Source organism: Hippocampus zosterae, chromosome 9, assembly GCF_025434085.1.
Source record: "Hippocampus zosterae strain Florida chromosome 9, ASM2543408v3, whole genome shotgun sequence".
Taxonomy (NCBI): Eukaryota; Metazoa; Chordata; class Actinopteri; order Syngnathiformes; family Syngnathidae; genus Hippocampus; species Hippocampus zosterae.
This window is the reverse complement of record NC_067459.1, coordinates 16,695,533-16,948,027: the sequence shown is the minus strand read 5'-3', so window position 1 is coordinate 16,948,027 and position 252,495 is coordinate 16,695,533. Positions and strand designations below refer to the sequence as shown.

General features: G+C 42.8%; 13 protein-coding genes, 3 long non-coding RNA genes and 1 other non-coding gene across 28 annotated transcripts; 13 read left to right on the top strand and 4 right to left on the bottom strand.

Moving 5' to 3' along the window:
- The first annotated feature begins 11,788 nt into the window (after nucleotides 1-11,788).
- Nucleotides 11,789-66,039, top strand: col7a1 (collagen, type VII, alpha 1). 2 transcript variants are annotated; one of them, XM_052077349.1, is made up of 114 exons: nucleotides 11,789-12,216; nucleotides 15,655-15,733; nucleotides 15,838-16,018; nucleotides 16,096-16,252; nucleotides 16,326-16,419; nucleotides 16,490-16,648; nucleotides 17,047-17,204; nucleotides 17,426-17,555; nucleotides 18,040-18,159; nucleotides 19,062-19,217; nucleotides 20,407-20,526; nucleotides 20,598-20,747; nucleotides 21,603-21,719; nucleotides 22,317-22,463; nucleotides 22,582-22,707; nucleotides 22,798-22,944; nucleotides 23,076-23,198; nucleotides 23,655-23,924; nucleotides 24,002-24,145; nucleotides 24,265-24,396; nucleotides 24,506-24,652; nucleotides 24,738-24,863; nucleotides 24,954-25,103; nucleotides 25,899-26,035; nucleotides 26,145-26,271; nucleotides 26,353-26,496; nucleotides 26,650-26,819; nucleotides 26,898-26,939; nucleotides 27,121-27,147; nucleotides 27,231-27,275; nucleotides 28,058-28,177; nucleotides 28,246-28,317; nucleotides 28,401-28,436; nucleotides 28,514-28,567; nucleotides 28,667-28,738; nucleotides 29,207-29,320; nucleotides 30,347-30,373; nucleotides 30,471-30,524; nucleotides 30,625-30,696; nucleotides 31,340-31,399; nucleotides 31,600-31,635; nucleotides 31,717-31,761; nucleotides 32,281-32,316; nucleotides 32,389-32,433; nucleotides 32,525-32,560; nucleotides 32,695-32,730; nucleotides 32,812-32,844; nucleotides 32,923-32,994; nucleotides 33,096-33,152; nucleotides 33,333-33,368; nucleotides 33,515-33,595; nucleotides 34,149-34,184; nucleotides 34,442-34,486; nucleotides 34,593-34,664; nucleotides 34,770-34,814; nucleotides 34,909-34,944; nucleotides 35,124-35,165; nucleotides 36,546-36,626; nucleotides 36,792-36,827; nucleotides 36,936-36,971; nucleotides 38,251-38,331; nucleotides 38,440-38,475; nucleotides 39,179-39,250; nucleotides 39,347-39,391; nucleotides 39,721-39,756; nucleotides 40,086-40,121; nucleotides 40,592-40,696; nucleotides 42,110-42,175; nucleotides 43,183-43,218; nucleotides 43,291-43,326; nucleotides 43,409-43,456; nucleotides 43,543-43,578; nucleotides 45,246-45,371; nucleotides 45,453-45,662; nucleotides 45,744-45,779; nucleotides 46,131-46,175; nucleotides 46,278-46,394; nucleotides 46,490-46,561; nucleotides 46,694-46,738; nucleotides 47,085-47,120; nucleotides 49,496-49,531; nucleotides 50,023-50,067; nucleotides 50,189-50,221; nucleotides 50,326-50,388; nucleotides 50,515-50,550; nucleotides 51,749-51,829; nucleotides 51,933-52,001; nucleotides 55,419-55,454; nucleotides 55,557-55,616; nucleotides 55,703-55,747; nucleotides 55,819-55,854; nucleotides 56,730-56,765; nucleotides 56,844-56,903; nucleotides 56,999-57,124; nucleotides 57,218-57,289; nucleotides 57,371-57,406; nucleotides 57,496-57,555; nucleotides 57,656-57,700; nucleotides 58,880-58,915; nucleotides 59,062-59,097; nucleotides 59,286-59,342; nucleotides 59,428-59,499; nucleotides 60,121-60,192; nucleotides 60,321-60,356; nucleotides 60,471-60,551; nucleotides 62,149-62,202; nucleotides 63,102-63,155; nucleotides 63,234-63,296; nucleotides 63,371-63,433; nucleotides 63,517-63,633; nucleotides 64,315-64,392; nucleotides 64,707-64,760; nucleotides 64,883-64,931; nucleotides 65,139-66,039. In XM_052077349.1, exons 2-114 carry the CDS (start codon nucleotides 15,664-15,666, stop codon nucleotides 65,153-65,155), a joined length of 8,673 nt encoding a protein of 2,890 aa, XP_051933309.1. In that variant the 5' UTR covers nucleotides 11,789-12,216; nucleotides 15,655-15,663; the 3' UTR covers nucleotides 65,156-66,039. The 2 variants fall into 2 exon arrangements, with proteins under 2 accessions (XP_051933309.1, XP_051933308.1); XM_052077348.1 differs by lacking the exon at nucleotides 11,789-12,216 and adding an exon at nucleotides 13,012-13,191.
- Nucleotides 66,040-66,207: 168 nt separating this feature from the next.
- Nucleotides 66,208-70,461, top strand: si:dkey-117n7.5 (uncharacterized protein LOC559444 homolog). 3 transcript variants are annotated; one of them, XM_052077350.1, is made up of 5 exons: nucleotides 66,208-67,248; nucleotides 67,479-67,604; nucleotides 68,300-68,449; nucleotides 69,593-69,775; nucleotides 69,881-70,461. In XM_052077350.1, exons 1-5 carry the CDS (start codon nucleotides 66,912-66,914, stop codon nucleotides 69,907-69,909), a joined length of 825 nt encoding a protein of 274 aa, XP_051933310.1. In that variant the 5' UTR covers nucleotides 66,208-66,911; the 3' UTR covers nucleotides 69,910-70,461. The 3 variants fall into 3 exon arrangements, with proteins under 3 accessions (XP_051933310.1, XP_051933311.1, XP_051933312.1); XM_052077352.1 differs by lacking the exon at nucleotides 66,208-67,248 and adding an exon at nucleotides 67,265-67,418 and having other exon boundaries at nucleotides 67,457-67,604; XM_052077351.1 differs by lacking the exon at nucleotides 67,479-67,604.
- A 15,270-nt stretch (nucleotides 70,462-85,731) lies between these two features.
- Nucleotides 85,732-108,315, top strand: LOC127608164 (G-protein coupled receptor 22-like). Of its 2 annotated transcripts, XM_052077091.1 has the most exons (3): nucleotides 85,732-86,148; nucleotides 96,771-96,944; nucleotides 104,766-108,315. In XM_052077091.1, the coding sequence occupies exon 3, from the start codon at nucleotides 104,871-104,873 to the stop codon at nucleotides 106,557-106,559; it is 1,689 nt and encodes a 562-aa protein (XP_051933051.1). In that variant the 5' UTR covers nucleotides 85,732-86,148; nucleotides 96,771-96,944; nucleotides 104,766-104,870; the 3' UTR covers nucleotides 106,560-108,315. The 2 variants fall into 2 exon arrangements, with proteins under 2 accessions (XP_051933051.1, XP_051933050.1); XM_052077090.1 differs by lacking the exon at nucleotides 96,771-96,944.
- An 831-nt stretch (nucleotides 108,316-109,146) lies between these two features.
- LOC127608163 (uncharacterized) lies at nucleotides 109,147-126,618 on the top strand. The gene is made up of 3 exons (XR_007964196.1): nucleotides 109,147-110,874; nucleotides 113,458-113,529; nucleotides 125,085-126,618. It is a non-coding gene; the product is annotated as an uncharacterized LOC127608163 (long non-coding RNA).
- trnaf-gaa (transfer RNA phenylalanine (anticodon GAA)) lies at nucleotides 110,988-111,060 on the top strand. The gene has a single exon. It is a non-coding gene; the product is annotated as a tRNA-Phe (tRNA).
- On the bottom strand, nucleotides 120,002-140,795 carry LOC127608162 (uncharacterized). 3 transcript variants are annotated; one of them, XR_007964194.1, is made up of 4 exons: nucleotides 140,619-140,795; nucleotides 140,139-140,245; nucleotides 139,753-139,816; nucleotides 124,942-125,167 (listed from the first exon to the last, which is right to left on the bottom strand). It is a non-coding gene; the product is annotated as an uncharacterized LOC127608162 (long non-coding RNA). The 3 variants fall into 3 exon arrangements; XR_007964195.1 differs by lacking the exon at nucleotides 124,942-125,167 and adding an exon at nucleotides 120,002-121,664 and having other exon boundaries at nucleotides 140,139-140,795; XR_007964193.1 differs by having other exon boundaries at nucleotides 140,139-140,795.
- A 122-nt stretch (nucleotides 140,796-140,917) lies between these two features.
- On the top strand, nucleotides 140,918-146,111 carry ip6k2b (inositol hexakisphosphate kinase 2b). The gene is made up of 5 exons (XM_052077083.1): nucleotides 140,918-141,515; nucleotides 143,507-143,738; nucleotides 143,824-143,987; nucleotides 144,103-144,278; nucleotides 144,466-146,111. Exons 1-5 carry the CDS (start codon nucleotides 141,302-141,304, stop codon nucleotides 145,054-145,056), a joined length of 1,377 nt encoding a protein of 458 aa, XP_051933043.1. The 5' UTR covers nucleotides 140,918-141,301; the 3' UTR covers nucleotides 145,057-146,111.
- A 6,313-nt stretch (nucleotides 146,112-152,424) lies between these two features.
- On the top strand, nucleotides 152,425-157,681 carry LOC127608155 (protein transport protein Sec61 subunit alpha-like 1). Its single transcript, XM_052077082.1, has 12 exons — nucleotides 152,425-152,572; nucleotides 153,151-153,218; nucleotides 153,311-153,376; nucleotides 154,003-154,081; nucleotides 154,174-154,305; nucleotides 154,396-154,505; nucleotides 155,265-155,418; nucleotides 155,526-155,686; nucleotides 155,778-155,975; nucleotides 156,141-156,332; nucleotides 156,434-156,510; nucleotides 156,675-157,681. Exons 1-12 carry the CDS (start codon nucleotides 152,566-152,568, stop codon nucleotides 156,859-156,861), a joined length of 1,431 nt encoding a protein of 476 aa, XP_051933042.1. The 5' UTR covers nucleotides 152,425-152,565; the 3' UTR covers nucleotides 156,862-157,681.
- A 406-nt stretch (nucleotides 157,682-158,087) lies between these two features.
- LOC127608161 (mitochondrial intermembrane space import and assembly protein 40-like) lies at nucleotides 158,088-159,678 on the top strand. Its single transcript, XM_052077089.1, has 3 exons — nucleotides 158,088-158,342; nucleotides 158,618-158,716; nucleotides 158,949-159,678. Exons 1-3 carry the CDS (start codon nucleotides 158,321-158,323, stop codon nucleotides 159,263-159,265), a joined length of 438 nt encoding a protein of 145 aa, XP_051933049.1. The 5' UTR covers nucleotides 158,088-158,320; the 3' UTR covers nucleotides 159,266-159,678.
- A 1,547-nt stretch (nucleotides 159,679-161,225) lies between these two features.
- uroc1 (urocanate hydratase 1) lies at nucleotides 161,226-170,931 on the top strand. Its single transcript, XM_052077075.1, has 19 exons — nucleotides 161,226-161,616; nucleotides 164,818-164,948; nucleotides 165,034-165,127; nucleotides 165,202-165,261; nucleotides 165,995-166,123; nucleotides 166,195-166,256; nucleotides 166,368-166,434; nucleotides 167,086-167,229; nucleotides 167,300-167,388; nucleotides 167,917-167,979; nucleotides 168,076-168,255; nucleotides 168,325-168,422; nucleotides 168,567-168,639; nucleotides 168,894-169,083; nucleotides 169,186-169,284; nucleotides 169,956-170,055; nucleotides 170,180-170,261; nucleotides 170,471-170,570; nucleotides 170,644-170,931. The coding sequence occupies exons 1-19, from the start codon at nucleotides 161,491-161,493 to the stop codon at nucleotides 170,782-170,784; spliced, it is 2,028 nt and encodes a 675-aa protein (XP_051933035.1). The 5' UTR covers nucleotides 161,226-161,490; the 3' UTR covers nucleotides 170,785-170,931.
- Nucleotides 170,932-171,471: 540 nt separating this feature from the next.
- On the top strand, nucleotides 171,472-177,227 carry LOC127608158 (MAP kinase-activated protein kinase 2-like). Its single transcript, XM_052077085.1, has 10 exons — nucleotides 171,472-172,198; nucleotides 173,197-173,336; nucleotides 174,507-174,571; nucleotides 174,645-174,724; nucleotides 174,794-174,920; nucleotides 175,788-175,863; nucleotides 175,940-176,064; nucleotides 176,299-176,384; nucleotides 176,467-176,547; nucleotides 176,619-177,227. The coding sequence occupies exons 1-10, from the start codon at nucleotides 171,947-171,949 to the stop codon at nucleotides 176,799-176,801; spliced, it is 1,215 nt and encodes a 404-aa protein (XP_051933045.1). The 5' UTR covers nucleotides 171,472-171,946; the 3' UTR covers nucleotides 176,802-177,227.
- A 3,600-nt stretch (nucleotides 177,228-180,827) lies between these two features.
- Nucleotides 180,828-196,442, top strand: pfkfb4b (6-phosphofructo-2-kinase/fructose-2,6-biphosphatase 4b). 5 transcript variants are annotated; one of them, XM_052077080.1, is made up of 15 exons: nucleotides 180,841-181,003; nucleotides 181,727-181,827; nucleotides 187,454-187,570; nucleotides 187,661-187,757; nucleotides 191,169-191,235; nucleotides 191,322-191,396; nucleotides 191,478-191,534; nucleotides 191,625-191,746; nucleotides 193,122-193,329; nucleotides 193,417-193,563; nucleotides 193,640-193,744; nucleotides 193,812-193,941; nucleotides 194,213-194,275; nucleotides 194,357-194,421; nucleotides 194,488-194,777. In XM_052077080.1, the coding sequence occupies exons 3-15, from the start codon at nucleotides 187,459-187,461 to the stop codon at nucleotides 194,554-194,556; spliced, it is 1,317 nt and encodes a 438-aa protein (XP_051933040.1). In that variant the 5' UTR covers nucleotides 180,841-181,003; nucleotides 181,727-181,827; nucleotides 187,454-187,458; the 3' UTR covers nucleotides 194,557-194,777. The 5 variants fall into 5 exon arrangements, with proteins under 5 accessions (XP_051933039.1, XP_051933038.1, XP_051933040.1 ...); XM_052077079.1 differs by lacking the exons at nucleotides 181,727-181,827; nucleotides 194,488-194,777 and adding an exon at nucleotides 194,823-196,442 and having other exon boundaries at nucleotides 180,828-181,003; XM_052077078.1 differs by lacking the exon at nucleotides 181,727-181,827 and having other exon boundaries at nucleotides 180,828-181,003.
- Nucleotides 196,259-198,577, bottom strand: arpc4 (actin related protein 2/3 complex, subunit 4). Its single transcript, XM_052077087.1, has 6 exons — nucleotides 198,413-198,577; nucleotides 197,391-197,509; nucleotides 197,208-197,319; nucleotides 197,033-197,128; nucleotides 196,698-196,868; nucleotides 196,259-196,589 (listed from the first exon to the last, which is right to left on the bottom strand). Exons 1-6 carry the CDS (start codon nucleotides 198,413-198,415, stop codon nucleotides 196,584-196,586), a joined length of 507 nt encoding a protein of 168 aa, XP_051933047.1. The 5' UTR covers nucleotides 198,416-198,577; the 3' UTR covers nucleotides 196,259-196,583.
- An 818-nt stretch (nucleotides 198,578-199,395) lies between these two features.
- LOC127608159 (ras-related protein rab7-like) lies at nucleotides 199,396-208,212 on the bottom strand. Its single transcript, XM_052077086.1, has 6 exons — nucleotides 207,874-208,212; nucleotides 204,384-204,447; nucleotides 203,439-203,565; nucleotides 203,111-203,329; nucleotides 201,508-201,636; nucleotides 199,396-200,561 (listed from the first exon to the last, which is right to left on the bottom strand). Exons 2-6 carry the CDS (start codon nucleotides 204,434-204,436, stop codon nucleotides 200,466-200,468), a joined length of 624 nt encoding a protein of 207 aa, XP_051933046.1. The 5' UTR covers nucleotides 204,437-204,447; nucleotides 207,874-208,212; the 3' UTR covers nucleotides 199,396-200,465.
- Nucleotides 208,213-210,337: 2,125 nt separating this feature from the next.
- si:ch211-157b11.8 (fibroleukin) lies at nucleotides 210,338-214,976 on the top strand. The gene is made up of 6 exons (XM_052077084.1): nucleotides 210,338-210,915; nucleotides 211,785-211,974; nucleotides 212,315-212,392; nucleotides 212,822-212,934; nucleotides 213,043-213,305; nucleotides 214,320-214,976. The coding sequence occupies exons 1-6, from the start codon at nucleotides 210,652-210,654 to the stop codon at nucleotides 214,660-214,662; spliced, it is 1,251 nt and encodes a 416-aa protein (XP_051933044.1). The 5' UTR covers nucleotides 210,338-210,651; the 3' UTR covers nucleotides 214,663-214,976.
- Nucleotides 214,977-224,436: 9,460 nt separating this feature from the next.
- On the bottom strand, nucleotides 224,437-250,415 carry LOC127607265 (uncharacterized). Of its 2 annotated transcripts, XR_007964041.1 has the most exons (5): nucleotides 247,788-250,415; nucleotides 247,095-247,228; nucleotides 239,937-240,054; nucleotides 238,100-238,273; nucleotides 224,437-224,920 (listed from the first exon to the last, which is right to left on the bottom strand). It is a non-coding gene; the product is annotated as an uncharacterized LOC127607265 (long non-coding RNA). The 2 variants fall into 2 exon arrangements; XR_007964040.1 differs by having other exon boundaries at nucleotides 247,095-250,415.
- gata2b (GATA binding protein 2b) lies at nucleotides 224,805-232,639 on the top strand. The gene is made up of 6 exons (XM_052075403.1): nucleotides 224,805-224,957; nucleotides 225,042-225,479; nucleotides 225,680-226,258; nucleotides 227,408-227,553; nucleotides 229,971-230,096; nucleotides 231,734-232,639. Exons 2-6 carry the CDS (start codon nucleotides 225,257-225,259, stop codon nucleotides 232,010-232,012), a joined length of 1,353 nt encoding a protein of 450 aa, XP_051931363.1. The 5' UTR covers nucleotides 224,805-224,957; nucleotides 225,042-225,256; the 3' UTR covers nucleotides 232,013-232,639.
- Nucleotides 250,416-252,495: the final 2,080 nt, after the last annotated feature.

Below are 252,495 nucleotides of genomic sequence, written 5' to 3'. Positions count from 1 at the left end.
ATGCCGTGGTAAACCGCAGGCTGAAACACAGTGCGCCTTTGAGCCTCCAGGAGTCAGCAGCCCCGTTCCCCCAGGGCCCGTTACAGATATAGTAATTGAAAACTTCGCAAGCCTTCAACAGGAAGCAAAATTTGGCCAAATTCCCACAGCCCAAAATTGTGCAGAATTTCACATTTACAAACTGCTAGCACTACTGCTAAAGCACCGGATGTAAACTAGTAGAATTCAATGTCCGTCGCAGTGCTAACAGTATACAAATTGTCAACAAGTGTGCCATTTTGCTTTAATTGTAACATGTAGTGCAACTAGTATGTCTCACACACATTTGAGTAAGTGTGGTTTGTTAAAAATGATCAGTAGTAAGTGCAACTGGGTGTCGATTCATTTTTATTTGTCGCGCTGTCCTTGAAAAGTACTCCGCTGACTAGTGGGGGCCTATCGGACACTCCTCACAGCTCCACTGAGTGGTTACACTCCCGAGTCGAGTGCCCTGGAAAAATGGTCAAGGCAGCTAGCTATTAGCCGCTAACGTCGGTAGTTGGTGATTGAGCCTACCGGACAATCGGTGGCGCACCGGCAACTGAATGATCATGCTCTCCTGTCAAGCACCCTGGTCAAATGGGCAACATCGCCACCTGTTAGCTACAATAAGCTAATACCGGTGACTGATGACTGGTGTGAACCTATGTCCGGCATTAGCTTGCAAGTTACGTGGAACTGACTGTCTAGCTTGTGTCGTGGTTGGATCTTCACCAGGTCCTTCTGGTTTTGTTGGCAAATAAGGTGGGCTGGAAGGACTGATAGAGTTAGACATGGACACACTGTCACAAAGTCAAACACATTATTTTGTAAAAAAGCCACCTATGTAGACGAGTAGATGCAGTGTTAAAATGTTTCTTTTAAAAAAATAAACATCAGATTCAGAAGTTATGCACATTTACAATATGACAAGAAGTGTTGACATCTTTGGTTGAATTTCCCTCTATATCAAATTATATTCTTCGACGGCTTATCCGATTGGAAGGATGTTACTGGAGAGTGACGCATGGACGTCAACGTAGATGTCAAGCACAACGTAAAAATGCTTGAATGACTTTCCGTACAGTCTTGCCTGACGCCGATGTGTGGAACGTGTTGATTGACGGCTAATGAAAACCAGGTGAATATCAATCAAGCGAGCCAGTCCCGACACAAGGGTCATCGGGGCTTGGCCAAAGAGGTCGCCCCCACCTCAGGGGGGCAATGGGGGCAGACAGAGCTGAAACTCCAGGAGTCGGTTTTCAATTAAGTCGCAGCTCCACGTGTCAAGGGGGATATATGAACAATCGGCTTGCTCTTCCCTCACATGAAACTCCTCATCCATCTTTTTTTACAGAGCGCAGAAGAATCAAAGAAGCCTCGTGGCTCAATCAAACAAGACTGACTGACTGTCTCTCCGAAAACGGTTTTCCCCCATCTATCACTCTTTTATCAGCCGGGCGGACCCTGTCTTCTGTGCGTTGCTTTGTCTGTGAACCAAACTCTGCAGTCATATTTTTGTTTTGTGGGCAATTTAAAGGAAAGGTGATTTAATTACGAATAGCTTCATATTATTGGTGGCTTATCGGGGGCAGTGTCCAAGTGTACGTGGGCTAAAAAAGTAGAAATGATCCATCCATCCATGTGTGTGTGTGTGTGTGTGTGTGTGAGTGAGAGAGAGAGAGATATGAAGCAGTTTGTCATCTGGCAAACAGCCACGCAGACCTCTTTTAGGATGCGACTGCGAGGAGGCGTGCAGGATGAAGGAGTGAGCGAGATGTGCACGAGGAGTTGAAGCACGGTTTCCTGTGTGCGCTGCACTTCCTGTGTGTTAAGCGCCAGGGCCTGTTTCCTGTGTGTGATGGGTGCCAGGCCCCAGCGACTCGACACATAGACAACACACACCAATGTGAGGAACAGACCAGGCAGATGGTTCAAACATCAGGACATTTTTACTGGCTTCTATATACACACTTATATCCTATGTTACACTTCTCAGGCACAACTATTTCTCCTCGTCCTTTTTCTTTTGCAAAGTCCCCTGCCAGGAGCGCTATAGACAGTTCAGAATGATCCGGTGTGCTGACGCTAAATGGACAAAAGGCTGCAGATACCTTTTTAACTCAATAACGGGATGACTGCGCCCCAGCGCACAATGCAACACATTCTTGAGTGCAGGCCACCAAACACTTTTGAGATCAATTAGAACCGAGATTGTGAAGCATCACCTCTGACATTACCTCTGATGTCACAAATGTGCATGTGTGAATGCCATTCATCAGGTGAGGTATCGTCGCAGGCCCAAAAATGATTGACTACAAATAACGCATCTTCGTTTAGCTACAATGTCTACGCCAGCAACATAAAATAACACCCAGAACAGTGAAATGCTCTTCTACGATAGCAGAAGATACTATTAACCTGTGTATCCACAAAATAACTGCTTGGTGTTCACCTAACGGGCCCAACATTTCAGACAGAGTCTGTAAATTTGTGATTACTCAGCGATTAACCCCGTGTCTCTCTCGATGTTGCAATATGGCACTCGTGTATTTTAGGAGGAACAAGTCAGTTTGGGCACATGTGTTGGACAAGTGTTTGGTTGCGCGTGTGAGGGTCAGGGCAGAAGTGTGACAGGGTGACAAAAAAAAAATGTCACTTAAGAAAGCGGAGCTTGTTTGCCAAGTAAGCAGAGCGGATTTTGACACACAAGCTAGGCAAACAAGAGCAGATGGAAAGCCATGCATAGAGAGAAAGGTAGGAAGGAATACGCTGAACGAGATTGAGGTTGTTTATTCACCGCAGACAAGTACGGACAGACACTCTGAGACTGTGATGCATGAAATGACTCCTCCTGGAATTCCCAAGCTGTGATCAGCGCATGCACAAAACGGGCTGTGCTTTGTAATCAGATGATCCTTAGCGATACCACCCAAGGGCTTTACTCCAAAATTGCTTGTATGTGATTGTCGCACTTGCCCTTCATCTCTACGCTAATTTCAAAAAGGCATTCTGTACTCTGCAAGCACCGAAATATCATTATATCGACTAAATGCACAACAACGCTTAAGAAAATTAAAGAGGCAAAGATTGACTTTGCAATACAAAATATGCACGTGAGGTGCAAGTTGGCTGATTGGTTGCCAGCCTCCCATTTGTATCTATGAGTTTAAATGTGTGTTTCTTTAAAGGGCAAACTGGGCCGGTGAGTGATGTGGGTGTCGGCGAATGAGAGCGTACATTTGACTGTTGTGAGCGCAGATTAGCGGCTGCCTATTAACTGGCTAGACATTAGTTGAGTCACTTGCGGCCGGGCAACTCGTGTATGAGCGTGCTTATTACCTACTGTGTTTATTTTGTCAACATGTTTGTTTACGTTTGATCATTTTACGATTGCATTACGGCACGGTGTAACTCGGAGTGGGCGGCTATATTCAACTAGCTGCTTATGTTACCTTCACGCTAATTTCTTTATGTCGGCAATAACAGCAGTCTTTGTGAAAATATGCTCACTGCCGAGCCTTGAGGCAGAGATTTTGTAACTGAATGAGCTTTTCAAATAATCATCGCGGCGTCTGAAGAAATTGCTCGATTCCCACATCACTTCAGTTTGATCCACAAAAGCATTTTGATGCAATCCAGCAAGATAATGCAGCGTCATGGCACATGCGGTGAAATGAATCTGCATTCCCACTCACATTCGGCCCCGGTCATCCATCAATGTATATCTTCTGTCCAGTTCACCGGACGGAGAAGAGCAGATTCCATTGAAGCAAATCCCTGCATGCATCGCATAACAGCCCATCCGACAGAAGTGAAAGGCCTGCATGCAGGGCTTCTGTGTAATTATGTACTGAAAAGAGCAGGCTGGAGTCCATTCAGGGCATCCTTGAAGACAGAATAGCGCTCTCATCCCTGATGAGGAAAGCCCTTTAGTATTTGTTGCACTTCTTTCAGTGGAGCTTCTTTATCAGCACGTTGAAAGAAACGCATCTCAATGGCTGTGTATTTTGTCTATTCATCTGCTCTTCCCTTTCACTGATAAAAGCGCAGCGGCTGCTCGGTTATCAGTTGTGTGTTTAAGCACTGTAAACATGCGGCATAACGATGCGTTAATAACCCGGACCGGGAGCTAGCAAGGGCGACCCATTAAGCCCCATTTATTTGTCGCGTCGCCAAACTGACAGGCCTGAACAAGGAGGTGAACACCAAGGGTGGAGGTTGAAAACACAGCAAAAGTATGCGGTAGTGGTTCAGCATTGTAAAAACTGAGTGAATGACAGTGACCGAAAAACTCCATCAGATATCGATCACCCGATTCATCAATTGAATACATTTTTCGTTACGTTGCTCAAGAGCAAATTTGAATCTGGGATGGCTTTTAGGTCATTTTTGACGCTTATTTTATAAATGCCTTTACTTTTTTCTAGCACATGGGGTTTTGGAGATATCTTTATTTTTTGTTTATGTTGTTTTTTTTTTTACACCCCCGACCCCCTCCCAAATAAAATACAGTATATACATACATAGATTTGTTGACCAGCATTATGTGTGAGTCAGATGCAAAACACTAAATACAGTATTTGTCTAATGACATTAGGTTTGTTTTGTTTTTTTCTCTAAAAGGTCATGAGTCTGTGCTTTACCAGTGAGTTACCAAAACTGTCCTTCCATTTAACTAGCTAATTCCTCTCTGACTAAACTGACCATTGACATTTACATCGTGACCCCTTCTGTTCAGTAATGCTTTCTGTTCTTTGTAAGAGTCTTCAAATAGTCTGAACACTCGTGAACATGAGGATACAATTGCAAAAGTTTGAGCCCACTCCCTCATTTAATTGTCGCTTCCTTTTGCTGCCTCAACAACACCCCCAGATTCAAACTCATAAAGTAGTATTAGATCGTTGTCGTGTGGCTCCCTCTGCTGGTTAAACTGTAAAGCCACGAGGAGCGAAACGCCATCTATGCATCCATCTATCGATTATCTAAACAGCATTATCCTCATCTGTTTGAGTTTAAAAAAAATAATAATTGTATCTGTTGATTTTAATATAACTTGGAAAGATGTGGTTAACCAATAACGAGTGCAGTGGATACCAAGTATTGTTTACACTCTTGTAACACTCTTGTGTTAAAATCAAATGTCAGGTTTTTATATCGAGAAATTGGACGAAAAAAATAAATCAATAAAAAAAAAACATTTCTACTATTAATGTGACTATAACCTGTACAATACAAATCAGGTGTGCCATAAAGCCAAACGTAAATGGAAAAAAGACAAGCTGCAGATCGCTTATCGAAGTTGTAAAGAAGCCAAAAGAGAACATTTATCAAGCCTAATGCAGGCTAACTGTCAAAACCCACGTGTACGGTTTAAAACTATTGATTCTGTACTTAAACCCCCTCAGCCTATTTGCTCAGACTCTTCACTCGAAATGTTCAATAGAGTCCTTCAAGTTTTCATTGATAAGGTTTCTATAGCTCGGGCTCTTGTTTCAAATGGCACATTTGACCCCCTCTGTCCATGTTCTGTGTTCAGCTGTGTTAAATTATTTTGAAGCTGCGTAGTTGGCGTTTTTAGAGGATGTGGTTTGCCAGACTAAGCCATCTGGCTCCCCTTTTGACTATGTTCTTCCACATTTGAACCAAGGAGGTTCCCCTGAGTTTTTGCACATTAGTTTTGGCCATTATCAACAGGTGTCTTGTCTTCTGGTATACTTGCTCAATAGTTTTAACATGCTGTGGTGCAACCCTTACTCAAGAAACCTGACCTTGATCAAGTTGTACTGTCAAATTTCCAATTTCCAAGCTGTCTTTCATTGAAAAAAATTCTGGAAAAAGTGCACATGCAGATAAAAATTTTTTGGATGCTCCTACGCACCTGCCTCAGGTCAGCGGACCAGACACAATTAACAGTTGGTGGCCCCTCTCTTTGGAATGACCTCCCACTGAACAGTTCCCGATGAGTCATAAAAAGTGTTATAGATGATTCGGAAAAACATATGTTTTCAACTGAAGAAAAAAAAAAGAAATTTATGGACAGTGTGTGCTTTGAAGCACACTTGAGTGAGCTGTTGTGAAGTATACTGATTTTTTATGTGAAATGCTCACATCCCTCATGACTGTATCATCCTTGGGAATGTATTGTGTCTGACTTTCAAAAATGCCCTCATGTAATGAAAAGAAGGTGTACTTCTACGCTACAACGCTAGAGGGCGTCTAGCAGTTTTGTTTATTTGCTGTCTCAGTCAAATTAATAAGAGACAGATTAGAAAAGATGAAAGGATTAGTTCGATGACTAAAGTCTCAGTCATTTGTCTGAGACTTCACAAGCTGATGAGTCCGTCACCGCTACACCGCACTCTCCATCCATTCACAAATTCTTGCTAACAGGCATGTTTTAGGACTGCTTTTCAAGGTGGAACTGTCTTCCGAAATTGTGACTGTTAAAGATGAAGGAATAGCACGTCCAGCCAACTCTGGTGTGTGTCGTCCACCAGCTTTTTATTTGAACACGTTTATTCGTAAGCTGTTACTAAAAAGGGAAATATAAAGTTCATACATTCGCCGAGATAATTGAACTATTACAACATCGACTTGAAGAAAGTAGTACTTACTGCCTGGCTTTCTCTTTGTTCCTCCTTACTTGGCTTCCGGGTCGGTCAGGGAGCTGCGTTTTCCCGCCGCCCTTGCGAGTCACCCGGCGAAGAATCGATGTCGGGCACTCCATCACAATGCTTCGTGGGAACATTTATCCTCATCCCGGTATTAGTTTTATTCTTGGTTGTCTTTTATGTTTTCCTCCCATTTGATTTTATATTCTATTTTTGGATTTTTTTTGTGCCCTCTAAACAGTCAGTTGAGTGTGTCAAAATATGCCGTGCAAGTATGTGTGGACTCTGGTCGCTTCACCGACACTTGAATAACTGGAGCTAATAATAAGATAATACGTCACATATGGTAACTTAACTCATTTCAGCAGATTATGAGCATATTTTAAAGAGTTTGGTGATGTTCCTATGCGACCAGCGACCGGAAGGTAGCACTCCTTTGTAACCCACTTGTGGAAATAGTGTGTGCTGATTACAGTACTGAAGTGCATTATATTTGGCAATTTGTTTTTTCCCAGGCCTCTATGTCTACTGGGTGACATAGGTGACGATGAGTAAAATGGTATTTTGTGCCCACAAATTAGCATTTTGTGTGAACCTTTGAGATGTATCCTTGGCACAATTCTTTCAGCTGTACCTTATTTTCCCCCCAAAACTTTGTGAATGTCCGAAAAACGCATATGTAACATCTGTAAAAAGAGCACTCCTGAATCTCAGTCATTGAGCTATTTGCAAGTCATTCGGCACGTGAAAGCCTTCGGAGGCAGTTGTCAGTGAGTTATGGGAGGACCGTAAAGGTAACTTAGTATTAGCCCGCATGGCCAAGATTCCAGTGCAAGCGTCGCCACACCAATGTGTGATATTCTTGGACATCTGTAAGCAATGTTGACCATACTATACACACACATCTTGTCATTCTTAAATATGGTAGTCCTATTTATTTTGTCTTTGATCATTGTTGACACTTTACCAGCAGTGCTATTAGTGAGGAAAAGAACAGCCCTCTCCCAAGTGGTGAATCATCACCGACGCACAGAGCCATACAACATCAGTGTGTTCAGACACGCTAGCTCTAGCACTGTTTTTAGAAGCTCTCTATTAATGTCAGATGCTCCTTTCTCATTGTTTCCGCTGCAGGTCAATGCGGGCACAGTGCTGACACACACTTTAAACAAGTTCAAGTGCGGCAATAAATCATCATTTATGTACTTATCATTTTATCCGAAGTATAACCTTGGTGTGGAATGCCATTGTTGTCGAGGTATATATTTGTATTTTCAAGCTGGCATGTTCAGACAGCAATTTGGGACGAATGAATGAGAACATGAAGTCTGACATGATAGAATAGCTTGTTAACATAATGCAAGAGTGTCTACATCGGAAAGCTACCAGGTGTGGGTATACCTTATCATGGGAACACACCCGATCCCTTTCCAAAGTCAAAGGTGCACCAAATGTGATTTAGACTGTTAAAAGCAGGAACACAGAAATTCCCAAACATATGCTAAGGAGGGAAACAATGGTAATATATTGCACATTTATTCAAATGACACACAAACAGATGGGTCAGATATAGAAAAATGTATCAAATGAAATTGTATTCACAACAATACTGTTGAGCTGATAACTTCAAAAATCCATCCATCCATCCATTTTGTAATCTGTCTATCCCGGGGGTCGGCAACACGCGGCTCCAGAGCAAGCGGATATAATGCACCAAAACCCTTGCCCTTGACAATGATTCGTTAGATGATGGCGCCCGAGTAGGGAGCCTTTGGCAAGTGCTCTTCAAGAGCCTTGCTTTTTTGTTCTTTTTTTGGTGTTTTTGTCTTTTGTTTTGTCACATGTTGTTTGTTGTTTCATCGTGCGGACCTGATATGGACTGTTTTCAGCGTTTTTTGCCCACGACATTCGTCAAAGGAGAAGTATCTGTGCTTGGTGGTTGCGCCTTCTCGGCAGCACGCCTGTACCAGCACAGATTTTGGTTGGGAGGAATGTCGGCGCCATTGACTGTTGGGTGCTGGACAGACCTGGGGTGCTTGTGTTTTTTGCGCCTGCAATGGGCAGCATTTTTTACAACTCCGTTTTGTTCAGTGGCTATGTCGGCGCTGTTGGACAGTCGGCGTTGGTGCGGCTGAACGGATGGCTGCTGAAGTTGAGGATGAGGAGAGAGGAGTGTTGGCGCAGAGCGCCGATGCGCATTTGGAACCGTGAGTCGCCGCTTAGAATTGAAATGGATTTCCATGGGACAGGAGAAGTGAACCAATCTCTTTGCGTCAATGGATGCTACAGCTTCTTGTTGACTTTGAAACTTAGCTTGTAGCTGACGTGTGCACATTTTGAGCATGACGTCTCTGATCCACTGGTTAAAGGAAACTTTGATTCTCTCCTCTTTCATCTCAAACTGCTTCAAACAACACAGCGTGTGATGGAAAAGTGGTTAGGACTGCATGACTGTCTCTGTTTTATGTTATGTGTTGTGTTTATTGTTTTACTTGATGTTAACTGTTTTGTTAAGCGCTTTGTTACAGCTGCCGCTGTTGTGAAAGCGCTATATAAATCAGGATGTATTGTATTGTATTGTAAAACAACAAAAAAAAATCAAACAAGGAAATCACAAGATAAATTCTATAGGGGGCGTTTGTGAACACACAACAAAGGAATTCTCAGCTCAATTGCATTTATAGAGCACTTTCGAACAGCCATCGCTGCATACAAAGTGCTGTACATGGAGTAATTTAACATATAGAATAAACAGTAAAACAAATCGGTAACAAAGACGGTACAAAGCACCGAACAGTAAAACCAAGAACAAATCTAAGTCATGGTGAGTCGAATGCCAAAGAATACAAGTGAGTTTTGAGGAGGGTTTGAAGATGGGCAGCGAGGAGGCTTGCCGAATGTCCAGTGGGAGGTCATTCCAGAGAGAGGGACCAGCAACAGAAAAGGCTCGATCCCCTCTGAGCCTCAGTTTAGTTCTTGGTACTTCTAATAATGTCTGGTCGACAGACCTGAGGCGCCGGGCAGGTGTGTAGGGGCGGATCAGCTCAGAGAGGCAAGGTGGCGCGAGGTCATTTGGAGATTTGAAAACAAATAAGAGGATCTTGAAAATAACTCTAAAATGTACGGGGAGCCAGTGAAGGGATGCCAGATAAGGAGTTATGTGCTCCCTCTAACGAGTACCAGTCAAGAGGCGGGCAGTGGCATTCTGGACCAGCTGAGGGAGCTTAATGGAGGACTGGCTGACTCCAAAGTAAAGGGAATTGCAGTAATCGAGCCGGGATGTGACAAAGGCATGAATTACTGTCTCAATGAATAACATTAACAATTCGGAGACAGTCAGTCTCCTACATACATACAGCATGTGTTCCCTTCATTGTAAGTTTTATAGAAGGCTTTTATTTTTTGCAGCTCCAGACATATTTGTTTCTTGTTTTTTTTTTTTTGTCCTGTATGGCTCTTTCAACATTTTGGGTTGCCGAACCCCTGGTCTATCCTCATGAGGGTCACGGGCGTGCTGGAACCTATCGGAGCTGTCTTTGGGCAGTGGGCGGGGTACACACTTTCAAAAAAAACTTTAAATCATGTTCCTGGCAGACAGCTATTTCCTCAATCACTAGCGTGTGCTCTAATAAGAATTAATCGGTATTATCACTATGAATTAATTTTAAAAATGTCTCATATTGGACGTGCAAGTGGGGTGCACTGGGTACTGTCTTAGCGACACCCCAAAAATCTGGAAAAAATTAAATGCTGAATAAGTTTAACACTTACAGTATAGTTGTCAGTCTTCTCACGTTTTCAGCAACTATCCTCAAACATATACACAGCGTATTTCCAAACAAATATGATTTCACTTGAAAGCAATGCAGTATGTTGTGAGATATGACATTTTGTTATGCATACGTGCTGTTTGGTTCTCGTATGACTTTCGAGGCCCATTTCCCCCCCAAAACGTTGGTCTCATTCGCAATAGCCACCTTTTACTTTGTCCAAATGTCAACATTAACTTCAACTTGACTATTAACGGCTTCCCTTGTTTGTTTTCCACTCTTTTTCTACCCAGCTTCTGTCACAGCGGAAGTCACCTGTGCGCCTGCTGTTCTTCTTCAAGACAGACGGTATTTAGAGAATACAATAGAAAGCCTGGCTGCACAACTGTCCAGCTGCACAAGAGAGAACCTGATGGGAACTGCCCATTGTTTTTCTTTTTTTAGTATAACATGATTAACAAACATTAGAAGCAAAAGAATATGAAGGCGCCGGTCTGTTTTTAATGACTGAAGAAAATCCACTCCCACAATAATGTGCCATCAAGTGGAAAAGAAAATGACCCATTGACTGAAAACGCACCACATGGTGATGTGTAGCTTCACCGTAATGAGTACATGGTTTTCCTTACATACAGCAGACTAATAGAATGCTCTCAAAATGCTCAACTGTGGTTTGAAGATGGAATGTTGTGTGCAAAGTGAAGATGGAAGCGGACCCTCCCACGTGCTTGACTATCCCGATTCATGCTCATAAAGACTCGTCTGGAGAACATGAGGGCTGCAACATGGCTTTTATAAGAGCGCCTTCCACATCTGCCGCGCACTGATTTCTTCAGGCCCTTCTCAGTCTGCCTGTGTAGCTGTTTACTCCCTTGGACGATTATAACCGCACAGTTTTATTGAATCCGTTTGAAAGGTGCTGATTTATGTTGACGATCGCTTTGTAGGCTGTCATTTGCGGTGCCAATTTTGAATTATAGCCCGTGAGAAGGTGAGCACAAGCGATGCCTGGTTCTTGCCAATTTTGAGTAATTGGACAAAGTTCTGATCAAAACGTTGTCACATACCTGTAGGTCCACAAAAATACATTGTTCTAAATGACCATAGTCTATTAATTGAAATGTAAGTGACCTAAATGTTCCAGGTTCAGCTCCCCTGTGGGATAATGATACACTGTCCACCCTTTCATTGTGTCTGCATAGCCCTCAATGTACAATTCACATAAATTGATCTCATATGGTAATTGTTTGCACCAAGGGTTAAAAGTGTACAAGCAGAACATCTTGGTTTTCCGCCCAATTGGGAATACCCCAAAAAGCTATTTATTTACCACAGTGTATCTACATTGCATGACGGTAAGCGCCTTGAACCGATTCGAATGGAGATAGGCATTTTGTTCCAGTTTCATCTATTCCAGATCTCCTGCACGTGGGGCAGGGAGGGACAAGAGGCAAAGCGAAGGAGGCTGACTCGAGATATAGGAGGGAAATCAGTCGTACCCTTTAGGCATCTGAACAAGTCTGAACTGTTCTTCTACCGCCCCTGATGTTGCTGCTTGTGTTGAGGCCACACCAGACAAAGCTGTCCCAGTAACCGAAAAAAAAACAAAAACCCTTTGCAGTTTTGACACTCTCCTGTAGGGATGCAGGACGCCAACTGCTGAGCTCCAAACGCGTCGTAAGATACGTTGTGACGCACAGCAGCCCAAAGCTGTGGAGCGCTACAGAAACTGAGTTGGGAGCGTTGCTGGATATGCTACAGGTGGAGCACAGAGCAGCAAGCGGTAGCCCGGTACACGGAGCAAAGAACCTTAGGTGAGACTTTATCATGTTATTTCCGACCATATTGATCTGAGGAGGAGATATACCACATGATTAATGAACTGTTTAGGATGTAATTTAAAACTCCCTGTTTAATTCTTCTCAGGCATTGCTCTGCATGCACATGGTTGCGCACGCTTGATCTTCATATAGAACAATATTGAAATGTAGCCAAAGAAGCACCACTCCTTAATGTATTGCTCTCTTGCAGTAAGCGGGATTGTAGACGTCTACATTTTCTTCTGAAAAAAAATAAAACAGAAATAATTGTGGCCTATTAATGTGTCTCACATGCTTAACTCATTCACTCCCAAAGACGTTTTTAAACGTCTTTTCAGACTTTTGGCTGGTACTGAATGAGTTAACGTTTAACATCGTTGGGTTGGAGGTGTTTAAAAAGCTTGATAAAAATCTGTAAGTTCTCGTGAGCAACCTCCGTTGTTAAGAGTTGCGCTGGAAAATGAGGAATGTTCAAATGTAACACAGCTGAAGTCATTTAGTGCAAGAGAAGAACATTTTGGTCCTTCGCACACTATGGTGCAGACCGGGGAAAATGAATATCATCCCTTCGCTTCCTCCGTCGCTTTTGTGTTGTGTGTTCGCCATCTGACAGCATTCACGTCTTTCTTGTGGCCTGGCACATACTAGACATAGACCCCCCCACCCCACCCCCCCCTCCGCACATGTCTGGGGTGTCTAAACAATGTCTATCAAAGTCTTTAAGTGCAGTGATGACACATAATCCTCCTCTTCCCTGTCTCACCTTCACTCATCTTTCTTCATCACTCCTCCTCATTTATCTTTGTTTGTTCTCCACATTGCCGTGGACGTACTCGGTGTACGTTTTGGGCTGTGGAACCCTCTGGACTCATCCCAAATGTGTTATTGATGAAGGCATTTGATATAGTTAATCTGGGACTATTTAGCACTTTAGTGGACATACTTGAAAGCATTTGAATGGATGCGTGGGTGAGTACATTCATTCCTTTTCATTCTTGAGAAGGAAACTCATTTAAGGTTGTATCAGTCCATCTGGCTTTTTAAATCATGTTGTGCAACAGTTCTGGTAATAGGAGACTACAGGCAAGCAGATTTGGGGTTGCAGAGGATGTTTAGTTTGGATTAGGAACTGACTAATTTATGCAGGATGTGATCCTTTCATTAGGGGGCTCTGTTTTGTCTGCATATGTTCATCTTAGAATTTTTACAGGGGGATTTACTGTGTACATGCACAGAAAGTTCAGTGTACATTCTGCAAAAAATATTTAAATGTGTTGATGTTTCTTGAAATAGTTGACTTTTTACACCAGGGTGAAGAACAAGATGTTGGGCTTGTTTGGGATAGTTATGACATTAAATGTTTCCAAAATATGTGGATATATTTTAATACAATGTAAAAAAAAGTTTTTGCAACACATCAAGCAAACTGTTTTAACGTCCAGCTCCAAATCGGGGCTCCATAAAAGTGGCAACTTCTTTCTTTGTTGTGAAATGCAGGAAAGCTGAAAACATTTCGTTGAACTGCTCAACTGAAAATGTTATTGAAGCTTGAGGCTTTGCAATTTTCAGTTCACCCACCAGTTTTTTGCAGTCTACCATTAAAGCAAAACTCAGAGACATAAATGAGTGAAATGATTTCATGGAATCAGCAGGGGATTATAGCACTTAACACAAAATCAAATGTTTATGCCGCGCAAAGCCCACAGGAAGGCATTTCACACTACTAAGGGATTGTTATGATACGCTGCCATGTATCAACCACAGTTCTATTCTTTACATGGCATGTTGGCCGAGTGACAGCATCTCCCACCATTTGCACGCTATATCTGAGGGGAATTGCCATTTCTGGTTTCTGTGATGGTTCCGACTTGCCCCTAAATCACCACTTTGTGATGTTGTTGGCGTTAAGCTTCTGGAACTCACTTGCGGGTTGGGCTTCCTCCATAAACTTTGCAATGAGACTTCATCTCTTTCTCTGTCATCTTGAATTAAGGTGGAGTTTATATTCAGGGCTTTTATACTCATTTGCAATGTTCCATTCTCAGGTGGTCTCGTGTGGGTTTAGTCATCTTTTGAAAGAATCCAGGTGTGGACTATAGTGAGATTTGCGGCACTTTTAAATACTCTATGCTGTCATTAAAAAAAAAAAAGTTGGCTTCTGAGATGGGACATTGGGAAGTGATAGGAACAGGAACAAAGGCAGAGGAAATTGTTCCGGTGTATCCTTTCAACATCTCCCGCTCATTTGTTTTGTATAATTACAACTGGTCCGCCCTTCTTGTTCTCCACTGTTGGAAAGTCATAGAAGAGGCACGAGCATGTAGCGGTATTTTACATTTAATTCAATTTTAAACAAAGATCGCTAACTTGATCATGGACTGACATTGTCTTTGAATGGAAATGGACTTTTATGATTAAGTCTCCGACTTCCACCCTGCGGTGCTTTGCAGATGACTGCGGGGAAAAATTCAGTCTTGATGCCAAAACAATGTAGAGTGAAATTACCGGTAAGCTGTTGTGCTCCCTGTGATGAGAGAGGACAACATGGAAAACCGTTTTTAAAGCATTCTTTGTGTCATTAAAGCTGTCAGGATGAATGAAGTACAGTTTTTTTTCATGAGTACCGGTTCTGACGGAGGCACTCTGACACTCTGATGTGGCTCAGGCAGGCCCCGCAATGAAAATGACCAAGTTCCAAATGATGAATAGTTGTTTTGTTTTTTTTTCGCATTCCTTTGTGATGTTAAAAAATCACTCTGCTGTTTTTCTCTGCATAGTTGCAGTATTTATGGCGTTTTGATTATTATTACTGTCTCTGCCATATGCTGTATAGGCGAGTGAAGATTCTGGAATTCGACCGACATCTGTGAGCTGTTTGTCAAAAACAATTGTTTTTTCTTGATCTTGCTGAGCTTGTGCATATGCAAAGGCAACGCGCGATCCATAATGTTTGTCGTAAAGTTGGCGGTATTTATGTTGAAAGTGTTGTCGTCAATGGCTCACTTGCCCTGACTACCAACCAGCCAACGTGGATTCAATTCACACTCAGTGAAAATGTTCATGTCAAAGGTTGTCTGTCCAAATGTGCCTTGAGATTGATGGACGACCAAGTCAGGGTATTGTCTTTGTGCATAGGCTCTAGCTCCCTGCAACCCAGAACAAGTTCGGCAATACATATACATGGGGAGTTTGTTTTGACTGTGCCTTAGAATATGGTGAAATCAATTCACTGACAAATCTGTATGTGGCTATACTCAACTCATTCAGTACCAGCCAATTCTGGTCCATGTCTGAAAAGACGTTTAAAAACGTCTTTGGGAGTCAATGAGTTCAGCAACGAACTGTTGCTAGAGTTGCGATACCATGTTATCAACATTTCAACACACAATTTGTAACATAATGCTTCCTCTGTGCCCCCCCCCCCCCCCCCAGGTTGTAAAGATGAGCCCGTGGATTTTCACCGTATCGTTGCTGCTGCTGTTGTCATTCATGACACGCGCTGAAGCTCAGGGTGACCATTTGCTCTTTGAACGAACTATAAAAGCCTCCATCTTTCATATTGGGCATCTGAATATTTTCACCCCTGTGTCTCTTTATGCATTCTCCATTTTACAGGCAGATGTGATCATGTGCAAGCGGCAGACATTGTTTTTCTGGTGGACGGATCTTCCAGTATTGGCAAAGCTAACTTCCTGCAAGTGAAGGGCTTTATAGCCGGAATCATCAAACCCTTTGCAGGCTCTGTCAGCGAGACAGGAATTCGCTTTGGGGCTGTACAGTACAGTGACACCGCCAGGTAACTGATGATGACACTGAAGTTGACTTCTTTCCCACAAATTAGTCAGGTTTGAATGGATCCCTCTGTAAATCCAGGGTCGAGTTCCCCTTGACAACATACCTGAATGGAACGGAGCTAATCAGGGCTGTGCAGAATATGAACTACAAGGGCGGAAATACGCGCAGCGGTGCTGGTCTCAAGTTTGTCGCTGATAATTTCTTCAACCCCACATACAGCCGAAACGTCCCGAAGGTGTGGGAGGCAGCCAGGTCACTGAAATGTTAATGCTATTATTCAGCCCTCTAATGCTCCTTTGAATTGTCAGATCGCCATCTTGATCACGGACGGGAAGTCCCAGGACAGCGTGCAGGAACCAGCACAGAAGCTGCGTAGTCAAGGGGTACACATCTTTGCAGTTGGTAGGCATCGCAGGTGCAGTTTGCTCGCTGTCAAAGACCAGCTCTGATTCCTTCCGCATTTTTTTGCCAGGCGTCAAGAGCGCAGATAGTGAGGAACTGTCAGAGATTTCCTCCAAGCCAAGCAGTGATTTCATCTCCTTTGTCGGCGACTTCAAACTGCTCGGCACTCTTCTTCCGCTTGTGAGCCCCCGGGTGTGCTCCGAAGTAGGCGGAGTCTATGCGAGCGATGGTACATAACGGAACAAAAACAAACTTACGGGTGGAACAAAAGTGTTGGGACACGGTATACTATACAAGGAAAGCAAAAGCAAACAGATGAAGCTATGGAATGGGTCGTTTCAAGCAACTTCCACTCTTCACGGAAGACTTTCCATTACATTTTTGGGCCCAAAGGTGCCTAATGGAGTTAAGTGTCGGAACTTCAGTTTTTCCTCACCAAACTCATCCAAAGGATGCCTTCATCCTTGTTATGTACACTGAGTCTTGTCTCAATGGCCTTGGTCAAATGAGGGATGGATATTAGTTCTTAAGTGTGTCTCAATACTTTCATCCACACAGCGCATGACAGCCAAGTGTGTTGATTGTCCAGGTCTGCTCCGTGTAAAACAGCTTCTCTTCTCTTCTTAGAAGCGTATTCCAGTCCAGCCAACATTCAGTTCACAGGCGTGACGTCTGATTCACTCAGGTTCCGCTGGAATTCAGCAGGTGGGCCCTTGAGGGGCTATGTGGTCCAGTATGTGCCCCTCTCTGGCCAGGGTCAACCTATCACAGCAGAAATGCGGCAGGTGAGTGCAGGTCGTTTGAGATAGATGGAGTATTTATTATGGGCAGGTGGCTGGCTATTGCTTTGGTATGACTGAGATTGAAGAAGCTAATTATAGCTTAAGTCGATTGTGCTCTATGGGGAATTCAGGCGAAGTATCTGTGCTTATTATACAGATGCTGTTGATGTTTTCATTTTAAATTCCCCTTTGCTCCTTGTGTCTGAACACACTTCTTCCTGCAGGAGACACTGGCTGCTAGTCAGAGAAGCTTTACTGCACGAGCTCTAAGGTCGGGAACAGACTACCTTGTGACTGTCATTGCTCAATACCCCAACAGTGTTGGAGAATCGGTGTCCGCTAATCAACAAACCAGTAAGTAACACCCAGGTACCGCAGATGATCCAAATGTCTACAGTGATACCTCGACTTATAAAAATTAATTGTTTATGGGAGAAATTTCTTAACTGGAAAACTTTGTAAGTTGAGACGTGTTTTCCATGTAAATAGCCCTAATGCGTTCTAAGCACCCCCAAAACAACAGCAATATTGTGGTTGATGTTGCTGACACACACAGTCAAGTGTACATTTAGTGCTCTGCTAATATGACCAAAAACATTGTGTTACTTATCAATTTTAAGCCCGCATAATCACTCTGATATACGCATATTATAGATATGCTTTTCAAAATACAATTTTGGATCAAACCTGTGTTTTGTGTTTCTTGAAAAACCATCATTGCCAATGACTGACATTTTAGTCATTTTACAATAAATTCATGGAGGCTGAAAACAGATTTTTACTTCTCTACACATATAAACATGTCCTAATATGCAAAACGAATGTCTCTTCCATGTAGGGTCATTGCCTGGGATCTCAGGTCTTCGTTTAATCCAAGCAGGGTTCTTCAGTCTGTCGCTTGGCTGGGATCAGCCTTCATCTCCTGTCCAGGGCTACCAACTGACCTACGGACCACGAGGTCGGGCACACACCTTTGCCTTCCATTTTCTTAATAGAGAATATTCAAAGTCCTAAACTGCAGCATCTCCGCTTTATTGAATTGCCCTTTAAGTGGTGCTAATTAGGATATTGATTCTATTGATTTCTCCACGGCCTGCCAAAGGAGAATGAAATGGTGAAGTCAAAACGAACAGGATAAGAAGCTACAGTCTTGAATAACTTGCTGGCGGCAGCGTTTGAAACAACTTGAGAATGTACTGTAGTCAAGGCCGAGTAAGAACATCAGTTCACTTAACTACTTGCTGCCTTGAGGCATTAGCTGTCAGGTACACCTTTACTGCCGAAACATTACCCAAAATATCAGACAGATTTGTATCACTCTTTAACCTGACTCTAAAGTGTAAATGAAGTAATACTCTCGCGGATTGTCAGTTAATTTTCATAAAATTCCTGGGCGCGTCATAGTTTGTAATGGTGTCACTATCTGGCTGTCTGTATCATGATTGAAGCGAGCGAGGCGTGTCCCCCGAGGGCTGATATAAAGTGTTTCTTAGCCTGAACGTGTGGCAGGAGTGCCAGTCTCACGTGGAGCGCCGCTATTCGAATATCTCAGCTGCTGTTTGTGTGAGTCAGTTGTCAGTGATGCTGTTTACTTTTACAGATGAGGATTTGGCATTACTGATTGTAATCTTCACACCGCCATCGCCTTAGGCACATTTGACAAATTCAGTATGAGCATATAACTTCTTTCATCATGTGTTCATGATGAGATTTACACGTTCCGATGCAGTCATCTGTATCAAAAATGTCTGACTCGTGACTTTATACAGTGTATACAAACAACACACGGTATGTGTGGATGTAATTAGCTCCAACTTATTTATTCTGTTTCTTTGCCTTGCTTCTCATCCGTAAGAGTAGGTCTGCCATCTGGTCAGCAATTGGTGGAGTCTTTGTCTGCGGACTCCACATCTGTCAAGCTGGAATCACTTCAACCCGACACGGAGTACGTCTTTAGCCTCTACCCGCTATTCCCACGGAACTCTGCATCTCCAGCTACGCTCACTGCCCGCACTTGTGAGTAGCCTCCGTGACCACGTGCTGACAAGCGATGACCATGTACACCCACGCAAGAGATTCATCAAAACATTGTCAGACATGCTGAATTTACTCAGATGGTAATAGTGGATTTCCTTGGGTTGACTGTGCAGTACAACTGACCCGGTGAGGTTGTTTCCCATATTTACGTTTCAGTTTCATACAACAGCCGATACATACTTATTGGTTCATATTTTACTGTTTGACACATTTAATGTTTAGCCTTGTATTAGACTTTATTTATTGTGCTGCTTGGGCTAATGTTAGTCGCATGTTTTGTGTCAATCAAAAGTAAATATATCTATATATTGTGTGGCACTCTAAATCTGTACTCGGTTTGTGTGCTGATACCAGAACAGTGATTCCGGCCTGACATAATCTTTTTGGGTAGAGTAGGACCTATAAAAGCCTTGTGGAGAGATTGATGTTAAAATGAATGTCTACATTTTGTTAGCCGACTTTGCAAAATGGACGAATACCTCCACTCAGGTGGCCATCTGGCAAGCGCAGATATTCTCATGCTCACTTACCAAGTCCGTTCCGCTTGCCAAACAAACACGCCCACCGCACTTTCGTCACGAAACCATGACAGATAATATGCTGTAGAGTAGCACTTCTACTCTGCCTGGGAAAAAAAGTGGTATCGGACCATCACAAATGTATAGTAAATTAACTATACAGTCTAGGATATGGCCATTCATGTATTGTTGCTGTATTGTAACATATAATACACTATAAATATATGTATACATGTGTGTGTGTGGGCGGCCCGGTAGTCCAGTGGTTAGCACGTCGGCTTCACAGTGCAGAGGTACCGGGTTCGATTCCAGCTCCGGCCTCCCTGTGTGGAGTTTGCATGTTCTCCCCGGGCCTGTGTGGGTTTTCTCCGGGTGTTCCGGTTTCCTCCCACATTCCAAAAATAGGCATGGCAGGCTGATTGAACACTCTGAATTGTCCCTAGGTGTGAGTGTGAGCGTCGATGGTTGTTTGTCTATGTGTGCCCTGCGATTGTCTGGCAACCGATTCAGGGTGTCCCCCGCCTACTGCCCGGAGACAGCTGGGATAGGCTGCAGCACCCCCCGCGACCCTAGTGAGGATCAAGCGGTACGGAAGATGAAGGAATGAATGAATGTGTGTGTGTGTGTTTTCGTTCGACGGCACATGTCAGTGCGCCTGGAGGCAGTGCGGCAGTTATCAGTGGAGACAGAGTCAGAGAGCAGCGTTCGTGTGCTGTGGAGAGGCGTCAACGGAGCGGTTGCCTACCGTCTGGCGTGGGGAGCAGTCACAGGTCAGGACAGCAACCGGGGCATGGCCATTGAAATGCTCCAACTTTGACTTGAACTTTTTTCCTCGCAACAGGTCTAGATATTGAAACTGCCGAGGTTGCAGGAGACAGCGAGACATTCAGTATATCTCCACTTCAGCCAGACACAGAGTACATTCTCACCGTGATTCCACTCTATCAGGGCAATGTTGAGGGACTCAGGGAAACAGCCAGATTCACCATCGGTAAGTTGAAGTACTTTTAACCTCAACACCAAATGGGAAAAGCTTCCTGTGCAAAGCTCAAATATACCGTAGAGTGTCATGCTGCATTAAGAAGGAAACCAAAGGGCACAGACACCATTGATGGGGAAACTTCTTCAATGTTTGTTGGCTTGCTTCAGAAAAGCTAGTACATGTTACGCATTCATTCCGTTTCGCAAAAAGGTCTACACCTGCGGTCGTTACGCACACACACCATCTGCTTCTGGTGACCAATGTCCATATGGTATCCTTTTAATTTTGTCTGAAGGCTGAGTCATTGACTGTCCTTGTTCCTGCTTTCAGAGATGGGAATTGTGAACAATACGCTACGGCATAATCTCCATCTCTATCCCAGTTTGTGCGTTGGTTGGAAAAGTGGGAAGCCGCTTTTCCATTGTGCTTTTACTGTTGTGAAGGGAAAATATTGTACATACAGTAAATGAACATGGTAATAAATAAAAAAAAGTGCTTTCTAAGATTTTGATCAAACCTCTTTGCAACTACATGACTTGAGGGGATGGTATGCTAAATAAAGCAATAACTGGAAATATTTTGGGCATTGACCTTTTAGAGCTCAACAGATGAAGGGACAGTCCTGATATTTTGGCATAAAGTAATCCAGTGTCTTCATTTAATTATCGCTTTAATGTGCTTCACACTTGATTTTTAAAGAATTTTGGATGACCTGCTGCGGCCCAATTGTAATCTTTCACTTGAGCCACAGAAGGACACTGCCTTTCTCTTCATTCATCATTGTCCATTACGTTTGATAATCATGTCTGCAATGTGATGAGGTAACCTGCACATCATCACTTTAATAACTGCTGTTTTCCTCAGAGCGCCAGTTGCAGCAGGTCCTCAATGCAGCGATCACCAGTCCCTCCTCCATCCGACTCACATGGAGAATCATTCCGTCTTCTCAAGGCTACCGCCTGGAGTGGCGGGCGGGAGAAGGTGATTTGTCAAATGCGACCACACGCATCAATTGGTTATAAGTAATTCCTTTCTGATTAACTCAACGGACATTTTATTTGGTACATGTTCATATTCTAATCCAGATGTGTGTGTGTGTGTGTGATATATGTGTGCGCATATATCTGAAGTTTCAGAATAATAATAGAGTGCACAACTTAGTGCCATCTTGTGGTAAACTAATAGAATGCAATGACCTATGCTCGAAGCGCACGTAATTAACAGTGCCTCAGAGAGCCCAGGCTTGGCAAGCCAACCACCATAATATGTAGCAGAGATGCAAGCAAAATGTTATTCCAAAAACGTAAACTTCTTGTATCCGTGTTAAGTGACGGAGGAACTGCATGGCGTTTGTTACACACGCTGTGAACATTACGCTGAGGAACTACGTTGGCTAAATTGATCTCATTCAAGTATCTGTAGCGGAAATATGGCGGTGAAACACGACAGCCTTCTGTCGGGTAGGCGCGCCATATGCAGTATAATGAGCGATGACTTCACCGACAATTACATAAAATGAGAAAATGTTGATGTAACAGAAAATAGTTTGGGCATATTATTGAAATGATTTGTCAACAGGTGGCAGTCCCCAGACATTGTCTTTACCCAGGAGCACCAGCAAATATGAGCTGACTGGGCTTCGGCCCAACACAGAATACCTCATCACTCTGTACACACTGTTTGAGGGTCGTGAGGAAGCCACGCCCGTCTCTACCACATATAGAGGTTGGTGAAGATCATGTTGCCACTTGTTTAGCTCTGATATAACTTGGTATTTGTGGGCTAAATTCCACAAACTACTTAATGGGGTTTTATTAATGTTGATATACATCTGCAATTACAGAAGTACAGCCAGTCGGGAGGGTGTCCAACCTGCGAGTCTTGGAGTCTTTGGGCGGTAGGGTGCGGCTTGGCTGGACTGGTGTAGCTCGGGCCACACAGTACCGCATCATTATCCAAAGTCCTGAGGGTACACTGATTTATTTTTTGAATTAAAAAAAAAAACCCTGTTGTTTCGTGTATGAATGATCAGTTTCATGATCTTACTGTTTCATGCCAGTGGGAGTACAAAATGTTCAGATTGTCCCTGGGAACCAGACGACTTTTGACCTCCGAGACCTGATTGTGGGCGTGTCCTATGATGTCAGTGTAATACCGCTGGTCGGAGACAATGAAGGCGAGCCGGCCAGTGTCTTTGTCAGACCAGGTGTGTCATGTTGTCACACATTTTTTTGTTTAGCTCTTTCGTATGAACCTTACCCTTTTTTCCAGGGAGCAAAAAATTAACCTAGTGGTTTCTGAACCTTTTCTTTTTGCCTGGTGGGCATTTCATTCTAGAGCAAGACATTGGCAGAGTGTCGAATCTCAGAGTGGCGCAAGCAAACAGCCGGAGAATTCGAATAGCTTGGACAGGTGTGAATGGAGCAACAGGTTACAGGATCACATGGAGACAAGGCAATAGTAAGTTGCCAAATGTGGCTTGCCTTCATTCATTGTTCGGATTGTAGATGGGATAATGTCACCATTATTTTTTTTTTGTGTACTGGGTATTTGACATAATGGCGTAGCCTCATCATTCCGCTTGACCGTTTTTTCATTTCTCTCGAGTCCATTTTTTTTGTGAGCAAGGAAATGCAAGCCTTTTGACGAAAGTGTACCTCATATGAAAACAAACTCGTTGTTACATTTTTTTGTAGAATATTTTTCAAGGCACATATTCAACATATCAGTAATAAAAATAATGCAACGTCTGCCACCTGTAATTTATTTACACTGCGAAAAACAGTGCTTGACTGTATCACAATACAGTATCATATGTGTTACTTGCGCTTTAAATGCTTAAAGTTGGATTTTCCTTCATAACAGGTGCTTTGCTTTTTATGTGTTTGACTTCTATTTTCTCATTTTACTTTTCAGGTGGAGAGCAGTCGTGTGACGTCGGGGCAGAAAGCTCAGGCTTTACCATCGAAGGCCTGCAACCCGATGAGGCGTTGGTGTTTGGCGTGGCAGCCATCATGAACGACCGCGTCGGGGAGGCGTTGACGCTGGCCTCTCGGACCAACCCGCACAGTGGGACGGTTTATGGCCTTCGCGTCGTCGACGTCACACCTCAAAGGATACGAATAGAATGGTTACCGACCTTAAGGGCAACTGGCTACAAGATCAGATGGCGCAATGATGTTGATGGTTAGCGACAGCTTGAATGAAACGTGCAGCGCTCCAAATAAATGCATCATGTGTTTGTTGGTTGTGATTTAATGCAGGAGTGGAAACAACCCGAAACGTGGCAGCCGATGTTTCTTCCTTCACCATCGACGGACTCCAGTCAGATACTATTTATAGTGTGTTTGTTTCTGCGCTGAGTGGCTCTCGAGAGGGAAGTCCCGGCTCCCTCAATATCAGAACAGGTACTGAACTTAGTTGAAATACAATGTACAGCATGTTGCTCTAAAAACGACAGGAGCGTTGCGCATATGAATACGTTTTTGACAAATAATTGAAATACGTTTACTGTCTGGCACCCCAGAACCAGATCAGTCCTCTGTCGGCACGGTGACATCGCTCCAAGTCCAGGAGAACCCAGGAGAGGTTGTTCGATTATCTTGGGTTGGCGTCCAAGGAGCAACAGCTTATCGGGTGTCGTGGAAAAGAACAGATGGTTGGTCTTGCACGGAGCTCACCGTCCTTTTTTTTTTTTTGAATACATCAAAGCTCTGTGACTATTATTTAGGTGTCCAATATCTAACTTGTTCACTGTTTGGCCATAGGTGGCGAGGAGACAAGTCAGTTGGTGGGCGGAGACGTGACCACCGTGGAACTAGACCGACTGGATCCCGGAGCCCAGTATGTGGTGAAGGTCATGGCTTTATTTCAGAACCGCGAAGGAACGCCGGTGTCTGTCCGAATCACAACACGTAAGTTCTGTTTCCAGTTTATCCGTCATATACGAGTTTCATGTTGATCCTTACCTTTCCTAATGTGCTGAATTTCTGCATGAAGCTGGTGGTACTCCCCTCCCGGCCACACTTTTAAGAGTAGCAGAGGTAACGCAGGATTCTGTACGGCTGAGCTGGCAGCCATTACCAGGTGTCCAAGGGTATGTTCTGCGCTGGAAAAAGGAAAATGGTAAAGAATGTGGTTTGGCATCGCTGATTCAGTCTATTTACAGATACACTCACTTTTGCAGTCCACTGATTGTCGTCCAACATTTCTTAGACCGGGGTCCAGGCTTATCCGTCACACTGCCCGTTTCATCAAGTTCTTACCAGGTGACTGGACTTCGGCTGGGTCATCAGTACCGCTTCAGCATCCAACCCACTTTTGAAAGTGGACTGGGAAGAGAGACTTTTGCCAACGAACGTACCGGTAAGGCTTAAACATGGATTTTTTTTTTATCCATGTGGACAATGTATTGAGGTAGAATGAAAGAGGGCGGCCCGGTAGTCCAGTGGTTAGCACGTGGGCTTCACAGTGCAGAGGTACCGGGTTCGATTCCAGCTCCGGGCTCCCTGTGTGGAGTTTGCATGTTCTCCCCGGGCCTGCGTGGGTTTTCTCCGGGTGCTCCGGTTTCCTCCCACATTCCAAAAATATGCGTGGCAGGCTGATTGAACACTCTAAATTGTCCCTAGGTGTGAGTGTGAGTGCGAATGGTTGTTCGTCTCTGTGTGCCCTGCGATTGGCTGGCAACCGATTCAGGGTGTCCCCCGCCTACTGCCCGGAGACAGCTGGGATAGGCTCCAGCACCCCCCGTGACCCTAGTGAGGATCAAGCGGTTAGGAAGATGAATGAATGAATGAACGAATGAATGAATGAATGAAAGAAAGAGCAGTACACAAACATATATCTATTTCTCTCTCTCTCTATATATATATATATAAATATATATATATATTTTTTCCCCCCCCCGATATTTCTGGTATTATTGAAAATGTTCCCACTACAGCTACCAAAATCCTGTCGCCCTTTTTCCATCCCTGTCAGTGATACAGTTGCTAAAGGGCGCAGTTTGACACAATTCTGTCTGTCTACTGGTGAACAGAGAACTGACATTTCTGTCAGGCAATTGCACATCACATCAAAATGTGTCTTCTTGCCCTAAAACGAATCCCTACCACCCCTTCGGAATTAAGAGAATTGATATGAAAACGTCTTTACCCTCAGTGTGTCTCGGTGGACGTCTGGATGTGGTCTTCCTCGTGCCAGCATCTACTGATCGGATTAACCTTGTCGCATCTCTGCGCGCTCTTCTCACAAGTGCAGTGGGTTCATTCAAAACGATTGGAGTGCGTGACTCACAGGTAAAAAAAAACTATTAAAAACACTTGCATTAAACAGGTTGAGTGTTTCTTTTGGTCTCTTTATTTTCTGATACTGACCCGCTCATATTTTGTTTTCTGCTCGTGCCAGGTGGGGGCTGTCATCTATGGTTATAGACCCAAAATCTGGTTCCAACTCAATCGTCATAGCAGTTCAGACACATTGCTCCAAGAAATTCAGTCGACACCGTTTAGTGAAAGTCCCGGAAACAACATTGGTCAGTGTTGAAAAACAAAATCCGCAAGAAGATTTTCAAAGTGTTGTCGGTCACTTGGATGTGGTCAATTTCGCTTCGCAGGCCAGGCAGTGAGTTTCGCCACACAATATCTTCTCACCACCTCCGCTGGAAGAAGGCCAGGGGTCCCTGGGGTTATTGTCATCATTGCTGACAAAAAATCCGCGGACAGCCTCACGCTCGCAGCCTCCAACCTCCGAGGGACAGGTGAGAAACTACATGGTTGAGTCAGGCTGTGCAAATACATTTCTAAGGTGGTCTGACGTATTGTTTGACTGCGTTGGATAGATGAACACGTGGCTGGCGTAGATGCAACTTTCCACTCATTAAAATCATATACTATGGGTGGGTGTTCTCCAGGTGTGAACGTGTTGGCAGTCGGAGTAGATCAGGCCGATACCGAGGAACTGCGGCGGGCAGTGACACAAGGCCGCACTCAGAACGTTCTGTATGTGCGCGATGCCTCCCAGTTGGACGCGATACACGCTGATCTGGCAGACTTGCTCTGTGGTATTGCCAGAATATCAACGGTGGGAATTGCTCTTCATTCCGCTTCGTTGTGTGTATTTCATCTCACCTTTTCTTCCTCGTGGCGCTTGTGTGTTTAGGAAACGCCAGGTCCAGAGCCGTGTGCTGTTCAGTGTCCGCGGGTGAGTCATATTAAGTTTGACATTTTATGACAGCATTTGTCATTGCAGTCATAAGCTCGGATTACTTTGATTAAGCACTGAGCAAACAGGGCATCGTAGGACTTTCAGACGCACCCTACGGGTTTTTGTTCCTTTTCTTTGCTCCTCATGACGAAATTCCTCTTTTTTTTTAATTAAACAGGGAGACAAGGGAGATCGTGGAGAGAGGGTGCAGTGCAAGTTTTTCTTTCTTCTGCATGTTGTTGTACTTTGGTTTTTCTCCTCTTTATGCATCATTGTTATATTTTTTAGGGTGAGAGGGGCAGAGACGGCGTCGATGGCCGCAAAGGAGAACCTGTAAGTCCTTCGTGTTACATTTATATGGCACCACATGAAGTCGTGTTGCTCCCGCAAAATAACCTGTAAAACAAAATGCTTTGCATTAGAAACACCTCGAAGTATGATGATGCAATAGCATGAACTGAAGTCATATTTTTGACCTTTTAAACAACCCTATCCAGTGATCCCTCGCTATTTCGCGGTTCGTTTATTGCGGCTTCAGTGCATTGCGGATTTTTTCAAACATATTCATTAAAAAAAACAAACCCATCCATAGCCATATACAGTGCTGTATATGTTGCTCTATGTGACTCGCTGTTGTTTTGCATCTTATCGCAGACCGTTTGCGGACTCTTTGCGGACTTAAAAAAAAAATATATACACTGTATATATATTTTTTACCTGTATATGTTTATTGGTCGCTACTTCGGGGCTTTTCGTTTATCGCGGGTGGTTTTGGTCCTCATTAACCACGATAAACGAGGGAGTACTGTATTAATATCAAAGTGAACCACAACGGTGGGTACACAACAACAACAAATGTCAACGTCTCAATCGCTCATTAAATAAATACACAGTACAAAAATGTCGTTTTTTAAGGGGGGATTGCTGGAATGGATTCATGGCATTTCCTTTCATTTCAATGAGGAAAGATGATCTTATTGAGATATATTTTTTGTAGTGCATGGTCACAGAACTTGACGCACAACATGGCCTGTTTATTATTATTATTTTTTGTAATTTTTTTTTCCCAACAACAAATTGCCCTTGTCTGTTTTGCATGCATGTACGTAATATAGGGTCGTGACGGATTTCCCGGAAGAGATGGTCCAAGGGGTCCTGAAGGGCGTCAAGGTCCACCTGGGCCTTCTGGTCCTATTGATCCCTCAGCAAGGTCAAAAGGGGAGAAGGGGGAGAGAGTGAGTAAAACTCAAACCTCACCAATATCATGCCTGTCTGGGCGTATCTAACCATTGAATCTTCATAGGGTTTCCCTGGTATTGATGGAAATCCAGGTTTATCGGGGCGGCCAGGTCCCCCGGGAAACACAGGACTTCCTGTAAGCAGCGAAAACCTGAATCAAAAATCTATTAATTGAGCGCATGATGTTCTAGCAAAGCGATAATGAGTTATGTTGTGTAGGGTTTACAGGGTCTACCTGGTGTCAGAGGAAGCCAAGTAAGTCATCCTCAACTCAAAGATGCCTTCTAATATCACAAAGCATCGTTCCAATATTGTATTTTCTGTCACTTCAGGGTGAACCCGGTGTGACAGGCGCACAAGGACCAAAGGGAGAGAGAGGTGAAAGGGTGAGCTGAGCTATGATCTCTCCTAATGATCTACAAGAGATTGTACACGCGAGAGCTCCGTGTGAGAATGGGTTCTCTGTAACCTTACGAATGCTTCAGGGGGAGCCAGGATCTACATCGGGAGTTGGCTTTCCAGGGAGGAAGGGAGAACCAGGCATCCCTGGAATACCCGTAAGAAGAACTCACACAAATTATGGAATGGTTTACTGGCTTACAAAACTAGCTGATTTGATATTAATCGCAATTTTGCCCAACTTAACCTTATAATGCCATTTGTATCATATTTGATACATGCATTTTCATTATGTAATTCCTTTATATTACGTGAAATTATCTGTATCAAATTTAGTACTGCATTTTTAAAATGGGATTTTCCCCAAATGTTCATTTTTTGATGTAATCTACATAATGCTTATAAATGGGATACGACTAAAGCAACATGATATGGCAAAAATATTTGTGTGGATAATATTTCAGTTCCCAAAAATCAGATTTTTCTGGCTATTCCTTGATGCGTCAGGCATTACAGGGTTAAATGATCCTGCGGGTGGCAGAATTTGTAAATCAGAATTATGAATTCATTTTTGGTTCAGCAATGGTCGAATATCAAGCTAAGGAACATTAATTCTGTCATTTCAGGGGACCCCTGGTCGGGCAGGCAGCGACGGTGCAAAAGGTAGCTTGGGAATACCTGGTATACCGGGGCAGGATGGTCGCCCGGGGGTACCAGGAACGCCAGGACTCTCCATTAAGGTGGCGACCCTAGCCTTCTTTCTATTCTGTTCACTGCTCACAAGTTATAAGTTGTTTTTGTGAATTTTGTATCAACTTTTAAATACACACGAGCCACAACTACAAAAAGAAATGAGACCAAAAACAAGAGCTGTATGAAAAACTGCATCATACCACAGAGTTAGTATTTCCCTCATTGTATTTAGATACATTACAGTAAAAAAAAACAAAAAAAAAGAAAATCCCCTTTCACTACAATTATTTTTTAGGCTGTTGGAATGCAGAGTAGCCACAGAGAACCTAGAAAAGACGGAAACCAATGCTTACTCTTGCCATAAATGAACAGTGATGGATCATTTGTTTTGTTATTCATTACATGGTGGCTTGGGGATTTTTAAAACATCTAAATACATTGTCATGTATTGCTATGGATGGAAAAACAACACTTTTTTTTCTCTTCATCTGATGAGATTTATCATTTGTCATATTTAAGATTATTACTTGAGCGTATTAAAGAAACGGACAGACTACAACAACCAACACGTGACATCTGAGCATCAACCTCCAAATAAATTGGACGTTGTTATTTTACAATAGCGCACATGGTGGTAGCATTGAGCCATAATATGGTTTCGTGGCGCCGCTGAGAATTGAGGTTATCTCAGCCCCAGAAAGTCATTACGTCTATTGAGAGCTCTCTTCCCCCCCCCCCCCCCATTTATTGTAAGTACGTTACCTAAGCATTAAGTAACCATCAATACTTCACAAGGCATTCTAACTGAGTTCTCATTCATTTAACTCCAGCCAGCCATTAAAGCTTCACCTTTTATATTTTAATATGGAGAACTATGTTGATGGTTTTGTGTTGGACTTGTCAAAGTATTATCTTTTGTTTGGACTAGATGGTTAGGGTATGCAAATGAACCATAACCTTTACGAGAGCAAGTTCATTCTTGAAAAAATGTTAAGCTTTCTTCTCTCTCTCTCTCTCTCTCTCTCTCTCTCTCTCTCTCTCTCTCTCTCTCTCTCTCTCTCTCTCCTCTGCAGGGAGACAAGGGCAGCCCCGGAGAGAGGGTGAGTCACCCCATTGCCATCTTGTCTTCCGCTTGCAGAAATATCCTGAGGAACCTGCATGCATAATGACTCTCAACTCTTATCTATGTGCTACTAGGGACCTCCAGGATTCGGCAGCGGGGTACCCATAGCTGGCGAGAAAGGCTCCCCAGTAAGCACATCCCAATCAACCTGCTGACACACTTCGTTGGCAAATGAATTCTGTGTGCATGCGGCGGTTCGTACTTCACTAATGAGCTTTTTATAATCAGGGTTCTCCAGGACCTCCAGGAGTGCAAGGTCCTAGAGGGCTGACCGGCTCACAGGGGGCCAAAGGAGACAAGGCAGGTTGACTTGCTGTTTAAGTCACCGAGGTGCAGGTGGAAAAAAAAAATTAAACACATTTCAATATGAAGTTGTCATCATTTTGCTTTGGCCTGGTGCTGCTATAGATGCTCTCTGTTTTGGGGTACTCTGTGAAATACTGTACTTGGAAAAAGTAAACTGCTGTAAGTTAAAGTAAGTTGCTTGAAAATGTGGTAACCACTGAATCTTTTGCTCGATCATGTTTTGATTATACACTTTATGTCCGAATGTCCAGTACATTAAAAAACAAAAAAACAACTAGCGTAGCAATTGCACTGTTGATAATACTGCACTTCAATGTGAAAATTCCCTTTGACAGCCTTGAAGCTGATATGAGTGTCTGTTGATGTGAAATGATTGGAGCGATCAGTGACTAGAGCGGGAACAGAGAGCAAGGCCAATTATTTGACTCTGCACTCATAATAATAATAACAATAATAATATTGTTAAAAAAAATAACATATTGAAGTGTTTCATTTTTTTGTCATGTGTATTGGCTCAATGAAACAGATATTATTTTCATGTTTGTATTGTATATTGTATGCATTTTAAAGTTAATATTTCCTTCATTCCTCCACAAATTAGTCATTGAAAATGTGTTCCCTTGTTCTTGTTTTACAGGGTGACAGTGCAGTTAGCCAGCCCGGACTACCAGGCAGGCAGGGCGAACCTGGTGACAGGGTGGGTCAGCCGAGGAAACAACGAGCTCGGTATTGGTGTCATGTGGCTCCGACTACATTTGAACAATTTACAGAGGAAGAAGACATGGGGAGCGCTCAAGCTCTTTGTAGTTGAACTTAGTTCATCTTTGGATACATGAGGGTGAACACCCTTTGTCGGCGCTTGCCTGTACACATTAAGACTCTTGTTATGTTCTTCAGGGTCCTCGTGGGCCCCCAGGAGAAATTGGCAGTAAGGTACGATAAAGGTATGAAAAATGAGATGCGCTGCAGCATCTTATTCGAAGACTTGACCTCTATCGCGCTCTGTTCCAAAAGGGTGATCGAGGTCAGCCGGGTGAGCCGGGATCGCAAGGAGACCGGGTAAGAGGAGATATGAGCCAGTGTGTACTGGCTTATATCATGCATGCAGTGCATGCTGTGTGTGTGTGTGTGTGTGTGTGATTTTAAATAATCAACAGACAGCTACATGTCAAAAACCACTTTTGGTACTTCAAAGACCTGAGAAACGAAGTGGAATTTATCCACGCAGTGTATTGTGTTTGTTTGCATGAGCGCAGTTTGGAGACATCGGCCACAAAAAAAAGAAGTAGAAGCTAATTATGAACATAATACCGACTCCCTCTGGCCAGACTATGGACCACATAAATTTAATCTCTTTTTGTCACCGCGTGAAGGTCTATCTCAGTGAAATGATATTCAAAGCTGTCCGAAAAAACTGAAGAGGAGTGCTTTTGTGTGACAGGAAATGTAAGCTCTTTTGCGCTCCAAAAAAATGCGGTTGCATTAAATTGAAATGATGAGATTTTTATGCCACATAGAAGCATTGGGTGACACTAGTTCAGAACATTATGTCCCGACTGCGCATTTGTTTCTTTGCAGGGCGAAAGAGGACTTGTTGGTGAAACCGGACAGAGAGTAAGCATAATGTCGTTTGACTGGATGGTAGATGAGTGTTCAGATCCTTTAATTTTTCTCATGTCTTCATAGGGGGATCCAGGAAAGCCAGGCACCCCAGGACCACCGGGGTTGAGGGTGAATATAAAGCGTCCGCATGGCCCTTTTTGTTTCATAACCCGACTTTTAGCGGGAGTCTCACGTCTTAAGTTTTTCCAATTGTTCTCAGGGTTCCCCAGGGCCCATCGGAGCGGCGGGAGAAAAGGTGAGACAGATTCAATTAGGAGTAATCGTACCAGATGGGTCAGGTCAGCTGCGACGTGATTCGACTGCAGAACCTTTCATGATGATATGTAATGAGTATCCCGGCAAAGGATTAAATAACTCGTGTCTTCTCAGGGAAGTGAAGGTGCACGAGGGGAACCAGGACGCAGTGTGAGTTGTCTGTCAAATAATAGGTCGAAAAATGAACCGTTTTGTACATTCTTGACTTTACTGTGTATTCAAATCCTCCAGGTTCAAGGTCCCATCGGGAAGAAAGGGGAGCAGGTAAGTCATATCATCTCATACCATATCATCAATTTTACCATGATAGCCTGACATGTCTTCTTTGGTCGTCTGCCCCAGGGAGAACCGGGTCTGCCGGGTTTTGAAGGCTCCAAAGGAACAAAGGGAGACGCAGGACAGAGAGGAGAGAAAGTCAGTAATCGTGCCGTACGAATACCCGCAGTGAAGAAAATAAGCACTCCGAAGCAGGGAAGTGTCCAAATGACACCTCTTTTTTGTTCTAACCTTGAAAGGGATCTCCAGGGTCAGGCTTCGGCACGACCGGACCTAAAGGAGAGCGAGGGGAAGCAGTGAGTGATGTGGAGATTTCGGTTTTATCTACTAGCGTTTCTGCCTGCGCCGCCATTGCAGTGCCTGTGAAATATTTCTGACGATATCTTCTATTATTCATCCCGATTTCCCTTGCGCCCCGTTTCGGTTGTGTCCCAAACTCCAAATGCATAAAACATGTACTCTCTCCCTCTCCACAGGGAACTCCAGGTATCAGTGGTAGGCCGGGCGCTAAGGTAAGGAGCTTATTGTGCTTCATTTGGCTTTTCTGCTTTGTTTGTATTTCATCCGTCCATCCAGCCGTCCGTTTTCCGCCGCCGGGTGGATGCGTAGATGTTCGTATTTATCTCCTTGCCAAATTGCTCTTGGAACTGCCCCACAGGGAGACCCGGGTGAGGCGGGAGAGCGGGGAGAGGACGGGCGGCCGGGAATCCCAGGGAAGCTCGGTCCTCCTGGGAAACAGGTGACTTTTCAAGTCATAGGCCTGCCCGCATACCCAAGCGAAACGGCCGAACGCAACCGAATGGAACATCACGACCTAATTACAGTCGGTCGCTCACTCCCGCAAACCTGCAGAGTGAGCCGACTACAAAACGGAAAAAGCGTGACATCGGGCGCATTGCTGTTCACCTAGCGGTTGACGGCTGGCCAGTGACAACACTTGCACAACCTCGCATACCATTTGGTTGTGGTTGTGATTCGAACGTTGCTACGGGCTTCTCTCAACATTTGCATCCCGAAGCAGTGCCAGACAATTGCAATATAAATCAAAATTAGTTTGGGGAAAAGAGATCTGTCTTGACAAATAGGTAATTCCTGTTTACCTCCTGAATGTGAGATGTTGTTCTCTTCCTTCCCCCATCGGTCTTTCTCACAAGGAAACTATTGTGGGTAATACATCATCCCCGAAAGTTTTGTGAGAGAAATAAGCCAGTGTGTGTGTATATGCGTCTTGCACTCCCTTAAGGGATTTTTGTTTTCTTCAACGTTTTACATTATTCGTACTTGTTTTCCAGGGAGAACGAGGGGACAAAGGGGATGAAGGCACCCCTGTAAGTCTGATCTCCGATTCTCTCTTTATACCTTTTGTCGTCCTATTTTTTTTTTCTTCTGGAATGTAAAGGATTTCGAGTTTGAACTGAGGCATACTTTTGTGTCCCTGAACACATCCGTAGCATAACCTGCAACGGCACTTCATTTGATTATAATTTGGACCAATGAATGCTGATTACTTAAGTGACCTCCATTCTCATCATTCTCAGCACGGCTGAGTTATTTCAATGTTGTTTGTTATTGTATCTTCCTTCAGGGGGAGTCAGGACTTCCCGGCAAGCCCGGAGAACGAGGAGTGAGGGTATGATCGGTTTCTTGGACTCAACATTATGAATATAGGCTGAAAATATTCAAAATTTCGCATTGCTGCATGGGTACATTTTGTTTTTGGATGGTTTCGCCCTTAGGGACTCTCCGGTCAGCCGGGGCGGCCTGGGGAGAAGGGAGATGTCGGAGAGCCGGGAGAGCAGGGACGAAATGTGAGGCCCACGTTTGTGGATCTTCAGACAGACAGCTTTTCAATAAGTTGGCACGCCTTTCCACAGGCGCAAGGTTACATGCTTAACATCTTTATTGATCCACAGGGCAGCCCTGGACTCGCAGGCCCCAGAGGAGAAAAGGGAGTGCAGGTTTGTATTCATAAAGCTTCATGTCGTATGCTTACACTGACATATGCAGTTGAATAAAAAAATATATTTTTTTCCCTCCGTTATCTTTCATTAGGGAAATCAAGGACCTCCAGGTCCGCCGGGAAAATTGGTATGTCGCATTCCAGAACTCCGCGTGAATCAATCCAAAAAAAAATCTGTCACCTTATGTGAAATCAATTGCATATTTGCATATTTGAATGATTTTTATCGATGACCCCACATTCCGCAAATTGTCATAATAGGCGCTTCTATAACTTCACGTTAAGCTCTTTGTTCCTCCTCAAACAGACTGACATCCAGGGCCAGTTGAAAGGAGACCGCGGGGAGAAGGTGTGTACAACTATGATACTGCATTTCAACTGCAATTACAGTTGCATTGCACATTTACCGGTAATCGTTCAACAAAAGAGATGGTCAATAAATTTTAAAAAACACATCAAGTCACTGTGTTGTGAGTATTGAAGATTTGGTTCAAACCGATTTTAGAACTCGTCGAAGCAATAAGGAGGCCAAGGAATCCAGCAGGGCAGAGTCGCCATGGTAACACTGTAAAGACCGACCGTATAATGGTATCCATCAATGTCGCAAGTTATGTGTTGTTGTCTGGAAGACCATTAACTCAGCTGGATGTTGGTTTTTAAGAGTCTCAATTTGACCCTGACCTGATTCAAACAGGACCCATGTGGCTTGCTCGCATGTCTAACCCACGGTCACGTTTTGCCTTCAAATCTCGGAAGAAAAAAAAACATGTTATCTTGCTCACGTGACCAAAGATGTCGGTCAGGTCGGGATGATACTTTCTAATGCCATCATTTATCGTTGCGCAACATTACCACCACAAAGCAATCCCAAATCATTTACCTTTGACGCAGCCATAGTGTGTCAAACGGGTTTTTTACAGTTTTGGGCTTACTCAAATGTATTCCAATCTGTTGATGTGGTTCATTGGATTGCTGTGCTCCCAAGCAAATCTCTTCTGGCACTTCATCGTCACCTCCGGTCTGCAGCTGATGCTGTTGATTCTGCGAATGCAATATGAATCAGACGGCCATGTTTTGACAAGTGCTGCCACATACAATGTATTTTTGCTTTTTTTTTTTTGCTATTCTCCTTTTAGCTATAGACCCCAAGTTAGCTTTTGCTGTGAATGTTAGAGTGTGTGGTTGTTTGTCGACATAAGCCCTATAATTGACTTGCGATCAGTCCAGGACGTACCCCGCCTCTCGCCCACAGACAGCTGGCTCCAGCTCACTCGGAACAGAATAAGTGGTAGAAAATGCATGGATGGATGGATGGATGGATGATTTAAACAAGCTGCCTTCTGGTTTGGACTCAGACCACCGCAGGGTCTTCACTGTGAAGAAAATGTAGCCAAGTTGACAGTTGCTGCGATTCACATTCAATTGGTCAATGTGTCAGGCAAAAGCACCATTTTGAAGGATCCTTAATATACACTATGTGGCTAAGTGGGTGAAACTGACTGCATCATTTTCATACTTGACCATATGGAATTTTTCACCTGCTGCCAGCTGCTCATGCAGATCCGAAAAGTAATTTTAATCCATCCGACTTGTACCACATGCTTTCATTAGGAATGCTTTTCAAGCAACCCGCCTGCACCACCACGTCCGGGGTGTGGGGGAGAATGAATCTAATGCTAATAAAACTTTGCTGAGTAGCCCAACGAAATGCTTTTGTTGTCTTTGTCAGGGAGACAAAGGAAACCCTGGAGCGAATGGAAGCAATGGTCAGAAAGGTGAAGCCGGAACCCCTGGAGCTATAGGCCCAAGAGTGAGTCTTCCTCCCACTTGGTAGTTTTTTTTAATGCTTCCATGAGCTCCTGATAAGCGTTGGCGTATGCATCAGTATGCACAAGTGACCCCTTTCCCTGTTGATTTGTTATGCATGGATGGTAAACCTGTGTGACTTGTTGTTCCTTCCCTGCTCTCTCCGAAGGGTCCTGAGGGACAACGTGGGCTCGCCGGCTCCAGAGTGAGTTTGCTTTCTGTCACTGCCCCTCTACTTATAAGTGTATTTGTCCGGAAATGTTGTTCCTGTTGTGTTTGACTGATGTTTACCACCCATAATGTACTTTTTCAGGGTGACATTGGAGAAAGAGGAACACCTGGAGAGAAGGTTTGAAATCTAACAGAACCGCATTCTATCTCCACGAACCCTCAATTTTGTTCAATGAGATAATGTATGAAAAATAGGAATGCACCATTGCAGTGTGCCTGTACAGTATGTAGTTTCCCATATATCTTAGCTCAATTTTTTTGGAAACTTTATCAAATTAAATTCCCTCAGTTCAGTTCATAAGGTTAGATGCAACTATTAACTGCATTAAACTAATATGCCATACCGGATTTAAAAAAAAAGTGATGCAGTTTGAACATAATTCAGTGGCTTTTTGCGTAACACGAGTGATATTCATATCACACTGTTTCCAATTCCGTTGCTATCTATCTTTAGAAAGCTCCAACGGCCATCACAGAGGAATAGCAGCCAGTTGTTAGGTCAATATTGGAATGCATCGCCAAGCACAGATGGACCGGTTTTATCTTCTGCTATTTTGCTTTAAATCAATGTCTCTCCAATTAAAAAAAATAATAAAAAATCCTAAATGAGGCTTTAACATCAATAGTTTGGTGAATTATATTGTTTGGAGCGATATTGTGAGTGTTGGCAGCGGGTTGGTTTAAACAATGGACCCAGCCTGGTCCCATTTCAATCTCATCAGTGTGAATCCAGTGAATTAGCATTTCTAGGTTGGCAGCCCAAAAAAATGCCATAGAAATTTGGGTAATCCAAACCAACCAGCATCTCTAGGTATATTTTCACCCTAGAATTAGAATAAATAAATTCAAATAAATGAGGAGATTAAATTGAATGTAACTCTTTGAATATTTTCACAGGGGATTATTTGAAACGCAAAGAACTGTAAAATCAACTCAGTGTATGAATGTGATCTGCTCATGAAATCCATCATTTTAATCCCTAATCACCCTTTGCAAAGATAATCCTAAATATCTAAACATATTATATTCCATTTCATTTTGAAATGAAAGTTGTCATAATGTTTTTTTGTGTGGTAAAATGGAAGAGGCAGGCTTCATAAATACAATGCAGCATACAGGTCCTGCCATGTCCTGTGAACAGCTGCTCTGTGCTCCCCTATTAGCAAATTCCTCGGATATGTCTTTATTGACAACCTGTGAGGTCTTGCCGCTCTGCATCGATTTAATTGCCTACATTACTTGTTTCCTGTAATCTCTTTACATATCGGTCCTCTGGGGTGATTGTTGGAATGGTTAGCTTGTCAAAAAACGTGATAATATCCGACAGGTCATTTGGTGGCTCCGAGCTGCAGCGAGTTATATACTTGGCTCTCATTTTAACTCGTCTGTGTAATCAGGGAGAAAGGGGAGCTTCCGGGTTGGATGGACGTCCTGGTCTGGATGGTAAACCAGGTGTTGCCGGACCACCTGGTCAGAGGGTACTGGAGCTCCAAACCCAACAAACATGCTGTATGTTGAACATTTTCCAATGTAGAACATGTCTAGCGCTAATACTTTTTTGTGTGCTTCTTGTCTATAAATTACAGGGTGATCCTGGCAAATCAGGTGATCCTGGAAGAGATGTGAGTTCACCTTCATTTAAAGCCCATGTTGTTGTCCACACAAACAGAAGGAAACGGTTCTGATCTCTTGAACATTCAGATATTTAGCTCAATTCTTTCCCCGCTGTGTTTTGGAGGAAAGCCGCATGGCATGTACTTCACAGTGCATCCTACAGAGGGCACTGTGGAAATGTTAGCAACTGTTCCTTCACTTTCTGTTCTGCTGTCAAGGACGAAATCTCCAACCCACTTTTCTTTGAAGGGAGACTGTTACATTAAAATGGCCATTTTCATAATTACTCTTCGAGTACACAGTGACTCATCTTATAGTCATGAGATTTATTTGATTCTTTCAATAGTGAAGTTCAGCTGCAGGTTTTTTTTTTTCTCCTTACACACAAACATTTAAGTTCTTTTAACGTTTAGATTATGAGCCTGACATTTGAAAAAGTAAATAATTAAATTTGTCTTGCTACATACTGTTACGGTAATGGTCATACCATCCATGAGTTAGACCTGAATTCATTAGCCTGATGCAATCCAATTCAAGAGCTGTCCTGTAGTCATTCATTCTGATTGTAGTGTATTGCTACTCATATTGATATTTGGTTCTATGACACACACTTACACACACACACCTTGTAATTTGTATTAAAACTCGCCTTTTGATTAAAAGGCCATTCGATTGATGAAATGTGCCCTAAAATGCCAAAACTGTTCCCAGGGTTTAGCAGGACTTCGAGGTGAACAGGGTCCCCAAGGGCCTGCGGGTGCGCCAGGTACTCCAGGGACACCCGTGAGTGCACACCCACACTTACAGGCACTGCAGACACAAATATATGCTCCACGTTTGTTGACTGGTAAATTCCTGCGCTTTCGTGTTTTCTTTCAGGGCAAAGCAGGAGAGGATGGTAAACCTGGGCTTCCTGGCAAAATGGTAATACATAGGATTCCAACTCGCAAACGTGTGCGGTTTCCATCATTTTCAAAGTCAACAGTCAGAAAAACTGTATTAAATAAGCAGAAATTCACTTATCTCAGTATTGTTGAGTTGGTAATAGCCTTGAACTGCTCCCCCCCTGGAAAGGATGCCTGCTGGTCAGAAACAGTGCAGACGTTTATTTCAGGCTTGACTGCATAATGGCTGTCCTGAATGAGTCTGTAAAGTGCTGCCACTGAATTATCTGAGTGCTCCTACTGCAAGACTGGCCATCATTCCATTTTCTTCCTGTGGAGTCGTTAATGCAGTTTGTTTTGATTACACAGGGCGAGGACGGTGTGCCGGGAGAGGATGGCCGAAAGGTACGCGTTCCAGTCAATGATCATTTCACACAGATTGTATTTCTTTTATTATTGTTGGGTTTTATTTTTTAACCTGGTTAGTATTATAGTTTTAAAAAAGTGTGTTGAAAAGTACTTGAGGAATGGCCAGTACAATCTTGGACAAAAAGCACAGTGCACTTGTTGCTTTAAAATATTAGAAACAAAACCTTTGCAACACTCCAGTTTCCCCTTTTTAGTTTGCTTTCCAGTTTCATACTCCCCACATTTGTTGAAGGTGTTAAAGTTAGGCAAGATGGTGTTTACGTGAGATTCTTTCGGTTGCTGACACGTCTTTCTTCATTCGACAGGGTGATAGAGGAGACGCTGGAGCTGCTGGTCGAGATGTCAGTTTTGCCAAATCTCAATTCCATCATCATTCTTCTCAACTGTTTGTGCTGTCACTTTGATTTACATTGTGTCCTCTGTGCCTCACCCCCCCCCCCACACACACACACACACACACACTTCTTTCATTGATTTCGCTTCACTTGACTTCATTGTGTACCACCTCAACTTTGGCTGAGTGCTGTATCACCTGCTGTCACAGCATCAGCTACCACTGGTCTCATCCTATCTTCTTATGATCAAACTTGTGAAACGTCTAAGAGGAAGACACTTCTGAGAGGAATTCAAAGCAGAGCCAAATGGCAGACTTTAGTTTTCATGTGCAAATTCAGGTTAATAATCTCTAGAACATCAGAGTAGGGGTGGCAGTGGCCACCTGCTTTGATGGTATAGTTCATTTCTTCACTATGGACTGGGAGGAAGGAAGCCTGTGGGGAGAGGCTTAGTCGTGTCATGATTTCTTTTTCAGGGCCGTGACGGGCAAAAAGGAGAGCGGGGTCCGACTGGACCTTCAGGCCCAGCTGGCCCCGCGGGACCTCCTGGACTACCTGGCAGCATAGGCCCTCCTGGACAGGTGCGACTGAAAAACATATTTTTACTCAATATTTCGAGTGAACACAATCATGCTTGGCAGCATCACGTTAATGCTCAGAGTCAAACAATTCCACAAATGGTATTCTGAAATGAACAAGATCCTAATTATACTGGGCTGGAATAGCATTGCTTTGTCCAAGAATAATATGTGCATCTCATGCAAGTCAGTGTTATTTCTCGCTCCAAACACTTGACTTCCTTTCACCGGTGCTTTGAGATAAAAGCGGCATGATCTAAGACTTTTTTTGGGGGAGGTACAAGGCGTTATTTGACTGATTTATTGTTGTTGTTGTTTTTTTTTTTTCTTTGACTTGAAAGCAAAAATCTCAGTTGCTGCTTGGTGACAATGAACTGAACTCACTTAGCGGCAAGCAGCAGTTAGGACATAGTGAACAAATTTTTAAAAAAAGAAAGAAAGAGAGAGACCCCAAGCTGTTCAATGCTACTCAGAGTTAAAAAAAATACCCAACAATCATCCACGCTTACAATCACACCTAGGGACAATTTTAAGTGTTCCATTAACCTGCCATGCATGTTTTTGGAATGTGGGAGAAAACCAGAGTACCTGTGGAAAAGCCACGCAGGCTTGACATGCAAACACGACACAGGGTGGCCAGAGCCGGAATTGAACCCTGCACCTTTGCACTGTGAAGCGGATATGCTAACCAGTCGACCACCATGCTGCCCGAAAATAATTCTTATGCAAATACAATACTATACAACACATGCTGATTTATGACAGAGTCACCAGGAGTAGTTGAACGAAACGTCATTTATTTGCTTGACTGCATTATACCCCTGCCCGGGGAAAACGTCGAGCACATTCGAAGGAGCCGTAAATGAATTCATAATGATGCACAAATTATGTAATTCTTTATGTTCGATTTATTTGATGAAAATGTTTTCATAAAATACAATGTTATAGAATACTAATTTCATTATTAAAAACATTACATTATTTTTTTATTGTGTTTTTTGGGGTAAGGCTGGAATGGAATAGTGGCCTTTCCATTCATTTGAATAGGGTAAGGTGATTTGACTGTTTTGCGTTACACCTGTGACCACGGCACAGACTGAACGTAAATCTCGAGGTATCACACGATTGGACTTTTTCAGAAAGAAGATGAGAGGCAAGATTATTGGTTAAAAAGGCAATGATTTCATTATGACATTGTTGGAAGGTCTTAGCACTTGGTGTTGACTAAATGTGATATCACCCACTCTGTTCAGTGACTAACATTCTGTGAGGCTCAACAATAAGAGTCCTGAATTCATTACTTTCTTTGGCATTTCAATTTGGCAACAGCAACTGTCATTTGCATACAACACGTAAGTCAATTTCTAGTTCGCAATATCATGACTAATCCGGACACTGCACATCTATCTCACTCAGGTCATGTACGTCAAAGGAGTTGAGGCAGCGCCGATCCAAGGCCCTCAAGGGCCCCCAGGAACACCTGTAAGTTGGAACGAATTTCCATTTTGCCATCAACGCTCTTAAAATGTATACGGCAGATGAACACACACCGCTGCTCCTACTGCAGTGTGGTGTGCTAGGAATAATGTGGACCTCTAAGGGCTACTTGGGCAGACCGTCATTTTGTGCTAAGCAATTGTTCTCTTTCGCCTCAATCTTTTGTTGTACACATACATGCAGGGTGCAGCTTTGCACGAGCGTTTCTCTCTTCTATATTCAGCTCTTGTGTGGCCGTGTTATCCCCAGCCGCATCGCCCTCCCACATGTAGCTGCAGTGATGTGTATTTTATCTAATCTGTACGAGCCTGCTTCCTTCCCACAGTCTTATCTGCTCGTGTTCTTTTGCCTCCCCACTGAAGACAGCCGTGGCCGGGGGAGTTCGATTATGCTGTCCTATTCTCCGGGAACACCTTCAGGGAACTTTGTAAAAAATAAAAAATAAAAGCATCAGTGTTCAATTTTTTTTTTCTCAAGGGCAAAACGTTTAGATTTGGTGACCAAAAGTCACTGCGACCTCACATCCCATCTTTATTGTATTTTTTTTTTCTGGAATGTAATGCCTCAGGAATACCTAAGAGGCATTTCATGAAATATGGCACAAATATCCACTTGAGTGACTTTGGTCATCAAAGATCATTTTGAACTCACAAAGTGCCCTTTGGATTTATTTCAAGAATTCACCCGCCGATTAGAAGAGAATTTCACCGAAACAGTAAAGCGTGAGCATTATGAAATGATGAAGCAATATCATGAGTTTTTTTTAATCGAACAAGTCGAAGTGATATCGGGATATTTTTTTTTTTTTTTTGGCATAACCCTCTTCTAGCCAGTATCAAAGTAATATCCTCTGTAGGAGTACAAGGGCCGCAATCATTCGACTTTATTAAACTTCCTCAGAGTCCCAAAATGCATTCCAGAGCCCACACCGACTTCGACGTCAAGTGCAGTAATCACAAACCAACAATTGTCATTTTTCTCCTGTCCTTTAGGGTATACCGGGAATTCCCGGAGCTGCTGGTGCTCGTGTAAGTTGTCCTTATTTGCCTCGAATCAGTGAACACCTCAGTCTTCTTTTGACATGAACTTTGTTGTTCCAGGGTGAAAGAGGTCCTCCTGGTGTTAAAGGCGAAACTGTAAATTCGGATTATTTGTTTGATGAACTCCACATGTGATGTTGGTGATCTTGTGTTGACTCCCGGATGCTTCTCTTTCAAGGGGGACCCAGGAGAGGACGGAGCGCCTGGAAAACCAGGAACTGCAGTGGTAACACATTCACATTTGTATTTCAATTAGTCTGGAGTGTGCCTGCCTATTTGGGGAGGTAAATATTTCTGTGTTTCAATTACCAGGATGTACAGAAGGCACTGGCCAACCTTGGAATTCAGGTATGTCAGCTAATTGTTATCGAGGGCTATTTTGAATCTGTTTTCCTTTTCCAATCCAAAGTCATGTATGACTGCTCAAGGCAATCTTGTGTACCGACCCCCAAATCAGCAAAGTTAGCACTTAGATTCTATTGATTGAATTGTATTGTACTGCGTTATAAAGGAGATAAAAGGCAAGGCAGTAAGTCAGCCAGCAACATTCAATTGAATCTTTCCCATTTCTATCCATCCATCCGCTACCGGTAATCCTGTTGCGTGTGGGCTTGAGTCCAGCTTTTGTCAGCTGGACTCAAGAGGCGAGGTTACATGGTGGGGGTGGTCGACAGTCAATCCCAGGGAACATTGATACAAACAACCATTCACTCGCCCATTCACAGCTACGGGCAATTTAGAGTCTTATCGTAATTAACCCAGTGTGTGTTTTTGGAACGTTGGGTGGAAATTAGAGAGGCTGAAGAAAATCCATGCCAGCACTGGGCAATCTCTGTACCAGAAGGAGTCTACTTTTTTTTTTTTAATATAATCTCCAGTCATGCTGTAGAATAGATTTTGAAAATTCTGCTACTGGTCTCCAAATCACTGAATGGTTTAGGTGCTCAATATACCAATGGAGCCCAGAGTTCAAAGCAAATATGGTGCATCGGCATTTTGCTGTTATGCTGCATGCAAATAAGCTGCCGACAGAATTGAAGTGGAAATGCTTTTAAATTAAGGTTTAAAACAATGTTGTCCCCATACCTATAATAAAGTTTTTTTTAGAGCGTTTCTACATTTGATCTTTACAAAATCATGGTCTTGCGCTGTACGTTATTCCAATAATTTTTAGCGACTGCTTTATAGTTCTGGTAAATGTCTTAATTATTTTGGTTTTTTTTAATGTCTTAAATTCGTTTCGCTTTAAAGGTTGTTTTGTAACTATGTGAAGCATATGAAGTCATGATGTACTTGAAATGTGCTACACCGTAAAGAAAAGAAAGAAAAAAAAAGATGCCCTGCCTTACTTTAAAACTGAGACAAGATTCCAACCCAGAAGCTTTTACTGAGACAGACATGGGAATCAAAAACACCATCAAACTGTCAATTTACAAAATAATTAAGAGGCTTCACTTGCAGCAACTTTAAAATATTGCAATGTAATCAATTTATCGGTAAAAATCAATTAGATTTATAGGGTGACATTTGTTCAGCAGTGCTTTGTCTTGTCGAAACAAATTATGTGCATGAAAAGCTCTTCAAACTCATTAAATTGGGTTGGCTGAGCTTAAAGGGTCAAAAGAGAAAATGAAGAATGCGATTCATGGGTTGTGCAGTGATTGGATTAAGCTTGGTGACTTGGACCAAAATTGGTCATTGATGAGCATAATAACTCTGTACTGTACCGTTCCGATGATGAACCAAAACGTTGGCTGCTCTGACTCTTAACATCACATAACATCAGTTCCTGTGAGCAAAATTGTATGATTCTGAGCTTATGCCCCAATTCTCTCTTCAAAATTTGCTTTTAACCTACTCCGCCACCTTAAATTGTTTCTCAACTCAACAGCAGCACAAATGAGACTGATTACAAGCAATTTTCAAGCTGCCGGAATTGAATGCACTGGCTGAAATCACAATTTCGGCACATTTTGAAGACACTCTCATCGCCTTTTGTGATACTGTCGATACAGGTGTCTGACCTGAAGGCAGTTGTGGACAGCAAGGACACCGCTGTGACCGCTCCAATAGTAAAGGCAGAGAGAGGTGAAAAAGGAAACAAGGGTGAGGCCGGTCTGAGAGGAGCATCTGGCTCAGATGTAAGTGTAACTTGGATAATGATCAAGAACCAAGGGGGATTGTCCCAAATGCATATTTTTTTTTTATTCACCTGACACCAGGGGTCACGTGGCTTTCCGGGAGACAGGGGAGCAAAGGGGGATCAAGGAGAGAGAGGTCCGGTGGGAATACCTGGGCCTCCTGGGAGAGCCATTGTAGAGCAAGGGCCGATGGGACCCCCAGGGCCAGCCGGAGAGCCAGGAAAGCCAGGAATTCCCGGCGTTCCGGGGCGAGCCGGCGAGCTCGGAGAGGTTGGGAGACCAGGGGAAAAGGTAAGGCAGGACATTATGGAAAAGGGCTTTTGCATCGGACGCAAGATGTTTCTGCTAATAATGTGCACATCTGTGTGTCAGGGTGACAGAGGAGAGAAGGGAGATAGAGGCGATACTGTAAGTGAAATAAATTGATGGGTTTAACTTGTATGTACATCACACTCCAGTGGTGGAAAGGGGTGGGTTTGCAATACAATAACCCCCCCCCCCCAAAAAAAATTGCTTTTTCATATTTTTGAAAAAGAGACATTGTGACTTGGTAGGAGTACAGGGTTTTTTTTTTACAGATCAAATAAGAAGCCCATGACAATTTGTTTTTATAGGTCATATTTATCATGTATTCATATCAAGTCATAGTGACTGTTTAAATAAATATGATTAAAAAAAGTGGATTATTTATTTATTTGTGTGTTTAATTGCAAACTACCCCATTACGATCGAACTCTAAAAATATGTTTCCTTCATCAGGGTAAACTGGGGCTTACAGGCCTGCCTGGTCCACCTGGTCAAAAGGTGAATTCATTGTTGTTGCACTTTAACCCCGGAGATTCAACATTGATTAAGCATGAAAAACATACGCTACACAGCCTCCATTTTTTTTTTTTTTAACAATAGGGTGCGTCTGCGGACTCGGTACTAATTGGGACACCTGGCACCCGAGGCCCTCCTGGACTTGCAGGACCGAAAGGAGACCCTGGTGAGCCTGGGCCACCGGGAGCTAAAGGCGACCGGGTAAGATTTACGTGCAATAGAATTCAATGCCTTGTCCGGCTGTGCCACATTTCATCTTGGCACGTCTCTAAATGCTGTGTCATTGGGATTCACAGGGATTTGAAGGACCTCGTGGTGATAAAGGAGGACGAGGCGAGTCTGGAGAGAAAGGAAATAATGGCTCACAGGTGAGCTGCCATTTCTAATTCGCGTTTGAGAAGTATTTTGGTCAAACATTCAATCTAATGTCTGTTATGCCCTTTTATGCATGAAAATATGTTGGGGAGGGTTTCTGAGTAATATGTGTGTTTTCATTTCAGGGACTAGTAGGAGAACCTGGGAAACCTGGTCAGGATGGGAAACCGGTAAGTACTAGAAAGTTGGAGCAGTACTGATTGAAAAAAACGTAATGTTTTGGGTTTTTCTTTTCTTTAAACAAGAGAGCATAAATGTATGTTTTACCGCTTCTCCTTAATAAAGCACATCGATTATCATGACAACATGGAAAATGCTTACTGCCATATTGTTGTATTTTCTTCTTTTTTAATGTAAAAGACATTATACAAGTAACGTTACTTTTCTTGGTGACATTCTAAAATCAATGGACACTTTCATGTCCCGAGCGATGACTGCAAGTCCAGCTTTGTTTGCCAAGCCATGAAAATCACTCCTTGACAATCTTTTATTATTTTTCCATCTATGTGGGAGCAGGGTCTAACGGGGCTGGCTGGACCTCGAGGAGTACCGGTGAGTAAACCAAAGAAAGGGAGTGAGGCGAAGACTGCCACTTGACACAGGAAATAAACACTAAACGCAAGAATGTACTCAAATGTTTTGTCGATTTTCTATATTAAATTTCAACAATTAATTGAATTGTAAAAAATGTCTGTGGTACATATTAATATTTATAGAACAAGATTAATAGGCTTAACAAAAATTAAAGAAATAACTAAAACTTGAATTGAAAAAACATTTTTCACGAATAAATAAAAATGATTTTTTTTTTAACTGAGTGAAATGACATTTTATATTCATAAAACTAACAATAATTATAATGAAAATGTCCTTTTTATCTCTATGAATAGTTTAATATCACACATGAGCGTTGACGGTCCGACTTTTTTCTTTATCTTGCACTCGACAAGTACTCCATATATATAAAACTAAAACACACACACACAAAACCCAATGTTACATACGATAAGATTTATTTTTGACCTTGCTGTCTATATTTTAATCCATATAGATGTGATGTAGACATGATGCCAATATTCAAGCTTCCAAGGATTTTTAGTCAGTCAGGATTTGCACTCAGTTTTCAGCAGCCGCTCTAGTTGAGCTCTTTTTTTCCCCCTTTAATTCCTTACTCTCAATTCCGCAGTTTTAGCACTTGCATGATTGGGTGCAAATGAGTTGCAAGATTTTCCATCTATGAAATGTGACTTTGTAGCCTCCCTGGGCAATCTAGACACGGTTATTATTGAGCCGTGCACATCATGTTCCTCGCAGACAGATTTCACCTCTTTAATCTTTCCATTTGTATTGGAAGGAGCTCCGAAAGTGACAGGTTCTTCTTGAAATATTAATGTCGACCGCACTTGTCCCCAAGGCATTGGTGTCCAACTCACTTATTTTGAAGTTTGACTGATTTTGTGTGTGTGTTTTTAAATATGTAAAGCATCACAAACTTAACGAGATGACAATCATCGTCAGCTCACATTCAGACTTTGCTAAGCTTATCTCCATGATGGAGTATTGCTTTCTGTGTTTGGGGGATGTTGCTTCCATTTGGGCGCAGTCCAAATATGTCTTGTTGTTGTTGCTTAGCTCTGCCAATTGGGCATGCTGAGCTTGCTCTTGGCTTTTCCCATCTTGCAATACTGCAAAGCTTATCTCAAAGTGTTTGTTTGTTTGTTGACATTCTTCCTCCTCTATGCTGACCCGCCTGTTTTAAGTCAGATATTTGAATGACTTTAAGTTATGAGATTTTTTTTTTCACTCATGGAAGTGAATTACCGTATTTTTCGGATTATACGTCGCTCCGGATTGTAAATCGCACCAGCCAAAAATGCATAATTAAGAAGGAAAAAAACATATATAAGTCGCCCTGGAGTATAAGTCGCATTTTTGGGGGATTTTTTAAAAAATAAAATCCAACACCAAAAACATACATGTCATCTTCGAAGGCAATTTAAAATAAAAATAAAATAGAGAACAACAGGCTGAATAAGTGTACGGCAGTGGTCACCAACATGGTGCCCGCGGGCACCAGGTAGCCCGTGAAGACCACTTCAGTAGCCCGCCAGTGCCTGGACATTGTGATTTGCTAGTAGAAATTATGATTTAAAAATGCAAACATTGGCAGTACTGTGAGACATTTCGAAACACGATCAAAGTCTGACAATTTAAATCATCAAGTATTAAAAATAACACATCCTCATATTATTGAAGGTATTTTGGACAAATATGTTATTTCAGACGTGTATCAATTTGGTAGCCCTTCACACAATCGGTACACATGAAGTTGCTCTCACCCTCAAAAATGTTGGTGACACCTGGTGTACGGTATAGAGTACACGTTACATGACTGACATGCCTGGTAATGTTGGTAACGATGTAACATATTAAGAGTTGTTACGCCAAAGTTTACCAAACTATCAGTTCCACTCCAAATCACTAAATCCAATGAAATCTTCATCCTCAGTGTCACTTTTAAACAACTCCCCCAACTCGGTAGGTCAACGATACGCCGCTTCCTCTTCTACGTCGCTCACGTCAGACTCGTCGATTTATCAACACAGGCCTAGAGTGCCCTCTTGTGGTTCATGACTTTGAAAATAGCATGTCAAATGACAAAATCACGTGTTTATAATTTCCTCACATAAGTCGCTCCAGAGTATTAGTCGCACCCTCGGCCAAACTAGGAAAAAAACTGTGACTTATAGTCCGTAAAATACGGTACTTATTTTACCAAGTCATTTTCCAGATTCTTTTAACATATATAGCTCTGTTCTAATTTGATTACCCATTTTAGTGAGTCAGTTATTGTTCATCTTTTTTTTTTTTTTGTATTTTGTAATAGTCATACAATAATGTGTTCTTTATTTGTATTTCATTCTTAGGGAAATCCAGGAGAGCCTGGCATCAGGGGGTTAACTGTAAGTCCAACACACACATACGCGCGCACACACGGGTATTCAAATAAGCAACGACCAACGTCAAAATACAGGACTCTGTTTTCGTAGACAGCGTTAAAACTGACACATCTTAATTTTTGTACCGGTACAAGCTTCGTGTCTTTAGGGAATTTGGCAAACTGTGCTGCACCATGCTGTGCATTGCAGCGGACCAAGGGCCTTTTCATTTACCGGTCCCTGGTGCACCTGCATCGTGGTGGCTGTAAGTACACATCGAAACAGCTGAAAGCTGGTCTGAGGTCGTTTTAACGGAATTTTTGTCAATTTTATCTGTAAGAATACCAAAAGAGAGAAAACTCCACTCATACGCACAATTTAGAAAAATAATTACAGCTGTAGCAGCTTTTCGGATGAATGTTGCAAGTTGTTCAACAATCGGGAAGAACACACTTGCCCTGGTTCAGCCTTTGCAAACCAACTTTTCATGTCTTTCCAATTGATCTTCCTTTCAGGGCTCCTTAGGTCCAAATGGACTTCCCGGTCCACCGGGTGTGAAGGTGAGATCCCTCCGTTTTCAAATACTCGGCTGCATGGCAAAGAATATTTGTGCTCTAAAATGTTATCTCCATTATTTCCCACTGAGTGAAGTCATAAAATGATGTGAAATGTGTTCCACAGGGTAGTCAAGGCGAACCAGGCGTAGGGGTTCAGGTAGGACATCTAGTGGTTTTTTTATTGGCGGATTTTATTTCAGTATTCCAGGAGCATCCACATAACAATTGAGAGCTCCAGTGAGTTTATCAGCTTCTTTGCAGGGTCCTCCCGGTGCCCAAGGCAGCACTGGCCTGCCAGGAAACCCGGGTCCTCCAGGAGCTGTGGTAAGTGTTTCCTAACAGCGACCTTGTCACTCTAAGCAAAATGCTCAATGTTTCCTTATGAAATCCTCCGAAAGTCTCATGTGTTGGTGTATTTTGTCATTCTGCTGTATTTATTTCCTCCCGCAGGGTCCACAGGGGCCTCCAGGCTTATCGGGGCAGGTGGTAAGTACGCAGCCTTGAGCATACTGCGACTGCATTGTGGTATTTAGTGATGAACTCATGTACGGTTTTTAACTCTGTAATTAATTACACATAACAGCCAGGAATAGTCTTGCAGCTTGTTTGGTTTAATTTCCCAGTTAATCTCGCAGCGAGAATTATGTTTGCTAATAGAGTCCTCACTGACATTTGCAATAATAATACTTACTTACAATGTCGGACTGCTACGAAACAAAATAAAGAAGTTGGTTCATAAAATAAAATGTACTTTGTTCTGCAAACCAAAATCAAACCACATTTGACTTCATGAATATTCTCTCTCTCTCAAACCAAGAAACAAAGCACTCTCTGTGCCATGGTAGCACATGTTGATTTTCATATCGGTGCAAAGGTCGCTGCCCGTGTTGGCCAATTTTGCAGACCGGTCACCATCAAACTGGGTGGACTGTCATCTTGGAGATAACAATTTGGCGACGGTAAATCGATCGATATCTCACACCTGCTCAGAAGATGCCTTAAAATGGCCCATGGTGGACAGCTCCTCCAAGGCAGGGTATTTCATTCATAAACAGCAGGCATCAAACCCTCTGAGTTATTGGATTTTGAATCATCTTATTGGACAGCACAGCTAGTGGGTGTTTTGGGCGGTAGCGCCCATGAACAAATTGGGTGGTTCTCCAAGGGACCACTTCATAGTGCGGCTGTGCTTTCGCTGTGTTGGGACTCTAAGGGACAACCAGCTGCTTTGATTAGCCATGACTAAAGCCAGCTCTGACTACTCCCACTGTGGCGCAGTCCTCCCTTTCATAGATCTGCTCGCTCACGCTCATCTGCGAAATGACCATGACACGAGATTAGAGCCTAAGTGCCTATCAATTTTTAGTTTGTTTTTTTTGTTCCCGTCGGTTCCTGTAATGAAATCAGAATTATTATTCTTATTTTTTTTTACTACTTGTAAATGTAACATTTCCAAATGACTGAATCAGAATCTTCTTTATTGGATATGTAAAAAAACAAACAAAGAATTTGTCTCACAGTCGTATTGCAATGACAAACATTTTCGGACATGACATATAAATACAGAGAGCCTTTACATAATGTAAGGGTACCATTAGTGCTGTCAGACTAAACAATGACCGCTGTAGAAATGATACAGAGAGTTATCGAGCAAAAAATAAAATAAACATTTGGCACTTCATAGGGTGAAGCAGGGAAGCCTGGTATACCTGGAAGAGATGGAGTGCCTGGGAAAGATGGATTGCCTGGATTGCCAGGGAAGCAGGTTTGTGTGTGTGCATGTGTGTGTGTTCATGTGTGGCACTGTGCCTGTGTGCTCGTGTCATTTCTGTAACTTTTACTCACTTAACTATTTCTAATCCTCACAGGGCATCGTTGGCCCTCCAGGTCAGCCAGGCTTCAAGGGGGAGCAGGGAGACAGCGGTCCTCCGGGGAAGGTGAGAATATGTTGCAGTAGTTTTTGCGGCTCGGTTATATTGGGCAAGATCCAAGCGGCATGATGATTTACCGCCCGAAGTCACAAAATGGCACCTCTGCGGTGCTATTATTAGGATCCTGCGGAGATCGTTTTGATTTGATGCACAGCACTTCATGGCCTTCCTTCAGGGGGCCATTGGCCTGGCTGCTGCTGCTGTTTGTCCAATTGATGTTGATGATGATGGTGATGAGTCAACCTTCTATGTTTTGTTAAAGTTCTAAAGTTGGCCCAGAGCCCAACAGTTCACTGTGCTGCGCTATGCTGTGCTGTGCACAAAGTACTGGCCTTGACATTAGGTTTTCAAATGATCCGCGTTCAGAGCACAGGGCCTCATTCTGTGTATTAATGTATTGCATATTGATGCGCATGACAGTTTGACTTCAGTCGGACAGACACATCATTATTTTAATACGTGCGGGACTTGACTTTGTCTTTTTTCTTATTGTATTACTTATTCTCCACTGAAATCTGTAAGTCTACTTCTCAGATGTTTTTTGGATTCAAAAGATCATCTGTTTGCCAAAAGTGTACAAAGCTTACATAAAAATAAAAAAACACATTTTTATTTTGGTTAGGTTGTAATATGTTTCAAATAATTTGTTTCAGCTTTTATGTGGTCCAACCAGTATTTATTTTTTTAAAGTTTTCAAGTACCGGTAAATAGTTGAATTGTTGTTAGAATTTGGTCGTAATAGAGGTCCTGTATATAGTTATCATTACTTTGTAGCACCTATGGCCGTTTATTACTTCACACTGCTTAGTGAGCCAAAGTCACATGCTGCCAAAATGAAATTACACCCGAGCACTGTGACCACAATCAAATTACTGTCCCAGTGATGTGTTACCTCTATAAACGGCCGTGTTTTTCTCCCGCCCAGAGCCGAGCACAATGTGGTCCATACTTGTCCGAGCTCCTGCTGCCCTCCAACAGGGAACTGGTTACGAATGAGAAATAAACCTTTTGAACGGACACTCAGCAGAATATCCGCTTTCATCTCAGCAGGCTGTAGTGTTTGCATATGACAAATTAAACTGTTTAATTATTCCGTAGCTTCAGAGCCCAAACAATTCCCACCAGTGTACTGTATTGTGCATTCAGCTGCTTTGTTTGTGCTTCATTTACTTGCTGCATCCAAATACAAACAGATGAGCCATGAATGTGCAGTTCAGCTTTAGCCATGCATCACTCCCTGGACAATTTGCCCTGCCACTAATGAGAATTTCGAGCTGGCCTATGGAAAGTTGGCCAGTGTCTCAAGCTGCCTTGCATTGTGTTGCCAAAACACAATTCCGAGCTTGGATGACACACAAACAACACATCTGGTGACTCGGAATGTCTTTGTTCTGACAAATAACATGTAAATCTCTGGCTCCCACCTGGCCTGCTGTTGTTTGACGCTTCGGTATTCATTTAACCTGCAAAGCACATTACACACCACCTTCACTCGGCCACAATTTTTCACACTGTTACGCCTCTGAAATTGAAAGCTGACTCTAGAGAATGGTGGCCTGGCTCAGTTTTTGACATTCTGCATTTAAATGGCTGCTGACATATTTTTTATTTGGGGGGGAGGGTTGGCCGGGACTTGTTCTAATTCTGTCATTGGACCTCAAAATTCAACTCGAGCAGAGTTAGGATGACAGTCGAGGTAAGAAACATTGATAGACGGAATTGTCATGTTTCGGTTTGTGACCAACAGGTGGTACTGTGGGGCTTTTCCCTGCAGCTGCACACCTGTTGGTCGTTAACCAAAACAGGAATATTGGACAGGAATATGCTTATGCATTCTTGTATTTATAAAATGCATCAACCTGAAATCAGAACCACGCCCCTGGCATTTTTCCACCAGGAAGTGCGTTAGCTGCATACGTCTGTTTGTAAAATGACTCATACCAAAGTACTACATAGTCATCATTTTCTCTAAGGCTGGAGCAATTGATTCCCCTCTGCCTGAGCCACAAGCCATCAAAAACATCAGAGCCTGCCTGCAGCATTGCCGTGCACACACACACACACACACACAAACACACACACACCCAAACACACAAGCCATTTTGAGAGCACACTCTGGCCAACATTGCCATGCATGCAGAGGCATACAATTGATGTTGATTGACAACTGCGAGCCTTCAGTATGAAATTGGTTGGTTGGTTGCTAAAACGTTTGTCGCGCATCCATTTCTACCCGTGAATACGATGCAAATCAGTAGGCGATGGAATTGTTTTGCGTTTCCATTGTCACAAGTTGTAAAGGCAACGGTGTTTTCCTTATCACATTTCGGCACCCCTTTCTTTTGAGTACCCCTTTGTGGTACTCTGTGCTGGTTGCTATTTTTTTAACACAGGCGGTTGAGACTGGTGTTGGTAATTTTGTGAGATGAGCATGCAATAGGCACTCTTTATTGTCTTTAGTGGTCCACATAAAATGATGCCCTGGGTTGGATCTGTCCCCGGGGTCCTTGAGTTTGACACCTGTGCCCTAGCTTCAATGCTAAACACTCACCAGCCACAGGATTGGAAACACAGGCTCACCATTATACCGAGAGGTGTCAAATTTGGCAAATTATCTATTCCCAAATGCTCGAGACACATCAAACCCCAATCACAAAAATGAATATTGTGAAACGAATCTGTACAGTGTCAATAAATCCCTTCTATTAGATGTCATTCGCCGCACGAGTACCTTATTAAGTTGCCGGCGAGTGAATGTGAATTGTCAGGCGGTAATTTCTATTCCAGTTTAATGTGGTATCAGTCTTTCGTCTTGTTTGTGCTGCCGACGTGACCCGTGACGAGTGTGTTGAGTGGCCTCCTCACAGATGAGCGCCTCAGGCTCAGCACCTTGGACAGAGCCACCGGAACGCTGTCAGGCAGTTCAACAGTTTGATAAATTACCTGCGACACCCATTTCACCGCCGTGGACCTCCACTTCAGTCCCCCAAACACACCGCAGATAATATTCCGAGAGCACAGAGCTGGGAGGATCATGGTCCACCCTTGGGTTTTGCAACTTTTTTTTTTTTCATGTGAAAAAGCTCTACCATGATATTAGCCAAACTTGAAATTCCCATAATCATAAAATAGCAATGGCAGATTGATTCTTGGAATTGAGGCATCAAAGCCTTCCAACAATGAACATGTAAAACTGAATAATTGTATTAAAACGCACACACACACACACACACACACACATACACAAACTGGAATGGCTGCAACAATTAACTCCTGTGGAGTAGAATAAGAAGAAAGGAATGTTCAAATAATCTCCCACAGCTATATTGAAAAAGCTTTTATTCATTAAAAAAAAGTACCGCACTGTGCTTCTAAGGTAATTATTACCATATTATTTAACTTTTTTTTTTCTCTCTCTACCAGGCTACAGCAGGACTCCCTGGTGTCAAAGGAGAGAAGGTGAGCAACGTCTGCCTTCACTGTTATTGAAACTTAGAATTGTCTATTGATTTGGTCAACATTAAGATTCTTGCCTCAATGTAACTCTTTCTTGCAATTCAGGGTCTCCCGGGGCAAACGCTGCCAGGAATGCCAGGAGAGCGAGGTCTACCTGGTGAAAAGGTGAGTGTGAGCACCTCATCCTTGCCAGAGACTGTAGACACTCTGAACAAGTATCCTTTTCTAAACTGGTCACTTGTGTCACTCAGGGTGGCCGGGGAGACCGAGGAGTCGCTGGCATCAGAGGCGAACGGGTGAGTGACATCACATGCAGGGTATGTTATAATTGACATTGTTCACTGCCATATATTATTATTATTATTAGGGTGAGGTTGGTGAAGCAGGTCAGCCGGGAGAAAATGTGAGTATCCTTTTTCCTTCTCGTTGCCCACACGTGTTTGTTTTTTCTTTCTCATACGAGTAACCCGGCTTATGAGTTTTTCAATGTCACTTGATGTGTGGTGGCGCTGAACTCATCTCACTTCCCAATGAGCAACACTTTGGCAAAATGTGAACTTTTCTTCAGTAAGTTGAAGTTTGCTGTCAAACTAAACATAAAACAAACTGATTTACATATTGACCACGTTACTTACTTTACCTTAAAGTCTGCTAGCTTCATGCTAATACATACATGGGAAACACCAGTGAGGGGCTAACAAATAGCATCGGCGTTGGTGGTGTCATATTCTTTCAAGCAACATATATTTAAACACAAACTTTAGAGCAACACATGTAGACCAATACTATAACAGCGATCATAAGCATATATTATTTATCCTCTGTGAAGAATGACTATTATTGCTGCGGTTTACTGACATGTCGATGTATATCCATATGTCTATTTTACTGCCCCCATGTGGCCAAGTCGTAGATGCCAGAAGAAGCATCACATTGTCTATTGATTTAAAAAAAATTGGCCAATATTACAAAAATACATTTTTTTTGCATTCAATGTAGTTATGTCATTACTCTTTCTTTTTATTAAGTATAAAAAGTTTTTCCTTCCCTTGGAACAATTTAAACTTGAATTTCAAGTCATTACATTACACTACAAAAAGGGTACCCCTGTCTTGCCATTACAGCAGGATTTGTTATGCTAAATATTATTCCAAGATAAACAAAAAAAATTATATTGCTATTTTATTTATAGTATTTGCAACTTTTTTTCTAATTTATTTTCCTAAAGACTTGATGTTGGTATTCACGTTCACATATTTTACTTTGCTTGTCCCTCAGGGGAAACAAGGTCCTCCTGGGCCAAAAGGAGATAAGGTGTGTTGTTTATTTACTTATTTTTCCTTCAAATTTCCATATCATCCCAGTGGAAGTAGTAATATATTTGTGCTGCAGGGAGAAAGGGGCATCGGAATGTTAGGGCCTGCAGGTAACGCTGGACCACAAGGTTTAAAGGTGAGTAAACACATCTAACATTATTGGCGCTATAAACACCAATCTTTCGGTTTAAGTAGCAACTCACAACACTGATATGGTCTGTTAACTACAAGGGAGATCCAGGTCTTCCTGGTCCAGTGGGTCCTCCAGGGCTGCAGGGGAAGTCCGGCGATCGAGGGCTTCCTGGGCTGAGAGGAGAAAATGGTGATCCCGGACCACCTGGGCAATCCGGAGAGAGGGTAAGTGGAGTTTTATTTTAATTTTAATTTATTTTTTTTTTACTTTGTAAATATCTTTGGTATTGCTGTGAAATAGCAAGTTGTCATTTCAAGGGTCTCCAAGGATTTCCGGGACGGGTGGGAAATGCTGGACCTCCTGGTCCTGTTGGGCCTCCTGGGCAAGCTGTGAGTTCAGATCCCATTTTAAGTTAACTCAGTTTAACTAAAAAAAAAAAAGAAAAGCTCAGCTGAAAAAATGTTTTCCAGGGTTCCGCTGGTATAAACGGGCTCAAAGGAGACAAGGTAACAATGATCCAACACACTGTTGTAACTCTATAATATACGAGTGAGATTTTTTTTTTTAAGAACACGCATGTCATTTATTTTATCAGGGTGAAACTGGACTTGGTTTGACGGGTCCAAGAGGCGAGAGGGGAGACCCAGGAACCAGAGTAAGCTATCCAAAGTACCTCAGCTATCCAAATAGAATAACATAGAACTACCTCACTGCACTGATGTGGCTGTGTATTTATTTATTTGGCTATTTTTTAGGGGGAAGAGGGACGCCCGGGTTTGGATGGCGAGAGGGGGCCTGCAGTGAGTACATCAATTGTTTCTCTTTTTGACAATAATGAGAATTCCTGCCATGACTTTAGTGGTAGCTCTAATACAGGATGAAAGTACAAGGAAACCTGCGGGGTTGAAAGGGCGCTGGTCCAATTGCAATGGAAATTTGAGTTAGTGCTCAAGAAAAAAACGGTTGAGTTTCCTTGCGAACAAGCATCGGGGAAAACATCACGCATGATGAAATAGTGCAACGTTGCGAATCCAGACAGAGCAGCCCCTCCAGTGCTTCCTATCACTTTACAAGTAGACGTGAATGTCACTACGTCTGCGTGAGTTAGGTGCGCACTTTGAGTTATTCTTCTTATTCTCATTATATTTCCAGATACTTTTATTTATTTGGTTGCATCCAGTCTCCGGTGTTTCTTTACTGCAAATTGCCGACAGCAAAACAGCACTTCAGTTGCATTCCTTTGAGTGAGCATACAGTACATATGTTGTGTGAGCAAAGGGGTATGTGTGTGTCTGTGTGAGTGTGTGTATGCGCGCATGTGTTTTTCTGGGTAGGCCGTAATGTGTTTTTAGTTGATTAATAATAATAATAATAATATGGTATGATATAAGTAATAAATAAAGAAGTGTTTCAACAAATACTTTCGCTGCATGAGCCTATCTTCTGACATAGTGAACAAAAGCCAGTAAGTGATTTGACTTTTTCAAATGTTGGCATTGACAAATCATCGTAGCATGCGTTTGATCATTTCAATATTCGCAATTGGAGTCATTCAGTATTAGAAAACAGCAAGTGTCTCTCTGCCACCTTGTTATACTTCCTAGTTTAAAATAAACAAATTAGTCGGATTTCAGGAATTCCCTGTCAAGTTATGATTCATTTGCCAACTCCTTTTTACCAGCCACGTCAGCGGAAAAAGTACCGCTATCAGTTCAGTATCGCTGATATGAGCTTGAATTTTACACCGGATTGGATCGGGAAGCAAATTGGTGTTATTGATCATCAGTACCGCAAACAGGGCAGACTTCTTGCTATGAAAAAGCTTTTATGTATTTTGCTTTCAAAAAATGCCGTATATCACAATCATTTCGAATCAGTAATCATTTATAAGCAGCAGAAAAATCAAAATGATGCTTTTCATTGTGAAGCTGTGAATAATTGTTTGTGTGTGCGTGTGCGTCTGCATCCCCATCCATCAGGGTCCACCAGGGGTGCGCGGTGTTCGGGGAGAGAAGGTGAATACTAATGACAGTCGACCCCTTTTCCCATTTGTTCATGTCACCGTGCGAGCATCACCCCATAAGCATTCTGCTCATGTGAATTAAATCCCCTCGACGTGACAGGATGAAATGTTTTTGTTGTTATTGTTGTTTGCTTTCAGGGAGACGCTGGCCTGCAAGGGGACAAAGGAGAGAAGGTGTGTGCATGTTAATGTCTAATAAGCGGCCAATGCAGTGGTTTGCCCGTCGCTCTATCTCTGAATACTTAATGCTAATGTTGCGGGGGGGTGGAGGGGGTTCACTTGTGAAACACTGCAATTATTTAGCAACATCTTGATGATTTGGCTGCTCGTCTGATGTTAACTGCATTATCGTACGTCAATAGGGGGACACCATGCTGATTGGGGGACCTCCTGGAGAAAAGGGCAGCGGAGGAGAACAAGTCAGTGAATCACATGACTGACCAAAATAATTTCCTATTGTTCAGTTCAACTCTATAAAATGATCTCCCCGTCTGTCTATTTTAGGGTGACAGAGGGCCCAAAGGTGTGCAAGGAGAAAAAGGAGCCAAAGGTCAAGAGGGACCGCCCGGGGAGCAGGTGAGCTCGTCAACAAAGTGCAATAAAACCGCCAGATATTTTTGTCTGTATCAGATCATCCCATTCGGAACTAAACTTGAAGTGTGGACATCAGTCAAAATATTCCCCACTCTAATATTCAAGGGTGGTGTGGGAAAGAAATCCGGCGTGTACGTTATTGTGAGGCATGAAACGCAGTTGCATCGGTTAATCTTGACCGATAAGAATTCTCATTCATTTGGATGTTTTGAAAGGCGTTAGGTGGGGTGAGGATAATTAGGTTCAATGATTATTCCCAAATGGATGTAATGGTTACGGACAAAGTAATAAAATGTAGATGGGTGTCAAAGGTAACTCTCAGTGAAAGACGTCAGGAGATTTTAGTTAGGGGCAAATATAAAAAAGATTTGTATTCTTCTCGCGGCTCTTTTCCAGTGTTGATTCCAAAGTTATTCTCTTTCTGTGATTCATTTTTTCTATTGCGCGCTCTACTTGCAAGCAAGCAACACAACATTATAATTGGAACTTTTGATCAACTCGATGAACACCCCTCTACGCCTCGGCAATAAAACCTGAATCAAAGTGTCCCACATTGCATTTAATCTTCGTCATCTGACTCTCCATCAACGCGCTGCTGATCAGGGACTGAGGGGAGAGCCTGGGGAAAGAGGATCCACTGGATTCCCTGGTGCTCGCGGTCCTGGTGGACAGAAGGCAAGTACCGGCGCTCTGCACGGATGATCGTTATAATGGAACTGCGGGTGGAATTAATAGCGCAGCCTGATAGTTCCTGGTACAGATCATCATCTCCTTGCTCTAATTACTGTAATTTTCCTCTGCAGGGAGAAGCAGGACCGCCCGGCGTGCCTGGTGAAGCGGTACGTTTCCTTACGTGCAAGTAGATTTCCAATTCTGCCTTGTCACTGTTGTGTCTCGGGCTCTGTAAAGCGAGCAGAACAATGGAAGAGTGTGCCCGTTGTTACTTCTTGCAGGGGTTGGCCGGCAAAGACGGGCTGCTCGGGCGCAAGGGCGACAAAGGAGAGATCGGTATCGTTGGAATGAGAGGAATCAAGGTACTTTCACTGAGTTTATGGCATGCGGTTCCAAGCGTAAAATATCTGTCAGGGGTGGATGATGCCATTAATAACGGCATAACAGCATGAAATTGATCAGACTGAAGATGATGAATATACATTTTACCAAACGCAATCACAAAGTTCCCCACAAGGTGTTTGGGCCCAGAATAGACTAAGAAGGAATTAATTAAATGTTGTTTGTATTCAGTGCTGCTCCAGGGAATCCTTTTTCTTATTTTCCTCTTGAATAATAACAAAATACGTCAAGTCTCTCAGCTGTAAACCAGAAGGTCCCACGGTGAGCACAAAAAGTGATTTACTGTCTACGTCCAAGTTGGCAAGGCACCGACTTGTTTTGTTTTGTTTTGCCAACTTGCTTTGTCAAAGGGGAAGGCGGGTCCCTTCCCCTTTGACAAAACACCAGCTCTCTGTGCCCCCCAGCAGTTTACATGCTCTGAATACGGTGTATCATGGGGCTCTGAGCTTCCTCGCCAACGTTAAATCTCTCACCCATCACTCTTCCTTGTATGGGCTTGTTGGATGGTCCTCCAGTTTTTTCCTGGTTCAGTTCAGGTTATTTTTAGGCAGACTGGTCTCCGCCAAGCTGAGTAGACCAGCACAACAGGAGTAGTGTCTTGGAAGTGCGCCCAACGGAGTGACAAATTGGATCCGGAAAGTTGATCTAAACCTTATGCCTGTTCAGACCACGTTCAAATGGTTGGCGCAGGGACGGAAAGCCTATCAAAATGTATTTCATTCATAAATATGTGAACAGCGGTCATCAAACCCTCTCAATCAATCTATCGGGTTGGAGGCGGGGAGATCACCAATGATCAGTGATGATGGCGGCGCAGTCTCCAAATGCCCACTTCACGGAGCAGATGTGCTACAGCAATGCCAAGACTTTGGTGCGCTAACAGTGCGCCGCATTCACTCATTGAAAGGAACTGAAAGGAGCCGCTTCGATTGGCCCTGACTGAAGTCGGCTGTGACCAGCCCCTCAACAGCGCAGCCCTCCCTCTTGCTAGTCCATTGGCCTGTGCTTATCTGACAAATTAACAACATTGGCTCCAACCTGCCCACTCTCCGGAGATATGCCATTCACCGCAGAGAATTTACCCCCAAATTAGAGCCTCGCAAGTTACTTCTGATGAATTAATTACGATGAAGTACAAGAAACTTCCCCAAATCAGTGGTATTTTCAGGAAAGTATAAGAAGCTCAAACATTTACATTATTATTATACATTAAAGTATAATCTTATATAATAACTGGATGCCATTGTCAGGGGATTCGCTGCAAATTGTCTCTATTTGTGGGTCTGTTGCTGCTCTTTTGCGACTGTTTTGCCACTTTTATCTGTAAGTGTCCTCTCAATATCCATTATCATCTACAATTGTCGTGTCAATTTGCTTTGTGGGACTTGCTACATAGGCCCATGTATATGTGTGTGCGCGTGTGTGTGAATACGGTCTAGTTGGCCGTTGAAAGGACTGATGGCCTGCGGATGGACGGCCGAGGTGCATTTTTATTCCCTTTGTTGCTTAAAAGCCTCTCCACGTGTCTCTCACTATGATGAACTTTGGTGTTTCCAGGGCGACCGAGGATCCAAGGGGCTTTGCGGAAACGATGGGCCCAAAGGAGAGAAGGTGAAGGATGAGCAGCATCATAATTATTTTTAAAAAAACGAGCAATATTCCCTGTTCTCTCTTCATACATTAAATAGGTATAACTGATGAGAGCTGAATTACTCACTGAACTATACGTGATAAATTATGAGATGGGGAAAATAAACCTTACAAATTGGCTCAATGTAAATAGGAGAGTGAAAAATGATGTATCACCGAAAAACAGATGGAATGAACATTCAAAGGGTAAAAGGAACCGGAACTAAGGAATCATGATTGATGAAGCCCTTGACTGAAAGTCACATAAATTATACAAAAGTGCAAAAAGGTCATTATGGTGTTACTTATAGGAAAACTTGCACAAAATAAATGCACAATGTTAACATTGTACAATCTTATGATTGTTATGAAGTTAACTTACTGTATGGATCTATAAACACGAGCTATTGAAATTCATGAGCGATAGTTGCCGTAGACCTCTACTCCTCTGAGTCGCCCATTATTTTTAAACTATCAGGTGTTGAGAGTCTATAATTTAGTTGGTTTGAAGTTCATCATGGTTTAAAGTTAAGAAGCAAACTTGTTAAAGTGACAAAAGAGTCAAGGTCATTAAAAAAAAATCTCATTCAGTCAAAGGTATTTAAAAAAATGTTTGTGACACTGGTTAAAAATCATTTACAACTTTATGGTAAATTTATGTCAATACAGATGCCAAAAGGGACATTTCAATGAGAAATGTGAACATTTCCTGTCATAAAAAGGGGCAGCAAATGTTCCTCTCTGCCTCTTTTTTCCACCCAGAATGTGTCTTTTCATGTAAACACACATTACGTCCACTTTCTCTTTTATGAAATGATCTACATTGCACCAATAGAAGTGTGTGTGTGTGCGTGTGTGCGTGCGTGTGTGCTTGTAATCAGGGGGATAATGGCTTCCATGGGCGACCGGGCCTGCCAGGAAGAAAAGGTGATCAGGTATGGCGACTGGCAAAGCAGCTCTCTCAGGTTTTATTGTCACTGATTGCGGCATCCTAAATGTGATTTTGTTTTCAGGGTGATGTGGGCCCCTCCGGAGCCCCGGGAATCCCAGGAAAAGAGGGACTCGTCGGGCCCAAGGCGCGTTCACGGATCTGATATAAGTATGGAAGGGTTTTAAGAAATGTTCGATAACACCACAATTGTCTTTGCAGGGGGACCGCGGCTTTGACGGGGTCGAAGGTCCCAAAGGGACTCAGGGCGACAAAGGCGAAAGGGTGAGGGAGAGCGTCCACCTCAAAGTTTTGTTCATCTAATGACAAGAAATACATGATGAAGTGGACCTGTAAAACCGTTGCAGGGCCCGCCTGGTGTCCCTGGCCCTCCCGGGCCCAGAGGAGCGGACGGGGCACCTGGACTGACAGGCCCCCAGGGAACGGCTGGTGCTAAAGGCCCCGAAGGGCTCCAAGGACAGAAGGTGATGAGTCACCAGTTGATTATACTGAGATGCGTGTAAGCGTAGAGTGAGATCTGGAAGCATATAAGAGGACATCATCCGGGAAGGAAAAAAAAAATTGTTGCCTGTATAGGAGTGTGCTAGTTTCAAAACAAAGTAATCATAACAAAGTCGTGTGTTTTGTTTGTGCTTTTGTTGTGGCACACATCCACCGCCTGGAGTGAGTTGCGCGTGTTGTCGCTCGTGCCATGATTGACGGTTTGATGAGCACTGACTTTGACCCGCTTGTCTCCTTCATCGTCAAGCTCATAAATAAAAATAAAAAAAGCTCTTGACAGGAGAGCAATATCTCTTTTATCATTGCACTTACTTTCACAGTGAGATGTGAGGTGGGTTTTTTTTAGTTTTTTTTATTTTATTTTAGGTGACCCTGAAAGTTGAGCATGTAGAAAATTGATTGAGCTCACTAAACCTCGAGAGTGCTTTTAAGTGTAATCGTTTATTGTACGGGTACAATACATGGGTAATTGTGTCATGTACAGACCGATATCAGGATGATTGAGCATATGATGTAAATTTAATGTATTTATGGATGGCACAGCTCCTGTTTCTGGATAATGAGCCATCTGCCTGGAGGCCTGACTTGAAGAACTATCTGCTCCGTCGTGTCAATCGTTTTTTATCTATTTTTTTTTGTGTTAGGGAGAAAGAGGGCCTGCCGGTCCCGCCGTAGTGGGTCCACGTGGGGTTCCCGGCATCCCAGGGGAACGCGGAGAGTCGGTTTGTGCCTTCTCCTTTTTGTCTCTTTACGGTTTTCCTCAATTATGACTTTGGAATCTAAAATCCAAATCCAAGAGGCCGGGTCAACCAATCTCTGCTGTCGGATTCATTTGCGCCTGCTGCATTTGTGTGCCTCTAAGCCGGTTTATAGTCAATGACATATTATTATATCAGCACTGTTTCAAATTCTGAAGAGGGTTTATGCTGAATTAACCTTTCACTCTGACTTTGCATCGAGTTGAGCGTCTAATGAATTATTGCGCTGCAGGCCACTCTGCGGGTTGTGCACGTCCTAATACCTGTCCATGTTGTAGGGGGAGATGGGCCCAGATGGAGCCAAAGGAGAGAGAGGAGAGCCAGGCATGACGGTCAGTATTTGAGCCCGCGGCTCATTCCGAAGAGACTGGCACGGCGAACGCCATCGCGGCAAATGGTTGTGACGCCTTGTTTTTCACCGTTTAATTGTTTCCCCTTCCAATTTGTGATTCAGGAGGCCGAGGTCAGAGAGTACGTACGCACGGAAATGAGTCAGCACTGTGGTAAGTCTCGGATGCGGTTTGCATTGCTAATTCATAGGTGCGCCGTCCCCAAATTGAACTTCAGCTAAGATGACTCACCGGTCACAACTCAGCTCTGTGAAAAAGTCTCAGTGAACGGCGGCAATGTCACAAATCTTTTTGAGCTGACCTTATTTTTTGTTTTGCCGTCTTTTGGTTGTCTGTCCTGTCCATCTGTCTGCTGCGCAGCATGTGGAGGTGAGTGAGCCGTCGGACCGCAGCACAAGAGGAAGGGGGAGATGCGCGTGCTGTGATTCAGCATGTGTCATCGTGCACATATTGGATGTACGCTGCGGCAGGCTCCGCATTAACAGCCGCGCAGTGTAGTGTAATGTGCGTGCATCTGAACTGCTCCAAAAAGTGCTTAATAAGGATACCGCTTTAGTTCAGTATTTAAGCTTTCTTGAAATAACAGTTTGGGCCCATTCCGGGATATCAAATACTCCTAACGACTGTCAATGTGAGACAAAATCAATTTAAGTACAACACGCATCCATCCATTTTCTACTGGTTGACCTTATTAGGGTCACAGGTGAAGGGTAAGAACAGCGATGGGCAACTTAGCGGCCAGAATTTTTCATCAGTGTTACTTGAAGGGGCCACATCGGGCTACAGATTTACTCACCAGACGTATGACAAAAATAAAATTTGGAGAAAATATGCGAGCAAATGACCTCCTCTTAATATATTTCATATCCTAAACCACCAACAAAAGGTTTGAAGCAACAACAAAATAACCGCATAGTGCAAACTTTTTTCCCCCCAGTGCAAAGGGCTCTCTTCCATAAAAATTACCATTCAAGGAGGCCACAAAACTATTGAACAAGAAACCAACATGAGGTGCAAAATCTATTTTTTTCCCCCACACAAATAAACATACTCAAAATGATAATATAACTAAAATATTATGTTTGTCCTGTATATAACTCCAAATCGACAAAACTATTTTAGGCCAACGTTGTAATATAGGGCCTAATTAGACCCATTGTAAGGGCAACTAAGACATCTAGTGGTGATTAGTAATATTACAACTTAAAACTACAGTCGACAACAGCATATTCGCAGTTCGGCACCTGCACTTTTTTTTGTTCCTCTTTCTTTCTTACCTTTTCATAGTTTGGATTTTTCACATTATTTTTTCTAGGTTTTTTTGTTTTTCGACACCTATTTCCCTTTGAAGATTTTTGAGGGATTTATGTTAAAAAAAGAAAAAAAGAAAAGATTTTATCATTTAATCAATGTGTGGTTGTGGCCCGCCAGTTGCCCATCCCTAGGTTAAAACGTATTACGAATAAATTACACAAAAATCAGACTGAGGTCAGTAAAAGGGCGTTAAATCCCGATGGGTTGCAGCCCCAATCTCATCTACTGTAATTAGATGATCCAATTTTCATCAACCATCATCGACGTTATGTGGCCATTTTATTTTACAAAAAGCAATTCCATTCAACAGGGTGCCTGAAATGCAGAAATCTAAAAACTTCAAAAATGACTAACGACGTTGACGAAATGTAATCAATATATCGAATGAATTGCTTTTGAAATAAGGCGATGCGGACATGGTATTTCTGAAAGACTTCATATCGAATCAGTCCCAGTAAACAGACATAAGCTAATTTTTTTCATGATGTTTTTGATTGACGAGCATAGAGAACTATTAATTTAAGAGTAACTTCATTGTTAATTTGTGTCTAACTGTCTGGCATAATGCCATCCACAAAATGAATGAAACCCTTTTGTGGTTAAAAATAACTTGCATTCATAATTAATTCAGACAATATGTATAATTCGCCAACTCCTTCGCAGGGAAAGAGACGTATGCTTCAAAATGGCTAATCAATATGCATTATGACTTGAGAATGAGACCAAATCAATCATTTCAACTCTGATTTAGTTATTGCCACGCACAGACTGACAGCGTGCCCCCCTTATTAACAACGAACGTTTTACACAGCTTGCACAATGCACGGCAAAGCGCTTGCATGTCATGGTCACATGGACGCCTCACAATGTTGCATGACCCTTTGTGTCTGTTTCGCGTGTCGGAACGGCCGATTGACTTTTGTGGTGACTTTGGGTTCTTTTTCTGGGTGTGGGGGGGTGTCTGTCCTTTTCTTTGTGCCCTCCTGGGTGGGAAACGCTTCCTGGCTGACTCTCCACTCTGTCTGCACTCCTTTCGGTGACACCCCTCCCCCCCTTTCGTCCTCCGCGTCCTGTGTATCTCTCTCGGCATCAGGTCCCGTCACTCGCTCCCAGCCCGTGGCAGCGGAGCAACTCGCGGCTCACAGGGCTGCGCAGGGTGAGTGCGTCCGTCCGTCAACACGGTCTGTTGGCTTCTGTGTCTGTTTGTCCCGTGCGTGAGCCTGCCCCTCACTGTTGGACCGACTCATTGGTGTGTTTTGAAGAAAACTCAGAATTCCCTTTGTGGACTTATGCTTTGTGAATATTAGCGTCTATTTATTTCCAGGCGTGGACAGACAGTCACTTTGCGACATTTGGACGTGTAGCATGTTGCCGCTGGTCTTTCAGGGCGTGAGCTGCACGTGGTGATGAACACCAACGACCCCGACTACGAGCACATCTACTCCGTCGAGAACTACGACGACCCCTTAGATGAGCTGCTGTATTTCCCTCCTGCTGTCAATCTCACTGATGGTATTGGACTTGGCCTGGAGAACTTCCATGTCAGAAGTAGTGGGGGTGGGGGCCAGTGGAATCGGCTTTTACAAGCAAATTATCATCTTCTCATATTCAACTGTCAAAGTCTGGTTGAGTGACATGCAATGATAGTAAAGTACGGTATAAGTCGGCAGATTGTTGAATGTCCAAAGGCAACACTGAATTTAAAAAAAAAGATGTCATTCTTGCCAGGAAGCTAACGCCATGCCAAATGAAAAAGATGTAACTAGTTTTGAAGTCATTTTTGTTTTGATTCTAAAAAGTGCAACTTCTCTTCTTTCACCCTTTCAAAATGGGAGTTTGTTTTGTTTTGAGAAAAGACATTCATGGATATCCAAACGACTTTGTCCATCCAATATCTACAGCACTTGTCCTCATTTAAAAAAAAAAAAAAAGTTCAAATTAGACATTACAGTCACTCAGTGGCAGTGTGACTGAATTGACATCGCTTGTTTAGACAAAAGTTTAGCATGTTTTCACCAGCATAAGTTTCATATGCTGTCGAAAACCATCCATGTCTGCCAGGGCCCCTCGGAAAAACACGTAACGGCTTGTTTGAATGGAATTGAAATTTTTAAATGGCTGTAAAATTGTGGCGTTTTCTCCCATCGACCAGCAACACGCCACCGTTCTTCGCTCCTTGATCCCCGCTTCAACCTGTGTTTCCACAGATGAGTCTGACCAACTGAAAACGGTCAAAGTTGAAGCCAAAAAGGCACCCAATGTCGTGAAAGTTGGTGGAGAAAGACGCGGCAAAGTTCCACCTCTCAAACCGGCCAAGCCCAGAACAATCAGGTCCACCAAAAGAGCCCACGGCAAAGGTAGGGAAGGTCGCAACCTGTTTTGGGGTATCATAACGCTGCGGTTAGAGCTTTTCAGTCATATCTCAGCTTGTTTTCGATCCAGCAAAACTCAAGGTACGAACAAAGTCTTGACACATCCGTCAGTTAATATACCAAAACTTAGCAGGAGGTGGCCATCACGCCATTTTGAATGCAGGAAAATTACTGTATAAATCATATTTGGAGTGAGCCAACGGAAGAACATGGACTCGACCCTGCCAAACATCTTTTTAGATTCATAGAAATGAGGGGCCAAGCCCTCTTCTTAGTCCATATATTTGAACATTCCTACAAAGTCAACATCTTGCTGAAAGTCTTTCCCAAAGAATGCAAGTTGTTCCACTGTAGCTGCAAAAGGATGCCTGCCAATCTTCATATTTCCTTCTTTTTTATGAATGGCATTCGTTACCTTGACTTCTTTGGAAGTGTTAGTTAGAAATTGTCACTTTGTTGAAAAAAAAACTAAAGGAATTGTAAACTGCATGATAGAAATAAAAACTGCAACGTGAATAGAAAAGAGTTTTATGAAGTAATTGCCGTGCGTACAGTTGTATTTGTGTGTTGGAAGTGTGCCTTGAACAAGGTTTCCACTCTTCCACTTGCTTTTTATTTATGGACCTTTTAAGGACTTTTAAGGGCTAATTTAGCCATTTTTAAGCACCTTTTCTCCCTTCAGCAGGGGATTCACGGTGGAGTTAATGCCCGCTCAGCAATATGCGGGCTGAATAGAAAGCCACATATCACTGAGCTGGTGTTCATTGCTGCCAAAGGAATCTTTATTTTTAGGGGTAATCGGCGAACCCTTTATTTGACAGACTGTATGTCAGATTTTCATTTTCCTATCTGTTACAGGTAGGAAAATGATAAAAACCTGAGTTCATTCTCAAGTACACCAAGAAAAAAAATAATTTGGAAAATATAAAACTTAATATATATATGTGTGTATATATATATATGGATTTTTATTGATTTTAGAAGCTTTCCCTGAAAATTAAAATCATCATTTTACAACTTCTTTTTTTAATGGGTTTTTATTACCTTTAGACGTGCTTGTTTTATGTTCGTCTCCCTCTTTTACAACACCCTCTCCCCTTCTTTTTTCATGTCCACGCTGCACTGCAGCTCCGGCAGAAGCATGCCTCGTGCCGATGGAGGAGGGCACCTGCGCACGCTTCACTTTGCGCTGGTACTTTAACAGCCATGTCCAGGCATGCAGGCCCTTCATCTACAGCGGCTGCGGAGGAAACGACAACCGATTCGTCCACTTGGAGGAGTGTGAGGAGGTGTGCCTTGGCAAGGCTCAAGGTAGACATGCACACACGCTCACTCGCGCACCAAAACACACACCCACACACGCACATGTGCATTGTTGCTGCGCAAAGGGTATTGAACATTTCAACTGTTCTTCAGGGTCTCCCTTGCTGCAAACAACCCGGTGATGTTGACCGAGTCCTTCTCTACACAGGAACATCAGCCTCTCCATCGATTTTAAATCATTCTCTTTGTCACATAACAACGATAAATATTTGTTTTTCTTTATTTATTATTATTTTTTCCACCCCCGACACCAAAACAGTTTTTCTTTGTCCTTCTGAACACATGCACAAAACCCCAAAAAATTGGCAAAAGCGTTTATGAAGACAATATTCATTACAGAAGATAAGCTTAGCTTTTTTTTTTTTTTTGGTGTGTATAACTTTGCAATAACTGTTTCGCAAGTACTGTACGGCAGTAATTCGCAACCACAGTGCTGCACCACATTGGACATTGATTTGACTGGATTGGTGCTATAATTATTTGAGTTTGACCAATAAAATGTATCTTTTGCTCATTGGTCCTGAGCGGTGACATATAGTGACAGGCAGAATGCTCTTCCCCGAGATGGAAGAAAGTGTATCCAGCTGTTGCCATTCATATAACAGAAGAACAGCTTTGTGGCCCAGATTTGCAACCGAGTAAGAACAGTTGTCAATAAATGGAGATGATTTTCAGTATGTACAGTATATTATTGTGTTTTTTTTTTAATTGTTTGGTGGTGTGCCGTATTCCCAATGTAAAATCTAAGTGCATTGGCTCAATGGTTGGGGAACACTAAAATCAGGTACTATTTGTATCTTCACACAGTATTTGTATCTTCATACAGGAATTTGTATCTTCAATTACAATTCAAGTTGCCGTCAGGAAATAACACAATTCTGAGTATTTGCCACTTTTACGATTTCTGAACTCCATAAAATAGTTTGTTGAGGGGAACAGAAACTGTCACCAAAGGAGTCTCAGCTTCAATATCCCTCAATATCCCTCAATATCCCCCAACCACTATATGATCACAGCAAAGACTTATAATTGAAGCCTCGGGCATCTTACTTTGTATGTTTCTCTTTTTGGGGGAAAATGTGTTTCTGCACGTGGATGCATGTTTACTCAACAGAAAATAGTTACCAAAAACTGCAAATACTGTATGATTTATTATTATTATTATTATTATTATTATTATTATTACTATTATGATCATTATTGCATTTTGAATAAACTAAATGTAAACTGCTAATGTGTGAGCATGTCGTGTGTGTGTGTGTGTGTGTGTGTGTGTGTGCGTGTGTGTGTGTGTGTGAGACCAATCAGGATGTTCCATTTCCATCAGCATATTTTATTAATGAAAGGATTTGCCGCTTGTTGGTCCCGGCCGCTTGTGCCTTTGCTTTTTTTGCAAGCCGTCTGCCCTCAGTTGATTTCCCCTGATGGGAGCATTCAGTGACTCGGCGTCCACTTGAGCACACTTCTTCACCTGGCATCATTTCTAAAAGTCAGCACACTATCAAAAGTCAGCAGTGTGACAGCTGGGGAAAAAGGCTAACAGAGTGCTGCCAGTTGTTCATTGTCAGAAGTTAATGTTGTTGTTGAGCTGAGAAAGGAGAAGTGGCGAGGATCCAAATGGCCCGCTTAAAAATATAATGCAACTTTAAGTGTTTTATAACTTTAAGATGTGGTGGAGTATTGCTGTGAAACCTGAAAAAAAGTTCCTTATATCTTATAGCAAAGTATTATTTTGTTTTGACGTGAAGATTTTTAATGTGAGAAAAATGTCATCGGGGGGCATCAATCTGGTTAATTTCTTTGACTCAACCTTACTAAAATAATCACGTATCGCCATTACCTTGACAAATACAGTACACAAGCTAATAATAAATTTGCGCAATTGACTACAATATATTGTTCACTCCTAACCCTAAATTCTGCTCAATTCAAACTGATTTTCGGGCAATCAATAATTTGGACAATTTGGCATCTCCAATTCCAGCACGACCTGGACAGGCAGGACACTTCTCAATGTTGTTTCAGCAGTAGCGTTACTGCTAACGAAGATAACGAAGATGAATGTAAAGTACACCAAAAAAATAAAAATACCTTTGGACCATTGTGTCTTCATGCACACTAATACAATTTGGATTTATAACATTACAAATGCTGTTTGTTTTTTTGTCATAACCCCCCCATTTTGCTGCTGTAGACTGCAAATTTCCCCAGTGGGACAAACAAAGGTTATCTTATCTTATACAACTCAATTCACAGAGTGTGAAGCTCAGTGACTTCAAAATAGCAGCAATCGCGGATGTCAGGTGAGGTTAAGCAAGTTGAAAATCACAAGTGGCTTGTGTGAATGGAGCAACTTTGACTCGTGCGGCTGGAATAACATCAATTACAAAACCTGGCTCTCTTTCGTTTTGAGTTTTTAGGTGAGTCAAGGTTATCCCCAAGCACAGTGAAATTGACTGAATTCTAATGTCATTCAGACGATTGAAGTGACCGCCCCCGCTTCATTTTCGAAACCCATTGATGCTATTGTCCTGGTAATTCTCAATGAAAGTCAAAGACAGTCCTTAATATGGAGATGCTGGACCTCTGCATAGAAAATAGAAATCACGTTCAGCCCTGCGCCTATTTATGCTTTTCAGCATAAGTGGCAAAAGTCCACACACGGCATACTCTAGAAGTGAGTTTTTTAGGTTACAATCTGTTCTTTGACAGGTCCCAAATATAATTTTTTTTTCTTGGAATTGCAACTGTGGACTTGTGATCAGAACATTTATGGTGGCGGTGAACTCAACACATGATACATAACAGCAATTTGGCAGATGAGTAATTCATCAAAAAATATGCTTTAATCCAGGGGTGTCAAACTAATTTTTATCGCAGGCCACATTTTTCCCTTGGAGGGCCGTGATGACTGAAACGATATATAAAAAAGTCAAGAATAACATTTTTTTCTACTATTGTTCCGGTAACTGTCATGAGGTGTTTGGTAACAATGAAATGCTTACAATATGTCACTGATTGATTACATATGAAATTTTGGTCCACATTTTAGCAAGTATCATGGAAGTTGTCATCATTGATTTGCTTTTGCGGGCCACTTAAATGACATGGCGGGCCACATCTGGCCCCCGGGCCTTGAGTTTGACACTTCTTTGAGCTGTTTAATGCCACTCAGTTGCGGTTTCCTGTCAAACTAATCAGGCAAAGAGAATTGCACTCTTTAAAGCAGGGGTGAAACACAAATGCTTCAGCAACAAACATGTCAACTCTAAACAATTGATTTCAGTGCTGTACTGATGACCTCGGAGAGGAGTTAAGACATTATTATGAATCGTACTTGAGTTTAAGGCAAAAATAATAAGACCCTTTTATGCAACCTGACACAATTATTAGGAAATGCACTTTTACAGGTCTCCAAGGTTAGTGGATCTTGTCTACGAGGAGCATGCGTGGTAGAAGCTGGTGGCATCCTTTGGATGTGTAAAGAGAGACCTTGTATTGTTGCATGTGCGCTTGTGCAGGAGTTGCTCATTTTTCCTCCTCGCTGACCTTGACAGTCGAACGCCTCAAGGTGATTGGTTAGCAGAAGCTACATGACGGGAAAGCTCACCAAGAGGCCAGCCAAAGTCTCTCTCTCTCTCTCTCTCTCTCCCTCTCATCTCTCTTCCCTCCCCAGATTTTTTTCCTCCCACACGCTACCCACTTGCCTTCCACAAGTATAAAGGCTGTTGCTATAGCGATGAAATGTGCTCGGTTTCACTTTTAGCCTCTCACTTCTATTAGCATACGATCCGCCTCAATTCCATCTTTCTTGCCATCCTGCTCTTCAAGTCACTTGGGCGTCTTGTCGATGCTCGTATGTGCTCATGGCTACATCCTGCATGCGGGTGTGTCTCAAGAGAGATAGGATTATTACAAAGCTCATCTGTGCTGGCAGCACATTGTCCGAAGGGGCCCCCCCCCATGTTATGTTTGATCTTCCATATAGCATTTGTGTATGTGTGTGTGAATCCTTCACTCGTGCGCCAAGCTCAGCATTTATACATCCTATTGATCCCAGCAGCTGCACTAACCTCTGTTGCTCCTGGAGGAACTTTTAACAGTTTCCCCACGCTACTATTTGCTACTGTAACGCAAGCAGAGCGAGTGCACGTCCGAGTTGTACTATAGAAGTGTTTACGAGGCACTCGAGAGGGACCAGACTTCCACAAAGGCTAAACAAACCTAATTTGGATGAGTAGAACAAGAGCACTTTGGGTAGATAATGATACTCTTACGTACTTATATTTACTATTCACTCTCGGAAAAGACTTTCCCGACATGCTTCCATCATGTTAGACAAAATCAGTACTCGAGAGAGACCATTTGGCGGAGAGTGAACAATTCTTCAAAACAAAAGGCTTCAAACGGTTAATGTGTCTCCCAGTCCCACTTTATTGTCAGTGAACAAAGCAAAAACAACTACACAATGTGTATTTAAAACAACCGCATAGCTTTACTTTCGATCAGTCCAAGTTGGCTAACGCTAACAAACAATACAAAAAGCCAAAACGGGCTGATAGCATTTGTGTAGGGGTGTTGTTCCCTTTCAAATAATATTTCAACACAAAAAGGAGCATGTCGGCTGACTAAAAACAACACTCTTGGGCATATATTCTTTATCATCAGTAAAAACTCACCAATATCACTTTGGCTTGCTGAGGAGCTTTGACCGTCTCCATGTCTGTATTACACTTTGCCCACATTAACATTGATGTTATGGTAATCGTAAACATCGGTTACATAAAACAAACCAGGAGCAGCAAAACAAAGCACACAACTTCTCAAAGTACATTTTCTGTGGTTTGTGGGAATAAGGAGTTTAGTTTGGGACCATCTCTGCCTCTCCATATCTATTAATACAGTACACTGAATGTTTTCCGGCGGTCCGGTAGTCCAGTGGTTAGCACGTCGGCTTCACAGTGCAGAGGTATCGGGTTCGATTACAGCTCCGGCCTCCCTGTGTGGAGTTTGCATGTTCTCCCCGGGCCTGCGTGGGTTTTCTCCGGGTGCTCCGGTTTCCTCCCACATTCCAAAAACATGCGTGGCAGGCTGATTGAACACTCTAAATTGTCCCTAGGTGTGAGTGTGAGCGTGGATGGTTGTTCGTCTCTGTGTGCCCTGTGATTGGCTGCCAACCGATTCAGGGTGTCCCCCGCCTACTGCCCGGAGACAGCTGGGATAGGCTCCAGCACCCCCCACGACCCTAGTGAGGATCAAGCGGTTCGGAAGATGAATGAATGAATGAATGAATGTTTTCCAATAGACCTCAGTGTTGCCCGGCATGTTGCAACAGAACATCGTACCACCGAAGGTGTGCAACTATAAATTATTTCCTTTAGACTGTAAAGACATTTTTTGAAGAAAAAAAAACAACTAGTGCTTCAAAATATGCAGTGCAGCGGAAGTTAAAAAACTTGACCAATGGAATTTCATGTTAGAATAGGAAAGCAGCATATGTCATATTGAGACTAATAAAAGTTTTCTTATCTTAGGCTATTAGTACTTCATATTTATCTAAGGTGGGCAGGTGTGCTGTTTCAGAAAGTAGCAAAAAAGAAAACGTCTTATCCAGCCACTCAATTTGTAAGATGCAGGAGTGGAAAGAAAAAAATCTCCCCAAATATTCATGCCTATTCTCCAGTGATTTCATCTTTTGTGTTCAGCAGGATACGGGATTTAAATACTGCACATGTGCAATTGAAATGAAAGGTCTCATGAGATTTTTTTTTCTTTGACAACTCATATGGCAAGCTTTGAGGTAAAAATATGTACCTGCTACTTAAAATGCATACGGTTTGGCAGCTCTGGGTTAACATCTCCCTAGCAATCAGTGCCGATTTGTATGCTTAGTTTGCACCGATCCTTCCTCTAATGTTAACAAAATCTTGCTGTGTTATCACAAAATTAAAGCCTACATGCAGTACTGTATCTTTATTGCCACTTTTGCACGATGGTGATTGCTTTGCCAAGCCCAGTTTTAAACATGAATCTTTCTCCGAACGTTAACTGGATCTTCCTTCATATTTTTCTGACTTTTCCTATTTTTGCTCATCCAGAATGTTGAGTGAACCATTTTATTTGTTTTTTTTTCAGCTTTTTTTTTCCACTGCAAGTCAGTAATTGCCTCCTAGGGAATCCAATGCATTGAGCGGAAAAAAAATTGCATTTGTTCTGCATTGAAAAGAAGTCTTTATTTATATGTAGACGAACGTTGCCCCCCCCCCCCACGCCCCTTCCTCCCTCCCTTTTCCCACCCAGCCAACTTCACCATCCGTGTTCTCATTCAACCTCATCTGGTGTCCATCTCCCCTTCTAGATAGGCAAGTAGCCGATGTGTTGTTTGGTTTGTGTGTGTGTGTTTTTTTTCTCCCCTCCCGGAATGAGTCAGCTATTAGCATATTATCTTCATTATGGCGGTGATGAGATGGCTGTCACAATGCTTCAGTATTATTAAAAAGCTCTCATGGGATATTTTAAGTGCGTCAAGCAAAATTAGCATACGTCATTTCTCATCTGCCCTCTTAAACTGTATTTCCATTCTGAGATGTTTTTCTTATTTTGGCCCAACGCATTCCTCTCCGGTCTGCGCTCCTTCCATCTACCCCCCCCCCCCCCCCCACCTCCTCTCTGCCGCCTATAAGCAAATCTGTAATCTGTAATTTAGCAGCTGGCTAGGAAGCAGAGATTGCTGGAAAGAAATCGTTTTTTGGAAGGAGCGGAAGCTGGAACGTCACGCTTGTCGGGAACAGATGCAAGACCTTGATGTCGGCTCCAGTTTGACCCTTCTGATAACTTTTCATATCAACCACTTGAAGCATCAAATGGGATGGGAACAGCCATTCACACACAAATACCTCAACGATGATTGCCATTTGGCAATGAAAGAAACTTGACTGAAGTACATCGGGAAATCAAAAGTGCATCTGTTATCTTTAGACATTTACCATTTGATAGTTTGTTAAACATATCTACAAAATTGACCAAGTCAACCTGCACGTAAAACTACAGGGAATCTATTTTTGAGGCTCCATAGCTATTGAAGCCATTAAAAAAACGTGAATTAAAGTAATCTGAAATTAAGCATTTTCTATAAGTGGGTCAATACTTACAAGAATGAGAATTTCCCATTTCACCTCCTTGATTGGGCCTGGGAGTTTTTTTAAATTCCTGCCAATCAATCAGAGTAGGGCAGGGGTCTGCAGAGGGCGGGGCCAATGGGCATCCTCCTTGGGGGCATCCACACTGCCCCCGCACCATGTATACTGTCACGGCAGGGTATACACAATTGCTCAAGTAGACATGAAAAAAAAAATACATATATGCTTTCATCCGCAAACACTCCACCCAAATGTACAATGGATGTGCTGTGGATGCCCTCGCCTCAGGTGGGTGCCTGGGGCCCCCGCCCCATCGTCCCCAATCCTCTGCACGCCCCTGCTCCTGCGACCATCACGCACTGTAAGTCCGCCCACCATAAGTGATTGGCTATTCAAATTGGAGTCCCGCAATGTTTCCCAGGTGAAAATATATAGCGACACATAGTCCAAAGTCTTTTAGTGCAGAAATGGCGGCAAGTCTGATTTAAGTAGCACATATCACACCCAGAGGCAAACTCAAGTGTTTTGGCAGAAGCCAGCAGAACATAAAAGCAAAGCGAGTGCAATAGAAGTACAGCACGCAAACAAATCTCTGAAAAGCACACGTTTCATGAAGATTACCAAAAAAAAAAAATACATCTCAGTCCAGTGCAGTGTCACTATGTGATTATGCTAGGGCAAAAGTGCTGGGGCACCTGGTCAGAAAACCCACAGTCTGTGCAGATGAATGGAAATAAGCAGCTTCCTTTCACCCTTCTGGGTAGACGGCTCCACAAGAGGTTGGTGTGCCACTATTGGGAAATTGTTGTTCATTCATCCGCAACATTTGTGTGCAGTCACACATGCCCACGATTGCTGCTGTGGTTCATCCCAAAGGGATTCTGTGTCAACCCCCATAGATTTGTCTCAAGTTCTTCCACATCAAACTTGCCAAGCTTGCCCTCATGGAAAAAGAGACTTTCCCTAAACGCTCTACACAGAATTGTCCAAATATACATTAATTCTAATGATGTCATCCTCCTACACCGCGACATTAGTAGGAAGCAAGATTTAAATATTTTCCATTTTAAACCTTGCGGGTGATGTCCAGTTGGAATTCAGAACTTTAACACCAATTTATGTAACTACACTTGCGATGGTGGATAGGAAAAGTAAAGTGTTGAGAAAAAAACAATATTAATAATAATAAAGCAAAAGGGAATGGTTTTCAGTCATTTAATTGTCGCAAACCATCAGTTGTGTTACATGGATTATTGCAAGAATTTTATGACAGCTGATTGTCTTTGAGACCCTGAAAGTATCTGAGCGGGGCTACGTGTCTTAGTGCTAATGCTAGTTAGCAGACGGCTAGAGAAACGCCAATTGACTCGTTCTTTTACACACATCTACTGTTTATTTTTAAAATAAAAACATTATTGATCCAGTATGGCTTGTCTGTGTTTCACTGTGTAAGCAGATGCTTTAAAAGTAACATTTCTACCGTTTATATAGACGTTTATACAATTTACTGACGAGGTTGCTAGTCAGGTAGCATTAGCGTTCGCCTTTTCAGGATGTGTACAGATCGCATTTGTGCTATTCTCAGCATTCAGGACAGATGCGCATATTTTGAAAGGGACTATGCTACCAAGCTCAGTTCTCCCTTTTTCCTTTTTTTTTTTCCTTTCCTCAGTTTTCGTTTCATTTCACATCACTATCACAGAGTACGTGGGTTGGGTGAACTCAGTGTTGACCACACATACGGATTCACAATCCTGAATATTGATTGGGTTTATCTTTTCTGATTGTCGGCTACAAACAATAAACTGCTGGGTTAAAACTAGTTTGTTTGTTTTTTTAACTCATTGGGTTCTTTTTACAAATTCGTCATAATAAACGAGAAAGGGAAAATGCTCAAAATTAGCCCAGTTGTGGGTAAATATGTCACTCACATTTGTTTTCGTAATGAGGCATTTGTTTTGTTGTTGTTGTCGATGACACTTGTAATCATCAACACAAAATGTCCATTAGTCTTTGTCTTTCCACAGTTGTGTCGCGCATGTTTGCGGCTGTCTCTGTGATCCAGGCTGTGACAGATGCAAACAACCTTCTCTTCTCACACTTGCTCCCTTCATCTCGCCTCTTCCTCACTCATGACCTTGACATGAACTCGTTGGAGGTTGGTCACCTCTTTTTCTTCTTTCAAAATCCTCCTTTGCCAGTCTTGCTGCAGGTACATACACATATTATTAGGGAGAGAGATTTGCCAAAAATCACATTTTGAGGTAATGTGACATGAGAAGTGCTCTCAGAGTGACAGTTAATGAGTTGTGAGCAGGGTTATCTCTTTTGGATGGATCGCTTGGCGTCACGCCACCTCGGGGCATCATCTCAATTATTCAGCATATCATCCCCAACAGGCCTCACCCAGATATGCGTCCGCAGCATGAAATGACACCCTGGTACTGGTCTCGCAAAAGAAAATGTGAACACCCTTGTACAGATGTTTGGGGAGCTGATGACCCCCTACCGTTGGAAAGCTTCCGTGCAGGTTGGAGAACATGGAGGCAGCACAAGCTGCTGCGCCAGTTGCGTATGGTTGAGTGGACAAGGCAAAGCGACGACAGGTTGAATGGTTGGAGGAGGGAGTGGACCCAGAGAGAAAGCCGAGAACCCACGACAAAGGTCAGGAAGAACTTGCCGGAAATGGAAACGGGCAGCATTGAAGTGACAGGTCAGTGAACGTCTCATCTTTGATCCATCACACAGTTCCTTCGAGTTTGGTGAACGGAGTCGCAAATATCTGTCCGTCAATTCACTCGCATACCACGTCCACACGTCTGTCCAGTCACATGTACATAATAGAAACATTACTACGAGAAGAAATTATTTCTTTTCATTTTTCAACCATTAGTGTGACCTTAAACTTGAACAACTCAAAAATAACCAACATAGATAATGTGGTTGTACAAGTGTGCACACCATCTTATAACGCAGCTCTAAGGAGATCAGATGTTCTAGTCGGCTTTTCATGCCAGCCCCCCCCCCCCCCCCCCCTTAGAGTAGTAGAGGCCTGAATGTTTTGTACCGACATTGACTGCTATTTGGAACTGTTCATAATTCCATAAAATAAAATTTTGTTTCAAAAAACAAATCCGACTCTTGAGCACACGAGCAATTTGCCTAAGCCTGTAATAACGGGACATTACATTCTCCTCAGTTGGTCAAGTTGGCGCGTAGTTTTTAAAGGATGCGTCTAATTCCATATGACATATATTTGTAAATCAGGAGCCAATAAACTTGCAGATGTTGCGTGCACATCTGCAGGACAATGATGGCTTCCGGTTGCACCCGAACAGACGCTAATAGTGCATAGGTGGGCCTCAGCGGGTGGTGCAATCATATAGATAAAGTCCACATTGAAGTGCCTGTGAGGGAGGAAGGTTTCCTGGGTGCACTAATGAGAGGGTGAAGGCAGCTGCCAACCTTTTTAGAAACCCTTTCAGAGAGGCGTTTTAGTCAAATGTCTCCCGGTGCCCTTCATTGGCGTCTTGAGGCTGGCAAAAGGTAAATGTGAGCTCATTTATGTTGCCGTATTTTAATTGGCTCGGAACCATTTTAAAAATACACTGCGGATGTTCTTGTCTTTTGTGTCTCCCGCTTATACCGTCACCCTCTTAATCTATTTGGCTCCAGATTTTGCTGGCCATCAAACTTAGCCGCAATGCTCTCCGCCTGCACTCTGTCCCTGGCTGAGCGTCTTTCAAACATCTGCCCAAGGTCATTTTGTGAGGCCACAAACGGCCACCTTTCTCGCCACCATCACTTTGGTAAAACGATGTTCTCTGTGCGCAGACACGATTGTGTATTATTTATTGGCGGACTAAAACTCTCCTCTCATCGGACTTGCAATCAGGTCTATGTGATCAATCTCTCCTCATACAGTCAAGTGCTTCCCAGTTGGAGCAGAGAGTGGCGCTGAGTCAGTGGCTGACACGGGAGGCATCGTGACATTTTCATTTGCGCCGTCTCTCTTTAATAGGATACTCCAGCCGGCGGTCTTTCGTTGCCGTGACTGTAATGAGGTCAGCTGTGAGGCTGCGTCTACAGGACGCTGCTTTCAAGGGCATTCATAAATGATGCTGGCTCTATATCAGTCCCGAAACGTATCCCAAATACAGAAGTGCCTTGAGATCCGAGTTTTTTTTCGAGACACGAGTAGGCATTCGGCATATTTTGGGGTTTGACTTGCGAGCAAAAACAGATAGGGCACACCGTATGCTGACAGTCACTTCAAGTCACTTCTTAACAAGAAGCAGTTTGGCCAAATAGACTTCAAGCTATTTATTTGCACTCCCATATGAAGTCTACTCTCAAACTAAACACAAAACAAAGAGCTGTGTGTGTCAAACAACCAAATATTATTACTCACTGAGGAAAGTCTGGTTAGCTTAATGCTAATAAATAATGCAAAAATGCCATAGATGGACTAACGAAGCGCATCAGTGGTTGTCGTTTTGCAACCCTTCAAGCAATGGCTATTTGCACACAAACGGTGGAGCAACATATGTAGACTGAAAAAAAATGCTCACAGGCATAGACTCTTTCATATAAACTGATATTTTCTGAAGCTTACCGAAGAGTTGTCGCTCTCTCCTCTGTTTCCATGAATATTTGTATGTCTGTATTTTACTGCCTCCAGGTGACCGAGGCACGCACGCCAGCAGGAGTTACGCAGTCACTCATAAATTTGTCATGCTGCACAAGTTCTGTCATTATTTACCACATAATAACAATGAGCAATACCAAAAACAAACAAGAATAAATAGCCGTGTATATTACACTGGGGAACTTTTTTTTAACTGTTGATGTCATATTTTTATGCTGATTAAAACTAGAATTGGCATATTGATTCCAAAATTGCAGTCAGGTTTTTTTTCTTTTTGGCAAGCATGCACAGCATGCTTTGAGCTCACACAAAAATGCGCGCTGTTTACGAAAAATATCGATCCCCGAATTCTTTAATCGTTTGGAGGATCTGTTGTGAAAAGCCGGCATGATGGGGCCTGTTCATCGCTGCTTTCATCTTTTCATTAAGCACGTTAAAACGTTGTCTGGACAAATAAGATTTTATGACGTTGGATTTTTTTTTCTACTCACAGTATTTCCCTTGGGGGAACTTCATAGAAGTCGCTCAGCATCCTAAATTAGATTGCGTTTGACCTTTCAGGCTCTATTTTACCATGCAGCTATGCCCCCTAGAAGTATCATGATGACATCCGAACAATCTAATTGCACACTTAGTTCGCGCAATACCAGGGTTTCGTTGCCACATGATTGCTTCTCAGACTTCTTTGATCTCAAATATTTAGGAAGGTCAAAAGACAATGGTTAAGAAACGAAATTATAATGATCAGGCATGTTTGATTAAAAAAAAAAAAGAGAGGAACGATAATAACATACATCAAAGGTTAAATTCTGAGTATCAACATGTATGTCGCTGCCAGTCAACCAAAAAATAAACATTATTATATTGTACAATCAACATCTCCATGTTGACTGTACAGTATAATAATAATAATGGAGATGTTGACTGTACCATATTGGCTCCAGTGATGCTGAGAAAAGCCAAAATGTTTTGCTGCAGATCTACATCATTTTCGACTGTACGTGCTGTGTACAGTGTCGCATGCATTTGAGCAATGTGTGCACGCTGCGGTGTGATCTAATCTCAGTTTTGGACGTGCTGCGAGGTTGAAGGCGGGCTGAGCCGCAGGGCTTGACTGTGGTCCAGGTTGACCAGAGGCTCCGCGGGGTTCTCTAATGCTGCCTCAGACACACGAGCGTACAATCCATACCAAAGCGGGATGGGAAAAATCCGCAATCCCGCATGCATTATCACTTCAGTGAATGCTTCATCTCGACATTGATTTGAAAATGTGACCACGGACACTCTTGTGTAACCCGCACGGAGCCAAATGTCATCATGCTTCAATGCTTGCTATTTACTTATGAATGCGAAACTTTACAGAGTAAATCTTCAAATATCAGGAGAAAAACAAAACGGACCTTTGTGTCTTCCTGGATCAAAGAGCAAGGGTACTTCTTTCATCTTTCTGGACTTTTAAGAACGATCAAGACAGATGTTTTTGGTTTTTTTGTTCCTTTGGAAAAAAGAGACATTGGAGATTCTACAGAGGCATGACAGTCTTGATAAAATCAAATGTTAATCTGCTCCTTGCTCTGAAGCTCCGAGAATGTCGTGTCATGTTGTTTCCTAATGCAGGAAATATAACATGTGAAAAAAAACATGAATGCATCTAAATACGTGTCATCTTTTCCCATTGAATTGAATAGAAATGCCATGAATCCATTTCAGCCTTCCGAAAAATAAACCCAAGAAAAATGTCTCCAATGTCTTTTTGATCCCCCCCCAAAAAACACGTTTATAATATTGAACTTTATAAAACTGTGCAAGAATAACATTATTAAATAGAATGTAAAATAATTATAAGTGATTGTGACTGTGCAACTCCTTCGGATATGCGTGAATGCCTTGGCCACCTGGAGCCAGCAAAATAATCACAACTGAATAAGTTGCAGTAATTTTCACCGAGGATCAAGAATATATATATATATACTAGCTGGTTCGCCGCCCTCCGGGCGGCTCATCAGCTAGTTCCTGCGGAAGGCTGGTAAGGTGGGCCTTCGGCCCACAAAAGTGTTGTTGCTTGGTTCAACTTTTTGTTCATCTTCATTGCTTATCGCGAAAATAAAGAGATGTTTAGCTCTACTAAATAACTAACAATTTTATTGCAATGCTTGTGGGTAGACAACATTTTTTCGCTAAGATGCCCGCGCGATCGTAGTGAGCCACTGCCTGAGCGGCGCAGTGGCGGCGCGCAGCGGCGCGGTGAAGTAGGTACGTTTTGAAAAGGGACAGACTGAAGGACAGACCGCGTGCGGGACGACGCGCAATATATATATATATATATATATATTGTCTGTCTACATGTGTTTCTCCACTGTTTGTGTTCAATTAACTGTCGATTAAGGGGTTGTGGGTTGTAACAAGGAGTGATGATATTCATTTGTTCGTCAATATAGTTTTTGCATTGTTTGTTGGGATCAAGCTAAGCGCACTTTCCAAAGGCAAAGCCATGTAACTGTCTTAAATGCACAAAATGTAATTCTCCTTTGTTTGATGTTTAGTTTGACAGTAAACCTCAATTAAGAGTGGCTTTAAACAGCTTGAAGTCTCTTTAGTAAATTATTCTATGCAGTGATGTCATCATGTCGGTAACATCCAATCAGAAAGGTGGAGAAACGTAAAATGTAGATTCGTATAGGTTCATGTATATGTGTGTGTGTGTGTGTGTGTGTGCGTGCGTGCCGCTGAGAGGCACAAGCATACGGCATGTGGGTGTTTGGCACATGCTCCTAAATGCTGGCCAGCGTTGTGACTGTTTTCACAAGAGATTCCGAATGGTAGCAAGCGCACATCTGTTTCTGCCCCCCCTCCCTCCCCACACACACACACACAAAAGAAAAATGAATAAATAAACTTGTCTTTGCAGGATCATAGGGGGTGTCTTGTTTGGTAAATGTGGTGTGAAAGGGGAAAGGTGGTCACTCGAGAAAACCTGGTGAGGTGCGACTGTGCGGTCCTAACACCTTTCAGCTGAGAGCATGAGAGATTTATGTCATACTGTGTAATCATACTTGGATCCAACATGGAAATTAAGACCATCATTTGACCTTCTCAAACAGCAAGGAACAAAATGTACACACATAAGCGATTAGGTCTTTGAATTTGACCCTGTATGGTTCAAACCCAATAATTAAATATGATTGAAAAGGGTGGCACAGTGAATCGGGAGTTAGCAAATACGCCTCCCGGTTCTGAAGGTGGGATTTTGAACCCTGGTCCTGAGCGTTCACTCAAAATTCTCCCGAGGTTGAGAATATCATGAATGGAAAATCATCCGGGTCCATTTTGATTTTGTGCTTTTGAACTTCATGCCCTTGTGTGACGATTACGAATGATCCCAAAAAAGATGCGTGTGGTGCATTTACTGCATTAAGCCCCGCTATTTGTCATTCTTATTTGCAATTTTACACACGCGCATGCATATTTAATCACCGTAAAATAATCAAATTGTGTTTATTCTTCCTTGGTGACAGAACAGATCAGTTCCAGCATAAGGCTTTTCTCTTTCAGACGTGTGAAGGGTGAACTGCTGACATCAGCTTTCCTCGTGCGTCCCACCCGAAGCAGGTGTTCTCACCTTACATTTAACCCCATCCCAGTCCTCATCCTTTTTCTCACACCGCTTCATGCCTGCTGTCGGTCCGCTAACAATTATGTGCACATCACCAGCAGGGGACGCGGACCTCATATCTATGGCGTGACCAAGGTCGCTGTTTCAACAGAGTGTGACCTTGCTCATTGCTCATTGTGACAAAGTGGCAGCTCACAGTTGAAGGGGGATGCTCCCATCACCACAGCCCTCTCCGAAATATGGCTTCCCTGCACTTTGAGGTACACAAATACACACTCGGCATCCTCCTCCTTTCCCATCTTGTCCGTCTACTCGTTTTGTGTGTGTGTGAAGGGGAATGCGGGGGTGCACGTAATTGGGGAAATCTGCTTGAATTGAGAGTGTTCACCCTTGAGGAATCTCATGTCGTCCTTGTGAAAAGCATCTCTGCCTCTCTCCCTGTCTTGTGCGCACACTCCTGTCCCTCATCCCCGTGCGCCCGCATCCCTGACTCCTCCCCCTTTCCAACAAACATCCTCCATCCTCCCTCCCTCCTTCCCTCCTTCAATCTCCTCCCTCCATCGTCCTGCAGATCAACGTATCCGAGAGGCTGCTTGTGAGCAGATGTGTTCGGCGGGTCCGTGTGTGGGATGCTGTGGAAAGTGTGCTGCGGCGCAGTGGAGAAGTGGAGTACAGAGCGTGGAAATTAAAGGAGGAGACGGTGGGGTGATACCTGCGTGCTGCAGTGGTGGAAGTTCCCCCCCCCCCACACTCCCCCACCCCACCAGCACCAACAACAAGCCTCCTCAGAAGCGCACCTCCTGCCCATGTAATATTGATGAAAAAAGAGAGGCGAAATATTCTGGTCACGTTTTGGGGCTGTCAGCCGGCTGTCCTGAAGAGCACCGGAGTGGAACCTGGTCCAGTATCGGAGACGGACGCCCGCAGTAGGATGTAAACGGAGTTGCCGCTCTTCACACGGGTGAGTTGACTTGTTAGTATAAAACCATTCAAATTAAAAATAAATATAGAGCGAAAGACAACACGGGAAGCATTTTTTTTTCTTCATCACAATTGCAACTGAAAAATGTTGTCTAATGACACAATCGTGACCGTGAAATAATCGTCCTAATTCCAATTGAGTGCGTGCGTTCTATTCTGTAGTAGAAGAATCGTCTTAAGAGCAAACATGCACTTTGTAACCTGAAGTGTGTGAGTGTATTATTTTGCAGTAGTGGTGGCGGTGGTTGTTGTTGATGATGGGCTCCAGTCACATGGACGGGCCACGCTTAATGTGGTGCTCATTTTGAGGGCCACACGCGTTACTTCCCCAATGGACGTCTGCAACTGCATTGTCTTCCGCAAATCGCTCTTAAATGGCGTTAACCCTCCCGGGACAGTCGGGTACCTTTGCACGTAGCATCGGAATCCTAATTGGCATATTTGAATTTGAAATGTGATCTCGCTGTGACATGATTTCAAAAGCATGCCACCAGTGTGTCACCTATGTGTTGATGAGATTGGTGAAATTGGCCCATGTGTGCACGGTGACACCAGCGCGGTGGATTTTTGAGCCCGACGAAGGCTGGTGCAAAATAGCATCTCATCTCATTAGGATGACGCGTATGCTCGAGGTCCCAATTAGCCGCATATATAGCAAGTGTCACGCAATCGCTGATCACCACACCGCCAGCCCGGGACGGCAGGTTTCGCTTTTCTCAGCTGTCAACTGCACAAATGTTGACCTCACAGAACCTCTATTCAACTTTACATTCATTTCTTATGAAGACTTTTTGCTCTCATTATTTTCGCATGCACTCACAGGACACCGGCACAGTCAATGACATTCTATACATATACATCCTAAACCCATTTTTATGGTGGTTTGCTGAGTAGAATGGCTGTAGTTTGCCGTGGAAGAGCATGGTGAGCTAGTGTTTAGCCTGTCTGCATCACAGTCAGAAGATCTGGGCTCAAATCTCCATTTTGACATCTTTGTGTGGACTTGGCATGTTCTCTCTGTGCTTGTATGCGTCGTCTCTTAGTACTCTACTATGTTTTCACATTTAAAAAAAAAACGTGGATGTTAGGTTCGGGGAAAACTCGAAAGGCTCAATCAGTGTTCATTTATCGATATGTGCACTGCAATTGATTGGCGGGCCAATCCAGGAGACACTCGACCTCGTACTCAGTCAGCCGCGATCCGTTCCAATTACCTGCGACTCTAATCAGGAGAATTGGGATCAAAAATGAATGGATGGAGTTTGCAGTGGTGTAAAAAAGCATTGCATCAAAAGCTTACTAATTTATAACTATATTCCAAATCGAATTTTACTAGCATTATGACCACTTCATGATGAGATGAGACGAAACCACCGCGCCGGATGAAAAACAACCTTTGGAGGTGTGCCTGCGATGCTCGCAAAGTGCACCAGAAATGACTGACACCTCATCAATCATGCCTTCTGTGTCTGTTTTGTTTTTTCTCGGGCTTCGGTGGTTTCTTGGGGCCAGAGAGGGATGATTTTTTTTCTCTCTCTCTCTTTTTACTCAAGTACAAGTAGGTCACACAGACGGATTTAACAAATATTACAAAATATTTGTCAAAAATTGCAAACTTCCCTTTCATGTAGTTGATGTGTTGATGTAGTTAATGTGTTTGTTTTATCAAATTATATTGTTAATTCAGTCATTATATCTATATTAGTAATACTTCATAATAAATAGTAAGTAGTTAATAAATGAAAAAAAATGATTTTGTGGCTCATGCTAATGTGATCTGAAACAATGGAAGAATTCAAATTTACCACAATCTTCCTTTTGTTGCTTTTTTTAAAAAATTGCCCCACCTTAATTTTCTGTTTCGGCTTCATTAGCAACTGACCTCATCTCTTAAGACCAGTCACCACTATTTTTTTTTTTTTTTAGTAAAAAGAGTGATTCAAATATCCAGTGATTTCAAATGTCAACTAAAGCCCATTTCTCCTGCGCTGTTTACTTCTGCGGCATATTTTGTGTATTTTTTTTAAAACTCCAAAATGATTAGAAAGTATTTCCCATTAACTCTGGTGTGTTTGCATTGCATGTGGGTCATTGGGAGTTTGTCTTGCGTGCATGTATTTATAGAGCTGCTTTGATGCTGCTTATGAGGGAAATATTCCACCACCAGTCACTCGGCAGCCAGACGGTGCATTGTCGTTGAAGGCCGGCTGTCGTCTTTACTTTCTCAGCACTGAGCAAAGTGATATGATTTGTCCACTTGTGCTACCTTTCACGCATGACATTGCTGAGTGGATGGCCAGACTCTTTCTGAGCCGATTAAAGGGGTCGTCCCGAGTGTGCAAGATTTATGTAAGAGCTGCTTCGCTGTTGTACAAAGAAGTCCTCATAAAGCCACTTGACTGCATTGGATTCAATTTAGGTTTGACTTTAATCGTGGAGCATTTCGTCGAATTGGCTGGACTTTTAATTATTCAGATTAAGGGCAATTTTGGGAAAGGAGCAATGCTGTTTATTGGCATGCGGAAAATACAAATATCTGAAAACAATCATCAAAGTGGAGCATTTTGTAAATGGTGGCGAATTTAAGGAATCTCCAAACGCAATGCAATGAATGTGTATAAAATCATTCAGATATCCTGGAGGAGGGAAAAAAGTCCTACTTAGTCATCTGTTCAGTCAGTGGGGGTGACGCAAGGTAATTCTTTTTGTTTATAGCTTCCACAAAACCAGGTAAACACGATATATTGCTTAAATCAATCCTTCTTGCAGACTGCTATGAATAAATAAACATAGTTAACGCAGCCCTTTGTGTTTGTAAGAAATTGTCAAATTGGAGCACTTGGTAGCTGGCCACCAGGCACAGAGTGCTTAAAAATATATATACAGTATATTGTTTTTACCCTTGAATGGCTTCATTACCTTCATACTAAAATATTCAGTGAAAAACTGACATAAATGACTAATAGAAAGTTCACCCTGGATGGTGAACGACGGCCATCGTGTTATACAGTTACTTTTGGAGTCCCGGTTGACACCAACAACTGGTCAGCGTGTGCTTTCCAAAATACGTCCTGCCTGCAGTTGAACCGTACACCTTTCAAATCTGACTCACGCGCAAGAATACCCCAAGGAAATAGTGCCTTGAAACAACGCGAAACAAGTCATCAATCGGTTTTATCATACGTGCGTTACCAAGAAAGGTGGACCCCACACAAATTGATCGTTGCAGGGGTTTAAAAAAAGAAATAAATTTTTAAAAAATTGCATTTAAAAAATTTTAACATGGTATTTCGCAGGTAAAGAATGAAATAATTTCTGGTGGAAGAATACAGTACGTCGTTGATCGTCGGTGGCACCTTGTGGACACGAAGGAAACGCACCTAACATTTGGGGGCGGGGGGTCTGGTAACATAGTATCTGTTTCATTTGAATTCTGCCAGTTTATTAATAAGAACAGTTTTGGAAATTGTTGCAATTTGAGGGTGTAAAGAGCCCTTAATTCCTTCATTCCATCAGTTGTCGCGATAGCTATTTTTCACCACTCAAAATACATGCGCACTGCACAAATCGCAGTCGTGTTTTAATTATCGTAGGTCTGCAGCCTTGTAAATCGTGAAATCTGGTGATCGATTGGGAAGGGAAGAAAATATTGACTCTCGAAGTGGGTCAGCATTTCAACATCCGTCTGGAACATAAATTCTGAAAACCGCCCATATACTTTATCCAGTATATCACCTGTGGCCCAAACAATGGCAATAAAACTGCATTGATGGGTGAAAATTTAACTGTAATTCCTGATGCTTTTTCGGACTACACGCAGTAGCATAGGGGATTCGTACTGTATTGCTGCTATTGCTAAAATGTCCACTTTGATACCGTTTCAGTTTTTGCGTTTCAAAATGCCATTTAAAAAAAAAAAGATGACTTAACCCTTCACATTTCCGCAACTGAACAAAATAGTTTCCTCGCAAACACAATCAAGCTTCTTGTTGCAAAACAAACAAAAGCCCAAAAGTCCACCTATCCCCTTGTGTTTGCGATGTCCAATTAACGGCACTTTTATCACCTGTTTAGTAAACAGCAGGGCTCTCTGAAGAGTGCCTATGTGTGCAAATGAGAAGGTGAAAGAGATCTTAGCGCAGTGGGACAGAAACAGGTGGATTGTTGTGGAAGAAAAAACACCCGAAGAGGCAATCTATAGAGGAGGCAGAGCGATAAATCAGACGAGCACCGCGTGGTAAGCTGACTGAAACTGACTATCAAGAGCACGGAAAGTGTGCTCGTGCGGTCTACAGGGCACCCGTATGAACACTATATGGACTCAGCATGACCCATTTGCTGCACGTCTTTTTCAGGGATGGCAATTTTCTGCGGATAAGCCGAAATCCGCCGTTTTATTTCTTAAATTGATCATTTTTGTGAATCGTCTAAATCCGTTGAGAAAATTTGAGGAGGGGTCAGATACCTTATCGTCGAGTTTTCACGAGCTTTCCCGATTAGTCTTTCCATCTTCCGATTGTAAACAGCCCTGCGATTGGACGTGTATGATGTCTTACTTGTTGTGATTGGTCGCCCGGTCCAGGCCGCGCCCCTTTCCAATTTTTTCATAGCCATTGCCATCCCTGCTTCTTGACAAATTGCATTTCAGAATACCAATGTGTTATTTTTACTTTTGACAGTTTCTTGAGATGGAAACTGACCGTGAGTAGGAACAATGTTTCATCAAGGTGCCACATTTACTTACACAAAAAAAAAAAAAAAAAAAACAAATGTCATCCTATTTTCCTGCTACTCTGAGTCAGCATGGAAATGTTGTCTGAAGACGATCATCCTAGATTTTACCGGAATTACTGTTACTTGGTTTTTTTTTTTGAAGGCCGAAAGTAATGGGCTTATTTTCCAAAATCAGGAGTGATTTTTACCCAAAATGTGCATCTAAAAATACCGGCACTCTCTGAGTACACAATGACTGACTTGTTCGTCATTCGTGTTCCTTGCTTCAAAAGATTTTATTTATTTGAATTTTTTTGTCGCGGATGAGCTTAGATTTTCAAACACTGATGGAAAAATGGGTGAGGGGCTCTGGGTTTGATTCTTGGCTCCTTGCATGGATGATTCTGGCTATCTCCCACATCTAACAGGCATTCAGTTCACTCTTTCATTCACCCTGTAACCTCATAACATGATAAGTTGTCCACTGTAGGTTGTCCCTGAAAGTGTTAGTTTTGCCATCAATTGGCTGATGACAGGATCTTGTCCTAAGTCAGCTGACCTATAGGCTGTCATGACTCTCATGACAACAAGCGCAATATAAACCGGCGGGTGGACAATCAGTGACTTATTACACTTGTGTATGTATTGTCAGTAATCAGCTCAAACCATCGCATTTGTCGTACAAGGTTGTTGAAACTTGTTTCATGAACACAAAATGGCTGCAACTGGCTTCCTCCTGTGAATGGCGGAACTCTGGTTTAAAGATAATCTCAATCAGGATGGGCGACTTTAATGCTAAAGGGAGCCACAATAAACATACCATTGAAGGAAGGCACAAGACTACCGAACAGCAAACCAACAAATTTTGTGCATGTTTTCACAAAAACTCGAAATTTTAAGGCAAAATTTTAAGGCTGTGTTTGTCCTTCATGTCATTCCAAATCTGCAAAAAAAATCGTTGGGCGTACTCAAGTTAGGAACAAAATAAGACCAAATAAGGCATTACAGTGATCCCTCGCTATTTCGCGGTTCGTTTAGTGCATCTTGGATTTTTTCAAACATATTCTTTTTTTTTTTAAGTCCGCAAAAGGTCTGTGAGAAGCAGCGAAAGTCAGCAAAACAGCGAGTCACATAGACAACATATACAGTACTACATGTATATGTTTGCTGTATTTTGTTATTCATAAACTAACCTAAGTTATACTTGTTTAAATCTAGTAGTATACAGCATTAAGTGATGTTAATTACTTCAAAATTTACTTCTACGTGCATGTATACCATTAAATTTGGCCTTATAAATATTATGTACATGTACCTGTGGGGGGTGGGGGGTCGCTACTTCGCGGATTTTCGTTTATTGCGGGTGGTTTTGGTCCCCGTTAACCGCGATAAACGAGGGATTACTGAAAATCCGTCTGTGTGCCATCTAGTGGCAAATGGTAATATTACAATTTAAAATTACAATCGACCCCTGCATACTCAGGGTTTGGCACCCACAGATTTGCAAATTCACTATTTTTTTTCTTTCTCGTTTTACACTCCCCCCACCCATCTTCCTCTCCCATTTCCTTCCTTTTTCAACGAGGAACTCGTTCTTAATGCTTGTCAACGTATTGGAAGAATTTGACGGAGCATCCCACTCTATTCAAAAGTCAAATTTGTCAGCAAGTGGAGACATGAGATTTTCATCAGAAAGCTCTCTCATGCTCACTCTGATAGAATCACCGCCATGACGACTTGTTTGTAGCATTTATGGATATTAATCTTGTCTTTTCATATATGGAACGAAGCAGCGTTATGCCACGTTAAACCTCCATCTGTCATGAAGGGACAATGGTAGGAAAAGAACACCTGCAGCATGCGATCACCCCTCGCCCGGCAATGTCCTGTCTGCAGCAGATAAATGTCAGTAATTGAGTGCTAATTGCCTCGACCAGTGAAACAAATGAATCGTTTTAACCTGCCTCATCAATTCCACGCACTCCTTTGTTGTCACATCTTTTCTCATCGTGAGGTTTTCTGACCTCTCTTCTCCTCCTCCCTTCATATTCTTACTTAGCAGCGTTGCATAACATCGTGCCTAAATATAACGGCTCCAAAAATCAATTTTAGATGCAGAAATAGGGAGCGCTTCTGGTACTGGATGTTGGTGTGCAGTGCACTCTGCTACGGATCGAAACTTAAAGCTCAAGAACTCGATGTTGAAGCGAGTATGAAAAAGAAAGCGGAGGCGGTTGCACTTATACACAAACGATCCCTCAGTCGTGCACATTAAAAAAAAAAAGTTTGCACGAAATTGCAACGCCAACTAGAACAGCTGAAATTTATTGAGGGTTATTTCGAGGCTCTGTACCTGATGGAAAGTGTGTGCTGGCTTTCATGAACATAAGTTTGAAAGTAATTCTGAACTCGGCATATTTGGGCAACCTCAATATTTCAGTTGTTTGACTTCCCCTCTCAAAAACATTTTTTTTTAAATCATATTTTTTCTAAGTTTAAAATGTTTTTATCTTGGTCTCATTCATTTTTAATGTCCCCAAACCTGGCATTTGAACAGGAGCATGTAGACTTTTTATATCCACTCCAGTAAATAATAGAAACAACATCCAAAATAGAAACATTCACACTTGGCCACCTGCGAATTTTACACCGCAGCCATCCTGTGCACACAAGCTTATTGACGAGGCCTTAGAAAAGAGCAGCGTCAAGGCTTGTTATCACACCAATAACTCGAGAGCAGCACCTATAGTGACAGATGACCTCGCGTGAAAAATTCTCATTTTATTCACAACAGCGCAGCTCAACAGAGTTGCATTGAACATTCCCGCCGCGTCCGCGTCCACGTCTAAAATGTTGCCGTAATGGAGCAGTAAATGGCCCCTCTGCAATCTATTCCCAAACTGAGCAGAAGGAATGTAGGCGTCGTCACCAGCATGAGAGATGTATAACGCACGCTTCCTCTTGATAATGGTCTTATTGTCTAAATAAGTGTCATCATCATCATCACGGCCGTCGTTGCTCGGGGGGGGATGCTCGGGCTGACTCTGATTTCAGCATCTTTGCCCCTTTCTCTTGATTTCCTCCAGTTTTAAAGACGCGTGATTGCACGGCGGCTTTGATTAGAGCTTATTGATGGGCGGCACGTGTAATGTCAAAATTACAGGCTCGGGGCGTCATCACCCGCATAGAGCGTTGCGGAGCGCCGCTGCTAATGAATGGCGCAACTAAATGAAATCCATCGAACAAGCTGTCAAGTGGTAATGATGCCTCACACCCTGTGGACCGGCTGTGTTGAGACCAAGGTCTTTTCTTTACACACATCTCACTTTATGGATTGCTGGTTGTGATAATTAACCGGACTTCTATTGCTTCTTTATCAATGTTATGGTATATGCTGTCAGAGTTTTAGTATTTAATGAGGCAGGACCCCCCCCTCCCCCCACGCCCACCCCCCCGGTCCTTTCTTTGGCCTAAATGTAGTGAGTAAGGACCGCTCTCCGAATTGACACATTTGCTCATTTTCCACTGGGATATCTCGGGCAATTGTAATCCTCGTGACTACCCGTGGCGCCATTAGGCCTATTTTAGTTGGGCCCAAGCCTCCCTAGAATATTCCTAAACCCTAAATGATTTGTATTGCATCAGCTAAAAAATATTAAATATAAAGTATCCAGAAAATGAAATTTAATAAATATTACCACAACTTGTGGTCGGTCCCACTGCGGCACAGACCTCCCTCAGATCGTGTGAGTCCCCCCCCAAAAAAATTGACAAGGGACCATGTTTAACCATGGCAATTTTTCGTGAAATATTTCCACACACCGTGTAAGCAGCACTGTGTCATGTGACAGTGTCGTAAAGCGACACAAATGTCGTGAAGTTGGTGAGCGCGAGATGAATCGTTATTGCATAGTACTCATTATCACACAGTTGTTGTCCACCTATTATTGGGCCAAATATTTAAATATTAAGATTGAGCTTCATGTCGCGCCGCTTCCCCTATTCCTTGCCACAGGCCAGCGGGACTGCTTGTAAGTATCTTCCAAGAATAGCAACGATCGGATAGCGATTAGTCGACTGCAAGCTTTAACCCTTTCAGGCACAGCGGTGACTATAGCGGACAGCTTATCATGTTATCAGGTTACAGGGTGCATGAAAGGGTTAAAGTAGTCAAGTCAATATGTCGACTAATCAGTTTAAACCCAAGCGTTTTGTTTTTCCCTCGTTCCAAAAAGCAAGTGGAGGACATCATAATTATTGTGTAATTGCTTTACCCCTTGGGGAGGCTGTTGAAATTCCTCCCGCCTGCACGATCACGCTGATAGGTAGCATTTAGAGGTCAAGGTAGACGCCATCACTTTCAACAACTTCCACTTTGACACCTTCTAAATATTCGGGGCTCCGTCTTCTATTGTGTCACTGATATGGGCAAAACAATACATTTGGAAAAGCATCTGAATCCGGCCCCTTAACTGATTCAATGCCACGGCCGTTTTTTTTGTGTGTTTTTTTTTTAAGAATCCAGGCATTCAGTCTCTGTCCGCCTTTCTGTATTTTTATTTTTTTTCAAATGCTAGAGGAAAGAAGCAACTGAAAATGGCTAGCACTGTTAATCATAATAACACGTGAGCAGGGTCACTGGCAACTTCCCTGGCTGAAACGTGGGGAAACACGGTGGCGTGCAACAAGCAGAAAAGCAGGCATGTGTAAAGTGTAAGACGGATGGTGTCAAGTAGGATTGGAGGGGAGGGGGGGGGGGGGGGTTGGCAAGGTGGCCCGACTGGGAGATGGATGGAGGTTGCAAGCAGGGAGCAAACATTCCCTTCCAGCAAAAACGCAAGTCCACATCCATCTGCGGACCATCCATCCATCATCCATTCTACGCACCTGCAGTTTTTATCTCTAGTCCAGTTCCCTCCCCACTTCCCAACTTCTCTCACGTGTGGTTGAGATTCAGCATTTTTCTTGAAGCACACAGCGCGTCGTGCGCCTCGTATCGCGATCCGTCTTGTGCGACATCCGCAGCGAGCGTGCTGGCGGGGAGCATGTGCAGGGAGCCGTGTGGGCGCCTGTGGGCGTGCGGTGTAGGTGGCGGTGAGAAACCGCTTTGCACGATTACACTCGGAGTATGCCGCTGCCGAAGCTCACATGGAACAACCTCGGAAAGTAAATGGCAGGAAACCTACTCTTCGGGGTTTTTTTCTCTTCTAATATGACAACTCCGATGTAAATCACCAGAAGCAACTCTATTTTGGGGACATGAGGTGCGATGCCCCACAATGTCCACCAGGTGGTGTTGTTCTTTCCTATTAACATGTACTGGGAGATCTTCGGTCATGACATATACATGGTTTCGAGGTTATGGACTAGCTTGCGCAGTAGGGTAAGAATATGTCATGGCGCGCATAGGCCTACCATTTTTTATTTTGATTTTCTGACTGAGAAGTTTTTCATAAAACTGTTCACGATTATTGACTTGACTTCTGCCACCATGGGGAAAAGAACCAAGGACTACCTGTATTTTGCATCGAATACAGTGCAATACGCACTTCAGTTGTGGAATGTGTTACAACTCGTCTCATAAGCACTATTCGATGTTGTTTTTCTTGAAATGCCCATGTGAGTCAACATGACGTTTTCATTCCCGTCAGCTCCCTATGCAGGGGCACAATGTAATCAGCCCAGAGTTTGCCATGCTAATAGCAAGCAGAGTGCGTCCTTCTGGCATATGAAAATATTTTGTATCCATTTATGGAGCATATAGCGTTGAGCTTGGTTATTTAAATTCACTCTTCATAGGGGTGGGCAGGCTTGTCTTTTGTTCAAAGAATGTAAGTTTATTTGTCGGCTACATGACATTGAAACGTTGGATCTCTTGTGGTGCCGAAGGTTTTATCGCAACTACAGTGGAGCAGTAGCAATCACCGCGTTAGGGGTCCTGTCAGGGATGCTGCTGCCCACCTGCTGGGTGCGTGCGGTTTGCACTCCGAGAAGAATTGACTGAGATAATGAAGGCCCTGATCGATTGTCTCACTGCGGACATCGGGAATGCCTAAGACAGCCGTGAGTCAGCGTACTGCATGCGCTATCATCCTGTTGGCTTCCTTTCCTTCCTTTGTTAGTGCCTCCCTTCTTCCCATCTTGCCGAAATGTCAACTTCTGGTGTCGCGCAGAATCAAAGCTTTCTCCTCGCCTCCCCGTTTGTGGTGACATTTCACAGTTTAACAATGAAAAAATCCATAATAGAAGGAACAGATGACATGTTTCTTGAGCCTCAGTAAACCGTATTACACACGACAATGCCTTCCATCTTTGTGAGGGTGTAGTCGGTTGGCGCGCTGACGATGTGACAATTATCCCCATCACTGGTTGCAACCAGGATTTCATATTGAATACTGAGTATTTCTTCGAGAGTTGAAGATGCACTTCAGCAGTAAAAGAAAAAAAAAAGGAAAATAATAACGGGACCCCTTTACCACAAAGTGCAAATGACATATTCAAATGTAACCTCAGGGAAATACGATGCATGCACGGTGATGGAGTGCGATACGCTCTTATCGGTTCTTACACGGACAACTGACGGGAGGTTCAAAATAAGAGCTGAGGAACAGCGGATTGACACCCCGGCATGCAAGCAACATGATGAACAGCAAGCCTTCAAAACTTTCTCAAGTATGTGCACCAGATTAGAAGTGCACTTTTTTTTAAAATCTCAGATGGATCAAGTCTAGTCTAGTGTGTCTGGGACCGTGTTGCGCCTCTCTGGGCCTTTCGACACGCGGAGTTGCATCTCCACCAACTCATCCGCCAATTTGGTCACAAAAAGGCGTCTGCACTTGTCATAAAAATACATACAGATGTACGATTGGGGGTGCAAGGCAGTTTCCAATTGCCCATGTCACATGCACGGCCGATTTCATCATTTGCCAGGAGACAGCTTGCCATTTACCCGTCAATGTCATGTACCGACCCCATCGAGTCTATTTCTGTTACCGCACTGTCAAGAACAGCGCACTCGGGCGTAATGCACCCGGACCGCCCCTTATTTTGATACAAATGAGAAATGCCAGTCGGAATGGCCGCAGAAAGACGACTTCCATCCCACAAAGGCACACGAAGGCACTAAAGCCCCGTTAGGCCCAATTTTACCTGCGCAAAGTCAAGCAAAAATACTTGAACTCATTTGCCAAATAACTTACAATGTATATTAATTTAGGTTTGTCCTCTAATGTGTTTTGATAGCCCGAAATCCAAGATCATCAGAAAAAGCTATGAGAGCACCTCAGAAAACCTGAGTTCAACCACCGTGAAAGAATTAAGTTTGATTACATGTATCTGCACGACATTTTTTCTAAAAGTAAAAAAAATAACCCTCCTGTGCCCACATACTTTTGTCCAGCTTTAGCGAGTGTTTCAGTGTTAAGATAATTGGAGATAAATGGCAAGTTGCCATGCAGAAGAAGTGAGCAGAAGTGTAGCTTGTGTCAAGCCACACTTAGGACTCTTACTGGTGTTATTTTTAGTGTGTTCAGTTGACTTTAAATTTGGATCTTTTCAATTAGTGTGGTGCCTTTGAGTACCATTATCCCGTCTTTGACCCATGTTGGCATCACAACTTCTGCAATACGGTAAACAATGAAACCCATGCATCCATTTGTTTTCTAGATTGCATTTCCTGTTTGTGGTTGTGGGAGATGCGAGCCTCTCCCAGTTGATCTTGGGGCAAGAAGTGGGCTTCACCCTAGACTGGTTGTCAGCCAATTACAGGGCACATTCACATCTTCAATGACCATCACACGCATGTTTTTTGGAATGCAGGAGGAGCTGGACTACAATTCATTAAGCAGTGTGCAGTTAATTGCACACCCCATTATGTTAAAAAGGCAAGGACAATTTCCTTTGAGAAATATGATGCAAACACTGATTTAAAGTCAAGTGAACACAAGAGAAGACCAAAATTGCGGATGTGTTGATAACAATCTTATCATCAACCACTTGATGATTGCTTTGATGAATCTATTTTAATTTTGACCTTTCATCACACTTTCTACTCCTCCGCTCCTGAGTAAATAATTACGTCCTCATCAGGCATCGGCAGACATTGCTGAGGACCCTTTAATTTCAGTCTAAACAGAAACATTGAGTATGCATGCAGGCTCTAGTCCTCCGGGACCAAGATTGAGATGCACTTTGAAGACATGCTTGTGTGTACGTCCTCTTTCGGTTGTATTCATGTGTCCAAGTGCACACGTTCAATTCAGCTGACTGCAATCCACCTTGAAGAAGCAGTTCAAAAGAAGAAAGTCCTTTTCTCATATTTTTTTTGACTCCTGCCCAAATATCTATATATGCCCTGTGATTGCCTCGACTTCGCATGTCTGATATCACGTTGGTCTTCTTTATTTTGACAGCAAAATGGTTTAGACTGAATCCGTAGTATCGATTGGTTGCACCCGTGCACACCATTTTGTTTGGCTTCACGACTCAAATGATTGCTCAATGCCCATCCACTGTTGTCAACATACCGGTACACGGTTTCTTACTTTGTTCTCTGTGCCAAGAACAGAAACTGCAACATTTTGTCTTTATCTGTGCAGAAGCAATTATATCTCTGGCACCAAACAGCACGCAATGTCGTGGATTGTGTGCACATGCCGCACATGCTGCATGGAGGTTTGCATGAGCACAGCATGAGGTAGGCCTTGACTGCCCTTAACAAGCTGACACCAATAACGAACCTGTCAGTGGGGCCCAGGAAGCTGCACATAATATTCAGTGTCCACACGCTAGGTCGGCAGAGTGGATATAACAAGGTGAGCAAACAGACAGCCTTTCCTTTTTGAGGATCTTTATAATCGTTAGTTGCCAGGTAGTGGCTTGCAAAGCGCCATGGAAGAATACCAGCGTGAATGTGAATGTGAAAGATTGTCCATCGGTTGTACCCTGCAACTGACTGGCGATCATTTCAGGGCGTAGTCGCCCTAAGTTACCGTATTGGCCCGAATATAAGACGGTGTTTTTTGCATTGAAATAAGACTGAAAAAGTGGGGGCCGTCTTATATTCGGGGTCTAGACATTATACCCATTCATGACGCTAGATGGCGCCAGATACCATTGACGTGAATGCTGAACTTGACTCGCTCTCAGCAGTTTAAATAAAATTAGTTGATCCCTCTGAAAATCCATCCATCCATCCATTTTCTAATGGATGGAGCCTATCCCGGCCGTCTTCAGGCAGTAGGCGGGGTAAACCCTAAACCAGTCGCCAGCCAATCGCAGGACACATAGACGAACAAACATCCACGCTCATACTCACAGCTAGGGACAATTTAGAGTGTTCAATGAACCTGCCATGCATATTTTTGGAATGTGGGAGGAAACCGGTGTACCCGGAGAATACCAACGGAAGCACGGGGAGAACATGCAAACTCCACACAGAGAGGCTGGAGCTGGAATTGAACCCGGTACCCCTGCACTGTGAGGTCTGCGAACCAACCACTGGCCCACTGGGCCACCCTGAAAATGTCATTTTAATTAAAAGAACATTTTTAATCAGATTAAATGGTGCAGAAAAGACTTTCGCTGCCCTTGCAGCCTCTATGAGAACGTTGTACTGTATTTTCCCATCTGCAGGCTAGATCTTCATCTATTGCAGTGAGGGCTTTGACATTTTCTTTTGTCTGTGTCCCTTTGAGTCTCTTCCCAGCTCGTCACACACTATCCAGCGTCCATTACCACAAAACCGGCATCGTCATTGTTGCACTTAGTCAGGGAATGGCATCAATTACACTTGTTGAAAGCGCCCTTGCCTGCTCATTTAAACACTTCTCAATTAACCCCTTGTACTTACAAACTGCATCTAATGAGAATCCGATGACGGCCAGACGCGCGATACGACTGCGGAATGCCAGGCGTAACCTTCTTCTTGAGAACATTGTGTTGCTTTTACAAACAGGTAGTCTACTTGCGAACATAAACAGTTCAAACCAGTCAGTAACAAGTGGGAGCGGCGTGATTTGAGATCTTGTTAGCAGCTTACAGGTGAAGTCGGATAAATGACAGTTTTGTCCGATGTCATTAACTTTGCTGCCTCCTTAGAAATTAATTGTGTTTATGTTTATCTTGGTGTCAAGACATATGACCTTTCAAAGCTATTTTTTGCAGGTTTGGTTATCGATTTTTTTTTCTTTTCTTTTTATGACGGTTATAATGAAACAGAGCGGTAAACTTCACAGCCGCAAACACTGTTTCAAAGTTAAACATTCTTGAGTTGGAATCATTGATGGTGCAGTGGTTAGGCTCCATTTCCCTGTGACCCTAAACAAGAAATACACACAAAGTACAGTACAGATGGAAAATGGCTGAATATCTGTCTGAATATCTTAATTCTCATTTGCGGAGTGTTTTCCTGACAGCAAGAATGATCTGAGTCTACAGTTGTGTATATGTCATCCTTGTTGTTGACAAGTGGTCAGTCCAAGGTGTAAACCAGTTTCTCGTCCAAAATTGCCTTCAACACACATGACCATGAACAATATTTGCGAATATTAGCAGAAAATGGATGGAGGAAGTACGTCTTGCGTAGGACTTATATGATTCTGGAATGACTACAAATAGAAAGGTTTGGGACCTTTCTGAATTTCCCGGAACGCATGGCTGTTAGCCATTTTGGTGGGCTAGTCTCGCTAACAAAGTGTCATTTGCCATTGGTCATGCCTTGTTCGTGGGTTATTGTTGGCTTTAATAGTCATGGGGGGGGGGGGGGCAGAAAAAGGTTCTTTAGACTGCCGAAAATCATTACCAACCGGAGGTTTGACGCTCACCAAAAAGAAAAACAAATGATGAAGAGACTTTGGCTGTCCGCCCCTCCTTTGCACTGTAAGCTAAGATGTTGCTATGGCTGCAAGCCACAAACGTCGCCGTTGGTTAACATTCTGGAGAGAGCTCCACATAAAAGACATGCTGTTTTTTCCCGTGTACTCGTTACAAGAAGGTAAATATACAACACCCTGGGCTGCTGCTTGTACGTTTTTGAAAGTTTATAATTTACCGTAACATTGATGCTAATTTTGATTAGCATGTTTTCCTTTTACTGTATGATCTCATTTAGCTTTACAATACAATACAATACAATACATGCTGATTTATATAGCGCTTTCACAACAGCGGCAGCTGTAACAAAGCGCTTTACAAAACAGTTAACAAAGTAAAATAATAAACACAACACATAACATAAAACACGGACAGTCGTGCAGTCCTAACCACTTTTCCGTCACACGCTTTAATCAAATGTTGCAGAAGAAGCTTTACAGGCTGATAGAAGGTTGGTGGTTATTTGAAAGCTCAATTGTATGCAAAACACCCCTGTTGGAAGATGAGTCGAAAGTCCGCAGAATGTGTCTGCATACACGTACTGATAAAAAATAAAAACAAAAAAAGCCATCTGAGCCATCCAGATGAAAAAAAACTGGCATCTTTTCCTCTTCCGATAAATGATATTGTGACCCACGTCACACTAAATTAACAACGCTTACAAGTGTTGGTAGGCAATACTCCAAATGAGATCACAGGTTTCTGTGAGAGGACGATAGGGAGTGTGCTTGTACGCACTCTTGCCCAAGCTCGTCAAATCGATGACGCTTTAAATCAATGTTCCAGCAACACTGCAAACCCCGTGGAACCCATTAGCGGATTAAGATGGACTACAGTTCCACTCGGAATTCCCCCCTTATGCCTGTAGGTCCCTCCCTCTTGGCAAATGGGAGGGAATGCTGTGAAATAAAAGAGAAAAGGGCACACACGAGGGTAAGAACGGCAATTGTGCTAGAGAAAAGGTCAACAGTGGGGCGAGGCTCCACAACGCACCCGCAACTCTTCATTTACAGAGCAGAGGCAGGTCAGGTGTGGCCAAAAGGCTCCCTTAACCCAAATCAACACCTTACACAAACTCTATGTATTTGTCGGGTTTATGACAATTCTAAGAGCAGATAAACATTTAATTTTACAGCATTCCCCCCTAGCCCATCAAGCCCTGAATCCTTAGTAATGAAGAGTTAAAATAACAGGCCCTTATAATTGAAACTATATAAAGAAGTCAAGAATAATGTTTTATTCAACTATTGTTTCAGTAACTGTCATGAGGGGGTTGGCAAAAAGAAAATGCTTACAATATGTCACTGATTTATTACCAATGAAAATTTGAAATTTGACACATTTTAGCAAGTATCATAGAATTCATCTTTGATTTGCTTTTGTGGGCCGCTTAAAATGATGTGGCGGGCCACATATGGTCCCCGGGCCTTGAGTTTGACACCTGTGGTATAAACTGTAGAAGGAGTATGTATGCAGTATGCAGGTTCTTTCACCCCAGCTACATTTTAATGCTAAAATATTAGTGCTAAAATCATAAAATAAAATATAACGCGAAAATCGAAATTACAAAAAGTTACATGAAAAAAAATGAATTCCAATTATTGTTATCCATCCAAATTAAGCATTTTACAAAAAAACGGGGGGAGGAGCAATCACTTTGAATGTATTCATCACCGTTGTCACGTTGCACTAAAGTTTTAAGAGTCTGCCTTAAAGGATTTTATAACGCGAGATGGTTTCTTCATGACAGGTGGTCTTAAGCCATCATAAATGCCATATTCTTGACACAAAACAGACTGGCTCTTCTAGTCAATCAAAATGGGAGCAGAGCGAGATGGGCTTTGAGGGACACAGGAAAGTGAAGGAGGGGGGTAAGAAGGTGCGTGTGAAGGGCTCCTTTTCTTTTTCTGATAGGCTTGTTTATGTGCCACTGTCTGTGGATCATTGATCCATTCGTCTTCATTACGACCCCCAGTGAGAACTATTAACTGCTGCCACCCTCAGTCGGGTGTCTGCAATGTTGACATTCAACGCACGGTCTCACAGCGACCCTGCAACCTCTTCGAAGGAAGGTTGAAGCCGACAGTTTTCTTCTGCTGGTGGTGTTGGACAGGATTTAAAATGGTAGTTTTATATTTGGCATATTCGTGGTTCCAATCAGCTTTCATCCTCATCACAGGCTGAGTTGTGTGCGGTATCCGAACCGAAGGTTGCCAAGCTAGTGATCCTGTGGGTCTTTGTACAATCTGCGGACCACACACACGCTTTCTGACTCATATAATGTATATTGCATAATCAAGCATCCGCCTACTCAGGTTCAGCAGAATGTTACATCATATTCAGCAAGCGATTGGAAGTATTTTCAGAAGACAATTTCAAACTTGTGTGTCATTTGTAAATGCTCAATAATCCCCCCGCCCCTTCCCCACACTAAAATCAAGATTCTCTGAGCAGTGTTTCCTAACCTTTAGTGAGCCAAGGGGTGTATATATATATATATATATATATATGTCAGAATATATATATATATATTTATTTTTTATTTTTTGCATGAGGAAAATATCACGGCACATCACCAAACAAAAATGTTACATCAAGTCTTTATAATTCTGCAGTCTGCTTTCTAATGGAAGAGTGTTCCATTTTTTTTACCTTTCAACATACATTGCTGCTCAAAAGTAGACAGAATTTAAGAAATAAACATTTCATGCTAAATCAACGAAATCTGGTCATTGCTCATCGCGCACCTCTCACCTGACCCAATGATTGGGAATCATTGCTCTCTCTCGTGAGACTTCCTTCGCTGCCCCCATTTGTGCATCTGCAGCCTCTGGTCAGGTTTCACAGCTCCTCAAAAACAGCTTGAGTGCACCCCGTGACTCCAATCAACCGATGCGATCACTTTCACCGCACTACATCACCTCAGAGACTCTCTCCACTTGACAAGTTTGACTTGAACTGGTAATATGACATAAATGTATCGCCACTTATCGTTCTCTTCTTTGTTCGCAGAAGACCGTCCTGACCCCTCATCCCCCGCCGCCCCACTCTTCATCGACGACGATGAATTGGTGTGGTAGCAGCTGTTGCTATGTGTAAAGGAGTACCGTGGCACCAATGGAGACCGAAGGCTATCGTGACCTCCCGGAGACCAGCGATGGTCACGGGGTAGGCCTCCTGGATGGACGGGGTGGGGGTGGGGCAGAGGAGGACTGGAGCACCCCATATCCTCTTGGCTTCCAGGTGTCTTTGACCACAGTGCTGATCCTGGAGCTGGTACTGGGCTTCAGCAGCAACTTGACTGTACTCGTGCTATACTGCGCCCAGTCCAACCTGGTGGACTCGGTCAGTAACCTGGTCACCGTCAACCTCCACGTTCTGGACATACTGGTGTGTGTGCTGTGTCTGCCGCTGACGGTCGCCGTCATCTTGCTGCCAGCCAATGGAAGCGGCGTCGGGAGCTTGGCCACGTTGTGCTGTTTTCACGAAGCCTGCGTCACGTTCACGAGTGTGGCCACAGCTGTGAATGTCCTGGTGATCAGTTTAGACCGCTACGACATCTCTGTGCGTCCAGCGAGTCGCCTCTTGAACCCTCGCCGTGCTGGACTGCTCCTGGCAGCAGTGTGGGTCGTCTCTCTGGCCGTCTTCTTCCTGCCTTTCCTCGAAGGTGACTTTTTCTCCTCAACAACCGAGGACAGTGAGGATGCGGAGCCAGGGAGCCTGAACAATGACTTTGAGTCCATTACAGGAACCACAACCATTTTTTCTTCTCTCGCACCTTCGGTTTTACCCTCAACGCACCCTTCCTCCCCCTCACACCACCTTTCTCCAAAATGGCAGAACAGAACACTGCTGTGTATTGGGGGGCAAGGCTACTACACAGGAATGGCGATGTATTACCACTTGCTACTCCAAGTGCCCTGCTTCTTCATCGCGGTGGTTGTCATGCTGTTCACCTACTCCCGCATCCTCCAGGCGCTCAACATTCGGATCGGTTCCCACATGATGAGGAGTAACCGTACCAAGGACTCGACCTGCAGGATACGCTGCAGGAGGACGAAGAAGAAGGACCTCACCTTGCCAACAGAGGTCGTGTCCTCCAATCAGAACCAGAATCGCTCTCATCCTCCCCTCATCCCATCTCCCACCCCGACACCGACATCCCCGCCCCCGCTCTCCTCCATGCCCCAGGGGATATCCGACAGCGGCGCGACGGTCACAACCGTCAGTACGGCCGCCACCACCCCCATCGCCACCACACCCGCCACCCCTGCTTCTCCGACTCCCGCTTCAGGATCCGCGCAGACCCGCGCCACCGCCCCGCTACCGGCTTCCTCCATGGGTGTCCAGGCCTCGGTTTCTGCGATCATCGCCTTGAGACGGGCCGTTCGTAGACATAGGGACCGTCGGGAGCGCCAACGTCGCGTCCTTAAAATGTCTCTCATCATTATATCCACCTTCTTGGGCTGCTGGGCTCCATTGTCCGCAGTCAACATTCTGATCCTGTGTATGGGCCCCAGCGACGGTTTGGTGCGGATCCGTCTTTGCTTCCTGGCGATGGCTTACGGAACAACAATCTTTCACCCTCTGCTCTATGCTTTCACGAGGCAGAAGCTGCGCCGGGCCCTGAAAACACGAGTCAAGAAAAGAGTCGTGTCTCTTCTGCAGGTGGACCCGGCTCCCATTGGAGGGACAGTCATTCATAACTCCTGGGTGGAGGGGGGTGGCCAGAGGAAGAGTCGCAAGCCCCGAGTGGAGGCCAGCGACGGCACTGATCGATGCCTCACCGAGGCAGTGAGGGAATGAGGCTGGTTTTCGGTGTGAGCCCGTCGTGCGTGTCAAGCGTGCGTTTGCGATTTGAGGGATCGTATGCCAGTGTCTGTTGAGGAATGCTGCGTATATCCTTGCATGTGTGTGAGAAGCTGTTAGTTTACAAAGGCCAGATTCCAGGTCAGAGGGTCGAAACATGAGCCGCTGCACTCCCAACATAAGCTAGACGATCACATTTCACTCTCTCCGTGGCAGCATATGAACTCCAGTGAACACATGATGGTGACGCCACACATGAAAATATCCCACAATCCAGCATAAGGCTTAGATGATCAGTTAAAAATTGCTCTTCCGAACATGTGCACAGACAGTCCCCACAATACTTCCCCACATAAACTTACACTGCACACTGCTCTGCGCTTAGTCATTAAAAAGCACACAAACATTTATTATATCTACCTGCACACATATTCTCAATGAGAACAAATCTTGAGGTCTATCTTTCCCCTGAAATCCACCCTCGTCTTTTCATGCCTTAATTGAGTTCATGAAATATGCGTGTGGTGCTGAATGTCCTGTTGTACGTTTACAGAGTAGTGGTCGCGGGGAGACTTCACGCTGGCGCAACGTCCTGGTGAGTAATTACAAAGGTTCAGAAGTTTACATTGTGAAATTACCAGCAAACTGGTCAAATAAAAGAAAGTACAATTACAAATAATTTCAAAGGCATTACTGTAAAAATAATAATAATAATCATCATCATCTCAAGTAGTTTTGAAAGCAGCATTGGAGGTTGCGTGATACTGTTGTGATTGCGAGCGTGTGCTGAAATGAAAGTATTGACCCGCTAAGATGTGAACACACAATTGTTGCTTCTCGATTGACCGTCGAGTTTACGCAGTTCAGCAAAGGGGCTTGACAGCAGGGGGCGCTGGGGTTGACTTTAATTATGTGGCTCATTAATTGCGTTTGTAGTATGTGTAAATGACGGGCCACTGTACAACCACTGCATCACATCAGATTTTCAGTGGAAATCAAAAGGGCAATATTTTTGTGAAACCCGTCTCTAGTACTTGTAAAACGGAGAACTGCTGAAATAGGAGAAAACCACATGCTGTTCAATTTTGAAACTCTCGATTTGGAATGAACTTTGAGACGGATGGGCCTTTGCCATCGACAGCACTGAGTCCTTGACGTATTTACACTGTACCTGTGTTTCTCTATTTCCTCAGGGCTCACATTTACGAACGTGCTGGACATGAAATGCCAAAACCAGCCCTCAATCAGCTATTCTATTGTGTGTGTTACCGTAAGTAAAGATTTATGTCACTCCTTAAGGTAGAGAAGACATCAAACTTTGTACAAACTCCTGAAGGCTTGGAAACCACCTCAGGTTTTGGGCTATCGTCATACTCTCACACCTTTTACATAAATGGTGAACCAAACCGAAGTCAATAATACTTGTGTGCTCGTGTACATTTTTTCAGGGATGTAAATATTTGAAGTGTCAGATCTGGGGATTTAGTCAAAGAGATTTTTTTTTCTTCCCCTCTTCTTTTTGGTCAAAAAAAAAAAAAAATCATCTGCCGGACAGAAAGAGAGCCATGCATTGTGATGAAGTGAGTTACTGTAAAGAGAGAGGCTACATGTACTCAATCGTATTTGTGTTCATGTGTGTAAACAGTATTGTACATTCATGACCCTGTGTATAGAGAAATATTAGTATTGTATAAAAATTTATATGACTGTGTTATTGTATAGAACAGAATCTGTATTAAAATGTAATCTATGAGTTGATCTATCTCGACTTTGTCACATTGATTTGTGAACATTTTCATAATTTTATTCATTATGGTACAACCCGCAAGGTTGAACAAAATATATTCCAGGACTCGGGCTAAGCCCTTACAATTTTTAAAAATAATTACATTGAACATTCGTCACTATCACACAGTACAGATAAGCAACCCACTGCTAATAGGAAAACATAAAAATAATAAAATACTAAACTTGAAGATGAACAACAAAGGTGTACTGTAATGCAAAAGTGATTCAAGCTGCAGATGTGCCTCACAAATCTAAATTATATTTTCTATTCAAAAGCAGAAAACTCCTTTCGACATTTGTAATTATTGGTCCCAATTTAAAAATACAAATACAACAATCTCAAATGAATGAGTATAATTAATGCACATTTCTGGTGTAACCCAAGTGATACTCTTGTGTTTACGTGTTTTGTTTTCAAGAAGAGCTTTTGTGACTGTACAATTTCTTGGGAAAACAACAGTGGGTCACTTGGATTCATCCTAGTGGGGGGTGAGTCCCTCGACCTTAGCTGTCCCACCCTGTCAGTGTCTTTGCTCTCCAGATGTATTTGATCCCTAAATTTAGAATATCCGTCCCAGATACTTGTGGTATTTAACGACTGTCACGAACCCTCACTAGTAGTTGAGCTTGTAAAGCTGAGATGCACTTCTTTATGTTGACTTTTTTTTTCCTTCCGCCGTACCAAACGAAACAAATCTCTCTGTGAGCTTTTGTCTGTTCGTTGATTTGCCGGGATCACACCATCCATGCCCTTCTTCTCATCCCCACTTTCCCCTCGTGCGTCTCCTCCTGCTTCCCTGGCGCACCGTTCTGGCGTCTCTCTCATCTCTTATCCAAATTTGGGCCTTTCAAAACAAAGTAGGGAACAGCTGCAGTGTCTTGGAAGGAAGGAAAGTCACCTTGAGCGATGAAAGAGGAACAGAAAAAAACACAGGCGAGCAAGGTTGAGAGAGAGAGAGAGAGAGAGAGAGAGAGAGAGAGGCTCCTGTGCAAGATGACATCAGAACATTATATGACAAATAAAGGGACAAGCACTGCATTGCTGCAGTTTAGTCATTGCACTCAGTCCACTGTACTATAATGTCACATACCCTAGCTACCTTATAACAATGTTGTTTGTTAAACACTTGCGAATCGTCCAGAACAATTATTGGTCATGTTCTGAGTCCCCCGGTTACCACTGAAGTGAGAATTACCTCATAATAAAAACAGATAGCACATGTTTTTGACATGAAAACAGGCTGCTCCAAAAGGGGAACTGGATTCCATGGTGGCCATATTGTGATTTCTCTGTGGTGTCACGGTATCGCGTATTTTTAAACTGTGAATAACGTTTTTCATATTGTGGATTTCATTTTTCATTTCATTTTTTCTACTACATTTTTTCAGTACTTCAATCTAACAGGAATAAGCTCGACTAAAAATCAGAGAATGTCAGAAGTTTGGGATCGTTTGACACTTGAGCAAAGGAGCACGTCTGCTGTTAGCTGATTTAGTATGGCCTAAGAATGCTACAGTTACAACAAATTGTAATCCTTCCACAAGTGGCACTCAAGGGGGAGCACAGCCAGTAACAAATTACACATAATAAGGGCATACCTACACTAGCTACAGGACACAATTGACTCTCAGAGACACTCAAACATGCGGAATGATTAAGCCACTCGACAGCTTGCCAATAACAGTCAATTCAGAATTTTCATTCACTGACTTCACCGTCATTCAATAAGCAAAGTCACACATGTTAAAGATCAGAATGTTTGGATGGTGACCCTGAGCGAACAAAAATAATAGCTGCAGCTCACATCTGTATTTTGTATTGGTATTATGCATAAAGCTTTATAATGTGATAATCTGTATTATAATGTCAAATAATGGTCACTAATTCACTGATATTTTCAATTGTGGGGATTCTGGAACATAACCCTGTGATAAGGGATTGTTGTCCTCCAAATGAAAGCAACAATGAGCAGGCCCTCAACCGCCCTTTTTCATGGTGGATGCTCAAAACTAACAGCAAATTTAAGCCAAGCTCTGCCTCCATTAAATGGCCCATCTGTTGTGGACATTTTATCCAATAGGGGACTCATTTCGACAAATTATATCGTAGAATTTTGTCAACGTACAATTCACAGAAAAAGATGACAAGACCTAGTTTCTATTTGCACTGTCAAAAGAATTAACAATTTCACATAGTTTCGGATCGTTTTTGTAGTTTAGTTACAACAGACTGAAGCTGTTTCTAATAAGATCTTATTTAGCTACACAAGAGGGTCGATAGATTATAACATCTCTCTCTCTTTCTGTCTCTCTCTCTCTCGTTTGCTGCACTGCAGACAACGTTCGATGCGATTACATTACACATTGCACAGCAGGACTTTCACGCCGTTATGGCTGAATGTGCTGCTCTAGCGTCTCCCTGTGTTCAAACATTAGAACGTCACCTTGACCCAGTGGCAGAAACCCACGACGCAACAAACCTGAAGTGGTGGAGAAAAGCAAAAAATGACGACCTACGGCCAAGGTAAGGCAATTGGTCTTCCTTTATGCTACGTTTTCTCTAAATTGGGGCTGTTTTGGAGGTAGAGCTCACCGTTTAAAATAGTTTAAATGATGTATTGTAACGATTTCACGCATGCCGAAATAGCTCAGTTGGGAGAGCGTTAGACTGAAGATCTAAAGGTCCCTGGTTCGATCCCGGGTTTCGGCATAGGGAACTGAAAAGTATCTTTTATTGGTTGTTCTACCGAAACAGAAATCGACAGCATCATTTGTAAAATTTAAAACGTGTTAATTCCAGGACTAATTAATGTACTTACGTAGGAATATCACACGCACAACAAATTTATTTTCTAAAATTAATGCATGGATAACTGTATTCTTTTAGTTTTATGCTATTAAGTTGTTTCTTCTATACATGAATATACATAAAGTAGTTTCTTCTATACATAAATAGTCCGTCGTTTTCAATAGACGTGTGCAAAAGAAAAATACCATTGGTGCCCAAATCGTCAATAGTCATCTCCAGGGGGCGACCTTGTCCAATAAACCAGTGAAGAGTCTCCTCTTGAGTTTGTAAACAGGCAGTTCAAGTTGGGGCAGCATGTTTACGTTCATGCAAGTTTAATATAAAGAATAAAGATCAGAAATCCAAAACACAAATATAAGTTAATTTTCTCGAGGAGTGTAAGCAGCAATTGACACACGTTACTACCGTCAAGGATTTTGTGTTAACCAATGGCGTCATGGAAGCATTCTTGTCATTCAATGTTTCCCAACCTCTGTTCAACCAATGCACCTATTTTACATGAGAAAAATCTCGCTTCCAAACTATAAATTCAAAAAAGTGTCATTGATTAAGATACCGAATCCCCAGTTGCTCCTGATGCTTGATCAACATTAGTTAAAAAGATGAGACAGTGTTAAAGCCGCTGCGACCTTGCTAATGAACAAAATGTACAGCGCGGGAATTGCATCATTGCTGAGCAACACTACTGATCGACTTGTACATTGTTGTACTTCCGAAGGCACCGCACGGTTCTGAGCACATGGTCTGAAAAAATACCAGGTAAAGGGAAGCAAATCTCGCTGTCTGTGAATTGGCTCGCACTTTCTAAAGGGAGTCTCCCAGACGACGCTCAGCCGAGACTACGAATTGGCAACGTTGACGATTTTGACAATCATTCGTAATGGCAACAAAATTAAACGTAATTGACATGTTTATACTGTATTACATGTTCATCTATATGACATCTATGTTACGTCTATAAATGTTCATACTGTATTACACTGTACATCTTAGTCGGCGGCCATTTTACTGGAAATGGTAACAACGAACTACCGTTATAACGTACAGATCCGTTATGTCCCTTGAGGTACTTTGTAACGATGTTGGACTGTATGTCAGTGACCAATTGTGACAGGTAGACAATTAAATGCACTTCCACTAGATGGCAGTGAGTACAATTAACTAGTGGATCCTCCACCTGTTGCCATTCATACAACAGAAGTCATGGATTCTTGCATTTACATCAGGTTTGTGTTCCACTAAACAGGCCAGTTTTTGCACTTGCTAATCAAAATATGAGTAAATTGAGACAACATCATCAGTATTTCAATATGTATTTATATACCTGTCTTTTTGTGACCTTTATGTTTGGTGCCGTCAGTTCTTTCAAATGTAAAATATGTGCCATGGAAAGGTATGCTTATAATTTGGCATCCATAAGCCCTATCTTGTGGTTATATAACAGCTTTGCATCACATGCCAACAATGCACATCATGAACCTTAAGTATCTTCTTTCAGACACTGCGCCGAGATTTTGCACCTGTGTCGCTCTCTATATGTTGATACTTGCCAGGCATAACATAAGTAAAGGGCGGTTCCCTCCAGCAGGCGCACCTGTGCCGCGTTTCCCCATCAAGCTTTGCTGTGTATTTAAGGACTGTCCTGCTGCCTGGTCATTGTCGGACTATTGACCGTGCTTGATGTTGTGCTTCAAGTGTTGCACTCTAGACCTTTCGATACTTTTCACAGTCATGCTTGTTTTGTCATAGACCTTTTGTAAGTATTTTCATTATTCCGTCATTTGATCTTGGTCATTGGTCTAGCATTATTTGACTTTTTGATATTTAATTTGTGTATTGTTGGTGTTGTATTTTACCTTGCTTTTTCCTGGCTCCTTGTGAACAGCGATTTCAGTTTGTACTTTTTCGGTGCGGTTTTTCTGGAATAAATATTTTTATCGCACTTCGTCTGAGCCTGCATATTTTATTTTTTTGGAATCCAAAACATTGTTCGGTTTGGTCCTGAACCAGACAATATCTCCACAATTCAGTTGTGCTCAGTTTCTGCATGGTTTCAGCAATTATCTTCAAACATGTAGAATATATTTAGAAACAAACCTAACTGATTTCACTTGACAGGGGCTGTTAAAAGTAAAGTGAAACGGTCATTCGTGACTTTTTCATTCTTACTCGAAAAATCATAAAAGTGTGCAAGTACATTTACCAGTGTCAATAGTAAAACTGGAAACCTTTCCACCTTGTCTACACATGTGAATCCACTTTACTAATTTCACTTTCAATGTACCTCCTTTTTCCTAGTGACTGGTTACAAAAAGCCAAGGAAAAAAAAAGTTATAATTCCACGATGCTGGTTGAGCTTGGTCCCGTGAGGTAAGCAGTGATCTTGCGTGGGTCTTTTCTTGCTCTCTGCACAACAAAGCAAACTGCACACCCAGAATTCAGATTCTGAAAACTTTATTTATTCCCGTGGGGCAATTGGAGTCCTTCCCTGAGTCATGCAATGTACAACCTCGGAGGAGGTATTGCTGGTACTGCATATACGGTACTGTCTCAGGGGTGTTCAACATTAGTGGACAGTTTCAATCAAAAATGATCTTACTATTGTTCGGTACTAGTGTAAATGTTTTACATCGGGAAGCACAGTGGTCAAACTTCTTGAATTCTCTGTCTGCGTGAGTGGCCTTGTCTTTACTCTTATCACCACCTGTCGCACGTAAAGCTATACGATGTTCTATAAAGTATCTTTTATGTCTTCACCTTTGCCTCCGGCTGGTCTGTCTTCTTTTTTCTTCATGAATTTCTGCCAAGTCGCCACTCCTTAGTTTATTTATACACATCTTTCTCAAGACAGATTGAACCTACTGCACCTTGAACATGACACGTGAGGAGTTTATTTTATGTTTCTGTTTGTCGAGTTGCCCCAACAAGGTGTTGATTAAAACATGTATCAAGAGAACAGTTACTTAGTATCAGTACTTGATGGGAAAGGATGTACTAGATGATAATTTTATAACTTGGGCCTGTGTTGTTGTTTATAGCTTATTTCAACGGTGACCGAAAATCTGCTCACACATTCAATACAGATGAAAAAGTGGGCGTGGCAATTGAAAAAAAAAAAGGATTCGGTTTTAGGAAGTTTATCACTTTGAGTTTATATACAGGAGATAAGACTATGACTGTGGTTTGTTATTGCAAGCCAATCATCACAGAATGTCTGGCATCATCCCAAATCATGACTTCTCTTTTCGGCTGAGGTACCCAACCCCCAGGCTGCGGACCAGTACCGGTCCGTGGGTCATTTGGTACTGGGCCGCACAAAGAATAAATAACTTGTATTACTTCAGTTTTATTTCGTAATCTGAAAGATGTTTTATTTGGAAAAATTAAAGGATTCCGTTATAGCCGCCTGCGATGTGTCACTCTTCATGCAAGTTAAGGTGCGGTTCTTGGTCACGTGATAGGTTACCGCTAAAATGAAACGCGGGAGATAGCAAAATGAGTAAAGGGGAAGGGGGAAAGGCCCAGCCAGGAGACAGAAGAGGAGCCGACGACTTTCAAGAAAAAGGTGACATTTAATCGACAATACCCGGAGTCCTACTTAAAATACGGATTTATCTCGACGGGAGATTTCCGAGCACCAAGCCCACTCTGCGTAATATGCAGCGGTGGTGAGTCGTATTTTTCGTGCACTTTGTGTTTGCGGTGTATCTTATTTTGAAGGCACGTTTAAACATTACCATAGCGACCAGAGAGTGTTGCGGCCCGATAGGACGTTCCTCGTGTCATGATTTGTGTGTATTATTGTTTATAAAATACCACAGTTTTCATGCAGGTCATTCATTCATTCATTCATCTTCCGAGCCGCTTGATCCTCACTAGGGTCGCGGGGGTGCAGGAGCCTATCCCAGCTGTCTTCGGGCAGTAGGCGGGGGACACCCTGAATCGGTTGCCAGCCAATCGCAGGGCACACAGAAACGAACAACCATTCGCACTCACACTCACACCTAGGAACAATTCAGAGTGTTCAATCAGCCTGCCACGCATGTTTTTGGAATGTGGGAGGAAACCGGAGCACCCGGAGAAAACCCACGCAGGCCCGGGGAGAACATGCAAACTCCACACAGGGAGGCCGGAGCTGGAATCGAACCCAGTACCTCTGCACTGTGAAGCCGACGTGCTAACCACTGGACTACCGGGCCGCCCCATGCAGGTCATATTTTACTGTATTTATTTATCCGTCACACTTGAAAGGCCGGTCCTTGAAAATACTGCCTGATATTAAACCGGTCCGTGGGGCAAGAAAAGGTTGGGGACCGCTGACTCTCAAGCCCAATTCATTTTGAATGATAATGCATTTTAAGCAACTAAGTCATATTAATGGGTGCCCCTTTACGTTTGAGGATGACGGCCAAAAATATAACATACTTGCTTAGTTGATAGGTGACACTGTCAGAGATTCTTTTCGGTATCCATTTATTCATGTTTATGAATGTGATTGTAGTGTGCAATGACACTGAACTGCAAGCAGAGTGATCTTTGTGCTTTGTAGAATTTATGAGACAGGTATAGTATATATCTCATTGGATTGTGCGGGTTTACCTCGTGTTGTGGCCAACGCACCATGCGAAGCCAGGGGCTTCATCTCAACGGGGACACCCTGGACACAGATTAGACATTGGAGCAATTGATGGAATGTGATGCCACACCATGTACACAATGTAACAGTATATGTCATTTGTTCATCTGTGACAGATAAATAATCACGCTACACTGCCAATTGGCGATCATTTCTCACTGCCACAATTTTCCATTGCGGCATCTTTGGATGGCAGCCTACATTTGATGTCATTCATAGCACCTGTTCTTTTCTCTCGTTGAAGCTTTGCTATGCAAAAGACACATTGTCTTTGTCTTTCTGTCAGCTGTTTCCCCCCGCTCTGAGGCTAAGTTTGTATGTCAGCAAGCGACAGAGCAGAGGGTAAGCTGTTTGTTTTGCAGTGCGCACACGTATGATATTCGCACTTCCTGTATTTAGCCAGGCACTCCCGAACCGACTTCCTCTATTCAGAAGCAAGTGTGACCGAATGTAAACTTGAGATTATGATGCTTGTGGCACGTGCTGCTTTTGAGGCCTGCTCTCTCACTTATTTCCTCTCACCGGCCCACTTCCTCACTGGCCCCCAACATGTCACGTGAATCTTGGAATGAAGGCAAAAAAGAGGAGGAAGAGGAATAAGGCTAACTCTTCAGTTTTACTCAGAGAGATCACTGTTATGATGAGACAATCTCGGTTTTCTGTCTCAAAAAGGATCTCTGCTTTGGTACCAAGACTGACCTTTGAAGCTTCTTTTCAATTATACCGGCTGCGCCCCCAAACAGTTTTGTTCCGCCCTGTGTAGTCGCTTTTCTATTCTACCTTTTGGGGGCCAGGTGGTTACAATCGAAACAGTCGGCAGAATCTATTCCAACCTGGTTCACAAACGCAGGCCGAAGAGGGTCATGCCGTCACTGCCATTTGATCGCTAGACGGATGGAAAAAGTTCCTTCAAGTGATGTGGCAAGGAGCTAAATTGCACATGCCCAGACTGGCCCCTAAAATGCCTCTTCCCTAATTGTCAACCGGCAAAAGAAACTGAAGCATAAATAGAAGTACCGGTAGTCGTTGTCAAGGCAACGAATGTGTGACATATTGCAATTTAAGAATACAACTGCTTTATGCCACAAAAGAATTTGCAGCACCAAGAGGAGTAATAATAATTGGCCAGTATTGTACCACTGACGCCACTGCGACGTGGGATTCTCGTTAAGGTAATCAATTAAAAAAAAAAACAGTTTGGGAATGAGAAGTGGGTGTTACTCCAGCATGTACTCCTAATACATTTGCGAATGCAATGACTATTAGTGAACGGAGATTTCAGGTGTCCAAGCGCTACTGTTCTTGGTATTGGATTTTTATAAAACAAATTTTTAAAAAATGTAAATATTAAATAAATTCAATATTCCCCCCCCCAAAATACTCTTCTTCATGATGCATTCTTTTTGCCTGGTGTGACTTATAGTCAGAAAAATGTGGTGTAATTCGTTTTACAACAATACCAAACCATATTTACAATTTCAAATGTACATGTGGATGACACGTGAAGCTCGTGGTGAAACATTTAACGAGACATGCGTATGTTGCTGGGTTCATGACAATGAATTGACTGAATGAGAACATGCCCCATCTTTCAAAATATCCGCTTTCCTATTTTGGGCAGCCGCACACTGCATGGTGGCAGTCAAGGAACACACAGGTTGCTACAGATAGAGGATGTGGTCTACAATGAAGACGAAAGTGGGAATATATTGAAAGACAGGACTTGCTCTTTCTGTGATCTCCAGGCCTCTAGCTACATTCCATTATGTAACAGACCATGAAATGGGGGCAAAGAAGTCAATATCAACCCTTGCAGCAGAAATAAAGGATGTGTTGGTGTGTAATTCTCTTGCTTAAAAGCATATTTTTTGAACTTGGGATAATTGTATTTTTTTTTCCAGCAGATCGCCCCAAAGATCCACTAAACAAGCAAACGTGGAGGTTTAATCTTTGACGATGTTTGTCTAGAGTGATTACAGTATGTAGTAAATCAATAGCTTTTCTTCCAGGTTTGTAATTGGAACTCTACACGGTTGTCTCATTGCCCCTCGTATGACCATGCGTCATGTCTCGCCTCAGTCCAGTTGCTGATAGACCCCAGCGTAATGTGATCCAAAGCAGGACTCAAAGTACTAGGCCTTCTTTATTAGGCTGAGAATGTCATTGACCGGTGCATCTTGTGGTTCTTATTATAGCCTGGGAATTAACGCTGACTGACCGTTGACTTCCAAGGAGATTGGAGTGCTCCTTTTGTACCTGCTGTTCCACAACGGAAAACACAAGTATTCCGGTCCAGTCAGCTGTGCCCCGTGCACATCATCTAAGGAGGGTGACGTCGGGTGTGTTTACATGCCAGTACGGCCGGTGTGATGGCATGAGAACACTTGCCTCCGTGTGGTCACGTTTACAAGATGAGGGGTCGTACACCCACGAGCGATAGCGCGATCGCTGTTTGCTCCTTCACATTGTTTTGCTATAACACTTGGGATCCCGCTCTGGAATCAATCGAGTCTTCTCTTATCTAACACACTCTTAACTGACAAATTGATTCAGAAGTGTGTATCAATAACATGAATTGTATCATCATTGTTTCTCAGCATATTTTTGTAAATGGGTCAGATGTATCATCAAAAAATAAGTAACTAGGTAAATAAAAAGATAAGAGCGCCCAATGTTTTCCATCCATCCATCCGATGCGCTTTATCTTCACAAGGGTCGTGGGGGGTTGCTGGAGCCTATCCCAGCCGTCCTCAGGCAGTCGACGGCGGACACCCTGAACCGGTTGCCAGACAATCGCAGGGCACACAGAGACGAACAACCAACTGCGCTCACACTCACACCTCGGGACTATTTACCAATAAATATATTTATCGTATATTTCATGCAGCATTGAGAACTGAATGGATTCCTCCTCTAGATACTGTATATGTACTGGTACTTGCACAATACACAGTAAAATGCGGCACAGTGGCTAATTTCACGTTGTTGTTTTGCTATAGTAAGCAGCTAACTTATCTTCATATGTTTATAGTGTACTATCAACTTTATTTCTAGAATACTTCAAACGCAACAGCTGCATACAAAGTGCTAGAACAACATAAAAGTCAGAAAAACAAAGAGTTCAAAAAATTAGGTGCTTTTGTTTTTTTATTTTATCAATTAAACAAGCATCTGTGATATAAAACATTTGAAGTGGCTTCGTTTGACTTAATCACCAAAACATCAGGTGGAACATTTCCAAGCGATCATTTCCGTCTTCCTTTATAGAAACCTCATCATGTCTCATTCGTGGATCCAAGGAAACACCAGCCGAGTTGACTTGGTCCTGCGCAGCTGAAAATGTACCGGCATTAGATCGGTTTCGCTGAAGCTTATGTAAGCCGAATGTTCCCATTCGGGACGTCAGCAGTGTCGATGACCCTTTGCCTTGGCTTCCTTTCACCCTTTGAGGTGGTGCTCGCAGGGGTTCCCGGTTGACTAAAAATCTTGCTGACTTTGCGCTTGCCGCAAGAGATAAATGGCTGAGAAAGCCCTACTCGCGCATGCCACACATAACCACACACGCATTTTCCGAGCTTAGTGTGCCTGTGAGTTTAGTGTTGCCTTTGTCGGGTAGTGATAGGCTATCTGACGAACGACGGAGTAAGGGTAGTTTTCTGTGGGCGATGGAGCTACAAGTAGTAGACATTCTGAAATTGGTGGGCTCACATCAGAATCAGAATCATCTTTATTGGCCAAGTATGTAGAACACACAAGGAATTTGTCTCCGGTATAACACGCTGCACTAGTATCATCGTAAACAACAAAATCATTGAACCATTTTAGAGTAACCAGTAGTTTTGTAGTACCATTTTGTAGTACAAGAAGAGAGACTACATCAGTGACTGTTTAAGGAATTAATGGAGGGAAGAAGCTGTTTAACTGTCTACTGGATTTGGTGCGCATGGATCTGTAGCGTCTGCCTGAGGGGAGTGGCTGGAAAAGGTGGTGGGCATGGTGCGGTGGATCCAGGAGGAGTTTCCGTGCCCTTGTCTTGATTCTTCCAGTGTGCAAGTCCTCAAGAGTGGGTAGGGCGGTGCCAACGATTTTTTCCGCCGTCCTAACTGTCCGTTGAAGTCGGATTTTGTCCTTTTTTGTGGCGGCCCCAAACCAAACCGTGATGGAAGAACACAGGATTGATTCGATGACTGCCGTGTAGAACTGTCGTGTGCACACATTTTGACCTCTCGGTTCCCACATGTGAAGTAAAACGCTTGCTGTGTGTGGCAGGTGGCACCCAACTTATGACTGCCATCTATAGGACTGGAGTGGAACATTATCAGCTTGTACGACAGTTTGAGTGAGACGGATTTGTTTTTCGACCTTCCCTTGTTGTTCTTATGGTGGTGTCCTCCTGTAAGGGAGCGGCAATGCCTGGAGCCAAATTGTTCTAATCGGATCACTGCGATATTGTATCATCGCAAGTATCAGACTGCTCTATGAACTGAGAACAATGGAGCAAATCTGTGCTCTATTAGATTTGGAATCTGTGGCCATGGCCTGTGTTTTCCAATATGTGTGCCTCTCTGGATGAGGATGAGGGACTCTTGTTCACAATAAATCCCGCACGGTGCGAGAAGAAAAAAAAAATCTGGAAAACAAAAACAATCATTGAGCAGAAACGCTCTGCATCAGCATGAATTCAGATTGCAAATGAACGTGCGTCTTCATATTCTAGGGTGGCAGTGGATTATGGGAGGACCTTGAACATCTCTCAGGTCACCCTTGCAGTGTCCTCACTGCAGCTTTCACACCAATACATACGGCACGTGTCGTATAGGTGACTCAGAGGTGTGAACGGAGGAGTGTTGAGGCGTGGAGGCCATGAAGGGCATGGCGGCTGCTAACCTTAATCCTTCAGATATGGGATCAATATAGCCTTGACTGTTATAGTCGATGCAACGTGACTTTATTTATACCCGGGGAAACCCTTTGTCTCATGAGCAACAAGTCTGTAGTTGTGATCCACTGGTGCATATTTGCTCACAAAGGGCATTTTAAGATGTTTTTGTCAGCAGTTGTTGGGAAATACAGGCGGTTGTTTGTGGTGAGAAGTGATTGCCAACTCTGCACTCCCTCCCCCATCTTGCTATATTTAAACTTGTTCTTATTAAGAGCAAACGTATCCTCTTAAGGTTTGGCTCGGGCTCTAATTCTTTTTTTTTTTTCATTCCCAAGTCCTTCGAAAAGTCTCTGTAGGTTGCTTCTTCAATTTGTCTCAAATGACCCAGGGGGAATGTTATGGTTTGCTCTGTTAAAACTTTTCCACCCCCCACCCCCCTCCCGTCTTTATTAAATGGTTCACCTCACGCTAACAGGGATGCGATGTCCCAGTTCCAAGACCTTGATGACTTTTTGGGGGCAAGACCTTCCTTCTAAAATTGAGGATACGGCAGAATAGAGATTTGAACGCTTCCATTGTTTCGTCTGCCATTTTGTATTATCTCATATCACAGCTTTTCTCTTCACACGCTTCCTTCCTCTTCCCGACAGCACAAACCAACTGGACATGTGCTGAAATGACTTTTCACAGTGTAAAGCTCACTCGATTACTGGCAAGGCCTGCGTCTGCCGCCTCAGCGTTCTCAGCGCGAGCCCTGTATTCTCCGAAACAAGGTCCCGATGTCCTCTTCCGCCAGCCAGCCCAGCGGCGTCCCACCCACAACCTGTTCTATTTTATCCCATCTTTGCATTGTTCTTACTGCCCTCCTTTATGTCTGATCCCTTTCTTGATCTCTGGGATTTTCCACCGCTTGACGTCGTGTTGGGCAGGAGGGTCAAGGTTATGCAACTCCAGGATTATTTCACTGGACAAATTGAGTCAGACAGGCTGAAACCAAAGAACATAGGCGCGGTTCAAACGCATTCCCACACAGTTGGTTAGAAGAGATCACACGCTTCGTCATTGCGGCAGCAGCTGAAAGACGCAGGATGAGTCCAGTAGCTGTTGGACGCTAACATGATCATCTTCAGATTTGTGAATTTTAACCCTTTCACGCACCCTGTAACCTGATAACATGATAAACTGTCCACTGTAGTAACAGCTGTCCCTGAAAGGGTTAAAGAAGATTCTCGCGTCTCAAGTCACCGTCCACATCTTTTAACAGTTTTTTTTTTTTAATCTGCCAACTCTCACAGTTACAATGCATATTTGGTATTTATAGCTTTCAATGGCAGAGAATGAGCTCATTTTTTAAAAAGATTTTATAATACACCCAAACTTTTTTCTTCCTTTTAGCTTGTGGGAACTATCACAATTTTACACCAAAATAAAATGTTCTCCATGTTTTGAAGTGCCTTGTTGCAGGATTTTGCACTTCTTGTGTACTGTAGTGTATCGGCACAGTGTCGCTCAAGTTTTGAACATGTATGACCATATCATGGTGCTTAGCCATTGGTAGCATAATGGTCCAAATACCGTAGCTGAGTTTTATACAGCTGGCGTGGGATCAATTCTCACTCATGTGTTCTTTATCATCACTCGGTGATTGACTGGCACAGATCATGGTGTTGCCCAGCTTTCGTCCTCTATTCAGCCATGACCTTGAATAGAGAAACTGCTTTTCGAGAAAACTCTTGTAAGAACGGTGTACACGCAATTGCTTGGGAGCTGATTTGCAAACGAGCATATTCTTATGCAGTTTCACCCTGCTTTTACACTGCTCATAGTCGAGGCACAGATGACTGGCACCGGCACGCTCCCCCCTCTGGCCCAGATCCCAAGCCCCTCAGGATTCCCAATAAAGCCCCTCTGTCACGAAGGACTGCCGGGTCTAGTTTCTCTTGGCAGCATAATGTGACCGAATGAGAGCAACAAATGACGGGAGGGGATTGGCTAGTGATGAGTGACTAAGTTTTCTCGCATTTGCACACACGCATTCATTGCACAAGAAATGCATTCTCCAAGTTAATATTTCATATTGTTTCCTGTAAAATCTTGTCATTTTATGAACACTTGGTTTACGCCCATCTGTTTGTGATGTAGCGTTTTGCTTCCTTTTATCATTGTGGGCATGAAATCATATTAAACAAAGTTGAGATGATTGGATGTCATGTGTCTTTGTGTTGCCAAGAGACACCAAAGAGTCACACACAAACAGACTGCAGAAAACATTTAAGATGGTGCCACAAACATGGTGCTAGAGGTGTGTAATATGGACCAAAATATACTGTATATCCCACTATAGTATTTTTCCTCAAAATTGCATCCAATCAATGTCTTTTCCCTTTTTACTTACAAAAGCATATTTTATATTGATCAAGGTAGACAGCAAATTGCAATGAAATAAAACTCAAATATCCAGTAGCTAAATAAATACCATTGAAAATACCTGATCTTTTTCTTCATAAACTTCACGTGTACGGCCAAACATATTCGATATTTTTATGTTGGTTATTGCAGTGAAGGGTAGCATGTCAACCCGCCTTTTTCCCAGCTTCTGTCCACATTTCAAAAACATGGATGGTAGCTTCAGTGGAAATTGTCCCTTGGTGCAAAATGTGAGTATGAATGGTTGTTTGTTCAAAGGGTTGCCGACGAATGGCTGGCAACCGGTCCAGGGTGTAATCCACTTTTCACCCAATGTCCCTTCCAGCTCACTTGCAACCCTAATGAGGAGAAAAGTGGAGAAACTAGATGAATGGGTTATCAAACACTCTCAGTTCTCTGTTGGTGTGAAGGTCAGTTTGAATGGTTGTTCAGCTATTTGTACCCTGCAAATGACTGCCGATCAGTCTGGTGCTAAGCAGGGCTAAGGAAAGTCTTGATCTGTTTATAATAACTGCACTGCTCTGTCATTAGTTAAATGCACATCACATGATGAATTGATGTCATGTTTAGAATGTAGGCTCGTGGGAGCCTTGATCAGTTTAGGCCTATTGAAAGTGGATTTTTGGCCAAATTCTTGTTGTGCGGCTTTTTTTGAAAAGGGGATGTGGTGGCACCCAACAACTACAAACATTGGAGCAATGCATGTAAACATATAATGTAACAATGCTCACGGGCACACACACACACACACACATATATATATATGTATGTATATAAATATATACACACGCACTGTATTATCCTCCTTGATATTACTGCAGTTTATTGAGGGTATGAGACTGCATGTACAGTATACACATATCCTGCCCCAAATGGTCAACTCACCAAAACAAGTAGCAGACAGTCTATTGAACTGAAGCAAAAATGTTACATTTCTTAACATTCTATTTGATTATGTAATTATTGTATGTTTGCACAAAGTACAATATTAAAGAGTGCAATTTGTTGTATTAAAACACGTTACTATCATTCGGGGTTTTTTTCTTGGTAAACTGGAACGGATTAATGGCATTTCCATTTATCCGAATGGGGAAAGATGATCTGAGATGTTTTTGGGTTTTGTTTTTTTTCTGTGTCACTGAATGAATTGAACTCGTACCTGAAGGTGCCTCTGTATCGTGAGGTTCCTGTGGAAAGTATCACTGCCATTTTGGAAATAGTCAGTCGGGTCACATTGCATTGCATAGTAAGTGGAGTGAACTGCAGCAAACGTCCTAGTCACATCCTCACCTAAATGACCTCGACTGCAGCCGCAACCACGCAGCAACAGAAGGCCATTGGAGCACAGTTGTCACACTCACAGATTGTCATTAACACTTTTCCTTTCACCTCCTCCACTTTCCCACCACAAATGTTGCAGTGTTTTTTTTTTTCTGTGAAGACATTGCAGCCACTAGACAACCAATAAACAGCACTTCTCAACAGTCTACTTGTAATGAACTAGCATCCTCTTAAAACATGATAAAGGAGGATGATAGAAGAGGTTTTAAGGGTAGATTGGCTCCATATTTTTATTTTGGACATCAGATACAGCCTAGTTTTGCATCCACACCTGTATTATTACTCCTGTAAGTCAATGGCGCCATTTAAACTAGATCTTTGCCAAGACCAACAAATTGTATACCTTCAAAGTGCACCTTTTTGTCATTAGGATTCATGCATTATTTACTGTGAAAGCAGAACAAAAGTAAAATATCAAAGCAACTTGCTCCTGGCAGGATGTTAATTTATCCTGCCTGGACATTCTGAAAAACAATGTTAAATGTGCTGGGGGGGGCAGTCAAGATTGAAAACATAAATGTGCAGCTGGGCCTTTCAACATCCACGCCCTACATATGTGCTGGTATTTTTCTACCAGATGTAAGGAGAAAGATGAGAGGCCATTCATAACTGTATTTGTTTTTCTTTTCTTTTTTTCAGCCTTCATCTTACCAGCTTCTCCCATCTTCGTCACCTTTTTTCATCACCATGAGCCCTAATACCGCAGCTTGGAAAATTCCACACTGCAGCAAAGAGACGGGTGGCAGAGGAGAGAGAAAGAGAGAGCGAGAGCAAAAAGAGAGACAGAGAGATGCAGGTAGGATGGGGGTGGGTGGGACAAGATGAGAATTTTTGAAAACGGTAAGCGATGATGTGAATGTATCGGGATGATGTAAAGAGAGAACTAGTGCGGTGCTTGTGCGGTGCTGAATACGACCATATAAAGAGGATGAGGACAAAGTAAAACTTAAGCCAAATATGACCCTTGATTATATTTCAACATAAAATTCATTTAAATAGCCCACAGCCATGTGCTAAAACGGGCACAAAAAGTAGGATGGCAAATTGCTGCAGGAAATAAGGTGCCCGGAACACAATGGACAGAGGGTGAGCTGCATTTTGAAATTGCACACAATGGGATGGAGGGGGAGACCGAGAGTGAGGGAGGGTGGAGTGATGTGGCTCTCTGGACGCACTTAAGCTCTGCAGAAACGTGCATCAATCATCACGTGCGTTGAGATTAAACAGAAAAGCACTGCAGTGCCCCAATACTGCTGCACCCCCACAAACGCAATCTGTGATGCTACAGCCTCATCCGCACTGTGAATCATGCCACAGCGACCACAGCATCACGTAGTGTGCACCTGCACAGTTCAATACAACATGCTGACTTGTGCCGCTCAAAATATTGGAAACGCCTCAGTGCATCTGGAATGTTCTATATCGACGCAATGTAAATGTCACAGATTGTGACCATATAAGGGGTACAGTGGATATTAAAAGTCTTCACCCCACTGTTCAACTGCCATGTTTTTTGTAATATAAACAAATGAGACCAAGATCATTTCAAAAATGTTCCCACCACACTGTTACTGTCAAATAAGCTGAATAACATGGCTTCTAATCTTTCAAGAGTGGAAAAATAAACAATAGAAATGAGGCGGGTGTACACACCCTCATCTAACTTGGATGTGGCTGTGTTCAGAATCAACCAACCACATTAATACTCAAGTTAAATGGGAGTCGACACCCGTCACCATTTAAGAGGCTTTTGATTAACCCCAAATAATTGTCAGATGTTCGAGCAGGCTTTTCGTTATTTGTTACGACGGCCACAGTTTCAGCTGAGGAAAAACAATTCTCTTGACGCTGCCACCATTATTCTTCATTTTAGGTCTGGTGGGCTTATGGTTGTGTTTGCGCAAAAAATACCTTTTGCAATTACGGCCAAAAAGTTCAACCTTTCCTCCATCCATACATAACACATTTTCATTTTTCACCTGAAATGTACTGTATTTGGGGTTAATCAGAGGCAATGGAAATGTCTTTTAACATGACTTTAATTGTAATTGGTTAATGCTACAAACAAACAAACAAATAAATAAATTAAAAGCCGCATCCCATTTATAAGAGTGTGCACACTTGTGCAACCACATTTTTTCAGCTGTTTTCTTTTAGCCTCTCCTCTACAAAAAATATAATATATATATATATATATATATATATATATATATATATATATATATATATATATATATATATATATATATATATATATATATATATATTAGTATTTGTCTGATTCTGTTATATAAGTGATAGATGACATTAATGGTGGAAAATATTTTCAAATGATCTAAAATTTGGTGTTTGAGCAGGGATGTGTAGACGTTTTCATTATCCACTCTATGTATATGACCTATTTACACCGAGCATGGATAAAATCGGACGTCACAACTAAAATCAATCCGCCTGCCTGCAGGTCATTTTCCACACACATTGATTCAAATAACAGGCTGTACTAATATGACATTGAGTGTCAGCGTATGCTGTCCTTTGCAAGCGGACGAATGGCCAGCTGATTGAGAGATGTGTGCGACCAACACTCATCATCTCCATTATATTCATGTTTACTGACTAAGACCAGGGTAGTCCAGTGGTTAGCACGTTGACTTCACAGTACAGAGGTATCGGGTTCAATTCCAGCTGTGGCCTCCCTGTGTGGAGTTTGCATGTTCTGCCCGGGCCTGCGTGGGTTTTGTCCGGGTACTCCGGTTTCCTCCCACATTCCAAAAATGTGTGTGGCAGGCTGATTGAACACACTAAATTGGCACTAGGTGTGAGTGTGAGCGCGCTTGGTTGTTCGTCTATGTGTGCCCTGTGATTGGCTGTCAACCGGTTCAGGGTGTCCCCCGCCTACTGCCCGAAGACGGCTAGAATAGGCTCCAGCACCCCCCGCGACCCTTGTGAGGATTAAGCGGTTCGGAAAATGGATGGATGGATGGATGGGTGGATGACTAAGACCTGTTCTTTTCATGATAATGTTAAGGTTAGTGTAGATAATAGTAGTGCTTTTTTTTCGAATTTGGAGATGATCAAACAAAATTGATGACTCACAGCAGGTCGATGGGGTCTTGAATGAAAAAGCAGCCCCAGAACATCAATCACACTACTTTATTCCGCACCTGTATTTGAATATGTTTGGATTGTGGCATTTTGTTTCAGGTTTTTTTCGATCTTTTGGCGGACTTCAGTTTGGATGACAAAGACCTGTTTGTCAGACAGGTTATAGTTATATGACTTCTTTAGTGAACAGTACTGGAGGTAATCGGGTATGGCTCTGGTCAGTGGAAATGAATGAAGCCTTCCTAAAAATGTTATTAGCTGTGGTGAATGAATGATTTAGCAGGTGGGGCAAGTACTTTTCCAAATACAACAAGATAGCTCTGAAAAGTTTAGTTTCACCCCCTTAATAAATAAAATCCATCCATGCATTTTCCTATCCACTTTATCCTAACAAGGGTCGCGGAGGGTGCTGGAGCCTATCCCACCGGTCTTCAGGCAGTGGGGGGGGGGGGTGGACACCCTGAACTGGCTGCCAGCCAATCGCAGGGCACCCAGGGATGAACGACCATCCGCGATCACACTCACACCTAGGATCAAGCTAGAGTGTTCAATCAGCCTGCCATGCATGTTTTTGGAATGTGGGAGGAAACCGGAGTACCTAAAGAAAACCCACGCAGGCCCAGGGAGAACATGCAAACTCCACTCCAGGAACGAACCCACGACCTCTGCACTGGACCACTGGGCCGCCTAAAATCCATCCATCCATTTTCAATACCACTTATCCTGAAGGAGGTTACGGGGATGGTTGCTGGAGCCTATCCCAGCTGACTTTGGGCACAAGGCAGACTGCACCCTGAACTGGTCGCCTGTCAGTCGCAGGGAACATAGAGGGACAAACTCTATCAATAAAAGGGAATCGAGCCCACACCAATGGGTGGATGGAGGCAAGGAAAAGGGGCTGCTGACATCTGACAGGAAATGGTGCTGACAACAATCAGCATTTTTTTTTTTAAACAATCAGCAACATCAGTCAGTTTCCTCATTCTCCAACATTGTGCACATTATATCATTGCATGTTGCATTGCATTTTATGGCCCTTCCATTTGCCTTTGTCTACCTGTGTGCTATTATCTTATTGGAAATGCTGCTGAACTGGCTAGTGAATTATTTACTCTTGGGTCGTGGTTTGAAATGTCAACAGCCAAGCTCTTCTTACAATGCAACTTTACACGTGTCATTCTCTATACCATGCTAAACCGCGAAAGGAAACCATCGTGCTTGCTACACAATTAGCGGCATTGTGTGTTCCTAATACCTGCAGTGTAACGTGTAGCCCCAGGGTTTCTCACGTTCCCTTCTGTTTCGAATACAAAGAGAGAAGCACACTGATCCAGCAACGTGGATTAGTGTTTACACTCAGCTACTTCAACAAAAGCTCTGATCCCTCACAAACTCTGTGACTTGAAATGTGTAACTAATAAACATGCAGTTCGGAATTCTTTGTAAAGTACTTCCAGGAACTCCACCTCAGTTTTTGGATCAGAAATAGACATTTGGGGAACAGTTTATCACTCCCAGCCCTTCATCATAACTCTTTAACTGTCAGCAACACCAGTGAAGCAATTTCTATTTTCTCCAACACAACAACATCCACCCTTTCATTTTCTGTACCGTCTATCCTAACTCGGGGTGAGAAGCCCTGAACTCTTCTGCAGCAAATCTCGGTGCACGTATTGATAAATCATCATTCGCAGTCGCATTAACACCTGTCGTGTGACGCCACAGACGTCTCCCCCTGTTCTGTAATCCAGCCCACCAAGCATTTACGTTCAGAACAGTTGACATGTTTACTGGATTAACTAAAATGTATTTATTTATTTATCCCATTAAATATTTGCGTTTATTAAAATAAATATACATGTATAGATATATGAATACATATTACCTTTGGCTCAATAACAATACAATTTGAATGAAATATGCGTTATTTTGCTGGCTACTTTTAAAACCCGGAAGTACGGCGGCGCCTGTTTCGCCAAAACTCCGCCTCTCACCGTGTGGTTGCCGCACCCCTTTCATGACGTCGTCCTAAAACCGGCAGCTGCGCGAACCGCTCACAAACCGTAAATAGTAATAGTTATATTGAGGGGCCTTATGTCCTCGACCTAGAGTCAAGTGGCAATCTTTATACAGCATTGATGTACTGTACTATTCATCCATGCGCACGGTAATGTGTGTCACAAATAATTTTGTTTTTTAAACAACAAAATACATTTGTCATATCGTGCTTGATAACGGGGCTAACGTTCGTGCATTTATGTGAATATTATGTCACTATGTAGCTCGCGGTTTGGTTTCCTTGCGGCTGTGGCCTCTTCTTGGATCGGGCGGGGCTGATGTTGAAGCAGGAATACTCTGAAATGGTGCAGAACACTCAACGCACATGAATTAGCATTTTAACATACCTAAAAGCTCAAAACTGTTGATTTTGCATGATGCGGACACTCTTACGACTTGACTAGAAAACGCAGCCATTTTAAAAATGTTCTCGTTCTTTTCTTAGAGCCTCAAAACTCAACAAAACAAAACAATATGGCAATTACCAGGTATATAATTTAGTTGTTTTGTTTTTAACAATAGTTATAATAATTGTAGCTAAAATCCATTCACACAGGTGCCGTGCCCTCTGATCAGGCTTTTATGTTCATGTAAGTTTGTTACCAGTCAAAAGACCTTTTCTTCATAGATGAATTGTTTTTGTGCCTATCTGATGTTCGGTAATATTTAGAAAACTTGGAGTGATCGTCTATGTTTTTGCCAGTGTAATTGAATCTTTCATTTGAGAACAGTCTGTACTCTGTGTCAGCATACATCTGTTATGTGCATGCTCTTGTTACGTAAGTGCGTGAACGTATACTGCTTTCTTATTCGCACACACAAAAAATATGCAAGCACAAGACCACACAGTCACACACTGAAAGCCACACACTTGGGGAAATTCGGAAAAACTGGACACAACAACACAAAACTATGTGGAGGGAGGAGCCTGCACTTTAACAGCAGGCCATGTTTACCCGATTTTTTCTTTTTTTTTTTCCCCTCCCGATAAGACAAAAAAATGAATTTGACGGTCAGCCAGCGGCGGTTACGGCATTCATGGCCACGACCTTTGTACATAAATAAAGATAATGTTTGCATTTTTTAGCTTGCCCGAGTCAGCATATTGTTTGTAATGAATATTTAATAGTTGTTGTGAGAGGAACTTGTGAGGTGGACTGACAAGTTCCTGCAGCTTTGTAGAAGCTGAGTGTTTCCATATGACCTGTTAACTTCTTGGATGCCTTTCAAATTTAAATACCTACCTGTTCGTTTTGGAATCCTTAGCATGCATGTGTATGCATGTGTTTGGGTGTGCATGAGAATCACAATATTATGGTTCTAGCTGCTGGCAATCCCAGGCGCCACGTGATGTCCTGTGCAGCACGTGGAGGCCGAAAGAAGATTGGCTTGTTTTGTTTTTTCCTTTTTTTTTTGTGTCTAGTCTGTCTGCTTGTCATATGCAAGTACCGTATATCATAGACTAGCCTCAGGATGGAAATGCAGTGCTTAAAGACAATCAGGATTGCTTTACATTGTTAAACGTGACTTGACTTGACTGTTCTTTTGCAAACGCATCTTAAATCATGGCTTTAAGTCCATGGCAGGACTACATTTATGAGAACAACATGAAATCAACTGGGGCCAGCAAGAAGTCCTTTTAACTCTTTATCCCTTTGGAAGAAAATTAAGTAGGTCATAAAGTTTGTTTTTCTTTTCCTATTCTAATCTCCACCCACCAAACTTTCCAGACATGCAGGATTCTTGTGTATATCGTGCCAGAATTGGACACGGTCCAACTTCAGCCTTAAAGTGGCACGCTATGCAAACAACTCCAGTCAAGTGGGATGGGTTGAATGCTGGAGGATGTTTTTTTTCTTTCTTTCTTTTCAGCTGTGTAGTTGTGCAGCGTGGAGGCTGACAATGACGGCCTGTCATTGAGTGATTATCCAGAGTACTGAATGTCCTTGCATATTTTTGACGTGCAAAATAAGATGGTGCTTCAGTCTGTTTCCGGAATATCCAGTCATTGCAGGACTAATATTTTGGATTGTGCTACGTTTGTGCAGTAAGAGGGGGTCTTTAGTATTTACAGCTTTTTTGCACATGTGCTATTTGCAGGGGGGGGGGGGGGGGAGTGATTCTAACATACTGACTGACTGGTTCTAACATACTGACCTTTGTTTACATTTAGTGGAACTGAGGTTACGAGGCCGCTTGCGTGATTTATGAGAAGTTGACATACAGTCCATATTTTGCCCATGTTTCCGCTTGTCTTTCTAAGTTTGTGTTTTTCTGCAATGTTGTCATGAGCAGTTGGAAGTTCATGTAAGTGTGACCTTTTTGCATACGTCTCAGCTGAGAAAATAAACTGCAGTCTATCCTGTCTAACTTGGCAGCGCACACTCTGGGTTGCTTGCCACTTAACTGCAAGGCATACACTTTAAAATATCCACACTCACATTCACACCTATGGGCACACCTAGTCTTGATTTAAACCAGCCTGCATTTTTATCTTATGCTGAAGATGATGTTGAATGTTTTCATCGTGAAAGCACATGAGCGGAAAACTTTCGTTAAAACAATGTTTCAAGATAATCATGCTTCCCGTTGGCAAAATTGAGATGAATAAGGATTTGAGAGCCTTAAACAGATTCAGGCATTTAGTGAATGACTGGAACATGTGTAATTGTGCACTTGTATTCAGTATGTTTGGTTGTCATGTGACAACAACAGTTCCTTCTGCCACACACTTCGGCCTTTGATTGTGACAGGATGTGTAGATGGGATGGTGAGCCAGACAGGATGTGGGGCAGATGCGGGGGGTGTGAGGGGCACCGCTGTCCAAGTTAAATATGACTTGGGCCAAAAGGTGCTAACAGAATGTAACCACCAAGAGTTTGAAGAAGTGGAATCTGGCCACACATCATACTGTAACAATCAGCATAGCTGTTGGAACTCATTTATTGTGCCTCTTTTCAATTCTCCTCACTCGTATCAGTATGGGGGAGTCGGTTTTGCACTTGATTCCGCAACGTCAACCTTAGCCGATGTGTGGTTATTTATTTATTTATCTGTTTGTTGTCAAATCGTAATATCATCAAATGTTACAGTGGTGAATCTGCTTGACCAGTGGTAGTTATTCCAGATGGTATGTTATAGTGCTTTGTAGAATACAATATTAATTAAACGCAACTAGGTATTTCCTGTCCAAAATGTTCAACATTTTGAAAATGTTCAAAATTTCATGACCGAATTTCAAAAACTCTTTGAGAATGTGTAGCGAATATCTTTGCGACCGTTTGTGATCTTTTGAACGAACCCCGGTGAAAAATCAACATTGGCTAGCTTAAAGAACCTTCGCCGCGCAGTGGAATATGGCCTTTTTGTATGAACGCTTGACTCCCTCAGGTCAGATGAAATGGAGTGTTTCGACCTTTTTACTCCCGTTCAGACTTAACTTTTGCTTTCATTTCACGACACAAAGTATCAATTCATGCACATGAAGGTAAAGGAGAGACGGTGCTTAATTTCCCCAACCAGCCCGCATCCTGTCCTTACTTTACACAGCCGTTCAAATATTGACTAAATCGTACCACGCTGCTGTCATAGCTACATGCTGTCCTCTCGAGACGGTTCCCATGGTGACGTGCCCGTGAAGATCCTGCATTGATCCACAATGTGAGGAAAGTGGGCCATCACACTAAGGGAGACACTGTTTACAAGTCGTTACACGTCTTTTTTACTTTAATACCAGCACGTGAGCGATGTTTCACATAAAAGCAAACTGTTCCACTCCCTGTGTGACTTTTTGGAATTGTTTTTTCTTGTATGCAGCTATTCCTGTTGAAAATTATTACATGCAGGGAGTGTGACATGTCTTTACAAACACAACTCATAGGAGGGGTCCTCCTTGAACTGAGCTAAAATGGGTCAGGGTCTTGTTGGTAGTTCCTGATAGCGTAGCATTCTCTCTCAACATCGCAATCATTTGTTGACAAGACATCAGCTACAGTCATCTCTGGCTCTCGGAAGGGGCTTTTATTTTTTGTCACGGGGGTGTGGGGGGCTAGTTTATGTTGGTGCTATGCAAAGGGCTATTGCATGCTCTCGGCTTTCATCTCACGTGATCTGCTTCACTTGTATTAAGTCGCCTATGTTGTTTCTTTCTGCGCTGTTACTGATTAAAAAATGTTGCACGTCACTCATACAATATTTTCAGCTCACAGAAATGAACACATGTACAATGTGTCAATATCTTACCACATCGGACAGCAGTTTCTGTTTCTGTTCACTGTGCAAAGACATGACTTAGTGGGTAATGAGCTCACGCCAAGCTTCCGGAATGCATGTGTGGAATGTGTCAGTGGACTTCAAGAATGTATTCTCAATGTGTGAGGCTGGTCAGGTGCTTCCCACCTCACCCACCAATGATGGCACGTGTAGGCTGAGTGCGACCTTGGAATGTGACTTGAGTATACTAAATTTAAAAGTACTGTGACGTTTCTTGCAAAGTATTTACATTTACTCGATTGTCCAATGCTGCGATTGCATTGTGAGGATAAGGGCGGGTTACTTACTTTCCGTGACAACTACGGATGGGCATTTGACTAAATTTCATTGATCACATATGGAGAAAATGAGCAATCATCTATTGATTTGTTACTCTGTAGGACCTAGTGTGAAATCATCAGTTTCAAATGCCCCAAAACATCCATCCACCTAGCCCACAAATGTTCATGGAATAAAACACAATTTGAATTTTTGTTTTGTGTTGTTTTCGACCAATGAGCATGTTGACATGAACATTGTCATGTGACACCAAGTCCATCAATTCTGTAGAAATACTGGAACGCTAGCTCGGCTAGCCTGTGGGCTAACTGGCTAGCTTGGGCATTGAATGATAAAGATGTCGCGGTGTGTCTTATCGTTACTAAGACGCGGCAAAGGGGACGGATCATCATATTCATTGATTTATAGTTACTGGCAAGGCAGCTTTATTTATATAACATTTCAAACACAAGGTGACACAATGTGCCTCACTTAATTAAACGTACCGGGTACAACAATGAAAAGCATTTACGAACAGACATTTAAAAGCATAGTAAAGAGATAGAAAGTAGCTTGCTAAAATTACTCAAAGAACATACGGTGCAAGAACTAGATTTTGGAAAATTGTAAAAAAGGCTTTAAAAGACTTTAATCATAGGTATTGGGAGGAAAAGCGGATTTAAAAGAATTTGCACTTTGGGGCCGATTTGTCTCATTTTGACAGCTTATTCAATTTGAGTGCGGCATAACAGCTCAATGCTGCTTCACTGTGCTTGCTGCATTTTCAGTTTTATGTTTCTCGGGAATACCCATTGCCTTGTTGTGGCGTAACTGTATATGACCTTACTCACGTTTTATGATTCGCAATATTTACTCTTCGAACATCCTCATTCTTATCTGTCAAATGACAGCTTACTATGTTGTTGGACAGGGTGCACACATCTATTGTCAAAACACTGAATTGACTACGAACTGGCCCATTTTGATACAAGAGCACCAGTCCAATTCTTGGAGTATTGCTTGAAATTATATTTGATTAACAAAAGGCTCATGTGGGTAGTTTGGTGAGAGCAAAATAAAAGAATTCTTGAGTAAAAAATGCTAATTCAAAGTTGTAAGGAAGTCTGCAGCGTGTGAATAGGGTGTTGATGCTGGCAGAGATACAGTATACACAGACAAGCTGGCGCTTTGATTGTACTAATACCGCTCATACTCAATATCTTCGACGAATCAAATGAGTCTTATTTCCGTCATAGACTAAAGGAATGATAAGAGGATGTGTGTTGGAGAACGTGGGAGTAAACAAGGCCGTCCTTGGCAAGGCATTTTGTGTCACCACTTCTCTGACATTCACTTTTAACACGACGAGCGTGCTAGAGTGGTACCTGGCCTCATTGGAATAGCGTATGGAACAATCCCTTTTCTCAAGCAAGCTATCATCACCCCGGGCCATGTTTCGCTTGCTCACGTGTTGGGGAGGGAGAGGGAGTGAGCATAGATCACAGAAAAATGGGATGTCCACTAAATGCAACAAAGCTGTGACTCCCCCACCCTTGAAATTCAATCCGTTGTTTGCGTAACTTGCACAGTTTCGCCTCTAAACTCTGTCCAATAAGTGTACTGTTTCTTTGGAGGAACAGAGGACAACAACAAAAGATTGTTGAAGTTGTTGAAGATGAAGTTGTGAAAAATGAAAACCGGTCCATTATGACCCATTTCAATAACTGAAGATTTAAGTCACAGCAAACATCAAACTTCATTGTATCTTTAAAAAGCAAAACTTTCTAAACAAATACTTTGGGTAACTGCAAAATTGTTGTAAGATGTCAGTGTTAGTCACCATAGTGTAAAAAGAAAGTGAAAGGAAAAAGTCCAAATTCAAAGGCCTCGGTTGTTGTTACATTTAGAATTCAACCAACTTTATTTATTTATATATTTTTTAGAAAAGTATGCCCGGAATATCGCACATAAACATTGATGTCATCAGACATGATTGAACGCATACCGTATTACAAGTTCAACCTATTATAACTTGGTTAAATTACATTTACACTTGCATGACAGATCTCTTACAGCATTGAACATTGGTCAACACCGACAGATTGTGCCTACAAAGTTCCATTTTGCTTCACCGTGATTTCATTCTGGTAAATATCGATGCTCATATTCACATGTCTGTAAATAGAGAGCATTGCAATGCTCGCATTGTTCTCCTTGTACTTTATGGCGTTATGTGACGATGAAGATGAAAATCCTGAAATCTTCTTCCAAGACCTACCGTGCTTGGAATTCCAAAATGTACAATGTGTGGGAAAAAGACTGTCTGAGATTGCATCACTGCCCTGAGTCACTGCTAGACTGAGGACTCGGTTGTATCGCTCGCGCTTATTGCCCGTGTGAAGGGACCCATGAGGCCAAAAAGACATCAGTGGACATGTCTATTCAGCCAATTTTGTAGTTAGTTTGGGAAAGACCATTTTCTCTGGCCCACAAGCTCCAGAGATGCACGCTTGTGTTTGGAGTGGAAGAACATGATAGCCTCAACGGCATCAAACTCAGACTGCCAGAAAGCCCTTCGCAGGCAAAGCAAGAGAGTAAAGTAAAGACTTGGCGTCCTGTTTAAGGGGCTGATCATTTAATCCCTTCTCTGTCTGGCTCTGGGATTCTTTCTTTCCATTCGTAATCCCAGTCCTGAACTGGAACATCAGAGATTAGTGTGATTAGACTGTAACCAGTGACACACTATTCTGACCTATTAGGTTGACTATCGCTCAAAAACAGCAGTTCAATTTGGTTCGTATTCCTGAAGCGTGGTGGGAGTGAAGGCCATTTTACTTTCAACAAGCGAAGCAGTACATATCCTAATGTTACTATACCATGAATGAGGGTACAACCACTGTCTTCATTATTAATGTATTGTTTTATCGGGGGGGTTTGTTGTATGATTTATTTTTGCTCCATGTACAGCACTTCGTATACAGCTGTGGCTGTTTTAAAACGCTCTATAAATAAAGTTGAGTGATCTTTAACAAGAATCCTTGTTATGTGGCAAATTGATGTGAAATTTGACACGTGTGAAACTAATGGGAACAGGATGACAAGTGCCGGCGGAATTCTTGGGAAGACCCAGCCCATGGTGTCAACGCGTTCAGAAGCGCTTTCAGGAAATGTCCCGGTTACATCACATCGGCTCCCCACATCTTAGCATCATGATGCTAAGTGGCTAACTATTAGCATGTCGAACACCACATATTTGAAAATAAAATGTTCCCTACATCTTAGCATCCTCAAGCTAAGTGGCGACATACGACAAACACCATCATTATTGTAAAATAAAATGTTATTTCAATATTTACATTTTTTTAGAACTGCTCCAGTCCAAAAATGTTGGCGGTAAGCATCAGGTGGAGGCGACCCACAGTTGTCGTTGGAGGTTTTTTCGCCTCCTGGTGTGTGGGGTCTCTCATATTTGAAAATTTGATGTGTTTAGAAACCTTTACATCTATGACAGTGAACTCAAAATGTATAACATGGATTTCCACAGAGGCATTTGTCTTCAGCAACCATCCTTTGCTGGTGGCTAGTGGAGTCAAGGTGCACTGAAGATGTTCAATACCTGACAAATCAATTCATGTTGTTTAACACATTCACATTTGAATTGTCTTATTCTGTATTTAATAGACTGAAGTGACCTTCAGTGACTGACTACCTCAACCATGCAAGCCATGTTATGACTAAAGACAAAAAACATTTAAAACAAAGCCACTGTTACACGCACCACCACCTGACAGCCACTGACACCTGACTCGATATGCTGACAATAATGTCATCCCCCAATGCATCGGTCAACAATTCCCACGCCCAGATCCAGAAATTCCCTTGCTTAGGGGAAGGTGTTGGGCAATGTGATGTTATTGGAAAGCCCCTATGTACAGGAGTGTCAAACTTGTTTTCAACGTGGACATCGTCATTAAGGTTTGCCTTTTGTTAAAAATGCAAACGCAAACAAAACTGCTTATATTTTCTGTAAACAGGGATGGAAAAAAGACAGCTGAATTTTTTTTAAGAAGCTCCATAATCAACCTTTTCTCATGCTGTATGTTGTGTGTTTAGGGGCAGCCCTAAATACTACTCCATAAAAATACATAATTGTCCCTGCATTACATTTTTATTATTTGATGGCTAGTTTTGAACAGAAGTCAAGTAGGCTTGTGGCAAGGTTTCGGTATATCTGGCCCAGGGGCCATGCGTTTGACACTTCCTCATAGGGCCTATGAGGAAGTTTACATACTGAACAGCAGTCCACCAGCTTGTGACCACACAAGAGCGTTTGATCAGCATGTCTAGGGTGAAACGGCTGACGTGGTGAGCCGGTACGGTAGCACTCTAACGGGGTCGTCAATTTGGACTTTGGATATCAATATAACATGAATTATGACATTAATGATAAGCGAATGTATGATAACTAAAAATAATCAACCTATCATGGACATACAATTCCCATGAGATGTTGGAGTGTTACAATGTGTACATGCTCTTCTCTTGTTAGTCCACCACAAGTGAGGGAGGGGGCTCTGTGGGAGGTAGCGGTTCATTTTTCCTGCTGGTGAGCTCAAGTGCAATGCACTGGGCAACATGCAAGCAAGCTAACATAATTACTGAAAATATGTCAAGTGGTCTGGATGTTGTTGTTTTTTTTTTTTACAAGCCGCTCCATTTGCCATTAAAATGTGTATTTTTAGATCCAATATCCCTACTGCACTGGTGGGCAATCATGGTTATTATTATCAGAAGCACTGACCTACTTACAGCCTAAATTCTTAGATTTTAAATTGTATTACCGGTAATTTATCCCAAACAGTCTATTCTCTTCAATTTGTAGCATTTCCGGTAGCGTATGTAATGGAAGATTTTTTTTTTGTCCTATCAGATGTCAGCTTCTTTCTATGCCAACTGGTGAAAGGACACTTTGATTCTCTCCTCTTTCATCTATAACTACTTTAAACAACAAAGCATGTGAAGGAAAAGTGGTTAAATTTGTACGACTGTCTGTGTTTTGTTATGTGTTGTATTTATTATTTTACTTATGTTAACTGTTTTGTTAAGCGCTTTGTTACAGCTGCAGCTGTTGTGAAAGCGCTATATAAATCAGCATGTATTGTATGTTATTTTAAATTCCTCCTTATCAGAGTTGAGTCCTAATGTGCTTCATTGACTGTGACGTTACCTTAGTCGCAGTTTGTGTAAATTGTGCTAATCAGAGTAGTTTTAATGTAAACTGAGAAATCCTACTTTGATTGTGACATTTAGCCACATTTGGCTCACCACTTTTATTTTTGTCTAGAGTTTATTGTTCGCCCGATCCATTTGTTTTTGCTAGCCCGAGAAAATTCTGCCTTGGTGCTGTTTCACCAATCCACCAGAACCAATAGTGATGTTTCACATCAATTTCACTGAGCAAATGGAGCCAGACAGTCATATGACCACACAAATTCTCCACAGCCCCACTGAAACTAAGTTTTCAAAGTGACTAATTTTCGTTCAGAGTGGCACAAAGGAGGAGACAATAGCATGAAACTTGTAGTTAGAAAAGGCAGAACGTTCCGGTCCTTACCTTCATGTTTACTTCACATACTTGTAAAACAAGCAGCTATAGTATGTCATGCTGTCATCAGCTTCTGCTGAAAAATGGGAAAACAATGACACTGAAATTAACTTGAAATTATTGATTTCGCTAAAGTGACATTGTTATACAAAATGTGATTTTGCACATTTCTATCTTGTATTTTGTATCATTAAGAAGTTACCCACCGGTTACTTAAGTACAGTACTTTCTTTTACAGAATATTTACATAGTTTTACTCAAGTCCTTATTTGGAGGAAGGACTACTTGTAAATTTACCCAGTGGGGGAAAGATAAAGGATATCTTAATTTACTTGAAAATTATTCTAAAGTACCACTACTCCTACATGAGCACAATTTATGGCTACTCTACCCACCTCTAATCCTTCAAGGGCCAGCGAGCATTTTACAATCCTCTGATTGTTTGGTCAGAGCAAAACTTGTTACATAGCCAACTCCAAGGCGAAAACACATCTGTAGCGATCTGCACATTAATAACATTCTATCCTTTTTTGGTTGGTTTTTGAATGGTTTCTTTTCATGTTTTTATGTTGATGAACAGCTCAAGATGATACACGTGTTGCCAATGCCACATTGGTGTTTTGCTCTGAATTGCATTATTGTATACAGTAATATATATTATTGATATATAATTGTGCAAGTATTAAGTGGCTCAAGTCTGGTAAATCCCCAGTAAAGGCTTAGGTACCAAATGCATAGCTGCCCACTGATATTGTGATTGTGAAAATATTTGTACTGTATTAAATTAATGCAAACCTCGAAAATTACTGGGCACTTTACATGTTCTTCCTGGGTTTGTTTTACTGCTCATTGACATTTGAAGACTAGATGCAAACCTTATACGCAAGATGCAGGTTATCACTGGGGCAATACGAGCGGAGAACCTGCAACCTAAGTAAACAGCAAGAAAAAAAAGACCTACAGTGTTGTGTTTTTGTCTTGTATTTTTCCTGTTCTCCCCTCCCCCTGTTATTTTTCTCTTTCTCTCTCCCCTCCTTTGTTTGCGTGATCCTCTCCGAGACGCCTTGTCTCCTCCCAGCGACAACAACGCCTTTCTGATTGGCTGTTCCTCGCTGGTGAGGCGGGGCTTGAGGGCGGGGATTCTTGATCTTAACCAGGCAGGGACTTCAGCTCGTGCGTCAGTTGAGCCACAGTACCGCGACAGTAAACGTCCACGTCAAGCCAATACGTTTTTATCAGCCTTTAATGACGCACACGTAGCGTTTGATGACACGAAATTAATCTCGGAGACTATATAGTTCTACAGAAGAGGGCTATACACTGTCCCAGGACAGGTGACTCGAAGGGTAGAAAGGATTTTCTTGCCTCCGTCCTTTCCGCTCAGCCTTTGTTTTGTTTTTTTCCTCCAACCCCAGCTCGGTTGAGCAGGGCACCGGCAGCGCCCCCTGTGGGCTAAATAGCAAACAAGTCCAAGATAGGGAGCCAGGCGAGTGGCCGAGCCTCTCGTCTCGGGTGCAACGTGGGTCCACCACGCTCAGATGTCCGATGCGCAGTGAGGATGAGTCCCGCTCTGAAAGCCCTCATGCAGGCGGATGGGACTCCCTACTCGGGGAAGGGGGTGATGCTTGAACCCTTCGTGCACCAGGTTGGTGGACACTCCTGCGTGCTACGATTCGGGGAGCAGACCATCTGCAAGCCTCTCATTCCCCGCGAGCATCAGTTTTACAAGAGCCTCCCTGCCGAAATGAGGAAATTCACCCCTCAGTATAAAGGTAAGACCATTTCCGGGAACTGGGTGTTCAAAACGGAAGACGTCTGACATGGCGGTGACAAACTAGCTTCCATGTTTTTCATCTGCATGCTACGCGTTACATAACGTGGCGGATGTGGGCTGCAATTGCACATGGACGTTCGTTTGAATAGTTTGCGGTAGGATTCGTCGGAAGAGGCCCAAAATGGAATGTGGCCACCAGCAAATATTCCAAAAAATGTTCTCTATATATAAGACCTCCGCGGTGTTCGAGTTGGGGTTAGGGTAGGCCTTGTATTTGGCAGCTGGGGCTTCGGTGTGGTCTTATTACAAACCTCACCACTATCAAGTCACAAATATAGAAACCATTAACACAGGTGTAAAAAAATCTAATGAAACAAAAATAAAACGGTGCCATATACAGTACATCATCTGGAGCAGTTCAGAATCCATATCCAGTGCATCCCCCAGCACAATTTCTGAAGGCCCAGAGCAGATTACCTTTCCGGGCAGCACTCGGGCTTAAAGCTTGTGCAATTAATACAGTATCATGTAACGATATAAAATACATAAAGGCGCACAGTTCCCAGGGTCAAAAGCATCACATAAACTTGACTGAATTAACTTAAATGAATTGTTCCCAAACATACATGAATGTTTAGCTAGAGATGCATAAAGGCCTAGCATATATATATATATATATATATATATATATATATATATATATATATATATATATATATATATATAGATATAGATATAGATAGCCGCAAGAGAGGGATTAAAGAGCCACATGCGAGCCGCGGGATGATGACCCCTTGCTCAGGGCAAGGTTGCTTTATTTATATCGAGCAATACATACACAAGGTATAGTAAATTAATATGATTCTCACCATTAATACGCATGTCCAAGGGAATCTGTTAAGGAGGTAAGACATCCATGTTATTTGACTCCACCAAAATGTGGCATGGTCCTATAAAAAGATTGTGTGTGTGTGTGTGTGAGTGATGTCTGAACAGTTACGCAGCAGACCAGACTCGAGAATGATAGAACACTTTTGTAAAGCTTTTGAAACATTTGGGTGTACTTCAACACGTGTAACTCAAATTGTTTTCAAATGTATACTTGGCAACATAAAGGTCCCAAGGACAAACCGACAGTCATCAAGTTCCCACCTCTGCTGCCTTTATATTCATTTCATAAGAATACCGAGCAGTTTTGTCACAGGTTCCCACACTGGCCAGTGGTGGTGCGATGACTGTGCAAGTCTCCATCAGGCCACAGTGGAGAGGAGGCGAAAGGGCCTGGGGATGCTGATATCAGCATACATGACGTCAGACAAGACTCAAGCTCGGGCAACGGCGTGGCTGCTGGGTCCTCAGGCCCGCAGTTTTAACACGCAGAGGCTCTCCGAAGCAGCGCACTCGCTGACAAAACGGCTGCCTTGTCTTGTGAAAGTGTTTTGCCCTTTGAGATCGGAGACTACGTCAGTATTTCTGCCAGTGTACTGACCACATCCTGTCTGCTCCTTCTACATCAACAGCCATGATGTGTATGATGTGCGAGGTACCGCCAGCTACCGCAAAGCCCTTTATGCGTATGCGACTAAACATTCATGAATGTTAGGAAACCCTTCTGTTTGGGTTACCTTCACCCCAGATCAAATGTTTGCACACACCTTCAACTCTTTCCAAGTATCAAGGCTTTTCTGCTCGTTTGGGGTTGTGTAAAAGTTTCAGTCTAATAAATACATGAGTTGTGTTCACTCTTAGTCAGCAAATCTTGTCTGATGTGGAGTGTTTTCATAAATGTGCTTGAAATGACAAAGTTCAGCCATGTCTTTCATTAGCCGAATATCAATTGTTTTCCTTTTGTGTATTCAAATAGAAATTTTGCATCAAGGGTGTGTGATCATTGCCGTGACTGTTCTTCCTGTTTTTTTTTCATGTTTTCTTTTCCTTGTTGAAGGAGGCCTTTTTATTTTAAAACAATCCTGTTTTCCTTTTTCACAGGTGTCGTGTCGGTCAGTTTCGAAGAGGACGAAGGCGGGAACCTGTGCCTCATTGCTTACCCCCTTCATAGCGAATCGGGCGACCTCGAAAACAAGGACCCCTCGACCGACTGCGAGCCCAAGAGCAAGATGTTAAAGTGGAGCAACAAAAAGCAAGCCCCTTTGCACTTAGAGAATGACAACTACAGCAAAGAAAGAGCTCGGCAGAGTCGTAAAGACGACAAGATCATGAGGTAAAGATGCCGCTCTGCACATTTAAAGGGGAACATACTTAGTGATGCAAACCGCTGACCTTCTTGCCTGCGTGTCCTTTGCTAGCTACCGTGACGATGTCCAGGCGCAGCAGCAGGCCGAGGTCCTCTACTTAAGCCTAGAGAAGGGCAACATGGTGCCGCAGATCAAACACAATCCCTGGAGTCTCAAATGTCACCAGCAGCACTTACAGAGGATGAAGGACAATGCAAAGCACCGCAACCAATACAGTATCCTTCCATATTGCTGTCATCACAGAACACGTGACGCTTGTCCTTTTGTTCGTAGTAAGCACGTGTCGTTTTGGTCTCGTGTCGCTGTGTGTTCCTTGACCCGCTTCCCCAGAGTTCATCCTCTTGGAGAACCTAACGTGGCGTTACACAGTCCCGTGTGTCCTGGACTTGAAGATGGGGACCCGCCAACATGGCGATGACGCATCAGAAGAGAAGAAAGCCAATCAGATCCGCAAGTGTCAACAAAGCACATCGGCCTCCATCGGGGTGCGGCTGTGTGGCATGCAGGTGAAAACCAGTTTGTCCAGTTTGGGGCAAAAATTTTGCGGAGGCCTATTTTGTCGTACCACTTAGTCCCTAACGTTTGATCTGACCAAATTGATTCTCGAACGCGATCACGTAATGAGTTAAACGCACGAGTCAAGGACCGTGTATTTGATGCTGGTATGCTCATTTTTTGATTTGATGTTCGCAGGTGTACCAATCAGACTCTGGCCAGCTCATGTTCATGAATAAGTACCACGGCCGAAAGCTGACCTTCGCAGGCTTCGAGGAGGCCCTCTACCAGTTTTTCCACGATGGGCGTCGCCTGCGGCGCGAGCTGCTATCCCCGGTGCTGCAACGCCTCCGCGAGATGCAAGCCGCCCTGGAGTCCTGCGAGTCGTACCGATTCTACTCGAGCTCCTTGCTCATCATCTATGACGGGGACCCTCCCAGAACGCCCTCTCGACCTCGACACCGCGGCGGAGAGGAAGGGGATGAGGATGACTTGTCTGACGAGGAGGAGGAAGAAGGGGCTTTCGGGTTCCCTCGTTCGTCCTCGGCAGGCTGCAGCGCCGGCGGGGCCGCGGGGAGCGGCAACAGTAGCGGCGGTCGCTCCTCCCACAGCCCAACGGACTCCAGCAGCCCCGCCGTGGACGTGCGCATGATCGACTTTGCGCACACCACTTGCCGTCACTACGGCGAGGACAGCGTCGTGCACGAAGGGCAGGATAGCGGGTTCATCTTTGGGCTACAGAACCTGATCTCCATCATCTCCCAGCTGGAGGATCACAGCACCGACTGAGGCTCGCAATGGGAGACCGCATGTTCTGAATTTCAAACCTGGGGTAATGAGCCCGACGAGCCGACACCCCGCTACTCCGAGGTCCACCGTCCTGGAGGTGCGACCCTCCCCGCCTGCTTGCAGGGAACCTCGGGGTCAAGAAGGTGCGCGCGCGGCGTGTCCTGCCGCTCGCCCTCACCTGCCCGGGGCACGGCGCAGCCTGAGCCCTTAGTCGCACTTTCTCCCTCTTTGAGACTGCTCCTTTTCTTTTGCGCACAGTCGGAGGACCGAGATTGCGGTCTGGCAACAGACACAAAAGACTTGTAGCATCCGAGGACACTCCCCAGGTTCCTTTTATTGTGCATTCTCTCCGAGAGAGCAAATGGTGATCTAGATGGTTGAAATTCAAGTGTACTGTAGTTCAATGAGTCTGACCTGGTGCTTTACCTGTGGCGTGAGTTTATTTGGTGTTTTCGGGGGAGTGCAGTTACCACTGCCGGTCCCGAAGAGAAAAGCACATTAATAGTGGGGGAGGGACTTTAAGGGCTGACCTTGGCTGGCTAGGTCAGCAGCCTTGTAGCAAGCAGTAGTGAAAGCTCCTGATAAGGACTTTTTGTGTTTATGTTGGTGTTTGTCAGAAACGTGCTCTGTGTGTCCAATCAGGCACTTTGATGGACTCTTAATACAGGATGGACGAGATGGAGACAGAAGAAGGTGTTTGCCTTTTTCCATCAGTTGCCCTCTGTATTTTATTTCTTACAAACAAAAGACATTGTAAGTAAAAGTTTTTTTTTTTAATTTTGTTACCAATGTGGTTTTTCTTGGACTTTCTCCTATTCATTCCTTAAATGTGGACTTCAAGAGCATTTAATGATTTGAAATCACTAGCTACCAAGAGACTATTTATTTGAAGGGGTTCTTGAAAATGGGGGGAGGGGGGGATCACATTCCAAATAACCACTCTTCTATGTTCTAATACTGAATTTATTTTGTTACTGAGAGAGCCGAAAAAGCTCGCTCGTATACCTGTGTGCTAGCGATGTCTTGAAAATAAAGACATTCTTTTGTGGTAAAAATTCTTTTGTGGTACTTGAGGAAAAATGTCCCGCAGTGTCGAAGCCGTGCACGACACCAGCCCGAACTGCACCCACAGTAATTAACTTCCATCCTGCAGCGATGTCGCAGACCGGATTGTACAAGGTTACACGTTATATAATGTGGAAAACCTGAATGGCTGCATGCAGCTCAAGCAGGAAGCATTAGAAAGTGTTCGGCAGCCCCCACACACCATTAGTATGCTTTTAACCTAAAGGAACAACATGGTCAGCAAATGACAGGTGTCTTCACTTTCTGAACTATGTCTTTCAGCACTGGAAGACGTATAAATGACGTGATGGATGGGAATTCTCATTAAACCCTCTTCCATTCCGCTGCATGACAAGTGAAATGACCTTTCAACCCAAAATAGTCACAACTTGGCTTTTCACGGGTGTTTTATACAGCAACTGATAGGCAAATGCACTGCAAAAAAAAAAACAGGAACCCAAAAGTGTACAATCCAACTGAAAAATGTGGCAACCATAGAAACCAAGTGGAAGCAAAAACTTGCAAAGCAGAAAGAAAATGAATGTGCAAATCAGAAGCACAAACACCAAAACAACTGCAAAAGGGAAACACAAAGCAAGTTGCCACAGGCCGCTGAGGGATGGACAAATCCAGTGAGACCGGACACTTTTAAGCAAACACGAAGTAGACATTTTTGCTGCAAGAAATGCCTCTGCATCATGGGCCTAAAAGGAGAGAAGCTCATCGTGTGCCCCGCCTCCCCCCTCCATTCTCCTCTTGACTCCAACCCTGTTGAGAACCTTTGTAGGCAGGCTACTCTGAAGGAGCTCTGTGTTCTAATGTAACTTGACACACACCTGCGACGCTCGTGAGCATCAGCGGTTCAGATATTTGATGGATGGATAAAATGCTGAAGAGGCTTGACTGAGGTTCCACCTATTTTTTGATGAGGCTCGAGCCCCGGTGCAGCGCCATCCTTGCTTCAAATATGTTCAAATTAATCCCTTAAAATTCATGACTTTTTGTCATTTGCATCGGCTATTCAGAAAAAAAAATCTATGAAAAACGTCATTTGCATAATGGACAGTTTATTATCTTTGCATGCTCCCCTCCACATCTGTCACCTGTCATCACTCACGACTGATGTTCTGATTTTTATTAAGCTTTTATATGCTGTAATTAACTTTTTCGATGTATTTATTTATTTATTTTAACGAAGCTGCCCATTTTTACTTAAACCATTGCCTGTCCAGTCCAAGTGGATCCTGCTGTGAGTCCTTTGGTGTTCCTCTTATTTTGAAATCGTGGAAGTTCTGTTTCCTGTGATGGTCTTCATGTTTGGGCATAGTCCGGTATGCCTCGTCCCTCGCACACCTGTTCTCCATCACTCATCACACCCGGTATTTCGCTTCCGGCCAGACTTTCACTCCTAGCCAGAATGTCTTGTCAGTTCCTAGAAATTTCAGAGTATGTCCTCGCGATTTTCTGTTAATAGCTTTGTGTATTTGACAGCGTTTTGAGAGCTCGGTTCTCCCAGCGCTTTTACGTTGGGACTCATTTTTTCCTTGTTCTTTTACAACCTTGGCTGCTGTTGAGTGCTCTGCCACTGCCACGCCCGGTCCTCGGTTAGTTTGTTATTTTGTTTCTTTATTTCATAAAGTTTATTTGTTACTTTGATATAAGTGTCCGCTTCTGGGTCTTAAGACCACCAACCTCACCCGTCCGTCATAGAGGGGTTCTGTGTTTTAATATGTCTATTCAAGATGATTTTGAGCAAAGGGCTCGGAGCTGTAGCTCCTAGTGCACTGGTCAACAGCCAATTAATGTCAGGGTCACATGAACACATACGGACAATTTGGAATCTTCATTTCACTAGCATGTATGCTTTTAAAATGTTGGAGGAAGGGGGAGTCACCATCACTTCGAATTTTAAAGCCGGCGGAAAAACACCAATATCTTTTATGGGGGCAAATTTATGCTTGATCATTGTCAACTAGTATTTGATTGTCATGAGTCATCTGAAGTGCATGTTTGTTTATGAGAATGAGGCAACAGCTATCAAGACGTTCAGCCTCATAAACCAAAGTGGCATATTGCTGTTGTATTTTAGGAAATTTACTTAAATCAAAAACTACAGTACATGAATTCTATAATCTGACAGATTTCCTGGGATGTGAACAGATTTGGAGCCTCTGGATCTTGACTGTTATGCAACACACTGGAAGAACGAATAAACCCAGGCTGACCTCAATAGCACTGGATGGTGTGGAACATGGCGTAAGTGACTTTGTGATTACAGTAATATCGCTGAGTTTATGACGCATGAATCTAAACGTGGTAGTTTGCACACACGTATGCACAGTGGCTTCTTCATAAGGGGCACTGCTGGTTGTAGTTTGTAGGCCTCATCGGATGGCGCGACAACACAGGCACTATTTCTTTATTCATTGCAAAATGTCACAGATATTACTGCTGTCTACTGAGTCACAAGTCCTGTTTGTTTCTTCAGGACTGTATTCTAAAGTACTGCCCCCCATTGCCCTACAGTGAAGTACAACAGAAGGAGTTGCAATTATTTCATCATGATGCACAAATTGGTTAATACATTCTATTTTATTAGAAGTAAATGTTATGTCAAATCAAGTTTGTAGAGTGCAATTTTCCGAATTAAAAACACATTTGGGTGGAGGCTGCAATGAATTAGTGGCATATCCATTCATTTCTATGCAAATGATAAATTGACATACAAATGTTTTGAGTTCCAAGCATTGTCACGGAATGAATTTGACTCGTATTGCAAGGCACCATGCTGCATTACCCTGTCACATTGACTGATGAAATTGTACAAGTGAGGGTCAAGTTTCATGTCATCTATTTTGTTTATCAGGGTGTCGTAGCAAACCTATTTTTAGGCAGAAAGATAATTGCATTGACCTGCCTAAACAAAAATATATCCTACTCGCTCTGTTGAGGAGCCAATTTCAATACATATTGATTTTTACCTCTAAGAGTTGACCACTGACCTTTGCATTGATTCAACACAAATGCGAAAGGCTTTTTTCTCCGTGAAGGTTAAGTCTACAAATTATGTCAACGTTTTCACAAGTATCAAAGGTACCCACATACCTGTCAATGTAAATGTGTAGCATGGGCGGGCCGGCAGTGCACACATAGTATTGTGGCATGGCAGTCGTGACTGTTCAAAGGTTGTGGAAATACTTATCTAATTGTTGCTTAGCTATTGGAGGCTCGTAACCATGTTGGTTTGGTGGACATCTAATCAGGTGCTCTCAGAAATTGTCAGAGCCTGACCCAACTCCAAAGTGTCATACTCCAAAGGGAGTGATGTCATGGTCTGTCTAGAAACATTCCAATTGATGATGAAGCCGCATCAACAAATGAATGCGTTGCAATCCCCACACAACAAAGTGATCAAAATGGTGAAAGACGCACTTTAGCATTTCCAGAATGCATTTTTTTTTTTTTAATCAGACACATGTTGGTGTTTATCATCGTCAGTTTAAGACTGGCATGTCTTTTGATCGAGATCTGCCAAAGTATTTGTCAGTCAACACAATTAAATAATTACTTATAAATATACGAAAAGCTGTCTGGTAATTGAACAAAGCAGAAAAGTTAAGCAACTCTGAAGACTCACGAATGGCAGCGTCCTCAACATTCCCCATTTTAGCATGTGTGCATTGTGATATTACAACTTTATTCTCACAATAATATGCTATAATTCTTAAAATGACCTTTTCACTACATTACTGCTCAATGTACATAAACTTAATTTTCATGAATTCAATTTTCATTTAAATAAAATAAGTTAAGATTTATTATTTGTTTTGCAAAATTAAGACTTTAGTCTCATATTTCCCTTTTTTTCCTTGCAAATTTACAACTTCGCATTGTTGTGTGGTAAAGAACATGTGACAGATTTCAGAGCCAAATAAAAGCAGAATGAACATGATTTGACTCTTCAACCATATGTGGAATATCTGCACGGTCTTGACGGAACAAAAATAAGGCAATATAATACACTGAAATGTGTCATCATTTCCCACCAGTTGCTGGCCTACATTATGTGCCACAGTATAAATGTGCACTAAACAAAGGTGGGTGTGTATGCATGTGAGATGATGATGATGATGATGAATGTGTGTTATAAAACAGAAGCCACAGAAAAGGCTGTAGGGGAAATCCATGCAAGCATGTTCAATTGTCCCGCAGAATCAATCTGTGTGGAGGTGTTAAAAATAACCCATGCCAAGACAGGCTGGGTGTGAATGAGAGAGCATCTGTAGTAATCTGGATTAAAGTCTGTGTCTTCATTCCATTTAAGGGTAGTTGACATGGGGGAGGGGGGGTGTTAAGCTTTTTGCTCACAGAAATGTGATGGGTTTTTTTGTTTTGTTTTGTTTTGGGGGGGGGGGGGTTGGTTCTGTGGTTGGTAAAAAAAAACGGCTGCATGAAGTCCTCACACACGTTTTCTACTTAATGCATGCCGTGAGACCACGCTCCCTCCTGTGAAGTGCAACTTGAGTTTTGTTGGCAAGTTGACTCAGTAAAAACCAAGCCTTTTTAATTACTGGAAGGCTGGATGGGTGCCAGTACATCTCATGCAGCGTTATAGTGCTGTGTATTTGTGAACGGTGTAAATCCTTCACGGCTCTGGTTGGCACATTAGTCTCACAATGCAGAGTCCGTGGGTTCAATTCCAGCTCCAGTCTTCTTGTGTGAAGTAGGCATGTTCTCACCGTGGCTGTGTGGGTTTTCTCCGGGTACTCCAGTTTCCTCCCACACTCCAAAAACAGGCCTGGCAGGCTGATGGAACACTCCAAATTGTCCTTAGGCGTGAGTGTGAGCGTGGATGGTTGTTTGGCTCTGTGTGCCCTGCGATTGGTTGGCAACCACTTCAGGGTGTCACCCGCCTACTCCACAAAGACGGAAACAGGAATTGTATTGGAACAAAATGTTACCTATTTGTGAACTTTGAAAAATAACAATGATACAGTAAACCTTTATAAATCAATATCAATTGCTGTGGGACTGAGGTTTCTAGACAGATTTCTATAACTCCTCCTAGCCCCAGTGTATAGCCGTGCATGGAAGAAAGACAGGAGAGCCAGACAGGGAGTGACTCACAGAGCTCGAAATCATGGGCTTGTGACTTACTCCCACTCAGTTTCTTTTTCATTTCATTACCACCACCATCCTCCCTGAAACTGCCTCCCATGGAAGTGTATCCATCGAATGTAGCCACTCTGACGTGCTCACACCTGTCCTCATCTGCTTATTTGCGATGAAATACAGCACTATAACTTCAAATTCAGGCAAAAACACAAAATCTCGATGTCATCAAGAAAGTAGGCAAACATTTGGAGCACTGTTTCCTGTTTATTAGATAAAACCTTTTCATCTTTAACTTTTAGTTTGTCCTCCACACTCTGATACCAGTATGTTCTCCATAAGTCAGGCCTCTGCCATCATATTCCTGAATAATGAGAATCACACTTACTTTTTTTTTGGGGGGGGGCAGTTGCTTACAGGTTTTCATGGTTAACAAATGTTCATCTTAAATGTATCCATTTCAATGGGTGTGAGAGGAGTTCAAGTGAGTTGATGTCATTATAAATGAACACATTCATGTGTTGACTGGTGTAGGAGAAACTGTGATAATGATCGCTTTATTAAGAAGATGTTGTATGAACTTGCCTTTGTGAGCAGTCTTGCATTTTTGCTGTTGGAAGTTAATAGATGGCAAAAAAGGGGAGGTGTAATAGTTGATACAGTGTACCGCCAATTTTGTACTTGTCCTACTCCTGTATGCCGTGGAAGATCGGGGGTGCACATTACTCTTAATTTGTCCAAAGATTAGTATTTATTAATGACATATAAATCTTCTAACTATGCCAGTGCAGTATAGTGACATGCAGAACAATCAAATCCTTGTTCTTTGGATTTCAGGGGTTGCAGTAAACTTGTATAGCCATACAACAGAGTAAGTCGGGCTCCCTGCGATTTTCAGCTTTGTGTTCAATTAAATAGGCCTAGATTTCACATTGAGAAAGTAAATTTGACAATTACATTGGGATGACATCATCATATTTCAGTAATCATGCGTTTTGTAAGATTTTTGCCTAGTCGTGTAGAGTGGCATTTGCCTCCGGTAAAATGGATGTATTGGCTCAATAAAGGTTAGGGAAACGGTCGTTGTGACTGGAACCTGTGCAAGAATCATCGCTGAACATCTCTAATCCAGTTCTATGCTGCCGTCTCCTGGCTCAGTGGAGACAACACACACTTTCCCGAGAAGTAGTAGCGTGTCTGTTCGGGCTTCTCTTCCACAACACGCAAGCACAAGTACGAGCGCACGCTCCCGGCGTTTCCCCAGATTGAGCACTGTGGTTGGCTGTCTGGTTGTCGTAACACAGGAGACATCAACTGGACGATCGGGACACCATGGGTAGTGAGTGTCCCTTTTGTTGCTTGATTTTTTAACACTTTTTGGGGTCCGTGGTTTGTTAGAGAATGGTTGATTTCGTCAACCATCAGATAGTAGCGCTGCAATTTAGCATGTTAGCTGGCGTTGCCATCTAGCTTCATAGAAGTGTTGCTCATTTCCGCATATAGCGAGTCAATTTGTATAGTGAGTAAGCTTAACTGTTTGGGAAAATAACACATTTATTGTTTATGACGGATATTTACACTCGGGTGTTGTCCTTTGGGAGACAACAATCGTTTGGTGCTAACTTGTTAGCCACTCATTCAAATCCTTTAACATGGAAGTTAGTGATGACGACGCATAACACCGCCAACGTTCCATTGTCAATTTCTGATGTTAAACATCGGCTAGCTGCAGTAAACAAACATTTGTAATGTGTGTAACCATAAAAGCGATCTTGTTAAGACATTATTGTTTTAATTTTCACGTTTATCAGCGTCGACTCTTCTCGCTGTGTAAAAGTCCGTCCCTCGTTCATTGCCACGTCTCACAGATGAGCAGCTGAAATAATCTGAGAAATTTTCTCTTTTTCTTCATTCCAGTCAAATTCTTGGAAGTGATAAAGCCATTCTGCGCAGTTTTGCCAGAAATCCAAAAACCTGAAAGAAAGGTTAGTGTTCAATTCACGACTGAAGGACAATAAACTGTAAATTCCCCTTGACACCGTGTATTGTAAAATATGTTACGATGGTCTCGGTTCAGATCCAGTTCAGAGAGAAAGTTCTATGGACAGCCATCACTCTCTTCATCTTCCTCGTCTGCTGCCAAGTGAGTTTACTTTTTTTTTGTAATTTAATCATGATCAATGCCTTTTCGACGCTTGTCACATTTTGCAAAAAGCCCACGACACAAGAAATACTTTTAGGCCACTGTAGAGCCAAGGCAGTTGTTTCACATTCAAATGATATGTATGATACCTCCTACTAATTGAAGAACATAATTCTGCCTGTCACTACATGTTACTGTTGTAATGACTAAATAATACTTTTCAGACAAATTGCAATTGAAAAAGTGACACCTGGGTGCCTCATCTAAGAATCACTTTGGTTAAGCAGCATAAGCAAGTTCTCAAGTGCAACTAACACTAACATCCTATTTAGATAGACAACAGTTTTTCCACCACTAAGATTGTAATGTTGTTGGCCCAAGAAGGGGTGTGCTGTTTTACCTTGCACTGCTATAACAGTTATCCCCTCTCTGGATTACTTTTTCTCACTAATAAATTGCAAAAGTACAATTGTGCAGCAAATAAAACACCCACGATAGATTAGCGGCCCGCTAATTTATCTATCATTTTGTGAACCTACAATTGAATTGTCTTCAACGATTGTTTGTTTTTATGTAGTAGCGAGGCATGTACAGTATAACAGAAATGTATACAACTTATCTTCTAGATCCCTCTCTTTGGCATCATGTCATCAGACTCAGCAGATCCATTCTACTGGATGAGGGTTATTCTGGCCTCCAATCGAGGTATGCGTCTTCAATGCGCATTTCATAAAACACGTGATATTGTAGCATGGCACATGGCTGCTTCACTGTTTAACATGGGAATGTCTTCTCAGGCACACTGATGGAGCTGGGAATCTCTCCTATTGTCACTTCGGGCCTGATTATGCAACTTCTTGCTGGGGCTAAAATCATTGAAGTTGGAGACACGCCCAAAGACAGAGCCCTCTTCAATGGAGCGCAGAAATGTAAAAAAAAAAAAAAAAAAGACTATACTCTTATTTTCAAAGGGTGACTGAATTAAAGACGGGTGGCTGATGCGTTTCAATGTCTTTCAGTGTTTGGAATGATCATCACCATTGGGCAAGCTATTGTTTACGTGATGACTGGCATGTATGGTGACCCCTCAGAGATGGGAGCGGGAATTTGCCTGCTCATCATCATTCAGGTACGGCGCCAACTCATAGATGAGGACAAAAGGACTGGAGAGACTTTTTGCAAGTCAAATTCACGTTAATGCAATCTATTTTCCTTTTTTTGCGTTTCTCATCCACTTGCATTTGCTCTCAGGGCCCCCTTTTACTTTATTCAAGCTGATGTTTCAAATGTCATTCAGAGGAATATGCTGTGCTTTCATCATAATTAGACACATTTTGGTCAGGTTTTTTTTCTTTGCAGTAAACGTAACAATTTAGTACTTTATTTCCCCTGACAAAAGTTTCTCAGCCTTCCTCTATTGTTAAATTGGCCCTAATTTCAGAAGGTGGATCTTTGCCTTTCTGCTAGATTTAGAAAATGTGATATAAATGCCTAAATAATGCTGCCTCTGCATGGATTGAAAAAAAAATGAGAAAAGTCACAACATTACTCACTTTGCTTTTGACATGTTGTCATCATCCGATTGAGCTCATCTACCCACTCGTTAGCGATACTTCCTCTTACTGCCATCTTAACATGTAGTCAGACCGCAAGTCCTGATTGTGGAGAATCCTCTCTCGTCTTTCTAAATAAGCTAACCAAATATTAAAACCACATCTCGACAGAAATGAAAGCCACAACTTCAATGTCCAACATTGTTCAAGTCCCACTTTTTGACATATTCACAATACAGTCTCACACTTGTTTTTAGACCTCTGAACAAACAAGGTATGTTTTGATTTGCGGGGTGGGTAATGGACTGCTAACACCGCACATCATTCCTCCATAGCTGTTTGTGGCCGGCCTCATTGTGCTGTTGCTGGATGAGTTGCTCCAAAAAGGCTACGGTCTTGGCTCGGGCATCTCATTGTTCATCGCGACCAACATCTGCGAGACAATCGTCTGGAAGGCTTTCAGCCCGACTACTGTGAATACAGGCAGAGGTAAAAACAAACCGCACAAAAATAAATAAATAGTTAAAATGCAAATTAAATGTGTTTTTCTTTGATTGTATCTCTGATGGCCCTTGCTGTGGCAATGTCATCCGCAGGCACCGAATTTGAGGGCGCAATCATCGCTCTTTTCCATCTGCTGGCAACCAGGACGGACAAAGTGCGCGCCCTGAGAGAGGCCTTCTACAGACAGAACCTGCCTAACCTCATGAACCTCATTGCCACAGTCTTTGTTTTTGCTGTCGTCATATATTTTCAAGTGAGTTCATTTCCACGTGGGCACGTATTCCAAAGCCCCTTAGTAGTGTTGTCTGTCAAAAGATGTCTTGACCTCTGGCCTCCTGTCACAGGGATTCCGAGTGGATCTGCCAATCAAGTCCGCTCGCTACCGCGGCCAGTACAACACCTACCCCATCAAGCTCTTCTACACCTCCAACATTCCCATCATCCTGCAGTCTGCGCTGGTCTCTAATTTGTACGTCATATCCCAGATGCTTTCCACGCGCTTCAGTGGGAATTTCTTGGTCAATCTGCTCGGAACCTGGTCTGTAAGTACGCTTCCAAATCTCTGGCATTTGCATTCTGCACGAAACGGTCCAGTACTTCAGTCGCGTTTGACTTTTATGAACGCACAAATAATATGGACACCTCCGAAGTCAGAAAATGCCAGATAAGGGGACGCTTGTTAACAGCGATGTTTGTTGTGTTCGTAGGACGCTTCGAGTGGTGGTCCAGCTCGGGCGTACCCTGTCGGCGGTCTTTGTTACTACTTCTCCCCACCTGAGTCATTTGGATCAGTTCTAGAGGATCCAGTACACGCACTTATCTATATTGCTTTCATGCTTGGATCATGTGCCTTCTTCTCCAAAACCTGGATCGAAGTCTCAGGCTCCTCTGCAAAAGATGTAAGACCAAACTTCTCTGTCCATTTCAAGTTAATTCCACCAGCATGTTGTTGTAGTCTCACCCTGACTCACAACAATAATGACTTTTCTTTGTCGTGCAGGTGGCCAAACAGCTGAAGGAGCAGCAGATGGTGATGAGGGGACACAGAGAGACTTCTATGGTCCATGAACTAAACAGGTGACATTTTCAGCTAGTGTGTAATATTTTTTTCCTCCCTAAACAGATAAAAGATAATAATAGAAATTTTAATGTTTAATGCACTTTACAAAAGAAAATAGAGGGTTAAATGACGGTGATTTTTTTTTTCTCTGTCTCTTGCTGTCCTCCGCTCGTGCTTTTAGGTACATACCGACTGCAGCTGCATTCGGCGGACTGTGTATTGGCGGCTTATCCGTAATGGCTGACTTCCTCGGCGCGATTGGCTCAGGCACGGGAATCCTGCTGGCTGTCACCATCATTTATCAGTACTTTGAAATTTTTGTCAAAGAGCAAAGTGAAGTGGGCAGCCTGGGGGGATATTTCTTTTAGGAACTGCCACCATCCTGTGTATTTTTGACACCTTTTGTGAAGCACTCCCATCATCAGCTTCCCGTCTTCAGGATATTTTAGCGTCCAGGATTCTCACATCAAATGAGGTGTCATGAGATGAGATAATTTGTGCTACCGCCACGCATCTACAAACGCAATAGACTTGACAGTTGGATTTTTTTTAAAAATCAATTTTGAAGCTCCCCAGTATTCACTTAAAGGCTGCCGTTGTCTGGAGCATTCAGCCTTTTTATTACACCCCTGACTGACATGAATGATAGAACCTTAGGATGCGGACATACTCGGCTGGGATGATGATGGCCCAATTGCTCGCTGTGTGCAATGAAAGCACACAACTGTGTGACATTGTGACATTCTTGTTCCACTTCCACTTTTTTTCCCTCATGTGCTGCGAACATGAAGGAAGGTGCAGACGAGAAGCTGAACTGCGTCAAACGTGATGGAGTCAAGTACTGTCCTTTCTCAAATGGTGCTCTGTGGCCATTTCTAATAGAACATCATATAAGTGAAGAACAAAAGGATAGGAGTCTTGCTTTTTAATAAAATGCAATCATGGGGAGCTACAGTTTTAACTTTGTGGTCATATTAATGTTCATTTTTCTTTTGTTTTTATTGTCTGCTTCGAGAAACATTTCATCACCTGCCCCTCGACAGATAATTTATTGTTTTGTGTACATAGACCATGTGTTGGAATTTGTTTTAAGTGTAAGATAAAGTCTTTGGAATACTTTATAAAACATGAAAACATTTCAGAATAACCTTATAGAACACGTTTTCAATAAAAGCAATTTTGGAAGAACTCGCAGTTTTCAATTTCTGTCGGCATTGCTGCACACGATGAATAATTTATGAAACTGAAGGCTTTAAGTCGAAAAAGACATGACATCAAACCCAGGTGACAATAGGGAACACTATCAGTTTTATAGCTGTTTTTCTTGAATCAATGAGGATTTAGGAAAAAGGAAACTTCATCTTTTGAAAAAAAATTATATTCTTGTTCTAAATAGTTTAGAAATGTCGAGACTGTTTAGAAAAGAATAAAGATTATTGCGATATGGGAGCGAAGTAGATAGCACGATATGAATGTTTTTTCTCTTCCTTTCTCTTCTAAGTACGAGTGAAAACATGTTCTCCACACTCCATACCCCATGGTGGCGGTAGTGTACCAGGAGGTGTTTGTTCAAGTTGTCCAAGAACCAACCAAAAATGAAGAAGACTTGTGCTAAAGCTAGTTATTAGCTCTTCTTCTTTCAATGGGAAATCGGTTAGCTCCCTGGAGTCCACCAGTCGGGTCATCGCTCGTAGTTGTGAAACACTTGAGGATGCCTGACACGTTGTGACCTTGTCGTGTGACTTTGACATGTTTCTATGACACCCATTGTAACCGGCGATCTGCTGCTGCACAAAAGCGGGTTTCACATCTTCATTTTGTGAAGAAATGACGACTGTCAAACAAGAGGGTAAGTTGTACCGAGTGCTAGCTCGGCTACCTCATTCATACAGTTTATATATGGAAGTTATTTAATTATGACGCAAGTTTGAGTCAGTAAATAAAGGTGTCATTTTCTTGACTTATAGCATGGAGACTTATGAAAATACGCTACATCGAATGAGAATTTTAGTATTTGTTTTCAATTGTTTACTTAACCTTGACTAGCATGTTAATGTTAAGTCATTCGTTCCTTTTTCAACTACCATGAAATGAACCACGTGGTTTGTAATCGTTTCCGCACAGGTAAAGACAAAATTATCTTTGTCACCAAAGAGGATCATGCAACACCCAGCAACGCCGAGCTTGTTGAGGAAGACCCCGATGATCCCTATGAGGAGCGAGGTGAGGAACCACAAAAGTTGTGAAAGCAGTCGCCAATGCCACAAGATGACGCCCAGCCCGGAAAAATGGGAAACTAGTACTGTAATTAGTGTCAAGGAAGTATATTGAAATGAAGTAATCTTGGCTATTTTTTAATGTTTGAAATTGTACTAAAACAGATTGTAGAGTGTGGTATATTTACAGTTGAAACTGCTAAAATGGGCGATTCATTCTGAGCATCTCTGTTTATTAGGCTTGATTCTTCCCAATGGGGAGATTAACTGGAACTGCCCCTGCCTGGGCGGGATGGCCAGTGGTCCCTGTGGGACTGAATTTAAGGAGGCCTTCTCCTGTTTCCACTACAGTAAAGAGGAGGTGAAAGGCTCAGAGTGTCTGGATCAGTTCCGAGCAATGCAAGAGTGCATGCAACTCTATCCAGAACTCTATCCGCAAGAAGAAGACAAGGTATCGGAAGAAAATGCGCCTCACACAGAGCAGACCTCGGAAGAAGCCACAGCTGTTGATTCCAAGTCCACATCGGACCCTGTGCAGGACTCAAATGGCACATAAGCCAGTGTGCTGGATAGCTAATAAATGCCTTCTGTTTTGGGAAGACTTTAGGTGAACCTTGATGTACATGTACTAGTTATTCAGTCACATTGTTGGTTTTGTGTACAAGCGTTTGATTCTAAGATACTAAACTGAGCACGCAAACTCTTGATCACAGAACAAATGTCCATTCTTTGTAGCATATTATTCTCACTGCTGTGTCATTTGCATTTTATGTGTTAATGTATGTTACACGCATTTGTCTGTGCTGTGCTGCATAGAGTGGACTGATGAAGGCACTTAAGAATTGAGCGCAAGGGTGTTGTTACCTGAGGGGCCAAGTCTTCTGCGAAGCAGATGCAAAATATTTACCTCAACTCTTCTGATGGCATGCAAATCACTCAAATATTATTAAAATAAATGCCGATTAACATTTTTTAATATAATTCGTCTTTGACTACATTTTTCCGAGCGTTTTGTGGCGTTGCTTGCCTGATTCAACAATTCAGCTTCAGTAGTTAAGTTTTGTTTGTTTGGATGGCACATATTGACAAAGCAACCATTCGCACCGAAGGACAATTTAACGTTTTCAAGGAGGCTAACATGCGTGCTTTTGAAATGTGAGAGGAAGCCAGTGTACCTTGAGGGATCACGCAAGTATGGGAAAAATAGGCAAACTCCACACAGGAAGGCAGGTGCGGTCTGAAACCCTAAACCTCCGGATTTGGCCATCAGGGGGCAGTATTATACCGTCGTGCAGTCGAATGACAGTCATTTTGTTATGAGTCATTTTTCATATCGGATAAAGGCTATCTGAGTATTGTTATGTCTGTCTGTCTACATGTGTTGGTGCACCATTGCTGTTTAAAAAGCTTTTGCTGAAAGTGTCACTGTACAGCTACAGATGCAAATCCTTAGCCTATCACTCATGCCCGTTAGTTTTAGTGCTAAAATGGATTAATGCGCCTGTTAAATCATGTTTTATTCTCTTTGTTCCCAATTTAAGTTTGGATTAGGAAAGATACTGGACGTGAGTTTAATTATTATTTTGGGCATGACTTCATGCTGAATAAACGCTTCATTTTCCTTGTTTGAATTATTATTGTTACTGTTGTTTTACATTGTGTTCAGCGGCGAATTGGGACAAAAAAATTTAAATCAGCCTTGGCATTCTTGACTTAGACCCCGCCACCCCTCCTCAACACAAAGAGCTGCCACTAATTCAAACTATTATGCAGTTTTTGAACTACATGTCAACAATTCTATGACGTAGCCTTAAATTAACTATTGCTCCTCATCCAACAGTTCTCATTTTATCAGAATAAGTTGCCGTGGCTGCCAGGTTTTGGGAAGTATGCCATGTTATTTGGTAATACTAATCATTTATCAATTGCTATTGCTCAAGAACTTCACTTCAGAGTCACTTTTTTGGTTGTTTTATATTTAACGTTACTTCCTGTTTGCTGGCTGTTACACTTTGTCCCCTAACCTGTTTCAAAAGCCTGCTTTTGTGTGCGTGTAGTCACCGACGCCCATCGAAATGCACTGAGAGGGCCGGGGGGGGGCAACCAAAGAAATTTGACACCCCCCCCCCCAAAAATGCTGATTAACATGCACTGTACATTTTCTAGACTGCGCGGGCTGCGGTGGCTCAGTGATAGAGTAGTTGTGATTATTTCGAGGGATCCTTGAACAACATCTTAACTCTAATTCAGGTGTGTCAAACTCCGGTCCTGGAGGGCTGCTGTCCTGCATGTTTTCCAAGTCTCCCTGTTGCAACACGCCTGATTCAAATGATCAGATCATCAGCAAGCTCTGCGGAAGCCAGACATTGAACCGGATTTTTTTTGTGTGCGTTTGTTTGTTTTGTTTTTTTAACCTAATTGCCCCTTTCTCCAAAAAGCAGGGATGGGGGCGGGGGCGTCTGAAACTACAAATCCGCAGGTGCAGAATTGCAAGTATGTGGCGGGACGACTATATTAGTTCCCTTGATCAAATGTTTTGGCATTCAGTTTTGCGTAAGCAAGTCACACGGGGGTCAGAGTTATGTTTGACCACTGAGACACGTGCCGCTTCAATCTCCCTTTGCGATCAATAATTGCCAAACATCCTATTCTGTCATTGGTGGATGTTCAGGGGGCAAAGATGATCAGAAAGCCAAATCGGACCACTCGCTCGCAAGTACTCTCCTTCAACTATTCAGCAGCAGTCGTTCCTCACTGTTTTTAAGTTGAGGACTTGACAGGATGGCCACCGTCAAGGAGATATGCAGCGGCTTACCTTTGGACCCTTTGCCCCCAAACCGAGGAAGAGACCCCAATGTGCCCCATGCACCCGTTCGGACCCCAAATCTCACAGTCCAAGAGGAGCGGGTAAGTTGATTCAGTCAGAAATACTGTACATCGAAAATCGAGAGTGCAAAATACTTGTTTTTCTGTGGTGCTTGTCCTTACTTGGGTCATGCTGCCTGACTTCAGGCATTTTTTTGTTTGTTTTTAAGTTGGACAAACAAAAAAAGCTTGTGCAATACGAATTTTAACATGCGTTGTAATTGAAAGCTAGCTATGACGCCTGCCCCCCCCCCAAAAAAAATCCATCCTAACTGTAAATTCATTAATACTACAAAAACATTGATAAATGACATTGTATTTTTATGAAAACTGAAAAAAAGTTATGACAAAACAATGGCAGATTTGGAATCAACGCAAAAAAAAATACTCAAGAAAAATTGACCTGCAAAAACATTGAGTAAAAATATGTTGTCCAGTGTAATGAAAGATGCAATATCCAACAATGTAAAGACACTGATCAGGAATATGATCCCTCAACTTCATCCTCATCAACAACAGTTGAACAAGGTAGGAAACAGGAAAATGGAAATCTGCAGCACTGTATATCGAGAAATTTCTGGCATTCTCAAATCATTTTGAGGAAATCACAATGTCCCGTCACAGGTGAGGTATTCTTAGACCAGGCCTGCGGGATGCTCGTGTGATCCATGCGAGCTACGTGGTTACGCCGCTCTTCATCAGAGCATTTGTTTTTTTTCATTAATGTCATCTTGGTTCAATATTAAAATGTCATTCAGATGTTTTAATTTCATTTGATTTTGCGTGGCATCTCAAAACATTACAATTTTAACACTGAACAATTTTTACAGTTTTTGAAACTATTTTTTAACATTTACCAATTATATAAAAATGGCTGGTTTTCTTTTTTTTTCAATTCATTGTCGTGCTTTCTTGGAATATTACACTTTTTACATTTTTTGGAATTCATTAAAAAATATGTGTTGACCCGTGTAATCCCCTCCGTGAGTCGTCACCTTACCGTGGTGGAGGGGTTTGTGTGTCCCAATGATCCTAGAAGCTAAGTTGTCTGGGGCTTTATGCCCCTGGCAGGGTCACCCATGGCAAACAGGCTCTAGGTGAGGGGCCAGACAAAGCACGGCTCAAAAGACCCCAATGACGACAAAAATAAATGGATCTAGGTTTCCCTTGCCCGGACGCGGGTCACCGGGGCCCCCCTCTGGAGCCAGGCCTGGAGGTGGGGCTCGTTGGCAGGCGCCTGGTGGCCGGGCTTACACCCATTGGGCCCGGCCGGGCACAGCCCGAAGAGGCAACGTGGGTCCCCCTTCCCATGGGCTCACCACCCATGAGAGGGGCCAAAGGGGTCGGGTGCAATGTGAGCTGGGCGGCAGCCAAAGGCGGGGACCCTGGCGGTCCGATCCTCGGCTGCAGAAGCTAGCTCTTGGGACATGGAATGTCACCTCTCTGGCAGGGAAGGAGCCCGAGCTGGTGTGTGAGGCAGAGAATTTCCGACTGGATATAGTCGGACTTGCCTCCACACACAGCCTGGGTTCTGGTACCAGTTCTCTCGAGAGGGGTTGGACTCTCTTCCACTCTGGAGTTGCTCACGGTGAGAGGCGCAGAGCAGGTGTGGGCATACTCATTGCCCCCCGGCTCAGTGCCTGTACATTGGGGTTCACACCGGTAGACGAGAGGGTTGCCTCCCTCCGCCTTCGGGTGGGTGGACGGGTCCTGACTGTTGTTTGTGCATATGCACCAAACAGCAGCTCAGCATACCCACCCTTTTTGGAGTCCTTGGAGGGTGTGCTGGAGAGTACTCCTGCTGGGGACTCCATTGTTCTGCTGGGGGACTTCAATGCTCACGTGGGCAATGACAGTGATACCTGGAGGGGCGTGATTGGGAGGAACGGCCCCCCCGATCAAAACCCGAGTGGTGTTTTGTTATTGGACTTCTGTGCTCGCCACGGATTGTCCATAACGAACACCTTGTTCAAACATAAGGGTGTCCATATGTGCACTTGGCACCAGGACACCCTAGGCCGCAGTTCGATGATCGACTTTGTAGTTGTATCATCGGATTTGCGGCCGCATGTTCTGGACACTCGGGTGAAGAGAGGGGCGGAGCTGTCAACTGATCACCACCTGGTGGTGAGTAGGCTCCGATGGTGGGGGAAGATGCCGGTCCGTCCTGGCAGACCCAAACGTATAGTGAGGGTTTGTTGGGAGCGTCTGGCGGAATCCCCTGTCAGAAGGAGTTTCAACTCCCACCTCCGACAGAGCTTTTCCCATGTTCCGGGGGAGACGGGGGACATTGAGTCCGAGTGGACCATGTTCCGTGCCTCTATTGTTGAGGCGGCCAATCTGAGTTGTGGCCGTAAGGTGGTTGGTGCCTGTCGTGGCGGCAATCCTCGTACTCGCTGGTGGACACCAGCAGTAAGGGATGCCGTCAAGCTGAAGAAGGAGTCCTATCGAGCCTTTATGGCCTGTGGGACCCCAGAGGCAGCTGACGGGTATCGACTGGCCAAGCGGACCGCGGCTTCGGTGGTCGCCGAGGCAAAAACCCGAGCGTGGGAAGAGTTCGGAGAGGCCATGGAAGCCGACTTCCGGACGGCTTCGAGGAAATTCTGGTCCACCATCCGACGTCTCAGGAGGGGGAAGCAGTGCACCACTAACACTGTGTACAGTGGGGATGGGGCGCTGCTGACTTCGACTCGGGACGTTGTGAACCGGTGGGCAGAGTACTTCGAAGACCTCCTCAACTCCACCAACACGCCTTCCTTTGAGGAAGCAGAGCCTGGGGACTCTGAGGTGGGCTCTCCTATCTCTGTGGTTGAAGTCACCGATGTGGTTAAAAAGCTCCTCGGTGGCAAGGCCCCAGGGGTGGATGAGATCCGCCCGGAGTTCCTCAAGGCTCTGGATGTTGTGGGGCTGTCCTGGTTGACACGCCTCTACAACATCGCGTGGTCAACAGGGAGAGTGCCTCTGGATTGGCAGACCGGGGTGGTAGTCCCTCTTTTTAAAAAGGGGGACCGGAGGGTGTGTTCCAACTACAGAGGGATCACACTCCTCAGCCTCGCACGACGATATTGATTATTCTCCACGGTCCTTCACTGATTGGCCAAAAGTGAAGCAAAAGCTCCAGTCAATAATTAAGAGAAGCTAGTGACCTTTTGACCTACGTAACATACTGTACTTCCCTGTGTGTTTATCATACAAATGCTTTGATTCTCACCCCCCGCCCCACACTTTTTTCCCCCCCTTCAGTTGGCACTGAGAAACGCTCTGCGCTATTTCCCCCCGGCCCATCATGCGACCCTCGCCCCAGAATTTGCGCAAGAGCTGCGCCAGTATGGACACATTTACATGTATCGCTTCTGTCCCGCGTTACGTCTGAGGTACGACACTAACGTGATTGGCGGAGATTTCAATGACATTTTAGTTGCGCATATTGACAGCTTTGGGGCTTGCTCACTTTCTCAGAGCGTACCCCATACACGAGTACCCGTGCCGTACGCGCCAAGCGGCCTCCATCATGCTGATGATCATGAACAACTTAGATCCGGCAGTGGCCCAGGTAAGCTTCTTCCACGACTTTGTTTATTTTGATTTCTTACCACCCGAACCATCTAACTGGCCTTCACGTTTTAGTTTCCCCAGGAGCTCGTCACCTATGGAGGAAATGGGCAAGTTTTCAGTAACTGGGCTCAGGTACAGCAACGTCCTCTTTTATTTTGGAAAAATCTTTGTCGTTGATGCACGCTACCTGAGGTACACTTGCCTTCTGCACAAAATCATCCTCTCATGATTAAGGATCAGCTTTGACTGGCAATAACAGAAAGGTATTCATATGGGGGCGAGGGGAGTTTTTCCATTGCGCGATATTGGTTGACCTCCAATTTTTAAATTCCATTCTTTTTTTTTTGTTGTTGTTGCAAATTTGCGAAATGGAGCATCAGAAACCCTTTATCTATACAGGCAATTGTAACATTCTTCATGGGCCTACAAGTGTCCCAAAAGTTAATGAATATTAACAACTAAAAACTTAATGACAGTGATACATACAGTTAAAAAATTTGGGGGTCCTTCGAGAGAGTTTTAAAAGAAATATTATTTTCAAATGTTACCACGTTAGGTACCCTTTTGCTTTTAAATGTTTTTGGGCCATGTCCAAATCTGCTTTACTTTTTAATGTAAAATGTGTACTGTGTTGTGGCATTCCCCCCAACCCCCCCACCCCCCGCAAAAGCTCTCTCATCCGAGCAAGAAAAAGCAAAACATTAAACTACCATGAAACTTCAACTCAAGTTTAGCATTCTTCTTTCTCGTTCCAATTTGACCTCATTTGAGAAATCTTATTGGCCTACAAAGTGATACCCTCACATTTGCATATGCTCTACTTTTCAAATAGTTAACATATTTGTGTGTTTTTGCGTTTGTGCAGTTCCGTCTCGTGATGAATTACCTGAGTGAGATGACGGAGGAGCAGACTTTGGTCATGTACAGCGGTCACCCCATGGGACTGTTCCCCAGCCTGCCCTCCTCGCCTCGTGCCATCATTACCAACGGCATGGTGAAAGACGGCAGCGCGACTCTTTTCTCACCAAATTGTAACGGGATGACTATCTTTTTGGTTTCATTTAGGTTATACCAAATTATTCCTCCAGGGAGCAATATGAAAAGATGTTTGCTCTCGGCGTGTCAATGTAAGTCTTGAAGATGTCCGTTGTGTTATGAGCTACAATGATGGGAATTGAGTGAGTTGGTTTTGTATGGAAGCTAACTTTTGCATGTTATTGTTATTATTATTTTTTTAGGTATGGTCAAATGACAGCTGGCAGCTACTGCTACATTGGACCTCAAGGGATTGTACATGGCACTATGGTACAGAATATGGATTTTGATTAAACTCATTATGTGTCATAAAAGGTTGGAACAAGATTTTTAAAAATACTTTCAATGTAATGGAATACAGGATATACACATGCACAGTCAGACTTGAGTCCTAAGTATTGGTCACAATATTATTGTCGGTACACCAGCAAAAATGTAATGAATGAAAAACAAACACTTTTACAGTGCCCCATTTTCAGAGATGAAAAGACAATATAAGGGAAGGAGAGGGCATTAAAATTAAAAAAAAAAAAACACCACCACCCCCAACAGAGCTCCTCCCTGAGGAGGATTTTGGAAAAAAAAACAACTACTCAACAAACGGGCATACAGCACTTTAATACATGATACATAGTCAAGCTGATATGGAGTGGGGAGTGTCGAGGGGAACATGAAAGTCCAACCTGTAGAGCTCAGGCTTCACAGCCAACAGGGTGCCGCCACATCCCATTCTGCAGATGCACCATAATAGGAAGGGAGAGGAGTTTGAGAGGGGTGTGGGGGGGGGGGGGGGGGGAACGAAGACGTTTATTAATATTGTGTAACTGGTTCACAGTTTTCACTATTATATTTTACTGTTCACGCGTACCTAACGGTGTGTCACGTTTGGAAGTACTCCTTACGGTTTTATTTACTGCGCAGCTGACTGTGCTGAACGCTGGTAGGAGGTACCTGGGCTCTGGTGACCTGAGGGGATGCGTCTTCGTGACCTCCGGCCTCGGGGGCATGAGTGGTGCTCAGGCTAAAGCTGCCGTCATTGCCGGTTGCATTGGCATCATTGCGGAGGTGATGCAACAATGGCTTTCGGTGTGAGGTGTGTGTGTGTGACTGAATGACGCGATTGACTCTGTGCTAGGTGGATGAGATTCCTCTCAAAAAGAGGCACGAGCAAGGCTGGTTGATGGAGGTCACCGGGGATTTGGAGCACTGCATTAAACGCATCAGGTAACAGAGTCACGTTTCCAGGATTGCAAAGTGTTAAAAAGGCGCTTGTGTTGTTACGATTACATTGGAAACGTAACTTAGTTACCTTACTACCTTACCTTACGGCTGACTTGATTCTGAACATAACTAAATCAGATTACAAGTTACTTTATTAGGTACATTAAACAGATGCCGCCAAGCCCACTTAACATAAAAAAGACAAAATTGTGACGTCTCGGCATTCTTCACTACAAGCTATAAACACTGCAGTTCCCTTTTCTTCTGTGTTCCATAATGTACAGTTTGCTTTGTGTCTTTATTTAGGAATGGCGTCTCCGCCTTCATTTTATTTGTTAATTAATCATTTTGTTCCACGTCCACGCGTGTGTGAAAACTGTGATTGAAGAATACTTCTAAGGGTATTAATGCATTGTTCTGACAAAATGTACGTGACGATCATCATTGTGGAAGAGAATACAACAAACCGAGTTAAGCCAATCAACATTTGCGTTTTCGGGAATTACAAATGTCCATTTTGGTGACTTACAGAGAAACCAGATGTGCAAAGACTCCCCTCAGTCTGGGTTACCATGGCAACATTGTCGACTTATGGTGAGCATGTGGCGAAAAGTTTACAGTGAAAGTGACATCTTTGACACAAAGGTGAAAATTTATTTATTTTTTTTTAATGTCTGTATGCTTGATTAGGGAGAGACTGCTGTTGGAGTACCAGAGGACAGGTGAGCTCCTTGTGGATTTGGGCTCGGACCAAACGTCCCTCCACAACCCCTTCAACGGAGGCTACTACCCGGTACAACTCAGCTTCCGCCAGGCCAACCAGCTCATGTCTACTGATCCGAGTCGATTCCGCTGCCTGGTCAAAGAAAGGTGCAGTCGCTCAAACTGAAAACCATTGCATCCTTGAGTGAAACTCACGCGCGATTCCCTTTTCCGCAGCCTCCGGAGGCACGTGAATGCCATCAACAAGCTGTCAGATGCCGGCATGTTCTTTTGGGACTATGGCAACGCATTTCTACTGGAGGCGCAACGCGCCGGTACACCAATTTGAATGAGACCATGTCATTTGGATTGCGTTCGCCGTAACATCTACGACTCGCAAAATCCCATTTTCCCTCACATTTTGTGAGGAGTCAATGTGCAAAGTTAACACCAGGAACTCCGATTTGTTCTTTTCATAGGAGCTGAGGTGGAAAAAATTGGCGGAGGAGCGGTAGAATTCCGCTACCCGTCTTACGTCCAACACATCATGGGGTAAGTCGGCAATATTTTACACTTTCCCCAAGTTATACGAGGCATTTATATGAATGGACCAGGTTTTAGAACCAAGCTCCTCACACATTAAGAAGTCCAGAGGGGTAAGTTCAAGGGTCAAAATAATTGTGGTCTGACAAGACAACCCACAAAATCCAATTCTTAGCTGGGCCGCTTCCACACTTGGCAAGTCAACTCGACGTGAGCACCATTTTCTCTCTTGCGAGCAATCATTTGATGTCTCCGCCTCTCAGAGACATCTTTTCCTTGGGCTTCGGTCCATTTCGCTGGGTGTGCACATCCTGCGACCCCCAAGACCTCGCCGTAACCGACAATATCGCCGCCTCGGTCCTGGAGGATTTGAGCGCCGATGTGACAGACAGAGTCAGACAGCAGTACGACGACAACATCGTCTGGATCAGGGAGGCTGGAAAACACAAAATGGTTTGGAATTACACGACGGTTTACGGCTCACAAATCAGCACTCGAATGAGATGATTTTCTTTTGTGTGGGTGTGCGGTTGCGTTTGCATCCACTTTCTGCAGGTTGTGGGATCCCAGGCCAGAATTCTCTACTCGGACCAAAAAGGAAGAGTTTCCATTGCTTTAGCCATCAACAGAGCTGTTGCTGAAGGAAGCGTTTCAGTAAGACTGCCAAGTTTCTCTTTTTACTCGATATAGAAATGGGCATAATAAGACATGACATGTTTTTGGTCAATTGGGGGGAATTGAGTGCGAGGAAAAAAAATTGAGCGCACAACCAGCAGATATTTAATTAAGTCTCAACAAGTTTGCTGCTTCAAGAAGTACAACATGATGTCTTCTTGGAAGCTCATTCTGGTTACACTCACCGTTAAAGATAATGCCGTTTTGAAAAGTACCCATTCATTGTTAAATTTCCACATTTAACCTTTTTGATTTGTATGCATAGCTGGACTGACCCTCATATTCTTCTCCGTTTCCTAATTCCACTCACCTATCTATAATACTGTTGTAGAAAGTTAGAAGTTTCTTTCCTAAAATGGGTTATTTAAAAAATAGATATTATTATATTTTATATAATATTATAACATGTTTATATTATTTTACATCATTTTTATTTTGCTTTATTGTGAATACATGGAATAAATTACAATATTTGTATGAATAAAAAATAGAAGATATATTATTTATAAATTATGCAATATTGTATTCATATTTTAAAGTTCTCGCCACTGCAAAAAAAGAAATTTAAATTAAAAAAAATTGCCCACCCCTCTTTTATAAACGGTACTTTCTGTGGATCTTTGCCAAGTGAGTGGGCTTCTTTGTGTCAGGCTCCGGTGGTGATTAGCAGAGACCACCATGATGTGAGTGGCACCGACAGTCCCTTCAGAGAGACCTCCAATGTGTACGACGGCTCTGCGTTCTGTGCAGGTATGTCCTTTCGCACTTTTGTTTCGTCAAACTCCCACTGCAATCACTTACTACGAATGCTTATGATTTATTCGGTAAAACCCTACATTGTTCATTCAAATGACACCTTGCTTCTTTCTTATAGATATGGCAGTCCAGAACTTTGTCGGTGATGCCTTCAGGGGTGCCACCTGGGTAGCTCTGCACAACGGCGGCGGTGTTGGCTGGTAAGGCTTGGTCGTTTATCTTTTATCAAGGTTGATTTGTGCAAATGTTTGCCATACGTCTACACCACCAGGGATGTCCGAACATTTTCATCCAAGGGCCATATACAGAATCACAGAAGGAATATTGTGTGGGAACACTCTACCGTAGTGTAGGCTAATTATCGAAGTGAAGACTTTGATCCTGAGATTATTTCTCACAATTCTCACAGGGGTGAAGTGATGAATGGAGGATTTGGTTTGCTTTTGGACGGCTCTGAGGAAGCGGCGAAGCGAGCCTCTCTGATGCTCAACTGGGACGTGTCCAATGGGGTGAGATGATACAGACGCGTGGATTTGACAAATGACCTCCATCTAACGCAAATGACTTTTTCTGTTTGTGAAGGTGACTCGGCGCAGTTGGTGTGGAAATTCCAACGCCTACGAGACAATCCAGCGCACCATGGAGGAGGATCGGAAGCTGCGGGTCACTCTGCCATTTCCTGTACACGATGAGCACATACTGGATCGGGCCCTGCAGGGCTAACTTCAAAACGCTGGAGTGTCAGAATGAGAACACCAAGCGTATGGTTTTGTACACCTGCAATATCTAATAAGAGTCAATACAATACAATACAGGTGTGTCAAAATAGCTTATTAATTAATTAAAAAATAAATCACATCTCGCCATCCATTATGCAGAGCACTTGTCCTCATTAGGGTTTGCAGGTGAGCAAATTTCCAATTTCTCCTCTACAAATTCAAAGTTTGAGGTGCCATGTACTGCAAGTAAAACATAGCGATATTATACTTTCATTTACCTCTTACACACACATTTTTAAAAACTCACACATAAGAATCTCACATATTCAGACACACATAGACACACCAAAAGCCCCCACACCCATCCCCCCAAAAATCACCCTCACCGAAATCAATACAATACAATGCAATACAATACAATACATGCTGATTTATATAGCGCTTTCACAACAGCGGCAGCTGTAAATCAAGTAAACACTCACAAAAAAAAACTCACACAAACTAAATAAGCTCTCACACCCGCCAAAAAACTCATGCTCAAAAAAAAAGTCTCCCACACTAAATTCTCATACCCACGAAAAAAAAAAATCTTACTCACCAAAATAACTCCTAAAAACCTATGCCACACAACAAACAACTTATAAACACCGAAAAAGATACCCCCCCCCCCAAAAAAAAAACTCAATCACAAAATTGAGAGAGAGACAGACAGACAGCACTTCATTCATAAGTGCATATTGCTACCGTAATATTTTTCTTTGTTTAAAAACATCCATAAAATGAGACCTTGTATCTGTATTTGTGCGTTGTTGGTCCTTTAAGAAGCTGGCTGCCTTCGAATCAAAGTGACGTCATTGAATTGGAGATGTCGAAGTCCTGCAGGGGGAAGCACATCCTGTCGTTAGGAGCATCTTTATTGACCGCTTTTCAGTCTTTTATTGGTTTATTATGATTACATTCGGCTTTAGTGTCCGTTTAACATACTTTTTGGGGGGACTTTGCACGCCTGCGTCCCTTTTTTCTGCAATAAGGATTTTTTGGTGTACTGGTATGCTGCATTTCGTGTTGATAGTTGCCGAGGGCGTGCTGAGGTGAAGTTGTAATGCCAAATGTTAAGCAGCGGAGCAAGCGCACACAATAACATCAAGTAAGAGAACGCACGGAGGATGACTGCGCAGCCTGGGGCGGGGGCCACTCTACCCGGATGTGACTCCGGGGGCGCGGGCAGCAGCAGCAGCAGCAGCAGCCTCGCCGCCGTCTCCGACCTGCAGCCTGCTGCTCACGTGACGCAAATCAAGTTGAGGAAAAACGCGGTGACTGACGACTACAAGATAACAGCGCACGTTCTCGGCCTGGGAATCAACGGCAAAGTACTGGAATGCTTCTGCAAGAAGACTGGACACAAATGCGCCCTCAAGGTTTTCTAGCACTCGTCTTCTCACTGGAGGCACACGAATCAGAGGAGGGACGAGCAACTTTAATGAGGAGGGGGCCAGAATTTTACATCCGTAGTATTGGGGTGGCCCACCCATCCCCACCCCGGGTGGGGATGGGTGGATCGGGTGCTTGGGCTGTCAAATCGTGTCACGCACTTGCTAACCAGCTGAATGACTAAAATGCCACATGGGGGTTAAAGATGGACCAAATGCATGCTCTTCGTGTATCATATACTGTATTTCATAATACATGTCTGCATTTGTGAAATATCCAGCCTTTAACAGCAAAGGGTTTGAATAATCAGAAAGTAAACACAAACTCTAACAATAATTTAGAAATTATTTTGGGAATATCCAATAAAATGCAGGAGGGGTTTAACAGGGGACACACTGATTTCTGAGGGGGCTATAGCGCTCCCCCCTTGCCTGGTGAAGCGCCATCCCTGTTCTCTTGCATAAAAATTAACATTCAGGGATGGCGCAAAACTGCTGAGCTGCAAACCAAAATTAAGTGAAAGAACTCATTGAGTGCATTTTTTTCCACCCCGCCCCCCCCCCAATTCACTCAATATTTTTATGATTGAGGCACTGTTTGTTCTGCAAGTTTTTGTTATTGCTTATATCGTAGCACAGAGCCAGTGTGAGTGCAAATAAAATTTCCGCCATCTAGTGGCGATTGGTGATATTGCAACTTAAAACTATACAGGAATAGACAATGACCATCATTTGAGTTCACAAGCTCGGCCCGTAGGCACTGTGGTGTCATTTTCAGCTGACAGCAAGTGGCAGAACAATGCAAAATGGCAACCTTCCAGACAGATCAAATCGGGCGGATTTTTCTGCTTATTTTATATTCCACAAACACAATATCGATCAGAATGCCGCGTTCAGGCTAGCATGGGCGCGTTGAATATATTGTAAAGAACCTTTTTAACGTCTCCTCCTGTATCATGTCTGTGGATTTTTTTTTTTTTTTTCAGATTTTGTACGACACACCAAAAGCCCGCCGTGAGGTGGAGTTGCATGCCAGGGTCTCGGGTGGTCCACACGTGGTCCGCATCCTCGGCCTGTATGAGAACATGCACAAGGGGAAGAAGTGTCTCCTCATCGTCATGGAGTGGTCAGTATTTCCTGCACTGTGGCACACTCGTGCTCCATTTTGAATCATTTATGAAGGGTGTTCATGATTTGAATTGCAGCTTGCGATGGCGTATAACTGCAAGTGCGTCCTATTGAGATTGCTTTGAATTGAAGGCGTCGAACTGTTCTTCATACAAATAGTTATTGTAATTATGCCTTTGCTGTAGCTTTAGCATAGGTTATTCACCATGTCAATTTATTATTTGAATTCTAAAGTAGGGCGCAACTCATAGGCCAATGCAGATTCAGATATTTTAACAACCCGAATAATTTAAAAAAAGATAAGAAAACCTTCATTTATCTCACATGGAGAAATTCCCAATTTACAGCAGCAAAATTATGAACGGGAGAAAGTAGAACACAATAAGTATAGAAATAAATATAAAATATAAATATAAACATATTAAAAATAAGTCATTTGTTTTTTGGACACTGAAAATTTACAACAACAAAGATGTGAATTTCAGGCCGAACATTTGACTGTTTTACAGCACAATGTCCTTGAGTGTTTGTTTTACTTTACAACAGAGAGAAAAATTGGCAAAAATACTCCAATTTTTTTAAACCCATTTTAGGAATAGGAATGTTTGATTGTCATTATCTTTGCCTTATGTAGTAGTGTGTTAATGTGTTCAAAAAAGCCAATTTTCCCCGATTTTTATTGATTTCAAAACAACTAATATTGTTCGATGTAATCATTTGGACCCTCGTATAAACAGAACAGATTTGGATGTGAATAGTCGACTACATTTAACATAACTTGGTGGAGTAACCATCACAAACATCAGAGCAAAATAAGCAATTGTGAATCTTTTTTGGGTGGAAAACCCCCCGATTAGGTCGTTCTCCACAACCAACACCTTAATCAAGACTCTGGAGTTTACAGGAAGTAAAAATTCACCAAGTTTATGCAGAGCTGGAAAAATATCAAAATCACACAAGAAGGGGAGGATCATGCATCCAAAAAAATTTGTTCCCCAAGGCAGAACAAATCCTGATGGCTTCATTGCTAAATTGCATCCAAATTAGCAACTCATAACTCCGTTCTAAACCGAGTACCCCCTTGCACAAAACGGCACCATTGTTTTGTCATCATGGCGAATTGGGAGCGGGTTTCTGCTGCCTCAGTGCTCATCTTTTTGTGTTTCAGCATGGAGGGAGGCGAGTTGTTCTGTCGCATTCAGGCGAGAGGGGACCAGGCCTTCACTGAGAGAGGTGGGTCACGTTTCATAAAAGCCTCACGCGGCCCCGACGTGACATGACATCTGCATTACGGCTGTCCAATTAGAGGCATCCGAAATTATGCGGGACATAGGCTTGGCCATCGACTACCTCCACCGCATGGACATTGCTCACAGGGATGTAAAGGTAAGCCCCCAGATGATCAAAACTCAATTATTTACGATTGGGCCGACATTTTTGTCACCGTGGCTTCAGCCTGAGAACCTGCTGTACAGCACCAAGGAGACCAACGCATCACTCAAACTGACTGACTTTGGCTTCGCAAAGGAGACCACGCAGCACAATTCCCTGCAAACTCCCTGTTACACTCCTTATTATGTTGGTGAGTTCATTGCATCGCAGAAAAGCAGAAGTATTAGTTGTGAGTATCTTGTCACTGCGGCGTAATGTGCATCCCGTTCGTCTTCTTCTATGGGCTGAATAATTATCTTCTTCTTTGCACAGAACTTGGTATGAATTGAATTTTCATCACGTCTAATTCTGAATCGAAATAAAGGTGCGTCTTGACCAAAAAACGACATGCAGTCGAGCAGAGCTCCTGCGAAGACTGAAAATTCGCGTACAGTTGAAAAAAAAAAGATATGCGTGTTTCCTAAGGCAAAGCTGTGTGGTTGTTTGTCATTTTTAATCATAATTTGTAAAATTCAGATGGGAACTATAATTTTAACAGAATATACTTTTACTTTTCAAAATATTGAATTGTCCATTATAGTGCTTTTATTTCATCGGAAATGTGCATTTATTGTTGGTGACGCTTTTTAACCCTGGAGAACTCACGGGGTCCAATTTGGCCCCTATAAATTCTGCTACTCAAATGCTACCTTTAAATCCCAAAGGGTCAAATTTGGCCCTAATCCTCAATTAGGATTAAAGCATTAAATATTTGTAAAAACATATTTTGGTGTTCAATGAACATATAGCAGTCATTTAATGTAAAATTCATCATTTTCCAAAGAAGAAAATGGTTCTTGGGTTCTCCAGGGTTAAAAACGTTTTATTCACTTTGACTTTCTTTCTATTTTTCGTCAATATGTTTATCAGCCGCCAGGGGGCGTATTTGTATTGGAGTACAGTATCTGCGTTGCTACGTGCCGTTCTAAGGCACCGTTAATTTCCTCGCACGTTGAGCTCATTGACAGCATTGCATACATTTTGTCGTATGTGCGATGTGTTTCATCCGTCCCGTCAGCCCCTGAAGTGCTCGGCCCAGAAAAATACGACAAGTCATGTGACATGTGGTCTCTGGGTGTCATCATGTACATTCTGTGAGTGTCACGTCTCTCGTGTGGGTATAAAATGCGAAGCTGAGAGGAAATCACTGATGCTACCATGTCTTCTCAGGCTGTGTGGATTCCCCCCGTTCTACTCCAACACAGGCCAGGCCATCTCTCCTGGGATGAAGCAGCGCATTCGACTGGGACAATACAAATTCCCCCTCCCTGAGTGGGCGGACGTTTCAGAGGAGGGTCAGACCTTTAAACTAGCAAAAACATGCACGTTAGTTTCATTGAAAACTCTAAATTGTCCATAATTGGATGATTTTTGCACAGACGGGAAAACTACCGCATTACTTCATTGCTTTTGCCGTGAATGCTTTTTTTGATAGTGCTGGAAAAGTTGTCTGTTTTGTCCAGATGATGTTTTTGATATCACACAGAGTCCATTTCATAAGGACTTCTCTCCGTATTGTCCTCTCGCAGCCAAGCAACTCATCATCCAGCTGCTGAAGACCGACCCTAGTGAAAGGATGACGATCGGTCAGTTCATGAGCCACCCTTGGATCAGCGTAAGTTGACAATCCACACACACCGCGCTTTTTTTTTCGTGTCTCCATGTTATTCTCAGACACATGTGTATCGATAATACAGCAGTCCAAGGCGGTCCCGCTCACTCCTCTCCACACCCCTCGTGTTCTGACGGAGGACAAGGAGCTGTGGGATGACGTCAAGGTGAGAGTGATGTTTCGCAAGTTGCGAAAAAAAGGGAGAAAATTGCAGGTGGTTTGTTTTGTGTCCATCAGGAGGGAATGACCAGTGCCTTGGCCACGATGCGTGTTGATTACGAACAGGTTAGGATTAAAGACTTGGACACATCCAACAACCCTCTGCTCAATAAAAGACGCAAGAGGCCGCTGCCCGCAGAGGATGAAACTCATTTTAATTGTAACACAAATACTCATTTTTCTGACCAGGGGAAATTATGATGAAAGTGTATCATTACAATCACATTACAGTCAAATGTGTTGACGTTTAATAACCAGTGGCAGCTGGTCAATAGTTTGACCAGCTTAATTCTCTTCAATAGATAGAACCAAGGTGGGGCGCAATATACCAGCGCTTTCAGTATTTTATTTTTCAGTGTGAAGACTGACATTTGCTGTTAAAATCTATGTTAGAAATGTACGGTAATTCATAAATCTTTTCAGTGTCAGATGTTCATATTTCAAATGATGTCACTTTTTGGGGAACGCACAATACATTCGTCTTGACAGCACAGCACAACTGTGACAGGTTGTTCCTGTACCGTGCTCAGCATATACTTTATATGAATATTAAGAGAAGCATTTTATTGTCACGAATGCAAAGGTACTGTGCAGTATTCCAAATAAAATGGCACTTTTAATGCTTTATGTGATCAGATTTCTCTTGTATATGAAACTTCATGGACCACAGTGTAATTTTAACATGTGATTCATCCCTCTGCTAGTAGTGGTTATGGTTAAAAATAAGTTATATGGTTGTTTGCCTCGCCCAAAGTCAACTGAGGTAGGCAACCCTAATTAAAAAAACTATGGAAAATTGATGTTTATAATGGTGAATGAAAAATATGGTAATATATTCATTCATTCATTCATCTTCCGTACCGCTTGATCCTCACTAGGGTCGCGGGGGGTGCTGGAGCCCATCCCAGCCGTCTCCGGGCAGTAGGCGGGGGACACCCTGAATCGGTTGCCAGCCAATCGCAGGGCACACAGAAACAAACAACCATTCGCACTCACACTCACACCTAGGGACAATTTAGAGTGTTCAATCAGCCTGCCACGCATGTTTTTGGAATGTGGGAGGAAACCGGAGCACCCGGAGAAAACCCACGCAGGCCCGGGGAGAACATGCAAACTCCTCACAGGGAGGCCGGAGCTGGAATCGAACCCGGTACCTCTGCACTGTGAAGCCGACGTGCTAACCACTGGGCTACCGGGCCGCCCTTATGGTAATATAGTTATTTAAAAATATTTGGATCCATTTCAGGAGGAGGAGTGAAAATGTAATTGAAATTAATAGTTTCAAATTGTGCAGGTGTACCCATTGTGTTGTTTATGATCACGGCATCCAATGAACTGCAATCTTCAGTGGATTTGAAACTGTTAAAATGTATGTGATGACGCTTGCGTTTCCAAGAGCGGTTGGGAGTATTGGCATGGAGTAACAGTGGCAGATGAGACATCGAGGATTAACTTAAATTCAGGTTCTGCAATGCAGCCTGGAGGAGATTGACCATGTGGCTCAAAGCATCACTAATGGACTTCAGAAGTCTTTGTCAGCTGTCATGACACATTTTCATTCACGTTTGGGGCACCTACGTCTCAAGTCCAGAGTTGGACTTGAATTCAAATCTAGTCCCGGAGCTTTCAATCAAAGTCATGTAAAGCCTGATTACTGGATGTCTGTAAAAAAAAGTATCCTCCGCGATCCCGTGGTATGGGGTGGGTTAAGTGTTAGTTTTTCTCCCCATTATGCTCATTTCACTGACAATAATAAATGTTCAAAATGTGCATGGTCAACACAGAGTTTGTCCAATTAGTTGGACAACTGAAACATGCACAGTTGGCGGATGTAAATAGAGGAGCAGGGGATCGTGTTGAGTGTTTGTGGAGTCCAAGGGTTACACTCGTTTGGGATTTTTCATTCCAGTTAGTTTTGTTTTTGTTTTGATTTTTTTTTAATTTAGTTACTTTTAATTCATTTTTATCGCAGGATTGTTAGTTTTTTTAATGCTTTGTTTTAGTTTAGTTTGAATTAGTTTTAGTATTAGTTTTAGTTTTTTTTTAGATATGGAATTTTTGTCGGATGCAAGATTTTGAAAAAGGCCTGCTTGCTGTTATGTAAAATGTAAAACATTTTCAATCACGGGGCTGCCATGTTGACGTTGTACCGCATGACGCTGTCGACTGAAATTGACGTCAAGGTGCCCTCGGGCTCGCATTCCAAAGGTCACGGCTCACCTGTTCTCCGATGCAGGGAAGTTTGACGCCGCTGTAAACGACAAGCAGCCTTGTCATCTGATACCTTTTGACCCACTCCTACAAAGCACACATCACTACGTCTACGTCACTTTAATAAAACTCCGATTTTGCACCAATCATTCGTCTCACACAAGCATGCATATAAGCTGCACAATAGCAATTGCATGCACTGTTTCTTTGATTTGGCAGTTCACCTTTTTGGAAACAATAGTCTCTCATGTCATTGGGTGTGTCTGTACTTTCCATTCGAGCATTAGCTGTGTGCGACTTTCAAAACATCCTTCATGTTACTGTGGGACCGGTTCATATTTCTGGCAACTTGCAAATTCTCCCAGTCCTTTCCTGCAAGATGTCAAACAAAAGAGACTTTTGCATACCTTGCTGTTACGCTGCCACCGCGTGTCTCTTCAGTTGTGAGCTGACTTAGGGTTTAACTGTTCTAGCCAAGGCAAAGGAATTTTAGCTTGTTTGTTTGCAAAAGAGGCTCAAGTTTAAATTCACACCATGGAATAGACATCCAGTGATAAGTTCATGAAGAATACACGGCAGTAGCTACAATGCTATTTAGGTGGATTATTTTCGCTCTTTAGCTTTCAATTTATCATGAAACCCAGCCCTTGTTTTACACTTTAGAGCATTTTTTTCCCCTTTACCATTAAGGTTTTATCTCTGTGGTATTTTTTTCCCGTTTTATTTTTTATCCATGCATATCACTTTGTTTGAGATACAGTTGTTTTTCATTACTGGCAATGCCCAGTGTCTTACTGTACCGATTGAAAAGACACATGTTTGGAATGCAGGCAGGCCAGTCAAACACCTGCACCTTCCTACGTGGCAATAGCGCAGTTACGAACTAAAATAACTAGAAAGGATGTTGTCGTGAAAGCTGCATCAAGTCTCTGTTTACTTGAATGGAGGCGTCACAGAGTTCCAAGTTACTGTTTCAAAATAGTTGTTGGTCACAAAAACTGAATGCGGTGGTGTGCATTTATTCAATCGCCCCCCCCAAAAAAAAAAAACCAAACCAAGCCAAACACCCCAAGAATGCCTCTATAAACACCCTATTTGGTTGACTTCATCAACTTCTTGTACATAATAGTAAATCGCTTATCTGACTAAAGATGCTTGCTCCAAAAGATTCATAATCATGTAATTATTATTAAAACCAATCTTAAATCTCCACCTTGTAGATCTTAGATGTATTTTATGAAATAATTGATGAAATAATAACAATAAATTTATATTAATTAAAATGGATGAATTAAAAACAATTATTCATCATAACCCACCTTACATATAGTATGCATTAACATGCCTATTTATTTGATTAAATTATAAGTGGATTATTTATTAATAAATTATTTTAGAAATTACATTATAAAATGTGAAACTTATAATGACCTCATTCATGCAATCAATTGGACATTTAAACTTTTTTATGTATGTAATTAAATAATTGGCAAATCATAATTATATTCATTATATATAAAAAGCTATAATTAAAATGTTAAGAAGATATCTTAGATATTCTTTTGATATTCATTTTGTATTTTATTTATCATTCAGTATTATCTTGAATTAATTATGAATCGTTTTTGGAATGGGGATAAATGATATTTTGTTAGAATGTGTTAAAATAAGTAATTATTTTTTAAATGATAAATTAATTATAATTAAATAAATAATGTCATTCATTGTAATCGTTTTTATGATAAATACGTTCTTGTTAAATTTAATATTGTGACATTTAAATCTACGTTTACTGTTTCTTTGATCTTTTGTTGAATAATTGATAATTGCATTTAAAATGTTTACGATTGTTGTTATTTTTATTTGTATTATTATGATTAAACTTTTACGATTCGGTCGCTTTAACGTGGAAGTGTCGGTCATAAGACGGGAGGACATGTGCGCAGGCTGCAAATAAAAACAAGTGTACGTGCGCGTGCGCTGATATACGTGAGTAGGCGTGCTGCGCAGGGTGCGCGCGCGCTCTTCATTCATTGCTGGCCGAACCAGCCGCTCGGCTCTCTGGTGTGAACGTCCCCTCGTCTCCTCCTCTGACTGTCGGACTCTCCATCTCGCTCCACGCGCAGAAGTAGAACGCTAAACCCGGACCATGAGGGGCTCCTGCCGCCCGAGAAACACGCAGGACAGGGCAGGTAAGACGGAGCTTTTTTTATTTTTTGGTAGCCGTTCGAAGAGTTTTTATTTTAGTATTATTATTGAAAGTGTTGCTTTAGGAGCGGCAGCTGTGCTACTTTGGCTAGCAGCGGACTGAAGTAAACAAGCGAGTGTCACGTAGGCTCACTTCCGGATGTCGAGGAGATGACAGCTGCGGAAAACACCCACTTATACTCACTTAATGTATTCTTTGCCCAAGACATATTTTTAATATTTTTTCTCTGTGGTGAAATGTCGCCCATTTTTACGTTTTCAACCGAGTTGCAAGCTGGTGTTGTGGAGACGCTGCCTCGAAGCTTTTAAATGTTACTGCACATGTTTTTGGTTGTCGTTTTAAAGCATCGCGGAGAAATCAAGTCGACCAATGACGGGACAGCCGCTCAGATTTGCATTCATCAGACACAAAAATGCAGAGGGGTAAAGAGTTGTGCTCTTTTAAATTGCAACTTGCGTATAAGATGGATCAGAACAGTTCCGAGGCCGGTGTCAAAAGAAGATATCTCAAACCCAAACTGCATTTTTGAACCCCCTCTCACTGTGGCTAAAAAGATCCCGTGGCCTTTGCTTCATTCAGTGCTCAGAATAGGCGAAGAGTTGTGGCAGCTTCACCTCGAGGATCTGACAGTTCCTGACTGAGAGGAGACTCACCTCCTGAGTCACCCGACCCAACTCTGTGTCTATTTTAACCTTTTTAACGCAAGGGGATCGTCATTGAGACCTGTTTTGAAGTTGACATCAAGATGGCTGTGGCAGCGTTTGCTATGAATGATCCCCAGAAGCATTCTTCCATAAGTGCATGCAGGTGAAGCATAGGAAAGTGCATTAAGATTAGATGACTTTGAAGAGGGAAAACTTGGATTTGAACGAGTACTTTTTGGACATGAGTCTCAAAACTTTGCTGACATATCTTGTGTGTTTTGATTGCAGTAAATGTGCTGTTGTACTGGTTGCAGGAAAAAAGGCATCTCATTTTACATTAATGTATACTCATTACGACTGTATACCGTACCTCCCATCCGTGACCTCAGTCAGCTGGAGTTTATCCAAGCTGTGGAGTGGAAGCATTAGTTTCAATAGTTTGGGATTTTTTTTTTGTGGTAGTTGAGTCTTTATTTCGTTTTGACTTCATTTTTAATTTAGTGGTTTTGCATTCTTTTTTTTCTCTAGGTTAGTTAGTTTTCATTTATTGGTATTTATTTCATTTTTAAATGCTCCGTTTGAATTTATTTTTCATGAGTTTTAGTGTTAGCTTTATTTTTGAGATATGTGCAGTATTTTTGGAGTGCAAGAGAAACTGAAATTGTAACATGTAGTTCCACCCAGTTTACTTTTTTTCCCCAAAGCATTTTTTCCCCTTGTGACTTTATTTGTTTTGTTATTTTCGTGCACGAAAATAACCGGTTTTGAGCTTGCCACGTGTTGTGTGGACAATGCGGTCTGATAATTCTGAAAAGTAGTCTAATTGTGATTCCCCTCCCACTCAGTATTGCGATTCAATATGCGATAATTCTCGGTGAGAGTGTCAAGTTGTCCACGGGGGTCAAGAGGTCATGAGTTAGAATCTGGGCTTTGGCCTTCCTGTGTGGAGTTTGCTTGTTCTCCTCAGGCTCGTGAACTATCGGGGTTTTCTTTCTGTCCTCGAGCTTGCTTGAACACTTCAATCGTTCGGTAACAATTTTGATGAGGGTTCCCCAAGGGTTTCGTTTGTTTTTCGACTTGCCCGACATGCAGATGAATTGCTCTCAGAGGCAGTTTATGGCCCCAGAGGGCTACCCCTTTTTATCTTTGTTGTCAGCTGATGAGTCTTTCAAAAAGTGTTTGTTACTGTGATCTTTGGACTATGGCCTAGTTTAACTCCTCATGCGAGTGCATGTAGACGTCGAAAAGGAAAACATGTCTTGTTCCTTTTTGTTTCATTGTTGAAGCTACATGTGTTAAATTAAGCAGCGAGTGTGAACAGTGGTGTGCACCAGCCCTTGTACCGTGTCCTATATAATCCACTGACTCGTTTCTAATAAAAACAGGCTGTTACTCTATTATGTAATTCATATTGCCTAGAGGGAGAACTGGAAAGTCACTGCTGCACTCTGTGGTCATGTGAGTATGCAAGGAGGGATCCGAGCTTTGTGTTCAATCCTCCTAAAGGCGCCGTGACGTTGATTCCAAGTATGTGTTGGACAGATGTACTGTCAAGCTGACAACATGCAAGCTGGCACCCTGGCACTGCGCTCTGTTCACCGTAATCTACTCCGAATGGCTTCCTGCCCATGCTAACATGATCGCACGAGGTGGCGGTAACGGCGTCCAGCCAGTTGTGTCACATACGTGCTGCGGAGGCAGGGCAATCTTCAGGAAGGTGATATTCCACCCGGATGTGTGTGCGTCAAGCGTCTTTCACGCCCCTCGTCTTTCCATCTTATCTTCATACTCAAATATGGCGTTGTTGTGTGTACAGTGTTTGTGTGTTTTGTGTCCCTTATGGCTTCTATGAATAAGGGCAATAATTCATCGCTCCCGCTCACTCCCTCCCTCCCTGGCGGAGTCTGAGCAGAATCTGGGGGAAAGTTCACCCATGCGCTGAATCTCATTATAGGCTTGAGGCCGAGCTGGGGCTGCGTCTGCGCACGCGCGCACTGTGTTGTCATCGGGCGAGTTTTTACATCTGGAGACTTGAGCCCGTTGTCATATTGGGCACATGTGACAGCGTTTAATGCCATGCTGGTGATTCCTCCGCATCTTGTTGATGTAGTCATGAGATATAAACCGAGCCCGTCGTTAGCTTTGCCTCGAGGTCAAGAAGCTGATCTGGATTCCGTTCTGTTCACACCACACCCCCTTCCCCCATTCCATTCTCATCGCTGCTATTAGGTGATGATATATTTGTCCCTGCGGTGAGTCGTCATGCTTCCTGCATCGCCATTTTGTAACAGGAAAGAACCAAACGGGCCAGATCGAAATGTTTGTGTGTGCTTGAGGGCTCGAGTGCCGATAGCAGCAGAAGATTTTAGAAGTAATAACATACCCAATTTCCGTGATTAAGACTGAAACACACTGCGTCCATAATTTTGTTCATGCATTCAGACATAAAGCACTAATATGGGCAGTGAAGCTTTGTATGTCAGTGAGCTAAAATGTACATTTGTCATATACGGAGCCGAGCACACTGAGCTTATCGATGTATGCCTTGGGTGCATTGTCCACATGAATAAATCAACTCGGAAGTCTTCACTCACCTTTTCCTTGAAGGTGATTGTTACAATGGAGTAGCCGCCGGAAGGTTTCACTTTCTGACAATATGATAACTTTGAGCATAAGTATTGCGGTTTCCCAGTATCATGGGATTGCAATCATAGCTGTAAAGTGTATTATTTTGAAATGTTTGGGTAAATATTTTCCACCCCCGCCCCTACACCGATAAAATATTAACTTGAATTTTTCGAAATAAAATGAAAATATAGGACAAGAATAAAAGAGTTTATTCAGAAAAAAATGTTGTTACCAAGCTGCTTTTCTCTACTTTGGAGTAGTGTCAGAGAGGAAACGACCTGAGGTGAGCCATGCTAGTTAGCCAGTTAACACGCCCACTTGACTTTACCGGAGCGCGCGCACACACACACGCACACACACTTCCTGATCAAAAACAGGTCCTTACCCCCCCCCCCCCCCCCCACCACCACCACCACCACCACAACCACCACCACTATCCAACGTTTTTAACAAAATCACTGATTCAATATTGTGGCAAAATAAAAACAACATACTATTCACCTGCTGTAAATTTTGTGGTGCTCTATTCACTTTTAAATTAGCCTCTTGTTATATATAATATATATTATAAGTGTCGATGTATGGCAATTCAATTTGGGTCATTTAATTTTGTGCACATTGCCTTGCTGACAAATGCAGAGTGCACTGAACTACATATGAAAATGGTCAAACAGCGCAATCTAGCGGCGTTTTTCTGTCACTACATGTACGTGTTACATGAAATTACTCAAAATTGTATTAATAATAATAATCACAATACATTTAATTTATACGCGCCTTTCAAAACACTCAAGGACACTTTAAAATCAAAACAAGAACAATAAAACCACAGATACAATTGTGTATGTATTTCATGCGTCAGTCAGTAATAATTTAATAAATTGTGCCTTACGGTCACAAAGTCTTTTCTTTTTTTAATCCCTCGTTAAAATTGTTATCAAATGGATTTTAACCGTAACAAAAAAGTAAGTATTTTAATGTGTAATATCCTTTTCGTGTGTGACTCATTCCTGAAGATAATGAGTAATCTTGAGTAAAAATGAGAACGTTGTTTTTGTTTTGAATCTGAGGGCTGCCAGCCGCCAGGCACGCGCTGGTGGTTGTTGTGTTCCGCTGAGTTCATTGGCTGCCAGACTTCCGGCCTGTTCTCTGATTGGCCAAGATCGCTGCCTGCACTCGCTGTCCACGTGCTCTCCACGCGAAGGCTGTTTTCAATGAAATGTCTGTGTTTTTCTGGTTGCGTCTCTTGGTCGCAACATGTTGCTTTACGGTAACAACCGTCGTCTACTCAAAACTGTTCGCATACATTCAGAAAGTTTTACCCTTTAGTTAATAGTTCGTTAAAGCGTCACCGCGCAGATGCTTGTTTGACACCCAGCAGATGTTTCTTTGACACATTTAAGGGTGGGGAACGGGTTTTTCTGCCCCTTGAGTGTCGTTGCGCGCACTCTTCCACTCATTACGGTAGCGACAACCTGCTGTTCCTCAGCTGATATGAGACATCCTCCCTCAGTGCGCGCAGAACCGAACCCGAGCTTTTAGTTAGTAACTTCAAGTCAGCAGCAACAGCAGCAGCATCTTCGTAGATGATGTTAGATAACGAGGAGTATCTGGTAGACGCATGCCAGCGGGAGCTCACTCAGAACCCGCTGAGGAAGATCTGGTTGCCGGGCAATAGCGGCCACATTGCACAGAGACGCGGTAAGAAGATGCCAAAGGAGGACCGTTTCCCCAAGTAGTCTACAACTGTATGCGTTTTAGATCAATATTTCTCCTTGCCCTTTGACACTATTTTCGCCGCAAACAGCCACATGGTTCGGCCTCAAGCAACGGGACTTCATTGAATTTATCCACAACGTCAGTGGTTGTTTTCAAACGCAGTGTGCCGTCTCGTCTCCCCCATCTGGATGGTTCTGTTGCAGGACCCCCGTTTGTTTTTTGCTGAGTCAAGCCCCTGCGTGTTGTGCTTTCCGACCGCACTGCTGCATCAGTCATTGAACCGAGTCCACTCTAAAAACTCTGTAGTCTTTTCCTCGTCGAACCTCGGCGGAAACACGAGCGATTGAATTAGGCTAACGATTTGCAATTCGCCTCTCACTGTCCTGCATTTATTATCAGGGTGGTGAAATAGATGCTTAATGACTGAAAACTGTATACCAATCCACGGAGTTTACAAGAGGCTTAAATAAAACTATGTACCGAGGGGAAAATGTGAATAAATAGTGCACGACATCGCGTAAAAACGGGGAGACAGTCTAAAACGTTTAACGTAAGAGTAAAAAAAATCTTTACGTCGTTTAATATCTGAAAACTGCGATCAATCGTCACCAAAATTAAGGTGTACTTATGCCCACGCTGACCTCTAAAATGACTGAAAAAATCTCTGTAGTTTAAATTGTATGGACAGTAAGTGTTTGACATAAAGCTATAGTGAGAACCTAAGCAGATAATGATATTAATATCCATAAAACTCCAAATATTGCACCAATCGTTCTAATATTTGCAGTGGTAGAAGTTTCCATAAGTAGGGATGCCCATATAAATTTTGGTCATGATTGACTAGTTTTCTGACATCAAGTGTCATTAAGCTTTCTCTTTTGAAAGGAAATGTTATTCTTTTAGATGTTAAAATGGCCATGAGTAGAATACATTTTGGTCGTCATTTTCCAATGGTAAGTAATATGAAGCTTTTTTTCACATTAGCGAGTGCCTTTGAGGAGGAAAAGGCCCAATGTCCATAAAATCCCAAATATTTTCCAAGGTCGAAGTGGGCATGAGTACAAATGTGCACATTCATATTGGCGAGATGATCACAATTTTCAGACACAAAGCAATGCTACACTTTTTAACATTTAAAACGTTTAAGAGTGTCCCCAAAAAGGCAAAAAAAAAAAATCCTCCGCGGTCAATTTTAATGGCTAATGAATGAAAATGTGCACAAAAAAAATTCTAGTGCACAAATGATGTCGGTGCAGACTCTTCATATGCTTCTTGATAGTTGTTAGCAACCAATCAGATTGAGCGAAACATTCTTGCTTTCTCTCTTTTGTGGTCATCCACGTCATGTCTTCCTAATTCTCATAGCGTCTGGAGCCTCTTGCCCTCCAGTGTTAGTTTCGTACACGTTAAGCCGAATTGTCAATGTTTGTGTCTTTTGACAGTTTGTATGACCAACTGCCCCACCCTCATCGTGACGGTGGGCCTGCCAGCCCGTGGGAAGACCTACATCTCCAAGAAGCTAACACGCTACTTAAATTGGATCGGCGTGCCCACCAAAGGTACCCGCCGCTTCATTCCAGTCACCGGAGAGTAAACCGCAGCGTCTGTCATCGTAAATATTGTTGTTGTTGTTTTTTAATGTGTAACAGAGTTCAATGTGGGCCAGTACCGGAGGGAGTGTGTGAAGATCTACAAATCCTTTGAGTTTTTTAGTCCGGATAATGAAGAGGGCTTAAAAATCAGGCGGTGAGTCAGTTCATGATTCATGTATCCTTTCTCTCATCCTTTTATGATTTGAATGTCTTTATTTTCTTCATTTATTACACGTGACCAGTGCCTAATATGGATCCAAAACAAACCATAAATCTAGTTTTAAAAAAAAGACAATGTGGTTGCACAGTGGCTATATCCACGCACATGGTGTTATTTAAACTATGTTTAATATCTACAGCAGGGGTCTCAAACTCCGGTCCTGAAGGGCCGCTGTCCTGCATGTTTTCCAAGTCTCCCTGTTGCAACACACCTGATTCAAATGATAAGATCATCAGCAAGCTCTGCGAAAGCCTGAGATTGAACCTGGTCATTTGAAGGCGTTTAAAAATAAATGAATAAAAAACAACGACCATGTATAGTATGGCGTTTTTAGCCGAAAAAAATGACCATGTATAGTAAGGCGTTTTAAGCAACAAAAAAAACCCGACCATGTATAGTTAGCCGTTTTTAGCCCCCCAAAAACGATCATGTATAGTAAGCCGTTTTTAGCCGGAAAAAATGACCATGTATAGAAAGGCGTTTTTAGCCGAAAAAAACAACCATGTATAGTAGGGTGTGTTTAACAAAAAAAAAACCCCGACCGTGTATAGTCAGGCGTTTATAGCGGAAATAAACGACCATGTATAGTAAGGCATATTTAACAACAACAAAAAAAAAAACGACCATGTATAGAAAGGCGTTTTTAGCCGAAAAAAATGACCATGTATAGTAAGGCTTTTTTTACAACAATAAAAAAAGACATGTATAGTTAGGCGTTTTTACCCGAAAAAAACGACCATGTATAGTTTGCCGTTTTCCTGGAAAAAAATGACCATGTGTAGTAATGTGTTTTTAGCCCGAAAAAAATGACCGTGTATAGTTAGCCGTTTTTTACCTGGAAAAAAATGGCCATATATAGTAAGGCGTTTCTAGCCCCCCAAAAAACGACCTTGTATAGTAAGGCGTTTTTAGCCGAAAAAAAAACAACCATGTATAGTAAGGCGTTTTTACTCGGAAAAAAACGACCATGTATAGTAAAGCATTTTTTGCCCCCAAAAAACGACCATGTTAAGTTAGCTGTTTTTACCCGAAGAAAACGACCATGTATAGTTAGCCGTTTTTACTCGAAGAAAACGACCATGTATAGTTGGCCGTTTTTACTCGGAAAAAAACGACCAGGTATAATTAATGCGTTTTTCGCCAAAAACAAATGACCATGTATCGTAAGGCGTTTTTACTCGGGGGGGGGGGGGGGGGGGGGGAGAAACGACCATATATAGTAAGGCGTTTTTACCCGAAAAAAACGACCATGTATAGTCAGCCGTTTTTACTAGAAAAAAACCTAACATGTATAGTTAGCCGTTTTTACTAAAAAAAACCCGACCATGTATAGTAAGGTGTTTTTAGCCAAAAACAAACGACCAGGTATCGTAAGGTGTTTTTACTTGGGGAAAAAAAAACGACCATGTATAGTACGGCGTTTTTAGCCCCAAAAGAACGACCATGTATATATAGTTAGCCGTTTTTACTCGAAGAAAACGACCATGTATAGTTAGCCGTTTTTACTAAAAAAAAAACGACCATGTTAAGTTAGCTGTTTTTACCCCAAGAAAACGACCATGTATAATTAGCCGTTTTTACTCGAAAAACAACGACCATGTATCTTAAGGCGTTTTTACTCGGAAAAAAACCCAACCATAAATAGTAAGGCGTTTTTACCCGAAAAAAATCATGTATAGTTAGATGTTTTTACTTGAAAAAAACGGCCATGTATAGTAAGGCGTTTTTTGCCCAAAAAAACGACCATGTATAGTAAGGCGTTTTTACCCGAAAAAAACCCACTATGTATAGTTCGCCGTTTTCCCCGAAAAAAATGACTATGTATATTAAGGCGTTTTTAGTAAAAAAAAAAAAAACTACCATGTTAAGTTAGCTGTTTTTACCCGAAGAAAACGACCATGTATAGTTAGCCGTTTTTACTAAAAAAAAAAAAAAAAAAGACCATGTTAAGTTAGCTGTTTTTACTTGAAAAAAAATGACCATCTATAGCAGTGGTCACCAACATGGTGCCCGCGGGCACCAGGTAGCCCGTGAAGACCACTTGAGTAGCCCGCCAGTGCCTGGACATTGTGATTTGCTAGTAGAAATTATGATTTAAAAATGCAAACATTGGCAGTACTGTGAGACATTTCGAAACACGATCAAAGTCTGACAATTTAAATCATCAAGTATTAAAAATGACACATCCTCATATTATTGAAGGTATTTTGGACAAATATGTTATTTCAGACGTGTATCAATTTGGTAGCCCTTCACACAATCGGTACACATGAAGTTGCTCTCACCCTCAAAAATGTTGGTGACACCTGATCTATAGTAAGGCGTTTTAAGCCAAAAACAAACGACCATGTATCGTAAGGCGTTTTTACTAAAAAAAAAAAAACGACCATGTATAGTAAGGCGTTTTTAGTCCCAAAAAAACGACCATAATATAGTTAGCCGTTTTTACCCGAAAAAAACGACCATGGATAGTTCGACGTTTTTACCCGAAAAAAAACGACCATGTATAGTAAGGCATTTTTAACCAAAGGCATTTTTTTGTTGTTGTTAAAAACACTTTGCGTCGTTTTTTTCGGGTAAAAACAGCTAACTTAACATGGTCGTTTTTTGGGGGGCTAAAAACGCCTGAAAATACATGGTCGCTTTTTTCAAAAACGGCTAACTATACATGGCCGTTTTTTTCGGCTCAAAACACTATACATGGTCGTTTTTTCGGCTAAAAACGGCTAACTATACATGGTCAGTTTTTTTTTGTTTGTTTGTTTAAAACGCCTTACTCTACTAGGTTGTTTTTTGGGGGCTAAAAACGCCTGCCTATACATAGTTTTTTTTGGGACTAAAAACGCCTGACTATACATGGTCATTTTTTTCGGGTAAAAACGGCTAACTATACATGGTCGGGTTTTTTTTTGAGTAAAAACGGCTAACTATACATGGTCGTTTTTTTTTCGAGTAAAAATGGCGAACTATACATGGTCGTTTTTTGGGGGCTAAAAACGCCTTTTTTTCCGAGTAAAAACGGCTAACTATACATGGTCGTTTTTCTTTTTGGGTAAAAACGGCTAACTATACATGGTCGTACAGCGTGTAGTTTCAAACCAAACCTTTGCATGCCAGAGCAACAGGTGGCGCTAAGTCTAAAACCGTTTGTGGCTTTTTGCCAGCTATAAGCCATAGAGCTAACCATAAAAATGGCAGCACGTAAAATATTTGACTCGGCGTGTCACGAATCTTGATATTTCTTTTCCTCTTTATGACATGAACTTTGTGGAAAATATTTAGTAGCTCCACTATGTTGTAATTGCCACATCTGAGATGTGTGTCGACATGTATTTGTTCCTGCAGCCACTGTGCAATGGCAGCTCTCAATGATGTCCGGCAGTACCTCAGTGTTGAGGGAGGACAAGTGGCAGTGAGTTTTTTCCTCCACTCCAAAATGACAAAGAATCTCTCCTGCGGATGCCCGATCATGTATATACTCCTCTGCTACGGTTTCAGGTATTCGATGCCACCAATACGACAAGAGAACGTCGAGGGGCCATTGTCAAGTTTGCCGAGCAAAACGGTTTCAAGGTAAGCGTGGCAGAACACGCCGCCGCGGTGTGCCGGAGCCCACCGATGGACTTACCACTGGTGCTGTTGTTGTGCGCGCAGGTGTTCTTTGTGGAGTCTGTGTGTGAAGACCCAGACGTCATCGCGCAGAACATCGTGGTGAGTTGTTGCGGCGACGTCTCTGACATTCGAACCAACCCGACATCTTCGGAATGTGTGTGTGCGTGTGTGTGTTTGCCGCGGCGTTAGCAAGTGAAGCTCGGCAGCCCCGACTACATCCACTGTGACACTCAAGAAGCCATCGAAGACTTTATGAAAAGGATCAAGTGTTACGAATCGTCATACCAGCCTCTGGACGAGGTTTTGGACAGGTGAGTTGACACAACATGAGGTACATGTGAGTCTAAACAGCTGGTGTGCATAAGGAACAAGTTTATTTTATTTTCGTGAGCAAAAATTCAAACTAAAATTGAAAAAAGATTTTTATTCACAGAGTCAAGTAAAAATGAAAATAATTCCGCATTTATTTCGGTATTGCTGTATATCTGGACAGAAGAGCGAAGGTCGAACAGTCTTTACTTAATCCTTTTCCAGGGTTTCCACTCTTCCACTTGCTTTTTATTTATGGACCTTTTAAGGACTTTTGAGGGCTAATTTAGCCATTTTTAAAGGACTTCTCCATTCTGCAGGGATTCACGGTGGATTTAATGAACAGAAAGCCACATATCACTGAGCCGGTGTTCAAATCATTGCTGCCAAAGGAAGGGCAGATCTCTATTTTTAGGGCCAATCAGCTAACCCGTTGTTTGACATACTGTTTGTCAAATTGGCCCGAAATGACCCGAAGTGATCATCATCTGAACTGATCGGAGATGGCAGGAAAAGCAGACCGGGAACCAGGAAGGCATGTAGCCCGACAGCGGGGTTTGGAGGGGGAGGGCGCCAGGGTGGGAAAAATGGCATACACAAATGAAATGAACTCCACAGGTTAATTTGTAAGGATTTTTATTGATTTTAGAAGCTTTTTTGTTCTAAAAATGCCATGGTCGTTCCCCCCCCCCCCCTCCCCCCGAGTAAAAACGGCTAACTATACATTGTCGTTTTTTTCGGGTAAAAACAGCTAACTATATATCCATGGTCGTTTTTTGGGGGGGGATAAAAACGCCTTACTGTACATGGTGGTTTTTTTCTGGGCTAAAAACTCCTTACTATACATGGTCGTTTTTTTCAAGTAAAAACGGCTAACTATACGTGGTCTGGGGTTTTTTTGGCTAAAAATGCCTAACTATACATGGTAGTTTTTTTCGAGTAAAAATGGCTAACTATAAATGGTCATTTTCTTCGGGTAAAAACGGCAAACTATACATGGTTGTTTTTTGGGGGCTAAAAACCCCTTACAATAAATGGTCGTTTTTTTTCCATCCATCCATCCATCCATTTTCCCTGAGTAAAAACACCTTACTATATATGGTCGTTTTTTTTCCCGCTAAAAACGGCGAACGATGCATGGCATTTTTTTTGTTGTTGTTAAAAACGCTTTACTATACATGGTCGTCTTTTTTTTCTGAGTAAAAACGGCTAACCATACATGGTCGTTTTTTTTTCGTCTAAAAAAAGAGAATAAATAAAGCCTTAAAGCCAAACAGACACCCAAACATCACAAGTGAGCATTGTTACTCGGTCAGGGCTTGTGTGGGACGTCACGAGTCGCCGATAAATGGAACAAATCGTGCTGTGGTCCTTCAGGGACATGCCCTACATCAAGATCATGGACGTGGGCCGCCGTTATCTCGTGAATCGCGTGCAGGACCACATCCAGAGCCGGATCGTGTACTACCTGATGAATATCCACATCACGCCGCGCTCCATTTACCTGAGTCGGCACGGCGAGAGCGACCTCAATATCAAGGGACGCATCGGAGGTGACTCGGCCTTGTCGGCGCGGGGGAAAGAGGTGCTCCACCTTGTGCATAGTCACGTGTCTTCTTCCCCTGGACTGAGTGATTCTTACAATTTGGTGTTTTGCGTTTTTTTTTCTAAGTATGGCAAATGTCTGAGGAAGTACATCCAGGAGCAGAACATCAAGGATCTGAAAGTGTGGACCAGCCAGATGAAGAGAACCATCCAGACGGCCGAGTGTCTGGGAGTGCCGTATGAACAGTGGAAATCGCTCAACGAGATTGATGCCGTGAGTGGGATATTGTGCGCTCACCCAAACATTTTCCAGGTGTTTTTAACTCGTTGCCTCTCGTCTCGTCTCGTAGGGCGTGTGCGAGGAAATGATGTACGAAGAGATCCAAGAGCATTACCCTCTGGAGTTCGCGCTGAGAGACCAAGACAAATATCGTTATCGCTATCCCAAAGGAGAGGTCAGCAAGTTCACCTGCTCAAAAAAATAAAAAATATCAGTACTGAAGGCCGTATTCTTTCTCTCAGTCGTATGAAGACCTGGTGCAGCGTCTGGAGCCCGTCATCATGGAGCTGGAGAGGCAGGAGAACGTTCTTGTTATTTGTCACCAGGCCGTCATGCGCTGCCTTCTCGCCTACTTTCTCGACAAGACCGCAGGTAGCGCACATTTAAATGCACAGGAGGCAACTTTAGGTGCGCTTGCTGCTGGAAAGACACACCGCAACAATCTGCCTTGACCAACATAATAATGCTCACACTATCATTATATTTTAGGTACCGGTAGCTTATTTGTTAAAGTTTTTAAGTCTCCCGCAGTCTTACTTTTGCTGCCATCTGAAACACAGTTGAACGCAATCGCTAAAACGTCGCCGAGATCACGACGGATCCAAAAATAATGATGTTTGTGTTTTGTTTTGTTTTTCCACAGTTGAGTTGCCTTATCTGAAGTGCCCCTTGCACACGGTGTTGAAACTCACCCCACTGGCTTACGGTCAGTTTTCTTCTCCTTCATCGTTTACAAACGTGAGCATCGAAAAAGGGACGGTAATGACGAGCGTTTTTGTTTTCACAGGATGCAAAGTGGAGTCTATCTATTTAGGCGTGGATGCCGTGAACACACACCGAGAGCGACCGGAGGTACGTACGCGGACCAACGCGGAGTGACTGCGCCCCCTCCACCTCACGGCCATTTTTTTTACCCAGACTCATCTCAGCCAGGAGGATCCCTCGCAGTCCGCACGCGCACCTCCGTCCTTTCCAGTCGCGCCTTGATAAATGTTTTAGTCATCTACCTCCAGTCTGCCGTACATTTAAACTTGTACGACCATGAAGATAACACACATGTAACCTCTTCAATGCATATGAGCTATAATTGTGTTCAATTTGTTCTCATTGTGAACCTGAAAATGTTTCTCCACGATGATCAGTGTTAATATATCCATTCACGTTTCTTGTCTCGACGAGATGCACCGTAATAAATGAATCCTTTCTCACCTGTTTTATGTCCCCGTTGATGTCCAACACTGTGGCTCTTCCAGAATGTGAGCGTGCAGCGTAGCACAGAGGCCGCTCTGAAAACCGTGCCGGCACACTTCTGACACCCTCTCTCGCACTTCCTGCCTGACCGCTCAGCTGCCTCGCGAGGATGCTCGCCGTTGACGACTTGGGAGACGAATCGACACGGGCGTCACGTTTTTGTACTCCCAGCGTTCCCGAACGGACAGCTTTGTGGTGTTTTCGTCACGCTGTAGTATAACACATCCTCCTGCACTGTCAAAAGCGTTCACGTAATGTGTTGCTGTTTTATAAAGCCGTGTGTGTGCGAACAAGAACTCTGCAGTTACTTCACACCACAAGAAAACAATCTTCTTCAATCTCCTTCAATGTCTTTGTGGGTGATCACCATATTTCTCCAACTAGTGGACAGGAGGTTGCTTGATTCAAATTTCTGTCAACTGCGCACCCCCACCTCTAAAAAAAAGACAATTGCTGAAAAATATAGCAAAAGATGCAGGTGACATTGTCAGAGAAGAACAGCAATACAGTAGAAAAGTACTAAAAGGTTTCATAATAGTGATCACTTGGGCAGTGATTCTTCTGTGTACCACTAGAGGGAGTGTGCGCAACACTCATGTGTTGTGAGAATCACTACATTGGAGGGACTGGAACTTTTGGAAGAAAAAAACTTAAGTCATAAGCTGTGTAAATCATCCTATGCATGTTGAGTATGCTCACAGAAGGAGTAGTGATGGCGTCACGGGTGCTTTTTCTAATCTCCCGATCTTTTTTCAAGAGCCTTTTGAACATGTCGGGTCTTTGAAGTGTTTTTGATGCGTTTATGAATGTCAGTGATGCATCTGGAAACAAAAATAACTTTTGGGGTAGCAATCAGTGGCTTTTTTGTGGTGTTTTTTTTTTTATGGGCCGACTATGATGGACATAAAAAAGAACTGCGGTGTGTTCATGAAGGCTGGGCGTTTGATGAGAAATTTCTTTCAGGAAAAAGATTTGGACTCAATTTTGTTTCAAATCATCGTTCATACATCAGTTCCACACAATTGCTATCACAAGTGTCCATCCCCAATGTGCATCCTCCAAATAATTGTTTTCATTTCGTCACATCTGTCAAATGATTATTATAGTAATCTATGTACGTTTTACGTGTTTTATTCAATTCTATATTGGTTTATGTACACAACTGTTGTGAAACGTGTACTTTGCCTTGCTGCTCCTTTTCAATTGTACAAATGTCAATAAAGTTTCTCTGCTTGGTTGCCACCGTCTTTCTCGCCTTTCATTTTTGTTCAGGAGTCGTAGGTGAGCTGGAAGGGATACCAGCTGACTTGACGCACAGATTGGGCACCACCCTCATGGACATTTTTTAGAGTCTTAAACTCAAACTGAGATTTGAACCCTGACCCTCAGAAGAGTGAGGCATGTGCTGTTCCCTTTCCCCTTGAACTCACAAACAACATTTCTAATCTTCCCTACCGGTGAGTATATTTAATTATTTTGGATGATTTCAATCTACAATAGGTTGGACTCTGTAATAAAACATATCATGCACCAATTGATTGCTTCGTGGTCATAACAAAAAGCATAGCACAATAAAATATATATTAAAAAACAAACACTTTCAATCATCGGGGGGGGGGGGGGTGGGGGGGACAAAGCCAGTCTGTGCTCGTCTACATGGATTGGAAATGTACGCACATTTGTACATTATTTATATTTGTCATCTCTTAGCTGATGTCTTTCTTCTCTCAGACCAACACTTGTGGGAATGCTTTCTTTTTGTCTCAGAACTGCAAAACAAACAAACAAACAAACAAAGTCAGATTTGTTGTTCGTTTGTCCTAACCTCCCCCACCATCATTTTTAGTTAATAAAGCTCCAAAGCTGTGAAATCTCACATTTTTGAGGAACTCCTCAGCGACGATGCGTGCTCTGGCGTTGACGGACAGTTTCATTTCGCTGATCTCCTTGTCGATCTCCTCCATGAAGTGAATGACGAAGTCCACCAGCTTGTGCTTGTACATCTGCTCCGTGTGGAAGTTGGTGATCAGGAAGCTGATGTCGTAACCCTGAACACAAACATCTGAGTCATGTATAACTGGCGTAACCAAACTATTTTAACATAATTTCTTTGTAAAATACTCCCAAGATACGTTCTACCATGAAAAATGGGGGACAATACAAAAAACGTAAATATTTGAAATTATTTTCGCTTGAGCTGCTCCCTGCTCACCTCCACCGGTTTCCTCCTGAGGATGAAGAAGTTCTCCGCCCTCATCATCATGAAGCGCATGAATTTGTGACACAGGATCTTCTCAATCTCGTCGGCCTGGTAGGATCCGCAATCGTGTCATCGCGCGGGAAGTGAGACGGTTGGGAACGGCGACAACGGCGCCGGCCGGACTGACCTGCTTGACGGCGATGCTGACTCTGACCGAGTTGATGGAGCCCTCAATGAGGACTTTCTCCTTGTCGTTGCGGCTGATGACGACGGGCTGGAGGAGAAGTTCTTTGCTACTCCTGATCGTGGACATGAGACGATAGTTATTCGCAACCTTCTCCAGAAGGAAGCAAGAGCCAAACGCACTCACCGTACTTCCACCTCGGGCTTGTTGTGTCTCTCGACCACCTGGGAGGAGAAGTTCTCTAGGCACAAGGCGGCCTGCAGGGTGGCTCGCACCGCGTTCAAGTATGGCCGCAAGGTGGCCGTCTGAGGAGCATTAAAATCATTACACTGAGTGAAATATAGCACTGCGACAAAATCTGTGTAATTTTTCAAGACCCACAAAATATTATGTACTGATTATTTTTGGAATGAATCTACCACAGCATCGCTGGCCTGTGAAAAACACATGTCCATTTTTTCATTGAAATTTATTTACATATTCTTTCAGAAATACATTCTCTGCCTCATTATTCATGAAGACCAATGCCTACTATACTTTGAAGTTGGTTTGGGGTATTTTTTTTTTCTGGTCGCACTTGACATAAAAAGCTTGAGAACCACTTGATTAAAAGTTTATAATTACCATGACATCAATGCTACTTTCGTTAGCCCGAGAGTAACGAATGGCGTTTCATATTTACCTAGTCCATCTATCTTTTGTATTTCACTTTTTTTTCCTGCACATACAGTATATTGATTGCTAGCTTATTTACCTATAAGGACATGCAAAATAGTATTTGTTTGTATTAGTACAAAATGTGTTTCGAATTGCTAAAATTTTTTTCATGAACAGAAGTCAGTGCACTGTATGGAGGTTGCCCAACTGACAGCTGGCTGCTTCAGCAGCTGTTAGCTTTAGCTTGCTAGCATTCGACTTTACGGCCACGATCGCATTCCTTTGTTGCTATCCCAAAAGACGTCGCTAAGCATAGTCGTCGACTCTATTTGGATTAAATACTCAATACACACACATACTCCACGTTCCAGTCGACTAGTTACAATTAGCCTGTTAGCTAACTAGTTGCCGAGCATGTTTGAATGAAAGCAGAAGCTACATTTTGTCGAGCGCGTTGAAGCTAATGAATCATCTGTCGAAGGCACACGACACATGTAATACGGAGAGAAGCAAAAAGTAATCGAGGAGCAAACGTGTTGTGTGTAGCTCACCATTTTGATGTGTCAGGAAACGCAGCTACAAGGCGGAAGTAGCCGCTCTTTGATCAAGCTATTTCCGCGAAGGCGCCGGAAGTCGACGAGACAAGGCGAGAAGCAGGAAATCGACTGAGGGATGTGGCAACACACATTTCGACAAACGACGAACTACTTTCATAGCTGCGGAAGAATACTTCGTCACGCCGTACAAGAGGTCGGTCGACTGGTTAGCACGTCCGCCTCACAGTACAGCGGTGCAACGTTCGATTCCGGCTCCGACCTGCCTATGTGGAGTTGGCATGTACAACCCCGTCCCACGGGTTTTCTCCGAATACTCCGGTTTCCTCCCACATTCCAAAAAACCTGCACGGCAGGATAATGGAAAACTCAAAATTTCTCCTAGATGTTATTGTGAGTGCGATTGGCTGGCAACCAATTAAGAGTGTACAGTATCCCGAAGACAGCTGGGATAGGCTCCAAGCATGCCCGTGACCCTCGTGAAGATAACTCGATTAAAAAATGAATGGAAAGCCTCCAGAAGGTGCTACATGTATATATTTAATGTAATTATGAATTTACTGTTGCATTTTGAGTAGTTTAGACAGGCACGCCCGTCATTCAGCACTTTGTGCACTTCAGAGCTTTCTCAAATCCTGTCGCCGTCTTCAGTTATTTTAAAGCAGACAACTTGTCTTGCTGCTTGGCTAATGAAGGTGATGATGTAAGTAGGACTTAATGACGCAATGAAATACTGTACTATTTACGAGGGTCCCTGGCTCTCTATACATCAAGTCCAGTACATCGATATTTTGGATACAGCTTTGAAAAAAAATACTTTTTTGGGGTCCAGTACTTCAACCATTTTTCATTTTCTGTAACTAAATGTTATCCAAATATTTCAGACCCTCCATTGAGTGCCGTATATAGTGTTACAGTGTAAGTTGTGGAGAAATCCTTAAACCAGGTGAGAATCTGTTAAGCCAGACGAAGAATCGATAATATTCAAGAGTTTTATTTGATGTTCAAATTCCCATTGACAACATTATTGGCATTGCAGTGATTTTGTTTCTACAAGAAGGAATAATACCATGGCAGAAAGATGGATATTTTGTTGTCACTTAGGTTTCCATCCATCAGCCATTTGACTTGTCTACACACTGTAACACACAATCCATTAAAAATATTTAGTACTTGGCCGACCTGAGCTACAAGCAGATAAGTGAGAAGAGCAAAAGTGTGGGTGGCGCATATTTAGGAATTTGGTAGCATTGAAAGATGAACACAAAGAGCGGTGAAAGGAGCGGTCCAATCAATGTCTTACTTGCAGAAGTGAGAAGCAGTTAAAAGTCGATACTGAAGGAGGCCATACAATCAACGTGTTCAACGGGGGAATTTTAACAAGGAAAAGTGAAAAGAAATATATCTATATATTACCCTCACAGGAAAGGCATGTATTCATTTAGTGGCAGATGTTGCCCAAAATCAGTCATCCCTCTACATTTAGAACATATAAAGGCAAGAAAGTGCAAAAAAAAAAAAAGTGTTCTTGATTGGCTTGAGATGTAATATCCACCAATTCAAATATATATGTAATTTATATATACAGGTAGATAAGTAAGACATATAGTTCAAGACGATTACTTTTGACAGGCAATGGAAAGAGAACAGAAAAAAAAGCTAAAAGGCTTCTTGGGATGCTGAGCTTAGCCAACATCACACATTACTAAGCATCAACCGGTCCAGTTTACGCTCCCAATTGGTTTCAACATGGTGCCGTCATCCCGTTCAACAAGTTGATGGCTCACCGCGGAGTGCTGGGGATGGGATGGGGGGGGGGGGGGGGGGGGGGGTCCGTTCTCCTCCTGTGTGCTCTTCGGACACCAAGTTTATCAGAATACGTTTGATTTCACGTGAGAGAGGGGAGGCGGTACATCCGTGAGTGGCTTCTTATTGCGTGAGGAGGATGAAATGAAGGAGGAAGACTTGCAGGGAACGGGAGTTCCCTGGGAGCGAGGTGCAGGTGTGACTCATCCGCCGAAAGCCAAGAGGAGATGTTCCGGGTCGTCCCTCAGCAGCAGCCACCTGCGCCGGGCGACTTCGGTCTGTCGTTACGGTCCAGTTTTATGGGCTCGGGGAAGTCGTTATACGGCTCCACCTCGCTCTCCTACCAGAGAGAAACGAGATATGTCACCAGTCGTGGTAGTCACGCCCATTTTTAACCGAAAATGACATCACAGTGCGGAAGAGCTCAGTCTGCAATTGTCACATGTCCGGACTCAGAAGACAGGTGAAGCGTGATTGGCCTTTACCCGATGAGAGTAGAATGCCGTATTCAGAATAGCGGAGACACATCGAACAAAGAATGTTGGACTTTGCTTCTGCTTTAAGGGCCGTGGCCTAGTGAGCGACATCAGTTGGGTTGGTTGTTTTGTGTTCCGTATGAGTGTCCATACTCCTTGGGAAGATTTTTAATTAGTTGGACTGTCAGTACTGTTCAATAAATGTTTTTTTTTCTTTTTTCCCCATCTTGAGCACCCTGAATCTCGCTTGCAAATCAAATTTTGGCCAGCAACACACACCCTTTTCCCCACCCCTAACAACAACAAAAAACAAGCGACGGCTTATAACTGAAATAATAATAAAAAATTCAGGCGCCTGTACTTGATTTGATAATTTCTTGAGATGACTCCAGGTTACTTGTAAACAGATGACCAACACTTTCTACATCTTTGTGAAAATAGGTTCATTATTTGGGATGCACTGTGACAGTACATTCTTGTAAAAAAAAACTAACAGCACAGTGCTTGTCCGAGAAAAATAGTCCGACACCAAGACAACAATACCACACAACCAGCATGACATACGCTACCTTGCAGCCAAGAACTTAGGACTCATGCCAGCCATTTAAGTTAAACATGGATGACAACTTTGTCGGCCGCCGGTAAATTATACCCTGCAAAACGGATGACGAAATTTCAAGGCCCACCGCTGGCTCTGCTCATGCGTGAAGCTGCTACAGTGCAATGAAAAAAAATATGTGAAATAAAAAGCCCACGCGACGGTGCTACAAATAATACGTCGTGCAGCAACGTGTCGCTGCCGCCACCCACCTGTTTGAGGGCGTTGCGTGCGATAGTCTGGAAAGCCTGCTCTACGTTGATGGCTTCTTTGGCGCTGGTCTCAAAGTAGGGAATGTTGTTCTTACTCTGGCACCAAGCCTGAGCCCTTTTGGTGGTTACCTGCGAGTCGACGAGAACAAGACAGACATTCAAGCGAGGGTAATAATTACATAGAAAAAAGGGGGTCAAAAGCAGCTCAAAGCACGGCAAAACCTGTTCCACTGTTAATCCTTAAGCCCCTTTCACACTGTGGTCACACATCCTTCCATTTTCTAAACCGTCTATCCCGTCGAGGGCTGCCGATCCCAGTCGACATGACTACACACCCCCGGGATTGGTCGGCAGTCCATCACAATTACTCACCACCTTTGCGTGGGAACTGAAAAATGTCAGAATCCACTGAAATCAGGCGTGTGAACTACTACACAGCTGAACTGGCCGTTTTGCCAGTTAGGACAGCGTGTTTACAGCCTCGTGGTGGCTCCCAAGTCCAATATTTACTCTTAAGCTTGATTTCAAGGATGTCAACTCACCAAGTGATGTTTCAACAGCTAACCTTAACAGCAGGAAGCGTTTTACATTCAGCAGGTCTTCAAGGGCCGAGTGTCTCTTTGTAAATGCCGGCGCACTTGCACAACTTTCTCATACTTGGGTGTGATGCAGCAGTCGGGTTGCAAAAGGTAGTGGAACAGTTTCACACCAAATGTGTGCTGAATTCCATAATAAGTTAAGATGGTTGATTTTGTCAATGATAATCAGACAGGGAAACATGTTTTGCCGCAACAAATATGCATGCAAAACAATACAGTTAAAAAAATCTAGTTTATTCTCATCGATTAAAACAAAACATTCCCAAATTTTGTGCATTTGTACCTGTACAGTCATACCTTGGTTATCAACCAAAATCCATTCCAGAAGGCTGTTCGAAAACCGATTTGTTTGAAAAATGAAACCACGCTCTTTTTAAAAAATAAATCTTTATTGAAAACGTCTGCTCACAATGGAACGCTACACGAGGAAGCGTCACTTTCTCAGGTAAGGAAGACGAGAGGAGTCAAGTGGCGCATTCAAGTCCGCTCGGTTTGGTCGAGGACAGATTTTCGTTCGCTATCCGAGGCATAAAAAAAACGCACAATTTTGGGTCTAAAACTGATTTGGTGGAGAACAGAGACGTTCGAAAACGGAGGTTTGACTGTACAGTCATACCTCGGTTTTCAAGCATAATCCGTTCCAGAAGGCTGTTCGAAAACCAATTTGTTCGAAAACCAAAACCACGCTCTTTTAAAAAAAAATCTTTATTGAACACGTCTGCTCACAATGAAACGCTACATGAGGAAGCGTCACTTTTTCGTCTACCCGAGGAAGCATCACTTCCTCGTGTAAGGAAGGCGAGAGGAGTCAAGTGGTGCATTCAAGTGCGCTCAGTTTGGTCGAGAACCGATTTTCTGTCGTAATCCAAGGCATAAAAAAACTCAAAACCTTTGGTCGAAAACCGATTTGGTCGAGAACAGAGACGTTCGAAAACCGAGGTTTGACTGTACTATATTTTTGACCAACAATGAGGGAGTTGCCATCATCCCTTATGCCCGCCTACCTGTCTGTTCTCCAAGTCGATCTTATTGCCGAGCACCACAAATGGGAAGTTCTCGGGGTCTCGAGGGCTGGCTTGGATCAGGAACTCATCTCTCCAGCTGTCCAGAGTTTTGAAGGTGTTGGGTGCGGTCACGTCAAACACCAACACGCAGCAATCTGCTCCGCGGTAGAATGCCACACCCAACGACTGGAACCTCTCCTGGCCTGCCGTGTCCCAGATCTAAAGAGCCAAATGGATTCAACAAATAAATAAAAGCGTGACTTCTACTGCTAACTGCGGGGATGAGATGACAAGGTTGACAGGAATGAAACGTTTAGCTGTGACAAACCTGCATGGTAACGAGCCGGTCATCCACCATCACCTCCTTGGTCAGAAAGTCGGCGCCTATTGTAGCTTTGTACTGGTTACTGAACTTTTTGTTCACATACTGGTTCATGAGTGACGTCTTTCCAACGCTGGTGGGACACAAAAGACAAGCGTGGTAGCACACGCTGCTCAATTGGGGTCCAATCAAAATGTGCCACGTTGACAGACTTCGTCCTCAAATAACACCCAATGATGTCATGAAAGCTAAAGGTGCTTCGACAAAGCTATCAAAACAACATGACATTCTGATTTTTGTGCCATTCACAAACATGTAATTTGTCGATACTTTGCCCGTACGACCTTTAACCTCGCTGCAGGTAAGGAAGGGCGTGTCTTATCAACTAGGTTTGGGCAAAGTTGACAAAATTTCTGATTTCTGTCACATTTAGGTTGCCCTATGTTTCATTTTTTTTTTTTTTACAGCTCAGTGGTCATTTCCCCAACCCAGAGGTTGGAGGTTCAATCCTTGGCCATTGCGACGTCCGTGCCAAAGTGTCCTAATGCTGCGTCATCAGTAGGTGAATGAGTGTAACGCGCTTTGAGTACCCGAGGTAGAAAAACACTGTTTCAGTGACGGCCCATTTACTATTTGAAACAAACCGTGACTTTAGATTGTGTGGAAACTTTGTCAGTTGCTCCGCGCAAGTAGCAGCGCTCACCAAAGCACTGCTTGTAAAAATGAAGATGCATTACTTAAAGATAAGAAGAGCTATTGAATGACCGTATTGAACGGATATACAATTAACGTATCTCCCCAATTGCTAATGATTTCTGCCAACGTCATCAGCGCTAGAATCAGCCGCTTTGACCGGAACTACCAGAGGGCATCTTATGTCATTATTAAACGCATCCATAAAAGGATGCGATGAGCAAACTAAAACAATAAAATAAGAAAAGTACCACTAACCCAGAATCTCCAAGGATGATGACTTTCAAGAGAACTTTCTTCCTGGAGGTCATTCTTCACAGCGCTATATCAAACAAAGGAAAAGAAGGTTTGCCATGATCTCTCGGGGTGGGGGTGGGATCATGTTAACAGAATCATGTTAACAGAAAAGATGTTTAAATGTGAGAGAAAGAGAGAGAGAAAGCTGGACCAATCAGCTATGAAAAGCAGTCATGTGCTTATAAGTCGTGGGACAAATCACGAGGAACACATCACTCCTCTTCTCTCACAAGTCACAACTACCGTACATGTCATAATTCTGTCTACCGATTGAAACTACGACAATGCAAAAAAAAAATTGTGTGAGGAATATTTGGGCATCCAAGCATGCATGCTGCCAAACCACCGGTAAAACCAACAGAAATCGTCTCAGTAGTCCTGCAATACTTGTGTAAGAAATGGCAGTTGGGCATTAGGCAAGCTGCACTTTACTTCTTTTTATAAATACCTACAGAACAGAGTAAAATTGAGTCTGATAAACACTGAAATGAAATAGCTTTCATCTCTCATTGAGATTGCAGCATTCACCTCACATTCCTCGCCGGCAGTTAATCTTTAGTCCCAACACAAGAATATTTACTTTGCCGGAAAAGCAATCAGTTCAAATCTTTGTTTTTGTAAGATGGCGTTTGTTGTCCCTCGTGTGGACCCATTGTGGACTGTTCGGAGTGTTTTGGCCGTGACATTTTTCAAAGGAGAAAAATTCTGTGCGCCTTCTCGGCAGGTTGCGTGTGCCAGGGCTGATTTTGATTGGGGGAGGGGGGGGGGGGGTATTTGACAGTCGCCGCTTGTGCTTTTGTCCCTGTAATGGGCAGCATTGTTTTTTCAGAGCTCCATTTTGTTCAATGGAGATGTCGGTCATGCCCGACAGCCTGCGTTGGAGCGCCTGGATGGATGGTTGGTGACGCTGACGATGAGCGTCAGCGCGGACGTGTATTTGGAAGTCAACAGAGTGTCTGCACTTGGAATTGTCACAGGAGAATGGAACCGATTTCTGTGTTCGTCAATGGACGCTACAGCTTGTTTACTTTCATAATTAGCTCATAGCGGACGTGTGTGACGCTGTGATCAGGACATCTCTGAACCGCACTTGAAAGGAGACTTTGATTCTCTCCTTTTTCATCTGCAACCTCTTCGAACAACAGGAACAGTTGTTCCGATTGTATTGTTGTCAAAGTTATATGTTGTGTGTTCAGTTGTATTATTATGTTAAACATCCTAAAGCGCTTTGTTAGGGCTGCAGCTGTTGTGAAAGCGCTATACAGATAAAGATGCATTGTATTGGAAATTCCTTTTCTTATCTTGAAATTGATCTCAGCGATATGCGCGGCTTTCAGGCCGAGGTTGACTGATTTCGTTTTTTTCCTTCCACTTCAGTGTTAAAATCATTCATCATTCATAAAGATGAATGGAAAACGAAATACTTGTACCTTCTTGATTGACTTTTTTAATCTACTCCAAGACGCCGATGTGTATGTGGAACTGGGAGTCGCGGCTTGGAATTGAAGCGGATTTACACGGGACAGGAGATGTGAGCCAATCTCTTTGTCGTTAATGGACGCTACAGCTTCTTGTTGCTTTCAAACTTAGCTTGTAGCAGACGTGTGCACATTTTGAGCATGACGTCTTTGACCCACTGGTGAAAAAGACACTTGGATTTGCTCCTCTTTCATCTATAACTGCTTCAAACACAAGGTGTATGCAGGAAAAGTGGTTAAGATTGCACGATGTGTCTTTAGTACTGTGTTGTATTATTTTGTCATTTTATGTAAACTGTTCTTTTGATGGCGGCGCGGGCACCTCCAGCGGCTCCTCTTGTTGTCTGTTTGAGAGGGAAATAATTTAATCTGTGCTGTATTTTGCACATACTGACAAAATTGTACTTGACAACTTAAGTCACTCAGTAAGTGGCTGTAGTTACTTTTTTGCAAGGGATAAAGAATATATGCCCACAAGCACTATTAGGGCCTGACCGATAAATCAGCTAGCCGATTTAAGTGGCTGATATTAGCTCTGTGAAAATCAGCAGAACCCAGATTTTTTTTTCTTTTAACACAACACAAAGTGGTGGTTGTTTTAAAGTGCTCTATAAATACAGATGAGGTGAGATTAATACTCAAGGACAAAGTATGAGAGAGGAAAGTAATTTGTGCTGTATGTTACACATAGAGCATATTTGACAATAAAAGCTGACTTGACCTGAAAAAAAGGAGAGTCAAATGGTCTGCCTGTAATTCATATCTTTACTGTTGTAATCATTCAGGGACCATAAAATAAGTGTTTTTTTCCTCTACTTTTTAAAAATTGTTGGATAAAGTTGATTATCAGTATTTCATTCTCCCAAATGTTGGCATTGGCCTGAAAAAATCGGTCAGTATCTGTATAGATGTGATGCTCTAACCTATTGTGTTCAAATATATGTTTATTCTATCCAAAAATATATATTTTTTTATTCGAGAATCACGATCTTGAAAAACTGGTCAGTCACGTAACTCGCATCTCAAGGCACCACCGTAACTTCTTTAACATTTGTATCCCACTTACGAAATTTAAATTTTATGATTGATACTCTATTCATGTCCTAAGGGAAATTGGATTTGCATCAAGCATTAATGTAGATTCTTCTTCAGTAATCTTCCCCCCATGTGACACCGTTGTTAAAAGCTTGAGTGCTTTACTTTGTTTTGTTATCTACGGTAGCTTAGAGAGGGGGGGGGGGCAAATGTTAGACAACCACGCCGGTAAACTGGGAGAAATATTTCAATCTGCTGTGTAACAAGAGCTCAAGCGTTGACTGTGTAATTTATACCAGCATGTGATATTCAAGCCCACGAAATCTTTATGCTACTGCATCGTATAAAAAGCGATCACGGCAAATGAAAAGCATTTCCTGATCCAAACGGAGAAATCTGCAGTCACATCAAGTAACGAGCCAACACACCACGTGAGCTTCTTGTGCTGTCAATTGAATCGCAGCGCTGAAATGACAGGAACATGCTTCTATGCATCAAAACATGAACGTTGCCAGGTGTTGCCCTTCAGATTGGTAAATTATTATGCAACTTCACGTCACCGAGTACAGAGTGAGCGGCGTGTATCGACGTGAACCCCGTGAGTCATGTCCGAGTATAAATCTGACAGGCACAAAAAAGTCTTCCTGGCAACAGTATCAAGCCCGTTTCTAATACTTGGATTTAAAATGCGTTAAATCACATCCGAAGAAATGTACCAGCACGCATACACGCACTGATTTTTTTTCTTGTACGAATCCCTCACATTCTGTGTAATATCTCGAAAAATGCTCGATTTAATCCTGCCGTCTTTCTTGATGAAGTGGGGCCCAGAGGCGGCCTTGTTTTTCACAAACAGGTACCTATTCGGGTTAGTCCCAACAGAGTAATCACAATTCTTTTGACTCCACATTACACAATTGTAAAATGACCACACTTACTTTTTGCTTGTTACGCGGAATTTGTCCTCTTACCGGCTGGGATGTGCTGGCTAACGAGCTAGCTATTGTTGATCACTGACAGCTAACTCGGCGCTACGTCAGCGAGCTCACCGGCACCGAAATCCTTGCCAAACTCGATGTCGTTGTTGTGACAGAACGAACTCTTTTTGGCAACAAAAAAACCCCAAAATGTATCAGAAACGAAAAAGGTAACTAATCCTCACTTGGCGAATTTGGCACTTTTGTCGGAAGGCTAGCCGACCAGCAAGCTAAATATATGCTCCCCTCTTGATCTTCTCTTCCCCTTTCACTTCCTCCTCCAAAACCCCGCCCACAAAGACGTCACTGCCAGTGACGCGAACACGCTTTTTTGACAGACAGACAAACAGACAGACAGATAGACAGACAGACAGATAGATATACAGGATATATAGAAGATAGCAAGGGAAACATGAAAAGTATTAAACATAGCATTTTGAGTACCTATTCAAAAATCATTAAAAATATAAATTAAAAAATGAAATCAAAATTAAGTCAGAATTCCAGCGCGGTCGAGAATACGGCGCATGACGATACATGTGCAATGATTCCGTCTTGTCTTTGCAACAATGCTTTTTGATGCTTCATTTCAAACAATAACGCTATTTAGTTAAGTCATGCAGAGTTTTGTTTATTAAAACGCCTGAAAATCACAACGTAGTATGTTTGCAATAGTTTGGGATTATGAATTTAACACCCAGTGTCGCATTTAGACCCCCCACCCATCCGATCAGTACCGCATGACTGCACTTTGTATTGCCTCCTCCCAATTTGTTGACCCCCTCCACTTATTGTAGGACTGCGTGTGTATCAGACTGAGGGCTGTTGCAGTTTTTAAGGGTAGAATTATAACGTGATACAAATCTTCGGAGGCCCTGCGACTGGCTGGCCGTCAATTCAGGGTGTATAACGCACGATCATCTACTACCACTTGGCGGCAGTGTCCACTTGCTTAGCTTACCTATATTTTCATTGCAGCATCTTCAATCCATAGGTTTGATTGTGTACTTTCCTACATTACCTAATACATAATTTTCATGATAAAACTAAACATTTGGAGCGCTCTGACGGTCTTCTGTGACAATAAAAAATGTGTATTTGTAAATGTTTCAAAGAAAAGGCTACTGCAAAGTGATCAGCCTTACACTTTTAAAAAAAAGTGGCTTGCTTGTTTCTGCAATGAAACTGGTGAAAAAAAATGCTGGTTAAATCTAGAACATGAAGCAAAAACAATCAGAGCAGAGACTGCAAATCAGAGACCTATTCACGTGGCTTAATCAAATATAAAAAGAGATTTGATATAAATTTGGGCTATTAACCCACATTACAAATGATGTCACAAATCCAACCCTTGTTCAATGACTTGATTTAAAAGTGTGCATGGATACGATGGTCTCGGTATTTTTCATGTGTTAAGGAATATTTTTTGTATCACAGGACTGATACTTTTTCTTCAGCTGAATGCTAGTTTGTCACGACTGTTTGTGTACTTCGTTTGCGGGTGTGCAGAGCTCATTGTAACTCTCTCTACTTGGTGTTTTGGGGAAATTCCTGCCTACCCTCCACCTATTCAAGGCTGTCTTTATGACCACCTGGAACTCCGTTTATAAACAAAACACTGCACAAAAGAAGGTGAGTGTGAAGATGCCACAAAAGACGAGGCTAATAAAGCCACATTCTTGAAGCATCTGCTGCATTTCTTCATCTCCCGTACAGATGGGCTTCACTAAGACATGCTTCAAGTATGGGAGCAGTGAAAATAAATAACTTCCAACTACGGCCTGACCAATCTGGATTTTTTTTTTTCAGGCCGAAGCTGATTTTGATATGTGGCGAGATAAAATCCTGGTAACCACTGAATCAAAAAACATAAATGACTAAAACAACACAAAAAGCTCCCTCAATGCTTGCAAGAATAATATGAATTACAGGCAGAACATTTGACTGCTTTAAAATACTTTATCCCGTAGTAGTTGTTAAACTTGACTACAGAGTGAAAAATCTTCAAAGGTCAGCGTATTGGTGGGGGGATGTTTAAAAGGCATTATCTGCCCCTTTTGGATCTTTAAGTAGATGTGTGTAGTCTACTTAAAAAACATCTGGATCCAGATGATTTTATTAAGTGCAACCACTTAACGCAATAAAAGTGAGTAAATTCATCGGATCCTTTTTTCAACAAGGAGGTGTATAATCGACTTAAAAATGTATCTGGATCCAGATGTTTTCATTTTTTATTTTTTGCAAGTTCTTAACAAAATAAAATTGCCTAAATTCAATTACCGGTACAACTTTTTTCAGTGTATGTAGAAGTTCATAAACGATCAACTCTTTGGGATACTCGTGCATGTGTATGTGTGTGTGCGCGCGCGTGCGCATGTTTATCAGGGGGTGGGTGCATGAATGTGCCAGGCAGCAAAGAGTGCTGCGGAACGATCGCGGAATCTGAGCCAAAGCAGGGTGACAGCGGGAGAAAGCGGATGACCAAGACTGAGATGCACTGAGCAGTAAAAGAACCGAAGAGAGATGACAAAAATCATTCGTTGCAAACGGGGCGCAGGAAGACAACAATAGAACGATTTCAAATTAAAGGATCATCCAACAAACACGATATCAAGAGCCACTTCCTGAAATGTGACAAGAGTGCTTCACATCCAAATCAAGAGCAACAGGACAGACACCTCTAACAGGACAGACACCACAATCACCGTGGACCTCCAGAAGCAACATCGCCATTTGTTCATGATTCCTTTTGGTTCACTGGGCATGCTGGCTCTCTTGTCAATATGTGCGGGAGCGTTGCTCTCCTGTGAGGCATCTTCAGACTGCACACAACCTCCCTGCAGGGACAATCTGGTGGCGGCACCCGTCCCATCTGATACCGGAATGGGGACCGACGCATGTGAGGGTCAGCGGGTCTGCAGGAAGGGAGTCTTGCTTCGGGCCATCTCCGATGCCCCTTGGAAGTTGGAGAACAGGCCGGACTTCCCTCAGGTTCAGCCGCAGGTGAGTGACGGCTTCTCTTTGACCTGGAGTTCTTGGATATGGCGTCCTAGACCAGCCGAATCTTTTCTCACAGGACAGAAGGCCCACGAAATGTAATGGCACCTAAGAGCGGTGCGAAAGTATAAAATTACCGTATTGGCCTGAATATAAGACGGTGTTTTTTGCATTGAAATAAGACTGAAAAAGTGGGGGTCGTCTTATATTCGGGGTCTAGACATTATACCCATTCACGACGCTAGATGGCGCCAGATATCATTGAAGCGAATGCTGAACTTGATTCCCCAGGCCTAAGTGAACCCCTGTCACGAAGAATAAAAATAAAAATAGCGGTAGCATGAAGAAGAAACATAGAAAGTAGCGGTAAGAAAGAAAAGAAGAAAACAATACAAGAGAGCAGCTGAGGAGAAGTTATGATATAATTTACATTTACGAATGTGATTGCACTTTAGTTTACATATTCAAATGTTCAGATATTAAGAATTGAATGAGGCAAAATAACATGCCTTTTCTCTCAAATATATGGTTAGAATCATTTGTTTCAGAAGTACTGTAATTATTTTCTGTATAAAAATTAATTTGGTGGGGTTTTTTCAAACTTGAGTCTTCAAAAAGAGAGGGTCGTCTTATAATCAGGGCCGGCTCATATTCGGGCCAATACGGTAGTTGTGCTTCAGAAATGTCCTCATTGTCTGCTTTGTACCGAGATCAGGCGACAACAGGTGGATAAGAGATGACACAGTTGATGTAAGTGTAAGAGATGAGTCTGAGAGTGACACAAAACACTCGCCGGCGGGTTTCGAATGCCACTTCGTGCTCACACATTCACCTAATGACTGACACATATATTTATATATACTTTGTCTTTGCAGGACAAAGGTGTGAAGGAACGACTGGTTCAGCTGCAGCGCTGCATGCTGTCTGTCCAGGAAACAGGGGGAGCTTGGATTGGCCAGGACAGCAACTCTCTGGGGGCCATCCTGGCGCTAATGGCAGCCGTGCTGACAGAGTGTGACCTCCACTGTCACAGCCGAGCCCTGGGGGCCATGGCTAAACGACTGGGTTAGCGCCGTGCGTTTATATGCGCCTTCCTCCCTCCTCTACAACACGCACAAATGGGTGAACAAACACACACATGTTGGTGCACTCAATACACAGAATAAACAGAACCCCAGTGAGGCCTGCTAAGTGCTGGTCGGAGGTGAGTGCATCATAATTTAACCGTGTGGGGAAGAATGGAAACAAATGCCCACATGTGCAAGGACACACATTTTATGGCTCATGACATGATGGAACATTTAAAAAGGAGCTAGCACAGAACGAGGAGCCGCAAAGGTCGTTTTCCACGCGGGACACGAGCGAAGCAGCGTTCTGATAACCGAATGTGTCTCTGCCTTGACAGAAGCCGCAGCTGTGGGAAGGGAGAAGGAGAATGACTTGCTTCTTTTTCTGAAGAGCATTACACATTATCCTCCGACAGGTGACACCTTAAAAGCGCAACTGACAGTTGAGACTCAAATGCAAATACTTTGGTGGTGAAAATTATGGTGGTGCAATGATGGCTCTTATGGTTTATCGACTATTCCATTGATACCAGGATCAGACAGCGAAAACAATTACATGGAAACTCACCTGCATCCAAAAAGTATTAGGCTCATCCTTGGCCCACTTTACAAAGTTATTTGCAGTTTTACGCAACCTTGCTAACGATATGTTTGCTACTATTTCAATCCAAAGTGGGCAGCTCTCACTTCACAAACGCCTGATAGGAAAAGAAAAACTCATTTGACCAAAAGGTCTGCTCGTACATTTACAGAATAGACAAAAGCCTCGCGTCACGCGAGTATTGTCGTTGACTGCGGTGATAGTTTGACAAATTCACGGAATGAAACTGAACTCTGCTTGTCAGTCGCCCCTTTGGAAAGGTTGCATCCTCAGGACTGCGCAGAGATTTCCAGACTGGGGATCAAAGAGAACGGTATCTACACCATTCAGCCTGACCCGCGCAGACCAGTACTGGAGGTATTTCACAACTACTGCCCCCACTAAACACGCACGCGGACCCCCCGCTGTACCATGCTTCTTTTAGACCCGGTGCTTTGCAATATCAAAGTCTTTGTTTTGGCTCAGGCTAAATGTGACATGGTGACGACGGGAGGCGGGTGGACTGTGATCCAGAATCGTCAGGACGGCTCAGTGGACTTCAACAGGACATGGCAGGAATACCGGGAAGGCTTTGGCAATCCGCAAGGGGAACACTGGCTGGGCAACGCGGCACTGCACACGCTCACGTCTAACGGCCAACATCAGCTTCGTATAGAGCTGGAGGACTGGCACCAGCAGAGGCGCCACGCCACCTACAACAACTTCAAAGTAGCCGCAGAGGCGCAGAGGTGAAGCACAACAGATTTTGGAGGAACTTCCGAGTTAAGACTCACAAGGACGTTATTATTCCGATCCCATCTTTGTGTCTTCATTACCACGAAGCAGAATGACATAATCCTAAACCCAACTTCCGATATTTCCTCCATGAATTTATAGTATTCTAACGTTTTTATTCTGCTTGGCTGCACTGCACCTGGATGTTAGATTTATTTTATAGATTAAACTATATGGCATACCCAGCGGTAACGTGACATCAATTTAATGTTGAAGATTAGATTTTGATGTCATATTCATGTTGAATTGATGTCAGATGCCCCCGAGGTATGGAATTAAGAGAGCTATGGCATAAGAAGTTTTCCATATAAATGGATGAAATGTTACTTAGATAACAGATAGCAGTATGTGCAATTCAACAACATACAATCAAAACAATTAAAGATCACACATGGGGGTTCCCCAGGGGCATGTGCTAGGCCCAAAACTATTCATATTGTATAAAAATAATATGTGCTGCGTCTCAAAATGACTTAAATGTGTCCTATTTGCTGATGACACAAGCGGTGTTAAATTGCTGAACTGATTTGAATAGTTGTGAATCATTTGGGAATCACTTCCAAAAAGATGTTCAATATCATATATAAATAATCTGCACACATTATTACAGTATGTAGAATAATCAGCATTTTCGATGAGCAGGAAGAACTTCACTTGCAATGTTTATGTTTTTGTCACGTTATTAGATCGATATTGACCCTGAGTTGTCACAAATGATGTATGTGGCAGAGTTCCATGCTCTTAGATTGCATTTTAGAATTCTATTGATGGTTTTCTAGAATTGTGTGTGATAGCGGTGACACTGAGAGGTGGATCAAGTCCGTTGAGTCCCTGCCGGAGGCACCAAACGCACAGCCTGTGACTGACACAACCACAATAAGAAACTTAAAATTGTTAAAAGAATACCTCGGACATCTGACACAGCTCTACAATCGCCTTAAAATGTCCATGTTCTCCGCTTCCTCCAGGTACCGCCTGACATCCCGTGAATATTCTGGCGATGCAGGCAACGCATTGAGCTACAGCAAACGTTACAACCACGACGGCAGATTTTTCAGCACCACTGACAGAGATCACGACCGCTATGCTGCCGGACACTGTGGTCACTACTATGGTGCGGGCTGGTGGTTTGATGCCTGCCTGGCCGCCAACCTGAACGGGCACTACTACCGGGGCCGCTACAGCGGTGTGACGAACGGTATCTACTGGGGGACGTGGTACATCCTGACTGATGGACGAACTGGCGAACGGTACTCCTTCAAGAAAGTAGAGATGAAGATGAGACCACGGAACTTTGCGGGTTCATCGTAAAGTTGGGGGGAAATGGTCACGCTCAAAATGAGCTGCACAGTGGAAACAAAAATTGCATTGACAATTGTTTGCTAGTTCCATTTTAACCCTTTCAGTGACAGCGGTTACTACAATGGACGGCGTATCATGTTATCAGGTTACAGGTTATCGTTATTGGCGAATGGAAGGGTTAAAATTTTGGGTTAAGAAAAACAAATACAGTATATAGTATATGTAGTTTTCTGTTTGGAAAGAAAACACTGTTATGGTATGTCACAGAAATACATGAATGATGCTTGGATAGTGGAAATAAATTCCTGAATGTAACTTCAAAATAGCTCACTGTGGTACTTGAATTAGCATCCACCTCTCACAGCATAATATTTATGCAGCACAGAGACGACAAACATTCCGCAACCTTGCTCATAGACCTTTATGGTCTGCCTGCAACTCAGTTAACACACATCTCAGCAATGACACCAACGACAGACACATTTTTTCAGTCACAAGCCAATGAAATGTTGAAATGTTGTATCATAAAAACCTGGCATTTACACAGGGGTGTGTAGACTTTTTATCTATCCACTGCTGGTGCAGGCCGTACTAAACTGCACCTGCTGTGGCATCAAGTGAGTGTCTCCCTCTCTGGCTAGTCTTCACACAAACCTTTGAGGTGTGTGAGTGTGTGTGCGTGCATCTGTATACGGTTAGTGAGAGTGTGAACGGCTGTGCCAATTTTAGCGAGGTTCCCGATAAACTGTCAGTCCCTTCATCCGGACGGGAGTCTATTGTTAACAACCGAGGGGGCTCAGTGGGCTTTGATTGAAGCGCAAAGACACACACTCTGGAGAGCAACTTCTAACCTGGATCGGTACTTCACTATACAAGCATGCACACAGAAACATACCTGCGCTCTCAACAGATATGCTGTCAGAAATAGTGATACAGCAGGAGTCCATTTCTGTCCATGCTGGTCAATTATTGGAATCAAATTTGAATTTCTGATTTTTTTTTTTGAACCATTAGTTTTTGTGATTCAAGTATGTTACAAAGCAGAGTATAGCATAGTCTCTATGCGTATAGTCAGTTTATACCTAATGGTGATGAAGTTTTTCTAATGAAAGTAGCACAGAATGCAATGTAGGGCAGTTCCTTTTCCTCGTCATTTATCCTATTGAAAGTCACAGGTGAAATTAAGCCGGTTGATGCTGATTTTAGGACAAAGGGGGTGACTGGTTGCCATTCGATCACAAGGCACATCTAGACAAACAGCCATTCATACTCACACCTACGAGTGTTCATTTAACTGGCCGTGCAAGCACCAGCAGAAAGGATTTTGACGTTACGATCTCAACTTGATTTCACCCAATCGGAAAAAAGAAACACGAACAGAAATCAAGGTTAAAAAAACAACAACAACAACCCCCCTGTATCTTCTTTGAGTCTGCTCTTGGTTGCTACGGGACCAAACAGTACCGCTGGGGGAAAAAAAAAAAAATCTGCCCCCTTGTGGCTCAAGAGTATACTGGAGAATTGTTCTGATGTGAAACTGCAATGGATCAGTCCTGTTCTAACAAACTTATCCTCTTATAGATCTACATCCAGTTTAATTTAGGGTGCTTTAGACCTTTAGACTCTGCTGAGTATAGAAACCACTGATAATGACACAACTCGCAAGGAGCAGCAAATCACAAAACGCTGCATCTTCTCCATGTTGTCAATGATGTGCCGATAAACGTGTCGATCGTATCTGATTTGGTTTGTCGGGAGTTTTCCCTCTCTAATTGCCTGCTGAAGGGTTTTTTTTGGTCTTTTTTTATCTCCAACGCACCTTTTTATTGAGTACCCGTTATTCTGTGGTGTCGTTAGATATCAATCAGTCCTACTATCATCTCCTCTTATCCTTTCTGTATCCATCAGTCTTGTTGACAAGGGAGGAACAGCAGCCCCGAGTTGTGTCACCACAGTATCCTGGCACAGTGTCTGGAGTGGGGTGATAGTAGTGCTGTTGTGAGCTGTGAGGGGTACCGCCGTGCTAAGTTTGCCCCAGAGCCGGAAGCCCGAGCTGGGCAGCGGTTAGCTTGCACATCCCTCTGAGAAGCTCTGAGCTCCCTGAAGGGAAGTCCCCCCCGTGGCTTGTGTCATTCTTTAATGCCTCCATTAACTGAAACAGATATCAGAGCGAAAACAGAGACCTTCCGCATCTTCATACCACTTTTGGCCTACTGATAAAATAACTGACAGTGACCTCGGTGCCCCCCTGGGGCAAATATTTTTGAGAATTATCTTCTCAAAGTGTCATTCAAAGCTATCGCCTCTTCTAATTGGTGGTCTGCACAAAAGTGCATTTGTCGTCCATAATATTTTTTTTAAAAAACAAACACACCTCTGTGGTGACCATAACAAATCATTTCAAAATAATTTTTAGTGCCCGAGCAATATTATCTTCTTGGATGCAAATACAGCCTTCCACAGATTTAATTGACAAATTTTTGACTCATCAAATGTTCTCGGTGCAATTTGCGGGGATGTAATGACAACAAATGCAACTAAAAATCCTGCGGAAGCCTTTGCAAGTCAGACCTCACAACACATTTGTGTCCTTTGTATGTATTCAACTAGAAGTATTTTCAAAGAGAAGGGTGACCGAGGGATCAATATTAAGAAGGATTATGGCATATGAAGACAGACGTCCTACAGCTTCACGTATCAGTTCTTGGAGGCCCTCACTCATCAGGACTGCCCGAATCCCACCGAATGACAACATCCAATTGAACAGCAGATGGCAGTGTTGTATAACAAAAGTCGAATCGAAATACTGCTGTATTTTTACGGTCAAATCTTGCCAACCATTCGTCACTGATTTGAAGTTCCCCGTGCGAAACACAAAAGGTCGGAACACGGCATGAAACAACAACTAACAATAGAAAAGGGAAGGGGCATCATGATGCCCACAAATGTGATGAATATGATCAAACAGGTAAAAAGTGTGAGTGAGAGGCAACGGATCACAATTGGGTCGGCTCTCAATACTGTGAAATGTAATTGACCTCTCTGGCTTTGCTTTTACTCTTTAAACAGCGGTTTACATCATTTCCAGAATGCCGACAGGATTTGGGAGAACTAACTTGTAGTGTCTATTTTGAACACAGGGGGCACCATACTTAAAGGTCAGAGGTCAAAAGGTCACCGTGTCTAAGACGAGAACTGTGGACGGCATTTCAAGGCAAATGTCAAAATATTGTTTTGTCTGTGCTACTTGGAATATTGTCCGTTGGAAAAAGAAGTGCATTTGCAGTACGAGCACACTGACCCGATCGCTTGTCATCAGGATTCGAAACAGTGATGAACTTAGTGGCCCCGGAGTAGAAGAGAGAACATCGAACGGTTTCATGTGCTCTGAGCGTGATAAGGGTGCTCGTGTATTCTGTCGGAGGCGAGCGGGTGGGGGACGGGGGGTCTGTGTGTGAGGGGGTGAGGCCAAGGGGCAGGAAGAGGGAGCAGGCGAAGTTTCAAAAAGGTGTGCGAGTGGAAGAGGCCGTTAGAGGCCTCCCTCCCCTGACCACAGGGCCAAGAGGGAGGCAGCATGTACCTGCTTGCATGAGACCTGCAAGGCAACACAGCAAGCAAGGCAGCGTTCCGTTTGAAACCGGAATTCAACAGAACAAGTGTATCCTGATGTGGTGAAGGGTTGGGGTGAGTGTGGGAGGGGGGGGCAAGGCAGAGAGGGAACGCACAGATGGCACCGCATTGCAGACCTCACTCCGCCTCATGTCAAATCTATCTTTGCACACGAAGATGTTGCAGGGAGGGGGAGCAGACACTTCATGTTAAAATGTGTGACTTCTGAAAGTGTAATTCTACATTATCTGGATTTTTTTTTATTCTACAACATTCTTGTGGATTTTATTGACGTTTGTTGTAGTCGGGGAATGGTGAGACGCTCGATACTTCAATCGGCACCAAGCAGACAATTCATTAGGTACACCTGAGCAATCTACAAGAGCTTTATCAAAAACGATGTCGTTACATTGATCATTTGTGATTGATACATTCACAGAAGTATTCGTTCCATAATATGTTGATTGTTTTTTTGTTTTTTTTCAATGGTGTGCAATCGCAACGCAATCGCACTGACAGCTATTTTAAATCTGGTGCCCGCCGTGTTGCCATGTATCTCAATAAAAGCTCACGAGAATGCAGCACAAAGTGAAACAAGTTCATGTGGAAACCGATTTCATATTTTTAAAATGTCAATGTTTTGGTGGGTATCGAAACAGGGGGGTGGGGGGTAACTGCAGAATCCCACTGAGAGAAGCAGTGTGCCGGTGGGCACAATAGAGGAAAGGTCAGAGGCAGCTCACAATAACCCACGTAGCCTATGTCACGAATGATGAAGCACATATGTAAATGTGTGTTTATCAGTGTGTTGTACCTTGTGGGGACTCACCTCATTTCGGTGAGACATCGCAAGTGTTCCCATGGTAAGTTTCTGGGTGAAGATTACTGGTCTTTTTTTTTCTTTTTGCACGAGTAGAAGTAAGAGTCCTCTAAAATAGAAAAAAAAGAAAGCAAATACACACATTGTAAATTCTGGCACATGAACCCTTTGTCTTTGAAGATATATAGCAACATTTATCATGGTGAATTTTGGAGGTGAGTCGGTTTACAATTGCAGTCGTGTGACAGAGGAAGGGAGGGAGAGGGAGAGAGAGAGATAACAAATGTAGAGGCAGATCAGAGAATGCTGAAAGTGTCGCTGCATGCGCGTGTCACAGAGCGAGAGACCGGCAAGGGCGGATTGCCTCTGAGAATGAGCTTAAGCGAAGCAGCAGACATTGCAGCGCAAGAGGAGGAAAATCAGGGTTTCGAGACCGGGGATCAGTGTCAGCTTTGACACACAGAAGCTTGCGGAAAAATGAAACAATGGTTGCATATACTGTATACTTTGTATATTGCGCGCACACACACACACACACACATACAAACACACACATACAAACTATAGACAGGTTTTCGAGAGAAACATTTGTGTTTCAGTGATGGCAACGTACAGTGGAACTTGTTGAAATCAAATATACAGTTCACATTTTGGCACCTGTGTGACACTTTAAAATGATCTCGATTCCAAATTGTTGACACGTTTTAGTCTTTCTTTCTCAATTTAAAATTCACCCGTATTTCTACAGTTGTACGACAGTCCAAAATGTTGAAATGGTCTTCAAACTGCCTGTAAAGCGAATGATACCAACATGGTTTTGTTCAGAAATGGAGACATTTAAATTACAATATAATGTAATTGTTTACGATTAGACTCCAAAGTCAAAATCGGAATTTCCGTTGCTGTGCATATTTCATGTTGCCAATGTTTTCTTCCAAAACTAAGAAAATGTAACACTGCACATGTATGAATGAAGATTTTTTAAAAAATTTCTGTCTGTGTAGATCGTCAGTCGTCTAAATCATGGTAATCTGCAAAGGTTGAATCGACATGCTTGTTCATGTTTTGCGTTTATTTCCTCAAAACATTAAAAAAATGAATGGTGCAATCATACTATTTAGCTCAAATAATGCCGTTTAGGGTGAACAGCATTTTTTTTTTAAGTCAAGCTATGAAACACTCACTGGGGCTTTGCTGACATTGTCAGAGAGAGGCACAGTCACAAAACACACACACACGCTCACACACTCACCCACCCCCACACATAGTATCCCCACAGGAAATGAATTAGACAAAATAAAGGTGCAAAGTCTGAATTTGGTGAAGAGACTTTGAGGTTAAGGGTGGCGGCGAGAGAGCTGTTTTGAATTCTTTAACTCCCCGGACAGCATTGACTGACAGGTTGTTCGTGACAAGGTGTTGTAAACGCTTAGTTCCTGCAAGTCTGTTGCGGGAAGTGAAGAATTAAACCTTTTGACCTCTAATTAGTCATCAGAGATCATTTTCCAGAGATCTCACAGTGATGGAGAACACTTAGGGATGTCTGTGGAACTTCGGTGGGAAATGTGCAAATAAATTGCACTGCAATACTCATTTTAAACACCAAAACAGAGTACACTTTAATCACAGTTCTCTGTGTATACCGATGACATAAAAACTGGGGGGGAAATGTACATCATTGTACATTAAGGTGTAGAATGGATTGCTCCTGGGGTGTTACAAAGCATTTTAGCCCTTGGAAATTTACAATATGTCAGGAGTCAAATAATTACTACATTAGGTAATCATATTAGTATCCCAAATGTTTATCAGCAAACTTCTTTCAAACTGACACATTAAGGTAGTCATGCAAAGTCCCTATACTGAACTGTTCATGCGTTGTTGTTTTTTTAACATCTTTTCACAGTGCTACGTTGAAGGGACCAGCTTCTCTTCTAGGTGGCGCTGCCCACTCAATTATTCCAACCGGCAGTCGAGTAAATGGCCCGCATGGAATCAATCCACTCGCATCTAATCTGGCAATCGAGGACCTTGCTCAAAGGGGCTAAATTCCTCGCTCAACTACAATGTCGTTTCTGTTCACTTGACTCACTTACATCACAAATGACCGGATTCAAAATGTCATTAACTTAGTTCAATTTTAAAAAAACGTCTGATTTAAGACTATTTTTTCCCGAAGGTGACTTGCAGGTGAAGATGATCAAGATGCCCGTGAGAGTGACACTGGAAATCTTAATTCATATCGTGTCGGAAGGTTTCACGCGTGACGTATCTACATAGGCCGCATGATCGAATCTGTCCTCTGTGTTTTAAATTAAGACGCAGCATGAAGGCATGAATTTGCACCTATATGCACGCATACAGTACACGATTCCATTTTAGGACGAGGAAAACATTGAAAAGGAGATCAAACTCAGTCACGGCATGCGTGAAGAATAAATCCAGAGAAATGTTGTTGTGTTATTGTTGTGTGGGATTTCCGTGTCAGCAAAGGTCATTTTGCAACGTTTAAATATGGAAATGAAAAAAAAAGTGAAACGCTCTGTCACTGGAAGGAGGAGGAGGAGGAGGAGGAACACTCCTGACTGGCTTGACTTTACGTTTGACCTTTGAGGGAAGGAGAACTAATCCTTGAATATAATAAGAGTGTAAGATATGGAAAATGAGTGCACCGTTATCTGCGTTACCCTGGAGACCAGCAGCAGTAGCAGCACCAGCACCCTGGGCTGCTATAGTTGCCAACTTATTAAAGCATCCGGCTTGTATTTATGGCTTGGGAAAATATTTCACCCCCCCCAACCCCCAGCCCCCTCTTTCGTCAATTCCCCCCGCCACCAGACACAAGCAATCGCTTTTCCACTCAATTGCCGCAAATCTTTAAGTCAAAATTGAGGGGACTTCGATACGTTGATATTAAAATCGTTTCAAATGATTTCAAACTATTTTTCTCACGATTCAAATCGAAATAAAACAAAACGGCGAAAAAAAAAACGGGTTGCGCAATCTTCAGTATTAAGTGGCGAAGACCGAACGCGGCCCGTTTGCGACAGAAGCGTTTAAGCTTAATACTTCACGCGGTTCAGATGTTCTATCTGCGCAGATTTCAACTCGGTAATATTCAAATATATTTTCCCAAGCAGCGTCGTAGCGGCTTTGTCTCTTTAACCCTTATCCAGTAAAATCCGACATGAAAGAAATAAAAATTCGTGATGCCACAACAAAGAAGCGGAACCTCAGATGGCTGCCACAGATAACCTAAAAATAAAAGAAAAGGGGGAAAAGAAGCCCACTGCACACAATAAAAAAAAGAGTTTGCACACGCAGAGCGTTAAATGTGCAAATAAAGAGCTGGCACGCTTCTCCCTCCTTGCATCTATCTGTGTGTCTATCTATCAATCATCCGCGCAGATCTGGACCAGCAAATGATGCATTCCCTGCATTAGATGTATTTGTTGTGCCAATTTGAAAAGGCGGCGATAATCTGGGAGCCAGAGATAAGAAATACCATTTATTCTGCGCCACTTGGGAGCCTATTTCCCGGGCCGATCAACCCCCCACCCCCCCAGCTCCCCTCCTCATTCTCCGCGACACCTCCAGCAGCCCGCTGATAACGATTAGGCTATTTATTATCTTCACAAAGAACAAAGATTAGCCTGCACCGATGAAAAATTACCCCGGGATGGGTTAGAATCAGGAGGACCTAGAAGGATCCGAATGGCATTTCATTTCTTTTTTGGCTCTCCATTTTAAATTGCATAGGCAACACATATTAGTAATACTGCTAATAATAGGATTTGTTTAATATATATACAGTACACAATAATAATAATAACAATAATAATAATAATGACGACGACGTTGCTTTGCTTTTCTTACTGGCCAAAGCCACTTCCGTTTCTTTGCATAATAAGATTGTCGGTGTTGAGACCTCTCTTTCTCCTTGGATCGTAAGGGGGGAGGGGGGGCGTGCGTGGAAGAGAGGAGGGATTGAATTAATGTCAAATCCTAAAATGGAAGTGGATGTTTGTCGCCGATAAGGTTTTATCACCAGGCCGGATCAAAAGGGCTCACACGAGAAGCATGTGTCTGCTCATATTATCATGCTGATGAGCTCTAATATACCGCAAGCCACTCAGCTCCCTTTCCTCTGTTTACGTCAGTCTATTTGGCTTTTTGTCCCCCGGATCAGTAAATAGTAAATAATCCCCCTATTGGAGATGATAAAGAAAAAAAATAATATGCCAACCGTTTAACTGTAAACCAATTAGGGCTGTGTGTATTTTATTTATTTAGTTATTTTTGCTGCTGGCCATTAAATCTATATGCGAACTCCCTTGTTGTGTCACTTCCAACTAGTTCAAGTATATACATATCAGTTGGAAAAAAGTGACGGTGAATGGCAGTCGGTTAAATGTAATGAACGTTTATATACTTACTTTTAATGCTGAAAACACAAATATGATCATATTTGGAATGAGGTTTGGCGACCAGGTGGCCTCCAGATCTACAACAAATAAATGAACGAGCCTTGTTGTCACAGTCACAATCGCAGAGCAACTCAGCAATTGTTTTTTGGAAATTTGGAAATTTTGCTCCCATCATTTATAGTGGGGGGGGGGGGGGTAAATATGTTGACAACAACTTGCACAGTGAGTTTAAAAAAAATCGAACGAAATTAATTGAATATAAATATTGTTTGACGAATTGAAGAAATATTTAGTTGGGAGATAATTTTCACAGTTATCATTGATTGGTTTTGGAGTGTATTTATTGTGTCCCATCATTAATAGTAGCAACAGCTGATGAGTGAATGGAACACGATGACTTTCACAGTGCAAGTGAACTAATCAAGACAAAGTGTTCCTTTGATGGGCGTGTTTCAATGGGGATGGTGTCACTGGTGAATAACCTAATCTCGTCTAATCTGATCTAATCGATGAGTTGGCCCACTGGAGTTTCCTCGAAATTAAATAAAAGAAAGTGGATTTGACGTCTAATAAAAGATGCCACAGAGTAAATTTAACTTCCTGTCGATATCCCCTCTTCTATTCTCTTGCTTTCTTGCAGTTAAGAATTAAAAAAAAAGAAAAATAAATAAATAAAAATCATGTCCTGAATTAGTTTGTTTTCCCTTCCCTCCAATGCAATGACGTCAGCCAACGGCGTCAAGCAGGCGGCAGTGTGGATTTCCAGGGCTGCACGCGCTCCCTCTTCAATTTTTGTCTGTCAATCACGCGCGAAGAGGGAGGACCAACACACGCGCTAGTACACTCGCGCACGTACACGCACACGCAACAACACTTTGCGACGCGAGACAGAGCATGGTGATGAGTGAAGCATTCTGAAATGTATCTTTTTCCTTTATGCGAAATATCCGAATGTTGCTGCATGTTTTTATGTGATTTCCAGAATTCGAAAAGTAATTGACCCTTAAGAATAACAATAAAATAATTTATGGGCCTGAGCTGTCTTTTTAACAGCAAAAAAAACACGGAAATTACCACCCAAAAAAAAGCTTCCCCGCCACTATGAATGACTGCCCACGAATAATTTCAAATCAAAACAGAGCTCTTAAAACCAAGCATACAATTGGAGATAATCTAAAATACCTTAGAAGAGTGTTCTGTCCGGAAGCCCGCCTCCTATCTTCTGCCCTGGCCTCTCATTGGCCAAGAAGAAGCCTTTCCTTGGTGACTCCGCCCACAGCTTGACAATGGTGGCTGCTGACTGTGAGGCAGGCAGACGCAGTTACGTGTTGCTTCAAGTCCCAGTGGACTGACGGAGTCTCGTCTTGACATACACTCGAACGCGAGCAGCATAACCGCACACGGACAGCACCTGAAGGACGCCGAGGATAAAACTACAGTTCGTCCACGTGAGTTCACTGATCAGTCAAATGGTGCTCATGCAGTGTTTTTATTTTAAATGTTTATACTGTATTTGCATTTGCTTACTCCAGGTTCGAACTTCGTCTGCAAGAGAGGAGTTGAACTGAAATCGGATGACAGCAAACAAAATTAGTGCTTCACTGCAAATGGCCATTGTGAAGATATTTTGAGGGAGAACGTTGCCAAAGAGCATATTTTCTCCACAATTGTGTGTCCCCCACCCCATTGGATATATCTGTCTAATAAAATAATAATAATAATCGAACGTCAGCGAAGCAAGCAGAAGATGGATGTGGCGGCTGATCAGCCCCGTTGGATGCACCCCCACGCCGTGCTGAACGGCCAGCACCCGGACTCGCACCATCCCAGCCTGGGCCACAACTACATGGAGCCTTCGACCCAGCTGCTGCCCCCGGACGAAGTGGATGTCTTCTTTAACCACCTGGACTCTCAGGGAAACCCGTACTACCACAATCCTGCCAGGGCCAGAGTGTACAGCCCGGCGCACGGTAGGTTGCAGATGCAAAATTGAGTCGGTGACGTTCGAGCCAGAAATTCGCTGAAATAATTTCCCGGTAAAAACGGTTAAATGAGGGAAATTCAAAGAGTACCAAATTCAAACAGTGCTGAAAGTTTGGTTCGACGTAACGTTTTATCGCCATTCTTCTCAGTGGGCCCGTTGTCACCTCCACTTTGTCTCCCCTGACAGCTCGCCTGACGGGGACACAGGTGTGCCGGCCTCATCTCATCCACAGCCCGGGGATCTCATGGCTGGACGGGAGCAAAGCGGCTCTGTCGGCCCACCACCACAACGCGTGGGCCGTGAGCCCCTTCAGCAAGCCGAGCCTGCACCACCCGGGCTCGGCGTCCCCCGGAGGCCTGTCGGCGGTCTATCCGTGCAGCAGCACGTCGACCGCGGCCTCCGCAAACTCGCTCACACCGCCGTCCCACTCCAGCCCGCACCTGTACACTTTCCCCCCGACGCCGCCGAAGGACGTCTCGCCGGACCCGGGGACCGCCTCGCCGAGAATGGACGAGAAGGAATGTATTAAATACCACGTTTCGTTTTCGGAAGGGATGAAGATGGAGGGTTCCAGCCCGATGAGAAGCGGTCTGGCCCCCATGGGTGCTCAGAGCGCCTCCACCCATCACCCCATAGCGACGTATCCCACCTACTCGCTGCCTGCCGCTCACGAGTACGGCGGCAGCCTGTTTCACCCGGGCAGCCTCCTCGGGGCTTCGCCCGGCTTCTGCAGCAAGAGCAAAGGCAAGACTCGCTCCTGCACCGGTGAGTTCCCCTGGAACTATAGCGGGCGCATGAGATCATTACTAATATATTACACATTTAAAAATGACTACTTGGTATATGTGTTAATATCAACATGAAATCACACGGAGGTGTGAAATACGACGTTGTAGTTGATATTTATGAATAGCTTTCGATTGCCATCATTTGAATTTAGAATAAACGCAAATATACCTAAAGCATCATTATTTGACATTTTGTTTCATTTTCGATTACGAGCGTCTTGTAAAGAATATAGTGTTAAGACAGTAAAAAAAAAAGCTTCTTCAATTATATGGTTCAAAAATTAAAAAAAGCTTAATAAATGAGAGATTTGTTGATGAGCACAATGATTGCCAAAAGCCAGACAGGATTGTTGTGTTGTTTAAGCCCTATTATTTACCATTACTAACAGTCGATTAAATCAATTTGCGACAGTTGAATAGAGCCTTATTTCTTAATTTTAGCGACTCTTGATTTTAAATGCTACCAGTCTTTGGCAGTAAAATTAATATGTCATTTCTTAAATTAGAAAAATAACAATAAGAGTCTTTCTTGAAAAATAAATGATTATCAAGCAAGGCTGCACTCATCGCTGAACACAGTGACAATAATCCTCTTTTGTTAACCGTGACTCTGTAATTACTTCTGAGCTGTCTTCAACTCAACCGCATCCAAGATCTGGTAGACACAACGTCGCCAAAAACCTAAAATATTTCACTTTAAATGAGCCTGTATTCCATAATACCATGACATATTGTTCTGCGTTATTACTTGGGAGCGTTTAAACAGTTACTTTCATGAAGCTATAATATATGTCACGCACTTGTTCTTTACGACTGCTTAACTACAACATCACAATGTATTTATCACGTGATTTCTGCAATCATTTGTATTTACAATTCCTACATTTTGAAAACATGATGATAAAAAAGCTACAGTACATCAGTTATTTATTTATTATTCAACCCACAGGTCCATAATCAGCACAAATAATCTTTGATGTGTGACTGAATGTGCAGTTTGAGCTTTAGTGTTGCATTAAGGGGGGATGGGGGGGATGCACAAAAATCCCCTTTACACGTGTTGTATTTTGATCCTCATAATAAATGTCGGTCGGTGTGTGTGTGTGTGTGTGCTTGTTTCCTTCAGAAGGCCGAGAGTGTGTGAACTGCGGCGCCACATCCACGCCTTTGTGGAGACGGGACAGCACCGGACACTACCTGTGCAATGCCTGCGGGTTGTACCACAAGATGAACGGCCAGAACCGACCACTCATCAAGCCCAAACGCAGACTGGTGAGTCCTTGCCGTGTTTGCGTTGTGGGAGTAGTAAATACGAGCGTTGACTTGTGAAGGGGGCGTGGGGGAGAACACAATTCCAGGAAAGTTATATTTTCCCAAACAGTTTCCAGGAATTGTGTCTAGAGTTCACCTTTTGCTCCTCCAGCTCAAGATGTCAGGCGAGCGGGACCTTGCTGCTTGTTTCTGCTATCATTATTACTGCTACTTCTGATAGTGTTGCTGATAGCGCACCTCAAAAACGGCCAAACGGGAGCTTGCTTTTAATATGACAGCATGAGCTCATCTTGCTGCGGTTTTATGAGAAGGCTCGCATCGAGAGTCTGTGCAGTTTTGGCCGAGGTCGCATACGTTGTTTGGAAAAGAAAGAAAACATGTTAAGACAATGTCAAAAACAACAAGGCTTGGTTCAGGAATTCAACTAATACGGAGGTTTAGAACAAAACATTCAACGGTGGAGCCAAATGTGCTGTAGAGCCGTAATTCCCCAAATTTGGAATGAATATCACTGATGGTATGTGAAAAAAACATGGAATTGAATCAAAATGTTAATACAGTATTGGCAAAGTGGTTTGACATTTTAATTTAAAAAAAAAAGCAATCTCATACAATTCAGTTGTATTTAACTTTAAAACATAGAATGTGAATTGCATAATTTAGAACTGTTATTTTTGACATTTATTTATTTTTTAAAATTTAACGCACACTCTATGTTTTGATTTAATCATAATTTTTTTTAAAGTGCACAAAAAAAAAGCCTTCAAGTGCAGTGTTCAAATCTGCCTTATTTTTGATGAACACTTGGGCCTCCGTGTACAGTATTTTATGTTGGTCGTATTTTTTTTTTTAGGTGCAGCTTGATTGTGATAAACTATCACTTTGATGGAAAAAGCAACAACCTGTTTATCAATAATCCGAACAATTCGAAAATCTACATCATGGAAAAAAAAAATAGCCGGGTGAGAATTGTCAATCGGTGGGAATTAGGCGTGACACCCATTTGTTTATTGACTTGGATCGATCAAAATTATGCGGCTGCGCACATGTAGACCACATATCGTAAAATCTTTGGATGAAAACAGCTTTGTGATTGATGCAAAATAGATGACTTCAACATGTTTTATCAATAATAGCGTATAGAACCCATATATCAGGCTCGCTTTCCATATGGCTCAGCAGTGACTCTTGTGTTGGGTGGCAGCAGCCTTTCAGTTTGTTTCCTATCCGGATATCTGACCAGTCCAGATAAAGCGGCAGGCCCAACGTCTGTTTCCTCCCTCCACCTCCTAAATAGAGTCGGACCTCATTTTTTCTCTCTTTTTTTTTATTTTGGAGTGGTCAAGCACTCCAGTGTTTTCCGCGGCGCAAAAAGCACTGTTTCAAACGAATGGGGGGAAGATTAGGAAAGTTGCAAAACACAATGAGTGCTGCTGTACCGTTTTTCAAAATATTGACTTCCTTTATACATGCTGGTTATTGAACTGAACTTGTATATTTATAATGAATGGGTATAGTTTCGGCAATAAAAAAAGAAGGCAGAGGAGGTCTATGCATATGAATAAATTGAGTATTTTAAAAAGAAAATGCTGGATCATAACACTGTAAAAAAACACAACTTGTATTTTTGGGGACTAAAATAGTCATTTGATTGGAACTTTGTTAAATGATTGAATTGATGGCAACAAATTAGCATAACAAACCAGTCAAAGGTTGTTTGTTTCAAAAATAATTTGCTGAATTGTTTGTAATTCTAGCTTTGAGTTGGGGGAACAATATAAAGAACTAATAGCTCTGTACAGTCTTATACGGCCATGGCAATTTTCACATTTGCAAAACTTAAAATATTTTGTTGAGCTCCCCCAACTTAAAATGTTATCGACGTTTGTTGACTTGAAATGTTGGGTTCACCCAACAACAACAAAAATAAAAATTAGGTGTGTTTTTGATCATATGCAAAAATAGATTGGCACCAATTGGTAAATAATGATTTGACCATTTTAGTTTCAGCATCCGTGTCGTCAAAATGCTTGCGGGAATGCAACCACCGCCAAGGCAAAGCAATTATAATTTGGATGCATACGTTTACACCACCGTCTCCGTATCCCTTGTCACTAAGATTTCGTGTGATTCCCTACAAAAGTAAGAAGCTTTTAATCAACGCCGTTATCTCGATCCGTACCAAAATGCAGCCGGAGGGGGCGTGGGGGGGTTCTTGCTTGGCTCACGGCTCACTTTCACGGGCATCCGCAATGTCATTTAATCCTGAAAACTAACACAAATGATGGATGAAATAGTAACAGGGAACATTACATTTGCATCCTCACAAAAAAAAAAACGAGATTAAAAGATGCCACGTGCTGTTGAATTGCATGTGTGAGCATTTAACAACGGCGTTAATTCATGTCTCGTTGCAGTCGGCAGCCAGACGAGCAGGCACCTGTTGCGCTAACTGCCAGACGACCACCACCACGCTGTGGCGGCGCAACGCTAATGGAGATCCTGTGTGCAACGCCTGCGGCCTCTATTACAAGCTGCATAATGTAAGTCTCAGAGTGCTGATCGCCAGGTTGGGCCCGCACAAAGCTGACAGGGTCTAGTAGTCGGGAAGTGAGCCGGGCAGGTTTCACTGATTGTCGAGGCAAAAGAGGGCAGTGAGCGGAGAGTGAGAGTCGTTTGACCCGCGCACACACTGCGTGGATTTGAGGCCGCTCCGTCCGCCTTTTGTGCTTTATTGTTTCCATGGTTAGTCCCCTGAGAGTCACAATGGTGCGACTGCTATTGAGTGAAACCACAAGGCCGAGATCTGTATGAATAGCATTAAGATGGGCGACGTCTAAATTCACCACAGCTACTCGGGCTGCATATCATCAAGAGATGCGCAAAGTGATGTTTGTTTCAAAAGTAACACTTAGGGCCCCCTCCATATAGAGTGATGCAGCCAAATACGACCGCAGGGGCCACTCATGGGGGGGTGCAACACACACCCACACACCAGTTGATCGATCCCCACAAATGAACAAACTTTAGTTTTGAAGTGCCAGATATATATATTTTTATTGTTCAGAATTTGATTTCCCTGGACGCAGTTGCTCCACGATAATACAAAGAGGAGGAAAGACATCTGTTAGTCAGTGAGGTAATTAAATCCTTCCAAAAAAACATAAATCAGGCATGAAATTAGGGCTGCAACTAATGAATATTTTAATAATCGATACATTCTATTTATTATTTTTTTGAATAAAAGATGAATCAGATTTTTAAAAATTTTATTTCCATTCCTTCATTTAAAAAAAAGGGACATTGTTTCAAATTGGCAGTGCAGAAAATGCACAAACAAAAATGCATTCAGTTCAGTCACTGGTTTGATTTGTAAAATGTTGGAAAATTTGCAAAAAATGTTGATTGTTGTTTTCCAAAGTAAAAGCGTTTTATTTTGACTCAACACAAAGATAATTATTCTACTTTCATGAGATAATTTACTTTTGAGAGGCTGCAATTCCCAAGATTTGGACAATTAAAAAAAAAAAGGTATCTAATTGATGAATACCAAATAATTATCAGTTAATTTGATAATCGATTAGTTTCAATCGTTGCAACTGTATATTAAGATAATAAGTACGAGAACTATCTGAATGACTTGTTTGTAAAAGTTATTGTGCATTTTGATGACAGAAACGCTCGACGCTTCGCTTTTTAGCCAAATGAAATTTGAAATATGGTTCGGTATTACTGTAAAGCACATTATACATTTACACTGCATTGGTTGGGGTTGTTGTCGGAGTGCTTGATCATGTATAAACTAAATTAACAAATAAAAATAAACGTTTGTTTCTGCTGTGAAAGCGAACGTAATCCGACATGGCATTTTTGATCGCTTAAATCTGCCACAAACATGACAGATTGTCTGGCTCAGGGGTTGGCATGGCTGTGACAGACGTTCACGCTTTGATCAAACTGAAATGCTAGTTGCTTTGGTAGTGCTGTTCACTACTTAATATTGGTGTGTGAAAAATATTGCCTGTAAAATAGTCTTTTTATCTGATGGGAAAAGAGCGGTATTTCATTTTGTTGATAACGTAGCCATCATCGAATTGGGGCACGTCTCCATTTAGTCTTTGAAGCGAGTCTTATTGGCGTGGATAATTTAACTTCACCACTAACAAAACCTCCCTTTCAGGTGAACCGACCCCTGACCATGAAAAAAGAAGGGATACAGACACGAAACAGGAAAATGTCCAGCAAGTCCAAAAAGATCAAGCGGGGCAGCGACAGTTACGAGGAGTTTACCAAGAGTCTTCATGACAAGAACTCGACCTTCAGCTCCCTGGCAGGACACATGTCCATGGGCCACTTGCCACCATTCAGCCACGCCGGACACATGCTGCCCACTCCCACCCCGATACACCCGTCCTTTGGCCACCCGCACCACTCCAACATGGTGACGGCCATGGGCTGAGGAGGGTCAAGCTCCACGACACAATGTCAAGACATTTGAGGGTCTTCTGATTGTTTATGCAAACGGTATGTTGGGCAAAATGAGGCCAATCTCTAGGTACCTAACGCTTCATAGAGGCAGACATACGTACTTCCTGTCAACCCAATACACACACACACACACACACACACACACACAAAATAATACAGCTTTGTCGTTGCTCCTAACTTCCAACGGATTGACAGGATTGCATTGTGGTTGAGTTTGCGCGGGTATGTTTATAGGAACTGTGAATATTGTACAGAATTGGGCGGTGAGCCAATCTCCTCCAATACATTAAATAAAAATATGCTGGATTGTTCTTTTCTTTTTTTTTTGCCATCACAGAAAATTACACGCCAAAAAAAAGCAAGCAAACAAACAAAAAAAAAGCTTTTTGATTTATAATTTGAAAATGTTAATTGTAATTATTGTTATTATAATTATTGCTATGCAGATAATTTATTTTCACTGCTTTGTTCCTTGATGATACTGTCTTATGAACACTGTTGTCCCAGTTACGACTATATTTTTAGCTAAAGCGCTTTCTGCTTTCTTCTGACTTGGTCATCATTTATACTCATATGAAATAAAGCTATCAACTTGGAACGTATCGTCTCCTTCTATTTGCCACTTAAGTCTTCATAGTTACATCCATGTTCTTCAGATGGAAATGTGTGATATTTCGGGGAAATACATTTGTTTACTGTAAGATAAGAAGACTGTATCAAGCCAAGCTGTGCCACTCGTCATTGAAAAAAAAATAAGGGAAACTCTACAATAATGTTACTGGATCCACGAATCATAATCCTGCATCATCAACGACATCACAAAAACCCCAAATGCCCGGTCAACGACCACATTGTATCCCACTGAACATCCTGCAACTGTGAATTATTGAGCATAAGTCCCAAAAACCCTTGAACCAAATTATAAGGTCAGCAAAAACGAACTGTCAACGGTCACCACAAAAAGTCGTAACTTCAGCATAAGTGGATGGATTTAATTTGGAGTCAGACGTTATGTTACAAGCACACACGATACAAATAAAGCTACAATCTGTATTCTGGGCGTGTGTGTGCGTGTTTTAACCCTTTCAGGGACAGCGGTTACTCTCCAGTGGACAGTTTATCATGCTATCAGGTTACAGTTTATCATGAATGGTGCATGAAAGGGTGAATACTTCCATTTAATTCTGGCAATGGTAATAATCGCACAATAAAAAAAAAACTCTGGCAAAAAGCTATAAAACCCCCTTAAATACAAGCGCAAACAAAAGAGACAAATGGACCAAACATGCAAGTCCTGTTGGGATGCTTGTATGATGACACGGGTCAACCCGAGTGCAGCGCACGGCCGCCCTTTATGATTTCCCCGACCCTTGACCCTGGAAGCACTTATTCCGTCTTTCTTCTGGGCCCTCCCACAAGGCTCTCGGAATTATTCAGAGACACATTTAAAATGTCACGTCCTCCCTGAAAACACGACAAAACAAAACAAGGAGGCACTTCCCATAAAGATTGAGAAAGAATGGAAAGAGTAAATTTGGGACTGGGTGGCCATTGTAAATCAGCTCATAAGCAAACCGCGTCTTTCCAACTTCCAACTTTGTACACACATCCTCCCTGTTCGTTCCGTTTGCTTTTTTAGCTAACTTAATTACGGAACTCCAAGACAAAGCCAGAGGTGAGTTTAGAGGAGTGAACTAGCAGAAGAAAAGTGATGAAATGATAACAGATGAAAGAAGGGGGTGGGGGTGTTTTATTTCCCCCCCAATTTGAAAGACTCAATGTGAAAAACCTTCCACATAACATAGCGATTATAATCTTTGAAGGCAATGCCACATCGTATTGAGCTGAGAAACTTTCAGAATCTCTGGAAGGATTCCGAAGACAAAAACCAGCGAAACACAAGTCCCAAATTTCAAGACGACAATGCTCAGGATTGGCCAAAGCTCCGGAAAGAAACAGAACTGAAGTCTTGAATCTTACTTGAGCTGCCTTGGCAAACGTCAAAGGTTATTTTCTTTGTTGCGATTAAAAGACTTGACGGTATTTTGTTCAGATCTTGGAAGTGATGTTCTATCCATTTGTACCTTCACTTGTTTGATGACTACACACAGTCTGTGATGATACGAATTTACATATAATTGCCTGTTCACTGAGCAGTGGTACAGTTACATCCAGTTGGGAGCCTTTTGGTTATTTTCTCAGTTTCCAGTGTCAGGAATGTGTATTACAATTGCCTTTTCTCTCCCCACGTCCCTCCAACCTGTTTTTTTAAAAGACGCTAAGGGTAGCGCAAGTCAGACTGAGGGGAGCGGCCAAGAGTAGGAACTAACTGGCTGAGCAGTTGGGCGAGTTTAAAATGCAGAACATTTGCTAATCCAAATTAGTTCACACAGTGTTCAGTCTGATCATTTCCTCTGGTTAGCACCAAAATCTAACAACAATTGTTCATAATGCCGATCCTTTTTTGTGTGTGTGTACTTTTTTTTTATTGTGGTTCTGACAGAAAAAGTGCACATCCTATTTTCAGGACCTCAGGACCGCTTATTCCTATTTGAATCAAGTTCATCTGAGGCGAACAGACTTTAAGCTAAGGAGAGAAAAGTGACTCTTGTTAGAAAGCTGGTCTTCAAGTCATGCGTCCCCAGCAAGTCAGCTGGTGTGTTTTCTTGCTACATTACGTCTCTCTCATCACTATTGTTGAATCGCTCTGTTGTGAGACTTGGGCCGATTGGGGTTTTTTTTTTTGTCACGCACTTTACCATGGTTGTTTAACAGAAAGCAATATTTGTCACTGGGACTTGGGAAACTTTTGCACTGCTCACAAATGCTAAAATAGTATGATTCAAACACAGCAGCTTGTTATCGTGGTGAATTAGAAGTGAGAATGTACTCCGGAAGAGGAAAAGGGAGTGGTCAGGAACAATTACTATACCGAGATGACCAAATGACCCTTGATTTCTCGAATATCCGTATCGCTTCCCCTGGGTAATTATGCTACAAGCCCAACCATGAAGTAACCGTTTCATGTCCGACGGCAGACTCTAAAACGCCGGTGAAGGTAACCGCACAAACTTTCAGTGACATTTGGGCGCCATACACAAAGGTTAAGTCATTGCTGGGATCTGAATACAGTAATACCAAAACCCTCACAACAACAACAACAACAACAAAGGGAAACCAAAAGAAAGTTTTACGAAGAGAGTCCCACAGGAAGGATGAATATTCAGAACTTTAATCTCGACAGAGACCCAGTGACATACTCGATTCTCTCAGGTGGCACACACAACAGTGAATTAAGAAATCCCGCAGTCTTCATGACAAACTTGAAGCCATCCAGTCAATGCCATCGCCATAAAAGTTCTGCTCGGGTCTTCGGACAGAACCGGACCTGCTTTATGCCTCCTCTGAAAAGTGCGCACTGGACATGAGAGTACGGTCACAGAAGAAGTTGACATTGCGGCATTCCCGCTGGAAAGTGGAACACTCCCCTACCACCTGAGTCACAACCACTGACAAGTCCCTTTCAGACTGCTTTTCTTCACTTGTCTGGGGCAGACAAATTCATCCCTCTTGTCTCTGAACAATCACTTCTTTTCTCCTGCCGCTTGCACCGCTGACAGGAGGAGGAGGGAGGGTCGCTCACAGAGGGAGCCGGTGCATAGGGCTGCGCGAGTCCAAAGTCCTCGTGTGTGTGTGAGAGAGAGAGAGAGAGCGCGAGAGAGAGAGCCCCTGGGACTGGGCGTCTTGGCCCACTATCTTATAACACAGTTGACAAAAAGCCCAAGGCTCAGCCCTCAGGAAATCTGAGCGGGAGGCTATCTCGGCCGCTAAAGAGATGTTTCTTCACCGATCCTGGATTCATGTCGTTCCAATGTTACAAATGGGACCAAAACACAGAACGGTAATAGCTTTCAGTTGAAAGTTAAATTGCCTCAAATTAACCCTTTCAGGGACGGCGTTTACTACAGAGGACAGCTAATCATGTTATCAGGTTACAGGGTGCATGAAAGGGTTAAATCATGTTTTCCCCCCAAAAGTCATTCATTGAAAAACCATGAATCCATTCTAGCCCCACAAAAAAAAAAAGAAAACGTTTTTTTGGTTGCTAATTCTAATTAGCAGCCGTGAAAATGAATTGAAATGAAGTGAAGCAAGAGAAATGACTCAATGGAACAATCAACCAATCAATTATTCTGAACTATCGGCTGTTAGAAAACTACAGTTGTTTACTTTAGAACTGAGCAGGTACCACATTCTAAAACACTCTCCATGGCCGTGATGCTAAATAACAATGTAAAGGGAGCTCTTGTATACAGTATTTTAATTACAAGAAAAATATTCTAATTGTATTATTATTATTTTAAGTATTATTTTGGGTATTAGATGTACAGCCCTATGTTAAAGCTGCGTTTGTGGTTAAATTGATGTAGAAACAGCACCCATTGTACCAGAATAAAAGAGAATCTAAAAAAAAAAAAAAGAACTGTTTTTATAAAGTGCAATTTTTGTTGTGTTGTATTATTTTGTTATGATGTTATTACGACTTCAAAATGGCGCCCTGAGAGAGGCTGCCTTTACAGCATATCCTATACTTTTTTGTTCTTCTACTTTCTTCCTTTCATTACTTTGCTGCTGTAAATTGGGAATTTCTCCATTGTGAGACGCATAAAGGTTTTCTCATTCTTAATTTCTCGATGTACCGTGGTACAATATGTATGTGTTGAAGTGTGTCTTTAAGGGGCGTGGCCAAGTGAGTGACATCAGGACACAGAGTTACTTTGTCTGCGACAACAGCTCCATGTGAGTGGTCTCATTGTGTATTTTTATATATATTTTTTTCTCCTTCTCCACATGTGGGTGCATTTAAGTACCTTTTATTTTTCCCCGATCAACACGAAGCAAAACATTTACCAACGTCAGCTTGTACCTTCAAAATTTGTAAGTCAAGGCAACCGTGGCGGTGGAATTCCAAAAGGGGGGGAGCTCGAAACGTGCTCGATTGATTGACAGAATCTTCAACATAAATGCGATTGAAAGACCACAAAAGAACGCCGCTCCTCCCACAAAAGCTCATCTACTAGTTAACAAGCCGCATACCGAGGAGAATACTGAATGTCCTCCATTGTTGTCCTTTGTTTAGCGTGCCGCGGTCTTTGTTGAGCTGCTTGTCAGGTTAACATTGCGTCGCTCTCGTATGATAAGACGAGATGATAATCACAATGCTGAACCTTGTCGTGGACAGCTGATTTGAACTGTACAACTTGGTGCAATTGTGATTCGAAACAGGCCGTTAATAAAAGGAGTCGACAACAACCACGCGCGTGGAGATTTGTGCTCTTGCGGTTGGTTTTCATAAGTACTCGGGGAAAATCCGTGACAGTGTACAGTTAACTCATTCGGTACCAGCCAATTCTGGACCAAGTTCTGAAAAGACATTTAAAAACGTCTTTGGGAGTAAATGAGTTAATCGTGCTAAATATGTATCGCTACACTAAGCTGGTAAACGCATCGTCGTGGGTGTCAAAAGCACACGTTGGAACACACGCACATTTGCATACAAATCCATGATTTCTGATGGCAAGTATCGAGCTACGGCATCCTCCTCCTTCACTTGGAGCCGACAGCCTTTGTGACAGCTGCACGACTTATCATTGTCCACCATCAAGCTGCTTTTCATTTCCTCTCCCTTTTATTGCTTTTTTTGTTGTTGTATATATACTGTATATAATTTGCAAACTGCGTGTCACCGTAACCCCTCCATATCTCTGACATAGCTCAATATATTTTATACATCAGGCATCGTGAAATCCTAATCACCGTTTTTATGACATTTGAACATCAAGGGAACGCAAAGCCATCTCCGATTGCCTCCGCGAGAGAAACGGCGCTGTGTGAAGATGAGACAACAACTTTCACACACGCAAGGCGGGGGTGGGGGGTTGGGGGTGGTCGCCGAGTGATGAAAACGGGGCCAAAGGAAACTGGAGACTTCGACGTGAGCGGCGAGAGGAGAAAGACTGGCGATAAAAAGAAAAAGACAGACGTGGAGCCTTCTCACCTGTCGCCTCTTCTGCTGCTGTAAATAACCCCGTGGAAGCTCCTCCTCCCTCTTCAGGTGTCCACAACGGATTGGTCACATCTTTCATTTCGGTGCCATTGTTGCGCTGACCAACAACACCCCTGTTGTATTGTGCTCTTTACGGCGGTGATATAGGGGAGGATGTTTTGTCACCTGCAATCGAGAGCCTTGGTTCAGACACAAATCATTGCAGGACTTCACCTTCTTATTCCGATACAGGAAATCCAAACAATGCAAAAACAGTAAGAAAGCCTCTCTGCGTATCCCGTTTTTTTTTTAAAGACGCATTTCACACAATCACTCAGCTCGTCATCAAGAATGAAAGGATAGCCACCGAGCTCCTCTATACTTGCTCTTTTGTGTCGCACACATGATCAAACTGATCATTTACACCCTCACGCTGTACGTTTTATTGTTATTTCAGAGAATACTTCCTTCCACCAACCGTCGCCTTGAGCCACATCTCGAAATGTACAAGCAGCAGCGCAATCACTGTGGATTGAGAGTCGCTGTTTGTGGTCCCGAAACCTCGTCCTCATTTTTTCTTATACACTACTTCAGGGGTGCCCATTAGCTAGATCCTGATCTACCGGTAGATCTAAGACAGGTCCCAAGTAGATCCGAGGAGTGTCAAGGAGAAAAAAACAATCAACCATTTGTGTCTTTGTACATGTTAGTAATATATTTTTTGTGTTAATATACACTGCACACTAATCATCTTATCAGTCTCATTTTCCCCCCAAAAAATAGTTTTTAATAAAACAAAGCAGGTGAATCTTAAATTTACGGTGGCGCGTGATTACGTCACCGGAAGTTGTTAGCGCTCAGCAGTTTGCAATTGCAGCTTGTGATCAGAGCTGTTGCGCTCCATCTTTTATCGTCATGATTCTCATTCAGAGTTTGCTTCGTGTACAATTCACCGAGGGCACGAGCAAAGAATAGGAATCTTGGAGGGCCCAGGGAAGCACTTTAAAACAGTACATGTGAGCTATGATAGTTAACAGGCTACAAAAGTGCGTCGCATGCCTCAGTTTCAGGCCGTTTCTCATCAGGGCATACGCGCGTGTGTGCGTGTGTGCGCGTGCCGGTATGGGTAGATCCCGGGAGGTTAGTTGATCGAAAAGTAGATCTTCGGTCCAAAAAGTTTGGGCACCCCTGCACTACTTCATCGAGTAATGACGACTGCACTCTAATCAGCTTTTCCATCCATCCATCCATTTTCTGATCCGCGTTGCGGGTGTGCTGGAACCTATCCCAGCTGTCTTCGTACAGTACGCGGGGTACACTCTGAACCTGTTGCCAGCAACTCGCAGGGCACACATGGACAAACAACCATTCACGTTCACACTCACACCTATAGGGACAATTTAGAGTGTTCCATTAACCTGCCACGCATGTTTCTGGAATGTGGGAGGAAACCGGAATACCCGGAGAAAACCCACGCAGGCACGGGAAGAACATGCAAACTCATAGGAAGGCCTGAGCTGGGATTGAACCCACGACCACTACGCTGTGAGGTCGATTCACTAAACACCGGACCACTGGGCCGCCCGCATGTATATTAGGTACATGCAAATGTCCCCATATGAGAATAAACAGAAATCATTTCAAACTAGCCTTTGGGAATACTGAATAAATCTAATATTTACATCGTGGATAAACGCAGTCTTTCTTTACCGCTCAGGTGTATCTGCACCATCTGAAAAGGAAAAACCGTATCGCTGCATCTGGAGTAATGCTGATCTGATCTGATGCCGCGAGCAAGCACTCGCGCAAGCCGTATCGTCGATTAGATCAGAGACAAAGACACACTTACCTAGCCGCTAAGATGCGCCGCAAGTAAGAGCGGACGGGGATCCGTAAAATTTGGTTCCGGGAATTTAGGGTGAAGTCGGCGCACGCGGTCCAAGGATTCACACTTGCCAGCGGCCTCACTTGTGGGAGAGAGGAAAACATAGGAGGAAGACTTTATTCGCACACCATTTAATTGAAGATCCTAAGCTAATATGGCGATAGCAAACCATCCGTTACCAAGATGTCACTAGTTAAGGAGGGATATAGCACTTACCAATAACATACATAAGCAACATGGTCTTTCTTTTACCACGTTAATAAACAGCTAATTATATTTCAAGGTCTGACACAGAACATTGCTACTAAGGACAAAAAAAAGCCAAACTGGTAGCCCCTCACATTAATCAGTACCAGAGGAGCACTTGAGCTATGTTTAAAAAAATAAAATAAAATAAAAAAAGTTGTGGACCCACATGAGTAAGATCACTCTAAATCTGCTCAATTTCATTTCGTGTGCATCACACTCAGGTGCAAGTGAATAATTATGCTATTAAATCATAATTCAACAAACGAAAGCCTTGTCACACATTTAAATACCGGTACTTGAACCCTGTTCGACTCGACTGAGGAATATTTTTTTCCACCTTGTACGATGTCGGACTTTGCTCAAGGTCCTCTGCATGTTCTGTAATCCATCCACCTTTTGGTCAAACGCCTCAGCAGGCTCTGGTGGCCTCTACCTCATTACAAGAAGGAACACAAACTCCAATCCGGCCCATCTCATCCTTCTCTTCACCCGGCTAATCCTTGGAGGAGAGAGCAGTCAGCGGACACAAGCAGAGTCCTTCACTGATGACATGATTGCTGCCTGAGCTCAATTTCTACCAAAGGTCACCGATTGCACAGCGCTCCAAAGAAGGATCCCGGTTGACTTTGGTCGGGAGGCGGAGCGCACCCTGGACTGGTTGCCCGTCAATCACGGAACACAAGAGAACCATTCATACTCACCTGCACGCCGATGGCCTATTTAGAGCTTTCAATTAACCTAACATGCATATTTTGGGAATGAGGTCGAATTCCGTAGTTACCCCCCACCCCACAAAGCAAGAGAAGAACACACAAACACCACACAGGAATACCAGAGCCACTCATCCGTCGTGCTGCCTGCATCAATGATGAGTCGCTATCATTATTATTTTATTTGATCATATTTCCTTGCGGAGAATGTGTGTGAAGCTTTGTGTGTGTGTACGTGTTGTTCGGATTAATACTCCATTGTGAATAATGGTGAGGTTGATGGGGGCGAGTGGTGGTGGTGGTGGGGGGGGGGGCATCTGGGGATCATGTGACAAGAGTCAGACTGAACCCGGCGCCTACACGCTTCTCAGGGGTCACGTCGGGGTCGTCATGTGGTTACTGTGCCCACTGCCTCACGCACACACGCATGCGCGCACACACAAAACATATCCAGTCGATCGGCCCACGATGTCCGCGCAATTCATTTTCACACGACCGCAGTTTCGGAAATACACACGTAAAAGATCCCAATGATTCTACATCGACCGCACTCATTTGATGTCATCACTTCTCATGGCTTTCTTGAACAAATGCGCTGGAGCCACATCCCCTTCGTGCGCTTTCCTTGCCGGGGTAACCCGAGAGTTCCACGTTCTGTCCCCTGCCATTCATGACATCAACACAGTTTGGACATCGCAGCCAAGTAGACGTCGGGGACGGAGATGAACCCATGGGACGGAAGCGGCGTTATGAGAGGTATGATGAAGACATGAGAGGAGGAAGTCGAGGAGAGGCGCTAGCTCGGGTTTCAGTGTTTTCATGCCCCATCCCCATTACAGTAATGTGCCAGGCCCACTTAACGGGCGCATAAAAGGGCCAGCGATACGCACAATAAACAGCATTACACAATGAATTTGAGCACAAGAGGCAGACTGTTAAATGTACTGACCCAAACTACTCCCGGCGCCTGGCTTCACACACAGCCCGGCGCGCCGACTAACTTCATTAGCCATTCCTCTTAGCGAGCACAGCCGATTGAAACCTAATTACCACACCGGAGTCAAATGAAAAGCTTTTGCTCGCAATGACTGCAATCCATCGCGTGGACAAATGAACGGCACCACTTTCACGGTGTTAGCGTCTACGCCGTGCACGAGAACATCTTCATCGACGCTTGCTTTGAAACGCTCCAGCGGCTGCTTTCAGACGAAGGGCATAATGTAGCAATCACACCTTTGAGACAGACAATGGGGAAGCAATAAGTATCCATTATTGACTTCAAAAGGCACCTTTTGGCTGAAAGGTGATCGATTTTCTCTTGATTATATAAGTCAAAGCTAACAGGTGACCTTGCTTTGAGTGCCCGTCATGGTAAACATTGACAAGTAACAACATTAGGTACACCGGTGCAATCTGATCAACATTTGCAAAGATAAATACTCACTTTTGATTGATACGGTCAGAGAATGTTTAGTATGGTGGTTATGGTTTAAAGTGGAGTACAACTCCATCGCAATAAGAGCCGTCATAACATCGCGGACAAAGGAAGGGTGCGGTAATGGATAATTTAAATGATGGAAGAGGGCCACAAGTTTCGTCTCCATGTGTGAAGTTTGCGTGCTCTCCCCACGCCTGCGTGGGTTTTCTGCGGGTACTCCGGTTTCCTCCCACATTCCAAAATCATTCATGGCAGGCTGAATGAACACTCTAAATTGTCCCGAGGTGTGAGTGTGGTTGTTCGTCTGTGTGTGCCCTGCAATTGGCTGGCAACCGGTTCAGGATGTCCCCCGCCTACTGCCTGAAGACTACTGAGATAGGCTCCAGCACCCCCCCCCCCCCCGCGACCCTTGTGAGGATAAGCGGATCGGAAAATGGATGGATGGAAATATGTGCATACATGCAAAAGTCATGTTCTTAATATACAGTCATACCTCGGTTTTCGACCATAATCTGTTCCAGAAGGCTGTTCGAAAACCGAAACCACGCTCTTTATAAAAAAAAAAAAAATCTTTATTGAACACGTCTGCTCACAACAAAATGCTACACGAGGAAGTGACACTTGTGAAAGGAAGGCGAGAGGAGTCAAGTGACACATTTAAGTGCACTCAATTTGGTCAAGAACCGATTTTTGGTCATAATCCGAGGCATAAAAAAACTCGAAAATTTTGGTCGAAAACCGATTTGGTCGAGAACAGAGATGTTCAAAAACCAAGGTTTGACTATTTCATTTTTCATCATAAAAAAAAAAAACAACAACATTTGAATCGCTGTCCACTCTAATCACCGCTGTCCCTGAAAGTGTTAATCCTGCTTACTGTTCAAGGCCAAATAAATGTGCACAAAATGGTATATGGCTGGTAAATCAATGACCTAGATTTAGTTTCAAGGGCAAAAATCAAGTGAGCCCGATGTGAATGGGAGTCAAACGGTTCTGTTTAATTTGTCGCCATTACAAATTCAGTCATAAAGTTTAGCCTAACATAGTAAGTAAGAATGCAGACCCGCAAACCAGCGTTATTCCCAGAAAGGATGACGTCAAAAGAATCCGGGTCCATGACGGTAAACCTTACTCTGCGCGTTATCCCCATTTTCTCTTCCGCTGTAATTGCTCTTCCTAATTAATCATGACAGGTATCCGTTACCTATCAGATGTTTGGGCCAGCGCTTAATCCAATGATGTCCACTTTCAAGAGATAACGGAAGCCAGACAGCAAGGTTATCGTGACGGTGGGACACGCAAGAGATCGGAAATCACCTTTTAAAAAAATGTTTGTCTGTTGGAATTTCTTCCAAGAAATGGATACCGTCAAATTAGGCCGTGAACAAAACGAATCCCTTTAGCCTACATGGTCCAAGATGGTCAATGCAAAGCCGGTTTCTCATCAGATTCCATCAGATTGATGATCAATCACCCCTCACTGTGAAAAGCGACCAGTGCTCGTTACACGTTGAAGTGAACTCTCTCCTTTTTTGGATTGGGGTTTGCCCTTTAAGAAATGGTTATCACATGGAGGGCAAAAGTGCTCTTCATTTAAAAAGTCTTTATCGCCCAGTGAGTCTTTGCCAAACAACATTTGGATCGACAATTGATCGGTGCTGCTCAGTCCGCAGGTACTAACAGCATTAACGTCCTGCCGGCTCCACCGCTGTCTGTCTATGATAATCCACTTAGACACAATGAAACAGACTCAAAATGACAACATGGGACCTTCCCAAAACAAATTATTCCAGCTATTTCATTACACTTTGTGCAAGGTGAGACCTCTTTAGGAAGGGAATCGTATTTTATTCTATTTACTATTTCATTTTGCAAGTGCGCATTCTAATGAGTGTGTAGCTGTCAACTTTGAGCTAAATGAACGGGCGAGATGTTTTCAGAGGGGAGTTTCACGTTGCAATTTTATGCCGAGGATGAGAATCAAACAGTGGAAACTAAACGGGAATGAACATGACATCCATTTTCGGATCAACCCGAAGGTAAACCCTGCAAACGACCCTCCTTCCTTCTCAATCTGTTTACACGCACAGAGTGTGTGACATGACGGCGTGTCTTTGTGCTCGCAAACAGCGGCGGCTGGGGGGGGGGTGTTGTTTTTATGCAACGCCTCACTTAGATCATTATGTGAGTGCTTGCGCCGCAACTTTGTCATGCCAACAAAGCCGCTCGTCTACGATGGGTCATTTTACACCGGGGGCTGCTTGCTAGACTGAGTACGCACATGGAAACGTATCGGAAAAAGGATTGGATCCATGGAGGTAAGAGACGGGATTAAGGCATGTCACTGCACCGTTTCCCAATGGTGTCCTCTTATATGTTATTCACTCTATGTTGTTCATGAGATTCGACATAGAAGGAATGAGTAAAGATCCAGCCTTTCAAAAAATTAGGAGGTTAAATTTACTTATTTGCGAAATGTCCAAGTTTCAAGGGGACACAAAATGTCAACGCGGGAAAATAAATGCAGGATAGAAATAACAAAAGCAGTCATGCTCATCTTAAATTGCCCACGCAGACGCATACAATCCATCTTTTGCCACGCGTGCGTGCACAACTGGAGAGAAGAGTGTACGCAGGATGTGTGAAGCAGGTCTTTGTGATTGGCTTTAGACATCGGTGTCAAAAGGGGCAGGCTAAAAGGGGCGACTTTGTCCTGGCTACAAAAAACAGCCGACGTACAAAGAACGAGGCAGCAGTTCAGATATTTAGTCTGGTGTACACCGTATGAAGAAGAATTGATCGAATCACTGGTCTACTGCAAGAAGGAGAGGCACCGCCGCTTGCTGTCAGGCTACTGAATAAATGCACCTGAAAACCCGGTCTCTCCCCCACTCAGCCATTGTAAATAGCACAGCCACCTTATGCAGCACATATGCAGTTGAATATACTGTAAGCTTAGATCTTATATTTTGTATTTTTATATTGCATTCTATGCTGCGTACAGTTCATGTTTGGAAACAAATATTTTGTGCATGCAAATACTTGTTTTTCTACTTTTTCAACTTCTTCCCTCCGAACTTTGCTGCTGTACATTGCAAATGTGTCAATTGTGAGACAATGAAGGTTTCCTTATCTTACCTCATCTTACTAAATGAAACATATTTGGGGACGTCTCTAAAGTATTAAGCAACGAGTGCAAAGACCTGTGAGACTGAATTCATGTTTGTATATTTAGTATAAAAAAAAAATGGAAAAAATAAGACTAAATTTTGGGATTTTTAAAATATATATCTTTTTGACTGTTACTGTTTAATATATTTGTTAGAATTATATAACAAGGGAAAAACCCTCCCCCCAAATTTGGGGATCTTTTCAAAAATATCCTAAACCAAAATGCTTTATTTGTGTGTGTGTGTGGTTTTTTTTTGCAAGTTACCGTGGCTCCAGCATGAAGTACCGTGAATGCTATCTATTCAAGTGGACACCTGTCACACACGTGACGCACGGGAAGCAAATCATGCAAAAGCTTCATGAACCTCACATCACATCCACGTGGCTTATCTGCTATTCTTCTTTCGGAAACATCAGATAACAGGGGGTTTTATGAAAAACTGTTTCTTGTTTTGCATCAACTAAATTTAGCTCTGTCTTATCCTTAACATTTATGTGTCACGTTTTTGAACCATTCAAGGAATTTTGATCTTAAATTAAATAGTTCCAAAATGAATTAAGTACGTGAACACTTAAAAAATTATTGTAGTGCATTACAAGACACGAAATGAATCATCATTTTTACCAGCATATTGTTTTCTATAATAATCAGCATAATAATGTTGTATATTTAACTAACCCAAATTCCATTAACGGTACTGGCAATTGAACCGATTTCTTATCGACTCTCTTACTGGATTTTTACTGGTTGAAGAAATTAAATAATACAAACGAGATCTGCATCACATGGTTCTATTGCCTTATAAGGAGAAATGTTGTGCTCGAGTGAACACATATGATTAATTTCCCGATCAAGCGCTACCAATCAACGTGGATTATGCATAAGCAACTCACTATTTCGAGTGTACTAATGGTGTGGCCGAGGGATTAACCCATTCCATTTGAGTGAAAATCTGCATAAAGGTGCCGAACCAGGATTTGTTTTTTTCAATTTGATACACCTTGCTTTTGTTTAAAAAAAAAAAAGCCTTAGTCCCCATTTTAATGCAGTGTACCATTTAGTCCTTGGCGGAGAGTCATTCTGGATTGCTCATCTATTCTTGGTGTCTGCTCAGTGGCTCATTTGCAAATAAAATCATTACGACTGTTTAACATGTATGCAAATCCCTATTTTTGAGCCTTTTACTCCCCAAAAAAGCAAGACCTGTAAACCTTTCAAAGGAAAAGTACCACTGCATGGCTTCACTTCCACTGAGATGAGTTGATCTTAGTATTTAACAATGTGGGTTAAACCGCACACAATCTGGAACAAATCCTCAGTGCACAGACACACACACACACACTCCCACCAACGCACACACACACACACTTAACACTTGGCCTCAAGCTGGGAGAGTGCTACCACACACTGGGAGTCACATGAAACGAGAGAAGGATATAAAGAGAAGACGGAGGGAGAAGTGCTGTGACATTCAATCAGGTTTGGGATTATCTGCCAAACATCACGCTTGTCTTTCTATTTTCCCCCTGTATCTGATGGCAGGGCCACGTTACCTTTTTCTACATCATAAATGATTAGCGCTGGTGCCGAAGCTTCTTCGTCTTGTCCTGTTCCTCTCATTGGCTCTTTGTCCCAAGACATCCCCGCTATGCCCCAGAGAAGTAACAAGTCGTTCATCCACATGAACCTACGGTGGAGGAGGAGGGAGAAAGCAATTACAATCTGTTCCTTAATCCCCAGCAGTTTCAAAACGTCCAAGATTTAGCTTGTCTTTGCTCACCTTGTATCTGTGCGTGTGAGAGAAAGAGCGAGAGAGAGAGAGAGAGAGAGAGAGAGAGAGAGACTGCTAATCAGGATAGAGTGAACAGGGATCACGTCCACCTTTCAAAGATCGGGATAACACGTTTAATTAATCCAATCACACACGCTTGAATCTCCATTCAGAGAGAACAGAATTGTTGAAAAGCACAGTTCCTTTTCTTGTTTTTCCTTTTTAAAAAAAGGGTGGGAGGGTGGGGGGGACAAAAGAAGAGTAGAGGGATGCCGAGCGGGTGTGAAGTGATGTGATGGAAGGAAAAGAAGAAGGAGAAGAAGAAGTGGCAGAGGGCAGGTGTTGGCCTTGGATTATTCCCCACCTTCAAGCAGAGGAATTAGACATGGTGGTGGGTGAGGAAGGCTGATAGTTTTAACAGAATGGAGTCCAGATAAGGAGCAGAGAGGGCCCGGTGGAGGGAGAAGTTAATTACCTGAGCAGAGGGCATGCAGCGAAAGGTGATTGGAATGAGGGATGGGGAGATATCTCACATGGCTTCCCCTCCACAGCCCCGGATGCATACAGAATCACGCGTTTAATGGAGGCTTGTTGGTCCTCGCAACACCACAGAGCACCTTGGAATATTGAACAGGAATCAAAGAGACATGAGCCCTCCAACGGAGCCACACAAAGGCAGGTGTGAGGCGCAAGGCATGCTGTGCAGCAATCATGACAAATAATTGCAGGTGATGTTTTTTTTTTTTTTTTTTTTTTTTTTTAAACATTCACCAGACACAGCATTAGGTACACCTGCACATTCGTCCATCCTTTGAGAGCGACAACCGGAAATGTTTGGCAACTGTGTACGGCAATTTTAGCCGGCTCATGAGCATTAAATTGAACTGCTAAGCAGTCATTCAATAAAGCCCATTTCGTGAGTGTCTCAACACTTTATTATTTTGCTGTTGGCCTCGGTTGCCATCGTAGCATGAAGGAAGTTTGCAAACTTGGACACTGAACCAATGAGACGAACCCTCCCAGGTTAGCTTAGTGCTAGCTAGCTGGTACGAAAGATCGTGGATGGATTTAAAACAACAAAAAGGAGAATTAAAACCCATTCTGGGTTCTGCAACGAGCCAGGGTACGGTGAGGGATGCGTGAAGTGAGAGTAAGTCATTTTAAACTAAAAAGGACAGTCTCTCCGTAGGATGATACGGTGCTGTGTCGCTGTACACTAAAATAAAGCGCTTTGGATAATGTATGGTATAGATAAAGCGCTGTCGAGGTACAATTGATCAAGTTAAAATATTTATTTGGACTATGACATGTTTTTCGGCAAAAGTACAAATAGTAATCTATTTGAGCTGATTCGGAACCCATTCGTGAGTAGCCAATGGGAGAGTCTGTGCTCTAATGAACACAGCACTTAACAACTTTTGTAAAAGGATCGGTACTTTAAACACTTTAATGTCGGTCAAACAGACTGAATTTTGCAGCGGCTGTGTGGAGGTGTAGCTGAATGGCTCCTCAGTCTGGCGTGTTCTTAGTGGTCCAAGTTTTGCTTGAAAAACAAAAGCTGTTCGATGTTACCGTTACATACGTTATTGCAGAGAGACCAGACGCAGGTTGGCTTGCAACAGGCTAGTCAGCTAGCGGTCGAGTATTAGCAATAGCCTTTAGCTTAGCAAATGGCTGCCACAACTAGCCGGCTGTGTTACGTCCGCTTCATCCATTCACCTCAGTACTTCTTGCGGGATGACCGAGGCCGGTTAGTCTCGGGAATATCGCTCGTCGGTATTCGAGCTGGTTGTAGGAGTACTGTATAAGCATGCCCAAGGACACGCCAAGTTGACGGCTGGAGGTGAATGAGGTCCCGGTGCGCGGAACAGTAAACCGCACTCTTGGAAATCCAGTAAGAGGTCACGGTGAGTTTTTCAGATCTGCCAAGAACTTTGCCGTCGTGTTATCGTTGAGTGCAAGCAGAGAATTTCTGCGGCATGAAAAATAAGAACAAAACTCTCTGTCGGAGAAGATGTCACAGACGCATCTTACATGCAGGCACTATTTATCACAAGACTAAAGAGGAGTGTGCATTGATTGAAAGAAGCTAATTACACGACTGTATTTTTAAGGGCACAGCAGATGTTTGTGAGCATTCAAAACACTGAACGTTTTTGTGGATTATCGTTTGAGGTCATAGTTCAAAGTTTAAACTATTAACACGGGTACAGTTATCAGGTTGACGTTTACCTAATGTGAACGGGGAAGATAGATATTGTTTGTGAGTATCAAAAGAGGAATGCAGGATGCGAGAAGGAAAGGACACGAGAGGGGAAAGGCAAAGCAGCGTTCCGTTAATAGAGCAAACTTCAGAGCCAAATTACTGAGGCGCCGCCGAGATAGCGATCAGAGCGCGGCCATGCACCCTGAGTCTGTTAACGCAGCGCTCGCTACATTTACATCACCATCATTACAAGCCTTATCACTAACATCATTCAAAGCAGCGCATGAAGTGCAGAGAAAAGCCGAAATGGAGCACATTAGTTCACATCATGAGAGGTGAGTTGCTGGTCAGGTCCAAAGCTGCTGGACGACATCAGAAAAGGAAAAAAAAACTAGAAACGTACATTGTTTGAGGCTCCTTTCAAATGAGGAACTGGTAAGGGCCGAGAGCCTTCAGTGATTGGTCCCCGCAGACCGGCCCCGCGGCTCATTCGTTGGCTGGACTGTAATTTTGTTAAGGGCATGGGTTGCTTCCTGTGCTGGCTAAACATGTCTGTGCAAATGAGGTTTGCGATGCCTAAGGGAAGCGGTTTGAATGAAAGGGGTGGCGGTGAGGGGCTTCTGGTAATGGAGCCAGTTGAACAGGGGAAGGAGGGCGGACAGGGACGCGGAATGAGGAAGCCGGGGCCGAGGTAATGGAGGTTCAATGAAGTGGAGATGCAGCAGCATCAAAGTTGCATTAACTTTGATTAACGGGTCCTGCTTTGAGTTTCAGCCCGAACATTTCCAGACGTCAAACAAAGCTGACCCCGGCGAGCTGAGGGCTGTGTTCTCGCTGACCCCGCGGGTCACCGGCAAGCCTAATGTCTCACACGAAGCAGAAGAAAAACAAACGGAGCAGTAGGAGAGATGCGCATCCTTAACTTTGTAAGTATTCAGTTCAAAATACAATGAGTGGAGCCTTCATGCTCAAATACAAATTGGTTCTTGCTCCAATTCTCATTCATTTAGATTTGTAGAAACCATAGAAACCATATTGAAATCAGAAACAACATTTCAAGTTAAAGGGGGAGTTTACAATTTTCAATCATCAATGTTGTTGTATTTCTTGAAAGAGTCCTTATGGTTTGACAGTAGACATGTTAAAAATGATCAGTGAAAAAAAAAATCAGCTGTCTCTGACTGGCCCTCGCAGAGACCATGAAGTCAAAATAAAACTTTTTATTTTGAAGGTTAGTCTGCCATTTGAGGTAGCATGCTAGAGCTATGACTTGTTGACAACTTAGAGATGTTTTCGCTATATTTAGTGACTTTTTCAACCCATTTTGCAACAATTTTTGGGAAAGAAACCCCAACAACAATAACAATGGTCCTAATGTGAGCAACATCATCACTTCTTACATGTGGAAAGAAGAGGGCCAAGAGGATTTATATTTAAATCTATCGTTTTGACAGACCGCACGTATCGGATGTATTGTAAGTCATCACTGTCTCATTATACATCTGTGCCAATAAAATTATACTTATCTCTATATTTGTAACTACTGTACAAATTGTATTTCCTAATTGAACAATATGTACCCTATCTATACATGTAGCATTTTAAACATGAAACATGACAATATCCAGTCCATTCAAATGAATGTAGAACATATTCAAGAACAAAAGCTGAGGTTGGCATGTTGTCTTGGCCCTCGGCAAGCGTTCCAGTTTCTCATGTGGCCCCTTTGCTAAATCAATTGCCCGCCCCTGATTTAGTGTCTCCAAAGAACTCAAGAATGTGGGAGTAAGCCCAAATATACAGAGGAAAAAAAAAAGCAACAACAACAGAAGAACAGGCAAACTCTTCAAAGGACCAACACTCAGCCTTTGCTTGAAGGATGCTGCAACTTTTTGTCTTCAGGAATTTAGTACGCTACATATTGGACAAGGGCGACTCCAACTCAACGATAATCAAAAGGTCCTAATCGTGGTCAAATCCAACTTATCAATTTAACAAGTTTCACTGTGCTAGTTTACAAAGAGCTCGAGAATAACAAACCGCCTTTCTTATTTTGCTCAAAAAGAAAAACATCATATCGAGTCCTCCATCTCGGTCCCATTCCATCCAAATGATGTTATGTCAAAAACAATGACAGTTAGTGGCCCCCAGGAGCCAGGTATTTCCCCCAGGACCCTTTGCTACTCCACCCTCTCTCAGCCACTCTCCCCTCCACAGGCTCCGATGGCCCCTTGCAGGCTCCTAATCGGATTGGTCACAAGTTAACTCCATTACGGCGGAGCAGCGAGGCCACTTGATGCGCTCGAGTTGTTGGCAGTAATTTGCTCTTATTAGCAGCTTTTACTGAGAATAAGAGCCGCCGCGTAAACAACCTTCTAAGGAGCATTTTGGGTGTGGTTGGATTCTGTGTTTGTTTGGACAATCGTGTCCATAAAAGGGTTTTTGTTTCAATGGAGGGGGGAAGGGGAGGTGTGTGTGGGGGGCGTCAATATGTTGAGTCAAATCTAATCAGGGGACGCGGGAGTCGTGCGGGGCAGTTGGTGTCAGAGGGTGGAAGTGTCGGATTACCCCAGAAGTGCTGCGGTAATAGAAGCGGGAGGCTGAAGTGTACAGTCATCACAATAATACAATTTGTAAGCAGCGCACATGCACACACAAAAACAAAATAATAACTACATGATGCAGACAAGCACCAAGGAGGAGATACTGTAAAAGCACCAGACAGTATGATTCCGTTTTTTTTTTCAAAGGGTAGTGTAAATAGTGTTTAGGCTGTGTAAGCTATAGTAATTGTGTGACATCAGACCAAAAAGAAAAAAATGGAACTCACCGGGATGCTTTCAATACACCACATCTGAGGAAATATGGTATGGGTTTTTTGTTATTGTTGTTGTTGTTTAACAAGAGTGTGTCGCTTCCATTTTCAAGGACATCGACAAATAATAATAATAATAATAATGAAAGCACAAAAAATGAA

Excerpts from the sequence above, each read along its gene's own strand:
- LOC127608155 (XM_052077082.1), top strand. Across the intron at positions 154,082-154,173 it reads TATTCTGGCCTCCAATCGAG|GCACACTGATGGAGCTGGGA; the intron begins GTATGCGTCTTC and ends ATGTCTTCTCAG. Across the intron at positions 156,511-156,674 it reads ATGGTCCATGAACTAAACAG|GTACATACCGACTGCAGCTG; the intron begins GTGACATTTTCA and ends TCGTGCTTTTAG.
- LOC127608161 (XM_052077089.1), top strand. The coding sequence starts at position 158,321 with ATGACGACTGTCAAACAAGAGG. Across the intron at positions 158,343-158,617 it reads GACGACTGTCAAACAAGAGG|GTAAAGACAAAATTATCTTT; the intron begins GTAAGTTGTACC and ends GTTTCCGCACAG. Across the intron at positions 158,717-158,948 it reads TGATCCCTATGAGGAGCGAG|GCTTGATTCTTCCCAATGGG; the intron begins GTGAGGAACCAC and ends TCTGTTTATTAG.
- ip6k2b (XM_052077083.1), top strand. The coding sequence starts at position 141,302 with ATGAGTCCCGCTCTGAAAGCCCTCATGCAGGCGGATGGGACTCCCTAC. Across the intron at positions 143,739-143,823 it reads AAAGACGACAAGATCATGAG|CTACCGTGACGATGTCCAGG; the intron begins GTAAAGATGCCG and ends GTCCTTTGCTAG. Across the intron at positions 144,279-144,465 it reads TGCGGCTGTGTGGCATGCAG|GTGTACCAATCAGACTCTGG; the intron begins GTGAAAACCAGT and ends TGATGTTCGCAG.
- gata2b (XM_052075403.1), top strand. The coding sequence starts at position 225,257 with ATGGATGTGGCGGCTGATCAGCCCCGTTGGATGCACCCCCACGCCGTG. Across the intron at positions 225,480-225,679 it reads AGTGTACAGCCCGGCGCACG|CTCGCCTGACGGGGACACAG; the intron begins GTAGGTTGCAGA and ends CTCCCCTGACAG. Across the intron at positions 227,554-229,970 it reads TCAAGCCCAAACGCAGACTG|TCGGCAGCCAGACGAGCAGG; the intron begins GTGAGTCCTTGC and ends GTCTCGTTGCAG.
- col7a1 (XM_052077348.1), top strand. Across the intron at positions 34,487-34,592 it reads CCGGAGAACGAGGAGTGAGG|GGACTCTCCGGTCAGCCGGG; the intron begins GTATGATCGGTT and ends TTTCGCCCTTAG. Across the intron at positions 43,219-43,290 it reads CCGGAGCTGCTGGTGCTCGT|GGTGAAAGAGGTCCTCCTGG; the intron begins GTAAGTTGTCCT and ends TTGTTGTTCCAG.
- LOC127608159 (XM_052077086.1), bottom strand. The coding sequence starts at position 204,436 with ATGACCTCCAGGAAGAAAGTTCTCTTGAAAGTCATCATCCTTGGAGAT. Across the intron at positions 201,637-203,110 it reads TCGACTTGGAGAACAGACAG|GTAACCACCAAAAGGGCTCA; the intron begins GTAGGCGGGCAT and ends GTCGACTCGCAG. Across the intron at positions 200,562-201,507 it reads CACGCAACGCCCTCAAACAG|GAGAGCGAGGTGGAGCCGTA; the intron begins GTGGGTGGCGGC and ends TCTCTCTGGTAG.
- arpc4 (XM_052077087.1), bottom strand. Across the intron at positions 197,320-197,390 it reads AAGCCCGAGGTGGAAGTACG|GAGTAGCAAAGAACTTCTCC; the intron begins GTGAGTGCGTTT and ends GTCCACGATCAG. Across the intron at positions 197,129-197,207 it reads TCAGCATCGCCGTCAAGCAG|GCCGACGAGATTGAGAAGAT; the intron begins GTCAGTCCGGCC and ends GGATCCTACCAG.
- si:ch211-157b11.8 (XM_052077084.1), top strand. The coding sequence starts at position 210,652 with ATGATTCCTTTTGGTTCACTGGGCATGCTGGCTCTCTTGTCAATATGT. Across the intron at positions 210,916-211,784 it reads TCCCTCAGGTTCAGCCGCAG|GACAAAGGTGTGAAGGAACG; the intron begins GTGAGTGACGGC and ends TTGTCTTTGCAG. Across the intron at positions 213,306-214,319 it reads GTAGCCGCAGAGGCGCAGAG|GTACCGCCTGACATCCCGTG; the intron begins GTGAAGCACAAC and ends CGCTTCCTCCAG.
- uroc1 (XM_052077075.1), top strand. The coding sequence starts at position 161,491 with ATGGCCACCGTCAAGGAGATATGCAGCGGCTTACCTTTGGACCCTTTG. Across the intron at positions 161,617-164,817 it reads TCACAGTCCAAGAGGAGCGG|TTGGCACTGAGAAACGCTCT; the intron begins GTAAGTTGATTC and ends CCCCCCCTTCAG. Across the intron at positions 167,980-168,075 it reads GGCAACATTGTCGACTTATG|GGAGAGACTGCTGTTGGAGT; the intron begins GTGAGCATGTGG and ends ATGCTTGATTAG.
- pfkfb4b (XM_052077076.1), top strand. The coding sequence starts at position 185,879 with ATGATGTTAGATAACGAGGAGTATCTGGTAGACGCATGCCAGCGGGAG. Across the intron at positions 185,994-187,453 it reads CCACATTGCACAGAGACGCG|TTTGTATGACCAACTGCCCC; the intron begins GTAAGAAGATGC and ends GTCTTTTGACAG. Across the intron at positions 193,745-193,811 it reads ATCGCTATCCCAAAGGAGAG|TCGTATGAAGACCTGGTGCA; the intron begins GTCAGCAAGTTC and ends TCTTTCTCTCAG.
- LOC127608164 (XM_052077090.1), top strand. The coding sequence starts at position 104,871 with ATGGAGACCGAAGGCTATCGTGACCTCCCGGAGACCAGCGATGGTCAC.
- si:dkey-117n7.5 (XM_052077350.1), top strand. The coding sequence starts at position 66,912 with ATGCACGGCAAAGCGCTTGCATGTCATGGTCACATGGACGCCTCACAA. Across the intron at positions 67,605-68,299 it reads TGCTGTCAATCTCACTGATG|ATGAGTCTGACCAACTGAAA; the intron begins GTATTGGACTTG and ends GTGTTTCCACAG. Across the intron at positions 69,776-69,880 it reads GTGCCTTGGCAAGGCTCAAG|GGTCTCCCTTGCTGCAAACA; the intron begins GTAGACATGCAC and ends ACTGTTCTTCAG.
- LOC127608158 (XM_052077085.1), top strand. The coding sequence starts at position 171,947 with ATGACTGCGCAGCCTGGGGCGGGGGCCACTCTACCCGGATGTGACTCC. Across the intron at positions 174,572-174,644 it reads CCAGGCCTTCACTGAGAGAG|AGGCATCCGAAATTATGCGG; the intron begins GTGGGTCACGTT and ends CTGTCCAATTAG. Across the intron at positions 174,921-175,787 it reads TTACACTCCTTATTATGTTG|CCCCTGAAGTGCTCGGCCCA; the intron begins GTGAGTTCATTG and ends CCGTCCCGTCAG.